The sequence below is a fragment of the Filicampus tigris genome, chromosome 10, assembly GCF_054856515.1.
Source record: "Filicampus tigris isolate MCC_2025a chromosome 10, RoL_Ftig_1.0, whole genome shotgun sequence".
Classification (NCBI taxonomy): domain Eukaryota; kingdom Metazoa; phylum Chordata; class Actinopteri; order Syngnathiformes; family Syngnathidae; genus Filicampus; species Filicampus tigris.
The window spans coordinates 18773722-18990424 of NC_141226.1; the positions used below are offsets into that span (position 1 = coordinate 18773722).

At 42.7% G+C, this 216703-nt stretch overlaps 12 protein-coding genes and 1 long non-coding RNA gene across 22 annotated transcripts; 4 read left to right on the forward strand and 9 right to left on the reverse strand.

The window, feature by feature from the left end:
* Positions 1–3506: 3506 nt before the first annotated feature.
* Positions 3507–13248, reverse strand: LOC147141149 (RNA-binding protein MEX3B). The gene is made up of 4 exons (XM_086043859.1): positions 12718–13248; positions 11727–12258; positions 9493–9758; positions 3507–8812 (listed from the first exon to the last, which is right to left on the reverse strand). Exons 2-4 carry the CDS (start codon positions 12190–12192, stop codon positions 7586–7588), a joined length of 1959 nt encoding a protein of 652 aa, XP_085899985.1. The 5' UTR covers positions 12193–12258; positions 12718–13248; the 3' UTR covers positions 3507–7585.
* A 1384-nt stretch (positions 13249–14632) lies between these two features.
* On the reverse strand, positions 14633–21263 carry mbd3a (methyl-CpG binding domain protein 3a). The gene is made up of 7 exons (XM_086044064.1): positions 21063–21263; positions 19583–19742; positions 16996–17133; positions 16231–16321; positions 15967–16144; positions 15293–15481; positions 14633–14989 (listed from the first exon to the last, which is right to left on the reverse strand). The coding sequence occupies exons 1-6, from the start codon at positions 21074–21076 to the stop codon at positions 15298–15300; spliced, it is 765 nt and encodes a 254-aa protein (XP_085900190.1). The 5' UTR covers positions 21077–21263; the 3' UTR covers positions 14633–14989; positions 15293–15297.
* A 1442-nt stretch (positions 21264–22705) lies between these two features.
* uqcr11 (ubiquinol-cytochrome c reductase, complex III subunit XI) lies at positions 22706–24707 on the reverse strand. The gene is made up of 3 exons (XM_086044145.1): positions 24549–24707; positions 24012–24142; positions 22706–23078 (listed from the first exon to the last, which is right to left on the reverse strand). The coding sequence occupies exons 1-2, from the start codon at positions 24599–24601 to the stop codon at positions 24022–24024; spliced, it is 174 nt and encodes a 57-aa protein (XP_085900271.1). The 5' UTR covers positions 24602–24707; the 3' UTR covers positions 22706–23078; positions 24012–24021.
* A 712-nt stretch (positions 24708–25419) lies between these two features.
* On the reverse strand, positions 25420–49368 carry tcf3a (transcription factor 3a). Of its 6 annotated transcripts, none has more exons than XM_086043051.1 (20): positions 48445–49368; positions 45663–45758; positions 45325–45400; positions 39000–39073; positions 37673–37748; positions 36984–37024; positions 36737–36872; positions 35450–35499; positions 34296–34389; positions 33836–33972; positions 33596–33728; positions 33443–33498; positions 32442–32520; positions 31850–31926; positions 31599–31772; positions 31423–31528; positions 31214–31337; positions 28385–28620; positions 27938–28055; positions 25420–27648 (listed from the first exon to the last, which is right to left on the reverse strand). In XM_086043051.1, exons 2-19 carry the CDS (start codon positions 45714–45716, stop codon positions 27973–27975), a joined length of 1806 nt encoding a protein of 601 aa, XP_085899177.1. In that variant the 5' UTR covers positions 45717–45758; positions 48445–49368; the 3' UTR covers positions 25420–27648; positions 27938–27972. The 6 variants fall into 6 exon arrangements, with proteins under 6 accessions (XP_085899177.1, XP_085899174.1, XP_085899175.1 ...); XM_086043048.1 differs by having other exon boundaries at positions 27938–28075; XM_086043049.1 differs by lacking the exon at positions 28385–28620 and adding an exon at positions 29791–30029 and having other exon boundaries at positions 27938–28075; positions 35450–35496; positions 48445–49365.
* A 4814-nt stretch (positions 49369–54182) lies between these two features.
* Positions 54183–78567, reverse strand: LOC147141153 (organic cation/carnitine transporter 2-like). Of its 2 annotated transcripts, none has more exons than XM_086042594.1 (12): positions 78424–78567; positions 76168–76258; positions 65912–66164; positions 61060–61163; positions 59630–59784; positions 58357–58528; positions 57262–57403; positions 57031–57125; positions 55888–56102; positions 55594–55776; positions 54586–54721; positions 54183–54390 (listed from the first exon to the last, which is right to left on the reverse strand). In XM_086042594.1, the coding sequence occupies exons 2-12, from the start codon at positions 76245–76247 to the stop codon at positions 54333–54335; spliced, it is 1593 nt and encodes a 530-aa protein (XP_085898720.1). In that variant the 5' UTR covers positions 76248–76258; positions 78424–78567; the 3' UTR covers positions 54183–54332. The 2 variants fall into 2 exon arrangements, with proteins under 2 accessions (XP_085898720.1, XP_085898721.1); XM_086042595.1 differs by having other exon boundaries at positions 76168–76261; positions 78424–78552.
* onecut3b (one cut homeobox 3b) lies at positions 78413–90202 on the forward strand. Its single transcript, XM_086042599.1, has 2 exons — positions 78413–79490; positions 89854–90202. Exons 1-2 carry the CDS (start codon positions 78413–78415, stop codon positions 90195–90197), a joined length of 1422 nt encoding a protein of 473 aa, XP_085898725.1. The 3' UTR covers positions 90198–90202.
* LOC147141155 (uncharacterized) lies at positions 90174–97195 on the reverse strand. Its single transcript, XR_015088313.1, has 4 exons — positions 96804–97195; positions 95446–95498; positions 95126–95244; positions 90174–90212 (listed from the first exon to the last, which is right to left on the reverse strand). It is a non-coding gene; the product is annotated as an uncharacterized LOC147141155 (long non-coding RNA).
* Positions 97196–105564: 8369 nt separating this feature from the next.
* On the reverse strand, positions 105565–147502 carry lingo3b (leucine rich repeat and Ig domain containing 3b). 3 transcript variants are annotated; one of them, XM_086042591.1, is made up of 6 exons: positions 147067–147502; positions 146794–146881; positions 139695–140406; positions 110196–110799; positions 107969–108712; positions 105565–106603 (listed from the first exon to the last, which is right to left on the reverse strand). In XM_086042591.1, the coding sequence occupies exons 4-6, from the start codon at positions 110748–110750 to the stop codon at positions 106034–106036; spliced, it is 1869 nt and encodes a 622-aa protein (XP_085898717.1). In that variant the 5' UTR covers positions 110751–110799; positions 139695–140406; positions 146794–146881; positions 147067–147502; the 3' UTR covers positions 105565–106033. The 3 variants fall into 3 exon arrangements, with proteins under 3 accessions (XP_085898717.1, XP_085898718.1, XP_085898716.1); XM_086042592.1 differs by lacking the exons at positions 146794–146881; positions 147067–147502 and adding an exon at positions 141583–141726; XM_086042590.1 differs by lacking the exons at positions 146794–146881; positions 147067–147502 and adding an exon at positions 141093–141344.
* Positions 141477–174629, forward strand: LOC147141157 (uncharacterized). The gene is made up of 8 exons (XM_086042598.1): positions 141477–141863; positions 170180–170284; positions 171145–171245; positions 172921–172949; positions 173047–173122; positions 173193–173327; positions 173419–173516; positions 173844–174629. The coding sequence occupies exons 3-8, from the start codon at positions 171152–171154 to the stop codon at positions 174168–174170; spliced, it is 759 nt and encodes a 252-aa protein (XP_085898724.1). The 5' UTR covers positions 141477–141863; positions 170180–170284; positions 171145–171151; the 3' UTR covers positions 174171–174629.
* Positions 174478–177316, reverse strand: sf3a2 (splicing factor 3a, subunit 2). 2 transcript variants are annotated; one of them, XM_086042596.1, is made up of 8 exons: positions 177167–177316; positions 176150–176450; positions 176025–176071; positions 175788–175897; positions 175252–175301; positions 175038–175178; positions 174890–174958; positions 174478–174816 (listed from the first exon to the last, which is right to left on the reverse strand). In XM_086042596.1, the coding sequence occupies exons 2-8, from the start codon at positions 176345–176347 to the stop codon at positions 174559–174561; spliced, it is 873 nt and encodes a 290-aa protein (XP_085898722.1). In that variant the 5' UTR covers positions 176348–176450; positions 177167–177316; the 3' UTR covers positions 174478–174558. The 2 variants fall into 2 exon arrangements, with proteins under 2 accessions (XP_085898722.1, XP_085898723.1); XM_086042597.1 differs by lacking the exon at positions 177167–177316 and adding an exon at positions 176894–177124.
* Positions 177317–177896: 580 nt separating this feature from the next.
* On the forward strand, positions 177897–180675 carry plekhj1 (pleckstrin homology domain containing J1). The gene is made up of 6 exons (XM_086043274.1): positions 177897–178241; positions 178364–178431; positions 178521–178587; positions 179335–179425; positions 179941–180004; positions 180197–180675. The coding sequence occupies exons 1-6, from the start codon at positions 178148–178150 to the stop codon at positions 180305–180307; spliced, it is 495 nt and encodes a 164-aa protein (XP_085899400.1). The 5' UTR covers positions 177897–178147; the 3' UTR covers positions 180308–180675.
* A 158-nt stretch (positions 180676–180833) lies between these two features.
* Positions 180834–191318, forward strand: LOC147141160 (fizzy-related protein homolog). Its single transcript, XM_086043832.1, has 14 exons — positions 180834–182165; positions 184062–184135; positions 185577–185705; positions 185858–185921; positions 185993–186123; positions 186545–186627; positions 186737–186920; positions 187799–187864; positions 188032–188134; positions 188416–188600; positions 188680–188913; positions 189143–189247; positions 189706–189798; positions 190358–191318. The coding sequence occupies exons 2-14, from the start codon at positions 184067–184069 to the stop codon at positions 190397–190399; spliced, it is 1488 nt and encodes a 495-aa protein (XP_085899958.1). The 5' UTR covers positions 180834–182165; positions 184062–184066; the 3' UTR covers positions 190400–191318.
* An 11471-nt stretch (positions 191319–202789) lies between these two features.
* LOC147141161 (spindlin-Z-like) lies at positions 202790–208001 on the reverse strand. Its single transcript, XM_086044078.1, has 5 exons — positions 207883–208001; positions 207116–207157; positions 205736–205995; positions 204087–204320; positions 202790–203834 (listed from the first exon to the last, which is right to left on the reverse strand). Exons 2-5 carry the CDS (start codon positions 207133–207135, stop codon positions 203629–203631), a joined length of 720 nt encoding a protein of 239 aa, XP_085900204.1. The 5' UTR covers positions 207136–207157; positions 207883–208001; the 3' UTR covers positions 202790–203628.
* Between the last annotated feature and the right edge of the window lie 8702 nt (positions 208002–216703).

A 216703-nucleotide genomic window follows, 5' to 3' on the forward strand; every position in this document is an offset into this window, starting at 1 on the left:
CATAATACAGATCGGAAACACTCGAAACCATGTCAAGTTTCATGTTCTACTTTCGGGAAAAAAAGAAAAAAAAAACATTCCGGCCGGCCCGAGCCTCCAAAAAGGACGGTTGAAAACGCTTTGTGTAAAAAAGCTCAACATGATTTCATGTCCGAAAAGCAACCAAAAGCAGACATTCGAGAAATTTGTATACACGCAAAAGTTCAATCGATTGAAAGGACGTGCCACATACGAGCCACAAGCCCGACCTTTGACACCCTTGTTATATTTTGAAGAGAACCCCTTCGACCTGAGCTCAGCGTCCGCGAGGGCCGTCCTGCCCTGTGGCGTGTCCCGCGCCGTCGTTAACGTTGACCCCCTCCTAACCGACACTGTGATTCACCCGCCGCTGTAACCGTGGCGACCACTCACCCCCTCCCGATAAAACGGCCGCCGCCAACATTTGCCCAGCGTGAGCATGATGCGCGTATCGCAGCTTTCATTTTGGGATTTGACATCCAAATCCAAATCAAGTCCATCTTGCAGTCCATTGTGTGACGTAAAACACAACATGGAGCACATAAACTGCACAATGGTACCTTGACATGCGGGTGACCAAATTTATGAGCTTTTCAAGATACGAGCTTGGTCACTTGGTTATTTATTTATTTATTGTTTTTTTTTCCTTCAAGCAAACGTTTGATTTACGCGTGAGTTTCAGTGCGCCCGCCACTAGATGGCTGGAACGAACTCCGCAACATCCGGCCACTGTCGGTTCATGTGGTTACCTTAAAAGTAAGTGTTTGTTTTTTGTTGGTTTTTTTTTTTTGCCAAAGTGAGTTCTAAGCAGAAGGAGCAGAATTCAAGTGTGAAATCATTGAAAAACCTGAGCCAGGTGTGCGTGCCGTCAACTTGGTCAAGGAGTACGATCATATCGTTAGCTTAAATAGCATAGTGGCGGTAATCATACTTGATTGTTTTCAGAAAAATAGAAAAAAAGAAAAAAAAACACAAGGAATTCAACAAAAGTTTCAACATTAGCTGACTGTCCATGAAAAGTCGGAGAAGCTGCTGAAAGTGAAGAAAGTGTGGCCAAATAGGCAAGAAACGTGGAAGAAAATGAAGTTCAGTGAAAGCAAAGGGAAAAACAATGTAGCAAATGAGGGAAAGCGTTTATTTCTTTACATCCTATTTTATCCTGTTATTTATGTATGTTTTTATACAGTACATTACTGTGCTATAGTTTTCTTACGTAAAAATGTTGGGTGTGCAGGAATGGATTCATTGTGTTTCCGTTCATTTCAATGGGAAAGGATGATTTGAGATGAGTCTTTTGAGTCGAGCATGAACCCGGCATGACTTCAATTCGTACGTCAAGGTACCACTGCACTTCCAAAAAGGGCTAGAAGACCCCCCCCCCAACCCCTCACCCTTACTCTGCCATACAAACACGGCCACCGTGCAGTTAGTCAAGCTTGTAAGTGCGCAAAAAGACCTTCTGAGATTGTGAGCAATACGAATGCGCCGTCAATCAATCCCCGCGAGAACCGAGCGCAATATCAAATCGCATCCCCCGTTTCCTCTCGCCGAGGTCTGTTTTTGTGTGGGCGTGTTTAAGACGGAATGTGTTTAGTGTGCTTCGACGACTCGTTGCCTTCAGAAGGCCCCACTTTGCACGAACCGGACCTCTTATTTGATTTTTCTTTGAAAGAGAAGCCATCGGCGTCGCCGCCAAGCATTTTTGATATAATTTATGTTCACTGCCAAAAAAAAGGTGGGCTGCCATCCACCGCCGTAGTCCACATCGTCCTTTGTGTTGTCCGATTAATGATGTCATTGACTGTGACCAAACACTGCTGGCCTATCGCGTGTTGTCTCTACTCCGTAGTCATATACAATCATGATGTATGGTATTTATTGTGTCTTGCAAGACAAACATCTTTATGCTAATATCTGTAACGGGGTTTCCCAAACTTTTATTTTTTTTTTTAGCTCAAAACCCAAATTAGATGATTGGGTCCTCACAGACCGTAAGTGGGTTATACACATACGGATTTTTAAAATGGGAGCAACCTCACATTTAACAATGAAAACAATTGTACTGGTTGCACTATTTACTACACAATTAGCAAATTGAAATCTGTATGCTATGCATTTAGTGTAAAAGTGACTTTTTTTTTTAGTTTTTTTTTTTTTAATTAAAATAACGAGCAAATACGTAAATATTGTCTTAAAACAATGCAAAAATGTGCAAAAGGTTTTGTTAAAAAAAAAAAAAACGTAATAGAAATATTTAAAGTGAGAATAAATCTAGAGAATAAATATGTCCTCTTTTTTTTTTCACGTAATCGGAAACAGTATCCCCCTCCTGGCACTTCAGCCTTTCTCACCATGACCTCTGTGCGCCAATGGCTGACAATGAGGGGGTCAAAAGCTTCCAGGGCGGACCCAACCCTTAGTTTGGGAAACCCTGATCTCTAACCACATTCAGTGTCCAATTTATGAGGTGTGACATCGTCTTCGTGTTGTTGTCATTAGATTCACCACACCAGGGCTTTGAAAACTCAAGTTGCAATCTGTACAGGAAAAGAAAGGGAGGGCTTCAGCACCCGCTTCATGCCACCTACTGTCACCCACACGGCAATCTCTGCTCAAGCACAAAGGGTCTATGTCAGATGACACACATGCATGCGTGCATGCAGACATGATGACCGCCCCTGTGAATAGAAAACACAAATGCATGATGGGAATTTAATGTGCCAGCACGCGTCTTTTTTTGTTTTTCCCTTCCTCCATTTCTATTGAAAAAAAAAATTGTTGCCGTGTAATGACGAATCATCCACGTTTGTTTTCATACAAGCTTGTGAATATGTCATCTGTAACAAATATGAATGTAGTGTAAACACAGAATTCGCATGAGAGGATTATTTTCTACTAAGGATGTTTCTAATTGGTTTCCTATCATAATTGATTGTTCCGGAACTCGAATGCAGCCTGAGTGATCTGCTTCCTATTAAAAGGACGATTGTGTCACAATCGGACTCTTTGGTGTGTTTTTCTCTTCTTGAAAGGCAGGCTTACAAAACCATTCTCTACAAAACCGGCAAGGTAAGGGGAAACGCAAACTTGAACGTGGATGATCAATCACACAGCAAATGACACACGTACGCGACAAAGGTTGAGTAAACGATCTGCAAGAGGCAAACAAAAAAAAAAAAAAAAATCACAGATTTTTCAAAGAAAATACCTGAAATAGTTTTGCTGCATTTTGTTACTTTCCAACCTATGCGCCAGACACCTTGGTGGCAATGGCGGCATCTGCTGGCGACATAGGCCAATTGCATCTAGAAGGAATAATGATGGTGCTTTTTGCACCAACTTGGTAGTTTTTGGCAGACTTTTTTTTTTTTTTTACATACCCCCACCTCCAAAATATGCTCACCGACAAGGTACAAAAGATTAGATTTGTATACCTGCTGAAGACGTGTGAACATGTCAACACAGCACAAATAAAGACAAAACGCAAGTTATCATTTTACAGTAAAAAATGAAACCAAAAACCAAGACTTTATTAAAGAAGCATAAAAAATAAAACTCTTGATACATTTCTTATAACCGTCAAACCAGCTCAAATCATACCTTTGATACAATTTTTTCCCCGGCTTTCGGTTAAAAGGTCCATAAACTTTCAAATAAAATATATTTCAATTTTAAAATTTTCTTCAATAATTTTCTCATTTTGTTATAAATTGCCTATATGTAGTACACAGAAAATGAAAATATTAAAAAAAAGAAAAAAAAGTAAAATAAAAATAAATCTTAATAAACGGTCACATTATTGTCTGGGATATTTAAGTAAGCAAATCAATTGTAAAAATAAAATGCGTAAAAAGTTTTTTTTTTTTTTAAATCTTAAAAATGAGCTAATGACATGCAGATGGTTAACTTACAAATAACGATACAAGTTCTCGTTCTCAAAGAAGCTAGTTTGCTTGCGAAAACAAGACGCCGATGATTGTTCCGATATTTACACACACAGGTACTTCTGCTGACATGGTTTACATTTTGGTTCAGCGTACAAAAGAGAATTAAAGCAAAAATAGGCGAGCGGGGGTGGCAGCTTGAGCGGAGTCTCCCCCCGGCTCCGCGCCCTGCCCCCCTTTGTTGGCGAGGCTTGTCTTTGCATCCCCCCTTCTAATCAGAAAAAAGAAAGGTCAGAGGTCAGGCTAGCACGCCTCAGGAAACCCTGTTTTCAAACCTTTAAGCAAGAAAATGGGGGAAGGGGAACACATTGGGCTTAAAAAAATAAAATTCAGCAGTCAATCTGGAAAAACGGTACCTGTTTCTTTTTTTTTTCTTCTTTTTTTTTTTAAACAATGAAAGTACTGTACATTAAGCCTAACATTCTCCCATTGTCCACGTGGACTCAAACAACAATTTCCTGTTTTTAACACAACATCGCCAGTGGTCCGGGGACAACAAATCAGTTCACACATGTAACAGCCTCAGCCCCAGTCGGCCATTTTGCCTTAATTGAATTCCTCGTGGCGATCGAGTCCAAAGATCAAGTTCAACATTCTCCAGCTTGCTGGGATTGGAACACAAAATGTGTGTGTGTGTGTTTGTTTGTTTGTGTGTGTGTGTGTGTGTGTGTGGAAGCCCTGTGTGGGTGATGACCACTAGCTGCCAGAAAGGATACAGTCGAGTCTTCCTATTTTAGGTCAGCCCCAAAAGTCAAACTAGGAGGAAGCCCTTTAATGTCACCGCAATTGACTTTGTCATGGCTTCTTCACGTTTTCCAGCACATTCCGCATACAAACGTTGTTAAAAAAAAAAAAAAAAAAAAAAAAAAAAAAAGAAAAAAAGGAGGCAAGCAAACGCCGGAGTAGCGAGGGGAGAAAAAATAATAATAAAAAGGCTCCTTATATCTGTATAGTGCACCACAAATGCAGAAGTGGGGCGGAAGACCCAAACGAAAACACTAAAAGCGGTTTGTGTTTTGTTTGTTCGTGTTCAGATGGTGGGGAGGGGAGGGGCTAGGGGGAGGGGTCAAGTGTGGGTGGGAGGGGGCAGTGCATGGAAAATACTTCAATTGACCTTTCGTGGGTTTTTTTTTTTTTTTTTTTGCATGGAAAGGGAACTGCCCCTTAAACAAGACCTCCTTGTTGGAGCAAAACACCACAACTCTCACAGAACAGACTCAGAAGGCCAACGCACACAAACCCAAACACACAATACTCTCTCGCATGACACTCTCACACAGAAACACGATCGGAAACACTCAGAAGAATACATGCGTGCACACTTTCACTCCTCTCATAGAATACACACACATTTCCCTATCATGGTTACAGTCTCACTCACACAGTAACATGCTCTCATACAAAGGAGACTCACATAAAACATACTCACAAATACACATGCACTCACTGGGGGGGGGGAACAGAAGCAGACCTCCGTCTCACAGTACACACACCAAAATTCTCCTCTCACATTAAAAAACACATTCTCTCCCTTTCACAAAACACTCTCACACCGCAACAGACTATCACAAGCACTCTCTCTGCAACACACACCCATACATACTCGACGCTCTTCTCACAGTAATGCACGCAAGCATCCTCACATAAATACACACCGTCAGACTCACACTCCTCTCACACGCCAGATATTGGCTCAGTCGCACTCAGTTGCACAAACAAGCACATGTATTCTTTTCTCTCACACAGCAACAAACTCTCAGGGTAATGTGCACGCCTCCACAGTCAGAAAGCAGTTGAGGAGCCCATGCAAGTGGAACACACAGGATGTGGGTGGACTGGGAGCAGTGCGTGTGTGTGTGTGCGTGCGCGCGCGTGCGTGGGCATGAGTGGGGGAGGGTGTGGATGGATCAGCTCCTGCCTTGGAGACTCGTGGGGGGAGGTGACACACACATCGGAGCATTTTTCAAAGAGAAACAGCCGCACAATGAAAAGGTGGGATGTCATGGTTTGTGTGGCCAAAGATGCACACAGACACGCACGCACGCACGCACGCACGCACGCACACGCCAACTGCTGTTTGGGCTCCACCAGCAGAAACAACGTGCTTCCTTCTACAGACATTTGGAATGGCATGATGGTTACTTTTGGTCTAGGAGGCCCCAAGGATTGGGGGCGGGGCGGGGCGGGGCTTCACGAGGGCCAACCGTTCACTGGGCGCAATCACACAATGGGATCGATGTCACAGGTGTCAAACTCAAGGTCCCACAAGCCTGACCCGGCCCACCACGTCATTTTTTGCGTCTCCAATTCGCAGAACAACAATTATGAGCAGTCTTTGTCTTGAAGGGTTATCACAAGCACTTTTTTGCTACCAACTGCTGTTCTTTTTTTTTTTTTCCTAATCAACTGAATGATACTTGAAGCAATTTTCCATGACTTCAGATTTCAAAACGTGGTACCTAGAAATGTGTTGACGACGAGCACTACCAAATGAGCGGTGTCTCCAACTTACAACCCTCAAATTCCAAAGCGGCGCCTTGAGATGCGAGTGAGCCGCCTTAGGACTTTTTCAAGATACGAACCATCGAGCATCACGCAAACAGATGACACAAGTGGCCGTTTGGCGGATATAGTCGCTCGATACTCTTCCAAAATAGAAGATGCAAGCCGTTTATTGCCACTCTCAGCTGAAGTTTGCCGTCAAACAGCCGCATAGCCTCCGCAACCGTAATGCTAACACACAACGGGAAACGCTAAAGACACAAAGTCTAACCATTAGCTTAGCTTCTATGTGGAACTGATACCTTCACGTAACGTATGTCAACACAAACCGCAACATACAGGGAGATAACGAAGAATACTCGTGGGTGCATATTCTTTATCCTCGGCAAAGAACGGCTATTATTGCCGTACTGAGAAGACAAGAGAGGAGCCGAGTGCAAGTGCGGTCGTGTTTTTGTATGGCCGACGGGTGTTTTGAGTGACGGACATGGTCCAGGAACAAATTCGAGTCGCATCTCAAGGCACCACCACACAAATGTTGCAATTTTTAGCGCAGTCACGCAAAGATAATTAAAAATGGTCAAAATAGGGGGACATTTTTTTTTTTTTTTAAATTAAAAGTGGGTTTTAGGTCTCGACATTTTTCCAGAGTTCAATTCTATCATATGAGTCGTAACAACCCACTGGGGGAAAGCAGAACTACAATGCGGCTCAAGAGAAAAATGAGTTTGACACCTCTGGATTAATGCGGACAAAGACAGAGCGCGAGAAAGTGGGCGGGAGTAGAAAAGTGCAGGCCTCATCTGTCATCTTCATGGAAAAATATCTGCCAAGTAGAAAAGCAGTCCAAAGGAAAGACTGAGAGAAGGAAGAAGACATGGGAGGAGTTCAAAAATGAAGGCCTGAAGAGAGTTAAGACACTAGTTTCGCCACCGAGACACCGTCTCCAAATCAATACAGAGCGTCATTATTATTATTATTATTATTATTCATCAGCATCATTGTGTCTGGTAATGCTGCATCATTATTATTCTGATGATGATGATGATGATGATGATGAAGATGGTCCACTTTGTGTTCAAGGGTTTTAGTGCGACTTTCGCCCTCGCTGGGCAGCGCCATTAAGAGAAGATGCGTATGCACTGCGTGGTGGGCGTGTGGCACACGGGGCACTCGGGCTCGGCCGACTGGCAGATCTGCCCGGCGCACTCCATGCAGAAGAGGTTGTGGCCGCACGGCACCAGGGCGGCCGTCACCTCGCTCTCAAAGCACACAAAGCAGTCCCTGTTGCCCCCGGGGCCCGCCACGCCCACCAGGCCCGCCACGCCGGGGCCCGGCCCGCCTTTCAGCCGACTCAGCATCCCGGAGCTGAGGCCCACGCCGCCGGCGCCGCCCTCAGAGTCTGTGGGCGAGCCGCCGGGCAGCGAGGACGCCGAACAGGAGGAGTAACCCGTGGACGAGCCGGCCGAGCTGGAGCTGGAGCCCCCGGAGAAGGAGGCGGGGCAGCCGGCGCCGCCGCCGCCGCCGCCCGCCGCGCCGCCCGACTGCAGCCAAGACAGCGTACTCAGGGGGTCGCTCTGGGCGCGGCGGGCCAGCGGGTGCTCCAGGGGGCCGGCGCCCGCGTCCTGGGGCAGCGTCGGCGACAAGCGCGGAGTGATGGCGCCGCCGCTCAGGCCGCTGCTGTTACGGCGAAGCGGCGGCTGCGAGGGGCCGCCCGACTTGCCGGCGCCGTTGACGAAGGGGGCCCAGATGTTGGAAGCGCTGAATTCAAAGCCCAGTTCGTCCGAGGAAACCAGCGGAGCGGAGTCGCCCCCGAAGGTGAATCCGCCCCCGGCGCTGCTGGAACCCGTGCTGAAGGGGCTGGTGGGGCTGGCCCCCTCGTTGCCCTTGCGGCCTCCGCCGTAGCCGTCGGAAGCCATCGCGCCGTTGTGCGCGTGATAGGCCGCCGAGGAGGACATCTTGCGGTTCACCGACATCTGGATGGCGGCGGGCGGCGGGGAGGGCGGAGGGGGCGGGGGTGCCGAATGGTGGTTGGCGGCCCGGGACCACAGCGACGCCCCCAGGCCGGCGCCGAGGGCGCCCAGGCCCTCGAGGCTGACGTCGGTGCCGTTGGTGTGGAAGTCGTTGTCTCCCTGCAGGTCGACGAAGGTTCCGGTTCTCAGCGTGATGTGGGTCTCGATCTCCTCCCTGGCCCGGTCCACGTTCTCGGGCATGCCGGTCACCTCGAACACCGGGTCCTTCTCTCGACTGGGCGTCACGATGTAGGTGTGGGTCTGCTGCTGGATGCGCTTGATGGTGGCTCCCTTGGGCCCCACGACCAGGCCCACCACTCTGTAGGGCACGCGCACCTGGGCCGCAACCGACACAAACGCAACTAAATCAGAAGGGGACATTTTATTTGCAAGGAAATTTTCCACGGCGAGGACTGAACGTGCTTCCCTGAAAACATTTGTCCCCATTCAAATTGAATGCAACACACAATGTGCTCAAGCCTCCCAAAAAGCCCAACAAAAGTTTTTGTCGTGTTTTCAAAAATGATTCCGATATTTGGCAGAATAAAATTGAGACAACCAATTAATCATCACAATTGATAACAATAAGAAAAGAATAAAATAACTTCTGTTTTAGCCTCTTAATGCTTACAAAAAAAAAAAAAACATGAATTACAGCTACAACGTTGGATCGTTTTACATGACCTTGTCCTTTCGTATTTGTTTAATCTTACAACAGAGAGAAACCTCTTTCGCTATTTCTTTTTTTTTTAATGTCATAAAGTCACTGTTATAATGTGTCGTGTAAAAAACACCACCAAATGGCTAATATCGGCTGATCGGATGCATGATAAATCGGTCGGGCACTATAAATCCTAACATTTTCAGTAAAATCAGAATAAATTGAATACAAATGCAAAAACAAATGACATACATTCTAATTTTACTGGAACGCCTTCCCTAAACTAACGGATATGAACGGCTTTTCAAAACTGTCCAATGAAGATCAAATAGCATTGCACAATTTAAAGCAGTACCTGAATGGTTGTTTGTCCTGGGAGGTGCGGTGGTCCAGGAAGTGAGCCCCCCCCTCCGCCGCCTCCTCCTCCTCCTCCTCCGGATCCTCCCGCTTTGCAACGGGACGCTCGTATCATGGAGAAATGCTCGGCCGCAGAGACGATCTCCCGCTTGGCCATTTCCACGTCCTCCCTGCGCCCCGTCACGATGAACACCGGCTCCTCGCCGCGGACCGGGGTCTTAATGTAAGTGTTGGTCTTGGCGCGCAACGCTTTGATCTTACAACCTGGATGACAAAAACATGTAGAAACATGTCAGGTTTACGACTACAACTCAACAGAAAGCATGTTGTTGGCGTTTGTAATGTGGACACGCATGCCGCAGACGCAAGGATGGCCACTAGGGGGAGTGCAAGACAAAATGATTACTAAACAGTGAGAACTTCACTTACAAGTTCAAACTGTTTGGTGACCAAGCTCTGACTAGATTTACTTTTTTTCCACTTCACTCAAGTGGCAATGTATTAAATAAATAATTAAACAACTAAGAACTCCCAAAAAAAAAAACGTGTTAGTTGGGGTGCTAGTAAGTCAAGGTACATATAGCCAATTAATGTGGGTCATGGTAATAAATAAATAAAAAAGTCCCAACAATGTGTGCATTAAAATCAAAGGAGACGGCACTAGCCGGCTGCATTAGGTCAAAATACTGTATAACAAAATCACACTCAGTTGTATAAATGTATATTTTTAGATACTAATGATAGTACCTAACCGGAGCTCATGGGCCAAATATGATTTTTTTTTTAACAGACAGGAAATAAGTCAAATAAAGCAGAAAATTTGCATGTAAAACTGTTTATTTAACAATGTACTTTAATTTTGATTTTTAAATTGTGTAATTTATAATTGCAGTACTTTATTAATCGATTATATATTATAATAAATAAACATTTGGAATGTAAAAAAATATCTACTAAGATTTTTTTGTTCATAATATTTCAATTAAGTATATATGGAAAATTGCTTGAGTATTTATCTGGTATCCATCTTGTGCGCTACATAAATAAAGATGTGTTGTTGTTGTTGTTGTCGTCGTTAAGTCGATGCACCAGTATGCTCTTTGTCCCCATTAGTGAACCAGAAGAACGACTGGCTTGCCCGTAACAACTTTCCACTACTATTAGGCAAATTAGTATGCAATAACCCTTACGAGTAAACTACTGTTTACTTCCTAATGTGTCCTAGTCATTCTACTTGTGCACTGAATTGTCTAACGCTTGAGGACAACCTCATCTGAAGTACCTGCAGCTTGATAACCTCCATATTGGACACAAGCTCAAATAGCGTTCCAAATACATATAGTTATGTCATGCATACACTCGTTACATATTCCATTATGTTCTTTTCGATTTCGATGAAACATTTAAAGCGGTAAATTGCAAATGAAGCCTCAGATTGAAGCCTTTGTGTGTGCTGGGGCCTCCGGTGCGCTGTGCCTTTAAATGATGACGCGTCATCCGGGCGACCAATAGCAGGCGCGGAGTGTGATGTCATTGTGGGAAGCAGAAAGCATGGCTTTTTCAAACAAAGAGAACAATGCTGGAAACGCCGCCGCGGCCGCGACAGGCGGCTCGGCGGCGAAAAAAGCGCCAGCCGCTCTCGAGCGAGCGCCACGGGGGTGAAGGGGGCGAGAAATTAAACTAGAGCGCGAAGAGACGCGCGGCAAGCGGCGTCGGCGCACGGACGGAGCGAGCTGGAGATTTTGGGTGCAGGGCGTAACACCGCCCAGTCCCGTGTTTGTGAGACCGTCTGCTCCATTTCGGCGCCCCCCAAAAGCGCACATTCGCGCAATAACGGGCCGTTTAAGCAAACACGGAGCTGGTCGGTGACACAAGCTTTCCATCCAAGCCCCCTCTCTCGGTTTAGGATGCATTCAAAGCGCATTTAGCGCCATTTCCTTTGTTTGGTGCAGGCAGCAAGACATGTCCAGACTGCTTTGTCTGACCCTGTCCAACCCCTCCCCCTCCTCCCTCTGCCGCGCTACCTGCCAAACTATTGTGCCAAAGCAGTGTGAAAAGCACGCGCTTAACGTAGCAAATATGACATTTTATACGCAAAAACGACCGCGCCGGTTTCCGTTTGCACACGGAGTACGCCTAGTCTAGAAACTAAAGTTCTCGGAGGGTACCGAGCACCCAAACAAAGGACCACCGGGCTCCCCTCCTGACAAAACAAGCCCGCAAAAGCCTCACCTTGCCTCCCCACGATCTCCGCCACATGTTCGGAGCTCGGCACGGGCACACACTCGGTCATGTTGACGCTTCTCTTTCGGTTGCAAAGGACGGAGGAGCTTTGTTCCCCGTGGAGCATCGGGTGCGAGCCGCCGGCCATGTGGTAGCCGCCCGAGCCGTAGTACTCCGGGGACGGGGAGCAGGAGGTCGGCGAGTCCCGGGACATTTGGAGGTCCGCGTAGCCCTCCGAGCCGGGGGCTTGGGTCCCGTCCAGGGTGTCAACCAGCCCGCCGCCGCCACCTCCTCCACAGTCCACCTTCTCCAGGGCCATGAGTGACAGCTGGTCCAGGGCGAAGCGGAGCACCTCCTGGTGGTCCTCCTCCCGGGACTCTTGGTCCGTTTCTCGGGGCAGACCGACCCCGTTGTGCTGGCTGCTGATCACCACGTCGTGGTCCATAATGTCGGGGTGGAATAAAGGGCTAGGCATAGTCTCTCCGTGGATACCACATCAGATCACGGATGCCTGCTTGTCGGGAGTGAGCTCGCCCCACTTCTGAAAGGATGGAAAAAGGAAAATAAATTTGGGCAAAGGGGCAAATGGAGAATTAGATGCTTTGGGTTGGGTGTCAGCTTTTTGGGCGCCTTGCTTTGTCTTGTTGTGACTGACAACTCCAAGCATCCAGCTTTGTCGGGATAAAGGAAAAGAGTGCTCCCTTGCAACAACACAAATGCGTATTCTCCCACCCCACGCAAACACCACCAAACGATACGTGTCGCGAGTCACTTTAATATTAGGAAGGGAGAAAAACAAAACAAAAAGGCGACGAAAAGTGTCAGAAGTGCTGTTGTTAGCTCCGGCTAGCCAGTTAAGCAGGCTAGCTCCTCCACAGTCAGTCACGTTGCCGACCCCTTTGTTTGGGAGCTAAGCTAGCTCCACTGTGGAACTCCTTTAAAAACACACACGCACGCTCACACTCGCATTCCTAAATGTGGCCAAAACGTCCAAACTTACTTTATCGTGACTTTGTCGACTCGCTGTCCCCCGCGTTGTTGTCGCCTCGTTCCTTCAGGAACAGATGAGAAAGTAAGCCGGGAAGAAGAGGAGGAAGAAGGAGGGAGGAGGAGCAGCCTTCTTTTGAGCTAGCACGTTAGCCGCCTAGCACGCTAAAACTGGGGTGGGGGGCGTTAAAACAGAGTTGACCAAAAACAACAAAAACAAACCAAGAAAAAAAAGGTTACGAGGACGCCCGTAGCTGTCTCTGTGCGACGACTCCTGAGATTGTGTTCATGATGTGGAACACGCTGGCCCCGAACCCGAGCGTGACTTGGTGGGGGTGAAAACAAAGTGGGATTCGGCGCTCCGTGACCCCGTTCGCTCTCTCCGGCACAGCCCGCTCTAGTGGCTCTCTCCGCCGCCTTTGTCTCGCCAGGCGCACGCCGCTCGCTCGCTCCGACGGCACTGACGTCAGCCGCGACACAACAATGGGTTCAAAGGCCACATGCGGCGATGGGGAGAAGAGCGTCCACGCAAAGCCACGGCTGCTGTCATTGCCATTGTGTCAGGCGGTCGGCTGGACCGCCATCCCTTTATTTATTCGTTTAAAACCAAGCAAACGTGATTGTATGATCATTCAAAGCCAGCATCTAATTGTATTGTCTGCTTTGGTAGTTATGAGATATTATTGAAATCCAGCTCAGTATGCTCTTAGTCCTCACGATTTTGAGAATTTCTTTACTGGTAGAGCTTGTGTCTTACCCATAGTGTTTTTTTCACTACTAGTGTCACTTTTGTTCCACCAGCACTCAGTTAGTAAATGATTGTGCTACACGCATAACATTACTAGACCCAATGTATGCAATAGTGGAAAGAAAAAGTTTGTTGCCTATTTTTTGACAGATGTCAAAGAACAATCGAATAACTGAATCATAATTTATGTTTGTGCATGGTCTGCACTGTCAACCTGAAATAATGTCTAGTTTTTTAAATAAAGAGATGAAAGTAATCAAATGATTATTCGATTTTAAAATCGTGACAGCCCCAATTGCCTTCCACTGCTGTCCAACATTTATGTGTACTAACAGGACAAGTTTGACATATTTATTGGTCGACATGTTACTAGTGGGACAAAACTACTAGTGTGCATTTTGTTGTTACTCGTAAAACTAGTCAAGCGCCAATTTTTAATTCATTCATGTCACTTGTAGTACTACTACCACACAGTTGTCAACTAGAAGGATAACTATATTACCGGTGGGCAAAACTGTAGACTACTAGTGAAACACTAGATGTGAACTAGTAGAATGTTATATCTAGTAGAATTTTGTTACTAGTAGTACTAGTAGCACGGAGCTTTCAACTAGCAACTACATGTTACCAGTGAGGCAAAACTGCACTAGTTGGCATCTGTGCACTACTAGTGAAGTACTAGATGTTAACTTGTCGAATTTTATAATGTTAACTAGCACACAGTTTTCTTGGCACATAGTTGTCGTACGAGTCAGGACAAAGCTCACTAGATATAGGATTTTGAATAAATACTGCAACTAGTAAGGTTGAGCAGGCTACTAGTGCGCGACACATGCCTGCAGGTGGGATCTGGTAGTGTTAAAATAGTAGTTTACTTGGAAAATCGAATTGCATACTGAAAGGCGAAAGTGGCACCAGCAGTGGAAAAAAAACCACGACTCAGTCGTTCTGCTGGTGTGCTGAATTGTCTTAGCTGTGAGAACAAAGAGCGTACTAGTATGCGGACCTTCAGCTGGATATCTTGCCAAGTTGCCATACTGTTTTTTTGTTGAAGAACAATCAATACAAGAAGTGTTTAATGTGGGAGGAATACCCTGTGAAAGGATGCAAACTCCAGACAGGAAGGTCAGGACTGAGATTGGAACCCTAAACCCATCAAATCAAATAAAATACGCCACTGTCCAAAAGATGCATTTATTCAACAATATTGGAATCATTCACAGTAGTTAAGGATCAGTGTTTCTTACAATGCAGCTCACCATTACGGCATACAACATGACCTAAAGTTATTGTAAACCGTCAAGAATATTTGAAAAGCATCAAACGAAAACATCTCTCTCAGCATATTGTCTGCGAGTGAGCGGGAAGTACAGCACGCAAGCCCGCATGCTGCGATCTACTCGATGCCCCTTCGCATAAACATCACGACGGCGTGGATCGAAAAAGAACGGCAGAGGCCTTCTTCACAAATGGACGCGGCTTTCCAGAGATCATTTACAGTTCGCACACGCCAGCTTTGTTGGAGCTCGTTCGGCAGCTGTGATGGAAACGACACTGAATGTGAAAGGTGTGCAGCGCCAAACATAGCTGCTGAACACCGATGGAGGTCAACGCTGAAACTTAAGAGCACCGGTTCAGTTGATACAACAACAACAACAACAACAACAACAACAACAAAACAAAACAACTGTTTCAGTTTTACTTTCGTTGAAGTAGTGACAAAAAGAGAAAAAAAAAAAAAATCCCCCGGATAATTGATGACTTCAGTTGCAGTTGTGGGAAACGATGTGAGAAAAAAATCAGTCAGCACTGCTGGAATGAACACAGCCGTTTTGTGTACCTTGGCTATGACTCCTCCTTTTCCACCCGCTCGGCCGCCTTCTCCTTATTGTCGTCGTCGTCGTTGAGGACGACGTCCACCGCGCTGGGCGCCGCTACCACAGCGGCGTCCTCGACATGAGCCAACATATCCGCCATGAGAGCTTCCTCCAGCCTCCTTCTCACACTCTGCACGAGGTCCTCCTGCTTCCTGAAGGACACAGACGAAAGGGGATTGAATTCGCATTTCAAACGAGGACGACTCCTTTAATGTACGCGTCTTCATTAGAAATTGCTACGACCGGCACCTCCTTTGCACTCTACTACTACACGTTAAGATTACTGGATTGAAAAATGTAACATTCACAATCCAGAAAATACATCATCCTCATGAATGACTTTGATTTTACATTACCGGTTACAGTATTTGAATTTTTTTTTTTTTTTTACAGGTAAGACTAAAAATGCTATTTCTCACCACTGCTTGCACATTTATTATGTTTTTATGATGACAACAGTATGGGCCCGGAAATGATTAATGGTCACTTGTGGTTTTACGTCTTCATAGGCAGCGTTGTTGCAATACAGTGCACCCTAGCATACTTTTTTTTCAATATTGTTTTTGTTTTCCCCCCCCTGCATTTTCAGTGGATAAAACGTTTACCAACATTTTTAATGAGCAAAAAAGTGTGTCACCTGATATCTTCGTCGGTCACCACGAAGGCCTTGCAGAGAGGCTGCGTCGTGTTGAGCCACACTCCCGGGTTTTTCTCCACGGCCGCCGTGAGCTGGCCCGTGACGGGGGCGGGGCTCGTGTGGAGGGCGCTCGCGATGGCCGACAGCAGCGTTTTGTCCGAGCTCGCGGGCCCCACACCTGAGGAGCAGCAAAAAGGCCAAGGTTGTTGAAAAAGCGTCACTTGGAATGCCACCGGCGTTGTTGCTTTTTCCAGCTGCGCTCACCTTGCAGGCCTTTGGGGAGATCCATGCTTTTCACCAGCTCGTCCGCAATGTCAAAGGCACTTAAGCCGCTCAGCTTCCTCTCCCAGAACAACTGTGATTGAAACCACAAACTTGTCACAGCTGACAAAATGACATTGTGCATTATTATTCAGTTTGCAGTGCCCCCCCCCCCCCCGTTTATTAAGAGAATACCTTCCAGACACACCCACGATACGTAAATATCTGCAGTATAGAGGAACGGTATCATTAAAAAAAATAAAACTAAAAAATGTGCATAACCCCTCCCACATGCTTTAAGCCCATTTAAACTTACAAACTTTGTGCCTGTTCTCACTCTTGCTGTCAAAAAATTGGGGGACTCGTATAGCATCACTACGAGGAAAAGAAAAGAACAAGACTCCACAAAAAGAGGCACAGTGTGCTCGCTTTAGGCGGTTTGTCATCTTAGTTGACGTTTAATGCAAAACTGACCCGTAAAAGAAAAGCGACTAAAATATTCTAGGTTTCAACACCAATGTGGAAATCACAATGTCCCATTACTGGCAAGCTATTTTTAGAACATGCCTAGCATCTAACATTATAGCTAAAAGGAGGTCAAGGTCTTTTTTTTTTACAGCAACATAGTTATGTGACGATTAGGTTTTTATTTAAATGAATCAAAAAGTATGGGCAATCCCGATGAGATCAAATGAAAGCTTTCAAGATGTCGGCCTGATTACGTTCCCACAATCAATCAAATGATCAAAGGTCCTCGCTCGGCCTTACCTGCTTTGGTTGGTCCACAGCCCTCTGCGGGTCTGTTTTCACCTTGTTGCTAGGGTGATTTGTGACTTTGGTCACTGGCTGCTTGAAGATGGAGGCCGTCTGTCGAACGGGCAGTGTTGTGTTCAAGTCTGGCTTGGCCTTTTCAAAACGAGACACAAGACACAACACTTCAATATTGCCGCTTTAGCGGTGAAACCAAAGCCAACAAAAAAGCACGTCTGTTGTTCGGACTGTGTCTGGTGACCACAAAAGCTTGTTGAAGGGTTGCTTCAGTTTTATGGAAGGAGAGGATCAATTGAAAGTGGTACCTTGACTGATCAACTCTCTCCATTGAAATGAATCCAAATTCCATTCTAGCATTTTAGCCGCCCAAAAACACTTAACAAAAGAGAAATAGCACGGTATTGTGTAAAAACAGAATTAAATTAACTGGTTATATAAGAGCTAATTATTGTTTGTACTGTACTGGATTCAGTGCTGGCAGTGTGCCTTTTAGGGGCGGGGCCTATTGAGTGATGTCAGAAAGTAGAGTAGGCAGCTGCTTGCGAGTGTTCTCAATTTGTATGCGTGTTTGACGGTTTCAATTAACAGCAAGCTGAAAGTGCATCGGCGAGTTTGGCTCTCCTTGCCTGCTTGCGAGGGCATTACGGTGACTTATTGCTGTTTATCTTCCATGACACTCAAATTTTGGCTTTGATTGTTCAACTTTTCACTCTTCATTTGTTGACGTCCATATCACAGGCCGGGTACCGCCTTTGAAAGCTATACACGCGCCAAGTCACAGATATTACAGTAGAATGTGAGGATGGTGACAAAAACCATAGCTGCATCTCACATGCCCATTGTTGAGTTTAATAATGCAAATTACATTTTTATCTGATTATCTGAAAAAAAAAAAAAAAAAAAAAAGGAACGATCCAGTGACGGCTCGTAACTCAAACTCATAATGGCCTTCTCAGACTACACTACTTTTTTGTCGTTCACGATGGCCGCGCTGTCAGACTACCACACAATATCGTTGTGTGCCTTGGACCGGGCGAGACGTCACACCACAAGTCTGTCACGACCCCGCCCAATCGGAATCGGCGAGGTTATGGAGCTGTTCCTGGATGCTGGGGAGAGGGCAGTATGGACTGTCTATTCTCCAAAAAGAACTTAAGGTAACACATTTGTTTCATGACACATACCACGTTTGCTAATCAGCTTCTGGCTTTGAAGTTAGCAAACGTAGCATGAGTTGAAACTTTTGGGTATTCCCCATCATTCCGCTCCTTTTTTCGACATTTTGATTGGATGTGCGCGCTACGTCCAGTCTCTTGCTATAAGTAGAAAGGCACTGTCTTCCTATTGGTCAATGACATCATCGAAGGACGACAAGACGAACAAAAATTCTGACATGCCAGACTTTCGCCGTGGTGGTCGTGAAGCGTCCCCGACGCCAAACGACCAATCGCTCAGTACGTCACACTACACGGGCTACAATGCGTCAGGACAACTCAAAACGGGCTACGAGACACTACGTTTGTCTGCCACACGACTGGCGGTCCAAAATCTGGCTACATTTGTGTAGTCTGGCATAAGTTGAAGCAGTTGCAAGTCGAGGTAGCGCTGCGTTTCCATTTCTGCGAATTGAAATGGCGACAGACAAATTGTGTACGAGCTTCTGACATAAATGAACTTGAAGTAGGTGTTAATGAAAACACTGCGCGTACTCCGCTGATACATGACTAAACCACAACGAACGAGAAAAACACAACGGTAAGAAATCTCTGGGCAACGTTGTCATGGTAATTTACGAGTGTTAACTGTGGGTCCAATCCAATAAATCTCACCATCGTCACACGTTTGCCAACATGAGCACAGTTGGCCACCTCTGCGTCCAAACGGCCTAATTTATTTCTTCCCTGTAGTAAAACAATGACTGACTGCGGTGGCTGGAGAACATTATAAATCACTTTTTATAGGACCGGTACACCATTTTTTTTTTTCTTTGGCACTGGGAGAGCTCACTTGCGAGTGCCCTTTTGAGAAAAGACTCTTTTACAGGAGCATATGTACTAACGTTTCTCTTTCTCTGACACGAGAAGCTAAAATGAGTCCGCAGGCTGCTAAAGGTCGTTTCTGTGGTTCATTTTTTTTGTAGTTACAATAATCATGCAACTTGAAATGTGGAGGATTCCTTCAATGAGTTACAGTAGCACTCGATTGCAAGAGTTCAAACGAATGGAATACTGTGAAGGATATCCATACGTTTATTCAGGGCTGCAATAATTAATCAAATAACTCGAATAATTTGAAAGCAAAAAACAATTTAAGCAAAATCCGTGACTGGAAGAATCGCGGAGATCTTTTTCGCCCCACATGGACTCATGCCTAAAAATTCCTACACCTCGCAGGTACGTGTGATTGTGATTAATAAGGCAAAATTAATTTTGATCTGATTACTCAATGTAATAACAGGTGGAATACTCGATTTGAAAAACATTCGCTAGCTGCAGCCCTAACGTGGACCACTCTAGAAGACACCATTTTGTTCAAGGTTACAGCATCAGTTACAAAAAAAAAGAAAAAAAGTGCTTATTCTCACCCTGAATTGATGGTTGATATTGTGGTGCTTGTGTCCACTTCGCTGGACTTTAGTAAGAACTAAATGTGCAGCCCGAGACTGGCCGGCCTCCTCCATGTGAAAGTTGTTGGCTGGACCGCGTGCCTGCTGCGGCTTACCGAGGACACGCCTGACTGGTACACTGCAGAGGAAACACACACACACACACATATATATATATATAAACTTGATTATACCAATTAAATGACACAAGGATTTATGTCATTATGCGAGTTGACCATGCTCATATTTGATTGACACCACCAGAGAGATTCATTTAACATGTCGTTGTACATTGCAGCGGGAACACATTCAATCAAGAGTGAATGCATGGCGAATGCAATGCATCTTGTGTCCATCTTAAGAAGAAAAAAAAGTGTGTATCAAGCTGGTAGTCCTTCACATCAATCAGCATCAGAAAAAATAGCTCTCAGCTTCAAAAAGGCCAGTCACCCCGTGATGTAGACAGTCAAGAAAATAAGTCACTTTTCACCCTTTTCTTTTGCCATGTTACAGAAAAATCACAAATGAGGGAGTAGTTTCACGAATAGATGAACTCCCAAGTGACAAACTGCAGGTTCCATTTTATTAACACCTGTGGTTGTGTATAATTTTCTTTATGCATGCATTTCATCTGTCAAAGTATTACATGTAATTTTTTAGGCGTTTTAGAAATAAAGTTAGTACAAGTATTACTTTTGCCACCTGCGATTGTGGCCAGTCGCGGCAGCAACAATGGGTGTCAGTTTTCCCGCCTTAGCAGTGCAATGACAGGTAAGGGAGACGTCAATCAAACACGGCCACGCCCACACAGTCTTCAAGTCAAAGCAATGGCTGCTCATGTTGAGCACACTACTCAAAACAAAACTAAACGGAATGAAATGTTGCATGGATGACAAAACCACTGACGTGTTTCAATGTCCTTTATCCATAACGTGCTTATGCACATTTGATCCCAGTGTTGTTCTAGGCACGTCCACGTAAGAAAAAAAAAAGCACATGCTAATTAAAATACATAGACAAAACTGGATAATGAGAGAACCCATCCCACACAAAGATAGTTAGATTTACCACGATTGTTCGATAAATATCGAAACATATTCGCATTTTAAAAAACAACAACAACATTGCGACTTGGTGAGTGTTTTGTTCCAAGGAGCCGACTTCGCTCCAGTCAAGCGTGTGTAAACAATGAAACTTGGCTAGCTAATCAAGCTAGCGGGGACGGCAGACCACCCGGAGCACTGTACGACTAAACATTCAGCTACAGTAACGTTATTGTGCGTAGTAAAAATACTAACAAGGATTTGGTTATGCGAAACATTAGAGTTGAGAGGACAAGGACGTACATTTGTTAGGTTTGCAAGGCGCACGTACGTGCTCATGCGCATTTCATGTTGAACAAACTTTCATTAAAAAAAAAAAAAAAACTCCCTGTAGTGTAAAAACGGCCAACTCCTACCTTTTCCGTTCCATACTCCCAAGCGTCCAAGTTCGGCGTGGAGTCGAAGCCGGCTCTAAAAAAGTCACGTAGCAGCTATGCGCTCGCTGTCATGAATTTGCACCGTGAGATTTGTTTATCGATCATCACCATTCCTCAGTCAGGACCTTTACAGGCGAAGATCACTCCGCCCACCCCGTCACCTCCCTCGATTGTACTGTAATCCATCCGCGCCACTCACTTGAACTAGTGCGGAGTGACGATGGTGAAAAATGGAAGGCAGAAGTCCGAGGACTCGGAGGGGTCCACGACTCGGAGCTCGGGGGTCCGCATTAAGAAATTATGTCATGCCATTAAAAAAATAAAAATAAAAATAATGTTAAACATTAGTGGTCTGCAAACTTTTACACCAAGTACCACCATCACGACCAACATTCAATTTATTCAATTTAAATGTTGAACACAAAAGTTAGATAAAAATTTACCTGAATAAATGTTTAAAACAAAACATTCAATGGTTAAATTCGATGTCAACCCAATCATTTTTTTCAAGAATATGTTCTATGCAGGCCCACTAGTTGAAACACGGAATTCTGATTAATATTGTGTTTGTAGTATATTAGATAAGAAGCAAAATCCACCTGTTTTAGCCATCTCAGCGGGGCGGCCATTTTGTCACTTCCGTCCACTGAAAACGACATCAAAGTTTCTCAGAGTTCTGATAACGGCCAATTATGGCTCAGCTTCAGAAAACAGGTGAGCTGTGATTGGTCGTTACCTGAGCAACTGTGATGTCATTTTCAGTCAGCAGAAGTGACAAAATGCCGCCTCTCCGAGATGGTTAAAAATTGGTGGATTGACTCTTATTCCACAAACGCAATATTTATCAGAATGCCAATGCTAATGTTTTGTTCCAACTAGTGGGTCTGCATAGAACATATTCTTGAAATCATGTTTTGGTTGACCTCTTTAAATGCAAAGGAATTGTACTTAAAAGTTAAATACAACTGAAAAGTATTCTCTTATGTACCACTAGAGGGAGGCCACATACCATAGAGGTACCTATCCTACACTTTAGGAATTACTGTTCAACATTTATCATTGATTCTCTAAGTGATGTACGCTAAAAGCTGTGACATATTGTGAATCTGACACCCCTGCATAGATAAAGTCAGTCAAATAAAAGGTTATCATTACAGGAATACAGTCATGTTTTTCCAGAGAATAAAGGCTTATTTGTCTAGAATTACTTTGTTAGAAAATGAAGGCAACTTTATCAGAATAAGTGGGATAAGAATAGAGTTTGTACTTTTATAGATTACGTCTTATTATTTTCTTCTCTAACAAATATGGATTTGTTACAACATTAAAACCAAGTAACTTTTTAATTCCTCGAGCATTTAGGGGTACACTTTTTGGTCATGTTTAATTGGCGTTATGCCGATGAGCGGCTCCTGGAAAAATGTCTTCCTGGATCCAAAAAGTTTAAGAAGACCCGGTGTTGCGGAGTTAGACATTCTCAAAAATAACTTTAAACATTATAAAACAAAATAACTTTGACACACTTTGCAAAAAAGAAATGTTCTAAAAGGTATGGCCAAAATATGACAAACAAATAATGAAGCAGCAAAGATTTAAGATGGAAACAAGACCTAGGGCAGCAATGGCATTTGATCACTTCTATTTAATATCAATTTAAATCAAATGAACATAAGATATTTCACATTTGTTTGATTTGTTCCTCTTACAGAACAGTTTGCTTGGAGGGAAGAACGAAAGTTTGTTGACATTGATGATGAAAATAAATAGCTATGTGGTAAGAAAAAAATGTTCATATTCTTTCCACTCAGGTTTTGCATGTTGACGTGGAACTTCTGAACCCCAAATGCATCAAAGCCAAAGATGATGATGATGATGATGATGATGAGACTTTGGAGCACCAGGATAAAGAGTACAGTACAAGCTGTGGTATACTGCATAGCAAAATAGCAGCTGCAGCAGTCCTTGTTCAAAATCTCTGTTGAATCCACCAACAAACTGTCAAGAACAATAACAACAAAGATTACAACATGCATGACAGAATGGATAAATAAGGGAGCATTTCTTTGTTTAGTAAGATACACATCCTTACACATTTTCCATTAGCAGGTACCTTCAGTGTTGATTCTACTAGTATGTTTTAAACAAGGAAGTCTGAACAAAAGTAAACACGCTTGTGACTCAAAACACTTGCATCTTAAATCTTTCCCATCAAAATGAATGGAAATACAATTAACCCGACCCCCCCCAAAAAGGTTTTTGATTTTAGTAAGGAAAATTAGCACTCAATAATTGTGTACTTTAGAAAAACATGCCTGTGAGTATTGTTATATTATCTGTCAAAATGTGTTACTCATCCAATTGTATTCAAATATCTGTTGCTTCTAAGAGCACAACTAGTGATGCTACCTCTTAGCATTGCTCGGTAGCATTATGCTATGAGGCCCTTTTCATAAGCTTTGTTGTTAAAAACAGAGTTTAGTTTGACAGTAGACTTGAACTGGAAAGGCGTAAGTATCTTGAAGCCTCTTCTTTGATTGATTGAATTGTTCAGTATTTGCCAGACTGCTGATCATTGTGAAGTGTGTTGAACTGAGTTCACTGCAACCATACAGAGCTCATACCTCAAATTTGCACTCACAAGTCAAAGCAAAAGAGAAAAAAAAAAGTCAAATTACAGCCATATCTCGAAAAACTCCCAAGTCTGGTCAATCGCATTGTGAAGCAAGGCAACCCTGTATCTATTTTATTTAACCATTACTGAGATAGGTTAGGCAATCGAGGGCAGATTCTCATTTGCAATGCCGACCTGGTAATAGTAGTACTATAAGAAGTAAATTACAAATAAAATCTAATAAATGTTGAAAAATGACAAAACATGACTAAACATTTACAGAATTAGAAACTAACTGCGTAGACTTCCGTTCTCACCTGATTGCCACTATTCGTCCTTCTTGAACTTGCCGTTGATGTAGGGAACATAGTCCAAAAAGACTCGCCAATCTGTGAAGTGGACCACAGCTACTCCACCCACTGTGCCCCAAACAGCCAGTGTTGGTATCCTGTGAAAAAAAACAAACATTGAACACATTTACCAACTTGTACACGTCATTAAACACTATATGCTGAGGCATCCCAAACAAGTATTTCCCAACATTCATTGAGCTAAGGCACAGACATACAGTAGAAAAATCTCACAGCACACTACCAAACCAAAATGCACGTGAATACCGTACCTGATCGATAATTTAATATTACAACATGATGATAACAAATATATAGTGAGGCTATGAGAAGTGCCTCAATGTAATTTCAAAACGTAACATCTAAAACGTCAATTATGTTTTGTTAATGACCTTAACTAGGCTAAATGCTAACTGCTAGCTGACGACTTAACTTCAGTCCGTGAAACGCTTACCTTGCGATTTTTTTTCTCGTTAAAACAAAGTTTGAAAAACAGAACCTTACCACGACTTAGCTATGGACACATATTTCTGTCCGACCACTTTACTCAACATCATTCTTGCGTCCTCCTCGTCCTCACAAACGGAACGCACTAGTGCAGCTAGCAGAGCACTTCCGTTTGAGGTTTGCTCACTTTTCTAACTACATGCATAGGCGACCTCTGCCCTCTCGTGGACACATGCCATTATGACCGGCTTTTAAAAAGTATACATTTCAAATCAGGTAGGAACATAAAGACGTTGCTGTTTGAAAAAAAAAAAAGTTATGATAGGAATAAAAAGACAGGCATCAATTAATTGTTACAAATAAAGAACTGGATTAGCATAACGTTACTAGTTTTGAATATGGTAAAGTTAAATAGTTTACATAGCTCATAATGAGGATTTAAATCATCACAATTTAAAATATAAAAGTGTAAAGTGTGCGTAAAAATGCAGTCCTCTAAATTAGAATATTGTCATGAAAAGCCTAAGAGAACAGCTTCATTTCAGTGTAAATCAGAGGCACTGTAAATGGTGGCAGGTGTGTGCTGACTCACATAGTTGAGTTGAATTCGATTGGTTATTTCTAAACACAACCACATATTGACTTATTGAGGGTGTGCACACTTGTGCAATCACATTATGTCATGTGTTTTTTTTTAACATCCCCGCAAAGGGACTTCATATTTTCATCAATTGAGATGTGCAGGTTATAGATTACATTAATGGTTGAATAGGTTTTGATGTGATTTATCTTGTTCACTTTTTATACCACAAATGTGGCATTTGAACAGTGGCGTGTAAACCTTTTGTATCCACTGTGTCTATATATGACCGCGATATTAGATGCGCTGTTTTCGAGGGCAGGCCTATAAGACAATGAGACAATGAGCTTTGATATTAAAAATGGCACATTTATTACTACATTACTGTTATATACACAACAGTTCTCAATATCTACTTTATATATAAAAATAGGAAACTGGAGGCACTTTGAGGACAAAGCCTACATAGATATTGCCCTCAAATATTTATGAAGACAGAAAGAGCTGTAGCAAGTCATTTGTTGCGGATGACAAAGTCTTCTAATAAAGAATATTGTTTTCATACTTGCACACTGTAGAAAAATCATTTACATAAACACAAGTCCTTTTTTTTTTTTTTTTTTTGCATTATTAGAACAATTCTTTTTAGATGAAAATAAACTCACGGGTTATTCCATAGGGCATAATCTTCAGATGACACAAAAGTAAACCAAATATTGTTTTTCCAGCTGATACATCATACAGCTGTACATACATTTACATGACAGTCCCGGACAAGCTGAGATTCAAAAACAGTAAATCCGTAAATAAAAGGTTTACGCGTAGGATTCAGTGTCAAAGTTGTCGCATCAATAAATTCTTCTCGATGTTCTTGGACTCCTGTGTCAAAGCAACGTTTCATCGTCATACAGTATATGCATGTAACAGAAGTATTCAGGCACTGGTGAGTAACCGCCATCAAAACTCCCAAAGTCAAGAAAATGACTAAGGCCACCCTTTATGCATTTGTTTTGATTAATTTGATTATAATGAAGCTGAATAATGTTGAAACGTTGATTGTGGCTCCAACTCAAATGAATTATATTCTTACACCGGTAGAGACTGACGACAAATTGTTTCACTTCCAACTGAACCGGCATAAACAAAGGAATCCAAATGAAAAACGTTGGGTTTGCACAGAAACAACAACAACAACAAAATGTATATATAATAATTATCACAACATGTGACAATACAGCCAGAATTTGTCATTTCTAACATTTCCAAGCACCTGGCACAACACAAAAAAACTCACTTTGTTCCCGCAATCTAAAAAGTCTTCAATTCAAACAATGTAAACAAAGAAAGAGCATTCCAAATGAAAACAAAAACACTAACTCTTAACTATCTTACAAAGAAAACAAAAAAAAACATGAACCAATTGTAAAAAAAGGAAGATCGTTACAAAGAGGCTTTGCAGTTGTTCAAAATAGAAAAAAATGACAGAGCAACCAAGTCAAGCAATGCCAATCGAGTAAATGAATAGTCAAGAAGGTAGCCTTACAACTCACCATCCCTTTTAATACTCAATGTGTTTTTTTTTTTTTCTCCACAACACAACCTTGGTGAGATGAGTTTGTCATTGGAAGTTGTCAACGACCTCGCAATACCATGTGACCTGATTGGTCCAATCACATAGAACAGCTGGAGACTAGTCTCTCTCTCGCTCTCTCTCTCTTTTTTTTCTTTTTTAAAAAGACGATTTTGGTTTGCAAACAACAAATTCTGGTGTGATGGATATTGAAGAAAGAACGGTAAAGTTAAACAAACAAACAAAAAAAAAAAAAGTAGGTTCACTCTGCTAAAGGAACAAAAAATGTTCTCTTGTAGCCGTACATGTAAGTGACAGCGCGTGTGTGGCGCAATGATATCTAGAAGCTCTATTTCTACGGAAGCTCCGTAGATAGAGAGCGGTTTATCTGTGAAGATGACGGGAGTCTTTCCTCAGTGCGCTGCTACCTCGGGCAGTTGGTCAGTTCCACTTGCATGGCAGTGACACTTCACAGGGAGGGAGAAACACCACACACGCGCCTCATGTAACCTCAACAGCCGGATTAAGAAATGTAAAAAAAAAAAAAAGAAGACAAGAACCAAATCTTGTCTCCTCTCTCAGTCAATCTATCGTAAATTGCATCTAAGACCTCCTTTTAACAGGTGGGAATGCCACATATTCCAACAATAATACAAATCCTGGCTTTGCTCACAGGAGAAATTGATTCCAAAGGACTATTTGATCCAAACAAGTTTGTTCCCAACATGTAAAGCGTTTCTTTTCTTTCTTTTTTTTTTTAAGAATGTCTTACAAAAACATGATCATAAGAACGCCCCCACCTCAGTGTCCTTGAGTCCAATCATGTAAATATGAACACACGGTTCTCTCTCTCTCTCTCTCTTGTTCTATACAAGTGTGCTTGTTAAGTTTGTTTTTTTTTTGTGGCTGTGGCCCCTTTGGACAGTGATGGGGCGCCGTGTGCCTTCCAAAAACCATAAGGAGGTGCATTAAGGCCACGTCTGCAAACATCTGCTAGTTAACAGGAGCTGGAAGAAAAAAAATAGATTTTTTTTTTTAATACGTCTGGTATATCTGCACAAACATCATGTAAAAAAAATAATAATGCAGTGGTAGCTGGACTTCTGAGTTGAATTTGTTTCATGGTCAAGCTCACCGAAATCAATTCAGTGGGAATTAAAAAAAAAAATTCTAATAATAGATTTTAGAGCTGTAAGTGCAACAGCATGAGACTGCCATATTTTTGCTCACTGTTGCCGAGTTGGGGCTCTCGCAAGTCAAGGCACCACTGTGACTTTGTAAATGGGGAGAGCCAACCTTGGAATTACATATGGCTTATAGGGTTGTGTCCATCACCTCCGAGACCTCCGCCCATCTGCATCTGGGGGTCCACGCCCGACACTTTCTCCTCCTCTCTTCTCTTGAGGCAGGCGGCCTTGGGGTTGAGATTACGCTCTTTACAAAAGGCACATAAACAACGATTAGGGCGACCTCACTAAGCCATGCGTTTGGACTTCGCACACGTGGAGCAGAGGAGAGGAGAGGAGAGGAAAGGCGAAAAGCGAGGCAGGAAAAGGAGAAGTAGGATGAGACGAAAGCGGACGTGGATCCTTCCTCATATATTCTCCCTTCCTGGCCCAGTTAACAGAGGCGTGAAAAGAGAAAGTGGGTGTTACACAGAGGCTGAACATGACCTTTAAGAGGAAATGCCCCCAGGCTCTGGGTGGGCTGTCTAGTGGCGCGGGAGCGGACTGGCCGACCTACCTCGCACCTGCTTCTCCAGGCCCAGAATGACCTGCACGGCCTGCTGCAGGATGACAAGCTTGGTCTGGGCCTTGTCGCTCTGCAGGTGAACCTGACACATCCTGCCCAGCTCTCTGAAGGCTTCGTTTATGTCGCGCACCCGCACCCGCTCCCTAGCGTTGTTAGCTAGGCGCCGCTCGCGCTCCCTCTGCTCCTTCTCTTCGGCCGTCAGGTTCTCATCGGTCACTGTGACAACGCTGCAGCCGGGGGGTGGGGGGTGGGGGTTTGGGGTGTGGGTGGGCAGAGCGGTCGGCGGGGCTGGTTAACAAAGCTAAATCACAACCTCACTTTATCCGCGCTTCACGTTCATACGATTAAAGATGCGGTGACGGGTTGCCGCTGGAGGATATCGATAGCTTGTGCGAGCCAAATGCTCAAAGCTCCTCCCTGCAGGTGAGATGAAGAAACATCCCAGTGGAGTGGGCCGGGCCGGGCCGGGCCGGGCCGGGCCGGAGAGCAGCAGGCGGATGCGTCTGTCTTCTCGTACGTTTTGAGAGGCCACGTCCTAACAAACATTGCCGTACTCCATCGACAAATCGAATTGTGAAGGCTCACTGAGGTCCAGGACGGAAGTTGAGGGGATCTTACAACTTTTCCAGCAGAGGGACAGAAGATATGAGGAGGGTGCGAGAAGTCAAGCTCTCGGCCGACTACAGCGCGTCATAGGAAAAGGAGAGCGGCGGCGTCATGATAAATACATCACGAGTGGATGTATTTATCGCAAAAGAGGCCGAGAACAGGCGGCGGTTGCCATCTGTGAAAAGGAGCCGGAAGAGGACTGCGGGTGGCATGGATGGGGAGGAAAGTCGAGTCAAACACAGAGCAGCTGAATGAGCGTGGTTATGTTGCAAGGGCATGCGACACTTCAAGGTGAAAGGCAGGTTAGAAAGACATCGCGTGTGCTTGCTGCACTTTCACAGTGCATCAAAAGCGCCACAAATGCGTTAATGAACTGCTAAGGCAAGAGAGGCGCAGACATGGAAAAATGCCAAAAGGATATACTAAACAGGGGGGCAAATGGCAACACAAACGACATCGTAACACACGCACACGCACACACTCGCATCCAGCATGTGCTACCACAGGAGAATCCGGAACCAGAGAATGGGGGTGTTTTAAAAACAGTCACATGGCTTCATGCCCTTATTCGCTGTCCTCACTTTGGAAGTGGCGTCAAGGACGGGCTGCAATGTGCAGAATGCGTCAACGTTCACCCATGTCATTGATCCAACGAACGAAGCACACCACTGATTGAGAGTGCGGGCGGGCATCGAGCGGGAGCATGAAGCCATGTGAGAATTGAGCCGGTCAAGAAGACCTTCCCCTCCTCCTCTTCCTCCTTCCTCCCTCCCTGGACACCCACTGACCTCGGACTTGCTGCTCCAGGTTGAGTATAACGTTAACGGCCTGCTGGAGCACGTTCAATTTAGTCTGCGGTTTCTCATAGTTCAGATGGAGCTGACACATGCGGCCCAGCTCCTTAAAGGCCTCATTGATGTCCCGCACGCGGAGCCGCTCGCGGGCATTGTTTGCCATCCTCCGCACTTTCTCCCGCCCAGCTTTAATCTCCACTGGCAGATCTTCATCGTCATCCTCATCAATCAGACTAGCCAACGGCAGATGAGGAGGGAAGGAAACAAGATTGCGGGCACAGTTCAGGAAAAGCAACAACTTGCTCAGCTAAATGTAGCTTCATGACAATCATAAACATTGTTCCAAAACCGAATCACAAATGGAACTTTAGACTAAGGAGTACTAACGTACTGCTTGGAATGTATTCACAAATGTCCTGCATGTTGAAAATCTTTCGTCACAATGAAACATCAGAGCAGAACACTCGTTTTACCAATTGGCTTGCGTCCTACTAAGCAGTGAATCCCAATTATTGTGCCGGGAGAGGTCATCAGGTATGTCGTGGGAAATGTTCTAATTGATCTCTTTATTCTCATTCACGTTCTCTTCCCACCGACGTTTTTTGCAATGGTTCGGGTCCAAGCTGGCTTCGAACTTATTACATAGCGAGCCTTAGTGTTCTTACAAAAAAAATAAAACAGCTGCACGGGGAAGGAAGATAAACACTAACAAAATAATTATCTTTGTGCTTTGTCTTACTTTTTAACTTTGTTCCTTGTGTAGTTCATTGCAAAGAACTTTGCATTACGTAATAATTATTTGTTTGTATTGTTTCTACTTTGCTACTTGTAAAAATGTTATGTCTTTAGTTTTACTCCATCCGATTTGTCTTATTTGCTTTAAATTCACATTGTTTGGCTATGAGTCAAAGTTTATATTTTAAAAAATCTATGTTAAAGACTGTTTATACTTTATTATCAAATAAAGTAACATTTATCACCATAAACCACACATTAAAGTACCGAAAATGGTTACGTTTGAGTACCTGTATCGATTCCCAGGTACCGGGAATCGGACCGGTTTAAATGTGAAAGGCACCCATCTCAATTACAGTAAACGCACTTCCACTAGATGGCAGAAGGCAACAATTAACCTGTGAGTCTACTTTAGTGAAACTTTTTTTGGTGGTCTGTGCTGAGATTCTTTTACCCATTTAAAAAAACATTTTTTTTAATATGCACCTTGGCTCAATAAACGTTGGGAAACACTGCTTCTAAAATGTATTTTTTTTTCAGACGAAGTAGAACAAAAGATAATTAACGATTAACAGAAAGTTAAAAATATTTCCTGACTCTAGCAGGACACCCAGCTATGAAACCTGGATTGATATATGGCAGTAAAATTCATACAATTAAAAAAAACAAAAAAAACCCACACCTCGTTTGAAGAGCTTTCAGCTCTTTGTTCTCATCCTCCGACTTGTCAGTCACAGAGCAGTTTTCATCCTCCTCCTTGGTCTCTCGTTTGATGTCACTGGAACGATTAAGGCTGCTCACCAGACCTACAAAAAAAACAAAACAAGCGAACAACATTATATAACTCACCGGATCTCTGTGACAGGAGGGGAAAAAAAAGGAAAGACTTACTGGTGAAACCTTCGGGCTGAGAGCCTTGCAGGGCAGACGAGGAAGTGTGGTGCCCGAGTCCTCCATTAGGGGGCAGGCCAGCAGAGTCTTCATGGTGGCTGGAGACCTTTAAGACCCAATGGTGACCATGTTTCAAGAGCTAAAGCTTTTTTGCAGGCTCCATTTCTGAATCTCACCATTCCAGGCAGGCGACTGGTGAGGCTGAGCGCCGCGCTGCTAAAAGCCGAAGATAAGCCCAAGCCGGATGCCAGCAGACTCTGCATCTCAGCCAGCCCTGGTCCTCCTTGTCCACTGGCGTGTCGCTGAAGAACGTGAATAGCTTCGTCCAGGCGGTCCTCCAGTTTATTAGACTGCAGCGATGATGACGAAGCGAGATGACATAATCGACATAGATGGCTGAAAAAAAAAAAAGTTTTAAAGGCCTCACCATGCCCTGAATTCCACCATGAAAGTTAGGTGAAGGCGTTGCCTGTCCGGATGACCTGGTCCACTGGGACGCACATCCTGTGGAGGAATCAAAATGGTTCATTCATACGTAAGTACTCTCATTTTTCACTAAATACGTTATGGACTCATTTGCTCTAAATGATAGAAAGGCAAAGTAAACATGAATGATGCATTTCATTCAGTTCAAGTGTTCACTTTCTGCTTAAGTTCTCCACTTTGATCTTAAGCCACTGGCTTAATTTGGTGTGTGATGATGTCACTCTTGGACCAGTGATAAAGACAAATAGGGAAGTGACCCCTCCTCCTTTTTATTTTTACTGTACTTTCCCTTCCTCTCTCATAAGTTATATTTGGATGCTGAGTGAGTCTGAGAGATCATTTGAAGGTTCAATTCTTATGTTGTGTGGCGTTTGTATCAGACGAGTACCAGGCCACACGATTGAAAATTCCAATAAATTACATCTTAAATGGTACATCCAACTATCACGAGGCTACACATCTTCTGATGAATGGAGCCCTTTTTTTTTTTTTTTTAAAGTAGTTTAGAGTTAAATCAGAAAAGGTTTACTGACCTGAAGTGGCCTGCGGAGAGCCGGAGGGAGTGGATGGGGACGAAGAGTAGCCGTTGCTGTTTGGGTCTGAGGGATAGATCTGTACACAAAATTTCGGCTTTCAGTACCATCAAATGACCAGTGACTATTCACTCATTCACTGCTGTGGACGTTTATCCAAGTATAATTTGCAACGGGCAGGCATGGAAGAGGGTCTCGCCCAGCTTGTCTGTGAAATTCATGTTTGGAAACCACCGTAATGGCTAACAGATCTTTGTAGATGGCGGCGTTGCATTGCTTTGGGGTTGAGATCAGCAGAGCTTTTGAGTTGAAGATAAAGATTAGGCGGTGAATCTCAGCGGATCATGTCGATTATGACGGAGGAAAAAGCCAACATGTATGAAGCTGAAAAAGTTTAGGCAGCTCACACTCGAAACGGCGGTATGTACGGTATAAGTTTGTGTAGCGGTAGTAAACGTGTATGTCACAATGGCGTGAAAAGATGACACAGTTCATGGCGTGAATGGCAAATGGCATGTAAAAGAGTGGCGAATCAGTGTCCTTCACAGCGGCGGATTCTCAGTTGTACAATTGAAAAGGAATGATTTTGTCATCAAAAGCCCTGTCTCAGTCTTGTTTTATAGTATGAATTGTCACGGAAGCAAAAATATTAGTGTCAAAGACCAGTTTTATTTGACAAAAGCTTGTTTTGGTCAGAAACGAATGTTTTTGGTGAAAGCAAACGATATTTAATTGCTGATTGTTGAAGAATGGAAAAAGCTAGAAACATTTTTTTTTCTGGTGAAAGAAGTGGCTACTCTTTTTTTTGACAGGTTAAGTGCTTCTATTGTCACAGCAGAATATTCTGTGAGTCTCGAAAACCAGTCAAAATGTTGCCTAACGGCTGGCAATACGGGGAACTCTGACTATGAAAACGTCTGGCATTGAATGAGTTAAGCGTATGAGGAATGATTGTTGTGTGAGAAAACGTAAACACGGATATACATCTTTGTACAACTTACAGAAGCCAGCGCTTTCCCAATCTCATCGCCCGAACTTCCAGGTACTGCTCGATTGGCTATCACAGGAGGGGAAATGTTTTTTTCGGATTAAAATGTGCCAAGTCTGCGATACGATGGTTTGGTTGAAGAGTTTCCACAGAATAGTATCAGTACCAGCAATGGGAGGTGTCTGACTGGGAACTCCGAAGCTGTTTGAGCCCGAGTGGAAACCAGACGGATGGCTCCCGTTCACCTCGCTGCCATGTAGCGGGTAGTTCTGGGGCGAGAGGGGCAGCGGTTGCCGTTTCTGGGGCGCAAAAGGGATTTCGACAGATCAAGCGGACAAATTGCACAAAACACAAAAGGGTCTAAAACAGAGAACAAGGAGTCCAAAGAGCAACTGCGAAGGCTCACCAGTCTGTCTTGGGGGTTGATGGCAGTGAAGGGAGCATGCTGGCTCAGATGGGTGGAGTTACCCAGCATGGAAGGATAACCAGGTTGAACCATCGACCCAGCAGAACCCCATGGATCGGAAGGCGGGTGGAGGCCTTCTGTCGGGGGGCCATCACGAGACCGGGGGGGGGGGCAACAAGAGGGGCGAGGGATAACCAGCCACAGGAGATGAAAAGACAATATGAGACATGTCACATTAGTTTGATGGCTTCATCCAAGCGCGGTGCAGCATGCACATGGCAGAGCACCTCCAGTCACCCCATTAGGATGACATGGTGAGCTGCTTTCTAAAAAGACGGGACATCATGTAGGCGAGCAAACATTTTGGACTTGCAAACTTTTTTTTTTTTTCTTTTTAAACTCCCAACACACTGGACAAACACTGGAGGAGGGTGTTGTGCCAACTCTTGATTGAACTAACCTTGCATGTAGAATGGTGGGGTGTAGATGCTTCCTGCTTTTGAAGCAGAGTAGCCAGCATTGTCCCTGTTAAAATCCTCGCCTGAGGCACAAACCTAAAAACAAACAAACAGTTAAGGACAAAGTTCGCCATTATTAGATCAGATAATGATGAAAGTCTTCCACACCACGCGGGACTGGACGAATTAGTTGTTTTCTTTTCAAATACATTCATGACCTCACTAAGTAATTACTAATAGCAGAAACGAGAAACAGAAAAGCTTAATTTCACTACTTGATTACAATGACTTATACTGGATCACACTCATTCAAGCTTTTCCTCGGTATCAGGTTGCCCAACAGAAAGGGCCCGAGAACGCTTTGAATCCTTCGAACATGGAACCGGAGGACCACAGGCCACGAGTTGCAGTCGGAAAGTTACAGCCAGCCGCAAGAATCAACAGCTTTCATGATCAAAACGACTGTTGATGCGAGTCAAACTCAAGTGCAACCGCAAAGGAGTTTTCATGTGAAATTTGATTACGCAGAAAGAAAAAGGAGAGGAAAAGGAGGCTAGTGGAGAAGAGGGAAGGAGAGATGTACTCCTAATTACTGAACCATCTGTCGAATCCTGGATAGCGGCCAACTCCGCTGGCAGCTGGGATGGAGGGTGGGGGAGGGAGCCAGAAAGGGGAGAGCTGTTGTTCTGTTGGGAGGGAGGGGCTGCGGGGTTTGAGGCGATGGCGGGGTGGCGAGGAAGAAACGGAGAAGGGGAGCAAATCGGGCGATCAGAGAGCGAGACTGGGAGGGAAAAAATGAGTACGAATTTCCCTCAGTGATCAACACAAATGCGCCTGGCAGAGCGGAGGAAATGTGGTCACAAAGTAGAAGGGCCCAAAAGTATGACACACTATAAATACACTACAAATGAGGGACTGGCTCAATGAGTGCCCCCCACCCCCACCCCACACACACACACACTTTTCCTTCTTAAATGACTAGTGCAGACACACAGCTGTGCAAGCTGAATATACGACATTGCTGCAGTTGGACGGTTTTGCAAGCCACAAAGAAGGCCAGAGATGCCAAACGGCACATGCAAAAGGGACGGAACGGGCATGTGAGAAAACGCACTCCCATGGAACGAGTGAGATGATGCTGAATGTTAGCACGTACCGACGAGGGCAGGCCGGGGGGCACCTTCCGGATCTTTTTTGGCTGGGCTTCTGACAGGAGGAAGAAAAACAAAGAGGCAAAATATCGTCACAAACAGCCCGCGCTTTCGCGACTGGAAAACACTGACGAGACAGTCACACATTGTGGAGACGCTTTCATTATTTCGCAGGCCTTAATTGACATGCGAATCACTCTGACATCTGACTACCGATTGAGGAGGAAACGGTTTGCCGATACGAATCAGCACGTCAAGTCTTTTGACTCATTACCACACAAAATTGTCCACCAAGGCAAGTTTGCTGTCAGTTGGATGCATAACTCATCTTTGTCACCTGATGTAATTTTGTGGGATCTTGCATGGATGAAGCTAAGCTTTTGTGTACGTATTATATATTGAAAATAGTGCTGTTAAGCGCTAAAAAAATTTCCATAATTGATCGCGATTAATCGTATTCTTCACCCACAGTTTTTACGAAGTTTGGAACCGATACTTGAGTAAAATTTTAGAATTCATGTGGAAAAAAAATCAAAGTATAATTTGATTCAAAGAAGTGTTCTCATAGCCCACTTTGATCCTTCAATACGATTCTTTTGCTGTAAAATACAACAGCTGAACGGTACAACTAATATGGTATTTGAATTTGGCTTTGCAAAGTGCGCAAATTATTTTGGATTTGAGCCGTCGAGCAACGTTTTCAAGTAAAAGTCCATCTGTGTCTGTCTTTGCAACAGTGACTCTCCTCGGAAGTTTGCCTGCAAAGTGAGCAGAGGTCATCTTACAGGAAGTCAATAAAACGGAGTTAACTGAGGTTTTATTTATTTTTTTATTAGTTAAAAATTTCGAATTAACCTCCATAGTTAACGCTTTAAATTTTGAAAGCCCTAATTTGCAATAAAACTTGTTGCAATGCTTTTGTGTGTTCTACCTGTGATTTTCTTTGTTTTGTATTCATTTTAGCAATATTATGACGCAACTGCTAAATGTGATCATTTTTAATCACTGTCCTTGTGATATGAAATGTTCAAATTGTTTCATCCCTTCTATGGCTTGCCACAGAATCAAAATATATTCTTATCTGATGTGGGAAAATCAACCACGGCACCTGCCGCGTTTTTGCTTCACTTGAGGAAAGAGAAGTGAGAACTTCCTGGTACTTTGAAAACATCAAGAGGAGAAGTGATTACAGACAGGCACTTCAATTGAGATTAGAAGACCGAAACTCTTACTGATCCGATGAAAATAGTTATCTCCCGGAAATGCAAAACGTCGGTCTTTTCGAATCTTACCAACGGGCTCTTGTGCGGGTCGTCTGCGAGAGTTGTTGCCCTCGTAGGAGGAATAAAACTGGGAGGTGGGCTTCAAGCCAGAGGGGGACAGGGCATCGGGACTGGGCATGGCGATCTCGCTGGGCAAAAAGCCCGTCTTGAATGGACGAGAAAGGAAAATTAAGGGTCATGTGCAACATATTACAAAATGGCGGAAGAATTCCTCAAAGTGCAGAGGCGAAAAGGTCTGTCTTGCTGACTGCTTTACCTGCGTTGCAAATGACGAGTACGGGCCTCTCTCAGCCTTCCCTGTTGCAGGAACGCCAAATGAAATTATTCACCCCATCATGGGGAAAATGAGACATTCATGTCAACATTAAATCCTAGTCTGGCAACTGCCCCGTCTGCGTACGAACGCCTCGCATCTGCCGAGTGGACTGTGTATGGCGTGCAGTATTTATGAGCGCGGTGAGCAAAACAACAACAAACTGAGCCATTATAAATGGTTCAGGGGCAATTGTGCCCGTCTCCCCGCCCCTCCCCTGACAGTTAAACAGAGGAGAGCTATAGGCCGCTGTAATCCCATGGGAGAGCCTTGTTTGTGCATGGGTGCCCTTTATAACCCCGACACCCCATCCGACCCCGCATACACGCCCACCTCAATATTGAACAATCAGAATGGAACACAGTGCTCCTCCACATCCTCCCTGATTATCCCGCTGCCTACATCCATCACCATCGCCACCTGAGCATGACTGCGGTTTGCCCTCAAGTGCTGCATGTATGTGAATGGCAGACTAACATGGAGTGAAGCCAGAAATATGTACGTAGCAGTGGCTGTGTCTAATGTGAGGTGAAAATACCCAAAATGTGTTTTTTTTTTTTTTTTGGGGTGGGGTGAAGACAGCTGGTGTGTAGGTCTTCTTCAGCTGCTAAATTCAATTTCAACACACTTACCAGCAATCCCTGTACTAAACACTGCGCCAGGTGCAATGCCAGCTTGCTCACTGTAAACGCCATCGTCGCCAAAACACTGTAAGAGAAGACGGCAGAAATTTTAGGGATTAAAAATAATAACATCAGTCACAAATGCATGGTCACAGACTATTTTATCTGCATTCCAATACCTGACTGGTATGTCTCGATCACATTTTTTTTTGGCAGTACAACTCATGTTGATTTGAGAGTCTGACAATGCTGAGTTACGATTCAATGCATTGAAAATGCATTGAGAAAAATAGAGCACAATCCGATTGCCTCAAATGCTCAACGGTCTTTTTAGGGGGGGCGGAATAAAAATAGCAGAATTCCAAAATCGGAACTTTTTCACTCGATAGAGATCACCAGGAAATTATGTGATCAGCCCAGCGTTATGATCACATGATCAGATCGGAACAACTTCACATTGAATATACTTTTAAAAAAAAAATGTTTAAAGAGGTGCAACGACAACCAATCGGTAATCAAATTAAATCGACAATTATTTTGGATAATGGATTTTTTTTCGAGACCTAATCCTCAGAATTTCAGCCTCTTAACAAAAAATATTCTCAAATATCTTTAGTCCCCTTTCAAAACAGGTTGATTGTCATTGTGTTGAATCAAAATAAGACATCAAACATCTGCTTTTAATTTGTAAAACAATGATCAACATGTTTGCCTATTTTATGACATGTTAGGGACCAAACCAGTAACCAAATCATAAAGTTTGAAAAAAAAATGTCAGAGAAATAGTCCTGACAATTGTCAGTGAATCTCTAAAGCTGTTTTGAGTAACAACATTGTGGACTTTACATTTGACTTGAATTTAATCCCACTTGAAACATGGATAAAAATTGACATTTGTGGTGATGGTAGTCATACAGCCATGTAGATGGTTCATTAATCCATGCGGCAATGACGTGACATCATCTTTTGTAGACTCCATGAAATTAGGAGACTGAAAAGCGTCGCCTCATTTCCCCAAAATATTTCTACCTCCTCCCGCCTCTGACGATATGAGATGATAAAAAGAAGAGCCCCGTACACATGGCGCTACATTTACTTCCGCAAACACTGCCGTGTGACGTCGTCTTTTGAGCGTGTGACTCAACATCGGGTTTTGTGCATATGCATGTTACATCGCGGACGCGTTTCGTTCACATTAGAAGTCGCATTAGTTTTTTTGCAATGTGAACGAGTACATAAAAACAACCGAAAAGCAGAATTGGGTGAATCGCAACCGGCGGTCTGCACGTAGCCTCGGTAAACCAGGACCGACGCAGTAAGTAAAGTTTGCTCGTACCCTCCCCTGGCTGAAAGATGGGCTGTTCTGCTCTCCGGACCCCCAAGGACCGGATCCGTTCCTCTCGTCAACGCCTGCAATCGAGAGAAACAGCAGCGGGTTAGGGATCGATAACTATGTAACAAGCACAACAACACTGTGAAAGGCATCTTTGTCCACGTTGAGAGGACAGTCAAGTTGATCTGCTTTTAAAAAGATTACCGAGGCTGCTGAAACCTTTGCCGGAACGCTCAGTCGCACAGACTGTGCGGAGACGGTGTTGTCATATGGATGAGAGCTGTAGGAAGTCTGAATAATTAACGGCCGATAGGAGAGTCCCAGAATGATTGCCTCGATTCTCCGCTGACCCACTCCGCGTCTTTACGTTTTCCCGGCAGCGGCCATTAATAGCCCGACAAGGTCTAAATCTTATATAAGTGACACATGTTATGCCTGAAAAGAATACACCGGCACTCAAAGAGATGAATGTGTTTGAAATGACCGATTGGAAGGGTTGGTCCCTGCCTGTCCGATTTTCCTTCAATCTCTTCTTGAACGACAACATAGAATCTCTTGGGGGAAGCTCAAGCTTAATTGCGGACTCATTTGCATAATTGTGCATATTAATGAAGCTTAGCTCTATGAATATTCATATTTTGGTTGTGTTGTCTAATTAAAAAGCGGAGCGGGATGATGATGGGGGGGGGGGGGTGTGGAGGCGCTCTAGACTCATGACAGGATCAGCAATATAACAGAAGGATGGCTACACAGTGCAGAGGCTGCTGTGACAACAGTGATCTATGCGCGCACACACACGCACACGCACACACACACACACACACACACAACACCAGCAAAATAATTGAAGAATGTTTTTTGCTTTATAGGTAAGTGTGAGCTGACAAGTCTGTTGACTTTCAAGAAAAAGTGCGTGGTTAGGGTTAAGCCCAACCTAAAGACATAAGTAAATAAAAGTAAAGTAAAAGTGAAATAAGCGGAATACGCTAAATACAAAGACAATCTTTACGGCTGATTGGTCTATCGTTTTGGGATTGAAATCGTGGTCTCCGATGCGATTTCGCGATCGTCAAAGCTGTGTGTGTTTTTTGTTGTTGTTGTTTTTTTCCCAACTCAACTCGGTTGTATATTATACAAAGTTCTGTACATGGAGCAAAAGTAAGTCATACAACAACAAACACTAAAACAAATTATGTAACTAAAGGCAGACGAGGAGTAGCCTAAGCATGCAACACACCAGGCAACAGGAGAGAACGTGACAAGATGGAGAAGCTAATGCTAATTGCTAAATTAATGGGAAATGCAGACTTGCGAAAGACCTAAATAGGTGCTTAGGTGTAAAGTGCACTTTTCACAAAAAGTCTGGCTGGAACCACATTAGGGCCGAGAACAGAAAATTACCATTACAATTAACAAGTATCTCAAGATGAAATAAGACAACAGCTACATACTTAGCACACGCTCGAAAACGGAAATGAATCGGTTGCGGCTGACGTCAGACATGACGAGGAGCATATAAGGTAAACGTATATGATGTTACTTGCACTATTTTGCTGCTAATTTGAATGAAAAGAGACAAAGAGAAGAATAAATATGATACTTTCTGACCCTTAACAGGAAATATTGACCTTTCACATTGAAATAACCCACTCAGAAATACTTCCATTCTGATTTTTGCACTTTTACACACACTATTGTGAAGGGATTCAATCAATGCAATTATCGCAATCAGAATATCGGTCCGAAAAATTGCAAGTCAATCTTTTCCTAAAATTGTTCAGCCCTACTATGTGCACGCACTGCTCAGAGTTGAGAGATTTTTTTTTTCCCCTCCAAAAATTGAAGGTTTTTCTGTGTCTCTATCTGGATCACACACTAAACTTGACTATTCATGTGATATGCTGATATTTTGTAAAAAAAAAAAAAAAAAACATGTGGCATGGTAGAAGCACAGAACACCTGAAGGCTTATTCTATATTAATGGGATCTTGAATGCAAAATGTCAGCCTTTAATCTGGCCCAAACAACAGATTCCATTATGTCATCATATCTCCGTAGCTTTCAAGGATGGACTCTGTTCCCTAATGCATGGATCAGACTACCCCTGATGATTTTCCAGATTGGGCGACGGAACTCCTTGTCATGTGACAAAATTGACGATCAACAATTTGGCGCCTTACGATGCCAAAATGAAAAATCGAACGCGTTTGATCTTTTGGGAAATCTTCCATGTCGCGTGACATATCAATGAGAACCCTGTGACATTGGCACCTGGACGTCGACCAATTGTGTCTGGCAACGGTGCCTGGCTTCCCTCGGTCGTCGTTGACGACACTAGGTCATGCGCACCCTGGAGAAGTGAGGGAGGAATCCGTGGAGCAAGGAAATCGAAGAAAAGCTGATGGACATATGCTAGCAACACGTGATGTGACGTTTGCCGTGATTGCGTAACGTTATCGTACGTAGCTAGCAATGCAAACTAGCACCTCTCTCCGTGATTGTTCTTGTTGCCGCTATGGAAACGTGGCTAACGGTGGCACGTTTTCCGGTCCCGCCTCCCCTGGCAGCTTGATTTGACAAGATTATCCCAATGATGAGATAAGATGGCTACTGTGATATCGTAATCTATGTCCTGAAGTGTTGCCAGCGCTCTGACCGACACTCGGCAGGATTTTATGACAGTAGTCTGCCAGTGCCATCTTTAGAGACCAAATTTGTCATGTAGTCTGATGCAGGCATTAGCTGAGAAGCTTTGTTGGCTAGAATGCATCATGGAAAAGGCGTGTGCAGTAAGTGTCCTGCACTTTATACGGGCAGTCGTGTAATGGCTGTGTTACCTGCATTCAGGTACACTTTCTCAATGAAAGTGAATGTGTTTATGTCTTTCTGTGCAGAATTTAAAAAAAAACAAAAATTGATTACTAGGAGAAATTAACATATGTAATAGAATGCTTTTTTTCATCACAATTGTAAGGATTCACTTTGTTTGGTTCATTGTTAGCGCTGACAAGCACCGATTTCAGTTTCCAATTTCGATTCAATTCGATTTTTTAAAAATCTTTTTTTTAAACAAAATTAATCACTCATTTTATAACCTAAAGATGTTTTTAATTTCAACATCTACATTTTGTCCTTGTTACAAACAGTAACTTTTTTTTTATCTTACAAAAAAATTGAAACAGAACTAATAATTTTGACTATCGAACTACAAGTTTGTCTTCTCAATGTTTTGCTAATAAATGTTTACAAATATTTATAAATAAATGCATAATAGATTTGACTGTTACGACAAATCCTTCTCAATATCGATTCTTTTATTTTTTACATTGATGCATATTTTAAGCAGTTTAAATCGATTTTAAATCAATTTTCGATTAATCGTTACATTCCTAGCAAGAAGCAATGGGATTATCAAGTATTGGTACTCGGGATTGGCAAGTACTCAAATGCAAGTACTTGTACTCATACTTTATCTGGATAAAAAAAAAAAAAAAAGCGGTATCGGTGCATCCCTTGCACGGATGCCAAATTTCTTTCAGAGTGGAAAAGCTGCGCTAAATGCAGACTACAAACAAAAGTGGACAAAAGGATGAGTGACATCAGACCTTGTTTTTTTTTGTTTTTTTTTTTAGCCTAATGCACAACTCCTCCCAGCATGCAACGCCCCTTCAGGCATGGCTAGTCTATAATTACACAGGAAGGGAGATACTGGAAACAGCCAGCCGTGCGGCCTGACTCACTGGCTTCAGAGTACAAGTCTGCCATACAATGAGCAGACTTGCAGACATGTTTTAGTCTCAACAGGAACGTTGCCACAAGCACTTGTAATTCACTGCGTCTATAATACACCTTCTTCCTTCCCGCTGCAAAGTGAGTCACGCAGACACAAAGCATGAAGTCATATCCATGTCAAATCTCGAGGGAGTTCATGAAATAGTGAACAATGTTCACTAACACATGCCTGCTTGTTTTAACCCGTGAGTCACCAGAGACTTTGAAAACAGACCAGTGTGCCCCACAACCCCAAACATACTGCATCTTGTTTGCTCTGTATCATCGAATAGTTGCAATTTGTACACCTTTGTGCCGTGAAATGACAATACTTCATCCAAACTAAACGTGACAGACACAGAATTGAACTTGAACTCATACAACACTTCACACTTCTGCATTTCAGTCTCATAAAGTGTCTAAAAATATATTCCAATGTTCTCGGTTTCCGGAGACCACAAATGAAAGTGTGCTGGAATCACTTTAGCTCGGTGGTGACTTGAATGAGAGAAGACAAGAAATTCACATTCTGGTTGAGGGTTTGCGAACTGAAGTGGCAGCCACAGGAGTTGAACCTCCACACACCCTAAACCTCAACATGGCCATATATAAGAAAGACTCCAAGACTGTTTGCAATTCTACTTTGAAATCACACATGACTGCTGAACATTCTTCTATACTAGCGGTACTTATACCACACACTGATAATCACTGCCATTGTAAAAGGGAACAATCTGCTCTTGTCAAAACTGTCTGTGTAGTGTCCAAAACGAGAAGTTGATTGACTATATGTGCACCGCGACACGTGATCGATCAATAGAAAATGCCTTTGATAAGATGTTTGATATAAAAAATTTTTTTTTTTAAATCGGAACGCAAGCCCCGACATTGTGCAGCATTGCAGCGCGCAGCTGCCTCCAAACACGGAGAAGACGATTAGACTAACGAAGAAGAAGCATCCAAACCAACGAAGAAGAAGAAGCAGCAAAACCAACGACAATGAAGTGTGCGCAGCACACTTACGCGGAACGAGCGAGTGGCGTGACTTCGTTGCAATAAATGGCCACTCGACTCAGTACAATAAGATGATATTATGCTTATTAACCAGATTCAACACCTCCGGATGGAGACGTGGTGTGCAAGTTAAGGAGTTCTCTGTCTTTGACGTGCTAGCGCAAGTGTTAGCCATGTCCGACCCTTGGCATTGCGCTCAAGTCAAAATCAGTCAAATATGGATGGACTATGGCAATAATGAGGCCGCTATAAAGATAAAATAGTCGGTCGGTCAACGCTAATGCCTGCACTGCACTGCAAGAGAGTGTTAGTTCACTACACTTAGATTATATGAACATTGAATGAAGGCTAATGTAAGTGTATCAACAATACTACTTTGAGGTAGCATCTCATGCAAATAAGCATTTACAATGGTGGAGGAGAATCAGCACATAACACTACACTACAATGTAAGCAAAAAAAAAAATCAATAATTATCAATATTGACTATAATACTTAAAATATATGGTGAAACATTTTTCAGCCATATTGCCCAGCCCTACAAAGCACATTTAGTTTAAAAGGGTGGTTACTTTACTAATCTTTTTATTGACCAGTTTATTTGACTTTTTTTGTTTTTTATTTGAACATACAGTATTATACTGTATGTTCAAATAAAATGACCTAAATTCAACCTTTTTTCTCCGGGTCCTTATTTCAATAGAAACAAAAATATAAAACTATTCAAAATATATAGATAGATATCGACCAATATGAAATACTTGTATTGCGATATATTTTACAATCATATCACCTGGCCCTAGTTTCATGCACAGACCGCAACATTGTCACAAATGTCAACGTGGCCCTGCAAAATGAGATGAAAACGCAGAGTTTATCTTCAAACTGTGTTATTTCCTAAAACTTGAAACATTTTGACACCCAAAACAAAGCTGTCCTGCAAACAAATGGCCATAATGTTACCGTGTCCCGTCAACAACTGAGAAAGCCCCGAAAAGGAGGCTGCAAGGCAGCAGAACAGGGCAATGTTTTTGTTTTGCCCAGAGTCAGCGGAGGTGATGAATTGCCCTGTTCCCATCAACCCCCACCGCCGCTGCCTTTGTAGCTTTTCTTGACTGAATGGCAACAGCTGACAAGGTGATGGAAAGGACAAATGTAAGATTTGGATGAGGATATGCACAGGATCTAATAATGTCAAAGAATGTGCCAATATGGTTGGGTTTGATCAAATAATACACAATTTAGAAAGCCATCCACATTGCAAGGAGAACAGGAACTGTATTGTTGTTGCTTTTCTTTTGTTATATAAACTTCACTGGGCAGTGGGGGTAAATGCAAGGACAGATCATTTTGTATGTCACAAGTCAAGAAAGGAGATTTCCACTCAAGCAAGGCAAAAATTTAATTTCACTCGACTGACCTTTTAGGTGCTTTCTTTGAAAATTGAGCAAACAAAGCTTTTTTTTTTTTTTTTTTCCTGTTTATTGTCCCTAAAGCCTTTGGGACTGTGCATACTAAAATACTAAGTCGATTTTGGACTTACCTGAACCACCAAACTGACTGCTGGCCAGTCTGACTGTTGGCCTATTCTTGCCGTTTGTAACTGGAAGTTCGAACATCTGAAACGACAAGAATGAACTTGTAGACACCATTCAAAATCGATAAAATACACACAATAAATAAATATATAAAAGAAAAGAAAACGGCGGCTTTCTCATGTCAAAATGAAGACATTGAATCAACACATCCAATCAAGTAAATTCTGCAAACTGCTTCAAAGCTGACCGACCAAACCGAGCACAATCCCTCAAGACCTGGCAACAGTTCACTAAGAAACTGGACGTTTATCGGAGGGTTTGTCGATCTTTAGAGGAGTCTTACCGCACTAAAATCCAGCAAGTCGCTGAGCTCCTTGTCTGTCCCCACTGTCGTCATTCTCTGTTGCTGTTCGCTTGCCCTTTCAGTCTCAGCAAGCCACTGCCAAGAAAACGTGAGGGAAATGACCATAAATGCTCGCAATAGACACCTGATCAATATCAAACTCAATATAATATCGATAATAAAAATCAGGAAGCAAACCCCCGACCGCGTTATTACAATTAATTAGCTAAGACTACATTGACCCTGCTTATTTTGCCGCATGAAGAAAAAAAAAAAATCTTAAAAATTCGGAAATGACACATGCAACCATTTAAGTAATTTAGCGACAAAAAACGTTGAAATATTAAAATGACAATGACAATGACTTCCCACTATTTACTGATTGAGCTATGTTGTCACAACTTCCCTCAACAATTCGGGTGTACTGCGATACTGTAGCTGGTTTATTAACTTAAAATAATTAAATAAACTTTCCAGAACATGACTAATTATAAAAGCGACAATGTATACAATTACAGCAGAATGTGAAAATAATCTCAATACATCCAAGCTCAGCAAATAGATGGTGATGGAACAAATTAATCCACGATTTTCTTGTCACGGATCTCTAAGCAGGATCTACGTTACAGTATCTTTCCAATCATGGCACATTCCAGTATGTCATCATAAATCATTATTATTCAAGGAGCACACCCTTGCCTCCCAGCATCAGATTATTGATCCAGAAGGGAGAAATCTATCTTGACTGTAGCTGGAACCCCACAATTGCATTGTATTGTATTGCAGTTTTGTATTTCACGAAACATCAGGACAAAACGTCTTAAAGCAACCTGGTCAAGTTGATCTTAGCATTGCATCATCAGTGCATATCTACACTCTGAGGGAAACAAACTCTTATGTTTATTCTCATATTTTCATCCACCTCCTACATAACTTTTACTGTGCTAGTGCAGGGGTTAGGGTTAGGCTACAAAGGCCGGTACATTCACACTAGCATCATACAGTCATACAAACAAAGGAGAGTTTCACAACTAAGTGACTCAGTAAGATGCAGTAATATTAGTCGTTTTTTTCCACAGAGCATAATTAATATATGCTTGTGAGTATTGTTAATTTGCCTACATGCTCTACATGTGTTGTTACAACGTTTGTGTTCAAATATCCACTGCTTAAAATTGTGTATGGTTTTTATAGCATTTAGGGCAATAAGGTCTTCAAACACCAACTTAGAACAAAACATTATTCAAACATATTGAACAAACAGTACAATAAAGTGTAATAACACTTAACTGCGATAAAGAGTGGGCTAGCGAAAAATGAACCACGATATAGCGTCGGGTTTTATAGATGTTTTCATTACAAAACATGTAATCCTATTTATTTTATGTTTAGTTTGACAGTAAAATACTTCAACTGGGAGTTGTCAAAGAATAGTGCATAGTGTGAGTGAGTTGAGTTTGCTGCCACCATCTTGCCGCAAATGTTTGCTCACAAGTCAAGTTACCATTGTATAAATTAAAAAACAAGAAAACAATGGAATAGTAATTACTTTGGCACATCAACAGTAATATGATTGTTTAATTCTGTGCGTCTTTAAAACTATGCGCACTAAAATCGCCTCTTCTGTAGTAAATTTGTGTTTCGAACAATATTTGGTTGTGTGTAAAAAGTGTTCCAATTAAGTGAGACCTACGCCATGTTCAATAGAAATTTGAAATTCTCAACAACATTCTGCTTAAAATCAAACATTTTCATCAAAACTGCTAGACATAATGTAATGACATTATCAAGTATTGGCACTAGGTATCAGCGAGTACTTATGTGTAATGACATACTCAGTCTAAGTGGTATTAGTGCATCCCTTGCACTTGTATTAAAAAAATACTGTTATGCATTGAAGGCATGCATGATATAGCACACCGAAGTAGGACTTGAACAATGATTTCAACTTCAAGAGGCATGACAATAGATAATAGTGTAAACGGTGCATGTTGATAAGCATAATGTTGATTGTAATCATATGCAGAGAGAGCATTCGAGGGTCTTCTGCGGTCTGAGGTCAAAATGGGGGAGTTCTCTCCCTAACAAATGGAAGTTGTTAACGCTTGAGCACCCCCACACCATCCTGCCAATAACTGAGACAAGTTGGCAAGAATAATTGACACGAGCAGTTAGTGTGTTGCCTCTAATAGTCCCGTCAGTGTATACGCGGAACACGTATGTCGTGGACATCTCCAAACATTGCAGAAAAGAAAAGCCCAAACCTGTTGCCTTGCTGGTTCCACTTCGCTCAGCGAGAAGACTCCACACAAAGAGCCGGTCAGCAAAGTTTCAACCGACAATTTCAAAACGTGCCAAACACATAAATAACAGTTGGGCTTGAAACACACACGCGAAACAGTATTCTACTTTATAGAAGGGTGTACAAGAATTGTGGAGAGGGACAATTTTACTGATTGTACTCGACATACTAGCAGACATCAATATACGGAGGAGGAGGAGGGGGGGGGGGCTAACTCGCAATGCTAATACGCTATAACGTTGAGCATACTTAAGTGAAACAAAGACGACTTTTAACATGTAACCCAAACATCGTCGTAGTAAAAACACTGAAATCTCACTTAGCAGGAAAAACAGACCCTCCGTTTTCCATGTGAAAATGCAACTTGAAAAAAATGCGCTTAAAACTTGACTTATTCTTCCCACAACACCGTGACAGACAAGTACTGTTGAAGCCCCGCTGACGTCTTATGAGAATGAATTTAGAACGCATAATATTTACCTTGGCTCAGTTTTGTAGCATCCAACAAAGAGAAATAAACGGCCGGAGAGGAGAAAAAACAAAGTTGTGGACTGGATCCTTTGCCCCCTCCGTGCTCCTCCGGAGAGTGGGCTTGAGCAAGATGAGGAAAGCCAAGATTGAAACAGTCCGTCGCCTCGCTGCAGTGTTCGTCACGAAACCGAGAAGCCGTCTCTGATACGAACCATAACTCAGCAATGACTCTGTTTCTTTTAATATTACTGAAATTGTAGCGACTTCATTTTCCAAGTAGACATTTTAGCAGCCTCCACATTGTCGCTTCCAGAGATGTATCCCTCCGCGGCTCGGCCCACAGGAGGACATGGACGCATCCAGAAACATCAGCGGTGTCCAATTTCATCCAAAACGAATACACGACACAAAACGCGTTCCGATGGATGCCTATTAATGTCAAAATGACCACAAATTCCGGATACTATGTCTAATTTTGTCCGGAGGGGCCGAGCGGGAGGTTCGGAATCCGACTTGCAAATCGCGGGGCTCTATGTCGAGGGGCGGATGAGGCGATGAGCCCAGAGTGGACCAGCGTAGAAGATGGAATGATAATATCGGAGAAGGCGACCAATTGGATACAGCCAAATTTGATTGACAGGTGGGACGTCCAAATATGTCAAACTCGAGGCAGTGTTGTTTTGCCTGCAGGTTGCAAGCCAGCGCTATCATTTACTTAACCAGTGCATGTGCGAAAAGCCGTTTGTGCACGTATAACATCCTTGATTTCCAGCTTAAGGTCCATATACCAGTACGCTCTTTTGTCCCCACTTGAAAGACAATACAGTGTACTAGCAGATTGAGCGCCTGTGAATACGTGGAAATGTTTTCACCTGCTAGTATGCAATTAGTTAATTATAATTATTAATTACTGAAAGTAAACCTGTCATCAGTGATACCAATTTTAGCATTCTTTTAATATACTTGATATCCATTTTAAAGAGACAGTGTGTGTACTGTGAAACCTATAATGTTTTGATTTTTCAATGCTCATTCATTTAAAAACCCACTATTAAATTCAATAACATGAAAAAAAAAACATTTTGTCACGTTAACGTACATTAAAAAAAATATATATATAGTCGGAGGTCCTGTAATTGCTAATTATATTACATAGGGCACACCTCCCCTACAGGAGGCTGCCATGTTTCGCTGCCATCTTTCTGGTACGGGTACCCGAAGGAGACGAACTTAGCGAATCACTTCCTCGGTATCATGACTAAAGCATGTGTAACAAATGCAATTCACTTACTTCATCAGTCGTTTGTGATGACATTTTAGTTGCACCTCAGCTGAAGAAAAAAAAAATAATAATAATAAAAAATGCACGCGATTTGAAATTAGGGTGTTGCATTCTATTAGTTCACCACTAGATGGCACTAAATTTTAGACAATGTCCCTTTAAAGTCCATACAGTACACTTTGTTCTCACTAGCGGGACATCTGGATGTTACTTCGGAGGCAAAACTGTGCATTAGTTGATATTTACGTGAGAACTGCATCCTACTAGTACTACTAGAGACATTGTCAAATTCTACTAGTTAACATGTAGAGCTTCAACAGTTGTACTAATAGCGCATTGATGTCAACTAGTGCATCGTTTTGCCTTAGTAGTAAACAGGGTTATTAAATTATAGTTTGGGAATTTTCATTATAGTTAGCTTTTATTTTGCTTTGAGTTTTGTTTTGTAAATTTAGTTAGTTATTTTTCAGAGCGGCTTTGTAAGTTTTTATTAGTGTTAGGTGGGGAACGGTACCTAAGACCTGCACTTAAATGTCACCATTTGTCACGAGGCTTGAGACAAGAGAAAACCTCAACTGGTTTGCACCGAAACGACCACAACATCTGTGCTAGCCTTTTACGAGAAAAACCCAACCATCCACACACCACCACACACACACACACACACACACCCACATGCTCAACATGCGTTGCACACATGCACACCTGTAAGACATTAATTGTGGTACTAAAATTCTTTAGAACTAAAAACATGCCCAAAAGAATTTCAAAGCTGATCACATGACACCAGCCCTCGTTGGCCCTCATTTTAATGTTAGCGTAAGAATGAGTGCAATGTACTCACCCCTCGACATATTTTCAACAGGGAGTCGGCGTGAGTGGATCAACCTCAATATGACAAAACGTGTTTCATGTCACCGATTCGTTGTGCTGCTCCTGCAGTGCACTTGGGGGAAACACAGAGCGTGTGTTTGCATCCGAGGTGATCATATTGCTGCGCTACATCGACATCAAACGACACTTGCTTTGCTGCCTTTCAGAAACTAGGACGAATTATATGTTGCAGTGTGCGGTGGGGGAGACACGCACGCACACGCCAATATTGAAGAGAAAAATTCTATATTTAGAGTGGAACTCCATTTTCCTAACACCACACCCCACCCACATATTCAGGGCCTCATCTTACACAAGCACCTTAAGTTAAATGGGTTACCCCCATGCAGCCGCCCACGCATCAGGTACAGTATGAAAACCTAGGGCATCTTGTTATGACTTATGGTTTCCTGTTTCCTGTGTAAAAAAAAAATACAGCGCGGTCTTCTCTCTCTCACACGCGCACACACACGCGCACACACTCCCATACACACCGAACGCTAATGCACATCTCTAGTAGTGAGGCATGATGCTAAGATCAGATGAGAATTAGCAGAGGTGGTGAATGTAAACATGCTCTGTGCTTAAAGAGGGAAGTCAAGTCAAATACTTTCTTGACAATAATATGTTCTATATGCGGCCCCGCCCCACTAGTCCAAGACGATATTCAGATGAATATTGTGTTTGTGGAATATGAACGAAGCACTAAAATCGACCTGTTTTTATCTATCTCAGTGGGCGGCCATTTTGTTACATCCTGTCGACCGAAAATGACATCACAGTTGCTCAGGGCTCTGCTGACGACCAATCATGGCTCAGCTTCAGAAAACAGGTGAGCCGCGATTGGCCGTTACCTGAGCCCTGAGCAGTTGTGATGTCATTTTCAGTCGACAAAGGTGACAAAATGGCCACGCCCTGAGATGACTATAAAGGGGTGGATTTTGCTGCTCAACTCATATTCCACCAACGCAATATTAATCACAATGCCGTGTTTTTCAACTAGTGGGCCTGCTGCGAACATAGTCTTGAAAAAAATGTGTTTGAGATGATTTACTCTTTAAGTGCAGCACCACAAGGTTTGCACTTGACCTTTGGTAATTGCAACCGTGGTTACGGAAGGACACGACTGATACAGCCTCCTCGCCACTGCGCGGTGTTTTTATTTCATGTCGTGTGATTCCGCACAAGCTGCACAAACGTCAAGGGACGAGTGCAAGCGCAATAACAGTGGCGTGCGTGTGCTCATGTGTGAACTTGAGGCCCCACGTTTACGCGAAGAGCATGAAAACAAAAGCGAGTGCATGCTACACAAAGCTCCTGCCGAGATACCTGAGCATCCCTCGCCGCGGGGGAGGGAGGGGGGGACGGGGGGGCACCACATCTCTCCTAATGAGCAACTCCACCTTCCCGTGCTGCCTCTGCCTTTTTATTGTCAACGCGTACATGTGTCTTAATTGCCTTGGCACAAACATAACAGCCGTTTCTTGAATACATTTTTGACAACGTATGTTTTAGGAATCATTTGGCAATGCGTTTTTTTTGTTTTGTTTGTTTGTTCAGTTGAGACAGAGGAAAAAGAGACACCGTATCCTCTTATTGTTTTGGGCCTTTTTTTTAAGATCATCGCCCACCCCCCCCTCTCCGTAGTTTGGAATTCATTAGCAATCAAAGAGCCACTGACAAACGCCCGATCTTAATTACCCTCTCATTTGCATATTTGCATATTAATGACTGCAGACGTAGCTGTTTTTCTGCTGCAGTAGTCAACCCCCCCTCCCTTTGCGTCAACATTGCTCAGATAGCCACCACATGCAGTGAACACTGTGTGTCTTTGTTGCGGCTCAAGGCCTTCTTTTTCATTTCATTTTTGGGACGCGATCGTGTTTGGAAGCAGTGCTTTGCTCTCATTGCTTATCACAAAGTGAGTTGGTGCTGTCTCCAATGAAAGCATAAGAAATTCAATTACAGTACAGCATATGACAACAAAAAAAAAAGAAGATTTTTCATTCAAAAAGACGCACCAGCGCAATACAATTGTATTTATACAGTATAGTGCATTTCACAACAATTGGGCTTGAAGTGGATAACTTCTGGCTCTGTTGTTTTTTATTATGGCATTTTTCTTCTTTGCCATCACCAGTAGCCACATGAGCATGCTAGATTTGCATATCAAGATTTGATGATTCGACCAAATTTTGACAAACCACTGTTGGAACTTATTGGTTGAGTTGACTTTTGTCACATGTTTTTCCCCAGAAGATTTTGGCCAGCTTTTAACCTTGGAGATGTATTATATGAAGTATTTGAAGGCATATTCGTTGACAATAAAAATCCCCTATTTTAAACTGAATCGCATATCGTCAAAATGTGATATTCACGTCACTCTATTTTTAGCCAAAGTGAATTTAGCCTCTTTTGAGGGGGTGGTCCTGACTCATGCAGTGCTTACCTAGCCCCCCCCCCCCCGCTGCTGGGCCAATGCTGAATCAGTCTTTCGTTACCTTGACGACAGGGACAGTGCTACTTGTTGAGTCCTCAGTCGATAAAACAAGTGATCTGCAAAGCACACACAGGCCCCGATAAAGACAATAAAAATATTGCTTGTTATTTTTTCACGTGTGGATCCAGAACTTCATCGCCAAGATGCTGAATTGCAATTGTCAAAATGACATTGTTTGTAATGAATCAACAATACACTTTAGGCCAGTTAAGTAAAACTGGATTATTTCCCACAGTACACTTGCAGATCTCACTCAAAACAGAGATAGGGAATCACTGAATTATAATATCTTTTCTCAACATTGCTTTTACGTGTATGTTTCTTACCACTGGCAGGCATCTGTCCTGATGGACTGGACGAGTTTGGATTTTTGCAAGGTGAGGAGGAGCCGGCTGTAAACAAATGGCACAGTCCATCTTTCACACCTACCAGGCCCAAGTCCGTAGATACGACTGCCTGCAGAGAATAGATTGTACACTGTCATTTTTTTCATAATCCACAATGACCATTTGCAGTCAGTCTACTGTTTCTCCTTGGCCCGTTTCTGGTCAAAAACGTCAAGGGATCACTTAATCAGGTAGTACCTTTTTGAATGTGAATGCATAAAAACTCCTTTACAATGACATTCATGCGCTTCATAATAAAGCAGGAAGTCAAATATTACGTAAGGTGTTTTGCATGTTTAAATCGTTTGCCTTTCTCCTAGATGTCAGGTGAGTCTTCTTTGTCACCATGACCAGGAAGTGATAATATTATACTGCTAATATTGGCTTAATGGTGTAGTGGTACACAAACCTGAGCTGTGTGCGGGCTGCGTGGGATCGGTTCCCGCTCAGTGACGGTGTCTGCGTGTGTGTGTGCCCTGCGACTGGCTGGCGACCAGTTCAGGGTGTAGTCTGCCATTCGCCCATTGTCAGCTGGGATAGGCTCCAGCACACATGTTGGCTAAATACTGCCCCCAACAGTCTACTTGTCATTAATGCAGATCTACGCCACAACATAAAAATACGCCATGTAGGGATTCCAGGTTTTGAGGGCCGAAAAATTCAGGCAAAATAAGCAGAGCAAAAGTGAACGCACACACAACGACAATGACTTTGATAAACAGTTTTTATGTCTTAAAAATAATGGAACTTTGGAACAAAAGTATTCGTCATGACTAGCTCTTCGTAGTACAAAAAAAAGGCTCTTCGTTAGTGATGTGTCATTTAAGCGCCAGCAGAGGGCGCTGTTGCACCACTCTTAACTGCCTCTTGCTTGCAGGGTTGCAGGCAGCGGATTTTCGTTTGGTGTGCAAAAGCTACGGATGGAAAAAAAGAGCTTGTTACAAATATTTGACCACACTAAATAAATTCTGAGAAAGCCAAATCAGCTGCATCGTCTTATTTGCACAATGTTACACTACTGTCTACTACATTTCTGTAGGCAAGCCGGACATTTACAAAATACTTCTGTTAATCATTCTTCATATATCTTAACAGAGGTAGCAACTTACCATCGAATGGGTTTGGTTTCGCTGATAAGGTCCGGAAATTTAGACTTTCTTGTGTCTGGCAGCATCAAACTCAAAACAGCAGCAATGACGCTACATGAACCAAAAATAATATAAGGCAGAATCTTGCTGTAAATCCCTGCAAATAAAACAAAAACAAAATCGACATAATTGTTTCGTGACGAATAATATTGAATATCAAGATAAACAACATGAGGCATGTGCAAAGATGAGATGTGTAAATATAAAGAATAAAGTACAGTTAAGTGTCGCTGGGTGCTCAAGTCCGGTCCTCAAGAGCCCCTACACGGCCTGTTTTAGCACAGCTGATTAATACAATCAGCTCACCAGCAAGCTTTACAATAGCCTGATAACAATCATGATGATACGGAGTCCCAGTGGGGTATATTTCAGCCATAGAAGGCTTGGAGCGGATTACAGGTATTTTCATGGCTCAAAAATATATATGGAATTAAAAAAAAAAAAAAGAGCTAGCCAAAGGTAGCATCCATTTTTTCCAGATTTTAGCAAGGATATTGATTGTCATTTAATATCTGATTGAGGCGTGGTTTCAGCGCACTCAGCAGACAGCGTTGGGGAGCATAGAAAAGGGCGTGATTTTTCGCCATTTTGAAGCTTCATTTTACATATATACTTGGCAATTCCTTAAAATGTTCAAAATTGGCAGGGTTAATAAAAACACTTTCCTCTGTGGTGTGTCCAATTTAGAAGACATTTGTTATCACTTTACAAGGACTTTAGCGATGATACTTCCCGCCACTGCCAAAAAGAGATGCCGAAACACTGAAACACTGAAACAAGGATGTAACTAACAGGCCATCTATTGAATTCTAAATGATAAATCAAATATTGCCCGTCATTTCCAATTGCTCGGGGTCAACTTACAGTTCCATTTAGCACAATTCTGAACCATATTCAGCGCACAAATCTTTGTGTGCACTGTCGCTAGTATTTTCTGCAACGGAAGAAAACAGAGATGTCCACACTTGCCTATGTAGAGGACATACGGACAGACGATGGTGCCTATGCGTCCAGCTGTGGACAAAACACCCAGGCCTGTGTTCCTGACCACTGTGGGGTACAGCTCTGTGAAAAACACAAAGATGAAGCTGTGAGCCACAGACACACCCAACTTTCCCATGAACACCAACACCTGGAATGTGGCATGCATGCCTGCAAAACAAAAAAAGAAAACAGGGTAAGAATTTTTTTTAACAACCACACCCATCTTTACAAAACGTACACAATCGAAAATGTTTCATAATAACATTATTAAATACACACCCTCCGGGACAAGCTTAACCACAAGGAGTGTCATTCCAGAGAATGTCAGCGTGACAAAGAGGAGAGCGTGACGTGGAGCTCTGTTAATCAAGAGAAACGTGGAAATGTAGCCCACTGTGTCGGTAGCTGCTGAAATTAAGCAATTGAGGTAAATATTTCCTTTCAGGTTACTCGTATTGAGAGAGAGTCCGTAGTACACCATGGCGATCGCCATCCTGCAGAAACACACAGGCGAGAAAGGCTGGATGAGCGCACAATAGAGGACAAGAGAACCGACAGCATTTTGAATTCACATTCATCACAGAAATATGCACACACACTGAGCAGTCACTACTTTATGGCCAATCACTCCGTGCGCATCTCAGGATTAAGTACAACGCTGTGACAGTCCTTTTCAGAGCCCTAAATGGTACGGCTCTCCCATACTCGGTGGATTTGATGTCATTGATCAAGGGCGTCCAAACTTTTTATAAAGAGGGACGGATTTGGTGAGGTGAAAATGTGTGTTGGGCGGTGGCAGACCATTTAGCCTGACATTCTTTTTTACATCAAACACCAATAAATCCAAGCACATTTTAGAAAAACCAGTCAGAGCAATTTCCACCTTTCCATAAATTGTCGGCCCTCGCTGTCAACTTTCCTTTTTTTTAATCCATTGTCGCCATTTTAAAAACTTTCCGGAAAGGGTCACACAGGGTTATGGAGATGGACAGAGTGCTGCTGCCCTCTTGTGTGTAAATGTGAAATTGCATTTAGAGCGTACTGTATTTTATACGCTTGTCCGGAACGGGGCTACGGGCTAGACGTTATTAATTTTATGACAAACGCCAAGGGTTGGATAAAATTTGCATTTGGTCGGAATTTGGACATGTCTGTCATTGATTGTCCCGTTAGGTCACTGTGGTCTACTGACTACCTTTTACTTAATGTCCCGAAGACTACATTTAAAAAAAAATATTCTTTTGATTTGATCAATCTGGGATAGGCTCCAGCACATCTGCAACGCTAGGATAAGCGGTTCAAAGTATGGATGCCTGAACTTACTACTAACTATATTGATGCTTTATAAGTAGTGGTTGGAACTATTTTAAAACAAACTTGAAAATGGAGAGTAGTTCAGTTTTTTTTTTTTTTTTACATTACCATATGAACAACCCAAGGCCTGTAATGTTCCTCAGGTTAGTGGAGCGTATCAGGTCCATAAATGTATACATCCTCTTATCCGCACCTGGTTTTTGCTGGATCATAAGCATGACATGAAAAGACACAAAATAGTTATTTTGCATATGGAGCAATACTTCATTGCCAAGGTAGGATGTGAAGGTGCATCTGTCATACAGAACCAAAAAGTATGAGAATGCAAACCATACGCACCAATAATTCTGTGCCATCGCCCGTCTTAAATATGACGTCAGGTACGTGGATTTTGTTTATTTTGGCAGCTCGGCATATAACCATTTCAGCCTCCTTCACGTGGCCTTTCTGCAAAAGCCATCGAGGAGACTCAGGAATCACCCTGAAGGTCATTGAACACATCGTTTTAAAAAGTGGAAGTTGCAAAGCAACTTTAAAGCAGTGTTTCCAAACCTTTACCAAGCCAAGGCACTTAATTTATATATGAAAAATCTGTCAACCCAAAAATATTTTTTTCAAGATTATGTTCTTTGCAAGCCTTCTAGTTGAAGCAAGGCCTTCTGATAAATATTGTCTTTGTGGAATAAGAGTTAATCCACCCGTTTTTAGCCATCTCTGGGGGCGGCCATTTTGTCGCTTCTGTCAAACTAAAAATGACATCACAACTGGTCAGGGCTCAGGTAACAACCGGACTTGTTTTCTGAAGCTGAGCCGTGATCGGTCATTACCTGAGCCCTGACCAGTTGTGATGTCAACAGAAGTGACAAAATGGCCACCCCTTGAGATGGCTAAAAATGGGTGGATTTTGCTGCTTAACTCATATTCCACAAACGCAATATTAATCACAATGCCGTGTTTCAAATAGTGGGCCTGCTGGGAACATATTCTTGAGAAAAAATTGTTTGGGTTGATTTCCCTTTCAGGCACCAATGTTTAACAGTTTAACAATAGTATCATCATCATCATCATCATTATCATCCATCCATCCATTGTCCATACCGCTGATCCTCACAAGGGTCGCGGGGCGTGCTGGAGCCTATCCCAGCTGTCTTCGGGCAGTAGGCGGGGGACACCCCTAATTGGTTGCCAGCCAATCGCAGGGCACACAGAGACAAACATCCGCACTCACAATCACACCTAGGGGCAATTTAGAATCTCCAATCAACTTACCATGCATGTTTTTGGGATGTGGGAGGAAACCGGAGAACCCGGAGAAAACCCATCATTACTATAATTATTGTTATTATGATGATGACGATTATTATTGTTATCATTAAGACACTAAAATGAAATCCTATTTTAGATACTGCACGTTATTACTGCTAGCATACCTACCACCAAGTAGGAATGACGAGGAGGCCCGGGATAGCACTAGCAACAAGCAGTAGCCTCCAACTTCGGATGAAGTAGGCAAAGAGTGGCAACAGCGCGTAGCCGACGCTAAAAGATAGACACTGGCCCAGCACAGTGAAGATCAATCTGGCAGACTCACCCAGCATTTCCGACCCTGACCAAGATAGAAAGATGGAATATGAGTCCCAGACAATCCCTTTATCCTTTGACATTTTCACAACTAAACATAGACATGGACATCTAATTAATTGCCCTTTTTAGTCTATCGTGATTAATTGAATGGCTCTTTTAACACAATCAAAACATACTCCTGCTGGGTGAATCTCATGCTTGGGGAAAAGAAAAACAAGAAAAATCAAAGCGCATTTTTAAAGTAGCCTTAAAGAAAAACACTCACACAAGAGTTGGTCTTGATCCAACACCAAGTATATACAGGGCCAAAGTTCCTATTTCGATATTTTCTAATCATTAAGGCTGTGTAATGAAATTGATAAATCTGAATGAATTTTCATTAACTTTAATTTTTTGGGTGCCTTTTCCCCTCGGGATTGTTAGTTGATCAAAACCAGGATGAGATTAGGTATGATTAGATGAGATAAGGAGTACCTAGTTTCTCATAATAAATGCAGATTTACTTGTGTGTGAGTATAGCAAGTGTAAGTCCCTTTCACAGTTAACACAAAACTCTATTCTTTAGCAAAATGCACTCGTTTTTAGCCATCTCCGGGGGCGGCCATTTCGTCTTCTGTCGACTGAAAATGACATCGCGACTGCTCACAATCACCAATCACGGCTCAGATTTAGAAAACAGGTCAGCCGTGATTGGTCGTTGTGAGCAGTTGTGATGTCGTTTTCAGTCGACAGAAGACAAAATGGCCGCCCCCGGAGATGGCTAAAAACGAGTGCATTTTGCTGCTTAACTTATATTCGACAAACTCAAAATTAATCAGAAGTCCGTGTTTCAACTAGTGGGCCTGCTGGGAACATGTTCTTGGAAAAAATATGTTGGGGTTGACTTCCGCTTTAAGTAAGCTAGCTAGACTGACAGTTTTTGGCTGTTTTCCGGTGTCTAGTGTATACAGTATTTTGGGTCAATTCATTGCTTTTACTTGCTGTATTATGACTATTTTGTTGTTGTATGTAAAGCGCTTTGTTACAGCTGTCGCTGTTGTGAAACGCGCTATATAAATAAAATCAAAAGTTGACAGCATCACAGGTCGAGAGAGTGGCGCGGCCCGCAAATGCATCGTCTTACCCAGAACAACTGATGTGACAAAGCACGCCACGTGGCCCACTCCTCTCAGACAGTTAAGAGCACAGAACATAACCCAGTCGACGGAGGTGGCCTGGATCAACGCGGTGACTGACTGCAGGGCAATGGTGGTAAAAAGCACACGCTTCCTGCCAAACCTGCACACAAAGACAAACACAGTATATGAATATGAAAATGTCATGTTGACTCAGAATGGTTATCCTTCAGCCGATACAAGTAGCCATCAAAGCCTGGAATACTGTGTTGGCATATTCAGTTACAACGCCCTCCAGAATTATTAACACCCATGCTTAACATGTTTTCTTCAGCTTCAACTGAAATCAGTTTTTTTTTTTATGTAGGACCAACATTTGAAAATGAGGGAAATTCCACCTTTAATTCAAGTGCATTCATTCAGTGGTGATAATTAAGAAATAATTAGGAAATCAGAAATAATTAAGAAATCAGAAATAATTAAGAAATCAGAAATAATCAAGAAATAATTCCCTTACGGCAAACCATGTGAGCCACAATTATTAGCATTAATACTTTGTACGAGGCCCTTTTGCCAACAAAACAGGCGCCAACATGCTGCGAAAGCCAAATTCAAAATAAAAGCTTTCCAAGTAATACGTGGACCTCAACACTATAACCTTGGTATGCTTTACGTCAGCCGCGTGTTCCTGTAATCTTTGTTACGGTTGACTTGACTTGTCTCCGGAACTGTGTTAGCGGCGAGTGGTTTGCAACGAGTGCCGTTCGACTACTTTCTAAACAATTTGTTCTACATTGTATAGTATAGCAAAAAAAAAAAAAAAAAAAAAAAAAAAAAGAAAAAGAGATGGTTACCGCTGTCGGTTTGGTGAAGCGGGAAGTTATCCGAATTGGTGGAAACAGCAGTCATCGTCCATTCTTAATTTTATACAAGTAACTGGATTTTTATCTGGAGACTCTCATCACCAACATTGATGCAATGAGCTGGGACTCCAAGAGATCGAGAAAGAAAAATCGCTCTTCGCTAACCCGACACCACATGATAATTAGTCAGGATAATCTTTCAGAGAACTCGGAGAATCGAGCCATTACTGACTTTACTCTCTAGGCCGCAAAAATGCTCCGTTTTGCCGTGATTGCTGTTATGTGCGACCTCATCTTAAGTCAAGTCGAGTCTCATGAATACCAAGTCAAAGTCAAGTCGAGGCTTTTGTGCGTTTTAGCCTAGGAAGGCCCACGTCTTCAAATTGGGGACTTTAAGTCAAGTCATGTGCCTGTAGTGCCCCACCTCCGAGGAACAATAACTGCATTGGTCCTTTTTATTCTGGCTAGGGGCAACTCTACAAGCTTGATTATTCATACCCATTGAAAGATAAACAACGGTTAAACGGTTTCAAACGGTGTTTTGAGCTCAGATGCTGCCACGCAGCATAACTTGCCGGTCTGAGAGTTGACCGCTGACGAGGGATCCAAACAGGACTCCGATAAAGTACAGCGAAGTGGAGAAGGGGACCATCCACGCTTTTTCACAAACCAGCCCCCACTGTAAAACACAGCATACATAAGAAGCAAGGTTGTTAGAAAGCTCATCACGACAGACAAGCAATTCCGACCTCGATGAGTAATTGCGATCCCCTCGGAAATTGCGAAATTGAGATTTGGCCAATCGGGCTTGATCAGAGTGAGGTCAACATAACTGAGCTCATGATTGAGTGATCATCAGTGGGGTATTTCGACACGGCTCATAACAGAGGAAGACCCTGAGAAGTTGGACATTGACATCTTCTGTTCTCGTTTGCTTTCTCGGCTTTGTGTACGTTTTGAGTGTTTGTTTTCTCTGATAGCTTCGGTGACTTCTTCCCCTGCGTCCCTTTATTTCCATTGTTATTCTTTTCGTTTTTTCCCCCCCCCACACTTGCCGACTCTTTTTATGTGATAAATTCCATCTCTGTCTGTTTATGTTTGCTTTGGCACCAACAGACAGATTTTGCATTCATGCATGTCTGATGTTGTGTCAATGTGAAGCTCTTCATTCCAAAGCATTGAACAGAAGGTGTTTCTTCCTGGGACCTCGCAGCCTAATTTTATGTGGCAACCTTGAAAGAGTAGAATATACAGGGCCACTGGCCACCCCAAAATACAGGACAATCACTTTTTATGCTACAGTATATCACATAGCTGTTTTTTTTTAGAATTGATGTATACAGCAGCAACTACAATTTGATGTCTAACTATCTATTGTGATATATATATATATATATACAGTATCTAAAGGGGAGGCCAAGTCAAATATTTGTATTTGGCTTCATATTACGTTTGTGGAATACGAATGAAACGGCAAAACCCACCATTTTTAGCTATCTCAGGCGGCGGCTATTTTGTCTCTTGCTGTGGACTGAAAATGACAACACAGTTGCTCAGGGCTCAGCTTGGGAACGCCACATGACCAAACCCAGAAAACACGTGAGCCGTGATTGGTTGTTACCTGAGCCCTGAGGCACTCTGTTGTCATTTTCAGTCCACAGCAAGTGGCTGCACAAGGCAAAATGGCCGCCGTCTGAGAAGTAGTAATGCCGCATTTCAAAATATGAGCAAGTAAATGGAAAAGGAAGAATATTACCTGTTCAAATACAGTGCTTAAGTCCGCAAAAATAAAAGCTATTTCACAGTACATTTTTGAATTGATCACAACTTTACAACTGAGGCTGTGGAGGTGAGCCGGCGACCGTCTAGGAATGTGCCCACTTGTGCACGGCGATGATTGATACCTCATCGGTCACGCCTCCTGTCTCCGATTGGTTGTTTTTCCTGGCGCACGCTGATTTCTTTCAAATTATATTACAGGTAAGAGGAGCCACAGAGGGCTGATTTCTATTTTTACAGACCATTTCATGAATATACTAATGCCAAGTTTGTATTGACGGTAACCACCAATTTGAATCAATTTTTAAAACTGCAAACTTCTCCGTTATTAATTTTTTTTTGGGTGTGTGTGCAAAGAAGTTTTCTCCCATTTTACAATGGCCGTGTAAAAGGTGAGGTTCCTTTCGTAATCATGTACAGATATCAGTCTTTCTTCTACTCTGACTTTGACTCTGACAATAGCCAGAGGCGTGGCGACAGGATAAGGCAGGCGATTGCCCAAAGCCCCCGAGCTCAAGGGGTCCCCGGGGGACCACTGCTCTTGGCCCAAATGGATGAAAAAGCGCAGCTTGAAAAGCGCAACGGCACGCCGTGCCAGTCAGCGATAGCCGCAAATGGGCCCCTGATTAACGACGCTGGCTGGCGGGGCCCCACCTCCGACGGAACAGCTGATACTGGCACCGTATCAACGACAACGACACAACGTGAAGCAGCAATGACACATTGGGCAGCGGGGAGCTCGCAAATGGGGCCCCTCGGTTGCATGTCTACAAACGAAAACAACATATCATGTAACATTGTTGGTGCAGGATTACTTTTTCGACCTTTGCGTCATATTTTTAGGAGTCAGTCACCTGGGGACCCTACAAACAAGAAAGGGAATAACAGCAACTGCAACTACCCTGGTCAATATCCAATTTTTACCTGAAATGGCTTGATTTGTCCCTAAATGCATTTTTGACATGGATATTTAAAAATGCCTTTACTTTTTTAAGGTTCACGGGAGACCTTAGACAGTCAACGCGTTTTGTTTTTTGTTTTTTTACAAGAACGCACAGCTATGGTGTGCCATAGTTACACACTGAAACACAACGCGCTATGACAGTGCAATAAAAAAAATTTTTTTTAAATCCTTCTAATCTTTTGCAAGTTTTATTTGCCAGTTCCAATTGTTGTTCATGCCCACATAGCCCGTAGCAAAACAGGCCCGTCATACAAGTAAAGCAAAGCAAAACATTTTGGTTAAATAAGGGTTACAAAAAAATATCAAATAAAACCAATACAAGTGTTTACTGCATTTTAGTTTTCTTTAGCACGGGGCTTTTTGATAATTTTACTCATAGGATTGCAAAGTTGAATCAAAGTATTATTGTCTTTATTTTTAGTTTGTATATACCTTCGAGAATTTCGGCTGTAAGATAATGAATGATGGTTAAGTAAGCTCGCCACCCTAGGTGAAACTTTCTAGAGTGGGTGGGAATCAGTGTGAAAATTTGATAGCATGGAGGAACCAAGCAAATGAAATATGATTTATCCGTCTGCGACAGGTTTTGCAGTCTATCAACTTGATAAAGTAGGAGACTGCAATTTAATAATAATTTCAAGGAGTGCATCCGATGCTGTAATTTGGGCAGTGCAGTATGTCCTTTTTGTGTATGTACTGTATTTAGTGGATATTGTAGTTTATATTAGTATACTAATAGTCACTATATTAACTATACACAGTACACTATCGTCGCTGTCATGTGAAAAACACTTATCTCCATTTTTTTTCATTTTCTTATTTTTACAGGAATCATGTTTCCGCGTGGCGGCACGGTGATCGACTGGTTAGCACGTCCGCCTCACAGTTCAGAGATCGTGGGTTCGATCCCGACTCCGGCCTCCCTGTGTGGAGTTTGCATGTTCTCCCCGTGCCTGCGTGGGTTTTCTACTCCGCTTTCCTCCCACATTCCAAAAACATGCATGGCAGGTTAACTGAACACTCTAAATTGCCCCTAGGTGTGATTGTGAGTGCGAATGTTTGGTTGTCTCTGTGTGCTCTGCGATTGGCTGGCATCCAATTCAGGGTGTCTTCCGCCTACTGCCCGAAGACAGCTGGGATAGGCTCCAGCACTCCCCGCGGCCCTTGTGAGGATAAGCGGTATAGATAATGGATGGATGGATGTTTCCGCGTTACAGACATCGCATTGTGAAGTGAAAATTTAAAAAGTTTCCAAAATTGGAGATAAATGTTTTTCACAGGACAGCGACAAATACTAAATGTCAGTGTAATGCCTATATATTGTGCACTATATGCACTAAATACTGTACGCTAAATACAATGCAATATCATGAAAATAAACGTATAAGGACACACAGCACAGCTGTAACTGTTGTTATTGTTACCTCTGAAAGGAAAGTATTTAATTAGAATAATTAGATTATATTAATTGCCAGAATGTTGTTTCCTTGTGAACTTTTATTTTGAAAGGTATACGTCCGGTTGGTCTGCTCTTACGTTGTGGAATTTGCTGATTCAGAAGTTAGCGTCCCACCTTGCTCAGAGACTGGCTATGACGCACACATGATGCTCATATTTTGTCGACTAACTGCTGTAAAACAAGAAGACTGAAGAAGACTGTTTATTCCCTTTTTATATAGTACGCAGCCAACGATTTATTTATAATTTGTTCACTTGTATATACTTTGCTCCTTGATATCCATGCTTTTCATGACTTAAAACTTTATGTTAAGGTAACCGTGTTTCGTGTGTGCATTGTTTAGTTTTCACGGTGGTGGTGGTCAAAGTGAATTTAAGAAAAAGTCAAGCCAATAAAGCAGCTGTAAAGCAAAAACCTCTTGTGTCTTTCGTGCTTCGAGGGAGCAACAACAGCAGACTAGCAGTAGCAATAATTGTCAAATAGTCATCCACAATACGTCAATCAACATTTCACCGTCCAGCTTCACCATACTTCATTCAACCGACGCAGTTAACCCTTGTTATTTGGCGATTAGCAATTAGCATGTTCCCAATTTACGGCAATTAGCACGTTCTCAATTTACGGCCCACGTAAAAAAATAAAAAAATCATAAAAAATCAACCTAGTTGCGTCCGTGCTCGAGCTATTGACCCACTGAAATGATTCATGTGATAAAAGTGGCCTACTAACAGTTTCTGGACACACATAAACGTTGAAGAAAAGAGTAGCTATGTTTTGTTCACGCCATGATTGCTCATTTGATCGATACAGCGATGGACATTAATTACGTCACGCGCATATAAATAGGCTGAGGATGAAGGGTCGGGATGAACCAGAAACGGTTATGGCACTACCTCTGTAGTACGTCAAAACTATTGAAAAAAATGATTAGCCCAGAAATTTCTAAATGTCTATCTTGGTTTCGGGTGGCCCCCTAATTTGAATGTCCGATGTTGGCCCTGACCTCTGCATAGCCCTGCTTGCATCTCTGATTATACAAACTAGTAAAAAAAATGTTGCCATTGTTTGATCGCCCCCCAAAAACTGGGTGAGAGGTGGGGGTGCAAGTACTATGCCAAAACTTTTGACGAATTTGTTAAAAATTGGAAGCTCATTACAATAATTCTCTTGTATAGTGCAGCGTGTGTAATATTATGTAACTTGTGTATTGCATGTTATATCTTACCTCGGACACGATGGTGTGGCTCTCAGTACTGAAGAGCCATCCATCCACGCATCGCTCCGGGCCGTCGCTGGACTCGAGCGCCTCGCTCCTGTTTGCGTCCGCTTGGTACCGATAACAACTGTCGGTTCCGTTCTGGTGGAAAGAGTCCGCGTCGTGAGGCGTGGAGTTGAACCAACTACTGCACCGGTGAGTCGGCGTATCCGCGATGAAGACAGACAGCACTCCCATGTAGCCGCACGGGAGCACCGTTAAACTGAGCAACAACATAATTAGAGTTTGGAAGCGGCCGTATTCTCCCAGAAAAGCAATGGCCCCGTCAAAGTCTTTATATTTCTCAGCCGACATTTTGGCATGTCAATTTGCAAGATAAAGTCTGTCTGACGGCTCTGCAGGCAGAAGCTGTGCTGCTGCGAAGGCGGCACACACGTGCATCAGTTCATCTTTTACCACTCCCGTGCTTTTCTTCTACTTCTTCCTCTTCTCTCCCCCCCCCCCCCCCCACCCCTCAATTACAACTCTGTACTGTAGCTTGAAAGCTGCTTTCCGGCATGGATGCAGGGAGACAGTTAAAACACTAATCAACCCGAATGTAAATGATTAAAATGTCATCTCAGCGACTTGGACGATAAGGAGTCGCGAAAGAGTTCAAAAGTGCAACTTTGATGAGAGCTTCGGTGCTCGCCCCTGCTTATACGTACTGCAAAAACGTGCGCCAAGAATGGAGAGTCACGCGTAATTGACTCTGAAATGTGAAAAGTCTGAAAAGAGAGGTCAAAGGACAAGTGCTTTGGTTTTGTTGCAAAGCTCCCCCCACAAGAGAATTATGAGAATACTGCAAAGGTAGGCAGGCTTCATGGTGTTAGACAAGATCTTGGGCAAACGTTGTGTCTTCTTTAATTCAGCCTCCAGCATAATTGTGTTGGTTTGCATTGGAATGCCGCTAGTCTGGTCTAGTCTAGAAGAGATACGTTAGCCTGTCTATGGAATTTAGAATAGTTGTAACCGCCCCGCCCCCCCCCCCCAAAAAAAAACCATGAAGCTCATGCTTAACAAGCTTAACAACAGTATTCGGGATTTGTCTCGAATATGTATACAATACAAAAAATACACGATTACTATATTAAAAAAACAACATTTAAAACTAAAACACACAATTGGAAACAGAAAATAAACAGTGTAGTATGGGTAATGAATCATCATGTTCAAAAGGTGTAGAAAGGATCAACTTTCTGTTCCTGACTCAGTTTTCATTTCATTATCTACACATCAACAATATTTAAAAGTATGCATATTTGAGTATCTTTATAAAATGTAATATTATATACCATGATATACCAGTATGCAATATACTTTCCTTTCTAACATGTAGTTGTCCAGAATATACTACATTTCTGAGAAGTCATTAACAGGATCAGTATCTTCACGTGAATGAAAATTATGATCATTTTAGCAAAATTTTCATTTCAGCAGTTGGGAGCCCTGTGCATTAATCAGTCAGTACCGAAGAAGTAGCTCTTGGTTTCAAAACGGTTGGTGACCCCTCCTGGACTAGAGTGCACCCCGCAACGAAGCCAAAGTCAGCGAGGACAAGCTCCACGACCCCAATGAAGACATGCACCATTGAAAATTGATTTATGGGGGCGCATGTTGTTGAAAAATAACGCAGTGATCACATTAATAATAATATATTTGAGTAACACAGAAAGGTTCTCGACTCACGTCGTGAAACAATTGCAGAATCACCACAAGGTGGTGCTATAGGTGAGGCGTGCACATTTTATTTATAGAGGGCTTTAAGACTTTTTACGTTGGTTAGAGATCGGTGCCAAATTCCGCCAATAGCACAAGGTTTAATTGGTATAGTTGTGTTGAAATAGGAACTTAGAAGTAATACATTTTATTTAGTCGGGCTGTCTTATATTGCACATGTAAACTGCACTTTCAAATGTTGCATTATTACAAAGTACTTCTGCAGTACTACTTTGATGGTGACAGGAGTTAGCGTTTAGTGAACTATATGATTGTAAAAATTGGTATAAAAAAAATGTTGATTACCAAAAAACAAACCAAAAAAAAAAACCCAAGGGTAAATCCTTGAGATGGTGAAGCTTGAGTTTTAATGAAATGTAATTCAAAATATTTCACTCTGTTCAATTCATCTAAATTATAGACAGTGTGAGGTTCACGTTTTGAACGGAACTGGTAAAATAATTGAAGTTTCTTCACGATATTATCATTTATGGAGAGGCACCAAAAGACCACAGTGGAAAATTGTCAATGCCAGTGAGGCCTTATTTCATTAAATCAAATTGCAAAATATTTACGGTGGGCTGAAGTAGCATAAAACGAAAAACAAAAATCCAGTAAAAATTTTTTTTGGGGTGGGGGGCGTTTCGTCTCCAAATATTTCGGGATGGATTTGCAATCACCGGTCAGCGCAGCATCAATGACTTTTCTTCTCCTAATCCCTAAACCTTGACGTTTTTTTTTTTTTTTTTTTTCCCCTGGCCGAGCCGTAACCATGGTAACGCTCTCCAGCCAGCCAATGTCCTCTGACCCCTGCCTCGGTGACCTTTGGCCCAAAGGGTCAGGAAACGGGGTCACGGGTGAGGAGACGGTGAAAGCACTTCACTGATTGGCTATCATTTGCCCTTTCCGTGGCCTCGTCTGCGTAATTGGCATATTGACCAACTGGCCCCTTTGCACATTGTTAGCAGCACCTTCACCTGTTTACATTGGATGGAGTGAAGCACAAAGGCCCAACCCCGTGCGACACTCGGGAGTGTAATCTATGCCCGAGGTGTGCTTTTTTTTGTCATTTCCCCTCCGCTGTTTTGCCGTCATCGTCACCGCTCTCCAAATCACGGAGGGCGACGTAAAAGTGCTAAATCAAGTGATGGAGTGTCGTCCTTCCGCGGATGATTACAGTCATTTGGAGCAAAGGCTAACGGCGCGGAAAGCGTTGCGCCCGTGAGGAGCACTTGGGCCTCACCCCGAGCGCTCTTCCTCTCTGCCTCCTGATGATCAATGCCTCCTAGGCCAGTCACTTGTCAATATCGCTACATTAATGTGAGGGACTACGTGGCCGAGAAGACAATAGGTGGGGGCAGGGCTCTTTGAGCGAAGCAGGTAAAGGGAGGCATGGGTGGGGTGGGGTGGGGGTGCATAGTGGCACATGCATGGGAGACAAGGACACGGGAAGGATAGACGCAGGAGGAGGAGAAATGAGAGGAAAAGGAGGTCATGGAGGGAAGGCTGAGGGATGGACGGACAAAGAAAGAGGCCATCTCCTCGTCTCTGGCATCAACAGTGGACATTTTCAAAATTGCAACGTAAGGCAAATTTTGGAATTGCAAATCTCAGCTCAATCCTGTCGCCGAAATTCTTGTGTCCGCATGGTTTGAGCGTTTCACTGTGATTTTGTAAAACTCAATCCTGTTACTTTGAGTTGTGTTACTCACATGGGGGGTTTCAGTACAATGAAAAATAAAATCACACACAAAATGAAGTTGAGGAGTTCAATACGTGTGTTATCAGATTTTGAGGTAACGACGACAGGAATGTAAGATTGTTTTGAGAGAGAAAATGGGAGCGACTGGAACAGGAGGCTCGCTCGCACTCTCTGAGGCAAACTGTCCTTTGAGCATCTTTCCCTGACGGCCGACGCTCCTGCACCTCTGCTCACTCCCACTACTAAAAAATAAATAAATAAAATAAAAACACCTTTGTATCGTATTTTGCTAACATTGATCTATGGCTTTTTTTGCATTGTTTGTTAAGATAAGCAGACTTTTCCAAGCTATGTTGTTTTGAATACTCGTGCGATTCTCTTTGTTAGGGCTGCTCGATTATGAAAAAAAAATTAATCGTGATTATTTTTGGTAATAATTGAAATCACAATTATGCAAACGATCGTTTATTTTTTGGTCGAAAACAAAAAAATGTTGAAACAAAATTGATAAAATTAGTTATTATACTTTTTTTTTTAAATGTGCAAATGTATAAATTCAAGTATGATTCTCTTGTGTAAACACACCCTCGGGGTGAGGCCTAAGTTGGATACAAATGAATCTTAATAATGTTTTTACGATTATGCCAATTTTGAAATCGAATTGCACAGCCTGTTATGTTTATTGTTGATGAGTGAAATGAATTCAAATGATTTAAAAGCCATAATTTACTCAAACGTGTTTTCACATTTTAAATAATTTCAGTTTGACGAATACATGCACTGTATTTTAATTCAACACATGGAAACAAAATAGCTGAAGCAATGTAATTGTTGGTACGTGTGGCATGTACGTGGCCCCCCCCCCCCCATGGGCCAAAATGTGATGTGGCCAAAAGACTTCCTGCGTGTATCGGCGGCAATAAAAAATGATGAGTTGTTCAATAACCATTCCCCCTTCTATTATTTGAACGCTCCCCCCCCCCCCTTTGGGCTCTTGTAATATTTTTTCCGGGGTCACGTGACCTTTCACCTCTAATCGCCCCCTCCCCTGAGCTCACCCCGCGTGGATTACACAAGGGAGTGACTAACAGCGTCCCCGCTGACATGCAATCATTGGACAGCAACATTCATTTGCTAGTCAAAATGGCATCCATGCATGTAAATAAATGAGGAAAATCCTGTGCAAAATACTACTCGGTTGAGCGTGTTAATCTACTGAAGAGCGTACCGGCATTTATTTTTGGGTTTGGCCAAATATTTTGAATCAAATTTACATTTCAGGCTGCTCGCCCAAGCCCTGAGCAGGATAAATGGAAGAAAATGGATGGATGTTGAATTCTTGTGTGTTTGTGCCACATGGAATAATTCCGCTCTAAAAGTTGGCTGTTCAAATTCCTCGCTAATGTTTGCCCTTTTGTGAATAGATTTGCTTTGGCAGAGGTCTTTACACAGCGCTATACATTCTAATTACCAAGGCATTATCTCAATAAAGTCAAACTGTTGTTTCAGTTGTTGAAAAATGAAACTTTGATATTGGAAAGAGAAATATAATGTAAGATTTCAAGTCTTTAAAACAATTATGGTGTCCAGCTAATAAAAACCCCAATTTCGGGGTATCCTAAACTACTGGTATCACATTCTAAGCACTGAACTACTTGAAACAACTCTAAAGGTTTCCTTGCATTTAAATGGTGGCCAGGTCTGTAGGTTCAGTAGCCTCTAAAATCAACAACAGGGATGAATGCAACCTTAAAGTGGAAATCAACCAAAACCTATTTTTTTCCAAGAATATGTTCCCAGCAGGTCCACTAGCCGCATTCTGATTAATAGTGCATATTTGCAATATGGGTTAAGCAGCAAAATCCACCCCTTTTTAGCCATCTCAGGGGGCGGCCATTTTGTCTTCTGTCGACTGAAAATGACATCACAACTGCTCACAACGACGAATCACGGCTGACCTGTTTTCTGAATCTGAGCCGTGATTGGTCGTTACCTGAGCCCTGGGAAGTTGTGATGTCATTTTCATTCGACAGAAATGACAAAATGGCCGCCCCCTGAGATGGCTAAAAACGGGTGGATTTTGCTGCATAACTCATATTCCACAAACGCAATATTAATCAGAATGCTGTGTTTCAACTAGTGGGCCTGCTGGGAACATATTCTTTAAGCACAACAGTCAAACTGCATGTTACAATTGCTTGAAATAATATTCAACTTTTTCGGAATAAAACCTGCGTCTCATTTTTGATGAACACTCGGACCTGCTCTACAACATTTGAATGTTGGTCATGTTGCTAGTTGGAGAGCAACGTGTTTTTTTTCAGGTGCTGCTTGGCATAAAACTTTGTGAATCACTGATTGATACAATATTATATTATTGAATATATTCAGTTTGTTTATTGACTATTGAAATGATCTAATTTCACTGAACTTGTCTCAATTCCACTCCATGGCAGAAGGTCAATCAATAATTTACTCGGGTATCCACCTTTCGTGAGGTTTTTGTTCGGTGGGGCATGCGCGGATGTTTTCTAGTGCAAAAGAAAAAAAATTCTTTGTCTCAGACCAGGTTTTGGAAAAGCGCTTTGAACTCCGAATCTAATGGCGGCACAGCACTTTTGCACACAGGCCAGGGTAGCGCTTTCGCCTGTGTGCAAAATGTTCACCTTTCGTGAAAAGACTTCTTGCTCAACATTTTCAAAGTCCTCGGGCTTGACTATCGAGTGAGGCTCGCTTCGGTGAATATTTCAGCCTGCAGGAATTTGTGGAAGTAATGGGCTGCTAGCTAACTGCACTGCATTGGACTCAATAGTTTCTCCACACTGCAAAGATTTTCGGGAGGCCGATGTCGGGGAAGAGGGGAGGAGGGGGGCGGGGGCGATGGCGGCTAGCGCTCGCTTTAAAAACTTAGTTAAAACGGAGGAACGTTTGTAAATTGCGTGAGCGAATACACTCGTGGCTACCACCTGCGCGCGCGTGCGTGCGTACGTGTGTGTAGCGTTCCAGTAGGCTCTCCAGATTTTCCAGCTCTCCTGCGATCTAATGGGTTATTTGTCATCCGCAGAGTAAAGGATTTTTTAAAGTCAAGCCAGGCCCGACTCCCTCCCTATCCGTGCCCCCCCCCCCTCCTCCCTCTAGTTCCCACTACCCCCCTGACACTTGCAATGGGAGATCGATGGCTTATTGATCAACTCTCTCTATCGCCAAGCCACCAGACTAATCACCTTAACACCAGCCCGGCTCTCTCTCTGTCCCTGTTGCTCACAAACACAACTCACGTTTGAACGCGCACAACTTTTAAACTAACCCAATGTGAAGCCAAAGCGCAAAATGTCTCCTCGGCGTCGGAAATAGTTGGCAAACTGAGCCGAATGTGGTCCCCGGCGTGGGACCCAGTGAGAATATGTAAACCGGCCAATTAGCGCTCTTCATCTATTTCTCATTTCTCTCACTGCAGCTCTTCTTGCTCTCGGTCTTCATCTTTCTTCGTCTGTCTTTGTTCAAGGCTGAAATCGATGGCGTGTATGAAAGTGGCAGATTTCTCACATTTTCACAGCCATCCATCTAGCTCATGTGCATGCGGCTTCCGAGGACGGCGCCGAGCGCTGATGAAGCGTTGAGACAAAAGAAAAAAAAAAAAAAAAAAGGAAACATTGGGAAGAGTTTTTGCGGAATGTGGCGACTGATTTTTGAAAATTCAAAGTAATTTGTTTGATGACTCACGAGTTTTCCAAAAATTTGAGAACAGGAGCTGTATGGTGGCGCCAAACTCAATTCACTTCACGGCGAGCAACGGTTGGAACAATTCTTCACAAAAGAGCCTTCAACTTATTTACTGCCGCTCCCAAATCAAATTGACCGTTCATGTAAACATCAAACTAAGTGAATTACAGGTTGTGCATTTCAAACAAAGTCCGCTTCGCTTTAAGGGCAGTCAACGCAAACATTTCTTTTTCAAGAATATATTCTATGCAAGCCCACTAGTTGAAACAAGGCATTGTGATAAATATTGCGTTTGTGGAACAAGTGTTGATCCACTCGTTTTTAGCCATCTTCGAGGGCGGCCATTTTGTCTTCTGTCAACTGAAAATGACATCACAACTGCTCACAACGACCAATCACAGCTCAGGTTCAGAAAACAGGTCAGCCGTGATTGGTCGTTGTGAGCAGTTGTGATGTCATTTCCAGTCAACAGAAGACAAAATGGCCGCCCCCGGAGATGGCTAAAAACAAGTGCATTTTGCTGCTTAATTTATATTCCACAAACGCCAAATTAATCAGAATGCCGTGTTTCAATTAGTGGGCCTGCTGGGTACATATTCTTGAAAAAAATGTGTTTGGGTTGACTTCCGCTTTACTGCTAACAAACAATGCAAACTGCCGTAGACGGACTAAAGAATAGCATCTATGTTGCTGTGTTATTATAATGCTTCAAGCAATATGAACACAAACGGTGCATCAACACAAGTAGATAATCAATATGACAATACAGTAGAGCCTCGATTTAACGGACTGATAAGGGCGAGGGGTCGTCCGTTCAAGCTGATTGTCCGTTCGAGAGATGTGTAGATGACGAGTAGATATGAAAAAGCAGAAGCGACACACCACTTTTGAGCTGCGTGCCTACGGTGGCTCATGCGCGCGCTTTGCTCGCAGGCATATATTCTTTATCCTCTGCGAAAAATGACTCATATTATTGCAGATTACTGAGGCGCTTGCAGTAGTTTTAAAACTCTTCTTGGTTTGTGTCTGCATTATATTGCCCCTGGTGGCCAAGTCATGCACAGCAGAAGAAGTCTCGCGATTAATCCATCGTGAAGCACAAACTGTTGAATTTATTAATCATGTTATTGCTCTATGTTTTTTTATAAATCACAATATTCTAGAGTGCTATTTTCCTCAAAAGAAACACAAACACTTTGTTGTCGTTTTTTCCCGGAGCGGCTCGAACGGATTAAAAGCGTTTTCATTCATTTCAGTTGGGAAAGATGATTGCGGACACGAGTGTTCCAAGTTACGAGCGTGGTCGCGCAACAAATTGAATGTGCGACGGTATTCACACGACTATGTGCTAGTGTGAGAAATTTAGTGCGTTCGGCACCTGTGCTAATTCTTGGTTTAGGAATTGTCAGGGGACATGATTTGGAAGAAGCTGTTGTTGTTGGATTTGGAGCAGTCCAACGATGTCCAATGCGTCCCTTCTGGCTTTGTTGCAGCCTGTGTTTCCAAAGCTGTTGCTTTGCCTCTGTAAAGGCAAGATAACAGTTTCCCTCCCAAGGTTTTACCTGCTCCCAGTGCCGAAATGAAAAACCCATCATCCCTAGAGGAGAATCAAAGCCACCGATGACCTTTGGATATGAAATGCTTCAAGATGACGTGAATGTGCTTTGGATCGAATGGAAACTGTTTACTTGGCACGCCGATCAAAGGACAGAAAACAAACTGGTTTAAAAAAAAAAAAAAAAGAATGTAATTGAAGCGTTAATTTTACAGTTAGTGCAGAGGCAATATTGCTCCGCCATACTTAAACACGCAGCAATTGATTGGCCATTCAGCCTCGGTATGTCTTTTCATCTGTTACTTAGCAACCATGCCTGAGAGGATATGGTTTTATTTCTGCGCATGTTCAATTGATAAATAGACACGTGATTAATGAGAATGTCATCAATCGGGCTTGAAATGCTGAACAACGGAAGGAGGATCATTAGCTGGGACCGCCGCAATACTTTTGACCCTTGAAATAAAAGCCCTTGGGGGTGGGGGGGCCAAATTCAATGATCTGTCAATTAATACATCTGAATGTAATCATATCTGAGGGCTGTGTCATCTGGACTGTTATGGGAATGTTTTCACATTTTCAAATGGCCTCTTTGGTGTGAGCAGATGAGAAAACGGACAATATTGCAGACAACCGAGTCCAGTTTATGAATTGTACACGCATCTTCTCGAACATGACGTCTCTTTATTTGAATCTAAAGTCAAATAAATTGCATTTTTGAACACGGTGGTCCAGTTTGAAGGACATGCACCGCAAAAAGCTAAAACATATAACCTTAACCTGTAAGATTATAGCTGTTCAATTAAAAAAAAAAGAAAAGGGAAAAATCTTAATTACTTTGTTGATGTGATGGATTTGAAAATGCCAATCTGATTTTTTGGCCCTTTACATTTAGTATAGCTACAATGTGCAAGAGGCACTTTCAAGGCATCTTGCTGAGTGGCTTTGCACGACTCCGTTTGAAATGGACAAAATATTGCGCAATCATCGTTTCAGAAATGACATTATCGTACACCCGGATTCTGTAAAACACAATTGGTGTCCTTTTCGGTTTTATGACTTCACACACAGTGAAAGGTTTGGGTTCCATGAAAGCTACTTGTGCATCATTTAGAATTTCTTTTATTTTCAGCCCAGGTGTATTGATTACATTTTTGTATTTTGATTTGATTTAATCCTTCACACTTCATGTTTACATTTTGCCAGCGATCTGGGGACTGAGATTGAACATTAATGAGGTAAACTCTGGGCCTTAGAGCATCACTGCATTGTTTTTTTTTTTATCTTGCTAAACTTGCACATAAAATAAGCAGTTTTTGCTGCTCGATACTGTTCCCTGCACCATTTAACACTTGATACATCTGCATCTAAATTCAATACGGTTGTTCGAACATAACTCTCCATATAGGATGGCCTCCAAGAGGAGCATTTACAACTATCATTTCAGGATATAATTAAGGGAGCAAAAAGACCATTTAAAAAAATAATACAATGATTTTAGGTTAAAAAAAGAAGCATAAAAATTACCTTATGTGGTTGCTTTGGTGTTGCGTCCTTGTCATCAGCCACTTGCACGTAAACAAAGACAAACAGGCCACGACGAGCATCAACCACCTTGCTGCTGAAAAAAAAAAAAAAAAAAAAACAGGCGTTCGCCATAAGTCTTTTTTTTTTCCTTGTATAAAAAAAAGCCGCGTAACATTGATGTAACCCGGCGCGTTTCTGGTGTCACTCATTGGCGAGGCAAGCATAATGAAAAAGAAAACAAAATAGATAATAATAAAAAAGAAAAAAAAACACGATCTCCCACATATGTTTCTATATTTAGGGAGGAACGCTGAGTGCGACTGAAGTGATCGATGATCGATACATCGAACTTTGTGCAATCAATTGCACAACTGGGGAACAAACAGCTTAACCACGTTGCTTGATCATCTCCGGGAATTACGCCGACCTTTTTTTTTGCTGCTCTCCTTTCTAAACGTCTGTTTACATTCCAATTCAATTGATGCAGAAAAGTGCAGCTTTGATTCCGGGTGAGGCCTCCGTGCACGGATCACGCTTTAAAATGTGTGTGTGTGTGTGTATTTTATTTTTTAAAAGGTTGTATAAAAAAAATATTAAATTGTCGTCAATGCATTCGTTCATTTAGACTTTCAGAAATACTTTTTCATTTTCATATTATAATAATAAACCTGAACGTAAAACTCCCACGGCATTTTTGTCGGTTATTCTACACCCGCAGTATTTTTGTTTCCTGAAATTTGTCAGCAACATTTATGTAGAATGTAAACGGACTAAAGTGTGTGTAGAAATTATATTACCCATGCGCGCGCACAAGGCCGACTTCCAGTGTTCAGTTGTCCGATCGTGACCGCACTGATTGATGACGAATGAAGCCCAAGCAGCAAACAATTAGCGCAACTATTTTTTTTTCCCAAATCGTTCGTTGTACGATCAGGACGATTTACGCACTCGTCTTCCAGGTATCATTTCAAGTGTCAGCAAAATAACACTGCAGCCCTACAGCAATAAAAACAGGAAGATTTATTGAATTGTATTATGTCGTGATGCTCAATATTGTTGTTATTAAAATTTTTACTTAGAAAAGATCGCTTTTTTGTTGTTTTATTTTTTTTTCTGGTAAAAAATCTAACTGGAAAACAGAATCATTCACCACTAAGTTACCATTTCTATTGCAGCTTGTATATGACACAATTCCCTGTTGTATTTCTGACTTATTTGTGTAAAGTTGCACGTCATAAACACAATCTAAGCCACTACAATCTGAATTTTTTTTTCTTTTTTGCATCAATTCTTACTTGCTCCCTGCTGAGGCTAAACCTGAGTGATGTGCAGCGCTCCTGCTCGATCCTAACTTCGTGACCTCTGCAACCCCCCCCCCACAAGCCCCTCCGTAGCCCCCCTCCTGCCCGAGCTTCGTCATTAATCTTTGTCAGTCAATATTTCGATCAGCTTTATCACTAAGCGTCTAAACGCGAAAGCATGCAGTCCGTGGGAAAACAAAAAGAAAGTTTATCTTCAAAACAATTAAGCACGTGCATGCATGCATGCGCGCAAACCGAGAGGAAGCCGATTTGTGCTTGTTTTGCACCTTTCTCTGCCCCTGCAAAGACTCGAGAGAAATACACGCGAGAAATGTCACCATATGTGCCGCTTCTGCAATAAATCAGAGGCGGGGGCTTGATTGGACCGATTTCAGTGCAGATCATTTCCTGAAAAATATGATGAGAGTATGTAAAAAAAAATGGTAGTTGTTTTGAACATTAGTGGAATTATTGTCTAACAGGTCCTCTGAAGTCGTATTTGATTTTTGGATCAAATGATTCCCACCCCCGCCTGCGCTAAATGAGCACAACTCCTCTTAAAAGTAATGCAAATCCACCGTGGCGATTTTTATTTCCACGCAGTTGAAAGCGCGGTGGGGGCTAAGTCCGCGCGCGCGGCCGCAGAAGCGCGTCCACGCCTCTCAGGCACGCGGATGGGAGCGCTGTTGGACCAGAGATGAGATATAACCGCGTCCAGCCACACTGCGCGCTCAAACCTCCACGACCCTGCGAGGACGCGCCACACCTGCGCGCGTGGGAGCAACACAAGTTGCCCACGCCGGATTGGACCGATCGAACGTTTCTAATCGATGGATGGGCGCTGACGTGTTTTGGTAAGATCAGCACTCGGGGCCGGCGAGGAGGCTTAGGGAAGAGCGAGAGGCGCGGGTGAGGGTGGGGAGGGAGAGTCGGAGGGGGGACAGATGGAGCTCACCATGGAGAACCTGCACAGCATCTCCTCGCACTCCCAGGTGGGAAACCTGATGAGCTCGCGGCCGTCGCCGTCCCCCGGCTCGGCTTCGCGGAACCTGGTGTCGCACGCGCACGGCCCCGCCGCACGCTCGGCGATGGTCTCCGGCATGAGCTCCATCCTGGAGAGCTCCGGCGGAGACTACCGGCCCGATCCGTCCTCGCTCTCCGGACACCTGCACCCGTCCATCAGCATGTGCGAGAACGGGATGAGTCTGAGCAACACGTACACGACCCTGGCCCCCCTGCAGCATCTACCTCCCATCTCCACCGTATCGGAGAAGTTTCACCATCCGCACTCGCACCACCACGCCGCGGCCCACCAACGGCTCTCGTCCGGGAACGTCAGCGGCAGCTTCACCCTGATGCGGGACGACCACCGCGGCCTCGCCCCCATGGGCAATCTGTACAATCACTACCCCAAAGACATGTCCGGCATGGGCCACGGCTCGCTGTCGCCGCTGCCCAGCGGCCTGGGCTCCTTGCACAACCCCCAGCAGCCGCTCTCGTCCTACGGGCCGAGCGCGCACTTGCCCGCCGACGCCAAGATGCTTTCGCCGGTGTCGGGCTTCGAGTCCCACGCCTCCATGCTGTCGCGGAGCGAGCAAGAGCACCTGGCGAGGAGTTTAGGAGGTCACGGCCACAGCATGATCTCCAATCTAAACGGCATGCACCACCACCCGCACGGCCACCTCCACTCGCAGCCCGGCGGCGCGGTGATGCTGGCGGAGCGCGAGAGGCACGGCCACGGCCACGCCAGCGGCCAGGGGGTGGCGGGCTCGGGAATCCAGGCGGAGGAAATCAACACCAAGGAAGTGGCTCAGAGAATCACGGCGGAACTGAAGCGATACTCCATCCCGCAGGCCATCTTCGCCCAGAGGATCCTCAGCCGGTCCCAGGGGACCCTCTCGGACCTGCTCAGGAACCCCAAGCCCTGGAGTAAGCTCAAGTCCGGCCGGGAGACGTTCAGGAGGATGTGGAAATGGCTGCAAGAGCCCGAGTTCCAGCGGATGTCTGCTCTGAGACTGGCCGGTAAGAAAGTGTCATTTTATCACTATTACATCACGGAATTGATCCCGACTTGTAAAAGGACCCAATCAACTTGCACGGGCCTCGCATTTCAGCGCCGCGGAGAGTTGCTGCTGGCTGCTAAAACAAAGCCAGGTCTGCAGCACTAATCCACCTAGAGCAGTGGTTCCCAACCGAGGCACGTATTTGACACTTAAAAATCTCACGGCACGTGCGCAAAAAAAAAAAGAAAAAAAATGCAGATCATACACAAATTCATTATACATTCTGCCATCTAAGAGCATTTAATTGCGTTCTGCCTATCACTATATGTCGCTGGCATAGATAAATGAATGAGGATATATTACTTTTAAGAAATCATTTTTCATTATTTCAATTTTGATCATTTCCAGCAGCGTGCCTGAAGGTCACCCGCGGCGCACTGGGAAGCACTGACCTATACCTTAAACGACATTGTTCTCGACTTCTTACAAAGCACACCTGTCTTTCCGTTTTCAGCCCCAAAGCATCAGAAATGCACAATAAATAAACGCAATTTCCAGACTGTAAACAAGACGTTGGGCCGGTGGGCCAACTTTGCACGGGAGAAGGCTGGGGTGACCCCCGGGCTGCCGAATCGATACGCCAGTTCCCACTCCCCCTTTTAAATGTGGCACACGGATCAATACTCGTATCGGGAGCTGAAAGACGCAATAACCGCACGCTCCGTGCGACTTTTCATTAAGCAGACTGGAGGAAAAGCTCTAAAATTAGAACACAACATGCAGGCTGTGACAGGCGGTCGCCACGAGCGAGCTGAAGACTATAAGAAATATTTCCAACGATATGTTTGGAAAAATATATCTGGATGACGCCATTTTGCTATCGGGCAAAAATAAGAGCCATCACGCGCGCTGCAATTTGCATGCACGTTCATTCGTCGTGCGACAGCGCCAAACAAAACATCATGACATCTCTGTGAATGATTGCAACGTCTGTTTCAAATAACAACAATGCTTCGTTTTGATTGACACTGCAGGGAGATATTCAAATGTTTATTATTGTGGTTGTACAAGTATACGTGTGGGTGCCTCAAAAATATAAAGTCCATTCATCTCGATAATCTGTTTTTAAAAAAAGGGAAACTTGTATGTTTAGTTCAACGCACACAAAGTGAGACATTTATTTGTTTCAATTTGGATGGCTATTACATGAAAGACATGAAAAAAAAAAAAAAAATCCAATTTTTCACAAAATGATTACATTTCACATGGTCTCCTTTTGGGTTCATGACAGCGTCACGGCGGTGGGGGCTTGCTTTGATATTATTGTTTGTCCGCGTTTCGGGGGTTTTGTTCCCTCGCCTTCCCCTTGACGACACGCCGTCAATTCTCAAAGCGGTTCAAGTCAGGCGGCCAATCATGTAGTTGTTCCAATGCAGGTATTGGTAGTTTTGTCTTTGTGGGCAGGTGCACCAAAATCCTGCTGGGAAATCAAATCAGCGTCTCCAAAAAGCTCAGCGGCAGCGGGAAGCATAAAGTGCTGGAAAATGGCCTGTTGGAAAGCTGCCACGACTGTGGACTGGATCAAAGACGATGAAGCCACAGCGGCAAAATGACGTGGCGCCCCAAAAAGGGGGAAAGGTCACACTGGATTTAAAGCAGCTGGACTTTTGGCCTTCTTCACACTCCTTGCTTTCCAAAAGAAATGCAAATTTCACTTTGAGACAGCACAGTGACGTTGTTTTGCAGTCCGTGTCGTGCAGACGCGTGCATGCAATGTGCTGCTTTTTGATTTTTGATTTTTTTTTTTTTTACTCTTTGTGAAACTGGTCCAGATTATGGTTGCTTGACAATCCTTCCGAGGCTGCGGCCATGCACCTCCCGTCACTTGTGCACATTTTCCGGCTATGCTTTCCCACTTCCTCTTCACACTTTTCATGTGCTTGCAGCCGTCTGTGAGCAGCCTGCTTTTTTCTTTTTGAGAGCTTTTCTCCTTCTGGAGGGTGTCAGTGATGCTTTTCTGCACGAGCGTCAAGTCAGCGGTCTTCTTTGCGATTCTGAAGCCAACTCAGGCAGTCTGAGACCATTTAAAGGCTGAGGGAAACCTCCGAAGGTCTTTTGCGTTGATTAGCAGACAAGATTGGGAAACGGGGAGCCTACATTTGTCATGATATTCTCATTTTGTGAAACACTGACTTTTTTTTCTTTATTTTAAGGTCTTTCTGCTGTAATCATCAAAAGTGAAACAAATAAAGGCTTAAGATATTTCGCTTTGCTAAACTAATATCACATATGAGTTTGATTGTTTTTTAAACAAATGATTGATTAAATGGATTTCCCCTCCATATTGAATTTTTTGGGGGAGTTGGGAGTTGTTTCTAATATACTGGTTAGTTACATGATCGAGTCCAAAATATTAATAAATCTCATTCTGATGCATTACATCTCTAAAGATACAGCCACAATCATATAAACATGTGAAATGAATAACTCTCTGCAGTGACAATCAAATCCGAGCATGATGACATTTGTAAAAGCCGAATACTGTATTTGTGGATATCTCGATTTTTGCACCAGCGGACATGTTATGAATATTTTGGGGCTGGTTGGTGATTCCCAACCAGGGCACGATGAGAGATCATCAAGGGGTGCTGATCTCATTCAATTACAAGGATTATTTATTAATTACAATCTATCTTTGTTCAATCAACGACATAGAGTGACTCCCCGAACAATGACATGCCGAAGATGGCGGAAGGTCCTGCCTGGGTATCCAACCTGTTTCCATTCATGCAACGGAATAAGTCATTTCTTCTACCAGCTTGGCGCTTAATTCAAAAGCTTCAAATTTCACACTGAGGAATCCATTTGTGAGTCATTTGAGACGAGATCCTCATTGTTTCCGTTTTCAGACTTTTGGTGGCATTGTGTTTTGTTTTTTTTGTTTTTTTTTTTTACAGTGGAGGTGTCTTAGCGCAATAACGGTTGGTTATCATTAAGACAAACAGAGAGGCTTCATTTACACACAGATCCTGCAACATGGCAGTGCAGAAGATTTGTCTGCCTTTTACACAGAACCCGGCAGAGAAAGCGTTGAAATTGTGTTAACTTCACGCAGGACAACGTCAGTGCCATGTGAAGTGTTGATTCAACTTCACGCCCATTCTATTGTTGACATCAATACAGAACGGCGATGTGGAAAAAATTTCAGTTAGCTTACAAGGAGATGTGCTATAGATGGATAGATGGATAGAATGATAGATAGATAGATAGAATGATAGATAGATTGAATGATAGATAGATAGATAGATAGATAGATAGATAGATAGATAGATAGATAGATAGATAGATAGATAGATAGATAGATAGATAGATAGATAGATAGATAGATAGATAGATAGATAGATAGATAGATGTGGATTATCAGATGAGGTTGTGAGTGTCGTTAATAGTCCTTTTTGTGTTTGGCCGGCTTTGCACATTGGAGATCAATAGCGCAGTTTCCCAATCTGCCCCCCCCCCCAACCCTCCCCCCTCCCGTCTCTATATTTCTCTTCCGCGCTCTGCAGCATGACAGTAACGTCATGAAAACACAACCCTGCCGGCTAACCTTAGTAACAGGCAGCCGGTTGGTTTCGACTGAAAAAGCGGCGGAGGCAGAGGGCGAAAGCCGAGCTAAGACCGACAAAGCCCGGCCGGCTCTCATGTTAGCGCCGACTCAACTCCGGGGGATCCGAGTCGGACGAAACGTCGGAGGGGCCCAGTTTGGGTGGTGAAATGACACGGAATATAAAAGCTGCGCACATACAGTACGAGGCTGTGAGAGGCCATTGATTGAGTGAAGGCAGCCAGGTCTGCGCTTTGTGTGAACAGCCCGATAGAGGCAGACTAGTGAAAGGATCAATAGCCACCTTAATAATTGATAAGCATGAGGGAGACGGAGGGCCGGGGGAAGAAAGGCAAGGCAGAAAGTGGCGGCGTAAGCTGCTTGTAACAGCATCTTCTAGGTAAGCAAAGTCAAATCTGCGGTTTAACACTCCATCTCGCGGCCTCGTCGCACAAAAAATGGCGTGTAAGTGGTTTGGGGGCGGGGGAACGCCCGTCCACATCCGGACAAACGCGGTGTCGGTTTACAGGCGCAAATAATGCTCGAAAACATCGATTGTGTTTGCCGCGGTTGCCGTTTGAGCTTCCCGTTCTGAGCCAATGGCGACGCGCGTGTTCTGCTCATGTCAGCTAATGGTCATGGGCATCCAAGGTTGTGATGTCATCTGATTTTAAGGCTTGCTTGATGGCCTTTGTAGTGCGCGTGTGCGCTGACATGCATGGGCGTGTGTGACTGGGTTGGAGAGTGCGTCTGCAACAGACATTGTTCAGGCTTATCTGACTGGCTCCGAATCGCCATCGATTTCCTCTCCTCTGCTCTCTTCGGTGCTCTCCTTCCTTCCTTCCCTCGTTTCTTCCTCCTCATTTCATGTCTGGCTGTGGACCAGCACATCATTCCTTTGCCCTGCGCCCTGATTTTCTCGCCGTTGTCGCCTAAAACACAAAAGTGTGGAAGAACGATCAAAACGCGAGAGCGCAAGCAAGACATTTGCAAAGTTTTATACCGAGCCTCCACTCCGCCACATAAAATATTTGCAATTATCTTTCATGACGTAGAGAGTAAATCATTATTTTGCCCCCCTGACTTGGCCACACCGAGATCTCTCGAAATTATGACGTAAATAAACGTGATTTGCGTGCAAGATTTCACGTGGCTGGGGAGTGGAAACGTACGCAGCAAATGGTTGACAATGTTCGCTTCAGACTTGTCATTAGGATTCAGTTCTCATTTCCAGATCTTAATCTTTGAGAGCAAGCTCCATGCACAATAACTGTCAAGTCTGGTTGTAAAAAGCCAAACGGAAGCTTTATGCCTCTGGTAAATGATTAAAAGCAGGATATCAGTGATAGGCAGAATGTTTGAGTTGTGTTTCAAATTGGGTGTTGATTTATATATTTATGTTAAACCCTTTTGAATTATTTGGTATAATTTGGAACAGGCGGCAAAAGGTTCAATTCAATTGAAGCTCATTTGTGTAAATATATATGATTATAAAAGTTAGACTTTAAGGTATAGAACATGCATTTTTAAAAATCTAAACCTTAAGTAATGTCACGCCGTTTTCTTTTTATTTTGGCAGTGAGGTTTTTATACACGTTTTGAGCAGGAGGGCAACTTTTTTTTCGTATTTGTATTGGTCTTTAAAATAATTTGGAAAAAAAGATGTCCAAATGGAAGTCTTTCGGGTGACATTAGATTCGGCGTTTAATCTTAATTCGCCTGCGTAAACGCGAAGGAAAACGGAGAAGGCATAAAAAACAAAAGCCAATAAGACGAGCGTTTACAAGCCATTCAAAAGCTCCCCATCGCTTGTCTCGACAAGACAACGCGCACTTTCAATTGACAACTAAAGGAAATGTTTCAAATAATCCACTCGTGATCAATTGCGGGCGTTTTGCAGCGAGCGTGCGTGCGTGCGAGCGTGCGTGGGTGCGGGGCCGCCGTGTGTTTGTGTGCTGCAGCTGCGCTACTGGCGGGCAATGAGAGGGACTATAATCTGATCAATACTATCAATGAGCGAGGTGTGACACACAGTGATTGACAGCAAACTGTTTCTCGCCTTACAGTAGTCCGACCAGGGCGGGAGAGGGCCCGTCTCGCCGCACACAAAGCCCGATCTCATCCCTCCGTCCAGGGCTCGACTAGCAGCAGCACGGTGCGGTTAGTTCACCGTCTGCCCCCCTCCACCCCCCTCATTTCACGCACACGCACGCACGCACCCACACACACACACATATTTATTCTAAATTTACCTACATTGGGAACATTGACTTTTCCTATTATTTGATGTTCTTTCTTTGTAGTTATCAGAACTATCTTAACGTGAAACGTTTAATGTGCTTGATGCTCAGTGACCATCTTAAAAAATAAAAAAACACTGGATACTTCATTACCTTCCATTGTAGCCTAATTGTACCTTGATGATGATAATGATGCTGAGTTTTGATGGGCATTGCCAATAATTTTAGTGGCTATCTTGTAGAACTGCAGCAGCATTTCTCATATTCTGCTTACCCAAATTTAGGGCAGGGAAGCAAAATGGATCACAGGTCACTTTTTATTGTTTTGCTAATTGTCAGAGTGAAATGCCTTACAGCTGTCTTATTGACACAAATTCTTGCTGAAGTGCTTTTTTAATTATTATTATCATATATATATATATATATATATATATATATATATATATATATATATATATATATACATATATAATATCTTTATCATTAGTTTGTACATTACTGGATGCAATAATAATAATGTGTAAGGGTCCTGGGGAGGAAGCATATTTTATTTATTTAAAAACTAGATATAGGAGGCCTATTTTAATTGTGGGTCTGAAGCCTGCCTGATTAGGATATGTTGGTATGTTAATGTGTAACAGTTCTGTACCGCTGCAAATTGCAACTACAATAAGCACATTTTTTTCAAACGTCAATCTCAGCTGGTGCCAATCCCCCCCAAAGTTTACCAACTTTTTTTGAGCCAAGGCATATATTTGATATTAGAAAAATCTCACAGCGCACTGTCAAGCAAAAAAATATCACCAAAAGTATACACCGTGCTGAAATAATGACGATCTCACAGATTCACTTAAAGGGAAAGCTCTGTACGTCGTCGGCTAAGATAGCGGAACAAAGACACATTTGCAATAAAAAAAACCCATAATTTTCACATCAAGTAAGTGACATCGGATAATTTCTCCGGGCAAAGGTGTACCTAATGAAGTGTCCAGTACAATGATTATGCAACTCCCTCTGCTAAACGATGAAGTGAGATTGCATGAGCAGGAATAATGTCAAAGCAACGCATCACGTGGCACCCGCCGTACATTGCTTTTGCCATCCTCACCTTCCGGCCCTGTCGCCAAACTCTTCAATGATGAAGCGCAGAACAGGAGACAATGACTTCATCTTTGGTCTCAAACCAGCGGCCGAGATAAAGTGGCCGTTGTTGACATATGAAAAGAGGCGAAAGCCACTCGAGACTGTGGAGTGCAGGCAGGCGCTTGTCCCCTCAGAAAGGCCCGTTTGATAATGAGGCACCTAAAGATAGCTGCGCGCTTTGCTTCTTGTCTCCAGAGAGGCCACTTTTAATGAGATGCTCCCTCTTTTGCTTCCCTGTGGTCCTATTCATTGCTGTGGAGCGGACCGTTCAGGGGCACCGTTTGAAATGGACCTATTGATTATCTGAAATATGTATTGACCGTACTCGGACCTTGTGCAAAGCAGGCCTCATTGTTCTCGATGCAAGTGGTCCCCAACCTAATGCAGAATAGAATGTAGTAAACAAACCTACTGTATAGCTAAAAGCTCCTATCATCACAATTAACTTTCTTCAATCTCTAAAATAATATAACTCACCATTATACGGAATCTGTGGGAGCCGTGATGGTCCCGTCTGGAAGTGGAGGCAGACAAAAGAAATCTGAAGCTGCTGGCCAACTCGCCACCTAAAACAAAGAGGACCTGGAAATTTATTATACGTGTGCGTGTGTGTGTGTGCGTTGTTTTATTTTAGGTGAAATTCGCGCTATTTTCTCTGAAACGCTGCTTTTTAATTAGTTGAAAGTAACTTTCCCTCCCCCAGTGTGGGGGAAGATGCAGTCCAAATAAAACAGTCTATGGATGTCCAGTGGATAGAAAGTCTACACACCCCTGTTGAAATGATTTTTTTCCCCTTCGCGTGAAAATTAGACCAAGCTGAATAATTTTGAAACTTTCTGCACCATTTAAGTGACCTATATCCTGTTAAACTCAATTAAAAAAAATACATCTTTTGACAAGAGGAAGTAAATAAAACAAGTGTGCAAATGTAGTTGCACAAGTGTGCACGGTTGTGTTCAGAATGAACCAATCACATTCCAACTCATGTTAAATGGGAAGTCAGCACACACCCGCCTCCCATTCACCCCAAAATAAAGTTCAGATGTTCTAGTTTGCTTTTCCTGACTTTTTCCCTCTTTAGAGCAGAAGCTTTGAATAAACGCCCCTGTTCCAAATGAAACAAAAACAGCCCCAAGTATTAACCTCAAATAAAGTTCAGCTGTTCTAGTAAGCTTTTCCACACTTATGGTAGAACATTTTTGAAATGACTCCTCTTTCTCTATTTTTACATCACAAATTTCAACAGGGTACTTTTCACATCCACTGTTTATAAATTAAATAATCATTAAAAAAAAAAAAAAAAAAACATTCACAAAATTATAAAACATTCGCAAAATGATCCGACCTGTATACTGGTTGGTTGGGGACCCCTGCTCCAAGCTACACGGATGCACTCGAACGCTGGGGAAGCAGAGTGGTGTTGGCATTGCGAAATGGCCGGAAGCCCAACTTGTTGGAAAACAGGCATTACATATTAAATTATCACTATATTAGCACTAGCCTTCAGTCATTACATTAGGGAGTATTGAGTTTAGTTTGAGATAGCACTTAGAGAGCCTCCAGGAGATTCTGGCTTGGCTGAACCTGAACCAATTGAATAAACGTTGCATGAAATGGTTCGGATCAATCAATATGGGGGGCTATCAATCTGAGTGCAAATTAAAACAATCGAGGGGGGAAAAAAAAAAAACCACAACAAGGGGCAGAGATGTGCGCACAGAAGTCGTTTTTCGATGATGTTTTGCTTGCAGTAACAAACACGTGAAAAAGGAGGATCCAAACACACGCATGCTCAGTCGGTCATGCATACACATGTGCACGTTCATATTGATCTCTCCTCACAGTCAAATCTGTTTACTGTTGTTGTCTAAACCTGCTGTAAAGTCATCAATCATGTGCATGCACCACCTCCACTCTGCGGCCAGCAGCCTCATTGCCTTTCTTCTTCCAGCTCCTCCTTTTGCTCCCTCCTCATCCCCCGATTGCCTTTCTCCTGCATGCGCATACACACAAATGCACAAACGACAAAAACATTCTTAATTTTTCTTTTTTTTTTTTTTTTTAGAGACATCGCTTTGCGTGCTTATTTGAGACATCCTCTTTGTTCTTCCACTGATAAACAATGTCTTCTCATTTGTCTCAAAGCGCGGTCCCGAGTCATATATAGCACGCGCACATACACCCACGCGCGCGCGCACACACGCCTCGGCCTCGCGGATCGATGGCGATCGATCCGGTGGGGAAGGGAGCCCTGATTACTGGACCACGTGTTCGGGAGAAAACCGCGGAAAATCGATCATTGCAGCTTTTTAGGGCAGCAGAAGAGAACAGACTCGCTCCAGCCCTCGCAGCCATGTACGAGCACCAGCCACGGCGCAGCTACGCACGCAGAGGCCCCCGTCGCCGTCGTCGTCTTCGTCAGCATTTCACACCAAGCGCCTCCAATTCCAACGAGCCGCACAAATAGGCGCAATCAAGACGATTTATCCACGCGTGACCCACCACCTCCTCCCCAATATAGTTTTGAGAGGGACGGGGAAAGAAGACAAAGAGCAGCATCGCGAACATCGCTTCGAAGCTTAATTTCACATTTGCGCAACTCAATAAGTGAACTAGTAGATTGTTCCAAACCCACGTTTCCCAACTTTGCTTGAAATATGACAAATCTCACGGCACACCGTCTCAAAAAAATGCCACGAAAAGTATATTTAGTAAAATCGCATCCATTTACTCCGAAATGCACATACTCAGTGTGAAATTTTGAGGCTGCAGCGGAGGACTAAACTATTACTCAGTTGTATGAATGGCAACAGGTGGGCACCCTGCAGATAAATGCCACCTTCCGCCTTCTATAGTGCATGGAAGAGCATTTCGTTATCGTCTGCCCGCCACTACGTCTCTGGCACAGATGAACAAAGATCCGTTATTTGTGTAAATTCATAAGTGAGACCTAGCAAGTGAAATTGAATTTACAGTGGCATCCCCGATGAGTCGTTGGGAATCACGTGCAGACCACTTATTTCTGTGGACTTGGTTTGCTCGTATACTTCAGCTTGACAGGTGCCACGTCTACTGTGGTGATGACCTTCACATCAACACATGGCTGTGTGGTGACTATTTCACCTTTGGGGGCGGGGCTGGGTGGGGGCGTGTCTTTTTATTCAAGTGGATGACAATTTAACATGTAGATGGATACACCGAAAATGCAATTATGAACAAAGTCAGGCATGCCAACGATGTTTTTGTTTGCTTTCAAACGATATTCTTTCGTCATTTCGTGTTTTGCTGCCATTCAAGATGAGTGTCCTTGAATCCTGTATCTCATTTTAAAACGCTCAACATTTGAGAGGGACTAAAAAGCGCCTTTTGGCTCACCCCGCCCCTTGTGTCTCCAGCATGTAAACGCAAGGAGGAAGAGCGGGGACGAGAGCGCAACCAGATGCCAAAGAAGCAGCGACTGGTCTTTACAGACCTGCAGCGTCGTACCTTGGTAGCCATCTTCCGGGAGAACCGGCGTCCCTCCAAGGAGATGCAGATCACCATCTCCCAGCAGCTGGGCCTGGAGCTTTCCACCGTCTCCAACTTCTTCATGAACTCGCGCCGCCGCTGCCCGGATCGCTGGGACGCCGAGGAGCACGGCCACGGCCACGGTCACGTGCACGTCGCTCACAGACACGGCAACGGCAACTCCTCGCCCGCGCACCCTGGCACCTCTGTCAGCACTTTCTCTAAGGCCTGAGGGGAGCTTGGAGGACTGAAAGGAAAGCGGTGAGCTACAGGGTGTGCGGTTTCCTTCGTCGGATCTCATTCACCTGCTCAAAGTGATGACGACACGAGCAGATGAATGAGATCCTTTCTCTTCTTCTGAATGTTACTATCAGGGGTGAACTCTTCCTATACCAAAGATATCGCGTCAATTGAAGCGCGTGGCTGACACGAAAAGACCAGTAGACATCAAGCCAAGGCCTTGAGAAGGAAAGGGTCATTTTTGCTTTCGGTTTGCCTCTTTTCCTAAAGATGTTCCGCACAGTCAGACAGCAGATGTGCCTGCTGGGCCGCATTCCACCGCAACTCATTTCACTAACACGCAAAAGGCAGTGCGTGGGTCTCAAGTGGTCCTTTGACCTGCTAAGCACACGCCTCGAGTGCTCAATAATCTGCAGCGCTGCATGTGAGTGACACGCGTGTGCAACGTTGCAACAGTCGGCCCGCAATAACACTGCCACCTGCTGTCTATTTTCCACACCACATCCGCTCGCATGTTTGTGTCCTGTGCAGTCAGCGCTTCAAGGTTTCAGCCGAAACACAAACCAAAGATCTAACGTGAGTGCATTACCACTATGCACGAGGGGAGCAAAAAAAAAAAAAAAAAAAAAAAACACGCTGAAGCAAACTACTGTATTTCCTCAAATTGTGGCCATGCAGGGGCGTTTGTTTACTTTCAGTGAAGAGAGTAGTAAGGGATTCACGAGGGTTGAGGTGTTCACAAGGGGAAAACCTTCATTTTTAATGTGATTTTTAAAAAATATTTAAGATAATATTACCTTTTTTCTTTCATTAAAAAAATCCATCCATTTTCTATAGCACTTGTCCTCAATAGGGTTGGTGAGCTCACTTTGGTCTGAAAAAGAGCAACAAAATAAATAAATAAATAAACAATAGTTATTATTAATAAATGCAACATGCCGGTATTACACTAAATTTATTTGAGTGGATTATAAAATGCATTCTTATGGTTACTTACTGAAAGTAGTTGCTTACTTTTTTATCATTTTTCTAAACACCACTCAATCGTGTGGGATGTATCCCACAGGGGCGGAGCTACAAAGTGGCCACTCCTTGTCACTCTGTGGCCACCCCCACACCGAGGGGGACAATTTGAGATTTGTGATTTTTCTGCCATTTTCACATAGATGCAGTAGTCATAGACCCCGTGCCAGTCTGCTACATGGGTATTTTCTGTATATATACGAATTGCAGATTTAAAAATTAAATGTGCAATTGATCTTGGTCGTGACCTGAGGCCTAGCAACAGTGAGGTCATTTTCAATCGACATCAAGTAGCAAAAATGGCCGCCCCCTGAGAAGACCGTGTTTAGACCAGTGGGGCCGCTTGGAACATATTCTTGTAAGGAAAGTTTTGGTGTTGACTTCCCTTTTCAAAAAATAGTAACAATAATTATCATAAGTTTGGTAGCACTGTGAGTACATTTGGTTTTATCTGGCACGTGGGCACAAATTCCAAGAGTTGGAAGCAGCATGTCGTAGTTGCGCCATTTAAAAAATGACATGTTTGTTGGTTAGAGTTGAATTAATTTGTTTACATGTTACAAGAGAGGACACGATTTGAGGAAATATGATATTTACCACAGACCCTCATTTGAATGTTCATCTCCTGGGGTCTTAGGCTCTCTGGTTCTATGGCTGTGGCCACCTACCAGGTTATTTTCAGGTTACGTAAGGAGAACAATCAAAAAGGGACGGGTCACCGTCACCTGCGCAGGGAGCGAGCTCTGCTCTGTTCTCGTGGCCAAAGACGGAGGTCAAATGTCACAATATAGGATCCCGAGTGCCAATGATATTTGCCTCTTTATGATAATCAACGAACAGATGCAGCTCGCTCTTTGCCGCGTGTCCGGCCCGTGTCATCACAACCATCCCACTGCAAGCACTAATGGGCATGTCGCCTGATCCATACCTCAGACCAAAAAAAAAAACAAAACAAAAAAAAAAACGCTCTTCACGTGGTCTACACAGTATATAAATGTAAATAACCTTTCATTTATTATATCTTCTAGTCCATCTATTTGCTACAGTCCCTGTGGTCGTCTTTCTTTAACTTTTCCCTCCCTAATATTGATGCGGGTAAATCTAGTACCATAGACACATGGTTTCCTCTTTCATGACTATTGTGCTATGTTGTGCTGGTAATGTATAAAAAAAAAAAAGGAAAAAAAAAAAAAAAAAGCACCTTGTTAAAATACTACGGGGAAAAAAAAAAGTCAAAAACAAGAAGAATCAACTCATAGACTGATCCTATGCACAGACAAGGAAGGGATACCTTAAGTGACTGTGCAATTTTGTGAATACAATGTTGTTGGACTTTCTGAATGTGAAGGACCTCTTCCTTGATCTCTGGACTTTGACTCCCTTGAATTGGACTGTCACTGGATTCCTCTGTTGATTTATTTATGTCTGCGGAGAGGGTGGGGTTCATCATGAGTAGCACCTCTTTTAGTGTGTTTCTCGTATCCATGCATAAATTTGGGCGAAGCCACTAGCCGTGTAGCATCTTCTAGCGGGAGATAATCATACTAGCGAGGAGACAGGACGAATAAGGGCGCAGCAGAGGTGGCTCATTATCAGACGGAAATCTTCATGGCCATCCTCCGCCATTAGGGCTCGGAACACAGTCCCAGTTCGAGGCGTTCTTTTAGGACTTTTTTTTTTTTTTTTTCAAGTTAAAAAAAAAAGTTTCAGTTATTATTCCAAAAGTTATGTGTGCAGCTACCTCACAGAATAGAGTGGATGGCGTTTTTGACATTGAAACCAAAGATACTTCAAGCCTGCCATGTTCACACTGGAGCTGGGACATGTGCACGTCATACACACACACACACACACACACACACACACACGTTTACATTTTCAGAGAGCAGTCACGCCACATGACAAACACACTTTCGCAGGAAGAGTTGAGAGCCGTTTCCTTTCACCCAAGAGGTGGACCGCTCAAAAGTACACATGCACGCCAGCGGTTGAACGATTAGTCGACTAGTCAAGTTGACTATACTACGCCGCATCGACGTTGAAAGCTTGAAGACCGACTAACGGCCGATGAGCGTTTTTTTGGCATCTTGACTTTTCGTCACCCAATTGGCCGAATCACAAAGGACTTTCATCGTTCCCGCCCGCTGCCGTCGCCGCACTACAACGCTCTGCCGAGCGGCAAAAAGTCCAGCCGGCAAAGTCACGTCATCGATTAATCAACTTCCATTTGACTTTCATCGCATAACAGTCGGCAACAAAAAAAAAATCGGCAGTCGCTCTACCCCTAACACACACTCACGCACACACGAAGGGGAGGCACACTGGTGAAAGAGGAGCAACTAGTGAAGCCACTCATGTCCTTCCTACGGTTACATTTTGCATATCTTTCACTTATTAGCGATCATCTCAGTCTCACTACACACACACGCACTACTACCAGAGATATTTTTGTGTCATTTGTAATCTGAGTGTCGATGTGTAAAACTGTGTCTGTTTACAATTCCCAAGAGTTCCCGCTATGACAAATGTAGCCGAGTCATTTCTGATCCAAAGAGGAACAACTGGCCTTTCCTTTCCTTTGGCCGCCGCCCTTCCAAACACTCGCCACTGGTCCAGGGCGGCGTCACACTTTAGCAGGCATGTGTTAGACAACTCATGTTGATATACCTCAAATCTTTTTTTTTTTTTTTTTTTTTGTGCGTTGCATCTTTATGTTGGGCAATGATCGTGATGCTGCGGGCAGCAGCGAATGATCATTTGAAGAAGTTATGACTTCTTTCCTGAAGGAGTGAGTACTGTTTGGCATTTTATGCTTTTGGCATTTCAAGTTTGATTTGTTGTTTGTATAGGTTTGCACGCTGTGCTATTTGAGAAAAAATATATACATATATTTAAAAAAATTGGACAACGTATGATGAAGTCAGGGTGATAAAAATACGAGATAGAATGAGAACATGATTAACAAACAACACTCTTTGTTCAGTTTGGCTCATTTTGTGTTGGAAGACTGTCACCAATGTATGTTGAAATGATTCCCATATTAAAAAAAGAAAAAAAGAACCGAACAAAGCACCCCAGTGAAAAGGGGTGGGACGAGCAATTCTTTTTGCATGGATACTATTTAAGCTTATTTAAAAGTGCAGGATTAAATGTACCTCAATAGGCAGCGGAGTTGGGAGAGAGAGCAAGAAAAAAAAAAAAAAAAAAAAAAAAAGACTGGGTTTGGTTTCCAAGTACATTCCTTTAAGAGCAGTGTCTTTTTTTATGTGGTGTTTATGTATTTGTATCAATGATGTGTATTTGTATGCACACCGGCGTCAGTTCTGTGTCTCCCCTTGACCTTTTTTGTCTCTTGTTACTACCGCCCTTTGTGTGGAAATAGTCTCCACGCGTATGTCCGAGGGTTATTTATTCGTTCGTTTTTCAGTCATGTAGGTCGAAGAGCGCGTTTGTGTCATGTGGGTTTTCTTTGCTTTCTTGCTGTATTTCAGCTATCCTGTATTTAATCTCCTGTTCGATTCGATGGGCCGGGGGTGTTTGTCTGCTTTAGGAGCTGACCAAAGCGCAAACAAACAGACGGCCGGGCTGCTTGCTGAAAGGCGCTTTCTTCCAGTGCATCAAAATGGCGTCATTTGTTTTCCCTTCAGAGCTGTGGAAGCCCCCGTGTCGATGTTCTCTCCCTCTCCCGCAGCCAATCAATCAATCAGAACCAAGTGTCTTTGTGATGGTAGGAGACAATCAATTTCAAATAGAGCAAAGAGACAAAAAAAGATGGAGGGAGGGAGAGAGCGAGAGTGATGGAGGAGGAGGAGGTGGGCAGTGAAACTGGACAGGAGAGATGCAAAGGCAAGATGAAGGACGGCTCTCGGAGGGATGTGTTCATGTGTGTGGGTTCACCTTTGACCTACGGAGAGCGACCTTTTTGGTGGGAGGCACCCAGGACCCTCTCCGGTGTTGCTTGCAAAGGGGCCCTGACACGTTAAGCGGACGTCTAATCGAAGACTTTGATCAAATGCCTGCACACACATGCAAAGACACACACGCATGAACACGCAAATGGCGGTCACCCAGAGAGCCAATCTTCTTATCTCTATCTCTCCTAAAAAAAAAAAAAAGTCACATTTGTCTGCCTTCACCAACAATACAGCAATGACAAGAAAGGGCAAATTGTGTGTTTAGACTGACAAAGAAAATAAAGATTCAACCAATTAGCAGACCTGCGTCTCTTTGTTTGTGGTAATGGATTCCAAATGAGGTGCTCTCCTCCCATCTGGTGGCGGGAAAAAATATATGCAGTAGGTCAGAAAAGTGGGGGATTAACATTTTTGCCCATCACTCAGGGTAAGACTAGGGAGAAATATTTCCAAGGACCCCCTCATAATCCTTAAAAAAAAAAAAAAAAAAAAGAAAAAAGAACATTCTCAAGGAAAAAGAGCTGATAAAGTAATTTCTAATGACGATAATCTGGCATTTAACTTTATTTACTCATACGATATTCACAAAACTGGAATATTCGGCTTAAGGTTGAAATATCAGGGTGAACCTAAATCCACTAGAACATTTACAGGTTAACGTCATTTGACTTTCTCTAAACCTTTGAATGCAACTGTCCAACTGTTGAAGCTTTCGTTACTTTTTGCACAATTTGTTGCTCACAATAGGTGTTTGATTCACGGAAATTTTGAAGCACGTCCACACCTTTGCCTTTCTGTGACTCTTCCAGTTTCTCTGTTGGAACCAGCGAATGACACTCGTTAAGATCAGTGGGCATTGCCCTCTTAAAAGCTCCCGTTTGAAGCCTCGCCGTGGTCATTTGTTAACTGGCGTCTTGGTCTCATGATTATAAAAACTTTATTGGCATGGTGCCTTTAGAAACAAAGTTATGAGGTGCTTCATAGAGGCAGGGTTATGTTCCAGGTTTCTTCTTCTCAGATGGAGTCCCCAAGTGCATGCTCATGCGGGGTTTACTTGGGTTGCCCAGCTCAATGTGTCTTGAAATAATTTCTGTGTCCAACAAGTGCGATAAAAATACAACTTAACTTGACTTCACACTAAAATAGGAAATGAACAAAATAAAACTATAGCATTATGCCCAATACCGAATATATTGAGAAATTATATTAAGGTATTAAAAAGAAAAAGGAAGTGAAGACGTAAATATATAAAATACGGCGTAAAATAAATAAACAAATAAATTGAATGAAAGACGACGACGATGAGACCATAATGTCAAAATGTGAACAGCATGATGAAGATGACTGTTTAAATACCAATTCAAACTGAACAGAAGGTATTGGTCCTTGCATCGATTAAACACCTGTTGTGTGTGTGTGTTTTTCTCTCCCATTCAGCTTCTTGTTAAAGTACAGCAGACTGTGCTAAAACGTATTGAAACATTGAACAGTCGGCCATTCAAATTTGAGAGATGGTCGACCCCCTCTAATCTTATCAATTAATCGATCAAATTAAATTAACCTGCACTGGCTTCAGTGGGTTTTAGTTCCATCCTGAACGCCAAATATCACCAACTTTTGGTGAGGATCGCATGTACAGTTTGTAATGAAAACAAACCTACCCGTTGCTGAGTCCTTGCCAAACACTCCGCCATATTTTCCAACATTTGTATCAACTTCCTGCCATAAACCAAACGATCGTCCAGTGTTGCCGATCCGGCCGGCCATTTGCGTAGGGCTCGTTATTCGACTCATTAATCATTGTAACGATTTGCTTGCAAAGTAAAGAGAGAACTACCAACGTGTGGAAATGACACGACAGTTGACCCACTTGAGTTGTGCAGTAAGCAGCACCATCTAGTGTTGAGTCTATGAAGTACATCTATCTATCTATCTATCTATCTATCTATCTATCTATCTATCTATCTATCTATCTATCTATCTATCTATCTATCTATCTATCTATCTATCTATCTATCTATCTATCTATCTATCCATCCACCTATCTATCTGGACATAAAATCAGTTTTAACCGGACATTTTTCCTGAAGCTCTCATTGTGTTGGATTGTAGCATGGTAGCTAACGGATGTTCTTTGACAACAGTCACAGACACAAGTTGGACATTGTCACATCATGCCTTTATGACAAGAATGACAGACTTTACAAGACAGCCAGTATATAAAATATTTGACAAACCTAATAAAAACCAACAAACAAACAAAAAAACAACGTCAGTGTTTTGTTTTTATTGGCAATTATACATTATTGTGTTTTCTTTCCCATTGAGACCAAGCAGCCATGGGACTGAGCAAAACATGCGTGATCCCTGGAGAAAAGAAGCACTACTTACAGCAAGTTCTATTTTACTATACTCAATTTGACTATACCTACAATATTTACAGTCAACAGTCATTTTCCTCTGTCAGACATGGCAACAAAGTCTACAGATTTGATGACACCATATGGCTATAATAGATCTATATGTACATTCTTCACACCCAAGGATTTACACATTTTAATACATTATTTTATTTTTTTAATTGGGCATCCAGATGCTAGGAAAGTTCAAAAATAGTTCATAACAGTCTCCTTTGCCTAAATGATCACACATTTTGAGCCAGTCTTTGTTTTTACATCAGATTTGGATTTAATTGGAAGTGCGCACAATGCCCATTCCTGGGGAAGTAAGGACCATATTAACGAGGTGCAAATTTGAATTAGTATAAAAAAAAAAATCATAATAATAATTCGTGCGTTCTGAAGAATTTAATGACAAGATAAGAACCCGGACAAAATGTGATGAATTGTCTATTGTGTATTCCAGCGCTTTCCATCAATATATTAGAATGTGTTACATCACCGTTGACCAGGGCGAATAATAGGAAACTCCAGTTGGTTCTTAATTCCTTTTAAAAAGGTAATGTGTAAACCTAGAAATGAGTGCCAAGCAGGTCTCTTTACACCTCACACTCCTTCAAAGGAATTGTTCCAGTGACAAGGTTCAAGTTAGATCAATGAGCGTATGCCATTGATAATCTGGTCCTCACACAGAATTGATCAGACCCAGCAGCATGCTTGGAATACTAATCACTTGTCTATAGCTGTACACCTCAGAAAACTCTCTCTGTGTTAAGATCCTAAAGTTACTGTCATCCCGCATGAACAGTAACATATTCATGGTGGGATTTACTGTCCTTGTAAAGTATTCAAACTGCTGTTTAAATGTCAGATTTTTGTGATATAAAAAATGTATAATCACATTTATATTAAATGCATGTCAGAATGCAAATGCCATTATTTAAAGTGCCTCTGATAAACCCGGAATATAGTTAAGATGTTCTAGTAGGCTTTTCCTGACATTTTCTCTTTTTAGCTGACGTCTGAAGGTTTTGCGCTATCACCGACTCCTTTCTGGAACGGTGCATAATTCCCCTTGTGTTTGTGCCAAGTATGCATTTTGGAATTCTGACCCAAAACTTCAACCTTGGTTTCGTCAAACTATAACACATTTTCTCTCATGTGTTTTGGAGAGTTTGTTATGGGTCTATGAAAGAATGGGTGACATTTTTTTTTCAGCTGGAAGTGGCGCCATAGATAACCTGGAGGGATTTATGAACAGTTCCACTTACCGGTCAGTGAAACCTTCAGACTCCTGCTCGAACGCAAACACAAACAAACAAATATGTAAGGAAAAGACTTTTGGAACATCTGACATTTATTTGGGGTTATTCGAGTTTTGATGTGATTGCCGGTTAATTCTAAACTCAGCCACATCCCAGTAACAAAACTGTGCATGTGGCTACACTTTTGCAACCACATTTTTTTCAATTTATTCTTACCTACCATTCCGAAAATATTTTCATTAACAATTGAGCTGTACAGGTAATCGGTCACGTCAGTGGTTGAAAAGGTTTTAAAATGATTCATCTCGATCACTTATGTTTTACCACAAAAAGACCTGACATTAGAACGCGGGTGTGTAGACTTTTTATGTCTACCCTGCATAGTCAGTCCCATGGCCAGCAACATTGGCACACATGTGTCTCCAACGAGTGGCAAAAGACTGATGACTCTGCAAAGACAACGCATAGATTACACCCGCTTCGACCACAAGAAAGATGCTTTGCTCTTCGCGCCCCTTGCTGTGAGAAATTGTTTTGCAGGCGGTGAAGATAATGGGAAAAAGAACAGTTGCTTTTCATCTATCGGGGGCTTGTGAGAAAATCTTTAGAGCACTGACTGGTCGATGATCACAGCAGTCCATTTTTGTCTCTTTATAGTTATTTGTTACCTAGAAACCAAAAGATGTTCTTAGCAGCGTCCCACGCTCTTGCTGTTACTCTCAATGACCACTTGGGGGTAGCACAGTACTGCACTGCCACACTGGAATGGGAGCTGGAAATGGTCTGTCAAGGTTCAGTCGTCAGAGTTTCACCTCACAAATTTAAATACCTGTTGACAATTGCACTCACAGTCATTTGCATCGGGTGTCTATTTCCACTCTGGGTCATATTTCCGTGTAAATAATGGCCTCCACTATTTCTATGGCACCCGGGTCTGAGAGGTCTGTTTTGGAAATGTGACTAATAGGCTAAGTAATCACCAAATCAGCCAAGCTGGCTTCCCTGTCATCCTATTAATGCTCCCCTCAGCTATGGTAATGCGACTCAAATCTAATCCAATCCAAATAGCAGCTGTGGGAGCTGGAGTCAAAATGCAGTCGTTTACAAAAGTAGAGGCCGTACACGGTTGGAATGATGGAAGGCCAAGGCCTCATAGCCAAAGTCTCCAAATCGTACGTTCTGCACCAGAATAAGGTATTTCAAATGCAGTTCTTTTCAAGTTATCTAAGTTAACTGTTAAAAGCAGAATAACCTACTTATTCAATCTTAACTGATAGCGGTGCCAAGATTTGTATTTTAGTGTGTGCGTGTGCGTCTGGGCTTTATCTTATTTCGGTCTGCATTTCTGAAGCGTTCCCCATTGGAACATATCCTAATAGCGAGACTGCTGCTGCGGCTGTAAATGGAGCGTCTCGACGACGATAAACCAACCTCAGGCAAGGGCAAACCGGAGGAGGGAAATAGGCTGGGGGTGGGGGAGGGGGAGGCGTCATTGCTAAGCCGACTTATCACAGCAGAGATGGATCGAGCTATAGACTCAGGCGATGACTTTGCCTTTAAAAGGTACTTTGAGTATGGAGGGAATGCTCGGAAGGCTTCGCAAACAGATGAAGCTGAAAAAATTTTTTGGGTTCCATTTCTTGGGACTGACTGCTTTCCATCCTTGCGTAAAATGTCAACGTCTAATGAATAAGCTGCAGAAAACAGCCAAGAATTTGGTGCTGGTTTGTAGTCATGGCTTTCTTCTTCAGGTGTAAGTGAACATGTGAGAAGAAATCTGGAACGAAAACCACATACTCACCCTACGCTTTCACAGCCAGAGAAATATCCCAGTGCAGAGTATGAAAGTCCCCGGTCATGTTTGTGGAGGAGAGGGCGGGATTGTTTTTCTTTTTAGGAAACCTGGGTCACCCCTTTCCTTTTTTTTTTTTTAAACTTCACCCATCTAGCAACTGCTTTACTGGCGTCCCAATGAGCCACCATTCCTAACACGACGACACTTGACTCAACAACCACACAGAACACTTGTCTACTACCACACAACCACATTCCAGCCTAATACTGTGAACTTTAGAAGAAGGGTGTCAACAAGGAGGGTGCCAAAGTGCCCGGAAAGCGGAAGATGGCAAAGAGGAGAAACACAGAGAAGGAAGATAACGATAAAACTCACCCTGAACTACTCGCACATTGTGCACACAATAACACCGTCGCAGATCACTACGGACATTCCGGATGTCTTCTAAGCCTAATTCCCACTGGGGAATACGGACGAATGGAAACACAAGTGGCTTGACGAAGGGAGAGGAAACAACCATCATGGGGTAGTTCTGTTCTTAACACTGGGAGGCGGTATCGAAAAGCGAGCGTATCTCTTCTCATTGGTTAGTGTCACTCTCGGGCATTTATGTTATTCATTTGGACATGATGAATAGTGTATGACAACTTCGAAATAGTCAAGAGTCTGATGATTGTGTTTCAATGAGAAGAGAAAGTGCATTTATTTGTTAGCTAAAACTAACCTGACATGTTGACATACAATTTTATGATTTATGGAGATCTGCTCTTTTTATATTAATGTTTTGCAATATGTACTTTTTTTTGTAGTTGTTTTACAGTAATTAGACTAAAGAAATGATGCTTCTTTGTAAGAGCTTAGGAAGGCCAAACGTCAGGGATTGGCATTTTAAATAATGGAAGGAGTCACAATTTTCCATCAGTGCTACTGGGGGAGGGCACATAGGACCACATGCTTCCTAACCAGACATATGACAAAATGCCATTTTAAATACGGACAAAATATGTGCTGACCCACGAATAGTGAAAATGTGCGTATAATGACGCCTATTGAAATGCATTTGGAAATTGGTCCTTTTTTTTTTTTTTTGCAAACCCAAATAATTTTTCAATAAACGCTGATAAACCTCCAATATGCATGTATGCAGCACGACCCTAGTGAGGATAAGCGGTTCGGGAAATGAATGAATGAATGATATTTAAAATTAATCGGGGGCCCACTCAGAGTGTGGGCGCGGGCCACATGCGGCCCATGGGCCACCAGTTGCTCATCCCTGCCATAACTTAGAAAACATGCACCTGGGGCGACATATTTTAGCCACAAATTGAAGGGCTGTATTGCAATTGATTTACTCCAACGTTAAAGCGGGAGTTCGCATTAAAAAAAACAAAACATTTTGGGTAATATTTTATAAAAATGCCACTGTGAAGTGACATAAGTAGTCAAATAATCTCTGGCCCCATCTTGTGCCTCAAATTTGATTTGGAACAAACAACCACACCATGGGGACAACTCTGAATTGTACTAACCTGTTACTTTGGTCTTCAGGAACTTTGCTGAAACTATGCCGGTATTTTCACCTCCAAAAAAAAAAGCCCATCCCTCATTTGCCAACAACTGGTCAAAAGCCTAGCAAACAGGGACTTCAGGTAGCTCAGAGGATTCAGAAGCGATACGGAATGAGCAACATTCTTGTACGACAGGCAGGTTTATCACCTCTTTTGGACTTTTTAGTGACTGCACATTCTAAGAAATAACCGTCAACGGAGGTGCTGTAGTAAGACTCCATCATCTAGACAGTAGCTAACATCCGCTTGTTTACAGAGCTAATGCTAGCTTAACATTGTGCTACTGGTGCTATTTTGTTGGAGGTGCGCGTGTATTCTCTTTGAGTATTCATCAAAACAATGCACTTTTAAATCATTAGTGAGGAACGTGGCTTTGGTCAGAGACTGGGGGGGATTTGTGTAGTGAAACTTCATTCAAATCTTGCTAGCAGTTAATAAAATTGGAAACTCCCCCTTTAAGGTTACATTACTACACCAAAAGGCTTACTGAAGGAGTGATTTCCACTTTTTTTTCTTTTGTCATGTCTTCTACAAAAATATACTGCCATCATTTAAATACTACTGTACTTTACCATTGCTTGATATGTCTTAATTAGAGTGTGATTGACCAGACTAGGGCTTCATCTGCTTCAGTCGGAGAAGCAGTCCGGAAAATGTATAGATTATAAAATTGATCTAGTCATCCAGCCTTCCATCCATTATCCAAACTGCTTATCCTCACGAGAGTTGATTTGTTACAATTCCAACCCGACCACACCCTAACCCCAACCCTACGACTAATCCTAACCCGTTGTCAAGGAATCTTAAATCATGTGTTGAGAACAGAACAGGCCCACACGGAGAAGCGGGGGATTGTAAAGGATTCACAGCAATTGCGTCACAGTTAACGGGACAAAGAAATCAAAACTGGACGACGAGCAACAGAAAAACACAACTGAGCAGCTCCAAGAAAAGCTGCTGGCAAAAACCACAGTACGACTTTCCACTGCACAATGCAGATGTTGTGGGTAGGGTTAACACAACTCCATTTACATTTGTATCCGCGGTCTCCAGCCAAGGACCCCTCCCAAAAGGAGGACCCAGTGGGGTGTATGGGGGAGGTGGGGGCAAGTAGGGGGGATGCACTGGGCTAGGGGAGGCAGAGACATTTGCACACGGGCCATCACAGAGGCAGAGAAAGAGCAGGCGCAGTTTTGTGGTGTGGCTGTGTGACTATTTCAGTGGATATGAAAAATCCACAAACACCCCATTCAAATGCGAGGTTTGTGTGATATAAAAAATATATATATATATTGGTAGACCAAGAGCCATCCTCTCATAACTTTTTCCACCATTTATCCGATTTATAACATGTACTCATTTGAAACCAAAGCTGAGATAATGTGGTTGCATATGTGTGCACACCCTCATATAACTGGTGGTTTGTCAAAGTTATGTTAAATGGGAGTCAGGATGCACCTGCCACCAAGAAAATTCAGATATTCTAGTCAGCTTTTCCTGACATTTTTTTTTTTTTTTGCTGTCTAGCAGAAGCGTGAACCCAGACGACAGAATCAGAATCATCGCTCTTGGACGTGGATGTAAAAAAACAAAACAAAGAATTTGTCTCCTGTGTGCCACACAGGAATTTCACTAACTTCGTACAACAAAAAGACCATTAAGGACGTGAGACAAAAGTACAATCTGAGTGTTTACTTAATTAATGTACCATTAGTGATGTAGTCCTGAAAATGAACAACGACAGCTATGCATGCGATGAGGAGAGTCATCAAGCAAAAAAAAATAAAGCGCTCGGTAGCAGATTGTTTTCACACGTACTAAACAGCCAGTACTTGCGAGAAACTCCTGCAGCTTCTTTAATGTTGCCGTGGCCTCTGGTAGCTTCCCTCATCCGTTTTCTTCCTACTTGCCCCCACGAAAATCAGACCTTTGAGTTTCCGATTGAGTTGTACAACTTTGTCATATTTAAGGTGGAAGAAGTTTTGAAATCATTTCCCTAGGGCTCATTGTTTATATCAGAAAAACCTGGCATTTGAACAGAGACTTTTTACATCCGCTGAATGTGATTATTGTCGCACTTAACGAATGGCGCCACGAGACTATTAATCGTTAATTAAAGTCTGTTTGCTGCTTGGGCTTTAAACGACTTCATAAAAGGAACCGCGCCGACTATGGCTCAGTTTCTACACTTTTAAACGTACATCGGCTTTCCCCCAGGGAATGAACTTCATCTTCGCGACTCTACAGATGTTATTACTGGAATGTTATAACTGATACCCAATATCATAATTTGGCTTTTCCTGAGAAAAAAAAAAGAAAAAAATCGACTGTCCATGTACTGCAAGGTGTACTCATTCCTTGTGTGAGGATGATTGTGCATGTTTCAGTGTGTAGCCTACTGCGTGTCCTCTGTCTGCCTCTGAGTAGGTGCCAACCATCCAGGCTGCTCCCCCCTGGCAGCGCTTGGAAGGTCAGATGTCCACCAACGCAGCAGGGAGCTGGGACGAAGGCTGGGGGGGGGGGGGCAAAAGGGCACCGCTCGCCCGTCGATTGCAGCTCACGCGTTTGCCTTTTTATGCTGCGGACAGGAGCTAGATGACCTCGCCATCCTTTTTACTTGCGCCACAAACTCGCTTGTGGCAAACAACCCAGTCCCAGAACTCTCTCTTGCATTGATTGTATGGGTTGCCATGGTGTTTCCGTATCCAGCGGGCTTGACTTGGAACCAAAGCACACGGACACGGAGCACCATGGCAACCCTTGGCCCGCGTGCTCACCTCAAACTCACACAGCTAAAGTCGCAAAATTGACCAATTGAGAGCAAATCCTCTTTAAAGCGAAAAAGCTTCTTCGATAAATTGGTTGTGTCTTTTCATGTGGTCTACATACATTCCGTAGAATTCATTACAAATGGTTAATTAATGAAGGATTCAACCCCTGCAGTGGTAGGGTTGACAACATGTGCTTCAATCTGCAATACATGCACGCGTACTTCACTTAAAGCTTAAGTCAAACCAAATGCAATTTTTTCAAGAATATATTCCCAGCAGGCCCACTAGTTGAAACACGGCATTCTGATGAATATTGCGTTTGTGGAATATGAGTTAAGCAGCAAAATCCACCCGTTTTTAGCCATGTCAGGGGGCGGCCATTTTGTCTTCTGTCAACTGAAAAGGACATCACAGTTGCTCAGTGCTCTGTTAACGACCAATTATGACTCAGCTTCAGAAAACAGGTGAGCCGTGATTGGTTGTTATCCGAGCCCTGAGCTACTGTGATGTCATTTTCAGTCGAGAACAAGGGACAAAATGGCCGCCCCCTGAGATGGACAAAAACGCGTGCCTTTTGCTGCTTAGCTCACATTACACAACTGCAATATTCATCAAAATGCCGTGTTTTGACTAGCGGGGCTGCATAGAACATATTCTTGTAAAGAAATTTGGAGGGTTGACTTCCGCTTTAATAATAATAAAAATCTGTCAATGAAGTCTTGTAAATTGTCCAATCGCAAAAGAGGAGCCACGATAAATTTTCATCTTTTTGGGAGAAGACCACTCTTGTCCCATAGCTCAGCCAATATTCCAACCCCTGTAATTGATATCAAGCTTGCAAGATGCCCAGCTCTTTCATTTCCATCACTTTAGTATTTCCTTACTTTTTTAAGCGTAATTTTTTTACGAATCAAATCCTATCGTGTGCTGGCTCCTGTTTTCACATAGTTACTCATTTTAGGACAACGCCTTTGACAGTAATCATCCTTCAAACGTTTTTGGTGCGATTCAATGACTGTGTGTGTTTGCGTGTGTCAAACACGTTTTCGGGACGTGCTCATGCCTCCCCCGAGGGACCCCTGGCTGCGTTGTTTCATATCATTTTCATGTTAAACTTCCTGGTCCCTCCCGACGAGCTGCCCGTGGCGGGCTCGGATTTGCGGAAGGAGTATTCCACCGTGAAGTTGTTCTTGCGTTGGCCACGTCCTCGGCTCCACACAAACAGCAGCAGGAAACAGAAGAGGACCACCCCCAGAAAGGTGATGCAACCCATTGCCGTGGAGACCAAAATGGTTGTCAAGTCCAAGGTGAATTTGAGGAACACCCGAGTGCTATTCAGGTTGGTGTCATTGAAGAACTCGCCGCTGTAGAGCGAGCGATTGAGAAAAAAGGCTGAGGCGGCATCCAGTGGCTGGCTGCGTACTGTGAGTGTAGCAAAGTAGGTGTCATTGCCGCCGGCATTACTGGCGATGCAGATATAAGTTCCGCTGTCAGTAAGCTGGGCGTAGCGGATCTCCAAGGTGCCACTTGGGAGAACGGTGATGCGGCCCGAGCTCTTGGCCGTGATCCGTCGGCGCTGCGGCGATATCCAGATGATAGCGGGGGCCGGTTCTCCTTCGGCGCGGCAGAGGAAATTCACCGGCTGGCCCTCTCGAGCGGTCACCTGGAGTAAAATGCGGGAAGGCAGCAAAGTGACGAGTAAACGCTGCTCATTCGATGTCGCAAAATGTATCACATGAAAATCTGATGTGTCAGGGAAATCTCTACCACTGTTATTCTTGATTTGCTTCTTTCTGTTTTTTTGGGGGGGGTAACCAATTTTACGTTATTGGCTGAAAAACTCACATATTCAGCCAAAGCCATGTTTGATATAAATACTTTGGCGCCATCTTGTGACATCGAAGTGCCAAAGAACTATGTTTACGTGAGGGGTCTTTATTTCGACAGGCCATAGCCCTGTCTAATTGAAAAGTAGTGCTTTACTGTACCACCACTTTGTGGCATCTAAAAGAAATTATAAACAGGGGTGCACATAAAAATGTTGGTTCTCAAATGAGCACCACAGGTTGCCGTTTGGTGCTCATTTTTTCCCAAGCCACCGACGTCATGGATGAACTTTGACCCGCGGCTCATCTGTCATATTTAACACAACTGTGTTGCACGGCCCGTTTGAAAAATTAACTGCCCACCTCTGACTTGCAGTATGGGACGCTGTGATCGGCTAGCTTACTTAGCACCTTTCTCCAGGGCAGCGTCCTCAGTCCCCTTTTTTTTTTTTTGCACCACAGACCGCTTTTGCATAAGGGCATATTTTGACGGGTCGTCGAAGCTGCAAACGTAACGACGTGGAGATTAACGGCACCCTTGCATGCATTTGTCTCACGGTGAATATAGCGTTAGCGGGGGCGCCAGCCTAGCCAAGCCAGCCTAGCCAATGGTTGTTCATAGGCTACTATGCTACGCGTCCCAAGTGTTAAGTACAAAATTAAAGCGAAACAAGTTATACAGTACACGGACACGTTTTGCCTAGCATTTATTTGGAAGTTGGTCCTCGTAAGCAATCGTTGAGGTGGCTGACTTGACTTTGAAATGAGGTTAGCTTGACCTGTTTGTAGTGCGCAAAAGCGTGATGGGCAGACTTGAACTGGAGAACAATATTCAATTTCCACCGCTTATGTACACCCCTGACTGTAAAGCTTTTTTTAGGGGGTGCATCAATTACCCTTGGGTTTTCACTGTTCGCAACAAGTGATGTGTACACCAGTGACCAATCCCACGTCTCATATTGACAAACAACCTTTAACAGTAACAAAACCCGTGGGTCAAGTCCACTCACAGGATTGCCTTGATTGGGACCCCGTTCCTCACAACTGTGGGGCAGACGTGCTAACCGCTAGCGCAGCGTGCCGCCCACTACATGTAACATGACTTACATTATGACTGTAAATTTACAGTGTGGCCAGTAATTCAACCAAACTAATCCATCTGAGAAATTGTGCGGAATAGCGGTATTACAGTACTTGGTTACCTGCTGAAGCTTGCGGTTGCGTATTTTCGGTTTCTGGCACGTAAAATGATCGAAGAGTGCAGAATCGGTGAAGCTACTCAGGCTGACGCCTTGCACCTCCACGGGCCCTGCACACACCGGTACTCTGCCGTCAAAGTTGAGGGTCTTGCGCCTTTGCAGGATCCACAACAGACGGCAGTCACACACAAGAGGGTTGCCATCCACTCTGAGCGTCTCCAGACTGTTGACAGAGTGGAAGGAACCCTCTTCCAAAGTCTGCAGGTCATTGGATGAGAAGTTGAGCACCCGAAGCTGACGGAGACCTCCAAGGGCATGGGGCTCCACCGCCATCAACCCTGTGCTGACCATGATGAGCTCCTTCAACCTCAGCAAGTCCCTGAAGGCCCAAGGCTCCAGCGCCGCGATGGGGTTGTAGGAAAGGTTGAGGTGGGTTAGGTGCACCATGTTTTTGAAGGAGCCGGAAGGGACGGATGTGATGTTGGTGTTGGTAATGGAGAGCCAGTGGAGATCCAGACCCTGGAAACTAAGAGGTGAGATGTACTCCAGGTATGGCCAGTGATTGATGTCCAGACCTCTCAAGTTTGAGAGTTTTCGGAAGTTCTGGTCCTCAAGAGCCATGATGCTGAGGTGATGCAGGCGGAGGGTGACCAGGCCGCGCAGGTAGGACAAGGTCTGGCCTGAGATGGATGTCAGGTTGCAGCGAGCTATTGTGAGGTCTTCCAGTCCCACTAGCCCCGAGAATGCCTGAGAATTTGGGAAACAGACGATTGAACGGTCACTGTACAGGTTGCTCGAAGCCAGCTTGTGATCGTCATGCTTAAAAAGGGATGCTTGTTGAAATTTTGGGCAACAAGAAGAAATCACGGATTGTTGCTCTAAAAAAAAACTTTTCACATTTCTCTACCGAACCATCGAGAGCGAGGGTCTTCAATCCCGTTCCTCGAGGGCCGCTGTTGTGCCTGTTTTCCATCTCTTCCAGCGGCAGCACGCCTGATTCAGGATCGTGATCCGGATTCTGCCGACCTTGCTGATTATCTGATCATTTGAATGAGGTGTGTTGCAGCAGGGAGAGATGCAAAACATCCAGGAAACCGGCAATGGAGGAACAGGATTGAAGAGCCCTGATCAAGAGTCTCGCCTCAAACCACAAGTCTGGCGTAGTACCTGGATTGACCTGTGAGAGGCAGCATGGTGCCGTAGGGCATCCGGACTGATGGAAAATAACAAGAAGAAAGGGTTTTTATTGTGCCGAATGTTTGGTTAGCGATTGGCATTGGTAGTCCTCCACAGATTTCTGATTGGAAATATCAAACTATTTCACATCTACAACAAACATTTTCTGTGGATACCGCAGAGGAAAAAAAATGCTCTTAAGACTACAGGATCGATTTGGATAAACTTTAGAGACATCTGACAATCTGGCTTTTCCTCCCATTGGTCTCATCAAGCTGAAATTGATCTTCATGTGTGTACCAGGCTTGACCCGAAAATCAATGCGATAGCAATGATGTCATGGCACTGCCTAAAAAACGTCCAATCAGATTGCTCTGTCAATCACTCTGCATGAGGTCATGTTTGTATGGTATTTGGTAGAGATAGACCGATATGTTGTTTTTTTTTCCAGCGCTGATACCAGGCCGATAAGCAATATCGGAACCGATATTCATTTTCAGCAAAAAGGAAAATATTGGCGTCAAAATCGAAAAAAACAATTACAAAGAAATGTAACTCTTAACTTTGTTATAACGTCTATAATCATATGTTTATTGAATAATTTTCCTGACTTGCATAATGTTGATTTTGAAGTAGCTCAATATAGTTTTCTACAGTAAATAAAGTCCTCCAAAATTTCAAAATGACAGAAAATTTTACGTTGATTTCAAACAAAAAGTGCCAGGGTCAGTAGAATCCTCGATAAAGTTAACTGAAAATTTAAACAAATAGTTTCTTGAAGTTAACACAGTTTTAAATTGATTTATTATCGGCCATCCGATTTTTTAAAAAGGCCGATGCTGATATCAAAACACTGAATATCGGAGCCGATAATCGGCCCGGACGATTTGGGAACCGCTGTGATAAGTCTATTACACCAAATTCAATCTTTCTTTGGCCTTTTTTTTTTTTTTTTACCCTCAACAGCCTTCCGCAGTATTGACACATTGCTAATTGTGGCAATTGCAATTTGTTTGTTTCATGCAATCATTGAAATCCCAATGCCGAAGACTACCTTGTGGGAAATATACACCAGGTCATTGTCTCCCACTTCCAGGTGCTTGAGACTCTTGAGATCTTGGAAGGTGTAGTCCAACAGAATGACAATCTTGTTCTCACTCAGGTCCAGGCTGGTCAGATTGCCAAGTTTGGCAAAGGCCCCCATGGGCACTAACTTCAGTTGGTTGCTCCTCAACTTCAACACTTTCAGATTGGGCAGACTTGCGAAGGAGTTGGGCTCCAGCGTGGCGATGAGGTTTTCGCTGAGATCCACCTCCTCCAGCCGCGGGTACGGCGCCAGATCGCCGGCTTGCACCCATCGGAGTCGGTTCCTGCTGAGATCCAGGAGCTGCGTCTCGGTGGGGATGCCTTCGGGGATGTTGGCGAGCCGCCGCCGCTGACACGACACCGACCTCAGCTGAGCCGAGCACTCGCAACGCGGCGGACAGGCCTGGCTACTTCCTGGCAGTGTCAAAGTTAAGACGGCAACCAGAGAAGCAGCCAGGACTGCCCGCCACATCTTCGGCCATGGCACTAAGGCACGCCCACCAGGGCCAGGTGAGCCAATCATGGCCCTGGTTCGGGGACTCCTCGCCTATTGCGGGCAGGGTCGCTTGCACCTGTGAGATAAACAGAGGCGAGGGCGGGGGGAATATGTGAAGAGTGAGTAAAAGGTACTCTTGAGAGAGGGCTTGTGAAAAAAGGAAAGATGAAGCCTATCGCCCGCTATCTCGAAGGCTCATAAAAATTACATCCACTCGGCAGTAAATTATCCATGCTTCCTGCGGCTTAAGTAATATCATAGTGAAAGCCGGGGAGATTTGCGGCATATCATGACACGGCTTTAAAATACTACCGACAAGCTCCCATCGGCTACGCGGATCCGTTTAAGATATTTAAGATAATTTGTCATTTGACTAATTCATCTACGGTTTTGGATGGCGAACTGGGACGCGAGGAGCTTCTCGCAGCCACATTATTTATGCATGTACGCGCGCATCTCCTTCCTCCGTTCGCTTTGTTGCACTGAGACTGTCTGTTCCATTTGGGCAAAACACAATGAATTTATCAGCGCCGCCACGCATAAACAAAGACAGAGAAGGACAGCGCTCGAAATGCGAGCAGAAGTACTTTGAGGTGGCCGACTCGAGTCATTTTGGGCCACTGCTCAGGTGTGTGACGAGGCATGCGTACGGAGGATGAGGCCTTTTCACTGGCCACCAAATTGATTCCTCCTCGCGCAGAGGAGAGATGAATCACTTGCGCTTGAACATTCCTTTGAGCAACCCGTCATCTCTCCCACACACGGACACAGTCATCGCTGGCCATTAGCTCTTGAGCGACTCAGCGTCGCTCCACGTCGGAAAGAAAAAGAAACCTGCGAATTTCAAACCCTTAGGGCTACTCGCCATATATGGTACGGTTTAAATACGGTTGACGATATGAATTTGGACTCCACCGATCAATCGTGAGAACTGCTCCTCAATTTTACAGAGGGTTGGGAAAAATAAAAATAAAAATACCAAACACACATATCTTGAAGATGGGTCCCAAATCTGGCACTGTTTTCCTTCTTTTCACTGGGAGACAAAAGAAAGGGCGGCTTTTGCACTTGCAGACTGCTGCTCAAACTGACCCAGTTCTCAGCGACGACTCAGCCTCACGCTGTCAGGCAGCAACAGCTCAACATGACCGTTACGACACAACAGCAAACCTCTGCTTCTGCTTGGAACAGAGGAACACGCCCGGCTCATAAACAAACATTTTCTTTTGGGAATTCCACAACGTCTGGTTCTCTCAAACTGTAGACTGCATGAAGCAAGCACACTTGGCCTCTTACTTGGAGTACGAAAGAACTTTTTTTTAAAAAAAAACCTGCTCAAATTAAAGTTTTTCGTCAGCTATTTTAATGTCTAAAGTGTGTGCGAGAGGTAAAACGAGGTTTCTAATATGGCCTCTCTACTTTATATGTAACCTTAAGATAAACAGGGGTCGACCATATTGCCTTTGCTTTTCTCCACCAAAAAAGGTTTCTTAGGGTTCATGTATTCAGTATAATGTTTTTTTTTTGGTGTAGATGTGGCAGGCCCCAAAGCATGATCCTACCGATAAGTGGTGATAAGAGTCACAGCAAGAATCAATGAGCTGACATTGTGAACGACAAGGCCCTAACAGTTCGACTCGAGGGCAGGCAGGGATCCTCAACACACACATGCACACATGAATGCATTTCACCACGCGCACACACCGACCCGGAGAAGCGCACTGATCTGTTTTCGAATGTAGGGAGGAATTTTATTTGATTCATTTATTTGGGAATGTCAGAAAAATAAATAGGCCTACACGAGTAATGTACAGCTACCGGGAAAAAAAAAAAAAGAAGCCATTTGAGAAGAGAAACGAATCATTCAGACGTCGTTACTTCCCACCACTGCTGACTGTTAATTAATGCACCAAACGTCAGTGAATTAGCATAGACAAATCGCGGAAAGTCAATGAAGCAGATTGTGCTAGGGGCCAGACTACTATCCAGTGAGCACAAAATGAGGAATAATAGGAATACAATGAATTAATTTATTCATCGTGCAGGAGCAGATTATGGGTGACAGTATTTTTGCTCAACTCTGAATCAGCCCGTGTAGAGGAACAAATGTAATGGCAGCAGCCGGAATAGTTATTCAAAATGCTAGCGGAGTAAAGATAAGATTTGATGTCTGCCTGGTGTATCACGTATGTTTGTGTGTGTGAGAGAGAGAGAGGGAGAGAGAGAGCTTAAATAGGTCATCTATGCTTTTTTTTTTTAAATCCATCTCACAGGGCGGCCATTTTGCCACTTGCTGGCGACTGTAAATGATCTACAATATTTGAGGTAAAATCTTGTCGCACAAGTGTAAAAATAAGTCAAGCAATGTATCAAAACTACACAGTGATGCCTTGATATAAGTTTCATTCATTCAATGACTATGCTCATAACTCAAAACGCTCGTACCTTAAATTGTGTTTCCCCATCGAAATGAAGGGAAATCACGCCATTAATCTCTTACTAAGCTCCCTCAAACCCCAACGCATCTTTTGCTTGTTGTGAAGTGAGTTTAGTTGAGCTCACTGCCACCATCTCTTATGAGACAGTTTTGCTCATTAGTAAACGCCAAAAAACGGCCAAATGACAGGGTTCATGTAAAAAAAAAAAAAAAAAAAAAGTGTAAAATGGTGCGATTGTCTTACTCTGAGGGATATTTAATTCAAAACTTTGTTGACGAATTCAAGAATTACTGTGTAAAATGTATAAGATGTTTGACTTGAGAGCGGTTCGACGGTTTTGTGATCCGTCCGCAACAGACATTGTAGCAGTTTGCGACAAGGGCCGATGCTCATCTTCTTGATGACGCTGGTGCTCGGAGTCACGCGACCTTGCAGCTCCATCGTCCTCCTCTAGGAACTGTGAGTCACATAGCCAGCGAGTGTGAACTGATGGAGACTGACACACGCCCAAGTTTGACCTTTAGTTGATCGGAGCTACAAATCCAACAATAACAACACGATTAGGTCTCATACTGTATCGGTGCCACACAACTCTGAAGCAGGTCACTTTTTATTTGGCATAATGCGACCGGAAGAGTCCTGACGATGCAAAGATCGTATTTTACTCGACTTCACAACACTGTATAATCGTCTTATATTAGGTACAACTTGCACGACGCTAAAACTTTAAAACAACCTCTAAAACTTGATTGATAAAAAAACGACTAAGCTGTCCTTTTGACACGCGAGGACGTTATTTTCGTGGGGCACGAAAGTGTTGGCTTCACATGACTTTACAAAGTCACAGCTTACACTCTAAAAAGAGTTGGGTTAAAAATAACACAATTTGGGGGCAAAAATGGGTCCATTTGACCCACTTTCTTGCATATTGTACAAAACGACCCATTTTTGGGGTTGTTTTCTGCAAAAACAACCAAGAAACTTGGGTCAAATTGACCCAAGTAGTGGATCGGTCCATTTTTGACCCAAAATTATGTCATTTTTAACCCAACTGTTTTTAGAGCGTACCCTGGAGAAAACCACATGGAATTTCTCCCGGTCGCCACTCCGACTGCGTGTTGCCTGAATTGTCGACGATACGCCACAATGGGCTTGAAGATTGTTTTGGTGAGTGAGAGCGTGTTTGGGCGTACGCGAAAGCTAAATGTTATTTTTGGGTCATAGATGCAGCTCATAGTTGATCATTTGAGTGTGTGGCATCGCATCGGCAAACAGCAGCCATGCGTGGCTGCCGTCGCTCATAACGTCTCTTTAGGGCCAATGAGGCTGTTCAAGTTCCCTGCCGGTAAGACAATCAATAAAAAGTGCTACCTGATGTTATACAGCCCGCGTGTGGCTATTTTGGAACAACAACAGCTGCTAGTTAGAGCACGGCCTGCATGTGTCATGAATACGAATACAACAAAAATACGCGTTGGCCCAGACGTATTTGGGCATTGACAGAGCTTTACGATTTTACGTTTATAGGGCACCGCAATGGATTTAAAATAAAATTGCCAAGATGTGATCCAAGTGTCGACTTTCGGCTTTAATTTAAGAGGGCTCATGAAAATTTGCATTTATTGTACCATTGAGCCAAAAGTCATTTCATACAGAGTCGGTCAATTTTCTTGGGCTAAATGCTATTTGTACCGGCGCCACAATTACGGGTTCCAACGGTTCAAAATGGAAGCACGCTGCATAAAATGACTTTGATTCCAAAAGTGGAAAAAGTTTGGATGAAATCTCTCAAATCAAATTGGAATATTTATACACAGTCAATTCAATTGTTTATTTCAAATCCATCCATCCGTTCAAGACACAATCGTAAAACTGTCTAAATACTTCAACTTAACTGTTTCCTAACCTTTAATCATTTCTATTGGAACAAGCCACTAAACAAAAAGGACGTGACTTAGGAGTTTGATTCGTTTCCAGTTATCTTTCCGGTTCTGCTTCGGAAATGTACGGAAATGCCGCCAATCCGTCAATATAAAGAATTGCCTTTTGCTTCTGAGTCTTGCATTGGCGTCCTCAAACGTCCATGACATTAGGTGTAGTTCTGTTTCAATTTCACCTGGGAATGGCGACAGATGCGTGTTTTATCGTGGAAAAAAAGTATACGGAACAATTCCGTGAAATCGGAAACGTCATCGGTTGGGGTTGCGAGGAAAGCGCGAGCAAACCCCGTTTTGATGTGAGGGCGCATTGCAGCGTTCCCCGTACGATCTGTTTCACGTGCGCCTTTGGCTGGCTGGCGTGTGCGAAACTCACAACGCACGGCTTCGTCCTCTGGCGGTGCATCAGCCCTCTGCTTGATGGCTGCGTGCGCGCACACAGCTTGACGTCTCATCAACAAGACAGCTTGTGACTCACGCAAAATCCGCCTCCGCCCCCCCCCCCCCCCCCCCGACCTGGTGAAGGCTCAAATCCGTTGCTTATCTGAGGTGAAATGCGTCCGCAGCTAATCAGCGGCACGGTGCGCGGCTTCGCTCGTCTTACATGCATCAAGGCCGACTTGCGAGACACGTGGTGAAGCGGTCGCAGAGGAACAGAGAGGAGCACAACAAACAGATCCAAAGCAGGCGCAGATGAAACCCCACAAGACCAAACAAACCTCAAATAGACAAAAAGAAATAAAAAATAAAAAAACCAGACATGGGCACTTTACCCTATTTTGCCTGTCCGTCCTCCGTCCGCAACACGGATACCCTTCCGTCATCGTCCCTTCGTCCTGATTCATAAAAATAATTGTCCTCTGACCTCGTCTATCTTCGTCCTTTAAAATCGCTTCCGTCCCCAAAAAAACATCTGTGCATGACGCCGTGGGATAAAGGCTAACGGCAGAGGTTTCATAATTCATAAACATCATTTCAAGCTCATTAGCTGGCTAATTTCCTATTCACATCCACTTAGCGGCCGGGAGTATCGTGAGTGGATTGGATCGTTTACAACTGTTTATGTGTCAACCAAGAAAGCATTTAGTTGCCAACACAACCACCGTCCTTCACCAGACTCCGGAGCCCGCCGGCGGACATCACGAGAATATTTAAGATTGTGTTATAACGCCATACTATTGCGTTTTATTGCAAACATTTTGCGTTATAACGCAAGAGGTTTGCCGTTTTTATGGCGTTATTTCGCAATCAAAATAATGATTGCAATTGTTAAAAGGCGGCTCCGTGGTATCGCAGAAGAGAACAGTGGCCTTTCTTTGTAAAAGAACCCAACGCAACAGGTCAGTCAGTACTTGACCCAGTTTGCGACGGACAAAAACCCTAAAAAAACTTCTCGTCCTCCATCCCCAAAATGGGCGTCGAAAATGACAGACAGTCGCAGCTCCGCAGTAAGCTGCAGTAATATTAGCAGAGGTGGACATTCCAGCAGACTGACGGTCGCCCGTTTTGCTGACGATTGATGAATAATGCGACACTTTTTTCAAATGATGGACTAAGCACTGACAGAAGTCGATTTTCATCAGTCAGAGTAATCATCTCACTAACCGTGTCCGTCACTGACAGACCCCCATTTTGCTGATGGACCGTCGGACTATTGACAGACTTCACTGACGGACTGACCAACTGACGATTACAGTTCAGTTCGCTTGAAAAATCGCCGAATCGACGAATGACGGATGGGTACCCAGGCCGCTGATGGACCAGCAAAATTCAGTAAAACCACCTCTGACTTTTAGTCATTCTTTGCTGAGGATACAAAATAGATACTGAATATGCCAGTGAGAGTTGTTATCTTGTCTGTCTACATGTGTTGCTCCATTGTTTGTTTTCAAATGAAAGAGTTACAACACCACGACAACAATGCTCATGACACATGTAGTTCTCTTTTGTTTCATATCTAGGTTGACAGTAAACTTGACCAGGGAGTGGCAATAAACAGCTTGAAGCTTCTTTTTGGAAAAATAGAGAGTACTTAATCGCGTCTGTCGTTTGAAATAGAAGATTACGCAACGACATGACTTTGTCATTGTGTTCAATTATAAATGTGCGGTTGATTGCTTTAAAGGATTCCTCTTTTGCCAGTGTTCTCTCAAAAGTGTTGCAGAGCAAAACGCATCTTGGATGTCTTGGTGTTGCTTTTCTTGTGCTCCCACACAGCGCTGAATTTGCTGGTTTGTTTACTGGCTTGTGTGTGTGCGTGTGGAGGCGAGTGGTTGTGCGTTTGTTTGTGCAGGCTCCCTGTGCAAATGGAACCACCTACTTGTCAAAACTAAGAACATTATCCTTTCTTTGCATGTCATCATGTTATTGGTAATAACTGCTGATTGTAAAAATAATAAGAATAATAATCGAGAAAGACATTGGGTTTTAAAAACAAGATTTTGGAGTCTGAATCGTTTCAGCGACATGTTGTCATTTTTTGACATCTGAGAAGATTCCCCGCATCAATCCGTCCGACGCAGCGGGAATGTTTGTACTCAAAGGGAAAAACAAAACGCTGCAGGACCGAGTGCATTATTGAAAGTGTTGTTTGCTCTCTTCAAAAGTGGAGCAGCCAATTTGAATGCAACTTCCCATCTGTTGCTTTGCACCGACAATTGGGCGCTAACGACCCCATAACACACAATCGACTGACAGGCATGGGAATAGCACGCTTGCGCCGCCGAGATGCTTGGCTTTTTACGAGAAGAAAACAACGGACCTTTGATTAGGCAAATGAGGCGTGAAAGCAGCGGTGTGAAAGTAAGTCTCAAAGCCAACAGATGATCTTCACCTATTAGCTGCGTGGACAACAATATGTACGGACTGCAGGGCTGAAACTAGCAGAAGCGGCAGAGAGGAGGAATTGAAAAATGCAACAATTGTTACCCAAAACGTAGTCGCTGGCGGTTTTGCATTTGGACTATTCTTTCAACTGGATGTATCTGGATTTTGGATTATATGGAAATTCAAATGAGGTGCGCCATAAAGCCAGTGGCCAGTCGGCGAATGTCGTTTACTCGACAGGAAGCCATGCATGGACCTAATATGTCCTCTGCTCAGGTGTTTTGGTTTTCCATCCCGGCCTCGCAGACTGCAAATCTCAGCCATAATCCACTGGCACTATTTCAACCATGTGACATCATACTTTCCCATCCAGGTCCTTCATGAAGTCATGTGACCTGAAGGTTCATGGGTCATAGCGTTTATAAATCTCTGGGGCATCGGTCTCTTTGGCTTAGGCGGCAGACATGTGTGGCATACCACCAGCTAAAAAGGGGAGCAGATTAGTTTACAAAAGTCACACACACATTATCACTAAATTTAGCTCAGTTTTAATGGCGTGCATGTATTTACTTTGGCCATTGGCACCTCACATGAGCTTGTTAATGGGCCGCCAAGCCCGGAAGAGTAAAAAGTCAATCACAGAAAACCCCGAACTGGAACTTTGACGGCGAGTACAGTCAAAGTGGATTTTAACCCGCCTTAACGGTTTTGTCACCGGCGATGACAATGTCGAGCTGGGGCCTCTTGTGCACACCACCGATCGTTTTCTCTCTTCCTCACTTCGACACCGAGAGTAACATTCTGATGATGTGTTTTTATTGCGTGACTTCCAATCTATGTGATTCAGTTGCCGTACGCGCCGTGGTGTTTGGAGAAGTCATCAAAAGATTGTTGCCTGGATCAGAAGCTGGGCCCCACGCCAACTGCTGGGCGCGTTCAATTCTGACGAGTCATGAAAACTGCCTCGACTGAAGCCAAATGGCGCCCACACTCATGCAGAAATCGACTAACAGGACAGACATCTGGTGGAAAAGCAATCGGTGCGGTACACTAATTATTTATCTTGGGGTGACAATAGGAGACAAGTAAAGCCATTATTGCACAATTGTCGGGTATAAAAAGGTAATAAAAGAAGGCGGATGAACTTTATTTATGAGTCCAACGTGTAATCAAACGTGACCCATAGGAGATGGGATGAAAAAAAAAAAAAAAAAAAAACGTTAAGTCAAGCAGACAGCAATCATTTTGAGTGACATCCAATATGACATGCATTGAATTAGCCTCACCCTGGGGATAGCATTGGCCTTATTACTGGTGTGGATGGATTGAGATGGCTCCTTAATTAAGTAGCTCATGTGTCAGAAAACCTTGGTCGCCGCGAGAACAAAAATAATGACAGGTAGCCTCAGACAACTCTAGGGGGAGCTTGGTAACAAAAAGCGCTTATTATTATCATTGTTATTATCATCATTAGTATAATAATAATTATTATTACTATTATTATTATTACTTGTATTACAATTGCAGAATGCTTATTTAAAACAAATGACAAAAACGTTTGTTGTTGTTTTTTGGGTGGAGGAGTCTGGAAGGAATTAACAGCCTTTCCATGCATTTCAATGAAAGCTGTTTTGCGATATTTCATTAATATTTTGAGCGCGCAGGTCTCGGAATGAATGAAACTTGTATCTAAAGGCTCCACTGTGCCGCTATTTAAAAAAAAAAAAAAAAAATTGATACTAATCATGAACCGAAACGCAACATGTCCAAAGTGCCAAATTGGATTGCAACGTTATCCGCAGGGTATCTGGGGATTACTTCGATATGCGGTCATGCAGAAACCACAAATGAATTATTCAAGTCCCGCAAGTTCATGTTTCATATTTTAACCTTGATCACATCCGTTGAATGAACAAAATGAGATGTTTGGCCTCATTTTTTTCAAGTCACTTGTGGCGCAGGATGATAGATGAGGTGTGTTGCAGTTCCAAAAAAGAGCAAACCGCCGCCATCTTGGTTTTGATTGGAGAGGTCGAGCCAGGTTATGAATGGAGGCCATTTCCTGTCTGAAGGCTAATGAAGGTCCTGATAACAAAAGGGGGAGCGGCCATCCCAGAGGCTGGCGATTGGGGAGTAAAATCACGTTCAAACAAAGATTGAGATCATAGCCAAGGTGCCTCTGTGAAGTTTTTTTATCCCCCCTGTAGAAGCTTCACCTGAAAGGCAGCTGCCCCGTTTTGACCTTGTGCAAATGCATGAGCGTGTATTTTGACACTCCTCTTCGAGTCAGAAGAAATTAATTCTATATTCTTGCTCGTTAGAGATGCGAGAGCAAGACGTCCAGTATGCCACAGTAAATAAAATGCGTGTGTTTGTGTAAGGGGAAACATTATGCCAACATCTGCCTGTCGGCGGACGCAAACGAGGCAGCGCGATGGATGAAACGAGTCACGAATGATGGACGAAGGTCAGAGCGATTTCGCAGTCTGACAATTTAATGATGCAAATGAAGCCTGAGCCTCATTCCTCTGCCATGGGAGGCGCCTATAAAATCCGGCTGTTGCTCGATAACACCGACGCTTACAGCGAGACTCCGACTGAGATGATTTTTGGGGTTACGAGTCTTCCATTTAGTGCTCAAGACACAAGAGAAGAAGCGGGCAGAATACAAAGAAGGAGGGACACGAATGCGATTGGCTTCGCTTGGCTAATATGAGCGAGATCGTCGATAAGTGGGCCTGTGCGGGGCTGAACCTTTTTGAAAAATCATACAATTGATTTGAATTCCATTCATTTCTTATGTGATAAGTAAATCACACGCACACAAAAAAAGAAGACGAGCAGGAGGGAGTCGGGAGGCGGGGGGATGAAGTGTGAAAAGCTTTCACGGTCTTTGAAGAGCGACATGGTGCCGGATTTATAAAGGAAGAATTGGTGACGGCGATGTTCACGTGACTTTGACCCAAATACATCGAGGAAGAAGGCCATCGAAATATGAATGAAAGACCAGGCGGCTGTCTTGAGTCAAGCTTAGATGAGACGGGCTTTTGTCGGCAACATGGAAATGCGCAGGTATAGCGGCGCGAGCGTGACACACACACACACACACACATGGCAGGGATGTCATACGCAGGGTAATTGCACTCCTTCACGGATAATCGTGACCCTGTTAGGCCGGCCGCTGATTGGCTGCCCGATTCTCGGTTTCCACCCGCGCAACCAATGGGAGCTGTCACTAACCGCTTCAGATGTGGGCATGAAGGATGACAAGAAAGCAAAGACACAGAGGTAAGGGTAAAAAGAAAAAAAAAAAAAAAAAGAGAAAAAGCAAAAAAAAAAGACAAATGGAAGGATGACGATGATGTGGGGGGAAATGGAGGGTGACAAAGAGAGATGCGGAAGGGGGCTGGATCCTTTTGTAGCGAGGAAACAAAAGCCTCGGCTCTGTATTATCACTGATGTTCAAAACTGACAGCTTCTAAGTTTGTATTCTTTAACCCTCCATGCAGAAAATGTATGTCCACCCGGCGTTTTTTGTATATTTTTTTTTTGGACTGTTTTAGCAGTGTTAATGCAAATGTAATGAAAATTCCCAAAGGCGGGGATTTTTATCTGATTTTATTGCCAACTTGAACTCTTTAAACATATCACTCATATAAAGTTTCCATCTAATTGTACAAGGGAGCAATTTCATGTAATATTCTTTATTTTGAAAAGAGGAATGTGGAGGAGCCAACTTAAGAGTTTTTCGATAATACTAGCCATCATTCGGGCGATATTATGGCATGACTTGCGAGCAAAAATTCAAGATAAATGATAGGTGGTGGCAGCAAACTCAATCTTACTCAGAACACAAGAAGAAGCAGTGTGGCACATAGTAAGCAATCATTTAAAAAAAAGGTTTCATGCTGTTTATTGCCACCAATGGTTGGAGTTTACTGTCGGACTAAACCTAAAATAAAGAGAATTACACATTGTGTATTTAAAACAACCGCACTACCTTAAGAATCTCTGCTAACTTAATGCTAACACATGATGCAAAACACCATAAACGGGCTAACGCATGACAGCAATAGTTGCGGTTTTATAATCCTTGAAGCAAAGGATACTTGACCACAAACAACGAGGCAACGCATATAAACAGACAATATAAAACTACTCATATTCTTTGACGTATGTGAAGGACTAACTTTATGATTATTTTCAGATTAGTAAATCAAATGTGAAACTCCTCATGGTATGTGTCTTTTTCAGTACAATTCTGTTCCTGGTGTCCAAGGCATGCAGGCCAGAAAGAACACAATGTGGGACTGGATTGGATTCACGGCATTTCCATTCATTTCAATGGGGAAAAACGAGTTGAGATGTTTTGATTCACGTATAAGCGCGGTCACGGAAGAAATACAATTTGTAACTCATGGCTCCGCTGCATAAAAAGAAAAAGGTAGTCGCGAGAAGGAGAGAAAATGAATAGATATTTTTTTGTCAATAGGAGGACTGAAAGGTTCGGGAGTAAAAGAAGCAATGAACATGAAATTTTACAAACGTGGGCACAAAAATAGCCTTAAACAAGCTGAGAGGGAAGCCAAATCGAGCAAGGCATTAGGGTTCATGTTTATGTCGACATTAAGTGGAAATTCATGGACACGCGTTTGGTCCTGTCTCAAAGTTAACGCAACAATCGCCAGCTAAGCGAATCGCAACTCACAGCTAACAAACGGCTAATATTGCACTAGCTAGCAACGTGGTGGAGTAGATCAACCTTCCTGGGACTTTTCCCCTGCAAACACCCCAGAGGAGGACATGCAAGCTCAACACACACGCAGACACGCAAACTTGGACAGCATACGAGTGTGAATGCTTTGTAAACACAGACGAGCGGGACTGGGAAGAGAAAGGGATCACTGACGAGGACGAGGAGGCAGCGAGCGGATCTCCAGGGAGGACGTTTCTGGAAAGGTCAGGAAAGCAGTTGAGCAAATAAGAGATGCTGGAGGAGCCACGAGAGAAATGGGGGGGGGCGATAAAATGGCCACGATGGAGAGATTAAAAGGAGGATGAGCCAGTGGTGGAGAGGGTGGTGAGAGCTCGCGGGTGATAAAGGCCAGCGGACGGGTGGCATTTTGTGACTGACAGCAGCCCGGCGATGTTATCACCACCACAAAGTGGAACGGCACGCTGACAGAAGCCATTAGCTAATCCGTGGCCACAACTTCACGCGAGCCGCAAAGACAATTTGAGGCCACTTTCACTTTCCTCGGGCTTGGGTTTGCAGCTGCAGCTTTGGCCAGTTCTCCCGCACAACTGCATGCGCACCAAGTGGCCGCGGCATTAGGCAGGCGCTTTCAAAACATCACTTTTAAGTCCAAATTGATGTTACTTGTATTGGATCTCAAGTGTGCATTGGCGCAAGTGTACCTAATGGAGTGTTTGATGCGTTTATACTTTCATCATCCACACGCTGGATATACATGGATAGATGTTTTTTCTGGCCTTTAAAATTAAAGCCGAGGGTCTACACTTGAAACGATCGAAACGAAAAGTGAATTGTGTTGGTGTTGAAGGTTGGGATGCACTGATGACACTTTTATATTGACGTATATATAAAGGGGGAAATCAATCCAAACATATTTTTTTCAGGAATATGTTCCCAGCAGGCCCACTAGTTGAAAGACGGCATTCTGATTAATAGTGCGTTTGTGCAATACGAGTTAAGCAGCAAAATCCACTCTTTTTAGCCATCTGAGGGGGCGGCCATTTTGTCATTTCTGTTGACTGAAAATGACATCACAACTACCCAGGGCTCAGGGAACGACCAATCGCAGCTCGCCTGTTTTCTAAAGCTGAGCCGTGATTGGTCGTTACCTGAGCCCTGGGTAGTTGTGATGTCATTTTCAGTTGACTGAAGTAACAAAATGGCCGCCCCCAGAGATGGCTAAAAACAAGTGGATTAACTCTAATTCCACAAACGCAATATTTATCAGAATACCTTGTTTCAACTAGTGGGCTTGCATAGAACATATTCTTGAAAAAAATATGTTGGGGTTGACTTTCCTCTAAGTACTGGCCGATACCAACGGGACAAATGCTAATTGCCACTGTCCAAAAGCAGCAATGACACTTGAGACGTCCATCCATGTATTTTCTACGCCACGTCTCCTTTTCCTGCTCGTGTCAGCGCTAGCAGCCGACCCCCGGCGGGACGGGCCACCGGTCGCGCACGTGGCACAGATGACCGCTAACGCTCACATTTGCGTCTTTGAGCGGGAATTGAACAAACGCTGCCAGCCAAGGCGACCACTTACGGGCGCTGAACTGAAAACTCAATGAAAGGCTGAACTGTTGGCCGAGTCCTAAATATTCCATCCGCTGACTAATTTTCTATCGTTGCTTGTCCTCATTTGGCTAACGGAGTACTTCAACACTCCGCGAAATGCAAATTGTCCGAGGACAATGTAGCTGGGGCCCAGATTACACTAATGATAACAGACAATGACATTTCTCCTCTGGTACAGCCTCTGCTCTGAGAGAACGGGAGCCGGCCGCAGCAATGTCATGTCGAACTAAAACCCGGATAAGAACAATGCTTAGCCACTGATTTATCAAACGACTTTGCCCTAAAAAGTCGACATAACGGGAGCGAAGGCGGACCAACTTCCCTGCGGGGATATTTGAACAGCAGGGTCCTTGAGCTCTGAGAGGTATTAGTGGGGCTCTATTGAAGACAAGGCAATGATAGAAGTTCTCCCTGGGGTACACCCAGCAAAAAAATTCAAGGACTCTCTCCCTCTCTCATTTGTTCCCGGCCCGCTAATGCTCATCGCGCACTTGCTCTTTGCCTCTTAGGGAGGTCATGGCGGAAAAGTTTCAACGATGCCCCAGGAAGTGGAGAATAATCATCCGAGTGTGTGTGTGTGTGTGTCTCGGCGTATGATGACTCGTCCGAATCAGATGTATGGAAAAAAGGCCCTATTGAATAAGGACAAAAAAAATGTGCACGGGTTCGTTTTTTTTTTTTTTTTTTGTATTGAACCAATGTGCAGAAGAGCATCTTAATATGTTTGAAATGCTCAAAATGCATGTATGAAATATCAACTCCTCATCTAGCAAAACTCCCGTAAAAACGGCTGAAGCGCAAACAAACAAAAAAGTCATTTTGTTCACATTTTCACAACAATCAAAGATTTTATCATTCTACTTTGGTTTGTCCTGCCAATCATTCCAAAATCCCCAGATGAATAAGATGGCTCACTCACCTGTACAACACTAACGTTAGTGCCTGATACGTCCCTAAGCCATCATAGAGTAGGTGTAAAACTATTAATCATTGAATAAATTCATGTTCTTGCAGGACACAAATTTAGTATCTCCTCATGCACTTCAAACGAACTGTCAACGGTTCTTGTGGAAAAAATATTGCTGTTTGCGCATTTTTGAGATGAGTGTTGACTTAGGAAATCGCTCATGGCTCATAGCTTCTCTAAGCAAACTAGACAGAGAGGTTTATGTTGAAATTGGCCAAAACTTTAATTTTCTGCTTCCTATTTTATGTTAAAGACACCATTTTATTGACCTAATATGGCTTCTGGCCAGGAACTGGTCTCTCTTTTTTTTCGCTGATGAAGTACGGAAGTATAACCTGGGGATTGGGGGCACTTTTGACCAATGCCTGCCATCTAGTGGTGAACATTGTTGTTACAACTTCAAACTGATCAGCTACGGTAGACAATTCAAGAAGCTGAAATGGACTACAACCTTTACGGGTCAACCTAATTCGACCGAATGGTTTGAATGGGTTCAATGTTTGCACACGTTCCTGTTTTCTAACAAGGAACTGCATGGCAAAATTACCAACAGGTGTTTTTTTTTTTTTTTAATTTATTTCCAAGGACATCTTCTTCTATGCTTTACGTAGTCGTCAACCAGCCACTGTCGAATCCAACAAACATTCAATTACCGTATAAAGCAAGATAGGAAACATTCACCATTTGATTATTACATTAAATCGGGGGTGGGGTGGTGAAATGTGGCTGCTGCATGTTGTGGGCTCAAAGCCATTCAGCGGAAAGCTGCAAAACAGCATCTATAATCACCATGACAACCTTGGGGACATGTACTGGGAGAAGCCTTTAAAGAAACTGCGGAGAGAGCAGATGGGTGCACATCACACGCAGATGAGAAACATACCCCAAATATAGAGATAGAGAGGAGCAGACGACGGGAGGAAACTAGCGTCATCTTTTCCCATCTGCTTAGTATGCAGGACAAGACCAGGAAGAATCTGGTCCACCGTCACGTGGTGGCGAGTGAACCGGTGGCTGCAGCGGTCCAAAGTACGAGCACAGAGGCGAGAACAAGCCAGCGCAAATTGAAAATAGCCCAAATAGAGTGTTTCCAAAAATGATTCCGTTCCTTTTCTTGCCTGATCCTAATTTCCAAGCACAGTCGCTGAATTATTCATTGTGGACCAATGACATGCGGGCAAGAGGACAGAGAGTCATTGCTCTCTTTGGATTCACATCATAAATTCATGAATCAATGTTGAAATGGAGGAAAGAAGGATAATGGAGGGAGCCGGGCCCCGGGACGAGGGTCAGTTTGGGACTGCTCAACGCTGTCACGCGGCAAGTCGTCGAGGAAACCGAAGAGGAGGCGTGAGCAGCGACGTTTGCTGGGAAATACAGTGAAGCTGAGGATATGTTCTATAGACCAGGGGCGGAGCCTGGGTGTGCACAGGCCCACCCACATTGACGGACTGCCCACCCAGTGAGATTCATGAAAAAATACATACTTTTACATTTTTAGTAAATTATGAAATTGTGTTTTTTTTATAGAATATTAAGAATGGCATAATTTTGGTTGTCTAAGGAACTGAACTTCATATTATTCAGTTTGTCGTTTTATTTGAATATACGATGTGATGGGACAGGACAATTGTGCGAAGTGAGAGAAATATTCAGGCCCACCCATTAGCCACGTTCTGGCTCCGCCCCTGCTATACACCCACTTGAAAATCGGTAATATAGAGACACCATACGAGTTAAAAAAAAAATACACATAGTTTTTTCATGCATATGTTCTATGCGCAAAACAGGTGAGCTGTGATTGGTCGTTACCTGAGCCCTGAACAACTGTGATGTCATCGTCAGTTGACAGAAAATGACAAAATGGCTGCCCCAGAGATGTCTAAAAACAGATGAATTAACTCGTATTGTACAAACGCAATATGACGCAATTAGAAAGCTTCACATTATTGCTCCGTTAACACCACTGGAGCAGCAACATACAAACACACCATACAACAATACTCAAATACATATAGACTGTGGGAATAACTATTACTGATGGGGACTACAATATTTGTTGCGGACCTTCCCCGCCTCTTCTTTGATCTTAATTGCCTTGGATTTCTTTCAGTCCAGCTCAGTGCTGCTACCTACCATGTTGTGGCACAGCGTGGTACTACACTGACAGTGCATAAATTAATTCAGACTTGCCTGTAAACTGCAAAAACCTATTCCCCCAAAAAACAACAAAAAAAAGCAAATGGCTTAAAAATCTGTCATTTCGAGCTGGTTTACTTCTTATTAAAGCTGTTTCTGTTGAGTTCTGTCACATGATAAAGTCAAAGCCAGAACATCAGAATTGCTGGAGGTGAGCAAACTGGTTGTCAGGGAAAACAAAGTTGAGCGCAACTTGGTTGCCGAAGATTTGATCCGGAATCAGTAACAGGGGCGAAGCGACAGTCCCGTCCAAACAAAAGCGCAGTCGCTTGAACAAACTGGGCCAACCCGAGTCATGAGTCTCTCAAGAATACAATCAAATATACAACTTCTGACTTGCTCATTTTCTGCCTTTGTCAAGGTGAGAAAGGGGGCCAATTGTGTCCTCCATCTTACCTTGCAGGTAAAAAGTTACAGGCAGCGTCTTGCCACATCCTTGTCAGCGGACAACACGTCCGTGTACAATTTCTAACTGGGGGCAGACAAACGGGAGGTCAAAAGGCTGTAGAGCACATGACTGAAAGACATTATTACATGAGGGTGGCATCCAAGAACAGAAGGACCACGTTTGAAACCTGCACGCGAAGTCAAGCAGGTAGGGCGGCATTTAGCCTGTGACTCCGCAATTGGCTTCTTCATCAGTCTTGACACATAGAAAGGACAAAGCCACACATATGTGCTCGCCTTCCCGAGGGATCTCCACATGGCTGCAGTTCTGCAGGGAGGGTGTCGCGTACATGCGTGTATATGTGTGTGTGCGTGTGCGTGTGTGTGTGTGTGTGTGTGTGCGCTTGCGATGGGGAACAGTCCCCGGGCTTCTGCAAGCCTGTTTGTATAGCAGCGAGGCAGAAATAATGTCTGAATCTGCGCTCCCTCAGAGATTGTGTGTGTGTGTGTGTGTGTGTGTGTGGGTGCGCGCGTGTACGTGTACAGTACGCACATGTGTGTATGTGTGTGAGCGCGTCTGCCTGCGCAGAATAGGGGCCATTGCTAAAGGACATTACAGAAAATCTGGCCATCTACATTGACCCAAAAATAGTCACATTATGAAAACTGGTTCATGGGAAGGGGGGAAAAAAAAGGCTGCAGAAATAAATGTGAAAAAAGAAAATAGTGTAGCATCGCTCAATTTTAATTGCAATCATTTCTTTTTTCTAAATCGCACGTATTAAACTCAAGGCCCGTTGGTGTTTCTTGTTCAATGAATTTGTTCTTTTTCATTTTTCTCAGTTCCATTTTGAGTGCTTTTTACACATACTGAAGGTATATTTTTCCACTAAATCCATTCTTAACATGAGGCCTTTTTTTTTTTTTGCTTTGACTTGCGAGCAAAAATTTGTAATACAAGCACTGTATGGTGGCAGTCAACTCAAGTCACTTCACAACAAGAAGCAGTTTGGCAGATGGTGCATCAACACATGGAGTCAGACAATATAACTTAGCACAGGCATATATTCTTTATCCTCTGTGACAAATGACTTCTGTTACTGCATCTTATATTAAAGCGGAAGTCAACCCAAACATATTTTTTTCAAGAATATGTTCCCAGCAGGCCCACTAGTTGAAACACGGATAAGTATTGCATTTGTGGAATAAGTGTTAATCCACTCGTTTTTAGCCATCTCTGGGGGCGGCCATTTCATCTTCTGTCGACTGAAAATGACATCACAACTGCTCACAACGACCAATCACGGCTTAGATTCAGAAAACAGGTCAGCCGTGATTGGTCGCTGTGAGCAGTTGTGATGTCATTTTCAGTCGACAGAAGACAAAATGGCCGCCCCCAGAGATGGCTAAAAACGAGTGCATTTTGCTGCTTAACTTATATTCCACAAACGCTAAATTAATCAGAATGCCGTGTTTCAACTAGTGGGCCTGCTGGGAACATATTCTTGAAAAAAATATGTTTGGGTTGACTTCCGCTGTAAGGCAATTTATTTATTAAATTGCAGCAGCAATTTAGTATATGTAGCAAAAAGACGAGGCGATCACACCTTTATACTTCGATTTTCCCAGTCATAACGACGCTTTCCAGCAAACCGTCACTACAAGTGGCCCGCAATGAAAATGATAACACCCCTGATCCGTTATTTCCAATATATTCATCTGTTATGGACTCACATGTTGATTTCAGCAGGGAGCAGTGGGCAGCGAGAAGAAAAAAAAAATTGTTCTGAGATCATTAAACTCCGACGCGAGCACTCCATCACCGAATTCAACTGAGGCCTACTCTCGGTGTTGCAGGATAACACATTTTTTTTGGTCTTACATCTGAACAAAGCGGAGGGATCAGATGAGAAATCAATAGTCAAACGGCATCCATTAACGCAGTCCTTGTGTATCCCGAAGCTGTTGGTCCGCTGAGAGTCACACTTCAAAGAGGCAAAGAGGAGAAGAGTGAGGCATGTGAGACTGATTGACCCCACGTGAGTAAAACACACGCTCGGACGCACGCACGCACACACACACACACACACACACACACACACACACACACAAAGCGGCGCATCGGTAGCGCTCTTGGCCTGAAGTCATGTGGTTAGAGTTAATGAATAATGCTCCCCCTCTGCGCTAAGGTTCGGCTGTACAGATGGCATTAGAAAGATTAGCTGCGCGCGCACGAGCAATTAAAGAGGAAAATGAAGATTTTCTGCAATCATGTGTGCAAGTCATTCATTGGTTGAGCTCTTCAATTACAAGGTGCTGCGTTCCTTTCGTCTGCATTAACATTTAACACTAGCGGCGGGCAAGAGTGCACAGGCATGTTTGAAAGGGTAAAAAAAAAAAAAAAAAAAAAAGGGCAATTGACCAGCGTTAGCATCAGTGGCACAAAAGTGACCTACATCAGCTTTGAATGAAGTCGTCTTAAACAGAAAATCTCACTTTAAAAGTAGGCAATTATAAGTTCACTCAGAAACACACACACGCACACACTTACAGTAAAAAGCTTGTAAGGAGAAATCCATCCTTCACTTAAAGCGGAAGTCAACCCAAACATTTTTTTCAAGAATTTGTTCTATGCAAATCCACTAGTGGGAACGAGGCATTCTGATAAATATTGCGTTTACATCAGGTGGACCTCCAAGACACTCCTGCTGCGCCGGCCGGGCCCAGCAGCTTGGTTGAGTCTGGCAAATCGGCAAACCCCAGCAGTGAGCCTTGCACTGATACAAAAATCAGCATCTAGCGGCATTTGTGCCAAGGTGCCGTATACAAAAATAGCCTTCAACTGGATGTCAAGGATGTTGAATAAATACTCACACGACTTTCCATCCCCTGCGATTGGCTGGCGAGCGGCCCAGGGTTGCTCTGGCCAAAAGTGGACGAAAAGTACAGAAAAGCACGCACAACGCTGATGAAATGTTTGCACTGAGCCCAATACGGACAAAGTGAAGAGCAATTTCTGACATCGGTGCAATTTTGGACAATTTCTAAATGACTGCGTCACGTGTCTTAGGTCACAAGCTACATTTGATTTGAGAGCACAGAAGCATGTATGGAAACTGTCCAGCACTGCACAAAATCAGCATTCATTAAAGCGGAAGTCAACACAAGCATATTTTTTCAAGAATATGTTCTATGCAAGCCCACTAGTTGAAACAAGGCATTCTGATAATTATTGCCTTTGTGGAATAAGAGTTCATCCACTCGTTTTTAAGACAACTCTGGTGGCGGCCATTTTGTCACATCTGTCGACTGAAAATGACATCGCAACTACCCAGGGCTCAGGTAACGACCAATCACGGCTCAGCTTTAGAAAACAGGCAAGCCGTGATTGGTCGTTTACCTGAGCCCTGGGTAGTTGCGATGTCATTTTCAGTCGACAGAAATGACAAAATGGCCGCCCCCTTAACTCAGATTCTACAAACGCAATATTAATCAGAATGCCGTGTTTCAACTAGCGGGCCTGCTGGGAACATATTCTTGAAAAAAAATATGTTTGGGTTGATTTTCTCTTTAACAAATGAGAAACTTGTGTCAATGGGAAGAAGGGTCCAAACGGCAAAGCTCTAGTTGCATCTCATTAGCTTCACTTCAAATCATCTAAAACACACAGCAGTCCCGTCGTCACATCAAAGCCGACTCCGATTCCCCTTTCCACTATAGCAACACGACGAGGCCTGTGCGACAGGCACTCAGGTCCCGAAACAGCATGCCTCTAATTATGAATTCTGTTTCATGTGTTTTCAGAGTGTTAAGAGAATTTCAGAACGGATGGCCCAGACAATATGTCATTGACTAATTGGAATGAAAAGCCCGGCAAGTGGACGCTGCTTGCAATACACTTGCGACATTTCATGTCTACACACTAACTTCTCTTGAGCAGTTCAGAATCAATATTCATCCAATAGCGTGACAAACAGATGAAAAAAGTTTGAAAAAAAGATCATACTTACCATTCATGTTTTGTTTGTCAAACTTGGCTGTTCCAAAGTTTGCTCTGACCAACCGATGAGAGGATGAAAAAAATACTGACTATAGAATGGGTCTGCGACGAGGAAAACGTGAGGGAAAATGTTAAATCGGATTTGTGAGTGGTCAAAGAAACATTCCCGTTGCTTTTATTATGGTCTGAATAACGTCGGCCAGCGCTACTAATTCTGATGCCGCTGGGAAGATTAGATTGACATAGCAACACAACAGAGACTGAATTCTGATTGGACAAAAAAAAAAGAATGCTGAATGAAACATACTTTAGTCTCTGCTTCATGTTGCTTACTTGGCTAACTCGGCGCTACAATATCACAATGAGATTCTTTGAAAAGAAAAAGAAAAGGACAAAAAAAAGACAGAAAAACTTTTCTCGCAATGTTTACGCAACCGGATGGCACCTCTTCCTGGTCCGCTATTTAGTCTAGCTTCCAATTGACAGTCCAGAATAGACAAACCTTCGCACACACGCAAGGCTGAAAATTGAAAAGAAAACGTCAATCATTTCTGAATTTAATATGAGTGTTTATGCAAAACGCTAACTCATTATAAGTTCTAGCCACGAGAAACTTCCCTATCAGGCCTAAGCAGCCATGAAGGAGGGCAAAGAGAGGCAGCCAGCCTGGCTGAAAACACAAAGAGCTCTGAGAAAAATTCAGAGTGGAAAGTAAATTAAAGCAAGCAAAATGAAAAGGGCACAGGGTGCTACACTCTGCGGAGCCAAGCACAATCTACTTCAACAAATGGAATGAAAACGGGTTAGGCTTTATATCACAAAGGGGAATGTTCCCCCCCCCACTTCTTGTCTCATGATGACAAAATGAGGCCAAACATTCGTCTGTATTGACGTGCCCTCTACTTCACATGATGCAACTTCAGACGCAGGAACATAAAAAGCGTTTATCGGTCGGGCCGAATCTCGGCAAATATCGTCTTTTTTTTTTTTCAAATCTGCTGGCTGATAATAAATCAATTTAAAGCTGTGTTGAAATCAAAACAAAGATATGTGAGAGTTTTACTTTTCGGTCATTTTGAAATTTGAAGGACTTCATTTACTGTAGAAAACTATATGGACTTTTTAAAGGGGAAATCAACCCAAACATATTTTTTTTTCAAGAATATGTTCCCAGCAGGCCCACTAGTTGAAACACGGCATTCTGATTGATATTGCATTTGTGGAATATGAGTTAAGCAGCAAAATCCACCCGTTTTTAGGCATCTCAGGGAGCGGCCATTTTGTCATTTGTGTCGACTGAAAATAATATCACAACTACCCAGGGCTCAGGGAACGACCAATCACAGCTCGCCTGTTTTCTAAAGCTGAGCCGTGAGCCCTGAGCAACTGTGATGTAATTTTCAGTCGACACAAGTGACAAAATGGCCGCCCCCGGAGATGTCCAGAAATGGGTGGATTAACTCTTATTCCACAAACGTAATATTTATCAGAATTCTATGTTTCAACTACTGGGCTTGTATAGAATATATTCTTGAATAAAATATGTTTGGGTTGACTTCCGCTTTAAGGCATGCTGACATCCCTGGCTGCTCACTGAACTTTTTGTTCGAATTTGATAAAGATGTATATGGTCAAAAATGTGCTAGTAATAATAATAATAATTAAAAATAATTATGCAAATCTGAAAAAACGCTCAACAAACATATGCTTAAAAACGTTTCAACGAAGTTAAGAGTTAATTATCGTTTTGATGCCAATATTTTCTTTTTTACTAAAAATTAATATTGGCTCCAAATGTCGGTTATCGGCCATCTTGACCACCAATAATCGGTATCTGCCCTTCTTTGCACATACACTGCCCTAATGCGCTTGCTTGAAATGAGACTGGAAAGATCATTAAATCCAATTTAGTGACCTCTGATGCGAGTGCAAGGTCATGTGCAGTGAATTCTTCAGTGGCTCATTGACGTGCGCACGTACGCCTGGACGCTCGCCTGTGTGCGCGTGTTGCTATCACCGTCTTTGCCCTCGTCCATGCATGAAGCTTCGTCACCATCCACTAGCAGCAATCTTACATGCGGGACAATCACAAGATACTCGGCGCATCCCTCAAGGTCAAACGTCGTCAGCGCTCATACGCAGGCACACTCCGAGATCCGTCATCTTGCCAAAAAGGTACGGCAATCTAACTACATTAAAACATCACAAAAATTAAAATGTCTCCCTTGGACCTGGATGACATTTTAGGCAAGCATTCCCCTTTGAGTCTCAAATAACTGCTACATATAAATTGTTGTCAAAGCCTGCATACGCACTTGCTTTTTATTTTAACGTTGTACATTGTCACCATGTCTAAATGAGAACCTCTGGAAAATAAGCTATTGGCTATCTTTAAAAAAAAAAAAAAAAAAAAAATTGGTGTTGATATATCAAAAAGTGGGCCGCATGCGACAAAAACAGACAAAACCCATGGTTGGGGAAAACAATAGTCTTGGCTGAGCTCTTTTCTAATATTTGTCCCAAGGAAAATAAAAGCGTCCCGATAAGCTGAAGAAACTCTGCGCAGAAGATGAAAAACACATAAAGCTGTCTTCCGGGGGAATTGGAAAAGCTCCTGCAGCACCAGAAGGCTTCAAAAGTGTCAGACTCATGCGCAGCGTCGTATTGCCGTCCACTGACCAAAACTCTCACTTGCAGCCAAGGAATTATCACTCAAATGAGGAAGCAGAGCAAAGTGGCTCACCCATGTGCAAAATCAGAAAAGAAACGGTAAGAGAAAGTGAACCGCAGCTCTTCTTGACTGATGGAAAAACGATTCAAAATTCCTACTGAATTGTAAACAAACGAGAATCTAGCAACAGTGATGAATAATAAATCGAACCAAGTTCTTGTAAAGTCAAAATAAACGTCTTCTCATTTGACACACCACACAAGAGTGTGAATAACCCTTCCAAACTATTTTTTTTAAAAAGCTGCTAGTATGAGGCTTCAAAATTGTGAAAAATCAATCCGTTGTCTCCATTCTCAAACGCTGTTTGCTGAAAGCGTGAAACCACGCCCCGTTGACAAATGGATGCCACTCCCTCTGATTTATTTCCGATGCCAACACATCCTTACGCGTTTGACTGTCACGGGGCTTTTCCACACCAAAACAACGAGGCACTCTAGATTCCCACCCGGCCTTGCATCTCTTCCACAGAAGACGCAAATTCCCCAACTAATGATTGACTGCCATTAAACAATAGAAAATCATTTCAGGTCGCATTTTTTTTGCTCATAGACTTGCCTCAGAGAACAATTCAACGTCCAGAATGACATCCTTCACAATTCCTTCGTAGCACAATTCATCAAGTCCCGTTGGCCGGCAGCCATTGTGCAAAAACAATACACACTCGAAAGAATCAAGTCCCATAAACATTTTACTTTGTGTGCAACAGAGTCAACAAGTAGCTTCTCTTTGTTTAGCTGGCCAGCGAGTATTCTAATGAGACACATTACAAGGGGGTTTATTGTTGTTGTTGTTTTTTTTTTTGTAGTTTTTTTGTAAGTCATCACAAAGGGAGCCGTGTGAGGGTTGTTAAAATAGATAAAAATCACTCAGTAATGACTGTGAAAAACTACAGACATATGAAAATTTAAGTGATTACTCACAACAAGCATTTTTCATGTGGCATGTGTTCATTTGTATGAATATGAAAATATGTACAAGCCAGGGCCCCGGCTGATGCTGCTCATCACATCTGAGGCTGTAGCGGGGATGAGCCGTACACTTTTGTAGGTTTTTTGCAAAAGCATCGCTTGGCAGATTCGGATTCGTTTTACAGCGTACATTCACAACAAAAGGTCATCCATGCCCGCCACCTTTCAGTTAAGCAAGGCATACACAGTGGAAAAAAAAAAAAAAAAAAAAAGTTGTTAAAATTGACCTTTAATACTGTTGTGAAGGCAGAATTTTTGATACAGCTCCAAGCAGGGGTGGTAAGTCACATATGTGCAAGTCTTAAGTATGTCTCATGTCTTAAAGCGGAAGTCAACCCCCCCAAAATTACTTTTTTTTTTTTAACATTCTGATGGATATTACGTTTGTGGAATATGAGTTAAGCAGTAAAATCCACCCTGTTTTTGTCCATCTCAGGGGCGGCCATTTTGTCACATCTGTCGACCGAAAATGGCATCACAGATGCTCGGGGCTGAGGTGACGACCAATCATGGCTAAGTTTCAGAAAACAGATGAGCCGTGGTTGGATTTTGCTGCTCAACTCATATTGCGCAAACGTCTGAATGCCGTGTTTTGACTAGTGGAGGCACATAGAACACATTATTGTAAAGAAAAATGAATTCAGTCAAGTCAGAACTTTTCTTTCAAAAGACAAAACAAGAAAAACCTGCCAAGTCATGCAATTCAAGCCTAATTCAAAGCTTTCATACTCAATCAAATACCAACTCCTAAAATTGGCGACTTAAAGCGGAATTAAGTCAACCCAAACATATTTTTTTCAAGAATATGTTCCCAGCAGGCCCACTAGTTGACACACGGCATTCTGAATAATTTTGAGTTTGTGCAATATAAGTTAAGCAACAAAATGCACTCGTTTTTAGCCATCTCTGGGGGCGGCCATTTTTTCTTTTGTCGACTGAAAATGACATCACAACTGCTCACAACGACCAATCGCGGCTGATGTGTTTTCTGAATCTGAGCCGTGATTGGTCGTTGTTGAGCAATTGTGATGTCATTTTCAGTCGACAGAAGACAAAATGGCCCCCCCCCCCACAGATGGCTAAAAACAAGTGGATTAACACTTATTCCACAAAAGGCAATATTTATCAGAATGCCCTGTTTCAACTAGTGGGCCTGCTGTGGACATATTCTTGAAAAAAATATGTTTGGGTTGACTTAATTCCGCTTTAAGTCGCCAATTTTAGGAGTTGTTATTTAATTGCGTAAAAAGTATGCTTTAAGCCTTAAACTTTAAATCTGACTCCAGTCAAGTTGTATGCTTCCAGTCCCCCCACCACCCCTGGCTCCAGTATTGGATTTCTGATTGTGCAGATGTACCTAATGAAGCGTCCACAGAGTGTCCAATATATCGTACCATGTCAGCTTCCTCCTTATCGATTTGATAATCTGATTTTATTTCATCCCCAACGCTGCTCTTCTGTCTTTGCCACTTTTATCAGGCTTGCCTTGAGATAGTACAAGAACACCTCCAGTCTCATCCTTGTCTTTTCACACTATTATTTCCGTCAGGCTTAAGCCGCAGATGAGCAGACGATGAGGCTGCGCACGCTTGTCACACTATTCCTTTTCAAGGTTGGAGCAGACACAGGAGGAAATAAGCAGAGGAAATAAGTTAGAAAGGCAAGATAGCAAAAGCCTACGACAAGTTTCCCTTATTCCAAAATTCCGTCAATGTTGGTGAGCTGGGGATGGTCTACTTATCAACTTTTTTTGTTGTTGTTGTTTTTTTGCACTTGTTTTGACTTTGCCGAGAGGGGGAAAAACTGGTAACAACGATAAAGTTAGAACTCCAAACAAGTTAATGAGGAACAGGAAATAATGAGCTGATTGCATGATTAGAGGGCACCGCTTATTCGGCACCAATTTGGGATTTGTGCAAAGCGTATGCTCCGGATTGAGCGCGCGCCGAAACGTGAAGTGGCTGCTGCTTACGAGCCGACACCAAGGTCACACTTGGCTCATTTCAGCATTAGAAAATGGCCATGAAATTAACCTCCATTCTTGAGTTGAATGGTTAAAAAGGTTGCGTCGATACAGTAAAGGGGCACAAGTGCAGTTAAGCGAGGATTAGCTCGTATTCACCTCATCAAAACGCTCTCATACATGCTACTGAAACATCAAAGCAAATCCTCTTTCCCAATTGAAATGAATGGAAATGCCATTGATCTGTTCCAGCCGCTCCAACAAACAGCCAAAGTTTCGTGATATCTTTTTAATAAGCAAAACTGCACTCTATAATACTTTATAAAACATTTAGTCATAACTAGTGCTGTCAAGCGATTACAATTTTTAAACTAATTAATCCCAAAATATTCCATAAATTGATTGCGATTAATCACATTTTTCAATTTTCCATTAAGCTTGTAGCAGATATTTTTACTTGATTAAAATTAGGGATAGACCGATTATCGGCAAAGCCGTCAAAATGCAGAATATCAGTATCGGCCTTTTTTAAAAATCTGATGGCCGATAATAAATCCATTTAAAACTGTGTTAACTTCTAGGAACTATTTATGTAAATTAACTTTATAAGAGATTGTACTGACCTTGGCACCATTTTGCACCTCTTGGTTTGTGTTTGAAATCAAAACAAAGATAAGTGAAATTTTAACATTTGTGTCATTTTGAAATTTTGGAGAAGTTTCTTTACTTTCGAAAATATAGGGAGCTGTTGTTTAAGTTTTCATTTCACTTTGTAAGAAATGCTGATGACCGAGCGCTCTTTTTGTTAGAATTTAGCAACAAAGATGTATATTGGCAAAAATGTATAATAATAATCAACATTTTGCAAATCTGAAAAAAAAATTCAATAAACATATGCTTAAATACTGTACATTTAAAGAGTTGTAGCTTTTATTTTTTTTATTTTGACGCCAATATTTTCCTTTTTGCTGGAAATTAATATCGGCTCCAAATATCGGTTATCGGGCCTCCTTGACTACTCATAATCGGTATCGGCCCTGAAAAAAACATATTGGTCTATCTCTAACTAAAATATTGGAATGCGTTGGGGTGGGGGGGATTAAACGTATATTTCGATTCAAATACTGTTCTAATAGCCTTCTTTGATCCTTGAATACAATTCTTTTCATGTAAAACACAACTGTTGAACTTTACTCCAAAGACGTACAACAAATATGGTATTTGAATTCGGCTTTGCAAAGCGCATGAATTATTTGGGATTTGGAAAGTGGCTCATAATAGTCTGAAATACACATTTCAGTCGCGTATGTAAAAGTGTTTGACTAGTGTGTGTACTTTATAATCCGGAATTCTGTTGCTGACTGCCACTCATAAATGGCCGCGCAAGTCAAGTTACCACACGTGGCATCCGACGGCGGCGCATTGCTAAGCAAAGCTATATGCGTCCGACAGTGCACAAACAAGCCCGGCCGCACGCCTTCGGCTGCAGTCACACAAGTTATGCGCTCTGGTAACTCCAATCATGCCATTAGTTATGTCCAGATGGCCACGTTAAATGGGCCATACATGAGTGCAGGTTCCTTTGCACACAATAAATGGCAAATGCTATACGAGTCATCGGGAAATAAAAAAGTGTTTCACTGTGCAAATATAATGACGCTGAAAGTAAGCGTGGCCAAAGTCTCGCCGGGGGGCCATTTGCAGACCTTTGCGTGTTTTGTTATCGACCCGCTGCGTACCGTAATATGGAATTTCCCAACTCATATTAGATCATGGCACATATTTTACATTTGAAAAAAAAAAAAAAACATCTCATGGCACACCTCCAAACAAAAAGTGGACACGCAGGTTCATTATGTACCTTCGGCCACCTAGTGGAAGAGCAGGGAAGTGTTCTGGCTGTCACTATACCTTACTGGCATAGATTAGACAAAGATTCATTACTTGACTATGTGACCCTTACTCCAAAAAGTTTTGTGATCCTTGTCAGTGTGGGTAGTCGTTAGCCTTGAAGATACACAAACAGGTTTGCATACACACGCGCGCACAAACTGGTACACACACACAAGTATTTACGATCCTTGTCAAATGGTGTTTTTGTTACTGTATTCAGCTACATGAGAGGGGCAAAATATGATGTAGTGCAGTTGTATAACGACAGTCAAAATGAACATGCGCACGTGTGCGTGTGTGTGTGTGTTTGTGTGTGTGTTCATACCCAGGACTGAACGGCGGTCCCTGATGCCTCCTCATCTGCCCAGCTGCGCGCGTATAAGAATGTATTTCGTGTCGTCCGTCTCTCTCGGCTACCAGAATGCCGCCGCACGTGTCGCGTTCCTCAGGTCTCTCCCCTCAGTGTCGCCCCCCCCTCACTCTGGCAATCTGGCATCGGCACCTGCCACTCACACCTCCTCCCCCTGTCCGTCTCTCCCCCTACACCTCCTTCAATCCTTCCCTCCGGCCGGATCGTGTGCACACACCTCCAATCCGCTCTCGGTTGGTTATTTTGTCCGCCGAATGAATCCAGGGGCAAAAATGTCAGCATTCACAAGGACGTGGAAGGAGGCGGGTGAGGGTACACGCGAAATTTCTCCTGTCCTTGAAGGAGGAGCATGTCCATAGGTCAAGGTGCCCTCCAGCTCCTCCTGCAGCTCAGGTCTGAGGTTGTCAGAGAGGAGATGCAGGATGTGGTGGTTGCCGCTGCCCGCTCCAGTATGAGAGTCCCTCTCCTTTTAGTATGCTTTTCGTCGCTCCCCCTCTCTCCGCTCTCTCGCTCTTTATTTCAAATCCCCCTCCCCTCCCTGCCTTCACCCTTTCAGTCACTGCCTATCTGCTGCTGCTGCTGCTGCTGCTGCTGCTGCTGCTGCTCCGACTCACAAATCACAGAGTTGTCTTGTGTATGGTTGAGGGAGGCTCACCAAACATTCAGTCTGGAGGAAAAAACACAGACTGATTAGGGAAGGGCAAAAAGGAAGGAAAGAGATTTTTCACTGAAAACATTATTTCACATACAGTAGACGCTTGTTCCGTGCACTTTTTCCATTTTGAAAAGATCAGGAATGTTTTGAGCCTTAAAAACGGTACTATGCAAGTTACCAAAAGGAGGACATTCATGTTTGGTGGCTCGCAAACTTTTGACACCAAATGCTAAACTAAAAAATGCTTAGCTCTTCAAATACCGCCATTGTGAACAAGTTCAAATAATGTAATGTAAGTGTTTCACAACCAGCTTTACCGTGCTTGTGCACCCATTTTCCGTTTGAAACATTTCACGGCTTCACCTTTTGCCAGCGACTGGAGGAGCAATTAATTAGTCTTCCTGTCAATATATGCCGCAGGCATCGAGATGACAACACAAAACAGTTACGGTTGTGCCTTAAGATACTAGTGACTAGTGTTTTGAGATGAGAGCTGTCTTTCCGACGATTTTTTTTTTTTTTTTTACTTGCAAGCTTGTTGCTAGTGCTGTATGGTGACAACATCCGACGGAATTAGTAATTAAATAATCTTCAAAAATGAGGCTTCAACGTGTGTATTGGCACTCCCAGTTGACGTTTACTGTCAAACTAAACATGAAACAAAGGGAATTACATGTGTATTTAAAACAACCACTTACCTGTAGCTAAGTATTTAAGTCTGCTAGCTTAAAGCTAACGCTCACATAGACAATTATTAGCATCTATGTGGCTGTATACTAGGGGTTAATTAATTACAAAGTCATGAGTGAATACAAAAAATATACGCATTTAATCTACCGGGAACCTGTGTCAGTGCGCGATTTCCCGGTACACACTAGCGCACACGCTAGTGGTTGGTCAACCATGCGGCTAGCGGCTACTAAAACAGAGGGCCAGAGATAAGAAATGCAGGTCCAAAAAGTAACAAAAAAAAAAAAACACGTCACAGTTTGTTTTGTCTTGAGCCACAGGTGCCTCTAATCAACTGAGCTCATTTACCTGCCGGTTGAGTAGAAGCACCTGTGGCTAAAGCTAAACTGTGGCAGGGTTTACTTTTAACTTTCTGGAAATGGATTTCCTATCTCTGCAGAGGGCTCAGATAAAAGCGCATTGCTATTATTCACGGGTAGCAGATGTCATTTCAAGTACCTGATGCAAGCCTTGTTAAAAGCGAGGATTTGTGCAAATTGTGCAAAAAGGTGTTCGCGTACCACCAAAGTGCTTCAACCCTGCGGTACCATAGAAATGAAGTTTAAGTAGATCGGACATGCCTCCTTGAGCTACATGTGCGACCCTCAGTGGTTAGTCCCACTGGAGAGTGTAAGCAAGCACATTTCACACTTGACGCAAACCAACATAACGAGGATGATTGCTTGATGCACACAATGCCGTACCACCACAACGAGGAAACTGGGAATACGTTTTCATAGGTAAGATTATTTATTTGTCTCTTTTTAACCGTTCTGTTTTAATGGCACATGCTGTAATGTTAGCAAAAAAGTAAACGCCGTGAAAGTCCTTTTAGAAACTTATTTTCAGTATTTATGCCTTGCCTTTGATGGGAACATTTCCCCGACTAACATAGCCAGTATCTCCGTTTCTCTTCAAATCTGAGGGCTGTATCTACTTTGTGCATCTACATGTACATCACAACCACTAAAATACATTTAAATAATTAAAAAAAAGGGTTTTATGAAAATGTTATATGATTAATCAAGATTAATGAATTATAAAGACTAATTCATTCGATTTTTTTTTTTTCTTTTTTTTTTTAAATCAAGTCCCATCCTTTACGCAACAGATGTTTGACCACAAACCATGCGGCAACACATGTAGACAGAATATAACAGTGCTCGCATTCGTAAACTGCATTCTTTATCCTCTGTGAAGAGCAACCATATGAATCCCGGAGATAATTTTCAGGAAAAGTACATGAAAATGGATGGACGGATGGATGGATGATGAAATAAGCTGTACTTAAATCATTCACTTAAAATTTTACGTAAAAGAGTAAAAAAAAAAAAAAAAAAAAAAAAAAAGAAGTTAAAGAATAAGCAGTTCCCACAGATTTAATGCAAATGTATTCAACTTAAAAGTTAAATACGGGCCTGCATTTAGAGGGTGACACGGGAGTGGATTTTCACTCCCGTTCGATTCCACTCCCACAGAAAAAAATCCTGTACTGTCCCGTCCCATACCAAAGTTAAAAAATAAATAAAATCATGTCCTGTCCCGTCCTGGTTAAAACGAATCCCATCCTGTCCTGCTCCCATTTTGGAGGTCAGCTACATTAAAAAAAACACCATTTCTTGCCCCCTCTTCTTCATGGACTCTCCGTGCCCCCCTACCTACTGGATAGTCCAGCTCCTGTCTGCTCTTTTGAACATTTTATACTGTACTGTCTCAATTCCGTAATTAAAGGTGAAGTTCACCCCCGGGATTCCAGAAAAAAAATGTCTGCCTCTAATGTGTTGCGCAACACATTGAACCAGATGAATGCAAAGAGAGACTTTGGAGTGCGTAAAAAGTGCTGCGCCTCTTGAGCTGGGGTGGGTGGCTTTGGTGCATTGCTCAAGGGCAAGATAGGAAGCAGACCAGCATCTCTCCACCAACTCGTCGCCAATTTGTCCACAGTATGTCTCAAACCGTTACCCTTTTTTTTTTTTTTTTTTTCCAAAGCCGAAGTCCTTACAGATGAGCTACTGCTGCCCTACATGCATAAAAATGCAGTTTTACTTGACCTCATTTTGGGTAAGATACATTGCGATCTCTATGACATACCCCCCGACCCCTCCCACCCCCCTGGTTTCAAACGTCTCACTTTTGAAAGTACATTGTGTTCAGAAACTCACTGTGCACTTTATGACTTTATCACTTCAGGGACGGCTTCAATTTAGAATACAGAAGGTCTATGTCTGTTAATAAAAACAGTGTAAATGCACAGCCACTTTCTGAACACTTTGTATATTGTCGCATATGTCCACTGATATGAATGTACTAGGATGTGTAAAAGTCACCTCCTCTCTTTAAAGTTATGTTTCCCAATATGGTGTTTGAGATTTATTAAAAAAAAAGAACCCATGGGTTTGTTATGTTTATCCCCTCCCCCATTTTGCCAGAAGCACACCGGGTGAAGGAATAAGGAAGTGAGAGAGCGAAAATAGACATTTATATGACTGGCTTTTGTTGCCTTGTCAGGACAAATCAGCTCACGGCATACTGACGACGAGAAGGAGAAGCGCACACGTACACACCGCACGCCTGAGCACTGTTATATTTTCGATCTACAGTGTGTGTTGCCGCACCGTTTGTGTTCATGTAGCTTTCTAAAGCATTATAAGACCACACAGATGCTATCTTTTAGCCTCTCTGTGGCATTTCCCATTAGGTGTTAGCATTAAGCTAATCGACTTCCTTAAGGCAGTTATGTGGTTGTTTTCAATGCACTTTGTTTTGTGTTTAGTTTGACAGTAAACTTCAACTCGGAGTGGCAATAAACCGTTTGAAGACTTTATTTAATTACTTTTAGAATTGTTTACCATCTGCCAAACTGCTGCCTGTTGTAAATGGTAAATGGTCTTCAACTTATACAGCACTTTTTTACCGTTGGTACTCAAAAAGCTTTAACACCGTTCCCTCATTTACCTACTGATGACGCAGCATCCGGAGCAACTGGTGGTTCAGTATCTTGGTCAAGGACACTTCAACATGGTCACAATGATCGAACCCACAACCTTTGGTTTGAGAGACGACCACTCTACCACTGAGCTACGCTGCCCGAGCTGTGTAAAGTTCACTGACAGCATACAGTGCCCATATCTCAAATTTTATTTTTACTCTCAAGTCAAAGAAAATAAAATAAATAATAATAAGTAAAAATATCAGGAAAAAGGCATTGAACACACGCACAGTATAATTTTGTGTGAGAGAAATTCAACTCCAAATACAACTCAGACAAAATTGTGGCTGGCTCCGCAGATTGGTTGGTGCTGATGTATGAATTTAAAGCGAATGAATGGAGCTGCTTCCATTGGCAAGGAAGCAGCTGTGTTCACTCCCACAACGGCGCAAACGCCCGTTTCTAGCTGCGCTCATCTACGAAATTACCCCCCAAAAACAACAACAAAAGAAAAACCGGACCCATGTGCAGAGTTAGCTTTGTGCTAGACTTGCGTTGGGCACGAAAAAAGGTGCTGGGCTAGATTCCATCTCACCCGTGACACTTGTGAGGAAAAGCGTGACGGGAAATAAATGGATGGCTGAAGTTACAGTAACTACCACGTAATTGGAAGACGGGAGAGAGTAGAGGGATATCTTGCGGAAGGCAGCCGGCTTCATCTTTTAATTCATTTGCAACATTTGCCACTTTCATGTCATGTATTAATAAGTTAACGGCTGTACAGTGGAACCCCATTAACTTTGATGACGCGTGGCGGATGTGCGACGCACTGACTCATTAACCTGTCCCCCTCTCATTGGAGATGAGTTTGTGCGGTTTGACTTGCCATATTTTTCTGTTGCCATCCACTCGCATTCAGAACAGACGTTGCAATATTAATCAGGGCTCATATTCCTACTCCGTGCCATCACTTCTGTTTTACGAAGAAAAGTAGCACTTTGCAGTATTGCACTTTATAAAACATACAGTAATAATCATATCCAATGTAAATCTTTAAATAATTGGGCATCATTATTTCATGCTTTAATAAATTGTGCGGCTTCTTTTGCTGTGTGAGGGGGCAGTATAATAAATACACACACACACATATATGTATATGTATGTATGTATATATATATATATATATATATATATATATATATATATATATATATATATATATAATTAGTACATACAGATCCACTTAGTCACAGCTACTCAGTAATGTGCAGCAGTTGTTTTTCCACAGAAGATAAAGAATATAGGCCTGTGATCATTGTTATATTGTCTGTCTACATGTGTTGCTAGACAGCTTGTGTTCAAATGTCCATTGTTTAAAGCGGAAATCAACCCAAACATATTTTTTTAAAGAATATGTTCCCAGCAGGCCTATTAGTTCAAACACGGCATTCTGATTAATATTGCGTTGGTGCAATATGAGTTAAGCAGCAAAGTCCACCCCTTTTTAGCCATCTAGGGGCGGCCATTTTGTCATTTCTGTCAACTGAAAATGACATCACAACTACCCACGGCTCAGCTTTAGAAAACAGGCGTGCTGTGATTGGTCGTTACCTGAGCCCTGGGAAGTTGTGATGTCATTTTCAGTTGACTGAAGTGACAAAATGGCCGCCCCCAGAGATGGCTAAAAATGAGTGGATTACCTCTTATTCCACAAATACAATATTTATCAGAATACCTTGTTTCAACTAGTGGGCTTGCATAGAACATATTCTTGAAAAAATTATGTTTGGGTTGATTTCGTCTTTAAAGGGTTATAATGCTATGACATCAATGCTAGTTTTGCTAGCCCCTCAGTGGCATTTTTCGTTGTGGGTTGGCATTACGCCAGCAGACTTTTGAGACAAAGTCGTGTGGTTTGTTGTAATAAAGTTGCAAGTCGAGGCAACTGAAAGACGAGGTACTACTGTATATCAATTTCCCTTGACTGTATATTTGTCAATTGTTCTCACTCACGTCCAAAATGGTTGAAAAAGTGGTTGCGGGTGTTATTGATCCCAAATCAATCGTGTAATTCAGTGACAATCAAATGTTAGAAGAGTTTGATACAATAAGAATTGAAGTCAGTTATGAAGCATTGAACAGACCTTGGCTACATTGTTGCAACGATGTCCTTGTGGAAAAGAGCGTTCAATATCTAGGTGTGACTTTCTCAAGCAGTTTCCTCGAAAGTCTCAGCACCATCCTACAAGTATTTTCATCTTGCGTACAAACACAGGCCTTGAGCCGGAAAAACAAAGAATATTAAAAAACAAAGTTCTATCCAACTATTGCTTTACTTTAACAACCTCTGTTGCAGTGCCAGCTGCCAGTGTGATTGAGGGCTGCTGACAAAGTGTGCGGACGGCAGGTAAACTGCAGTCCCTTTCATTTTCTTACGAAGGCCAAAAAAGCTAAGCACAGAAAATGCAGGATGCAAACAACAGACTAAATACAGTTTACAAAGAACAAGACACGAACAACAACAAGAAGCTAAGAAAAGTGGAGCTGACCAATTAACACAAATGAACAATCGGCACAAGATGGGATCATTTGAAATGTGACGAAATAATCAGTCATAACTAAAGCAGGGTTGACAAGTAACAATTTCAACATCATAAACAATTTTTATAAAGCAAGAAATGCCACCTATAACGAGGAGAAAAATTGTCAAATGCCATGCAGGTGGTAGTACCGAGACTGACCTGTGAGAGGTAGCATGGTGCCACAGACTGCCGCAAAATACAAAGAAGAAGAAATGGAAGTCCCTCCCACACTTTGAGGCACGGTTCTCTAAAAAGAAAAACAAACTTAATGGAATTTAGATCATTTCCAAGGTTGAAGGATGATTTTAGCGACGAGATCTGAGACCAAATTCAACTTGTATCTCATGGCACCGCTGACTGCATAACGTTTGCGTTTGTGTATTTGAACTATGTCGAGCATTTTGCGGTGCTGTATAAATCAAATGTACTTACTTTGTCAGGGTGATGAAATAGTTGCCATGTGTCAAGACCTTTATACTACAGGCGTCCATGCTACAGCCAAGCGACTTTGTCACAGCTCCACCACTGGGATGACATTCGTTGTGTTTAGGGCGCCATAGGATGACATTTGGTTTGCCACTGGATTTGTGCTCACGAAAATATAGCAAATGGCTGAGGCATAATGTAACCGGATCTTTCTAACTTGAGGAAAATATCATTAAAAATGGCATAATGTAAAAAAAAAAAGTGCTATTGTCATGGGAATGATTCATGCTCGCACTTACTTTTGCTTGTCACCTTCTACTTAAGCACCAGCAGATATGCAAAAGACTTGCACCGCGAAAGCAACTGCTCGGGAGTGAAAGTGGGAATTTGATTTGAGGGCGCATACATCACTTGCTCTCGGCAGCGGCGTCGTCATGCACCTCATCACGGCCTCGTTCGTTATTGTTCGTGCTTAGCAACTTGTGCGCATTCAACGCGCAGACACTCGAGAGACAAGTGGACTTGCCGCTGGGAGGGGGCGGGGCTGTCACACTCGCAAAAATACCGCACAGCTCCTTTGACTATTTCCCATTCGGTAACTCCAGACCGATGATGTCACTGTCCATATAAAGTTGATATACAGTAAGTGTGCTTTCTGCGCATTGAGTGGCCACGCCCCATGCATCCGACAACCGGAAGTAGGGCCCTTTTTTTTTCACCATCTTGTAATATCTCATTTTATATAGGCGTCTATTTTTCTATTCATTCAACTTTGGCAGGCTGGCAACACTCTTCTCTGAGGTGTCAAATGTATAAGATTTTTATTCTCACTTTGCAGGGACTTTGTGTGACACTGGAGTATGTCTAATTTGTGGGTAACGAGTTTGTATCTAATCTATGCAACTTTTACTATGGAAACACTCAGGTCAGCATTTTTCTGCTCATAACCAGACTGCATTGAAACAGAAGTTCAGAACAACCAGTGAGAGGGAGTCTCACATTTAGTTTAGTTAACTAAGACATGTCCGCCATCTAGTGGTGATTGGTGATATTACATCTTAAAAATACAGCCAACCCCTACACCCCTGTTCACAGTTTGGCACCTGCAGATTTGCATATTCAGATTTTTTTTTTTACCCCCCAATAGTTTTTCACATTTTTTTAAAATTCTTCCTGCTTTTTGTGGGATCACATTTTTCCACATTTTTGGGGGGGTTTGCAAAAAAAGACAACTATATAAAACTGAAATGATGAGCTCATCTCAATGTACTTAATCTGGGCCTGTTTAGTCAAACACAAAACTTCAGTGGTTGTATGAAGAGCAACGTGTGAATTGTACCTTCTGCCATCTAGTGGAAAGCATTCAATTTTTCTGCCAGTCACGATACGTTTCAGGCATTGAATTGGCAGAGGAACAAAGAGACATTACTTGCACTGAATAATATTTCTTTGACCAATCAAGCAAATTTGGATCATTTCCCGAGGCACACGTAATCTCTCGAGGCAACGTGTGGTATCAAAGTGTACACCTCACAGCCACTGTTTTTAAGTTATCTGGAAATGACTATGATATGCTGTCATGTATCTCGGATTCATTTCCTTTATCTGTATTTTTTGTTTTGCCAGAGCATTCACATGCAACTTTGAAGGCCAATTGCTACTCCTGGTTGGCTTGGCTGCAGATAGACTGACTTTATCTGGGTAGTGCAGTTTTTGTTTTTGCCACTCTCTCTCTCTCTCTCTCTCTCTCAATACTGTGAGCTGTCAAGTCGCACATTTGTTTTCCATGCAGACCGCACTGAATGTGTTTTAAAGAAAATATCTTTTTGTCCTCATCTTTTCTCCACCTCCCCCCTGACTCCTCAACTTGCCGTGCCAGATCACAGACAACACATTCATTAGCTGTGATGGTAGAGAAGACAGAACACTTAGCTGTGAGGCTAACTATGATGGCAATTAAGCACTGTTATCTGTGCCTGTGTGTGTGTGTGTGTGCGCGCAAGGAAGTCAGCGCCTTATCATTGGAAACAGACCTGGACGTGAGCAGGAAGGGAATGGACTGGAGGGGGTGGCGGTGGTCGTGGGGAGGTGGAGAAAAGCAACGGTGAAATTTGAAGGATGGATGGAAAAGAAATAGGAAGCAGATGGGAAGACGCGCGGCAGACACGTGGAGGATATCAAAAAGGGATAACGCGCAGTCAACGAGGAGGGTGCCAGATAAAAGACACAAAGGAGCTGAGTGGGCGGGGACGTGGGGAGCAAGTGGGACGTGATGAGGGTGGAAAGTGGAAGACGGCGGTGGGAGGAAAGGAAGTATGGAACAGTGGGGTGAATGTGCTTGTATCATTTTTTTTTTTTTAAATTGATCGTGTGTGGCTCACAGTTTGGAAGGCTCAAATCTCGGCTTCATTGTGTGTTATCGTTCTGTGACCCTTCTTTTTTTTTTATACTTACTGTAATATTTATTGAATGCCAGGAGAACATTAAAACACAGTAAGCACACTCATAGAAGCTGCTGTCAGCCTCAGCTCACACCCAGACACTCACGCACATGTGCAACACCCAAACGTTACAACACAGTATTTTGTAGGCATCAGTTCGTTGCCATCAAGTTTTTGGTGCTGAAATATGTTTATGACGCATTTAAAACCGAGGTCTCAAACCTCCGGCCAAGGGCTGTAATATTTTGCAGCCTCCGAATGACGCTCTGGCATTTAACACACGGATTGGCTAGCTGTTAGCCAGCTAACTTAGCTCGTGACAAACCGCTCGATCCTCTCATTCGGTGGCTCCCACGTCACTCACCAGACAAGGCGTCACCTTTTAAAGCCACATAAATTATTTTGCGGACCTCCAAACTAATTCTTGGCCATCCGAGGACTCCTGCACCCTTTCAAAACTTTGAGCCAATTAAAAGTGACTAAAAATCATCACAACACCTTAGTATGTTCATTTAGACCAAAACTTGTGTTAGCGCCCTCAACTGCAGTGTTTAATTTCCATCACCTCTGACATCATTTGTATTCAACACTGACACCAAAAAAAAAACTAAAAAAAAAACTGCTAGTCAGCGAATTATTACACTTCTTTTTGCACCTGATTTACCTCTTCAAAATCACACCATTTACTTGAGCAGGAAGGTGCCTGATAAAATCAAAAGCTTTTAGCACCCATTTTATCCAAAGTAGGCTGTTGGAGGCTAGAAATAACCCAAGAACACATTTAGCGGCCACAGAGAGGAATATTTTGTTTTTGCTGTAAGAACATGATTTCTTGAAATTAACACGGTATGAACATTTGAGGGCAACAAGATTTTCACCCACTAGACTGAGCAATAGCATCAGCACTCATGATCTGAATCTTGGAGCAAAAATAATTAAAGCATCAATATTGTGTACATCTTGAAAACTCTGGCAAGTCAACGGAATTGGAAAAAGTGTAAATCCCCTATTGAATGATGAGTACATTTTGAAAGCATTTTTCTTAGTGTCAAAATTCAAGTGGGTTTTTTTTTTTTCTAATACCAGGATGAAAGCAGGGTTGCATCATTTCAATGGTTTGTTCCTGGAGCGAGACGTGTGCAAAGTTGGGTTTATTTAAGCAGCGCTGTTACCAGATTCATGCGGCCACACCGCATGCGCGAGGAGCGCAGCTGTCATACTTGCCGGCGCGTCTCTGCCGCGTTTCTCAGCTGTGTTTACCAAGTCTCGCCTACATTTTTTTCTTTGTGCAGGAAGTGGATAAAAAGACCTCGTGTTTTGCTTGAAACCAGCATTTTTCACTTCACTTTGAATTCTAAATCTCTTGAAAGTAAAAAAGAAATGTCACAAAGGGCTGTCTCTGCCTCTCCTCTTTAAACCAGAGATCATAAAGCAAAACTGCTCGAGGTTTTACAGAACAAAACTGCAAATTGTGGATGGCAAATGAATAGGCCGGGGTTTGCTAGAACCTCAATAGCATTGCCATAATTAATATAGTTACTTATTAGAGTGTTTGGGCAGCTGTTACAATTTAGCTTGGACCACCAAAACAGGTTCATGAGGCTGACAGTGATGTTAAAGTGGAAGTCAACCCAAACTTTTCAAGAATATGTTCTATGCAGAGCCACTAGCTGAAAAGCAGCATTCTGATAATTTGTCGAAAATAAGAAATCCAGCCGTTTTTAGCCATCTCTGGGGGGGCGGCCATTTTGTCACTTCTGCCGACTGAAAATGACATCACAGTTGCTCAGGTAAGGACCAATCACGGTTGACCTGTTTTCTCAAGCTGAGCCATGATTGGTCGTTATCCGAGCCCTGAGCAACTATGATGTCATTTTCGGTCGACAGAAGTGACAAAATGGCCGCCCCCTGAGGTGGCTAAAAACGGCTGGATTTTGCTGCTTAACTCACATTCCACAAATGCAATATTTATCTGAATGCCCTGTTTCAACTAGTGGGCCTGCATAGAACATATTCTTGGGGAAAAAAACAAAAACATTTGGGTTGACTTTCACTTTAATATTCAACAAACGCTATTCCAGAATGTGCCAGCAGTCAGGAATGATATGTATTTTTCAATTTTGAATTAAATGCCTCACAGTGCCTTCTCTGGACACTCCAGCTTTCTCCCACAGTCCCCAAAAGCGTTAGGTTCATGTAAGACTAAATTATCCATAGACATGTGACATGTAAATATGAATGGGTGTTTGTCTGCGTGTGCCCTGCAATAGTGACCAGTGACAGGCCAGCTTGTGCCACACAAAGTCAACTCAAGTGCTATCGAAAAGTGGATGGCTGGACATGCAACGCACAACATGTGTATACAGGTGTCAAATATAGCAATGGCTATTTCTTACTCAGTTATTGCCCAATATATTGTTCCATTCCCTCCAAACAAACAAAGACGCCCTTTGGTTTTCCCCCGCAGACAGAAGCAACGATTCCTCTGCAGCAACAGTTGCGCCAGACGAAGCGGCAGCCTCGAGCTCTCAAGAATTGGACGGGAATCTTGAGCTTTTTTCAGCTCTATAGAGAACAGGATATTTTCAGCATTTTGCCCTCCCAATACTCTGCAGTGAAATAGTGGCTGCGAGGTAGTTCAATCACATGCTGACTCTCACTCATCCGAGTGTGTGCGCGTGCGTGTGCATTCAGCAGTAAATCAAACGCAAAAAGCGAGCTGGAGAGTGGAGGTATGAAAAAGACGGTCACACTTTTAGAAGGTGAGAAGGCTGACTGCAACAGACCAAGCCAGTGATTCTCAAAGTGTGGTATGCATATCATACCACTATAACGGCATGTAGAGACGGACCGATATGGTTTTTTTTTTCAAGGCCGATTATTAGACGTCAAAGAGGCCAATAACTGATATTTGGAAACGATATTCATTTTCAGTAAAAAGGAAAATATCGGCGTCAAAATCTAAAAATAAAACTCTGAACTTTGTTGAAACATCTTAAACCACTTTTTTTTTTTTTTTTTTTTTTTTAACAATTTTCATATTCGCATGTTTTAAAAAAATCGTTATTATACATTTTTGACAATACAGTATACACCTTTGTTATGAAATCCTAACGAAGTTCAGGGAGCTCCCAGGGTCATCAGCTAAATGAAAACTTAAACGGAAACTTAAACGAGAGCTCCCTATAGCTTTCTACAGTAAACAAAATTCTCCAAAATTTCAAAATGACAGAAATGTTAAGATTTCACTTATTGTTGTTTTGACAAAAACAAAAGGTGCAGAGTAACCCCAAGGTCAGAACAATGTCATATAAAGTTGACCGAAAATTTAAAAGAATAGTTCCTTGAAGTTAACAGAGTTTTAAATTGAATTCAGATTTTTAAATAAGGCTGATTTCGATATGAGTTAAAATGCCGAATATCAGCGCCGATAATTGGCCCGGCTGATAATTGGTCTATCCCTAGTGGAATGTGGGTTGAGGCAACTCTGCGCAACACGCCGCCAAACGCGCTAGACTAGCCTTGCGACGGCACCGAAATGAAGTTACGCTCGTTTTTTCACCCAGCGCACGGGCGCCAGTCAACCAAAATGGGGCCCAACATGGAGATAAAATGGATACAGGCGCTTGGAAAGCAGGGAGACTTGGTGGCAAAAAGGTGACAGCTGAAAGGAGGCGCAGAGCTCCAAAGGATGATACAGGCTGTGATCAACACGCGAGAGCGCCCGGCGATGTGAGAGAAGCCGCTGTTTGTCCTCGGGCTGCTCTCTTGGAGGAAGGACGAGGATGTGGAGGCGGTTGGCAACATTTAGCGACACAAGCCGTGCGAGCGTGTTCGTTTTCGACAGCAAGCAGCCACCAAATCAGTGCGTGACAATGCCCTCGCGTATGTTTTTACTCTCAAACCCGAGGCATGACATGCATGGGGGGGGGGGAAGAAACTGACTGTGGCCGTAAGATCCATAAAGCGTGCGCACAAAATGCTAATTTGTGCCCACGAAATACTCATTTACTGAAGGTGAACGGCCTTTGCCTAGCCAGACGTCCAAGATGTTCACGGCAATGATACAGCTTTAAAGTATATTTTCCGCGCACATTTATTTCATGGCCACAATTTAGTATTTGGTGGCCACAAATGATTTTATGATCACTGCTTTATGGCCACTAGTTAGCATTTTATCTTCACATTGCCCAGTATAGTATATCGTGGTCACGTGACATGTCTGGCTGGCGCTGCCTACATTACAGATCACCACATTTACATTTTTATCCTGCTCCATTTTTCACAATAATGGCAAAGGAGCTCGCAAGTCAAGCATGTACACAAATTTCATCACCGGTCAACGTCAACGGTTTGAGTGCAACCTCTTTGGTAAAACTGCACCACAAACAACTGTTATTGGACAGCTTTAGCACCATACTGACATGGCCGTGTATCGTACGTGTAAGTTTAATCTTTCGAAACATAAAAATGTCCGTGCCCAGACAAGGACATACCGTCAGTGTAAACGTAATCATGAAGGAATGAAACTACTCACTTTTTCAGCAAGGCCTTGCACCGATATTTGATCCAGCCTAAATCCTGGTGGAACGCAGCGTTTCCAAACCTTTATTGAGCCGAGGCACATATTTTACAATGCAAAAATCTCACCACAGAACAAAAACGTCACAAAAGTATATACGGTATAATGAAATGATCAGAGGTGGGCATTCCGTCAGACTGACCAGTCCATCACTGACGGACGCCCGTTTTGCTGACGATTGACGAATGACGGGACACTTTTTTAAAAATGACGGACCAAGCACGGACGGAATTATATTTTCGCCCGTCCGAATTATTATCAGTAATCGTGTCAAATACCGACGGAACTCTCAGTCCGTCACTGACAGGCACCCGTTTTGCTGACTTTCTGACGGACTGACTGACAGACTGCTGAAATTACAATTCGGTTCGTCACGAAAAATGACGGACGGGTAGCCAGGCCGCTGATGACAAATGACGGAACGGCGACATTTTGTAATTTTTCTTGTCTTATATCGTCGCTATCCTGTGAAAAACTGTTATGTCCAATTTTGGAAATTTGTACAATTTTGGAAATTTGTACAATTTTCACGTTAATGCAATGTTTCTAACGCGGAAACACCATTCACGTAAGAATAAAAGGAATGAAAAAAAATGGACATAAGTGCTTTTCACAGGACCGCGACGATATACTGGTCCAAAATATGTTGACATGACGAATTCAAAGGAAACTCAAGTGTCTGATTTATTACAGAGGCGTGTCCCAAGACTTTTGTCCATATAGTGTGACGCGCGGTCAAGCAACCGCAGACCAGACCGTTTCCTACTGAGACGGACGGGTATGGAAGATTCATACATTTCAGGCCAAAAACAGAAGCCGGACGGGCGCGAGATCGGACCATCTGGGTCACCATCCCAAATAGGAAGTCCCTCTCTTCCACAAAGTGCGACGCATACCTCCAACGTCTGTCTGGTGGCCAGCTTAGGAGAGGATGAAGGGGATCAATGAGGTAGCTCCAAAGAATGTCAGCTCACTAGCTCCAGCTTAAAAGCTCATTTTCATCTGTTTCACAATCACACACGGCTCATCGGGACCTTTGACGGCCCAAATGCCCAAAAGCGCCGCCTGTCCAATGTTCTACTTTGAGCTGGAGACCAGCAGGCTGCCATGACATGACGTTTGATAAATGATTGTTTGCCCTGACTCGGAAGCCTTTTTGGAGCAGAAAAAGTGTGGCAGCTGTAAAACAGACATGAATAAAAGGAGCTTTGTGTTTTGATACAAAGACGGGAGGCTTTACACAGTGTGAGGGAATCAAATACATTCTATGTTTTTTTTTTTTTCGTTTGTTGGTTTTTAATAACTGGCCTATTTTGCAATTTTGAATCACTGCTTATGTCCACTTGATGCTTCATGTTTCAAGTGGGGTTCAGTTTAAGTCAGAAAGACAACACTCTTACTCAAAAGCTGAGTAAGCTTTCGATGACGTATAAGTCGGATGTGTGCGAATGACCGTTCATACTGCAAACACATCGTCTACGTATCAGATGCGAGAGGCCCAGGTCGGATTTGAAAAAAATAAATAAATTAAATACATCGGAATTGTACTGTTCACACCGCATGGAAAAAAAACCCAAATGTGTCATATGGGGAGGGTAAAAAAAAAATCGGAATTGAGCTGCAGCCGAAAAAGCCAGTCTAAAAAAGATGGCATGGATTGTATTTTCCCCTCATGTGGTCGATAGTTCATCACCAAGGTACAGAATTATCTTTGTCCGGATGAAACACACTCCAGCCTCAACTTCCATGAGCAATCAAGTATGTTTCACATACCAGAAAAAGTGACAGATCTTTTCCAGATGAGTTGCTAAATCTTGGTCGGAGGAGGAGATGTGTTTATTAAGCGGCTTATTACGTCACGTCGGCTCGCTCGGACACATTTTGGAAAGAGGCAACAAACGAAAGATTAGGGCCCAACCGGTGAGCGCTTCATGGGCCCGATTGTTTTGGTAGAATCGATTTCTAATTATTAGCATTAGAAATGAATCCCGTTTTTGAGGGCCTAAACATGCATGAAAATTCAAATTTTGCACACACATCAGACCTGGTTGGCTGTTATATTTCTCTCTGGATCTAGAGAGACCCAACTGTTCATACACAAACAATAAGTCATTTTCCATAATATGTCCCCCTTTACCGTGAGATTTTGAAAAGTAGCATTATGCCTACTTTTCAATTTAAACGTTGACGGTAATCGTGTTGCGTCCTGCCGCAAGATGTGATGACACACACTCTCTCTCTCTCTCTCTCCCTCTCACACGCACACACTGAAATAAGTTAATTGCATCTTAAATTAGGGAAGGAACTTTACCCCATAATAAAAGCTTAACTACCAAGCAGAGCTCGCCCGAGGCCCCCCACAGAGACGAGCGCAGCCGCGTGCCCTCTGATGTGTGTGAAACTGTCGGGGTGATTATTTATCCGGCACCTTCCTCTCATCTACGTTAGCGTCTTTGTCTCACAGAGCCGGCGCTGATGCCAGAAAGGATGTTATGGTAATTGGATTGTCACTGTGTCAACATTACCTGCTGGTATCAAATCTGCTGTTTTTGGAAAACACGCATCAATTATATGGCGTGATGAAAGCTTGATTTAGCGAGTGTCAATACACGTCCATCACCTGTTTTTGTTCAAACGACGCATTGCTTAAAGTGTTATCACACAACGCAGGTGCTATTCGTTAGCATGGAATGCACGTCGCATTTTACATCCTAAAGCTCGTGTCTCAAAAGTCTCTGAAAGAATTGACGGTCAGTGGTCTGCTGCTCGTGGCCTACAGTTAGTTCCTTTGTTTTTTTTTTAAAAATATAAGTCTAAATGTGAAGATTATAGTGCTCTTGTAACATTAAGTGAAAGGTTCTTATTCATTATTTTTTTGCTGCTCCAAATATGCGCGCATAAGAGCAGTGCAACACCTGGTGTCAAGATTTGAGCTCACATTGTGAATCGAGTAGTCTTTTTAATTCAAGTTAACAGCTCTTAAAGGGTAAGTCAACCCAAAGTTTTTTTTGGAAGAGTATGTTCTATGCAGGCCGACTCGTCTAAACATGCCATGTCATTAACATTGTGTGTGTGGAATATGAGTTAAGCAGTAAAATGCACCCGTTTTTTTAGCCATCTCAGGGGGCGGCCATTTTGTCACTTCTGTCGACTGAAAATCGACATCACAGTTGCTCAGGTAACGACCAATCCCGGCTCAGCTGTTTCCTGAAGCATATAACCCAATACAGGATTAACCAGAATGCCATCTTTCATAATCTTGTAAAGACAATTTTGGGGTTGAATTTTTCCCTTGATGTCGTACATCTTGGCTTGACTCTGTGTGACATCATCTTTCAAATAGTGGCGAGTCCTGTTTGGAGTGCATATCATTTAGGCGGCATCAAGTTTACTGTGCCATTTGTTGCCCATGTCACTTACAGATCTAAAAATGATTTACTGCAAAGCATGTACCTATCGATGCCAGCGTTGTATCGTGATGAGCAAAACAAATTAAGTGTTCCTCCTCTAAAATAACCCGAGGTTGATTGAAATCTACTACTGTGGGCTCATGGGCTGTAACACAAACATTTAATTTCATGCCATTTTAATATACACGTCCACAGCTCCACATTAAATGAAGATAAACAAACCATGTTTATGTTACTGTGCCCAAGACAGCCAATGCCCGTGAAACCTACTTTGTTTATATGTGCAGAAATGCCGGTAAAGAATGAATGTAAAGTAGCAGCCAGTAATGAGCAAATGCGTGGTGAAGGAAGAGCACGTCTGTCCTATTATTGCTTTTTTTTTTTTTTTTTTTTTTTTTTTCTCTCTCTCAAATTGTTTATCATCGCATGATAGCTTTCTATGCAATTTGCCGGTCCGGATACAGCGCGTGTGCATGCTCTGATTTGCATTGCATCCCTCCCGTTTCTGGCACTGATTTGTATTTATGGATATTCTCGTCCCGTAAATACAATAGAGTGATTGTTTTACAGTGGCCCCGTCTCAGCTTTTTGAAGAGACGTTCTCATGTCATGAAACCGGCCTCGCTGGATGGAATGCAAGGTAATCCTTCTCCATTTGTGAAGAGGCATGCAGAAATTCTGGCCTTTTATCGACATGTTTATCATCCTTTTCTTTTTCGCCTGACCCCAATAGATGGGACTGTGGCCTGGACTGACTGAATGGAAAGCAGATCTAATGTTTCTTTCAACGTGAGGAATGAAGTGAGGGCTTCACAAAGGGGACGTACGGTGCATTCGTTGCCTTGTGGCAACCTGAAAGCCACCAGCTTGTGGCGTTGAAAAATTCAAAGTTCAAACAGTCTTTTCTGTTACCACGAGGTCATTTAGCGTTTTTTTGCGAGCTAGTTCACAATGTTAGCAAAGCTATCTGATTACATTTTAAAGGGGAAGTCAACCCTAACATATTTTTTTCAAGATTATGTTCTTAGCAGGCCCACTAGTCGAAACACGGCATTCTGATTAATTTTGCGGTTGTGGAATATAAGTTAAGAAGCAAAATGCACTCGTTTTTAGCCATCTGTGGCGGCCATTTTGTCTTCTGTCGACTGAAAATGACAATCGCAACTGCTCACAACGACCAATCACGGCTGACCTGTTTTCTGGATCTGAGCCGTGATTGGTCGTTGTTGAGCAATTGTGATGTCATTTTCAGTCGACAGAAGACAAAATGGCCGCCCCCACAGATGGCTAAAAACGATCCACAAAGGCAATATTTACCAGAATGCCCTGTTTCAACTAGTCGCCTTGCATAGAACATATTCTTGAAAAAAAAAAAGTTGATTTCCCTCTTAATAATCGTGATTTTTTTTTTTTTATATATATACTATAATGAGCATTATGCAAGTCTCTCTCTCTTTTTATTTATTTTTTTTTTTTTACCCGAGTAAAGGGATCAGTGGGATCAATACAGTACCCAGCATTTCGGTTGTGTGTAAGTTTGTATTTAGCCTTTCATCTGGTGATCTTCGGAAATGGGTTGTGACATCCGGGGGGCCAGAGGTCACAACACTGGCTAATATTGGGGGCTCCACCGATCCCATGCTGTTGTTTTCTCTTTGCGCGTGACAAGGCACATCTGAGCCCACCTGAGGCTCTGCCCACCTTGCCGCTGTTATTGTGGAATTTTGTTGTTTTTCATCACAGCACACAGTTCATTTAGACCTCTGCGTGTGTGTTTGTGTGTGGCAAGGGCAAACAAAATTGTAGCTTCAGGGGGAAAGAACAGTAAAAAGAGGGGGAGGGGGGGTTTATGCTCTGAGTATAGAAACGTCAGCTATGGTATTTTTTTTTTTTAACAATGAAAGACAAAAGTGTGATGCCCTGACGGGGGGGACAATAACTCCGCTCAGCCACATTTTTCAGTTGTTCTTTTATGAGTTCATCCACAGGATGCAATAAAACAAAAATCTTTTGTGGAGTTGCAGAGATGAAGCTTTTCTAACGCAATAGCTCTGTGCTGTGTTCAACATATTCTTTCATATTGAGTATTTTGAGTTTTAGCCACTGAAACCGATCAATTGTCATTGATCGTTTCAGTGCATCAAATTATAAAGCCCAGAAAATGTTCAATGTTTAGATTTTGTAGTGAAACCAAAACAAAACAAAACAACAACAAAAACATGCGAAATAAGCAACTACACAGAAATGATATTTTCTTAAATGCTTAAATACGACAGTATAAAGATGCTAAATATGAAATCTTTGACATTTGTTGTATGATATGAATGTAGAGGGCCAGTGCCACTTCTGGCAGGGTCACCACACCACCGCATGGTTCGTTCCAAAAAGGCTTATGGTAGGACCCTGACAGCATACGAATGTGGCATGGCCCCGTGGTTTGGGAATTACGCCACTAAATGCAAAACTTGTGCTGTGAGTGACCCTTGAAAACCTGCTCAGGGGCACCGCATCAGAAAGCGCTGCTAAAGTAACTTTTCTCGATTCACTTCTTCCTCCCACACATTCCAGAATAAACCAGGATTTCAACGCCTCTACTGTTGCCCTCGGCGAACCGTTCCTGCCCCCTCCCAAAAAAATAAAAAAAAAACACCACCACTTAAAAATTGCGCCTTCTCGATTTTTATCAGCACATTTTGTCCCTGCAACATTAGGATGCATTTGTAGTAATGAAACTGTAACCGTCACACCGTGCCATCTGCGTGAGGGCCTAAGAGACGATCACCCCCGGGGCACAACATTTCTCAACTCCCCTGAGAGCGTTTCAAACAGGCACGTTGCATTTCAAATAGCCTCCAGCTCCCGTAGTCCAGTGTGAAAACGGCGAGGCATTACAGTAATCCGAAGTGGAGGAGGATTGACAAGTGAGTGGGTGAAAGTGAAGGCAAAACGCAAACCTTGGCAAAAAGACGGCGTGAAATTGGTTGCATTTTTTTTTGCAGACAGGACGGCCGGCAAATGGAAGCCTTGCGCAAAGAGAGGAGAATGGGAGACGGGAGAATGTCGAAAGCTTTCCGTGCAGTTAGCAGCTGAAAAATCGCATCTTGCGCATGCTCAGGGTACCTAAAGCACACCTACGCACATGCACTTCATGGCTTGAACTCTTGACTCCCTCAGCTTAACATGGAGGACGACACAGGCATAAAAAGGAAAGGACATTTTTTTTTAGCAAAGACGTTCTATGTACCCAAAAGGCCTATTTCGCTGAAATATTCTTCACAAGTCTGAGTGAGCACTTCTCCTTCCCCCATCCCCCCCTCGCCCCCTTGCATCCTGGGTTCCACGTTCGTGGTCCCACAATTTCATGATTTTTTTTTTTTTTTTTTTGTACCATTAACCATTTCGGCCAAACCCTCCAGTAGATTGTGTACACTGTAATTCCGCTTTTGACCACTAGATGGTGGCACACTTATTTACTTTTTCAAAGAAGAGTGAACCCGCAAGCACTGTATTCCAGCTGTACCTAGTTTTGTTGAAAATGATTCACTGTTATCCACTGTAATCCTGCTTTTTAAGCCTACGGAAAGCTGTAGGTTCATTTCATAATGTACCGGTAGCTCTTTTGCCATGATTGTTGAGGTATTTAGTTTGGAAAAAGGGCATTTGTTTTCTGTAATAGAGGAATTGTTACACTGTTCAGTATTTTTGTGTGTTCATTGCCTTTCCTCTCTCTGTCTCTCTCTGTCTCGCTGTCACTGCGCGTTTGTATTATTCTAAAAGTATGTTTAAAGCTAGTTGACCACCAGGGGGCTGTATAATAGACTCATGCAGACACAAGAAGAGAGTTCACTCAACTACTGTGAGTGACTCAGTAGGCTGCAGAAATTCTAGTCGTTTATTTGCAGGGATCAAGAATATATGCCCGTGAGTATTTTCATATTGTAAACGTGTCGATGTGTTTGTGTTCAAATAGCCGTCGCTTAAAACGTTCTAACACCCCTGCACGGATGCTATTCGTGAGCCCATCTGTAGCATTTTGCATTATTTGTGAGCAGTAAAACACCAATATGCCCAGATTGCTACAGTCGTGTTTTGCTAGACAATCTTGGCTTGCTTTGACCGACCAATCGGGGCGCAGAAAATGACTACTGACAACCTCGCGAGCCAGCACTGTGACCCTGAAAGGACAAATGAGAAATTTGATTGCATTGCTAATATAGCTGACGCTAAATTGACCAGCGCTACTGATTCTTGAAGGCCATGGGCAGATTACATTGCCATGTCAACACAGAGGCTGAAATTTTATTGGACAATAAATAAAATGTCTACACCCATGTACTGGGAGAAGTGCAGCCAAGACAATTGCTACCAAATGAAGAAAAATCAGCCTGTTGGGATGAAATACAGTCATACATTTTCAATCACTAGTGCTGATGGAGATGTTCGAATAATAAGAGCACCGAAGCGCCCTGCGGGGAAGGGAAGGGGGCTGTCGTAAGAAGGGCGTTGCAAATAGACGGCGTGCGCCGAAGCAGACCGGCCCTCTTGCGCAGGCGACAGAGCACCTGAGACCAAAGTGGAAGCAGCCCGGCAGCCCTCGGATGAATGATTGTCTCGTGTCTGCCCAAGCGGTGTCATGATAAAAAACACACTTTGCTCTCCAATAAATCACATCTTGCGGGAAGTAGCTTTGGCCCAGCTCTGTTTCCAATCACAGTGGAACAGCAATTACGCCGTGATGTATTAAGAAATTAACAAGTGCTCGGTCAAACCTCGTGGCATTTGAAACATAAAAACATTGATAAATGAGGCTCATTGCACATTAATTGCTGCAGTCGGACTGTAATGGGGAAATAAATGGAAATGTCGTTGGAGTTCGGCACGGAGACGAGCTCGTTGCATGACTCGAGTGGAAACAGGCGGACGGTGAGGAGGCAGAAATCGCTCGCTGGTTTATCACCAAGTGCAGGGTCGCAGATGGGACGTAAAGGGTCAAGTTGACTCGTCAACTGGAGTTCAAACCCTAGTTGGGTTAAAAATGACACAATTTTGGGTAAAAAATGGACCGATCCACAACTTGGGTCAATTTGACCCAACGTTCTTGGTTGTTTTTGCAGAAAACAACCCCAAAATGGGTCGTTTTGTAAAAAACAACCCCCAAAAAATGGGCTGTTTTGTACATAACAATGCAAGAAAGTGGGTCAACGGACCCAATTTGTGTATCGGTCCATTTTTGACCCAAAATTGTGTTATTTTTAACCCAACTGTTTTTAGAGTGTACTTACCAAGGTTATTAGAGATAACTAATAAAATAACTTCATTGAGGGGAAAAAAAAAAACACTATCGTTAATGAAATATAATAAAAATGAAAATGTTTTTTAAAAAAAATGAAATATAACCATAACTACATCTTACGTTTATAAAACAAATTAATTATCAAAAATGTCCTTTGTTTTCGTCTCAAATGATATCGTTACATAAACTTTCAGGGTTTATTTGAAATGTATTTATTTCGGTATTGCTGTTCATCCGTATGTAAGAAGCAAGGTCAAACAGTCATTTGAGAATTGATGTTTGTTTACCTTACTTTATAACACAATACTTAATGACCTGATTTTTTTTTTTTTGTCTTGAGCTCGACAAATAGGCCAAAATAAAAGGTGAAGGTAATACTAAAACTAATAAAAAGTCAATTAAAACAAAGCATTTTTGAAAAAATAAAAAAACAGAACAAACAAACCGGCTTTGAAACGAATTAAAAGTAGTTGAAATTAAACAACAAAAGTCAAAATGCACCTATAATGAAAACTCCAAAACTATTACAGCCCTGCTACTCACCAGTGATGATAATTATTTCGTGTATTCATCAGAGCAGGGCATGGGCTACCATTCGCATTTCCGACTACTTTCCGAGTCAAACAGTTTTGTTTGCTCTAACCAACCAATCAGAGGGCAGAAAAATGTTGCCGTTGTTATTGGCAAATGTGAAATTGGATTGGTTCAAGAAAGTCCCATTGCTAAAATAGTTGAAATGATAACAGACCGTTTCTGAAGGCCCTGGGCAGATTAGATTACCATGACAACAAATTGGGAGAAAAAAAAAAAAAAATCAAACATTCACATCCAAACACTGGAAGCGGTGCAGCCATGAGAGGTGCTTTGAAATGAAGAGAAAAGACCACTGGGAATAAATTGAACTAATTTCATGAAACAAATATACAAATGTCGTTTGTAAATGTAGCTCAGTGCTTCTGAATGTTTAGGCCAGCAGAGAAGACCAGTAAACAAACATTTATGTTGCACACATCTGACCACGACTCCCCTCGATTACATAATAGTTGAGTACTATTTATATTGTAGCGTTAGTTGGCTTGCCTCCTCCCCAAAAAAAAAACAAAAAAAAAAACGTACAACTCAGATCTAGAAAAAACGAGGAAAAACAAATAATGCGTTCTATTTCGAGATTGTCTGTGAAAGCAAGGACATAATCACGCAAAACGCCCCGGAGGAATAAATCAAGGCTGCTGCAGTGAATCGTTTCCAATCTTTCAGACTTTTGCACATTCAAGAAAATATACTCAACGGAACGGGAAATAATTATACTCAGATGAATGCATTTATGTATTTTTTTTGTTGTTGTTGTTGTTGTTGTTTTTTTGTGTAGGCTTGAAAAACCTGTCCCTGTGATTTATGCATTCAACATGTCACAACATGCAAATGTACTGGACCATATCTAATTTCCATCATGTGCACTCAGCACACAGGCAATAAGAAATCATCATCAGGAGCTGGCAAGCACACAGAAGGCATAACAATCACATATGTGAACCTGCATGAGAAATCACTTTGCTTTGTCTGAGTGCCTGCAGTGTCGAGATAAACAAACACGCCATTTATCGCTGTGTGTGTGTGTGTGCGTGCGTGTGAGTGGGTGCACGTGTTCCGTCTAGGACAATTTGAGCCTGCAGGAAACCAGAAGGCTCACTTCAATAATTGTGTACTCACTGCCACTTTCCCTCCATACGGTCTCTTCTTACGATTATACCTCATTTCACAAGCCGTAAATTCTTGGAGAACAGCAATGAACTTATGCTAAAACCATCATATATATATGCATATATTCGCTCTTCCTAATTTGTTTGGAATGTTTACATCAATTATTCTGTACCGGGGTGGGACACGTACAGAGCTGGGCATTCCGTCGATGTGACGGACCGGTCCGTCGATCCGTTACGGTCAGATGCCCGTTTTGCTGCCGAATGACGGGACACCTTATAAAAATGACGGACTGATGAGTGACGGAAGTGTAATGGTCATCCGTCACTGGCGAACGCCCATTTTTCTGACCTTTTTTGGGACGGACCAACTGACTTCCGACGGACTAACTGACGGACTGCCGATTTTATAATTCAGTTCGTCATGAAAAATGACGGAGTGACGAATGACGGACTAGTACCCAGGCCGCTGACGTATAACGAATGACGGACCAGCAAAATGTAGTAAAATGGCCACCTCTGCATACAACCATCTTTTTTAAAAAGGAAGTCAAGTAATTTGTCCCTTCAAGAATATGTTCTATGCACTCCCACTAGTTGAAACACGGCATTCAGGTTAATATTACGCTTGTGGAATGTGAGTTAAAGCAGCAAAATTCAACTGTTTTTTTTTTTTTTTTTTTTGGTCCATCTCTGCGGGCGACCATTTTGTCACTTCTGTATAACTGAAAATGACATCACAGTTGCTCTTGTAACGACTAATCACAGCTCACCTGTCTTCCGAAGCTGAGCCTTGATTAGCTGTTGCGTACCGGAGGCGGATCGCAAATGATCACGTCACATGTGAATGGTTGACCAGAAATCTTCATCCGGAATAATTTCATTCAGATTGAGGAAGAAAAAAATCTCCATGTAAAGTGGCCGGCGAGTGTAGGGCTGCCTGTAGTGTTTCAAATGGGATCAAACCACACTGATCAAGGACACAAATTAGTTGACTGAATTCATTACCGAGGTACATGCAGCTCGCTTGTTGTCTTTCATGCCAAGTCCTGATGAAAGATTGCCAGCTGGTTCCAATTTTGGAACACAGCATCAGAGTGCGAAGCAAATCGGAAAGACAGTTTCAAGATTGAAAGATTGAAATGAGAACGGTGGATGCAAAACTAAGACATGAAGTGAAGCGTAATTACACGACGAGTCATCACCAACGCGGGAATATAAAAATTAGATGGTTCACTTGTTTGATAATAATCCTCAGGAAGGGTTTTAAAGAACTGTGCCAGTGTGTGCTGACATGGACGTTTTAGAGTGCCTCATTGTTGCACATTGGAGAATTCACCTATTTGTGGTTTTCTGCAGCATTGTAAATCTTGTAATTATTATCTTCTATATTTGTTTTTTGCATGCTGTATATAACATTTATGATGATTTACTAATTCTTGGGATGTACCAAAAAAACGATTTGGATCGGAAAATCGATTTTGATTTGACGAACCAAATCGTTACAATTTAAAATCCTTACACCCTTGAATCATATTGCACCCCACGTATCATATCACCTTTTATGAGGGATGTACACCAGACATTAGGAGGTAACGACTCATCGAAAATCGATTTAAAATCAATTCGCCCCAATTAATTGATTTGATAAATCGAAAAACGGGAACTGAAAATCGAATCGGGGCTTGAGAGAATCGTTACATCCCTACCAGACACGATTCAGTTTTACGTTTCTGTTGTTTCTTTGGATTGAATTAAATTAAGTATCGTAGCCCACTTATCAAGAATGGAATCGTCTTTTGTGGAGAGTTGCACGCCCAAACTAAATCTCTAATATCAACATATATGGAGCAAAATATCACTACAGAAAACAGTACTGTAATATTGTGAGTACAGTACTTAATTATCTTTGTATTGGCAAATTTTGGTTATTGTTTTATTGACGTAGCCCTTGTAGTAGACGGCATTACAGATACAGAGTAAAATCTTCATCGTGTGGGGGGACAACAGAGAGTCAATTCACGCGACTGATTACAAGGGCCTATTTGGAAATGGGTCTGCTGTCATGTGGCGGAAGAGGAGGAAAGCAGCATGTGTGTGTGTGTGTGTGTGTGTGTCTCGTCCTCTCCTGCTTTGATGGCTTCTGCTCTTACGTATCCACTTGCCTGCGCTGGAGTGTGCAGCTGTCATGGCCATGGCATGGGGGGGGGGGGGTTGTTCATATTTGGGGGAGTGATCCAGCCAGGACACGAGTATCCACTGTCAGTCCACACAGCTTTGATTATGTAAGCAATAAATGGCGGAGGATGCAGAGATGAAGACAAATTAAAGAAGGCAACCGAGTGACAAACAGCCGGTGGGCGTGAAGGAAGGGACAGAGAGAAAGGCGGGTAGAAGAGTCTGACTCATTGCCACAGTTTTGGCTGCAGAACTGTGCTGGGAGCCACGTGCGGGAGATGACAGCTTGAGAACAATTCCGTCCCTTCAAAGAAGGATTAGGCTCCTGTTATGGTCAAGAAATTAAGCGTCACAACAAACATTTTCATCATCCGATCCGAATCGGTTTTCGATACATGGGATGCGAAACGATTCAGGGACAGTTTGATTGTAAAGTGGAACGATTCAATTCGGTTAGACTCGGCGGGATTGTTATTCGATTTGATATCATACGGCCCAGTTCGAGAGGGTATGATGCAATAACTCGTTTGTTACCATTTTACGTATATTTGAAGGAATGTGTCAGTACTGCAAATGTGTCATTCCCTTCAAGGATATGTCTCCAATAAAACACGATTCGATACGTTTCTCGATCTATTTCAAGGTGAAAGGATTCGATTCCATACATTCGCGTCTTTCACATCAAAAAACGATTTTTCAGTTCAAACCGTTTTTTGTTACACCCCATATGTATGTATGTATGTATGTGTATGTATATGTATATATATGTGTATATATATATATATATATATGTATGTATATGTATATGTATGTATATGTATATATATATATATATGTGTATATGTATATATAAATATATATATGTATATATGTAGATATATGTGTGTGTATATATATATATAAATATATATGTATATATGTAGATATATATGTATATATATGTATATGTGTATATATATGTACATATATATATATATATATATATATATATATATATATATATATATATATGATAATTTGACACTTTTGGATACCACACAGTGACATTTTCAATGGCTCCATACCTGGAGCGTGAGCTTCGGCTCGGCATGTTCTCCCACAAAGGCCAAGCTGTGAAAGCTCCAGTAAAATGGCTGTAATTATCTTCAATCAGCCGGCAACCAGGGGGTGGCTGAAAGGCAGCTAGCACACAAACGCGGCACAGGCGGAGGAGGGGAAGGACGTGCAAATATCAGTGGGTATGAAAGACAAGGAGTGTGCTTGTCAAAATCAAAGCGGCGTGTGGTCAGAAATGCCATTTTGAAACGACGCCGATGCAGACGTGAGGTGGGGACACTTCTTGCCTCGTTCAAGCCTCTTGTCTCACTCCAATGCTAAGCGTCCACCCCACCCTTCATCTCCTTCTCAGTATAAATGAAAGCGTTATCTGGAATTGATCGGTAGTTTCACTAATTCATTATGAGATCCAGGCACAGAATGAGTCATTGATTTTGAGATAACACGCATGGGTGGACAAACCCAGCGTGGTTAGGTGGTTGTCAAGGGCTAGCGAAGCAAAGCGCATCAAACCCTGTTTAGATGTGACCAGCAGGCCCACCTGTGCGTCTGTGTCATCTGGATCTCCTCCAAATTCCCTTTCATGTGGCCGCCGCTCTCTTTGACATTGACTGCACCTAGGCTGCTTCCCGCAGGCCCAACGGCCTGCGTTCCACATAGTGACAGAGGCTGTGATGCGTTAAGCACAGCTGGACCGTCCCCCTTGAATAGATGTCATTCTTGCACCTTATTGGACCGGATAATCTCAGGGCAAATAACAGCATCACTGCAATGCCGGACGGAGTGAGAGAGCAAGTGTGAATTGAGTCGCTTGTTCACTCGTCACAAATTCGTCTATTTGCGTTTTTTCTTTTCGAACTAGCTGGAAAAAAGGCAACAATTTGGCGCTTTTGTGCTTTTTCTGAAGTGTCCTGAAATGCCACCAGATGGCGCCAAAGCCCTGCCTAAAAGGAAAATGCCAAGGGCAGTTGTGCCTTGATATACAAAGTGACTTGACTTTTTTCTAAGTTTTGCCACATAGGAGCTGTTGTTGGAATTTTTTATTTTTTTTAATCTGACTCGCAAGCAAAAATTTGAGATACAAGTGTTGTACAGTGGCAATGAACTTAACTCACTTGGCAACAAGCAGTAGTTTTGCAGAACAATTCCTTCTTCGTTTTCTTTTTCTTCTTCTTAAAAAAAAACCCACTTCAAGCTGTTTATTGCCAGTCCCAGTTCAAATTAACTGACAAACTAAACATAAAACAATTCAAAAATTGTAGCAGGATTGATGTAGGCTGCGCGGGGATGCATGTAGGTCGCATGACCGCTTCACAGTTAAAGGTTGGAGTTTCCCTTTTCATCTGTTAATCCTCCAAGTACAATAGCGCACTCTGCCGGTGAATAAAGGAAGTGCATGCTTGTTGTTTACCTTATTTTACATGCATTGTGTTTTTGACATTCCCAAAACATCAATGTTAGGCAGAGGAGGAAAAGTGCACTTAAGTCGAAATACAGATGCTTGTGTTAAATAAATAGAAAAACAAAACAACTCCCCTCAAAAAAGGTTTTTGTAAATGTAGTTTTCAATTCCTTACATGTCAATGATGTTAAAAAAAGTACGTACTCAGAAATACAGATAAAAATGTGTGTGTATATATCTAAAATCGTGTAATTTACAGTAAAAAAAAATACAGTAAATTACATGATTATACAGCATATTATTTAAAATATTGCTATATCGTTTATTTCATAACTTAGAAAAAATTAAAATAAAGACCTCTGCACATAAAATGGTTTCCTTCTTTTTTTAAAAAAAATTCAGGCTTCTATGCTAGCAAAAACGGTGTGCTCCCATAGCTTTGCCAACGGTGTGAAATGAAGAAAATAAAGAGCTAAATTAAATTAGCTAACAAATGTAAAAATACACCTTATACATATCTCCGTCGGGTGCAAACTTGTACCTCCAAAATCATTTCAGAAGACCTCAAAAACACACTTTAGATTGCTCAATAATTCGTATAAATAAAATATAGCAAATGGAGCCATAGGAGGTTTCAGACCGCCAAAGCCTGTTGGTTGTCAGGCTCGCACGAGACACAACACGCTTGTCTCTACTTTTACGTTATGTTGTGATGTGCGGAGCTTTCCTAAAAGTAGCAAGGCACTTTTGACAAAGGAAGGCGTATAAAGTGCAGACGCGTGTTGTCAGCTGGCCTCGGCTCCAGCTCACCCCGGCAACCCTCATGACCACAGCGGCGCGAGATCACCAACGGACGGATGGATGTGTTGTGACTTCCTTTGCCAACCAAAACCTGGGTTCATGTCCGCTGGCCTTGTACCCCCCCCCACCCCCTCCCCCCTTCAGCCAGCCCAGCGTCGTGATTTGCCGGCTGCGCAGCGCATGGTGACGTCAATCCACGCCTCTGACTTAACGCGCTGCGCTTTTTATTTTTTTTTTGTTTTCTTCTATTCTCCAGCACCTGTTTCTGGTCATCAGAGCTGTTCACATTGTGCCGCTGCCTCTGCGGAGGAACAACAACGGTGTGACAAAGGTCCCTGGACGCAGCCAAATGTCGAGTCAGGTAGGTCCTCGCTTCACTGCGGGTTAAAGGTTAGACCTCAAGTTAGTGTGATACCACCAACTTTTTTTTTTTTTTTCTCATTTGTGTTGTGTGCATCCATTGGTATCTGTGGGGATTTTTCCTCCCATCTATTAATAGTGGCGCGAGGACATTAACTCTGTGTCATGAAATGCCATCATGGCCTCACAGCATTTTCACGTAATGTAATGTGAAGGTCGCCAGATACTTTGACTCATTCAAACTGGAGATCTTGACCTCGTGATTTTCAGTGCAGGAAGACGAGGCACGTCGATCGAAGCACAACTACTTAAAACTCATTCACCGCCAGCCATTTTAGAGCATTTTGACATTGTCGTGACCCACAGGATACTGTGGTGAATTATTTTATATACACCAAACCAAATGAAAGAATCGACGCTGTCCTTTGGGCAGAAAAAAAACTAGATTTCGCCTTTTTCCCCGTGTTTTGTAATCAGCAGTATAGGGAGAAAAAAAAAAAAAAAGCTAGGCTGCACAAAATACAGCCCTTTTCCCTAGTGGACTCACAAACGGTGCTGATCTCATACCGGAAGCGAGGCTTCAGTGTCATCGGTAAGATGTTTCCAAGTTTGAAATTTACAACCGACTAGCATCAGATGCTCCCTCGGCAATCGCCGGTGAACAAATGAAATAGGCAACGTATACTTGTCCATAAAGTGGATTTTTTTTTTCAGCTATCTGAACCACTTTGAGTTGCGAGTACTTCAGTCACCTCTGGTTAAAAGCCTCCAAATGATAAAATGATGACACATTTGAAAAGCATTCCCTCTCCAAGAAATGCCAACAATCCACAAGTTTTCCTTCGTGTCGTTCGCTCTCAGGTAAGACATGGAAGAAAGCTATGAGACATTTGAAGCCGAGTTAGGGCCACCAAGAGAAGATCCTCCTCCGGAGAAGCCGGTCCGACAGATCCGACGACCAGGTGGTGACACGCGCAAGCACACAATCTGTCATGTCCGCGCGTGCAATCAAACACGCCGGCTTTAACTACACCATTGCAAGCCAAACTTTGCACACCGAAACAAGCCGCTGAAACGTGAGCCCTTGCCCAGTGCGAACGGTGATCATGTGCCTGAGTTGTCCCACAGAGATGGCTGGCGCATGAATCATTCCTCTATTCCCACAGGAAGAATTAGCCGAAATCCCGCACAATGTTTGTGCGACAGCGCCCAGAAAAGCAGAGCACACCTACGTTTAGCCGCACGGCTTTTTGGGGCCCAGATGACCAAACGCTCTTTTTGTAGACGGTGGTGAGCCCCAGATGATCAGAGCTAACTTTAGGCCCGTTTATGCCACACTTCACTATAAGGCCAAACTGAATCGTTTCTCCCAAACAATTAAAGAGCATTTTGGAGCACAATATGTCAAATGTTGAAGTCATCATCATTACACAGAATGTCATATCTGATTTTGTAAGACCTTGGCTTTATTTTTTCTGAATGTATACATTACTTCCGCATGCCAATTTGCTGAATATTTAGTTGTTTTTTTATTAGAGATAGACCAATATGCTTTTTTCAGTACGATACCTAATATTAGTAGTCAAGGAGGCCAATGACCGATATTTGGAGCCGATATTCATTTTCAGTAAAAAGGCATCAAGATCTAAAAAAAAACAAGTCTTTATATAGGAAGTCAACGCAAACATATTTTTTCAAGAATATGTTCTACGCGAGTCCGCTAGTTGAAACAGGGCACTCTGATAAAGATTGCGTTTGTGGAATATGTGTTAATCCACTCGTTTTTAGCCATCTCCGGGGGCAGCCATTTTGTCTTCTGTCGACTGAAAATGACATCGCAACTGCTCACAACGACCAATCACGGCTCAGATTCAGAAAACAGGTCAGCCATGATTGGTCGTTGTGAGCAGTTGCGATGTCATTTTCAGTGGACAGAAGACAAAATGGCCGCCCCCGGAGATGGCTAAAAACGAGTGCATTTTGCTGCTTAACTTCTATTCCACAAACGCAAAATTAATCAGAATGCCGTGTTTCAACTAGTGGGCCTCCTGGGAACATATTCTTGAAAGAAGTATGTTCGGGTTGACTTCTTAAGCATAATTTTTTTCCCGATTTTCATTATGTTGATTTTTTTTTAAGTTATTATACTATAAATGTTTGACAATATACTTCTTTGTTATCAAATTCAAACAAAAGGTTCAGGGAGCAGCCAGGGTCATCAGCATGTCTTGAAAAGTGTAATGAAAACCTAAACAATAGCTTCATATAGTTTTGTACAGTAAATGAAGTCCTCCAAAATTCCAATATGATAGAAATGTTAACCTTTCACACATCTTTGTTTTGATTTCAACACAGTTTTAAATAGATTTATTATCAGCAGTCAGATTTTTTTAAAAAAGGCCGAAACCGCTATTCCTCAAAACACTATCGGCGCCGATAATCGGTCTCTCTATTTTTTATTATGCCTTTATAATAAAGGTACCACCTCATATTATTATGTTTCCGTTCTCCCATTAATTGTATTTTTTAACATTTTCAATATTTCTTTCCTCTCTTGGATTTACAATAAAACAGAATTGTCTCGAATGGACTGACTTTGCCTAGCTTAAATTCATCTCCATTTGTCTTTTGTTGCAGAAATGTACGTCAGCAGGAAGGTTCGAGAGGTCAGTAGATAGACAAGCAGGATGACAGTACAGTATATTTTTCCTCATTTCTCTTTCGTATGACCTTTCTGTGTATGTCGTTATGTCTGCTGTATAGGAAATGTCTGCAGTTTCTCAGCCCCCAAAAGTAGAACCAAAGACTTTACCTATGGAACCAACTGCTCCCAAGAAACGTGGGTTCCCTCTCAAACTGACATTAAAATAACCCAAAGCAACTTCTTAGCCTTCTTCTTTCTCCCTTAGTACCTGCACAAAAAAGCTCGTCCATGCAGAATCTGAGTCAGATGGAAACACCGTGGGAGAATGTCACGCTCAACCGCTGTCTGTTTGTGGCCATTTCCATCCTGGTCCTCACCTCGGGGTTCCACAGACTTCATGGTGAGCTCCTATAAAAATGGCACAAGTTCCAACTGGAGGACGAGGCCATGTGTGCCAGCGGTGACCGAGCGCTGTCTTTGCAATGTAACAGAGACCCTGCGTGGTCGCGGGATAGCAGAGGAGGACGAGGAGGTCCAATTGACCATGAGACAGCCAAACACGTTACGACACAGAGGAAAAGCACCGCAGGTGAAGTGAAAGAAAAACACTCTCGGAATGCTACAAACACTCAATGACACGTTCAAGCTAAAATTGGTATTTGTTCAATGAAACTGAATTTAATTATTTCCAACAGTTATAGTCCCTTCATTGGGTAGCATTTATCTGGCCTGCAACGCTTCCAGTGCGTGTATGTGATTTTTTTTTTTGTCCAATCAGATTTCATATTCACGTTTCGCTTATACTGCATTTTTGTATCATATTGATGCTTTGTATAATTGTGACAAAATAATAATAGGCGGATTAACCCCGCCCCCTTTGTACCATCTAATACTAAAACACTCCCTTTGCCTTTAGCCCGAGACAAGCCTGTGGGAAGTTTTGTTTTGGTGGCTGCCGGACCTTGATGATGACGACGAGGATGATGACAAACGCACGAGAGGAGGCCGAAACTCGAGGGGTCTCAGAAACAAGCCGATGCCCGACAAAAAACTGATGAAGCAGAGCGAAGGGACATTAAAGAGCAGGAGGGCCAAGAAAGTCAGAGCGCAAGAAGCTAGGGACAAGAAAGAGAAAGAGAAGGACACGCTGAAGACATCGGACGAAGCAGATGAGCAAAAGGAGAAAAGTGAGGAGGCCGTGTCCAACACAAAGATGGAGATGGAAAAGAGTCAAAAAGGATGATTTCTTTCCCTGGCTACCGACAATTTCTCGCAGCTTTTGCAGTACTGAATAGAACTTGCTTGTTAGTGTTCGTACCTCCACATAGCAAGACCTGGCCGCTTTCATCCACGTCCGTCACTACGCTTAGAGTAGACATTTAAATAAAAAGAACCCAATGTGCTCCTTCCGCTCTGAAAACTTTGTGCTCAACATGTGGTAGCTCAAGTCTCACTATTTGTTTTTCCCCCTGCAATTCTATTACCATTACCGGAGATATGCTCACATATGCCATATATCTAAAAGAGAAGACATACAGACCAAACTTAATTTTTTTTTTTTTTTTTTGGAGAACATTTATTTACAAAACCTTAAAAACGTGCTAGTTTTCCAATGTCTAACTTGAACCTAATTAATTGTTAGCCACCGAAAGGGCCTCTGGGGGTGGCGGCCTCATTGGCATTGGTGGCATGGGCATCTGAGGGGGCATTTGAGGGGTACCGGGGGCACCAGGGGGAAGGATCATCCCACCCGGAGGTGGTGGCATGGACTCGTTTTGTGGGCGAGGCGCACTCATGAGAGGCGGAGGACGCTTCATACCAGCAGGAGGCGCTGGACCAGTGGGTGGGAGGAGAGCTTTTTCCATTTTAAAGTGGAACTGAAGGAAGAACTGAGGAGAGGAATCAAACATTTAGACCGGGCGCCTTCTCTGTTGTCATCGACTCTCATCTTCTAACTGGTACCTGTTTGGTTTCTCGGTTCCAGTGTGTCCAGAAGCGGCTCTCTGCTTTGTCGATTTCTCTACTGGGGACCTAAAAAGAGCCAAGGTGTCGGCCGACATTGTGACACAGCAGAGCAAGCGGGAAAATCAAGCGAGTTGCCGAGCGTCACCTTAAAAGCGATGGTCTCATAAGGTTCTGCGGCCAGAAGCAGGTACTGCCAACGGCGGTCCGGGGGCTCGATGCGCTGCTCGTATGCAGACATGAAACGGTGCCTGGGCCCGATGCCTTCCGCTACTTCAGGGTAGTCAATCTGAAGGGAGCAGAAATCGACTTGAGGGGCTGCTTTTATTTCTGTTACACTTTTGATTTCAATCTACGCCAACCTGGAAAAGTAAAGACTGCTGCCCAGTCTCCGGATCCCTCTGTTTGGTTACTGAGGAGGACATGAAGACATCCGCCACAAGAAGAAAAACATCACATTAGTACACTCTGACGTACTCATAAAAAGTTGGGCATGTTCGGGGGTACGTATTTGGATGAAGCTAAAAACGCACTTTCACCTTTACAGGTGAACTTGATTTGACCTTCTCTCAACTTTTGAATGCACATGTCAATGTTTGAGTACTTTTTGCACCAATTCCATGAAAACTGTCACGTCATCAGCATGCTACAATAAAAAGACGGGAAGACTCCCAGAAAGGTATAGAGTGGATTTCCTTGGAAATTTTGTCATTCGCTTCTATGGTGGAGAACAGCCAAAGCGCTTAAACATTGAACAGTTGGACATGAGCGTTCAGTTTACCAAAGGTCAAACTGAGTTCACCTGTAAAGGTTATTACTCATGATTCAGGGTTCAAACCCAATCCCCAATATCCCGGATATTTTGTGAGCAGTTTGCAATCACGTTGCCGTACTCTACCTTTATATCCGGGCCGACCGATTTTCACAAACTTCTTGACTTCGACCTTCACTTTTGCTGGCGCTGGCTGAGCAGGAGCTTCTTTGGCCTCTTTGGCAGCTCGCCGCGCTCTGAAAACAAATAAAACCTAAGGTCTTAACTGTTTTAAAACAAAAGTGAGGATTGGTGTTGTGGTTGTCAGCCTTCTCACGAAAGTGCCAAATCTCGCACACAGATCAAATAAGGCGTGGTACTTACAGATTGGTCTGATGTTTCTTTCCTTGTGTATGGGCTAAGTAGCTGCCCTAAAATGACCAAGGGCACCTCAGTTAATATTGCACTTGAACCAAAAAGAATACACATATACGTAACCAAATTGTAACCTCGTTGTTGTGAAGCGTCAGGCAAAGTTTGCACTCATATGATCCTAAATGATTCTTCATAAAGTAGGGGTCTTTATTGATGTCAATCGTCTCCAGAGCCAGCTGGCGCAACCTCTCCCGTCTGTCCCGATTACTCTCCGAGGAGGATGCCACCCCTCCACTTCCCGTCTTGCCTCCAGCTCGATGTTGAAAATCCATTTTTGCGAGGTGACTGACCGAAACACAAAGATACTCGGAGGCAAATGCCCAGTCGATCCAACACTGGACGGATACTACTTTTTGTCCTTCCTGTCTTGGTTGCCTAGATGGGGGAGATACAAAGCTAAAGTTAGAATTTTATGAGCAGAAGCACATGAACCATTTCCTGACTAACATTTGGACTATTGGAGATGTTCATTTAGAGACTACATTGAAATAACGTATTCAGAAGATGGGGAATGAGCCCTTCACGAAACTGCAAACATCCCCCAACATACTTCCTTGAGACCAACTCCAATTCAGACAGAGCTTTGACTACATCTTCTGGCATCTTGGCGAGTTATACAAGAAGCAAATAGTTAAGTTTTGGCAACAAATAACGGTGGATAGGTTCTAGTAAAAGTGATTTAGCGATTACCGAATCGCTAATGGGCGGGGATTGCGACGGTACAGCACATTTAGATTAGAACGCGTTTTGACTTTTCTCAACCAAGTTAACAATCATATTAATCTTATAGGTTCTATTATTAAACTAACAACACACACCTTTAGTTATAGCGGCAAGACTATTTCTTTTCCAGATAGTTAATTATCTTACTTTACCGCTGACTCTTGAATGAAGAGTGGCAAAGCTAGCTAAGGCTAAGTAACACAGTTAGCTAGCTAGCTCGTACCAACCGCGTTTCTCATACGACGGTCGAATTACAAAAAAGAAATACATTGTGCTGCACTGCGATAACAGGCATAAAAATCATCTCATATGGGCTATTAATACGTGTTTCGTATCGCATATAATGTTAATTTACAAACAACACTTACCAACATACAACACAAGGATCACGCTAACACTCGTGAATAGAGACAGTGCGCATGCGCATTGCGCAGTTCGATTATTCTTCTTTGCGACTAGTGTTCACGTGCTTCCATTGTTTACTAGCGTCTTCTAGTGGTTTGAATGTGCATAACAATGGCAGCCATTGCTTGAAGTGCGACATCTTTTCTCTTTTATCAAGCGCCTCAACCTTCTTATATTACCACCCTTAAGAAGATATCTGTGATTAAATATACTATATCCAGACAATTTGATTAATGTTTTCATTTTCTATAGGTCATTGTACTATTGCAACGTAACATTTACAGGTCTGAATTAAATATTAATCCAAACTGCAATTGGTACTGATTGGCCCATGTGACACAGGTCCGAAAATCTCTACATCCTCTTCCTGCAAAGCATTTAAAATAAGATTTTTACTTTTTTAGCATCATTATTTGTGTTTTAATTGACTGTCTCACAGTGTTTGTTGTTGTATTATTGTTATTGTATGTTATATGTAAAGTGATTTATTACAGCCGCAGCTGTTGTGAAATAAATACATTTGTATATAATTTGTGTGTGTCATTTTAGTGTTTTGTATATGTTTACATTACTCTCGTACATAAAGTTTATGAAATGTGTCATACAAATAATTTTGCTTTGATTCGTTGTAATTTATTGTTTACATCCAGGTAAAATTATAATATGATTTACACGTTTCGCTGAGTTTGACCCTTTCTGACTTCCGTACAACGACCCTAGAGGAGTGGTCCTGCTGTGTGTGTGCGCCTTTTGAAGGGGGAAACGTTTGCTTTTCTTTAACAACAAACATCTCTTCGTCGCATCCAGCACACATATAGTGACGGTGAAACTTGTTTAACTACGGCATTCAGTGTTTTCGCCGACGTTCATTAGATAACGTCGTTGTTTTTCATTATGGGAAATGGCCGTAGTCGTATCTAGTAGTTGAACTTTCACTGTCAGTGATGCGTTTCAACGAGAAGGAGATGGTGCAATTGAGCCGACAACCTTCAGAAATGGTCGCCGAGCTGGGGATGCGAGGACCCAAGAAAGGAGACGGTAATCTTTTCGGCTATCGTGTTTGCATGGAGGACTGGTGGCAGCTAGCGCTAGCCTAGCAGCGCAAGCCGCAAGACATCTTCCGGTTTGTGAGCTTCACCTTGGTTCCTTTTGTCTTACAGTTGTCAAGAGGAGGCTAGTGAAACTCGTTGTTAACTTCCTCTTCTATTTTAAGACTGATGAGGAAGAAGTGAGTGCTACGACAGTACTACTTTGTTCATGTATTGTCCATTCATGAATTGTTTAAAATGGGCGAATGACTCTTCATTACTTTCTAAGCCTATTGGAGCTCTGCTGTTGGAGCAGTGTCGGGTGGAGAAAGAGGACAGCCTGTCCTTCTCCATTGGTGAGTGGTAGTAATTTAAATGTTTGCATGTTCCAATGTAGTGTTTCTCAGTGTATCCTCGTTAGGTTTGCTGGTGAGCTGGCGGCTTCTCAGATGACCTTGGGCGACAGGCGGGGTACAAAGTCTAATTATAGTCTTCAATTAACCTAAGAAAGATGTTTTTCAACTGTGGGAGGTGGCAAGGAGTACCTGCAGAAAACCCACACAAGCCCAAGGGGAACATGCAAACTCCACATAGAAGATCCCTGATTCGAACCCACAACCTAAGAACTTTCCAGTTTCCAGTAGTTTACATTTGAAAAATCTTAAGGCACACCAGACGCTTTAGACACATACAAACATTAAAACACACTTAACTTATCGACACACACTTTTTAAAGTATTCTTAAGCGCCTGTTCTCACTTTCACTCACAGTTTTTCAAAAGAAGGCATAGGGTGTTTGCTCACTGTATATTTAAACATATTCAACCAGAGCATATAATTTCATCTAACAAAAGTCTGCTATTTTACACATGATTTGAACCTCCATTGATGAGCTAATGAAAATCAGTATAGGGGCTAGGCTACGATTTATTATAAACGTTCAAATGACTATAAAGTGTAATAAATAAAAAATAATAATCATAGCATTTAAATGAATTTAGATAAATTCCGCGGCACACCTGGTAGTCTTTCACACAGAGTGGTTGGGAAACTGCACGATGTACGTGTCAGTCCGTTCAAAGGAGGTCTGTTTATGTTTGCAGCGTTTCTAGAAGAGGCAGAGAGGAAATATCTTTTTGAGTGTGACTCTGAGGAGCAGTGCGAGAAGTGGATGGACTCCATTGTTAAGGCAAGGTAAGCATGTTTCCTCAGGACACAAAATTAGCGACTTGGTCAATATCGGGTCATCTTGAAGGGTAGCTTCAGGTCACAGAAGTTTCGTCTGTTGACAGTGATTGGTGGGGAGAGCTGTTTTCCGTGCTGTTAACTGTAACAGTTGGTATGAGCAAGGATCAAAATGGGATAAGCGATGAGTGAAAACAGGATTTACAACTTCAAAGTGCAACATTTAGTTTTGTGGCACTAACTAAAAGTGTATTGTGTTATTAAAATGAGTTTTGGACCACAATGGAATGGAGACAAAAAGCCATTTTACGACAACAAATTCATAATTCTTTGAGAAAGGTATGTCGTTGTGAAAGTTTTACTGTCTAGTAAATTGCCAAGAGCTTTAGCTGTATTCTTAATGCCCGTATTTCAGTGTGGCCCTGATACTCCTCCATCTTGTTTGTGTTAAGACTGAAATTTTTTTTTGTTATCAGAGCTGAATTTTTTTTTTTCTGAAAAAAAAAATCTCTTCTCTCCTGCAGCTATGAATTTATGAGAAGGAACCTCATCTTCTACAGAACTGAGATCCACAGGCTCACTGGCAAAGTAATTTCATTTTCTGTATACATGCTGTCAACATTTACCTGAAAATCTGGCACAGTTCAACACATTTGACATTCTGGATCAGAAACATTAAGACCCTGTGCTGTCCAAAAGTTGGAAAACGATGACTCGAAGTATATTAAGTCTGTGACGAGATAACTTGAGCTCGTGGCTATTATTTTGCCGTGTGCGCAGGATCCACTGGAGCAGTACGGCATATCTCATGAAGCTCGTTTTCAAGTCACTAATGGCCTGCAACATTCGCCCCGAGATGTCTCCCCCATGTCGACCAGCATTGTGCCCTGACTGATCCACGTTTGCTTTCGACTTCTTCTTGCCACTCCGATAGGACAACCACCCCGGAGTGACAAACAATGGCATTACTGTAAGCACTCCGGAGTTTGTGCGCACGTTGTTTTGACATGATTGTAGACAGCGTGTGACTCTTAAACCACTGGCTTGCTGTCGCCTTTCGGTAATCATGTCTGATTTATGGCTCTCAGTGCCAGTTTTTGTCATCACAAGTTTTTATTTTCCTTTTAATATAGGCCTACTGTAAGTTCAGATAATGTAATTTTGGATGAGTCTCGAGGCAAGGCAGACTCAATCAGGACAATTTAAACTGCTGAGTTGAGCCACAATTTTGTGCATATATATATATATATATATATATATATATATATATATATATATATATATATATATATATATATATATATATACACGTGTGTGTATATATATATATATATATATATATATATATATATATATATATAAAATATATATATATATATACACGTGTGTGTATATATATATATATATATATATATATATATATATATATATATAAAATATATACTGTATTTGTGTATGTATATATAATATAATATAATTTTGCACATAATACTTTAGTTGGTCTGGAGGGTTTATTTTATAACATCTTAAAAAATGTACTTGAATTAACTTTGTATTTTTTCTTTTGCACTTTCATTCTCATTTTTGGGTTAAGGTGGACCATCCCAAGTTACAAATCTTGACTTTCTCTTGTTTTCGTATGCCGCTACAGCTCTGACCCACATTTGTAAACAGTTCTGGAGGCTGCAATATGGTAAATGTGTTTATTTGCATACACATCTTTTTTGTTTTTGTTTTCTTCACATTGAACGTATTTGTTGACTTTCCTTTTACTTCTACTGCTGATTTTTATTTTATTTTTTTAATTAAAAACAATTGAAATGATAAGTTCATACCTTATTTTTGTAAAGTGAATATAGTCACACTCATAGGTCCGGCTGCACAACTTTTGAGCATGTGTTTGTGGATGTAAGATTTGTTGTTTGCTTGTTTTTTGTCAAATCAGATTGAAGCCTCCACTCTTTGTATCATCCCAGGACCTTCAGAATTGTAGTGCTTCTTTATGAATGTGAAAGCATATCAGCAATTCAATGGAACTGTTTCTTTACCCAGTGACATCTCTGTATGCTGTAATTTAGCGTTTTTTTATAGTATTGATGGTTTCTGTAATAGTGGTGGTATTAAATTGTAGGTAGGTATTAAAGCTCCACTGAAGGCCAAAGTACAAAATACACTGCCAGCTACTGGAAAATGATTGGATGAATCAAGTAAAATGTATTAGTCTGAAAATATTTTAGAGCACTGTGTTACTGTCCGATAAGGAGTTACATGATTAGTATCGTCTGAAAATCATGACAATTAAGATGTGAATTGACATGATACAAAAGGATGGGTAGCCTACAAAATAAACAACTTTTATGGAAGGATACAAAATGGCGCCGGTACATTATAGCATTGTGTAACTTCCGTTTCATATTTTTTTTGTTCATAATACTATGACCCAAAAAGTAAGAAAAACACTGGGTGAAAGCTTAGAAACGTTTTCAATTTTTTGGCAGGAGGAAGCAGTGCCCCGGAGAGACACGTTTCCTTAGCAACGGAAAATGCGCGATTCAAAAACTGTGACGTCGGATTTTCCCGTGATCCTTAGCAACACTGACTTCAGCGCTAAGGGAAATAAGAATCCCCGTCCCTTTCTCTAAAACCTTTATCGATTACACCAACCAGACAAACTATCCGCATAATAGTTGACACCGGCAAGGGAGAAATAGTGCCGGGCGTGGGATCGGAGGAATTTTCTTCGGCACCGGTGAGTGTAAATCTAAATGCGAATTGTAAATACTGGTGGTGGTTAAGTTTCTAGACAGCTCAGATCGGCTAGCGGCGCTAGCTGCAGCAACCTATAATTAGCATTGGCGCTGGACACATTGTTTCTACATTGCCATTGTTATGACAAATTTGACGTCTGTCATGCTGTTCAAAATACAATCATTTCAAATGTTTACTGCCGCCTTCGTTTTGTCCTAAAGGTTAGCTGCTAACTGAACCACGTCTTTTTTTTAAAAATCTATTTTACTTTGTGTAGGTCTGATTTTGACAATCTAATTGCGAACCCCAAACATTGAGTCCGATTTAAAATCGGGTAATTATTCTCTTTTGGTGTATTTTTTTTTTAAACAAACGTAAGCAATAAATTGAATCTGTATCACAAACGGCAGATTTATTATAGAGAAATGTTTTTGTCTTAGGTTAGGCTTACGCTAAAAGACAAATGAACCATAAATTCTTATGAAAGGTAGTTTATTCATCTACTTCAATTACTGTTGTAAATTTACAAAACACTTTGACTTGCAGTCTTTTAAGCGTTCACTTTGACAACTTAACACAATTCTACCAGCGTGGCGTAAACACAAATCAGTCAGTTAAGTCATATTACAACAGCAAAGCAAACAAACCTGTCAATTTTCACTTCAACTTTTCATATTTCATGAAACAATAATATATATATAAACATGTGGACTGCACTTCTGAGGCATACATACATTCATACATACACAAAGGTTTGTTTTATTTTTCTCCAAATTGCAGCATTTGCACTTTGGAAAATTGCGTTCTACTGCATTGCGATGCCGATTTGAATTTGATTAATTGTTCAGCCCTACCGGTGTTTATGTGAGTTATTTTTCCACAACAGTATCGTTTTGATTGGGTTTATTGTGACAGAACTTCGTAGGTACTTTCAGTATAATGTCGAATATGTAATTGCAGCCCGATGCTTTCAATTGCCAAAACAGATGGATGTGGTATGAGGGTGTCTTTCTAGCAAACCTTTTTAAAATTATGCATATACTATTCAAACTATGTGGACTGAAATGTCTTTCGGTCATTTTGACAAACAGTTTTGTGTTGTGTTGCACGCTGCTAACATCTGTCCAGCTCATGATCAATGTAGATAGATTCAAAATTCTGACTCTCTTATGTCCCTTCATCCCGCACCAGTGACAGAAAGTATATTTTATTATGTGGCTCAATAATGAACAATTCATCACACGTATTGATTATCAACACAAGAGCCGATTCAGAGATCAAGAACCCTATTCAGTTATCTGAGTGTTTCCCAACCTCCACTGAAGTAAGGCACCCATTTTTTTCGTTCAGGAAATTACACAGCACACCAGCAAACAAAAACATGGTATCACAAAAAGTATGAATGTTGAATGAATTATCATATTCTCTCAATTTACTTCTTCAGTGTGAAATGTTTTATTAAATGCAAAGATCATTGAAGGGCGCCATAACTCATTCTTCTGAAGGGCGCCATAACTCATTCTTCTGTATGAATATTAACTCAAAGGTTTTTTGTACCTTCTGCCATTTATGGAATTAATTGTTCTCCTTGTCGCTATGTGCCACTTGCATAGATAAATGGACATAGATATGTTAGGAATTGTAATGAATCTATCATTTTGGGACAAATTAACTCATTCAGCACCAGACTTTTTCAGACCCTCTGTGAAATGACATATAAATATGCCATTGGGATAGAATGAGTTAATGAGATCATTTCCCACGGGACACCTGACGATCTCTGCCGGCACGCTTGTGAGGAAGCGCTGATGATTAACTCTAACCTCAAGAGTCGCTGATAAGTATACTACATTTCTGATATTACAAATGGATTTTTTGATAACGTGTTTCCTTCCAGGCATTATGGATCAGGACTATGAGTCCAGGCTGCTAAGGCAAATCAACATCCACAATGCGAATGACAGCCCAGTGGTAAGTACACGACATAGTACACAGTAATGAGCGCTCCGCCCAAAGTTGTTTTAAGCAACAGATGACTTAAGACGGGTGGAGACTGGAGAGTGTTGCGCTACTGCCTATGTGTGAGAGTAAACACTTGAACCGGGCAGTCTCGCACATTTGGTGTTGTGACTGGAGAAACCCATAAAATCCAAATGGCTGCATTTTGTGGCTGTGAATGTGTGGCGGCGTTAGCGCCGCGAACAAATGCACCATCTGCTGTTTCAAACATTCCATTGTTGTCACTGAACCAATCGCTACCCTGATTCACATTTGAACGTCGCTGGTCGGTAGGCGTGGGAATCTATTGGTGCCTCAAGCTTCGATTCGGTTGCGATTCCGATGCATCACTACATTGGCTTGCTTTTTGTAGTCCATGTAAAACACTGGTACCTTTTTTAAAACAAAAAACTCAAGGAAGAGCAAAGATTCATATTTCACACTTTGACTTCACTCCGCCCGTATGAGATTTTGCTTGTTCCGCCATCTCGTCACGAATTAGCTTAGCCTAGCACAGACGTCTGACGTACCAACGCACGTAACCGCTTGCGCATGCTTTTAGTTTTTTCTAGTTCAACTTTAAATATCGATTATTAATACCTAGGAGTCGAATCAGAATCTTGTTAATACGCCGAACGATGCATCGAAAAAACCATTATAGTTCCCACCCCTAGTGGTCGGTGCTTGTTGAGCTTTTAGCACTCAAAGCGGAAGTCAACCCCAACATTTTTTTTTCAAGAATATGTTCCCAGCAGGCCCACTCGTGGAAACACGGCATTCTGATTCATTTTGCGTTTGTGGAGTATGAATTAAGCAGCAAAACGCACTCGTTTTTAGCCATCTCTGGGGGCGGCCATTTTGTCTTTTGTCGACTGAAAATGACATCACAACTGCTCACAGCGACCAATCACGGCTGACCTGTTTTCTGAATCTGAGCTGCGATTGGTCGCTGTGAGCGGTTGCGATGTCATTTTCAGTCGACAGAAGACAAAATGGCTGCCCCCCGCGATGGCTAAAAACAAGTGGATTAACACTTATTCCACAAACGCAATATTTTTACAGCCCTGTTTCAACTAGTGGGCTTGACTTCCACTTTAAGTTGCACCTAAAAAAAACAATGTAACTCTCCAAATGCCACCATCACGACCAACATTAAAATTCAGTCATCAGAAACAAGACCGGCTTTAAATAGTAAATATACATGCAAATGAAAATTGTATTAAAAGAAATATTTGAGAATACTTCTAAAACATTAAATGCAAATGGGTTGAACTAAAGTTAAATACAACAAAATGGTACTTTTGCAGTGATTTTTTGTTTTGTTTGTTTTTTTGTTGTTTTTTTTTTGGTGATAGCACCAGCGAGCGCAGTCTTGAGTCATCAATGACCTTTGCTCCCCTCTCCTCCTGTGCAGAAATCTCTTGGCTCGCTCCGAGCTCTGTCGCCAGTCAGCTCCCCGCTGTCCTCCCCGAGTAAGCACGGCGACCGCTTCATTCCTTCGCGAGCCGGCGCCAACTGGAGCGTCAACTTCCACCGCATCAATGTGAGTTTGCCGCAACGCAAGGCAAAGAGGCAACCGTCAGTTGCGTCGCTCTCAAAAACGTGATTCCTGGAAGCGACGCGTAATGCTGTGCCAAATCGAGCGGGAGCTCCCGGTTGACGGCGCTAACGTGTTTTTGTTCTTCGTGGGCGCAGGAAATTGAAAAGTCGCACAATCAAAACAGGAAAACGAAAGATGGCACGGCCGACAGCAACAAAGGTAAAGCGTGAGCATTTGACTCGCTCTTGTTTCTCGCGCTCATCGGTCTGTTTGAACCCGTGCGCCCTCAGCGGACGGTCTGGCGTACTCGGCGCTGCTGAAGAACGAGCTGCTGGGAGCCGGTATCGACAAAGTTCAAGACCCCCAGTCTGAAGACCGCCGTCTTCAGCCATCCACTCCCACCAGGAGGAGCCTCTTTCAAGTAAAACGTTATCCAATCCCGACAGTTCAATGGCTACGTTTACATGGGCAAAATGTCTTTTCATCCGATGTGAGTTTGGATAAAAAGTTACGATTGGATGCACTCTTTTCACACACGCTCAAAATATTGATCCGATTAGGACTTGCGTGTTTTGAATGGGGACAAATTATTTTGACATGTGCAGATTGACCAAATCTACTGGAAATAGTCGTAGAAGAAGAACCGCCCCTCTCGTTCGGAATAAAATCTTGAATCTTAATGGTCAGAATATTTCCAAATGGGGTGTGCACATGAAGCATTTTCATTCCGATCGGGCTTTTAAACCGACTAAACGTGTCCATGTAAACATAGCCACTGTTTCTTTTCTTTTTTTCTTTTTTTTTAATCACATTTAAGATAAATGTGTGCTTTGGTCTTGTAGTATTCTTTGAGTACTAAGAGGTCTCTTGAAGAAGACGGAAATGCAGTCTCTCCTTATTCTTTATCACCCGTCAGTAGCAACAGGTAAATGCCCCCACCCCCCCCTCCCCCCATGTTTTTTTCCTCTTATGTTTTCTTCAAGCTTAGGCGGGTTTGGATCCTACTCGCCAATACAATCCGTTGTGTTCCGCAGCCAGAAACTGCTGCGGTCGCCACGGAAACCCATGCGCAAGATATCCAAGATACCTTTTAAAGTTCTCGACGCTCCCGAGCTTCAGGACGACTTCTACCTCAACCTGGTGGACTGGTCCTCTCTCAACGTGCTCAGTGTGGGACTGGGCACTTGCGTGTACCTGTGGAGCGCCTGCACCAGCCAGGTGTGTGCGTCTGTGTGTGTGTGCGTGTGTGTGCGTGTGTGGGCGTGTGTGGGTGTGTGTGTGTGTGTGTCTCTGGCCAAGTGGACGCGTTTTCTCTATCTTCGCATGCAGACAATGGCTATGTTTACATGGACGCATTTAGTCCATTTGAATGCCTGATCGGAATAAAAATGCTTCATGTACACACCCCGTTCGGAATAGTCTGACCCGATCACGATATTATTCCGAACGAGAGGGGTTGTTTATGCCGATTGTCATTGCGATCGGCGCGCATGAAAACACTTAAAGCGGAAGTCAACCCAAATATATTTTTTTTCAAGAATAAGTTCCCAGCAGGCCCACTAGTTGAAATACGGCATTCTGATTAATTTTGCGTTTGTGGAATATAAATTAAGCAGCAAAAATGCACTCGTTTTTAGCCATCTCCGGGGGGTGGCCATTTTGTCTTCTGTCGACTGAAAATGACAACTGCTCACAACGACCAATCACGGCTGCCCTGTTTTCTGAATCTGAGCCGTGATCGGTCGTTGTGAGCAGTTGTGATGTCATTTTCAGTCGACAGAAGACAAAATGGCCGCCCCCGGAGATGGCTAAAAAACGACGGGATTAACACTTATTCCACAAACGCAATATTTATCAGAATGCCCTGTTTCAACTAGTGGACTTGCATAGAACATATTCTTGAAAAAAATATGTTCGCGTTGACTTCCGCTTTAATCCGAAATTTCGGAACAAACCGTCTTTACCGCACGTCCGTGACCTCAGTATACGCGTTTGTTTTTTTATGTTCAAATGAAATTGCCATCTGTTCTAAAAAGCGTGTTTTCATACATACTGTCAATATTTACCTGATTCTTCCCGTGTCTGCCTTTTTTTAGGTCACGCGTCTGTGTGACCTTTCTGTAGAAGGGGACTCCGTGACATCGGTCGGCTGGTCAGAAAGGGTGGGTTTTTGTTTTTTTTTCCCCCCTCTCATTATTCATTAACATGATGTCTGAAGCAAGATTGTTAATGACCCTGCCCTCTTTTCGACCTGAAAAGAAAAAAAGTCCTCTTCGATGCAGATGTCGTTCGGCTCTCTCATGTCTTTTGCGCTTGTTTCTAATTTAAGGGTAACCTAGTTGCTGTGGGGACTCATAAAGGCTACGTGCAAATCTGGGATGCCGCCGCGGGGAAGAAGCTCTCCGCACTCGAGGGACACACGGCCAGAGTGGGTGAGTTGAAAGGCCGAGTCAAGAAGGCGGGGATGGTTGCGAGATGGAGGCCGCGCACTGAACTCGTTTGCAGTGTGGCGTAAAGACTACGGCGGGCGACATAAGCAGGCACGCAGTTTGTGACGCAGTTACTGTTTTAATTGTGACTTTACTGCTGTTTAGTGAGATTGCGACATGTTCCGATTTAGGGATTATGTCGCGGCGGCCCCCCCGCCCCCTTGTATTTTTGTTCTTTTTTTTTTTTTTTTTTTTTTCCTTTAACATTTCCATGTATGCGCTAGGCGCCTTAGCATGGAACGCAGACCAGCTCTCGTCCGGCAGTCGCGACAGGGTCATCCTGCAGCGGGACATCAGAGCCCCGCCTCTCCAGTCCGAACGTCGGCTCCAGGGACACCGGCAGGAAGTGTGCGGCCTGAAGTGGAGCACAGACCATCAGCTCTTGGCATCTGGTGGCAACGATAACAAGGTATACAAGAGCGTTGATTTGCGTCATGAGAGCGGGGCTGTCACAGGTATTTTTATCGGCGCCCTCCTGACGTTGGCAGTTGCTGGTGTGGAACCACTCGAGCGTCCTCCCGGTGCAGCAGTACACCGAGCATTTGGCGGCAGTGAAGGCCATCGCCTGGTCCCCCCACCAGCACGGCCTGCTGGCCTCGGGAGGGGGCACCGCCGACCGCTGCATCCGCTTCTGGAACACTCTGACGGGCCAGCCCCTGCAGTGCACCGACACGGGCTCTCAGGTGTGCAACCTGGCCTGGTCTAAGCACACCAACGAACTGGTGAGTCACACTCAAATACGCTTGGACTCTGTACCGAAGTATGAGTAGGGATGCACGTGCGGCGGGGGAGGGGGGGTTGATTCGCTTGTATCAGTGACAATATTATACGTTTGTACAGAAAAATTTTTCCCTATCGCCCCGTGCTACTTCCCACCACTGCGCCGCCTTGACCACTTGAGACATTATGCTTTAATTTGACTCTAACATGTTATTTGTTTTTCCCCCTTAGGTCAGCACACATGGTTATTCCCAGAACCAAATCCTAGTATGGAAATATCCCTCCCTCACTCAAGTGGCCAAACTGACAGGACATTCCTACCGAGTTCTGTACCTGGTCAGTATTTATTGTGCTCCCGCCCCGTCTATTAATTTAAGTAGGGCTGCGTAATCATATGATCAAGAGTCGTTGCGGTGAGCTCCCGCGAGCAGATTCAGCTGATCCGACGCTGCGCAAATGTGCGTGGCGGGACAGCAGCCAATCACAGTTCAGCTTTTCCTTCTCGACTTTGACATCTGGCATCTTTTCATTCATGCACATTTGCAATAACTTACAAATGATTATGTTTTGCATTTCAAGGTGTCATCATTATTCCTGAGGGGTCAGTTTTGTTTTTGATTATTTTTTTTTTCTCTCTCTCAATATAACCCCAAACTGCTCTGTCCAGTACACGTACTGTATGTGCTTGTTGGAACCGATCCGTGGTACCAAAAATGGCCACTGCTGTAGAAGATGACTTAAAAAGATGAATGTATTGTGCATATCAACCAAATTTACGGGTGACGTGTGTGCAGGCCATGTCCCCTGATGGAGAGGCCATCGTGACGGGGGCAGGAGATGAAACGCTCCGCTTCTGGAACGTCTTTAGCAAGATGAGATCCACTAAGGTACTGTTTTTTGGGTTTTTTTCTGCCTTTTTCGGGGGGGGGGGGGAATTATTTTTGGTGCTGCTTAGTTCCTCTTGGAGTTGTGGTGATTATAACAAATTAATAACTTTTTGGGAGAGCTTCAACTTGCATCTCTGATTAAAGAATTTTGTGGAAAATGTGCTCATCAGTGTAATGAACATATTTTACTTCCTATTTAAACTGCGAATAGCAGCTGTATTTTCTTCTCCGGAAACTTTAGTGAGTGTGGGAGAAAGGGTCATCAGAACCACAGTTTTGCCGACTACAACGACACATTCGGGTAAACGTGGTTTGTTAAAAAATATATAAACTGGCTCAAACGATAGTCGGAAAGGCGAGTCAAGACAGCGGCCGTATTAGCACATGATGCCGGGGACGACTTCAAAATAAAAGCTGCGGAATTTTGTAAAAGTTGTAGACCTGAAGAAAGAGGGAAAAAAAAAAAAATTATTCCCACCGCGTCATGACGAGTGGCGCTAGTTAGCCAAGTTACTCGCCGGTGACTTTTAACCACCCACTTGTGTCCTTTTCCTTTCAGGAGTCTGTGTCAGTCCTCAACCTTTTCACCAGGATCCGGTAGTGAGCACACTCACAACTACTGGGGGAGCGAAAAATGGCAATTCTTCTTTGCATGCATCAAGTTCATGCTATAAGCGCTGACGTCGGTCATCTGCAGATTATCATCGCATTCTGCCCTGTTGTGAAGTCTTGGAGTGGTCACCACGCGCAATATTCAATGATCACAGACTGACTAATCTTCACAGACCCGTTTACAGACCCAAATTGTGCGTAACTGCCAAATATTGAGTTTGTCTTTTTTTTTTTTTTTGGAAATCTTAAAATAATTTATTATGTTTTGTTTTGTGCTTGTACTACATTTGTTTTGCATCTTATTACGTTTGTGTTTGTCATATAATTCCTTATTTGTATACGTGAACATTTTGGTTGAATCGTGGACTTCGGGGGTTGGGCCTTGCAGAAGGAGGAGTGAGTCCTGCATCATGAATATGTTTGATCAAAAACAAAAGAAGTGTGCATCATTTGTGACAGCACAACCATGGCTAACCCCCACCAGTGTTGTGCATCCGCCGCAAAAATCAAAACACAGAGTCGTTAGTCACAGCAACGAAAACTGAAATGAAAAGCCGGACAGTAAAAGGACTCACGGTTCTATTTATGTGCAGACTTGTTTTGTCTAATACACAGGGCAAATTCCACATCATCTGCAACCCAGCCCACCATTAGAATTTAAAAAAAAAATTTTTTTTTTAATTTCCCAGTTTGAATGCTGAGTGAGTGCCACATTTCCGTGAATGCTATTTATTTGTGTTGTGTGAAGACGTTCTTGTACAGTAACGGCATGCTTGGTGACAAAACTGGAGTGGACGCCACTTTGAACATCATTGTACTTATGACAACTTGACTTACGCGGTGAATGTTAAATGTCTATTTCTGTACTCAGGTAACGGGCAATTAAAAACATCATGTCTTGTACATTATCCGCCAACTGTTTTCTTCTCTTTTTCTGTGAACAAATTCGCTGTCGAATATTAAATTTTTTAGGAGGATTAATTGACAAATTGCATTTTTATTATTATTTTTTGGGGGTTCTACATCTCAACGTTTGCGCTGTACAAGATGTCCTGGTTGTTGTGGACAAAATATAATACATCAAATTGCACTTGAGTTTACAATGAATCCCAATGAAGAAGATTCTCAACCTTTATTGAGCCAAAGGGAAATATTTTGCTCACACGCACCTCACACACTATGGAAATTTTTTTCACTCACAAACACTACGAAAATGCTATCACACACTACGCCGGAAAGAAACGATCGCAACCATTATCGATTTTTTTTTTTCTGCTTCGTACACTCCCAAAGCATTTCACTAGTGCTTGTGAGAGCCTTTCAGTTGTGCGTGTGTGTGTGAGAGAGAGCTTTTGAATGGTGAATTATGTCCTTGACGGCTCCATATAGCAGGTTGCCGTAATTCACAAGTAAAAAGCTTACCAAAGCATCCTGTGCGTTTCTCCCTGGACTTGTTGAGCTTTTCTTATTGGCCACCAGAGGGAGCCATTTTAATGTCCAATTGAGTGATTAACTGGTATTGCCACATCCATACGATCAACCTTAACCAAGTTACCTACGAGGTGAAACTCGGGTTAAACTCTTCCAAGACATTAGCACCCCCATAACGTAGACCGTCTGTATCTCGGGCCATGAGGGTGGCCAGACGTTTATTCTCCATCCACGCCACATTTGTTGGAGCCGTAAAGCTGTGAATGGCTACAAAACATCCCAAGGCCTCACTTTGTCCTCCCTGAAGACAGCAAATTGTCGTCTAATTGTTTTCATCATGAGCATAAAACACAAATGACCCGAATAGCCGAAACCGCCACTCCCTCAAAAATCACCTCTTTACAAGTCAAGTTGACTCTTGATTTCTCTTCGCTTCGTTGTCAACCTATTTGAGTTCCTTATAAAAGACAAAATAAATGTTTTCATCCTTGGGTGTTGTCCAATGCAAAGATATAATCAAATATTGACCTGAATGTGAGGGGTGTGCGCACTTTTGTGACATACCGTATGTGCCCTGTGATTGGTCAGCTGGGATAGGCTCCAGCTTGCTCTTCACCCGAATGAGGACAAATTGGATGGAGAGAAAAAGTCTAAGCACCCCTTATAACAGGGATGGGCATTTTATTTATTTGTATTTTTTTTGGGGGGGGGACCTCGCAATACTTGCTGCTCGGCACCATCCACTGATTTTTTTTTTTTTTTTTTGTGGAACAAAAACTCATATTCTGTGGAATATGTTTATTGAGATTTTTGAGTTGTGTTTTGTAGATCTAGAAAATTCTCTCTATTATGACATTTTCACATATGCATGTACAGTATTTTGTCTATATTTAAGAGATCATTTCTGTCATACATCCGATTAGGAAGTGCACGGTCCTATGTGGCCCGCCAGTAGCACCGATGAAAAGTTGCGGCCCCCCTCCATCATTTAGGTTGCCCATCCCTGCCTTATAAAATGTCAGCTTTTTGCAATCGAAAAAAAAAAAGACCAAGACAAAACATTTCAAAACTTTTTCCGCCACTGACCTGTAACAACACAATTGGGGAAAAAAATAACGTCATCTTTTCAAGAAAGAAAGTCAAAATAAACAACCGGGACAATGGGACAAATTAAGTTTCAGGTTTTCTAGTAGGATTTTCACGACTTAAAAAAAAAAAAATTGGGCTTCTCCATATTCCGAGCAGAAGCAACAGGAGCCTTTCTCTGCTTCAGGCCCAATGAAAAGAGCATCTAAATAAGACATGCTGCCCATTATGGTGATCAGACAAATGCTGACAATGGCAAAGCGTCATCTGTTGCTTGCTGGTGGGCAGATGTTAACACGAAGCTCTGAAAGCAGCCAGTGGGGATCGTTACCGTGCATAATCCGACCTCCTGATGTTTCTATCAAGAGGCACAGGGTGTGATGTTCGTTCTGCAACTAAAGGCCGACAGCATCCCCCCGGTTCCACCCTTAAGCCTGACTCTTGAGCGTCATTGTTAGCTCGCCGCCTCGCCGGGCTGGATCAAAGGGTTTTGTACAAATTAATAGCCGCAGTCACCTAGGATGCTTTTTTTTTTTTTTTTTTTTTTTGGGGTGGTGGAGGGGGGGGGGGGGGGACTGCACAGAATAGAGCACAGATAAAGTCCCTCGTGTGTCTTATTTACAAATACACTCTCACCCCAGAAGCCCATTGCATTCATCCAGGGTGGGGGCGTAAGTGGTGGTGGTGGTGGTGGGAGGGGGGGGGGGCGCTGTATGGGGGGGGGGCAGTGTGGGGTGCCACACCGCTTTCAGACTTTGTGATGAGCTGTCACGCAGCACATGTCAAGGATGATTTAAATAGCTTTCTGGTATCAAAAAGAAGGGGGAAAAAAATTACAGAGGAGAAGTTGTTGATATTCATGAGTTACGATTTTCTTTCACGCAGGGCCTTGAATGCACACAAAGCATATTCACTGCATGGAACTGCACAAAAACGTCAGTGCTGTTACAATTTTTCAGAGTACAGAATGTTGTAGTCCTGGTTTCCCTCCAACTATAGTGAGCGTTTCAAATTAAGGTTTTATTCTATGTTTGGAATTTGTGTTTTAAACTGGCATTAACGTTACAGAGTAGGTTTTAAACTAGGGATTTGTCTTCAAAGTAGGGTTTCAAACTAGGGTTAGGGTTTCAGATTAGGGTGTTGAACTTTGGTTGGGTTTTCAAATGAGGATTTTGAACTAGGGTTAGGTTTTCAAATTAGGGTTTTAAACTAGGGTTAGGGTTTCAGGTTAGGTTTATAAACTAGGGTTAGGGTTTCAAAGTAGGGTTTCAAACTGGGGTTAGGGTTTCAAATTAAGGTCTTAAACTAGGGTTAAGGTTACAAATTAGGGTTTTAAACTAGGGTTAGGGTATCAGGTTAGGTTTTTAAACTAGGGTTAGGGTTTCGAAGTAGGATTTCAAATTGGGGTTAGGGTTTCAAATTAAGGTCTTAAACTAGGGTTAAGGTTACAAATTAGGGTTTTGAACTAGGGTTAGGGTATCAGGTTAGGTTTTTAAACTAGGGTTAGGGTTTCAAACTGGGGTTAGGGTTTCAAATTAAGGTGTTAAACTATGGTTAGGGTTTCAAATGAGGATTTTGAACTAGGGTTAGGTTTTCAAATTAAGGTCTTGAACTAGGGTTAAGGTTACAAATTAGGGTTTTGAACTAGGGTTAGGGTATCAGGTTAGGTTTTTAAACTAGGGTTAGGGTTTCAAACTGGGGTTAGGGTTTCAAATTAAGGTGTTAAACTATGGTTAGGGTTTCAAATGAGGATTTTGAACTAGGGTTAGGTTTTCAAATTAGGGTTTTAAGCCAGGGTTAAGGTTATAAAGTAGGTTTAGGTTTTCAAATTAGGGTTTTAAACTAGGGTTAGGGTTTCAAATTAGGTTTTTAAACTAGGGTTAGGGTTTCAAAGTAGGGTTTCAAACTGGGGTTAGGGTTTCAAAGTAGGGTCTCAAACTGGGGTTAGGGTTTTAAAGTAGGGTCTCAAACTGGGGTTAGGGTTTTAAAGTAGGGTTTTAAGATAGGGTTAGGGTTTCAAAGTAGAGTTTAAATTCGGGTGTCAAACTATAGTTGAGGTTTCAAATGAGGGGTTTAAACCAGGGTTGGGACTTCAAATTTGTGTTCTTGAGGTTAGGTTTCAAAGAGGGTTTTAAACCAGTGTTAAGGTTTCAAAGTGGGGTGTCAAATTAGGGTGTTCCCACGATGTGTTTAAAAAATTGGGGTGGTTTTAATCTTAGGTTAAGGTTTGAAACAGTGCATGCTTAAGCCTTCTGTGATTCATCTGCTTATTTTGTAATTTTTTTCAATCGAAATACACAAAAATTTTCTTTCTTAGTTTAAAACTTCACACCCTAACATCGAAGCTATTGGAACCTCGAACTTGTTAACCGCTAACCAACCAACCGCACTGCCGCCATTAAAATAACCAAATTGCTGGCCTACTTTACCCAGACAATCGCCACCCAATGGACAAGCCTGACTTTGATCAAGCTTGCTGTATTCGATTCTTTTATTTCAATTTCATCACGCGGCTCGGCCATCATGTCCTGAAGTGATTGTGTTCAATTTGAACCTCCAGCCGCCCATTTTCTCGGCACGTGTCCTCATGTGAGTCTCCACGGGAAGGCCGAGATTCGAACACTGCCAGGCAGATTTGCCAACCTGAAAATGTTTGCTAGCAAAATTGCGTGCACTGTAACGACCAGTAAACATTGTCAGAGTGTCACTCATAAACGAGCAGTATTTGTAAAAGAAACCTTTTGGACAACTCTTAGATTGTGTACCGAATGAAGTCTTTGCCCGTTGCCTCTGGCCCTCTCATGAGGTAATTTGCCCTGGGCCGCACCCTCAACAGGTCTGATATAGGGAGGAGGAAAAAAAAGAAAAAAGCGTCACCGTCAGTCGGCGTGACCCCGCCCCCTTCTTGTCTTCTGGCGGCAGACATATAAAAACACAGCCTGCCATCCATCGCCCTGCAGCCTTCCCAGTAACACCACCGTGGCCAGCTCAGATGTTGTCGAGCATTTCCTGTCAGGGGAAGAAAAAAAGCTAAGAAAGGGAAGAAAAAAAAAAGCCAGCAGAGCAGAGGGAGAAGGAAGGAATTCTCAACCGCTCATCCAGATGTTGCATCATGTCCAAAACGGTGAGTCTTGTCTTTTGCCTCGTGTATTATTGGAATTTTTATTTCCATTTATTGTTGATGTCTGTACGAGGTGTTCTTGTGAAATGAAATAAAAGAAGAAGAAGAAGAAGTGTGAAGCGCTGAAGCAATCCAAACCAAAACAATCGGCACGCCGAGAAGCAAATCAAATGTCAAGCGAGGGGTGAAATGTGCTTCGAATCACGTCGTCGGGTTGTTAGGTTTGACACAACAATGAAAACAAATACAAATCAGTTGAACATACACATACACCCTCTTGGAAGAGTCCAAACCCAAAAAAAAAAAATCCCTGGGAGAAAACTTCCGTGCGGCAACAGGTGGCTTTTTTCTTTCTTTCTTTTTTAACACGAGCAGCACGCGGAGGGAAAAGTAGGGCGTCATTCAGCACCGTCACAGCGGACAGCTCCCAACCAACGCCGTTTTTTTCCCCCCTTTCCACGCTTCTGTTTTTTTTTTTTTCTTAAATTTTGAATTTTTATTGCAAGTTCGCATATTGACAACAACACAAGATGGACGTCCCCAAAAGTGGGCTCCTTTGCTCTTCCCTCCAGTTGAAGCAAAGCCTCCCTTATTCCCTCCTCACACTAAAGTGTCCCCCGGCTTCCCATCCCCCACTTCCTCCTCTTCCAGCGACTCCCAGTCTTGTTGCATAGCTACCAGCTCAGAAACATATACTGGATATGCAGGACAATCTGTCTATCTCGTCGCAGGGAAGGCAAACGCGCCGTAAGCTTCTCGGATCCCCATTGGTCACCCGATTGCAAATACTGTGTTGTTTTTTTTTTTTTTTTATTCCTCCTCCTCCTCCTCCTCCTCCTCCTGGTCCTCCTCCTCCTTCCTCTTTGGCCTCCTGTTTTTGAGAGGAACAGAAAGGTTGGCATTAGAACAACAAAGGAAGGATGGAATGTCAGCAGGCTTCACAGGTAAATTAGTCGGGGAGGGGGCGGAGGTGGAGGGGCGTCTAAAGTTCACAAGCGCGCTTGTGATGTCTGGCTCCGTTGCGCAATCTATTGTGGAATATCCCGCACTGGTACGATGCAGCATTCAAAGGGTTGGGCTCCAGATCCCGTTTTTGTCGTTCTTATACTGGCGGCAGCTCCTTTTAGGATTCGCGAGAAAAATATCACAAATCAAGCCCCTCGATGGTCGGTTCACAAACGGCGGAGTTGGCGTCGTTTCGTCGGTCGCGACGGCCTTTCGCTTGATTCGCCTCACACGAGATTTCAAACTAAAGGTGAAATGCAGCTTTGATTTCAGCCTCTTCGGTGGACGTTTTGAAAAAGCAGTTCGAGCTGAATTGTTGAGGTCACGTTTCAACCGACCAATTCATCCATCCAGCCATCAAAAACGTTCTTAACCAGAAAATTGAAACACATTAAGACCAAGCTGTCTTTTAAAACATTTCAACATTGAACATTTAATAGCAAGCAAAATGTTGTGATCCTTCATTTTACAAAGTGGACATAGAGAAAATCTGCAAATAATACATGCTCCCACATAAATGCCATGTACCCAAAAAAATTTGGGGGGGAAAATCGTAAAAGAAGTTGGTGTTTCCACAGGTAAGTGGGGGAAGTGAATAAGCGGGGGTTTGTGAAAAATGGGACATCGGTTCCCAAAAAAGGTCAATTTTATTTATATATATGTATATATGTATATATATATACAGCAAATGTATGTATACTACTTGTGTCGTCAATATATTTCTTCTTTTACTTTGATTTGTGCCTTTTCTTCTGTTGACTGTAAAATGCCAAATGTTTTGGTTGCGTACTTTCTCCTGCTTCTGCATTGTAACTCGTGTACAGTACGTGGGGCACTGTGCGCCTACGTGTCCTCTGCGTGAAAAGCACCGTCTGAAGAAATGACACTTGCTTTCTTACTTCTGTACTTTTCCTTCCAAAGTGCGAGATGTGGAGCGGCGGACGCGGAGCGAGGAGACATGAGGACGGACGCGGAGCGAGGAGACATGAGGACGGACGCGTGTGGCCGGTGCTGAGTGGAAGACTAGTGATTTTGTTGCGATGCTCATCAAAAGAACAACAAGTCCCAGTCTGCCTCTCGGCACGAGCCAAAGCGCTTCGGTCGCAAGACGCTCGCATTTCACGCCTCAGCTCTCCGACTTATTTATCATGCCCCCCTTTATTTACGCCCCCGTGCCCCCACCCCCTTTCCTCCTTCCTCTCCGTGCGAATGGGCCTTAATGGCCGGAAATGACCGAAAGCATGATCTAAACTGACAGAAATAATAAACACGCACGCACGCACGCACACACACAGCTATTTTAAGACATTGCAATTTGCACTTGAGTATCCAAAATATGTCACGTGTGTTTTTATTACAACTGTGTTATTGACCCTAATAAAGCCCTGTGTAAATCTCTCCTACTTCTTTCCTTGTATCAATACTCATTGATTTTCAAGCTCTAAATGAGAAAAACAAAAGCATAATCCGTATTTGATTCATTTCAGTTATGGTTGCTGTCAAATGAAAAGAATGGCGCCAATTTTTAAATTGAAAAATTTTTTTTTTGTAATATTCTTCCCCTAAAACAGCAATAACTTGTTCTTAAAAAAAGTAAAGTATTCAAATATATGAAGTAAGATGGTTACAATTGCGCAGCACTGTTGTTTGGCAACTGTGTGTATTTTACAAAAATGTCACAAAAACTATCGGTAGTGAAAGAAAGATCTCCTCTCAATCCTGCTCAACACAAAACCGTTTATGATTCTGTTGTCCGATTGTGCCCTCTGCCATAGAGCGCTTTCGTTTTCCTCCGCGTCGCCATACGTCACTGGCATCGAAGTCAATCAAAAACAACTTTAGGCATCAAAATGAATCAGTGACAACTTTTTGGGGATGTGAATGGCAATAGGCGGAGAAAGATGAAATGTACCTCCTGAGAGCATTTCATTTTTCAATACAAGTCACTGCCATAAATTGGAAACAAAGATGTACTGTACATGGACACTGTTAAAAAAAAAAAAAAAAAAAAAGTTTTTTGTTTTTGTTTTTTTTAAACAGCTCTAACAGCAAAAAAAAGAAAAAAAAAAGGTGTTTTTTTTAACAGTGTAATCAACATATGCGTGTGTATCTGGCCTTTCACCCAAAAGTCAGCTGGGCTAAGCCTTCATAAGTACAAGCGCAACAGAAAAAAATGTATACAGTATAGTAATCAGTAGTGGATATGGAAGTGTGTTGTGTGTAGTTTCTATTATATTTAATACTATTTCTTGTTATAGAATTAACGGACCATTGGAAAGTATTGTCATATCTTGTTGGTGAAATGGAGATAAAAGGGGTAGGAACACAAAAGTATACATATACTTCTTCCTTTTCGAACATGTAATGTATGTCTGTCTGTTTTTTTTATTGAATTTTTTGATTTTATTTATTATTTTGTCAGATGTTCGAAAGGGGAAAAAAAAATGTTCAGGAGACGATGAACGGAGCTGTACAGGATATAACGTGTATGAAATACATCAAGGTTGCCCGACGTTGGGCTTTTCCGACTGCGTTGCCTGTTGGCAGAGGAAATTAGGTCAAGAAGTTGGTGACAAATAGCTTTTTCATTCATACGCCGCATGTGTTTTGCATTTTTTTCAAATCATGACTTCATTTGCGGTACAGTATATGTTGAGCTTACAGCACTCCATGATATATTTTCTTATGTTGGGCTCCCGGGGGTTGTAATGTGCTCCCATAATTGCCTACCTTTCAATGCACGTCGAAAGAATCGCAGTGTGGCATTAGTCAAACTCGTACTGAGTACTAATAAAACATTGCGAGAGCGTGAAATTACAAAGCCCGGTGGTGTAAGTTGTGTGAATCCATTGTGTCAGAAGTAGACATAATTATGGGAGTGTTTTGCATGCAACATTCCCTCCTCTGCGTGTTTATGCGTTTGAAGCAAAAAAAAATACATAAATAATTTTCACCCAGTGCAAAGGGCTCTCTTGCATAAAAAATAGCATTCAAGGATGGCACAAAACTGTTGAACAAGTAACCAACATTACGTGCAAGCACTCTTTTTTTTTTTCACCTAAAAATGAACTCACTCATTGTAATATTATTGCAATACAATGTTTGTTCTGCATATCGTTTCAAAATATGCACCAAAAAAAAACAATGATTAGGTCTATTCACGTTGTAATATAGTGCAGTGGAAGACCCAGTGAAAGCACAACAAAGACATGTCTGCCATTTAGTGGTGATTGGTGGTATTACAACTACAGTCAACCCCTTCCATGTTCTCAGTTTGGTACGCGGATTCGCACATTTGCGGAATTTTCAGGGTTTTTTTTTTTCCCTCAATATGTTTTTATATTTTGGTTTTGTCCCCCATTTCCCCCCGTTCTTCATGGAAAACAACTATTGCATGTTTATTGGGATTTTTTGGGTGGTTTGTGAAAAACAAATCTTTGAAAACTGTTTTGAGGGAGGTGGGTGGGGGGGGGGGGATTAATCCAGAGTTAATTCAGAGTGTGGAGTGCCGCATGCGGCCCGTGGGCCGCCAGTTGCCCATCCGTGTATTAGCCCAACATTCACGTTTTTGGAATTTTGGAATGCCGAAGTCATGAAGTCATTTGCTTTGATTCAAGCAAATGACTAAGCATAAATTCATTTTGCTTCCAGGAAACAACGATGCGCAAATGTAAGATATTTGGAGAAAAAAAAACTCAAACAAGAAAAATGTACAGTAGCTAACACAATCAACATACGCGTAATGATAAATACAAAAAAAATGTAAAAATGGAAATGAATATGGCAAGCAAGGCTGAGGCAGGTACTACCTGCACTGTCTACGGTGAAGGTGTCAAGACATTAAATCAAGAAGAAAAAAAAGAAAAAAACCAAACAATAAACGCCTTTTATTCGTCTGTTACCAGGATACCTGCATGAGTGACCTGATCGGATCCCCAGCTTTTTTTTTTTTTTTTTTTTTTTTTTTTTTTTCCGCTTGGCAAACAAGCTGCTGGAACAGAAAAGTCACGCCCGCCTCATAGCATGTTTCCCCATCACATGATTTTTAAACAGCTCGACAAAAAGTAAAGGCCATTTTGATTTGTTCATATGAGTGACCTTCCCGACTGGCCATCTATTAAACGGCGAGGGAGTAAACGTACAGAGCTCTGATGTTTAAGTACAGAAAAAAAAAAAAATTGGTTCATACTTTTAATCAAACACACACCCATGTGCTTGTCTCGTTCAGGCTCCACTGCGTAAGTGTACAGATTGAGGGCATGCTGAGTTTTTTTTTTTTTTTTTTTAAATACATAAAACCAGTGACTGGCTTATGTTGCTAAGCAACACAAAAGAGTCAAGCACATTGGTTCAATGGCCAATAAGAATGACTGGTAAGTTTCAAGGTTTTTGAGGGACATCGTCTACTAAGAAAAATAAAAAATTAACACACAGAAAGACAGACAGAGCGAGAAAGAGAGAGACAGAGATGACCTTTTTTTTTTTTTTTTAGTTCAGCTGCAAGTGTCTTACAAAAACCTTTGAAAAAGAACATGTTTCGCTTGTTTGTTAAGGGAGTAAAAGGGCTTCTCTACACGCGAGAGGGCCTCTGCGTGAATACTTTGCTACTGTGATGAAGATATTTCGGACGGTTCTTATGTCGAGAATCAATTTCAAGTGTCAAAGAGGACAAACGACACAGCCTTCCATCCATCCATCTCTTTTCTGTAACGCTAACCAATAGGGCGTCATGCTGGTCTTCACATGAAAAATGACAACAGAGGTAGCAGAAAGATTCGTGTTTTTGTATAAGTGGGGGAAGTGAATAAGCGGGGGTTTATGAAAAATGGTAAAAAAAAATGTTTTTAAAAAAAGGTCAATTTATATACATATATATATATATATATATATATATATATATATATATATATATATATATATATATATATATATATATATCCCGTTTTAGCATTTAGGGCACACAGGACGATTGTAACAGCAAAGTACTTTTTTTCTCCTTTTATTTGGCCTGTAATCGAAACTCCAAACTTAAGTTAGGGAGTAGTTGTTGATTCATACTGGTCCCAATATGCAGGTACAGACTTCAAAAATAAATAAGTTAGCAACAATTACTTTTGAGAACCACTGGCATACGCTATTTATTATTCAACCAGTCCGGAGGTTTATGCAAGAGCTGGTGTTCAACAGTGCACGACACCAAAGATCTCCATTTATATGTTTGGTTATTAAAGTGAAACCGTGAAGGGAAAAGGCTACCTCATTTTCAGTATTGCCCGTCTTGTGTTCGTTCCTCCGAGGACGGCAATATTACTTTGATACTAAATGGATTGCGTTGACATTTCGCGCAGACAATCGTCATCTAGAGAGGATGAAACCGGATTCCGTTGTTGATCTTTGAAAGCCTTTTCCTCGTGCTTCTCTACCGGACTGACATTTGTGGCTTGAGATGCACGCCCGCTCACATATTAAACGGACCTTGTAGTAATAACTCAATTGATTCCAGAATGGAGATTGCGTTGCGGCAAAACGGCTGAGCGGGTCTGCTTCACAATCAGATATTTTGGGGTAGGGAATCTTGGCTCCGATCACTTTGTTGTTACGGTTGACTGGATGTGCCCTCTCATCGACAACAAACCAGTCCTTTCATCCGCGACCCTGGATGAGATCGGTGGCGAAATGTGGTTGATGTTTTCGCCCGGAATTGATGTGGGGAAAGAATCACAGGGAGAGAGAAAATGATTTTCAAACATCTTTGATTAGCTTCATAAAAATGACTCAATTCATATTTACACAACGATATGTTAGGGTTACAACATTTTGAGGCCGTAGCGCACAATTTAGTTACACTAAATAATGATTGGCTTCAAAAAGAAAATAATTCTGGTCGGCAATTTAACATAAATAGCATGGAGCACAAACACTGTTGAAGCGGACATCAACATTAGTATATTTGATATACTATTCGAGAGTAGAAAACTTGCAGTTTACACAATAGAACAGAAATATTATACACAGTTTTTTTTTCTTTTTTTTCATCCAGAATAATCTGTAACACAATCAATGTCTATACAATTCAAATGAAATCTTGAGTTCACTGCGATGGTAAAATCGGTACGTCACTCAAACGAATAGGACGTTGATATTCAACTTACCCAGTAAGATACGCAAAGCACAACAGGACAGCCAGATATTCTGTATGAAGTAGAATTACAATGCATGAATGTGAAAGAAAGCCCAAAAGAAAAAAAATTTAAAAAAAAAAAAGAGAGAGAGAATTTAAGAGTTGAATTTGGCCCAATAGAAGAAGAATTTAACAGCTCAGGTCACCTGCTGGGCTGTACAACGGTTTTATTTACACTGAGGACGTCTTCGTTGTCATTCAACATCCTCAAATTGGAAACGCGTGTTAATGCAAGGCCAGGAAATGAAAGGTTATCTTCGGCAGCAATTTTTTTCCCGGGGGGGGGGGGGGGGGGGGTTGGGGGTTGGCGGAGGGGGTCAGGGTGAAGTCGCTAACACTTCAACCGGTAACGACTGGCTGAGTCTCAAATGGCCCGGGACTGTGAGCACTTGTCCTAGGTGGTTTTCACCAGGTCGTAGACGTGGATGTGGACATCGTCGTCGTATTTGATGTAGTAGACGGTGGGCTTGGCGGGGACCTGGTAGATGACCAGGCCTGTCCGCTTCAGACCGTTATCTGTGACGTACTCCACCTGTTTGCCCACGAGGCTCTCTGGCTCCTCCCCTGGCTTCCTGTCTGCCGGGAGCAGGTGTTTGTTCTCTGCGTGGCGGACAGGGGAAGGAAGGGGAAGATTGTGAATTCACAAACACGAGCATCTACGCCACTTTGGACGGCAGAAAGCTCTCGCGCATGGTCAGGACTAACGCAAAACATTGCCGGATGGATCCCGCACGACATTTGCCCGCGGCAGCGAAGCCCCGCCTGTTCGCAAAAATTGTCACGTTTTGGGATTCGTGCGTCTGTAACGCTGTAGGACGCCACAAGGTGTGGACAAAGCCTCGGTTACGCCACCTGATTCGGGAAGAACGCGCAGATCGCCGTCCTTGTAATCGTCCCACAGCTGGTACATGTAGAGCACGGGGTCCTTCTCGTAGGTGATGTAATACCAGTGGGTCATGATGGGGGCCCGAGACAGCACCATGCCTCGCCATTCGTTTTTCTCGCCGTCCTCCTTCTCGAACAGATGTTCCACCGCCCGGCCGACCAGCTCCTCCGCCCCGGGAGGGACCTTGATCTTATTATTCACTGCGGGAAGGACATGCCATCTTAAATGAGCCTGCTAACCCGGAGGAAGGGAGTGATGACAAAGCACTCTTTGTGAGACAATCAGCTGTTCTTACACGCTTAACGTGCGTAAGGCAAGCAAACGGGGCAGCAGCCGGCAGCGTACACCTCCAACGTTAATCAAAGGGGAGGGAAAAAAAAAGAAGTTTTTTTTAAAACTTTTTTTACTGTGAGATATTCTCCAGCCCGGCAATAATGAGGCTGTGGGGATGCGGTAGACGACGAGACGAGGGGGTGAGGGCAAGTCATGTCTCATTTAGTCTCCACACAAAACTGCTTGTTCAGACAGCAAGCGGCAAGCTGCTCTCCTTCAACCCTTTCGTCGCTTTGAACCCAGAAACATGCCAACTGGCTCAGGTTCAGGGTCCTGATGAATGGCTTTCCCTCACGGGTCACCACAATGCATGACCTCCATTGTATTGTATTGGGTGACACTCAAATACTTAAAAAGGAAGTCAACCCAAACATTTTCTTGACAAGAATGTGTTCTATGCACCTTCACAAGTCTAAAAACCGCATTCTGATTAATAATGCCTTTGTGGAATGTGAGTTTAGCAGCAAAATCCACCCATTTTTAGCCATCTCATGAGGCGGCCATTTTGTCACTTTCTGTTGGCTGAAAATGACATCACAGTTGCTCCGGTAACGACCAATCACGGCTGACCTGTTTTGCGAAGCTGAGCCGTGCTCGGTCGGCACCTGAGCCGTGAGCAACTGTGATGTCATTTTCAGTCGACAGAAAGTCACAAAGCGGCCGCCCCCTGAGATGGACAAAAAAGGGCTGGATTTTATTGCTTAACTCATATTCACTCATAGAGAACATATTCTTGTCAAGAAAATTTTGGGGTTGATTTACGCTTCAAGGTTTTAAGTAAAACCAGGTATTGCCTGCTTTAGCAACTTCCTGGTTCACAAAGACTTTCGGACTCTAGATGGAAAAGGAATCTACTATATATCTGCATTGTGGGGCAGTTCCAGTGATTTTCCAACGGCAAAGAGAAAAAAATTATCTGGAGTTGCATCAGAATGTAAATGCTTCTTTCTCTGCACTTTCCTCCACAATATTTCCTGGAAACCACTTGTGTATTCCTGGGATTCTTTTTTTTTTTTTTTTTGTGAGTGACTATGTGTGCGTGTGTCCTATTTGGCTGCTTGCATGCCTTTTTATTTGTCGTTGACATTGTCTGACATACTTCCTCTGTGGTTACTTGTCTGTGACAGATAATTATTGGAAATGCAGTCACACAGAGATAAACAACAGATATGACAATAACGTTACACAGGAGTTGGATTTTATCGAATAAACTCCACACCGCGAGAAAGTGACACAACAAGTAGCAAATGGGACGGGGCAACGAGCGTGTCACGACACTCACCGACTTTCTCGGCCAACACTTGCAGATTGGACACCCGACTGTCTTTGAAGAGCTCGATGCCATAGACGCAGTCAAAGCCGTCGTATTTGACCATGTAAAGGGAGCTGTTGACGGTCAGCCGCTCCAGAACCGTTCCTTTCCACTTGGTCACGTTGCCCTTCTCCCTCCAGTTGTGCTGGATTCTGCGGCCCAGCAGGTTGTCCGGGTCGGGGCTCAAGGTGGACGCCGAGCTCTCGCTCAACTCTTCGCTGCTACGCTTCCTGTAAAACAGTGGAAAATGTTTGGAATCTGTAAGCATTTTTTTTTTTTTAACTGAGGAAGTCTTTGGCATAAAAATGGAAAGGCTATTTCGGGAGAATTTGGAAGCGTATCATACAGAAATGTAAGCACTACCAATGTGTAGCTTTTGCTATCATTGCAGTTTGGCACAACCATGCGTTCATTTTAAAATGAAATTAAAATAAATTATTTTCAACCCATCACTTTGATTTTGATACACATTCTTAAAGAAATCACACTTAAAACTACTTTGCTGCCATTTTTTGTTCCGCTGTTAAATGACAATTTCAATTGAACACATGTTCATGATGCACGATCATCACTTCAAAGATGGTGACGATGAGACGGAAGCCTGTGACGAGAGCTCTGCTCACTTTTCTCTTTCTTTGGCTTTTCTACCCTTTTTGTTGTTTGGTGTTCATTGTGTGCCGTGTGGAGGTGTTGTGGGCTGTTTTGGGCCGTAGCATTCATTGGAGGGGAGTGTCGGAGCTTGATGTTTTGCACCTTCAAGCAAGTGATTGCTACTAATGGAAGCAGAGCTTTTGTGTTTGTCGATGGCATGGCCGTGGGCCGCTTTCCCCCCCCCCACCTTAACACGCAGCATTTTTGCAAGCCGCCCCGTTTTTGATGAGAGGAGAATGGCGAGCTGTACAATTTGTTATATGTCTTTATTTGCATTTGCTTTAATTTTGCCTTGTAGTCTGCAGCCAGGTCGGCATTTTTAAAGACAATCGGTTTTCAATTGCCAAACCCGGAGAAATAAAGGTTCAATAAATACATTTAACACAGCCCAATTGCCAAGAGTGCTTGGCTTTGGTTTACAAGTGAGCTGGAGCCTGTCCTGGGTACACCCTCAAAGGTCAATTACAGGACACTCATGGATGATGTTCACATCTATGGACAATTTCAAGTCTTCAGTTTACCTAACATGCATGCTTTGGGGATGTGGAAGGAAGCTGGAGTATAGTATCTTGAGAAACCTTGCAATATAAATGTAAAATGTGCTCTGACATTGGCAGCAACAAAACAAAGTCAATGTTTTTTTTTTTTCAATCCTTCAGCATCAAGCAAACTTAAATAAAACGTGCTGGGTGAAATTACCTGCCCCGCTTCTTTGACATGTTTCCATAAAGTCACACAACCCTTCAAGACACAAAAGACAGCAGTTAGCGATCATGACATAACCCGCTGACAGTTTTCTCCCAACTACCCACAAATGACTATAATTGTACATTTGAGTGCGTGTAATTCAAACGCGTTTACACCTTTAATTTTACACAATTTAAAATTGTTGAACGTGCACATTCGTTACATTTAACGTACTCTGAGTGGACTGTATACACACGCTTCAAAATAATCATTTTAACTGTGCCACACGCATGCAAATGAGCCAACTGTCCGGATGTAAACATTAACAGTAAAAGCTAATTGCTAATGCTAACAGTCGTGCTACTGTCGCGCCGTGCGGATTATACATTTGTACACATTACACAAGTCTGGCTCGCAAAAAAATGTCTAACTTCACAATGGCTAACGTTAGCCAACTAAATTGAATGTCGACGTGTCGACGGGAATGAGTAACGTTGTGAGAATGGGACAGTCTGGAGACAAACATAATTAAACGCGACATATTTTATTTAGTGAATAGAGTGAGACATTAAATTGGAACGTCGCGCCAACATTTTCCAAGTAAGCTAACTAAACAAAAGGAAACGCATCGCCATGTAAACGGTGATTTCTACCCGTACTCTGAAGCTACATTTTTAAATGGGTAAAATAAGGAAACGTGATGTGAAATTAATCCATTTTTTCAAGCATCTCGACGGGTTTGTCAGGTGATAGCTGAGGGAATATAATATTTGCCCTACCTGATCAATATTTTCACGTGCGTTTTTCTTTGAAGAACAGATTCCACCACCTATGGTAGGCTAAATAAGGAAACGGATTTAAGGACTGCAATTCCCAGAATCCAAACACGCCAGCCCCGATGCACTCTGGGATTTAACGTTGCGTTGACATACTCGAGTACTTCCGGGTTTGAGTGGAACGTCCTTTTTCAGAAAACGAAAACGATATATAAAATATGAACTTATCATTTAAATTGTTTTTAATTTAAAAAATCATCAGTAGAAGTGAAAGGAAAGTCAAAAAATGCGTTCAATGTGAAGAAAATAAACAGGATACTTAATGAAGCCTCATAAAAAAAAGATGTGTATGCAAATAAACACATTTACCATATTCCAGCCTACAGAACTGTTTACATGTGGGTCAGAGCTGTGGCGGCATACGAAAACAAGAGAAAGTCAAGACTTGTAACTTAGGATGGTCCAACTTAACCCAAAAATGAGAATGAAAGTGAAAAAGAAAATACAAAGTTAATTCAAGTACAGTTTTAAGATGTTATAAAATAACCCCTCCAGACCAACTAAAGTATTATGTGCAAAAGTATGTTGTGACAAACCAAGTAGTTTAGAAGACAAACGTACTTTTCAAGAAAAAACGTTTTTTTTTCCCTCCCTAGCAATATATAACAAAAAAAAAAAAAAATATATATATATATATATATATATATATATATATATATATATATATATATATATATATATATATATATATATATATATATATATATATATATATACATATACACACACACCAATATTTAATTCCGCCACTAGATGTCACACTGAACACAACATCTCCTGCAGGAAGCCCATGAAGGTAAAAAAAACAAAAACAAAACTGGAGTTGATGGCTTGAGTGGTCGGTGGTGAGGTAAGTGAATGCAAACGGAGCAGCTTTGGGTGATTGTTTAACTGAACCATTTGATGGGAAGAATCTTTACACCGTTTATACAAACCGAACAACTTTACACAAGCACCACCATCACTAAGTAGACTTTTTTTTTTACACCAAGTACAGTACCATCTAAAAAATACTTAGCTCTCCAAGAACCATCATCATGACCAACATCCAAATATAGTAACAGAATAGACGTGTATCAAAAACAATACCAAACTACAGTATACAGTAGTTAAAATTATTGTAAACCACTGTTTGAACATTACCACTAAGCTTAAATATAGGGGGGAAGGGAAATCAGTTACTTAATAATGACTGAATTAAAATGTATTGCACATAAAATTAAATAAAATTGTACTTCAATAAAAGTCTAAAAATAAAGAGTTCTTATAGATGAAAATTTCCCCACTGTGGGATCAATAAAGGCATTCTTATGACATACAAAAATATATTCTACTGTGGAATAAAATACAACTGAACTCTACTTAAGCATTGATTATTTCAGCATTCGCAGTTGAATGTGAATCCAAATTAAATATTTATTGACGTTAGCAACACATATTTAAAAAAAAAAAAAAAGAAAAACGTTCATTACCTTTACCTGAAAATAACAGTGAGAACTGTAGTCTAAAATATTTTGATCAGACATTTTTTAGATGAGTCGACTACAAATGGAATTGCTTTAAAGTGTGAGTCAGTGTTGGTTGACTGCAAAGCCGAAAGCCTTTGTGAGCACGCCAGTGTTGTATCGACACAAAGCTGTCTGCCGTCCAAGGTTACCTCCTCTTGTCCTTGTTGTGAGAGCTACAGAAAGGACCTACACCCTGCTCTCTTCTCTATAGGAATGAAGCAGCAAGCCCCAACCTTCTTTGTCTTCTACGAACTGGACACATTCGACACACATGACTCACATCCAATGCAAGACGCTGTTTTTCTCTCCGGCGCGCGGTTCTATGCCGTGACATTTTACACTGCGCAGTTGTAAAGTCAACCCAAGGTTATGTCTACATATGTGTGTCCATTGATTAGATATCTCTATTATTAGCCATGTGGACAATGTGAATGGAAGTATGATACCTTGAGAGGGTCTGAGATATCATTGCTGCAACATACATGTCTGGAAAGTAATCCAATCAGACTTTGGCGTGTGTGCGCGCGGGTCTGTGTGTGAGCATGTGTGTGTTGTTTCTTTTGTTGGGATCTTAAAATAGGAAAGACTATATTTCTATAGCTGCATGGCATGAATGCATCTATTTACTTCTCTTAAAGGAGAAGTCAACCCCAAAATGTTCTTTCCAATAATATGTACTATGCGCCTCCATTAGTCACTTCTGTCGACTGAAAATGACATCATTGAAAATGACATCTTTAAGTAATCCTGCCAAGTCACAATTTGCTGTTCTATCGGTAATATATTCCTACTTTCATTTTTTTAGGATCAATTTTTGCAGTACAATTATCAAGTTGTCTTTTTGTTCAGGTTTAGGGTGTTTTTAATCTTGACGAACTGTAAGAATCCCTCCTCCTCCCTGACTTTAGCATTTTATAGGCTTCACATATTCCAGCAGATGGCGCTGCTCCGTCAACCCACAGTTAATAACGTTTGCTGAATTCAAGTAAACTTTGGCTTCCATTATGACCGGTGCATGTTTAAATGTTCTCCAATGACATGTATTTAAGATTGACTCCTCTGACACAACAAAATGCTACATCCTCTAAGTCATCTGTTTTACGTTGTTATATCTTAACCTTGTAAAACCTTGCCAGTCTTTCGGTATAACGGAAAACAACCGTGCGTGAGGGCAAACCTACAAATACTTTAAAATTCATCATTTTAAATCCCAAATATTATTTTCTTACTCTGGTACGCAGCTGTGAATGAATTAATCAGTGGTTTCTTTTTTCATGACGTTCCAAAAGTTTTTTATTTTATTTTTTTTTAAATAATCCAGTTGATCATTGATCTTTTTGTCGATGCCAAAAGTGTACACTGCAACCCCAAAGGAAATGGCCACACTGTGGACATACTGTATCTTTGGAGGGGAGTGATTTTTTTTTTTCCTTTTTTTTTTCACTTTAGTGCTGTTTGTACACCTTGTGGCCGTTCGGTGCTGATGGCGGGGTGCGTTGAGGACACGTGCGTCTTAGCGTGGGTCTTTTGGATGAGGAAGCGACGGAAGGAGAAAGAGAGCCCGTTTGCAGCTTTAGCCTTCCAGTGACTCAGCAATTTCGGAGATGAATTTTGTAAATAATCTCCTCACTCCTCGCCTCTGCTCCCCTCCACTCCTTATCCCCGCTGACCTTTTCACACCAGCCCTCGCACCCAATAATCATTCAAGTCTCATTACTGAATTGCTTTTGTACACATAAATAACATCTCATCATTGTAATGACTCTCGGTTGGGGGGCGGGGGAAGGAGGACGGACTATTTCGAAACTCATCACATCCGCATTGATTGAGGTGGGAAACATAATGGGGTCAAATGGGGGGAAAAAAACAAAAAAACAATTAATCACATTGTGTTGGTTTGTGGTGGGAACTTCAGCTGAATGGCCATTACTGACTGACTTGCCTCATGCGTTTAGCGCGGCGGGGAGACGTCAGACGCTCTGGTGGACAGAAATAGACTGTCGTGGGATATGTGAGCAGAGGAGAAGAAGGGAGAGGCCCTTACTATCCTGCCATCCGGGATAACGCCGAGCCGACTCTTCTGCATCGGGAGATGGCTAATTTAGCGCCAAAAGAGACAATGAGCTCATGTGCGTGTTTATTCCCAGTCACGGGGTGAGCCGATCTTCCAGAAAGAATTTCTCACTTTGTATACACGTCACTGATTTCGACTTTGTTGATGAAGCCATGAGTGGAACTTGTGTGTATCCGAGTTTTGTTCGGTAGATTTCCGCACGTGCCTGCAGCAATTCCTTACAGATGATATCCCAGGTTCATGTGGCTTCATGAGCACAGGGGTTCATTTTTGGTCGGACCTGTCCTGTAGTTTTTCCCCACATTTATCCTTATTGATGCGGCATGAAGCTGTTCGGCATTTGTGAACCCTCTCTCTCAAAGAAATATAAATATCAAGAATATATGCCTGTGAGTATTGTTATACTGCCTGTCTACACCTTTTGCTGCACTATTGGTGTTTACATATCAATTTCTTAAAGCGGAAGTCAACCCAAACATATTTTTTTCAAGAATATGTTCCATGCAAGGCTACTAGTTGAAACTGGGCATTCTGATAAATATTGCGTTCGTGGAATAAGTGTTAATCCACTCCTTTTAGCCATCTCTGGGGGTGGCCATTTTGTCTTGTGTCGACTAAACTCACAAGCTCACAACGACCAATCACAGCTCAGATTAGAAAACAGGTCAGTCGTGATTGGTCGTTGTAAGTAGTTGTGATGTCATTTTCAGTCGACAGAAGACAAAATGGCCGCCCCCAGAGATGGCTAAAAACGAGTGCATTTTGCTGCTTAACTCATATTCCACAAACGCAAAATTAATCAGAATGCCGTGTTTCAACTAACGGGCCTGCTGGGAACATATTCTCCCAAAAAATTGACTTTTGCTTTAAATACACAAGCTGCAATTTGCAATTTGTTAGCTCACATCGAAGCCAACATTATGCACCTCGCGGAGCCGACATACATTTTTAGTCAATTACAAATTTAAAGAGCCAATTCCTCCACTCACTATTCAAATTTACCTTCACCCTATCACTCAAGTAGGGAATAAACAGCCAATGCTCTTCCCGCACTACATTATTGATAAGATTCGGGCCCAAGAGGAATCGGACATGCCAATAGAAACTGCTAATGTGAGGAAGTTACACAATTGTTGCCCCGTAACGCGGATTTAGCGATTCTCAATCGAGCCGCTCCACATTTACACAAGCATTTCAACAATTAAACGTCTCCTCTCAAATAGACGCTTCCTTCTTAGAAACAGCTGAGCCGTGCCGTGCCACCATTTCAGGCATTGGAAAAAAGGATGAAGGCAAGTTCACGTCGATGGATTGAATCACTGCCAATAGAGTTTATGTTTACTCTCGAGTAGTTTACTCTCGAATGTCAAATGGTGAGAAAGTCAAAGACAGAAGCACATTGTGAACTGTTTGATCCCATGAGATAGAGAAGGAGAGAGACAAAATGTGGCTATTAGGCACCGGGGGCACTCGGTGTAAAATGATGGATGCTGTGGGGTTTTTTTTCCCCCTTGGGATCCCCCTGACAATTAAACTGTCGCTGCTTTTCTGCACTTCGCACCCAGAAAACGCACAGCCCACCTGACACATCCCTGCGCAGAGTCATCAATCTTCTCCAAGGCCACTTCAAATCACTTCTGGAGGTTCCCTTTCTATAAAGAGGCACTATAGCATTAGAGGCGTGAATGAGGTCGGTCGTTTCTGTTTTTTTTTTTTTTTTCCTTACATATGGAATGTTCTCTTGACTATCGGACCGATGTTACATCAGTGGAGTAATCCCCAGCTATATGGCAGTCTCGCTTTGTCTTCCGTAAAGCACACAGGGAGGGAAGAGACGTTTTAGCTAGCTAACTGCACGCATTAGTGGTAGAAATGGAAAGTGACTCGCACTTGCGCCAGGTAACCACTGAATAAAACGAAGGCACTCAAGTTTTTATTAAAGATGGGAAATCAACCCAAATGTATTTTTTTCAAGAATATGTTCTATACAGGCTCACTGGTTGAAACAAGGCATTCTGATTAATATTGTGTTTGTGGAATATGAATAAAGCTGCAAAACCGACCTGTTTTTAGCCATCTCAGGGGGCGGCCATTTTGTTAATTCTGTCGACTGAAAATGACATCACGGTTGCTCAGGACTCTGTTAACGACAATCATAGCTCAGCTTCAGAAAACAGGTGACCCATGATTGGTCGTTGCCTGAGCCCTGAGCAGTTGTCATTTTCAGTCGACAGAAGTGACAAAATGGCCGCCCCCTGAGATAGCTAAAAACGGGTGGATGAACCCTTATTCCACGTATAACATTAATCAGAATGCCTTGTTTCAACTAGTGGGCATTGTAGAGAACATATTCTTGAAAAAAATATGTTTGGGTTGACTTCCTCTTTTAGTTGTGGAGGGGTGACTCATGCCGAACACCCAAATGCATCACGGCATAAAAATCAGGACAACTGAACTGGTGAAAAACACAAATCCCCACAATTCCTTGCTTCATGTTTCTCAGCCTTTACATGCATTCCGTCATTGGCTTCAAACTTGTAGAACGCATTTAGAAAGAACTCTCAGAATTCCCTTTACGCGGTCAGATAGCCTTCTGAGAAATGTAACAGAATTCTGAAAAGACCATTACAACCAGAAATATAGGCCGGCTGAGATTTTGTAAAGCAGTACCGGAGTGCCCTTGAGCAAGAGTTTCAAATGAATCCTGTTGATGTAAAATGTGGTCTTGGAAGGCATCAGGGTTGCTGAGGTCAGGGTTTATCCAAAGCTAGTCAGTGTGGAAATGAGTCCGTCAATGAAATGTCCTCGATGTGATAGGACCACACTTACTGTACTCGTGTGTGTGTGTGTGTGTGTGTGTCCGCTCTGATGAATAGCCGGAGTGTCAGAGAGTATAGACCTTGACGGAGCAGAACAGATGAGATGAGTCAGAAGCCAAAGCTTTGTCCTGGCTTTCGTCACTTCACTGGGCGGCCCCGAGCAAATATTATCAGCGGATGACGGAGAGAAATTAGTGGGCGGGGACCTTTGCTTCCTGCCGTATGACAATTCCCGTTGGAAAAGCACCTGGTAGATTAATAACGGTGTTGAAAAACACAGCTGTCGGGAGCAACTTGTAAATGTAGCGTGGTAAATGCGGGGAAACGTCAGCGTGAATCACATCGTCTCTTTCTATACGCTGGACCCGTTGGACCTCATTCGCTTCATCTTTGGTCAGACTTTCAAAGCGGCATTTGGCCAGGTGCATTTTGTTACATTAAAACACATTAGTCAAGTCATCTTTGCTCCTTTTTTGTCCCGCTAAGTTCTATGCATTGCTTTTCATTGAAAATCGTTCCATATTCCCACGGGGGGTTCGGCAAAATGTTCATAAATTGGTGGACAAAAAAAGTGGACATTTACAAATGGGCCATTGCGCCATTATTCGAATGATTTTCAGATTCCCACGATCTTGAAGGCGTCATTGGACCTTGGACCAAGACTGCATTGAGCCACCAGAATGGAGTCTCTCTCTCTCTTAGTTTTTTTTGGTCAAAATAAGCAGTCAAACAATGTAAAACAGCCCCGAGGAGCCACGGGTGAGCGTGTCATGATATGATTCTTTTCATCCGGATGACGCGACGAAGGCCGCGCCGCTTCTCGCTCGCTCGCCTCCTGTTTGCTTTTCTCTTCGACCATTTCAGCCTGACACGCTGCTCACTTCCGCCCCGGCCCGCTTCACTGTCCACTAACTGTGATGTTTCTGCTGAGGCCTGCGGCTGCTGGATGACTGACTCCCAAGCCCACCCCGCCCGACACCCCGCCGCCTCCTCCTCTATCTGCCTGCCCTGTTCACTGACTCATTCGCGGACCCCGAGCTTTAAGCGAACGCTAATCCTCATTTCAAATTTGAGCAGAGTTCTCGTGACGCTCAACAGCTGCAAAGACGTACAGGGGTTCAGTGGGAGGGAATTATTAGGGCAGAGACAGTCCATAGCACAACTACAACACTGCATTGCATTACAAACAGTGAAAAAAAAAAAAACACGGAATAAAATTTTTGTTTGTCTGCATAAACAGTGGCAGCTGGTTTCTCGATATTTTTACCCATTTGTACTGTAGATAAAGTCAACTTGGATAATTTCCTGTAACAAACCTGATTTTGTTCTCTCACAGCACTCAAATGATTGGAATCACTGAGTTAAGTGACTTTTTTTTTTTTTTTTTGCATAATAATCCTGCTCACGCATTAGCATGAGATGGAGGTAATAACAGTCATTAAGAGATAATAAATCATTTAGTGTCTCCCGTATGGAGCCAACAAACAGAAAAAAAAAAAACAACAAAGACTTTATTGAAGCCCAGTATAGTAATAAAGTTCGGTGGGCGGGAGGATGGGACGTACTAAATAAGCAAATGGCCCTGTGGAGGTAAAAGGCTATGAGGGTGGTACATGAGATGCTGATATGATGAATTGAAGTCGGACAGGCAGGGACACAGCGGAGGGCCACCGCTGCAGCCAAAACGAGCTAGAGGACAACCCTCGGAATTGTACAGTAGGAAATTGGATACACTCACCAACTTCCAGTGATGCCAACTTTGTTGCTGAGCGGAATCTTTCTGTCGCCGCAGTCGGTCATTTGCGTGTCCGTTGTATGAAGAGGACATGGACAAAATGCAACACTTATTTTGCAACACTTTTTTTCATGAGCTGTTATCTGAGATACAAGACTTTTTCCATGTACGCAAAAGGCGCATTTCTCCCAAATAATTGTTAGCGAATCTGTCTAAATGTGTGATAGTGAACAATTATCTCTATTGCCGAGATAATCCATCCACCTCACTGGTGTGGCATATTAATAAGATGTTGATTCATTCAGTAAAAATGCACATTTTACAGTGGCCTTTTATTGTGGGCCACTTAAGGCACACCTGTGCAATGAATGTGTTGCACCGTGAGGCCGATAGTGGTCATACCAGACACAGTGGTTTTCTGAGATAGCTAGCTAGATAGCTAGTTAGCTAGTTATCTAGATAGCTAGTTAGCTATATATCTAGATAGCTAGTTAGCTATGTATCTAGATAGCTATATATCTAGATAGCTATCTGGATAGATAGCTAGATACCTACCTTGATAGCTAGCTAGCTAGCTAAATAGATAGATAGATAGATAGATAGATAGATAGATAGATAGATAGATAGA

What these genes read in the sequence shown, in the direction of transcription:
- LOC147141149 (XM_086043859.1), bottom strand. Translation starts at nt 12,192, where the DNA reads ATGCCTAGCCCTTTATTCCACCCCGACATTATGGACCACGACGTGGTG. An exon ending in GGAGATCGTGGGGAGGCAAG is followed by an intron (nt 9,759 to 11,726) that starts GTGAGGCTTTTG and finishes TTTGTCATCCAG; the next exon opens with GTTGTAAGATCAAAGCGTTG. An exon ending in CAGGACAAACAACCATTCAG is followed by an intron (nt 8,813 to 9,492) that starts GTACTGCTTTAA and finishes GTTGCGGCCCAG; the next exon opens with GTGCGCGTGCCCTACAGAGT.
- mbd3a (XM_086044064.1), bottom strand. An exon ending in TCTCCCCAAAGGCCTGCAAG is followed by an intron (nt 16,145 to 16,230) that starts GTGAGCGCAGCT and finishes GCTGCTCCTCAG; the next exon opens with GTGTGGGGCCCGCGAGCTCG. An exon ending in GTGACCGACGAAGATATCAG is followed by an intron (nt 15,482 to 15,966) that starts GTGACACACTTT and finishes TGTGTCCTTCAG; the next exon opens with GAAGCAGGAGGACCTCGTGC.
- uqcr11 (XM_086044145.1), bottom strand. Translation starts at nt 24,601, where the DNA reads ATGATGTTGAGTAAAGTGGTCGGACAGAAATATGTGTCCATAGCTAAG. An exon ending in GTGTCCATAGCTAAGTCGTG is followed by an intron (nt 24,143 to 24,548) that starts GTAAGGTTCTGT and finishes TTTTTTTCACAG; the next exon opens with GATACCAACACTGGCTGTTT.
- tcf3a (XM_086043047.1), bottom strand. Translation starts at nt 45,716, where the DNA reads ATGACGACAGTGGGGACAGACAAGGAGCTCAGCGACTTGCTGGATTTT. An exon ending in CAGTCAGTTTGGTGGTTCAG is followed by an intron (nt 39,074 to 45,324) that starts GTAAGTCCAAAA and finishes TCTCGATTGCAG; the next exon opens with GCGTTGACGAGAGGAACGGA. An exon ending in TCAGCCCGAAGGTTTCACCA is followed by an intron (nt 31,338 to 31,422) that starts GTAAGTCTTTCC and finishes TTTTTTTTGTAG; the next exon opens with GTCTGGTGAGCAGCCTTAAT.
- LOC147141153 (XM_086042594.1), bottom strand. Translation starts at nt 76,247, where the DNA reads ATGCTCGTCGTGGCCTGTTTGTCTTTGTTTACGTGCAAGTGGCTGATG. An exon ending in AGCGGTCAACTCTCAGACCG is followed by an intron (nt 59,785 to 61,059) that starts GCAAGTTATGCT and finishes CTTTGTGTGCAG; the next exon opens with GTTTGGCAGGAAGCGTGTGC. An exon ending in GGTTAAGCTTGTCCCGGAGG is followed by an intron (nt 55,777 to 55,887) that starts GTGTGTATTTAA and finishes TTTGTTTTGCAG; the next exon opens with GCATGCATGCCACATTCCAG.
- onecut3b (XM_086042599.1), top strand. Translation starts at nt 78,413, where the DNA reads ATGGAGCTCACCATGGAGAACCTGCACAGCATCTCCTCGCACTCCCAG. An exon ending in GTCTGCTCTGAGACTGGCCG is followed by an intron (nt 79,491 to 89,853) that starts GTAAGAAAGTGT and finishes TTGTGTCTCCAG; the next exon opens with CATGTAAACGCAAGGAGGAA.
- lingo3b (XM_086042591.1), bottom strand. Translation starts at nt 110,750, where the DNA reads ATGATTGGCTCACCTGGCCCTGGTGGGCGTGCCTTAGTGCCATGGCCG. An exon ending in TGGTGTATATTTCCCACAAG is followed by an intron (nt 108,713 to 110,195) that starts GTAGTCTTCGGC and finishes CCAAATTCTCAG; the next exon opens with GCATTCTCGGGGCTAGTGGG. An exon ending in GCAACCGCAAGCTTCAGCAG is followed by an intron (nt 106,604 to 107,968) that starts GTAACCAAGTAC and finishes ATTTTACTCCAG; the next exon opens with GTGACCGCTCGAGAGGGCCA.
- LOC147141157 (XM_086042598.1), top strand. Translation starts at nt 171,152, where the DNA reads ATGGAAGAAAGCTATGAGACATTTGAAGCCGAGTTAGGGCCACCAAGA. An exon ending in ACCAACTGCTCCCAAGAAAC is followed by an intron (nt 173,123 to 173,192) that starts GTGGGTTCCCTC and finishes TTTCTCCCTTAG; the next exon opens with TACCTGCACAAAAAAGCTCG. An exon ending in GGGGTTCCACAGACTTCATG is followed by an intron (nt 173,328 to 173,418) that starts GTGAGCTCCTAT and finishes GCAATGTAACAG; the next exon opens with AGACCCTGCGTGGTCGCGGG.
- sf3a2 (XM_086042596.1), bottom strand. Translation starts at nt 176,347, where the DNA reads ATGGATTTTCAACATCGAGCTGGAGGCAAGACGGGAAGTGGAGGGGTG. An exon ending in AAGAAACATCAGACCAATCT is followed by an intron (nt 175,898 to 176,024) that starts GTAAGTACCACG and finishes ATTTGTTTTCAG; the next exon opens with AGCGCGGCGAGCTGCCAAAG. An exon ending in CGGTCGGCCCGGATATAAAG is followed by an intron (nt 175,302 to 175,787) that starts GTAGAGTACGGC and finishes TGTCCTCCTCAG; the next exon opens with TAACCAAACAGAGGGATCCG.
- plekhj1 (XM_086043274.1), top strand. Translation starts at nt 178,148, where the DNA reads ATGCGTTTCAACGAGAAGGAGATGGTGCAATTGAGCCGACAACCTTCA. An exon ending in AGGACCCAAGAAAGGAGACG is followed by an intron (nt 178,242 to 178,363) that starts GTAATCTTTTCG and finishes TTTGTCTTACAG; the next exon opens with TTGTCAAGAGGAGGCTAGTG. An exon ending in TCCACAGGCTCACTGGCAAA is followed by an intron (nt 180,005 to 180,196) that starts GTAATTTCATTT and finishes CCGTGTGCGCAG; the next exon opens with GATCCACTGGAGCAGTACGG.
- LOC147141160 (XM_086043832.1), top strand. Translation starts at nt 184,067, where the DNA reads ATGGATCAGGACTATGAGTCCAGGCTGCTAAGGCAAATCAACATCCAC. An exon ending in CACGGCCGACAGCAACAAAG is followed by an intron (nt 185,922 to 185,992) that starts GTAAAGCGTGAG and finishes GTGCGCCCTCAG; the next exon opens with CGGACGGTCTGGCGTACTCG. An exon ending in TCACCCGTCAGTAGCAACAG is followed by an intron (nt 186,628 to 186,736) that starts GTAAATGCCCCC and finishes TGTGTTCCGCAG; the next exon opens with CCAGAAACTGCTGCGGTCGC.
- LOC147141161 (XM_086044078.1), bottom strand. Translation starts at nt 207,135, where the DNA reads ATGTCAAAGAAGCGGGGCAG. An exon ending in AGTGTTGGCCGAGAAAGTCG is followed by an intron (nt 204,321 to 205,735) that starts GTGAGTGTCGTG and finishes TCCTTCCCGCAG; the next exon opens with TGAATAATAAGATCAAGGTC. An exon ending in GCGCGTTCTTCCCGAATCAG is followed by an intron (nt 203,835 to 204,086) that starts GTGGCGTAACCG and finishes TCCGCCACGCAG; the next exon opens with AGAACAAACACCTGCTCCCG.